This window comes from Ylistrum balloti, unplaced genomic scaffold, assembly GCF_031769215.1.
Source record: "Ylistrum balloti isolate Yb309-2 unplaced genomic scaffold, AGI_CSIRO_Ybal_v1 Utg369858, whole genome shotgun sequence".
Lineage (NCBI taxonomy): Eukaryota > Metazoa > Mollusca > Bivalvia > Pectinida > Pectinidae > Ylistrum > Ylistrum balloti.
The window spans coordinates 396,644-685,001 of record NW_026782007.1 but is presented as its reverse complement, the minus strand read 5'-3'; the positions used below and the strand labels follow the sequence as shown (position 1 = coordinate 685,001).

The following is a 288,358-nucleotide window of genomic DNA, read 5'->3' as shown; positions in this document are numbered from 1 at the left end:
TCGCACATAGAAAAAAATATTTTTGCAGTCAGATCATTACGACGACCGTTAAATCTAACATTCATCTCTCTTGTTTCATGTCTTGATATTGGAAAGATACACTTTAATATAGGTTGGAAATGCAAGCCTGTTATTATGCATCAACTAAAAAATTTAAATTCACAATTGTAGAATAGAAATGTAGAGGAGTCCGTCAACCACGACCTGTGTAAAACCAGAGATGAACGAACAATGGGTATTTCTATAACATGGACAGATAACAACGGCAAACTCGGAAAAAGCAATGCATATCATAACGTATTCTGGTCTAGTAAATGTTCATGTTAGTCGCCGGAGGAAAAAGACTGCTGAAGGTTCGCAAAGGTATTATTGTACTGTCTATAATTCTCTATAGCAGAAAATGAAAGATATCCTTGCTTGGAAAATGGAGGACTTGTCTCCTCTTTTTTATGCGTATTTCAATAGTCATCTGGAAAAATGACTACTTAATTCAATATTTTCAAACCTGACTACTATATGGTTATTTCATCCTCAACACACAGTGAAGTATTGTTCTTGTTTTCACAATGTTTGCTGAAATTGTTAACGACCATGATTATATCAACATTCCACATGAATGTATTTTCAATATTTAACCCCCCCCTCTCCCCCCCCCCCCCCCCCCCCCCCCCCCCCTCCCCACAAAAAAAAATCATTTAAAAAATTAGCATTTTCCAACAAGATTAATGATCTACAACAAGATTAATGATCTACAACAAGATTAATGATCTACAACAAGATTAATGATCTACAACAAGATTAATGATCTACAACAAGATTAATGATCTACAACAAGATTAATGATCTACAACAAGATCAACAAGATTAATGATCTACAACAAGATTAATGATCTACAACAAGATTAATGATCTACAACAAGATTAATGATCTACAACAAGATTAATGATCTACAACAAGATTAATGATCTACAACAAGATTAATGATCTACAACAAGATTAATGATCTACAACAAGATTAATGATCTACAACAAGCATTAATGATCTACAACAAGATTAATGATCTACAACAAGATTAATGATCTACAACAAGCATTAATGATCTACAACAAGATTAATGATCTACAACAAGATTAATGATCTACAACAAGATTAATGATCTACAACAGGATTAATGATCTACAACAAGATCAACAAGATTAATGATCTACAACAAGATTAATGATCTACAACAAGATTAATGATCTACAACAAGATTAATGATCTACAACAAGATTAATGATCTACAACAAGATTAATGATCTACAACAAGATTAATGATCTACAACAAGCATTAATGATCTACAACAAGATTAATGATCTACAACAAGATTAATGATCTACAACAAGCATTAATGATCTACAACAAGATTAATGATCTACAACAAGATTAATGATCTACAACAAGATCAACAAGATTAATGATCTACAACAAGATTAATGATCTACAACAAGATTAATGATCTACAACAAGATTAATGATCTACAACAAGCATTAATTACGGCAAAATTTTGTAATGAACTTCACACACGGCATGTGCGTAGTCATTACAACTGACGTCAATCCAGCTTAATTTTTCAGATGTTGTAGATTTCACGGCACAATTCTCACCCAAGTTGTTTGAAGGTTCACCTGATCTCCAGTCTGCATTAAGCACTTCATCCCCTGGACCCCACATCCATTTGCCCTCCTCATCCCTGTCGTTTGCCGCCAGCCAAAACTTAGTTATTTCTGTAAAGAAAATTACTACGAAACGTATTTGATATGACCTCTATTATTCTGTTGGGATTCTTGTCTCCCTTAATCAATGGAGTGTATTTAGTAAACACATTGTCTTTGCGTGCTTCCATCCTTTCCTTTACTACTAGTTAGTATACTAGATATCTCATAGATACCTGAAATGACGTGGTTCATATTCACACCATGGCATAACATTGCCAGGGTTTACACTTAATTGGATTTTGGTGGGCACTTGTTTTTGCCTAAAGGCTACATTTAGGCCATTAGCATCACTGACGAGTCCTAAAAGTAGGATGCAGTTCATTGTTTGCCTCTACTGTATCTAACTCTAAGATGATATTCAGTCGTGTATCTATTGTACAATCTTTGAGGATATGTCATTTGACCATTTTCCAGGAATGGGTGTATATCTATGTGGCCCCTCCTCACTTTATATGTACTTGTACTCAAGACAGCTATGATGATAATTTCAAGTAAGTTTTTCTCTTCTTAATTGAAATTGTTTCATGACGCTAGATGTCGAAACGGTACAAATTATTTTCTTTATCGACAACATCCGAGATATAAACCTTGTTTGTTGTGTTTAGATAATGGAAAAACCGACATAATCAAAATCAAATTTCAATATTAATAAATAATAATATTAATAAGGAGACTCGTGTTAAATTACACGTAGACCAGGGCTCAAAGAAGAGTAAACGTCAACCAACAGGCAAAACAGCTAACATCTAACACGTCCAGCTTCATAAAAAGATACCACCATGACAAACGTAAAACTTCCCCATAATTTTCAGAAATCTGCATCTTTTGAACCCCTTCGCCTTGAGTTGCTCTTTCATTTGACATGATGCACGAGGATCGTAATATTTGGAACAAGCCCTTGAATATCGAATTACCTGCGACATGTAAGCGCGTTAGATTAGGGATGCATGGATGTTGTTACTATCCAAAAACGGAAAATTCACGATAAGGAAATTGAAATCAGCTCAATGATAGATACCCTAATCAACAAAAGACACCATCTTATAATGAAATTTTACTAATATTAAATGCATTTTTTAGAAATAGATATCTTTTATTTCATATATTCACCCTCAATACGCTACTGTTGAGAAAGAACAGTTTGTTGAACTGAATATCATGATATGATATTTGATATATATTTATTTACATGTTGAATATCAGTGCCTACTAATAGCATCTTTATATGACCATAACGTTAAACAATAAGATAAGTAACTCGAGTAGCAAGGGGTAAACATGTTACGAATAAAAGACAAATACATGGACTCTTACCAAGTTGTTGCGTATAATTTGTGAGGAAATAATTCGCTCCGTCATCGTCTATTCTCACAAGTGTGGCATTTATCTTTCTACAAGCTGTCTGTACAAAACATAAATACGTTTATCTTTTTTATGCTTCGATATAAAAACATTGCATTGTTTGCACATTGGTAATATTTGGAATAATTGTAAATATTACTTCTTGGCCTAAAATATTCAATAGACATTTTACACTTTTTGTGTTATCAATAGATATTTGTACAATGGAACAGATTATGAAATTAAAAGGCGTGACAAATTATATGGGTACGTATAAGAACACCAATAAAACTGTCATTTCATCAAACATGCATTTCTAGCAATCATTACTTGCCACACATACATATTTGATGTCCCTGATAACATTGAGCTTTTTGGACATTTCAATTAAATTACCATGCTTGCGTCTCTGCTCTTTTTATCTCTAAGACAAAGATAACACTTCCGGTTGTAAGCAGTCCAGGAGTCATCAGGGCATACATCTGTAATATTACCACAATTAGCCATTCTAATCACTACAAATATTGGCAATATTTTTACAACTTAAAATTATTTTTGAGCTAAAATGATTTCTGGTATATTTATCAATACATCAATTTTTAACCATTTGTAATTTTTAATGAAATAAATAAATTAAAGGTGTTTGGCATGGATATATAGTTAATGATAACATTTCTTAGGCATTGAGTTCTCCCGTTTGTAACGACGTAGTAAACAGAGATGGAACTTCAACTGCACGTAAAGAAGTCACACTTCGAAATATTGATCAAAATACGCTTGTCGGCTTGACTTTACTACTAATGGAGACAAAGTCCTTCAGTTTGTTAAGAGATATTGTTCTGTATAGTGTGAAAAAATCAAAAGCTCCAACAAGGAAAAACAAAACAAAACTTTCATCTACCTGTCCTTTTTCCTTATTGACATAAAGAGTCGTTACTCACCAAGCCTTTCATATGTTTGTTCTACTTTTATTTTCACAGAAGAAACAGATTGAGATCTTTATAGCCATTCACTTTAGACCCTATGAAGACGGTCACTGATTCAGTTCCTTGATCGCGACAAACTGATTTATAAAATTCCTTCACTCTGCTTAGCTTCAAATGAACAGTATAACTTGTAAGCCTGATGTCAGTCTAATATAACCAGGTGGAGTGGAGTATGGTGATGCCAACACTCAACGCGAAATCGTAGCGCCCTCTAAGTGGCTCCGTCCTCCATGGACACCGTGTTCTTGTGTCTTTACAAGTAATAAGACTGAAATCCTGAGTGAAGTCAATCCAATCTTCTCCCCGAAGGAAGTGCAATTCACTTTCATGGGAAATAATGAATGATATTACCTTAGTTTTCTTGAACTTTCCACTCTAACGATATGTTTTGTATATCATGTTTGTTTTCTCTTCCAGAGACTTGCCTACGAGTTGTTTTACTTATTATAACGTAATGTTTTCAATATGAAGATACGTCAGTGTCTCTGTTATCTGCCGATAAAATATCAATCATGTCCTAAGTTACTGTCTGTGTGTTTTAATCCAGTTCAAAAACGAAAGTTATCAAACATACGAAAACGAAAAATATATACCTTGATCAATACAAATATGTCTGCCATCTTTGGTGCCGACGCACACTTGAGTTTCCGAACACTCTGGGTGTGAACAGTCAGCGCTTTCCATCTGAAAGTTGTAATCATTTTTAAAGACACAATTTCAATATCTCATTACAATGGTAAAAATTCATTCAGGCATTTAACTGTAGCGATGGGATATGTAAACCGCTGGAAAAGTTTATTTAGAAAACTTCATTGTGATTAAAATTGACTGTTTTTGAATACACTATTTTACAAGACTTGGTACATACAACAAAAGGTTTATTATTGTAGAAGATTTAAATTGATAATAATACTTTCTACACTTTCAAATGGTTTATTCGAATATATCAAGTTAAAACAGTGGAATATCATTCTTTGTCATCTGCCATTAAAAAGGGTTGGTTAAAAAAAGGGTGAAAAGAAAAACCTTTATGAGATATCATGGTCTGTGGTAACTGCCGTGAAAAATAAATGGATTTTCCGCTAATATCATTGAATTTTACATTAAAAAATTATAAAGTTATCATGCAATGAACAACATAGCTTATATTGGTAGGACAACATTGCCAGGAAATGGTTTCACGAAGTCATTTGAATAAGGTAGATGTCTATATCATCCCTTTTACAGTGAAACATATTATGCTACAGTGGTTTCAATACAGACTAATTCAATAATTTCCTTCATGCATGCACTAAGATAATCGACCTACTCACTCTCTTCCCTTTCTACGTTAGATAGCCGATAATTCATGTGGAAATGTCAAAAAGTTAGCTTTCTTTTAACTAAATTAAGAAATACTTTCAGACGCGTTCGTTTTTTTTTTTTTTTTTTTTTCTGTAACAAAGACAGAATCTGTTTTGATTGATAATCAAGGAAACAAAATAGAATGAGACATGCAACTAGGTTGATAATGTTACTTTTGTTATGTATTATACAGAAGTGGGATCACACAACTTTACACGATGTGCGATGTGGTTGATATAGATTTAGTAATGACTTATAGATACGTGTACATTTGGGATAAGGCTTATTTGTTTTCTGAATATATAAGAGAACAACTAAGTCTATTTCCTTAATTAATCTTTTAGTATTAAACAATATTTTATTCAATAATCAGCAATTTGACAGATACAGATAAGTTTATGGGATGGGAAAACAAATATTAATTCCTTTCCCATGTTCATACAAAGGCAAATATAAATCTTTGGAACTGGAACACCTAACATCAACATTAAATGAAAAAGTAATATTTACACATAACAACAACACATGTAAGCAAACGCACATGTGGTGAATAGAATAACAACATGCAATTTCTAACATAAGTAGTGACGCCTTAAATTATTAATCTGTAAAAAAAGGTTACCTTTTAGAGGTACTTATAAATGTTGTTTGAGATTACTGCATTTGAGCCTCAATCTTGTATGTAAAATTTAAAGGTTTCTTCTTCCAATATTAAAATATTGAGGGATCATTACATTGTCTTTTTGTAAAAAGTCTTTAATTATCCTGACAGATGGATTTTCGCGAACATCGATTGGTAACATATTCAATAAATTTACTGAAGAATTTAAATATGATGCTTTACCAAACTGAGTCATTCATTTAATCAAAAGTAAGTTATTTGGATTTCTAGTATCATGCCTATGGTATCTGATAGCTTACTTGGAACTAGATTTGACAGACAAGATGGAGTTTTCTTTTCTTTTAATATATAGGTTGGACACATGTAGATCTATCAGATACAGAATAGTTATATACACCCGCACTTTAAAGTGTTTAGTTTACAAAGTGCCACACGTGGCCAGCCTTAATGTATGGACACATAGTATATATACATTGACGTCTCATTTTGTCTCGGCAATAAATCGTCTGATATATCATACCATCAGAAAGGAAATGCAATTTTCATTACTTCTGTATTACTCTAATATATATATATATTTGTCATTTTGTAAGCAAAAATTATATACTCAGTTATATCGGATCCGAACCTGTCACATATATACCCGTATACATTGTCACTCTCTGCGGTGTGAAGCTATATATGATAGGGCGACTTGATACCAGGTCCAGTATTATTTCGAAAACCGTCGAATTTAAAAATAACTTTTATCATTGATTAATTTTAGTGTTGTTAGTGATCGCTGTTTAGTTATATAACTTCAGGAATTTACCATTTAATTTTAAGTCCGTAACCAACCACTTTTACCAAATCGCACATAATAATGCAATCCTAACGCACTATCGTACATGTACATATTAGCGCACATAAATAATCTCTCTCTCTCTCTCTCTTTCTATCTCTCTTGTTTCTGCCTTTGTTTTACCTCTTTCGCTTGTCATCAATTCTTTTCTATTTTTGAATAATTCTAGCTTTTGAATCTATATCTTTTTGACAACGCTTGTATCTTTTGTTTGCGTGCGTTTTCTGTGGAATGTGTGAGGGTGTCCGTGCGTGTATTAATATCTATTGTAAACACTGATTGTCAATCTATGAAACATGACACGTTGCTTTAATATATACTGTGTACAGGTGAGCATAAGAGGGGAGAGTGATCGTTTTCTTTTATGTATTACACTGCGAATCGTTTGGAAAGTAAAACAAATGCATACATGAGTTTTGTGTTCAGTTTCCTGACCCAGACAAATCCAAGTCGACTCTTTTTAAACGATGAAGTTTGTTTTAGCATTGTTCATACATACCAACAAAAGGTTTCGGGAATAAGATGGGCAATGATTGTGTTTATTTATGCATATTATATCAAATAATAAAAATCATGGATTATTTCTGAGACGGAGATATTACAAAACACAAAATGAATATCATTGAAAAAGATGGGACATGTTCAAATGGTTTATGCTTGTAGACAGAAAACAACACTTGTTATCGACTTAGATATAAAAGACGGTTTATGTCAGTAGACAGAAAACAACACTTGTTATCGACGTAGCCATAATAGATGGTTGGTTTCAGTAGACAGAAAACAACACTTGCTGTTTTAAGTAGCATGATTTGTCAGTAACATTAGTAGATAGGAAAATCATAGAATAAATGTTGTAGGTATCAATGTTGTTAGTATTACATACATGAAACATTGTATAGAAATATAAGATATAAGATTTTTACCAATACTATTTGATATAAGAGATGATACCATAAAAAATTGACATGACTCGCCTGTATCGATGGTATATCCTGAAGTGACGTCATGCTTCCCTTTACCGCAATCTTCATCATGAGGTCACATGATAACTGTTCCCTGTTATGGTGAATTTTCTCACACAATTTGTATCTTTTGCATACTTTGATGCACTGCAGCACTCCAATGGTCTCTAAGTGCATAAAGGACTTGTAGTACCTGTTTGTGTCCAGGTCATCGTGATTGATAACGGCACATCGACCATGCCCATCAACGGACTGAAACGTTTTGAGGATAACTGTTAATGTCAGTATTAGATGATCAAGTTTAAAACAGGTCATGCCTGAGCCACATGCATTTCTCCTCATTATTTTGTCACTAATCCTTACATTTGTACAACAAACTGTTTTAAAATATATCCAACTTGTCTATTCATGTGTTGCGTGTTGTATTAGATATATATGTGTTGTTCATTCATGGCGTGGAAATCATCAATTCATTTCTTAAACAATTCGAAGGCTGAATTTTTTAAAACTCAAAAGTATAGAAGACAGTTGCTTTCTAGGACAAGATATAAATCACCAGACGTTTTCATCAAAAATAAAAGGAGCTCTGAAGCCGAAAGCATGCACAAGCGGTGGCTGATATGTTCATCTGTATGTGTATGTGTAGGCAGATCTCCTTCACGAAAATAACTAGTATTGTCAACGAAGGATACATTTAGAACTTCTAACAAGAGATTACATTTCCAGAAAAACGTAATGTATTGACTTCAGCCATGCGTTAAAATTTACTTAAGTAATTAAATGCACCACCTTTAACTGATGGTCATGCCTCACACGTTCAGGTGAACCAGTCAACCGAATATACAGACAATTAGAATCACGACATACCATAATAAATCCTATAAGGGAACCGCTATACTATAACATACACATTACAGGTTGGAATGAATTTGCTGGTGTCTTCTATTCCTTTTAAGACCCCTATTGCAACACTTGGGATCGTGATGTTTTCCTTTCTTTCTATCGAGCTTCTTGCAATATGAAATATGACACTTCATTGAATGCAAAGGTTCAAATAACTTCAGTTGCTATATATAGAGGTTTCCAAAGCCTGTCAGCATGCTGTTTTCTTCACTTTTCTTAACCCTATTGTTATAAAAGAATGCAATATGACATTTTTGAAGATTACCCGTCAATGTATTAGGGTCAATGAACCAGAAGACGCTAATCCTTAAGGAACACTTGGTGCAAATTTTTGCCCTGGTCATAAATTCATAGATTCTGTTCACTTGTTTGGAACGGAACAAATGACAATAGTCGATATTTCACTTAACCCTTCAGTAAAGGGCAGTTAGAAAAGCTGTCGTATCCCTACTGCTGATGAAGGTGGCGTCAAGGTAGTTTTTTTATGTTATCGAGGGTTGATACAGCCCTATTTTTACTACTCAACATAATCCAAAACAGTAACAGAAAGAAATATACTGATAGAATAAAAATAAAACGGAATAAAATATAAAAATGGCATGGATATTAGTAATTTGTATGATGAAAATGTACCAATCAATGTGATGTCATAACTAGATAAGGTTTGTACCGGGGGTGCATTGACTTCAGTGCCAAGTTAACTGTTTTGTTATAAGAAAATGTTTATCAGATTCCGGTTTTAACCTAATGTCATAAATGACGCAGAGTAGTTGACTTTGGCTCCTAGTTTTTATGATATGTCAATACCATCTCCGACTAACGTTTGAAATATCTCAAAAATTGATTCTATTCTTGAATATTTTTTATGACAGATCAGACACTGAATTGTTTTATGAATAAATATTCAACATTTTTTTGTTAAATTCCAAGGTATGCTGTTAAAAACAACCAGGAAAACATTCTAAAAATCACTATTTTCATTTCAATCTTATATATAAAAACATAATTAAATATGACACCTTACTATGAAATTATAAGATTCTCTTTCTAGGTTTCCACACTACGGATCTTAGCATCAGAGGCAAGTTTTAGAAGGATGTTTTATCATTTGGCATATACTTTATTGAATATTAGTAAAAATATGGTATTCACTTGTGTGCAAATCCATGGGTGTGTTTGAAGGAAGGGATTCTATATGAATAATTGGAATGGTAAAAATTGTCGGATGCTTTGGGATACAATCCTTGTCTCTTATTTGATAGATCCGTGCAATCGCTTCTGGTAACATCCAAACACACACAAAAAACCCCTTGATGTCGGACTAATGTTTGTACGGTAGATTTATTTCTGGGAGAATATGTTCTTTTTACATAATTCATGAAAATCTCTTTCGCATTAAAGTATCTTTAATGAACTTACGCAGTGTTTTAATGGTTATTTCTATCTAATAAAAATACGAACTTACAACTCGTCATATTTTTTCGCGCCATCATTGTGTCGCCCACGGAAATATGGATAAGAAAATTAACACTCTTTGGTGCAGGTTTAAAGATTAAGTGTTTTACTACATATCTCGTGATAATTGTGTCCTGTCAAACAGAATTCATTAAGCATGATGCATTGGTTCTCATGGTTCAACGATTATTCGACTGTAAACATGTACTACAACATAATATAATGATTTTGTAACGAACTCTGAGATACTTAACTCCAGTTATATATGAGACATAATTATCTTCTGTCATGTTCACAAGTGTTTCTATTTTCTTTTTACGCTATTGATTAATGTTCTAAGCTGGCTTTGCATTGTAAGTTTTACAAGCGCCAATAAAATGTATTATTATGTGTTACTTATATGAATCTACTTTCTGGCCTGGAGGTGACAATACTGACGTAGTTTAGTTATGATAGGGTTACGTAGTGCTTAGGAGGTGACAAACATCGACGTAGGGTCCAAACTAAGAACTATTCAAAATTGAGTTATTTCTTAAATCCGGGAAACAAATGAAAAATATGTATCTAAACTGCAAAATTCACTCCTATATAGATATATTTAGCTTTAAAGTGCTGATGATTTCTTTGTCGTATGTTTAGTCTAATTTCATTGGATATCCCAAGTTTGTCGTTTTACCTAACAGATACGGTTTGATTTGGTACAAATAAATCAACAAAAGATATTATTTGATAGGTAAGAAAAGAATTCATGTCATCAATATCACCTTATCGATTAAGATATTTATTTGCTCGATCATAATTAGTATAGTTAAAATAAGATAAGAGTTTTCTTATACAAACATTTCTTAAAAGTCTTAAATTTTAGTTCAACACTAACAGCGCAGTGATCACTACAGGGTAGGGATGTATTATAACAAATGTTTACGTTGCTATTAATTAGCACATCTCATGATGTTGAGGATGAAGGATTAACTCTAGTAGGTTCAGATAGGTTATGTTATAATTCATATTTCAAGTCTGTGAAGATGAGGAACAGTATTCTTATCCTACATGTCTTGATTAATGCTTTCCATATAAATTACCTCACTTTGTCATTTACTAATATTGTCAATATCATTATCAATTAAGTCCCAGTAATTAACGCGCGAATTTGGGGGTCTGTATATACAGCTAAGTAGAACGGGTTTATTTAATGTGGTTACATCACTCCAAAGTAAAGCAAAATCATCAGTCTCAAGATTATTTTTTATACAATTCTCAGTATCAATCAATACAGAAGATATTAATATAACATCATCAATGGACATGCTTCAATTATTTTAGGACCTGGATTCGTTTGAATGTCATTCCATAACATCAATTAGAAGATTATCATTAAGATATAGTGATTCGTCATGGGAGATGACTTCAGAGAGTTACCAGGGATAGTAATAAGGAGTAAGAAATCAGTCACTGCTCCCTCAATACCAGGATAAATGTAAAATAAGAATATTTGATGAGATAGAGCACATTAACTGACCTATGTAGTCCTATCAGGGAACACTCGATAGGGTAGCATCATTAGATATTTTGAACATGATTGACGTGTACAACTAGTTATATTCTGAAAACTGGTTATCATATTGTAATAGATACATGTTGATATGACCACGCTAGTCTGTCGTGTATAACCTAGTTGTAATAGATACATGTTGATATGACCACGCTAGTCTATCGTGTATAACCTAGTTGTAATAGATACATGTTGATATGACCACGCTAGTCTATCGTATATAACCTAGTTGCAATAGATACATGTGGATATGACCACTGTAGTCTCTCGTGTATAACTTTGTTGTAATAGATACATGTTGATATGACCACGCTAGTCTGTCGTGTATAACCTAGTTGTAATAGATACATGTTGATATGACCACGCTAGTCTGTCGTGTATAACCTAGTTGTAATAGATACATGTTGATATGACCACGTTAGTCTCTCGTGTATAACTTAGTTGTAATAGATACATGTTGATATGACCACTGTAGTCTCTCGTGTATAACCTATTAGATATATATGACCACGCTAGTCTCTACATGTGTATAACCTAGTTGTAATAGATACATGTTGATATGACCACGCTAGTCTCTCGTGTATAACTTTGTTGTAATAGATACATGTTGATATGACCACGCTAGTCTCTCGTGTATAACCTTAATTGTAATAGATACATACATGTTGATATGACCACGCTTCGTGTATAACCTAGTTGTAATAGATACATGTTGATATGACCACGCTAGTCTGTCGTGTATAACCTAGTTGTAATAGATACATGTTGATATGACCACTGTAGTCTCTCGTGTATAACTTTGTTGTAATAGATACATGTTGATATGACCACGTTAGTCTCTCGTGTATAACCTAGTTGTAATAGATACATGTGGATATGACCACTGTAGTCTCTCGTGTATAACTTTGTTGTAATAGATACATGTTGATATGACCACGCTAGTCTGTCGGTTATAACCTAGTTGTAATAGATACATGTTGATACGACCACGCTAGTCTCTCGTGTATAACTTTGTTGTAATAGATACATGTTGATATGACCACGTTAGTCTCTCGTGTATAACTTTGTTGTAATAGATACATGTTGATATGACCACGCTAGTCTCTCGTGTATAACCTAGTTGTAATAATATGACCACGCTAGTCTCTCGTATAACTAATAGATACATGTTGATATGACCACGTTAGTCTCTCGTGTATAACTTTGTTGTAATAGATACATGTTGATATGACCACGCTAGTCTGTCGTGTATAACCTAGTTGTAATAGATACATGTTGATATGACCACGTTGTAATAGATACATAGTCTCTCGTGTATAACCTTGTTGTAATAGATACATGTTGATATGACCACGTAGTCTCTCGTGTATAACGTTGTAATAGATACATGTTGATATGACCACGCTAGTCTCTCGTGTATAACCTAGTTGTTGATATGACCACGCTAGTCTCTCGTGTATAACCTAGTTGTAATAGATACATGTTGATATGACCACGCTAGTCTGTTGATATGACCACGCTAGTCTCTCGTGTATAACTTTGTTGTAATAGATACATGTTGATATGACCACGTCTAGTGTATAACCTAGTTGTAATAGATCATGTGTATAACCTAGTTGTAATAGATACATGTTGATATGACCACGCTAGTCTCTCGTGTATAACCTAGTTGTAATAGATACATGTTGATATGACCACGTTAGTCTCTCGTGTATAACTTTGTTGTAATAGATACATGTTGATATGACCACGCTAGTCTGTCGTGTATAACCTAGTTGTAATAGATACATGTTGATATGACCACGCTAGTCTAGTCTGTCGTGTATAACTTAGTCTCTCGTTGTAATAGATACATGTTGATATGACCACGCTAGTCTCTCGTGTATAACCTAGTTGTAATAGATACATGTTGATATGACCACGCTAGTCTCTCGTGTATAACCTAGTTGTAATAGATACATGTTGATATGACCACGCTAGTCTGTCGTGTATAACCTAGTTGTAATAGATACATGTTGATATGACCACGTTAGTCTCTCGTGTATAACTTTGTTGTAATAGATACATGTTGATATGACCACGCTAGTCTCTCGTGTATAACCTAGTTGTAATAGATACATGTTGATATGACCACGCTAGTCTCTCGTGTATAACATTGTTGTAATAGATACATGTTGATATGACCACGCTAGTCTGTCGTGTATAACCTAGTTGTAATAGATACATGTTGATATGACCACGCTAGTCTCTCGTGTATAACCTTGTTGTAATAGATACATGTTGATATGACCACGCTAGTCTCTCGTGTATAACCTAGTTGTAATAGATACATGTTGATATGACCACGCTAGTCTCTCGTGTATAACTTTGTTGTAATAGATACATGTTGATATGACCACGCTAGTCTCTCGTGTATAACCTAGTTGTAATAGATACATGTTGATATGACCACGCTAGTCTCTCGTGTATAACCTAGTTGTAATAGATACATGTTGATATGACCACGTTAGTCTCTCGTGTATAACTTTGTTGTAATAGATACATGTTGATATGACCACGCTAGTCTCTCGTGTATAACCTAGTTGTAATAGATACATGTTGATATGACCACGCTAGTCTCTCGTGTATAACCTAGTTGTAATAGATACATGTTGATATGACCACGCTAGTCTCTCGTGTATAACCTAGTTGTAGATACATGTGGATATGACCACGTAGTCTCTCGTGTATAACTTTGTTGTAATAGATACATGTTGATATGACCACGCTAGTCTGTCGTGTATAACCTAGTTGTAATAGATACATGTTGATATGACCACGCTAGTCTCTCGTGTATAACCTAGTTGTAATAGATACATGTTGATACGACCACGCTAGTCTCTCGTGTATAACTTTGTTGTAATAGATACATGTTGATATGACCACGCTAGTCTCTCGTGTATAACCTAGTTGTAATAGATACATGTTGATATGACCACGCTAGTCTCTCGTGTATAACATTGTTGTAATAGATACATGTTGATATGACCACGCTAGTCTGTCGTGTATAACCTAGTTGTAATAGATACATGTTGATATGACCACGCTAGTCTGTCTCTCGTGTATAACATTGTTGTAATAGATACATGTTGATATGACCACTGTAGTCTCTCGTGTATAACTTTGTTGTAATAGATACATGTTGATATGACCACGCTAGTCTCTCGTGTATAACCTAGTTGTAATAGATACATGTTGATATGACCACGCTAGTCTCTCGTGTATAACATTGTTGTAATAGATACATGTTGATATGACCACGCTTGTCTGTCGGTTATAACCTAGTTGTAATAGATACATGTTGATACGACCACGCTAGTCTCTCGTGTATAACTTTGTTGTAATAGATACATGTTGATATGACCACGTTAGTCTCTCGTGTATAACTTTATTGTAATAGATACATGTTGATATGACCACGCTAGTCTGTCGTGTAAAACCTAGTTGTAATAGATACATGTTGAGCTAGTCTCTCGTGTATAACATTGTTGTAATAGATACATGTTGATATGACCAAGTTAGTCTCTCGTGTATAACCTAGTTGTAATAGATACATGTTGATATGACCACGCTAGTCTCTCGTGTATAACCTTGTTGTAATAGATACATGTTGATATGACCACGCTAGTCTCTCGTGTATAACCTAGTTGTAATAGATACATGTTGATATGACCACGCTAGTCTCTCGTGTATAACCTAGTTGTAATAGATACATGTTGATATGACCACGCTAGTCTCTCGTGTATAACCTAGTTGTAATAGATACATGTTGATATGACCACGCTAGTCTCTCGTGTATAACCTAGTTGTAATAGATACATGTTGATATGACCACGCTAGTCTGTCGTGTATAACCTAGTTGTAATAGATACATGTTGATATGACCACGTTAGTCTCTCGTGTATAACTTTGTTGTAATAGATACATGTTGATATGACCAAGTTAGTCTCTCGTGTATAACCTAGTTGTAATAGATACATGTTGATATGACCACGCTAGTCTCTCGTGTATAACATTGTTGTAATAGATACATGTTGATATGACCACGCTAGTCTCTCGTGTATAACCTAGTTGTAATAGATACATGTTGATATGACCACGCTAGTCTATCGCGTATAACCTAGTATAACCTAGTTGTAATAGATACATGTTGATATGACCACGTTAGTCTCTCGTGTATAACTTTGTTGTAATAGATACATGTTGATATGACCACGCTAGTCTGTCGTGTATAACCTAGTTGTAATAGATACATGTTGATATGACCACGCTAGTCTGTCGTGTATAACCTAGTTGTAATAGATACATGTTGATATGACCACGCTAGTCTATCGTGTATAACCTAGTTGTAATAGATACATGTGGATATGACCACTGTAGTCTCTCGTGTATAACTTTGTTGTAATAGATACATGTTGATATGACCACGCTAGTCTGTCGTGTATAACCTAGTTGTAATAGATACATGTTGATATGACCACGCTAGTCTCTCGTGTATAACCTAGTTTTAATAGATACATGTTGATATGACCACGCTAGTCTATCGTATATAACCTAGTTGCAATAGATACTGATAATACATGTTGATATGACCACGCTAGTCTCTCGTGTATAACCTAGTTGTAATAGATACATGTTGATATGACCCCTGCTAGCTAGTCTGTCTCTCGTGTATAACCCACGCTCATTGTTGTAATAGATACATGTTGATATGACCACGTTAGTCTCTCGTGTATAACTTTGTTGTAATAGATACATGTTGATATGACCACGCTAGTCTGTCGTGTATAACCTAGTTGTAATAGATACATGTTGATATGACCACTGTAGTCTCTCGTGTATAACTTTGTTGTAATAGATACATGTTGATATGACCACGCTAGTCTCTCGTGTATAACCTAGTTGTAATAGATACATGTTGATATGACCACGCTAGTCTGTCGTGTATAACCTAGTTGTAATAGATACATGTTGATATGACCACGCTAGTCTCTCGTGTATAACCTAGTTGTAATAGATACATGTATATGACCACGCTAGTCTCTCGTTGTAACCTAGTTGTAATAGATACATGTTGATATGACCACGTTAGTCTCTCGTGTATAACTTTGTTGTAATAGATACATGTTGATATGACCACGCTAGTCTGTCGTGTATAACCTAGTTGTAATAGATACATGTTGATATGACCACGTTAGTCTCTCGTGTATAACTTTGTTGTAATAGATACATGTTGATATGACCACGCTAGTCTCTCGTGTATAACCTAGTTTTAATAGATACATGTTGATATGACCACGCTAGTCTATCGTATATAACCTAGTTGCAATAGATACATGTGGATATGACCACGCTAGTCTCTCATGTATAACATTGTTGTAATAGATACATTTTGATATGACCACGCTAGTCTCTCGTGTATAACCTAGTTGTAATAGATACATGTTGATATGACCACGTTAGTCTCTCGTGTATAACTTTGTTGTAATAGATACATGTTGATATGACCACGCTAGTCTCTCGTGTATACTAGTTGTAATAGATACATGTTGATATGACCACGCTAGTCTCTCGTGTATAACCTAGTTGTAATAGATACATGTTGATATGACCACGCTAGTCTCTCGTGTATAACTTTGTTGTAATAGATACATGTTGATATGACCACGCTAGTCTGTCGTGTATAACCTAGTTGTAATAGATACATGTTGATATGACCACTAGTCTAGTCTCTCATGTGTATAACTTTGTTGTAATAGATACATGTTGATATGACCACGCTAGTCTCTCGTGTATAACCTAGTTGTAATAGATACATGTTGATATGACCACGCTAGTCTCTCGTGTATAACCTAGTTGTAATAGATACATGTTGATAACCACGCTAGTCTGTTGTAATAGATACATGTTGATATGACCACGCTAGTCTAGTTGTAATCGTGTATAACTCTCGTGTTGTAATAGATACATGTTGATATGACCACGCTAGTCTCTCGTGTATAACCTAGTTGTAATAGATACATGTTGATATGACCACTGTAGTCTCTCGTGTATAACTTTGTTGTAATAGATACATGTTGATATGACCACGTTAGTCTCTCGTGTATAACCTAGTTGTAATAGATACATGTTGATATGACCACGCTAGTCTCTCGTGTATAACTTTGTTGTAATAGATACATGTTGATATGACCACGTTAGTCTCTCGTGTATAACTTTGTTGTAATAGATACATGTTGATATGACCACGCTAGTCTGTCGTGTATAACCTAGTTGTAATAGATACATGTTGATATGACCACGCTAGTCTGTCGGTTATAACCTAGTTGTAATAGATACATGTTGATATGACCAAGCTAGTCTATCGTGTATAACCTAGTTGTAATAGATACATGTTGATATGACCACGTTAGTCTCTCGTGTATAACTTTGTTGTAATAGATACATGTTGATATGACCACGCTAGTCTGTCGTGTATAACCTAGTTGTAATAGATACATGTTGATATGACCACGCTAGTCTCTCGTGTATAACCTAGTTGTAATAGATACATGTTGATATGACCACGCTAGTCTCTCGTGTATAACATGTTGATATGACCACGTTCTGTCGTGTATAACCTAATAGATACATGTTGATATGACCACGTAGTCTCTCGTGTATAACTAGACCACGCTAGTCTCTCGTGTATAACCTAAATCAGATAATGTTTAATAGAATACGCGATAACCTCTCACCTGTATAACCTAGTTGTAATAGATACATGTTGATAAAAAATGTTTAGCTGTGTTGTGCTGGAAACAACTGATAATAGGCTGGAAGTATTTCGATCTCATTAATACCAAATAAAAATGCTACTTTGCTTTTTTTCTAGGAATGTAATGTATCACGGAAAAAGTAGTTTTCGCAGTAAATGATACGATATAGACGATTCATGGAAATGTCAATAAACTTGAACAGGCTTTCAATATCCCTCAAGTCGTTGACTAAAATGTTATAGTAAGTTACTTTAAAACAGCACTGTAAGAGAAAGAATGTAGTGTATCAGTTATCCAAATTACAAATTCTGTACGTGAAATTGATGATGTACATGAACACTAATGCATATACCAAACATTTATACATACAACACATTTTTATAATTTACAAACAAATATCAACAAATATATTTGAAAACAGAAAAGATAAATAACTTGTGTTATAGAGGCTGCCAGGCATCATCATCTACACCAGATAACCCTTCAAAACATTCTACATCAATTTGGAGATTATTTTAAACTAACAGGCCCGGATGTCCAAACTCCAAGCGACACTGATTTACGCCTTTCACGAAACAACTTCGAACAGAATTCTAACGATCACAATAAGATACCCAAACCTATTAAACCGGTAGAGGATACGTTATTGCATCAAGTAAACGATTATTTCAAAGGCAGAGCACTAGATAAGTCAGTCCCTACAGCGGACGGAGGCCTTCTTCACCAGGTCGGGGACTTTTTCAAAGGAAAGAAATCTTTGCACTCAGGTAATATTTGAGAACAAAATTGTTCAAATATATGACTTCACTTTCGAATACTTAAACACATACATTACAATCTGCCGAACGAAATCTTCTTTAGTGAACGAAAATGTTAAATTTTAAGGCAAGGTATTACGAGGTGAGAACGACCCTGTACCTACATCAGATGGAAGTCTTCTTCACCAGGTCGGCGACTTTTTCAAAGGAAAGAAATCTTTGCACTCAGGTAATATTTGAGAACAAAATTGGTCAAATATGTTCATTTTCTTTCGAATATTTAAACACATACATTACAATTTGCAGAACCAAATCTTCTTTAGTGAACGAAACTGTTGATTTTTAAGGCAAGGCATTACGAGGTGAGAATAACCCTGTACCAACATCAGATGGAAGTCTTCTTCACCAGGTCGGCGACTTTTTCAAAGGAAAGAAATCTTTGCACTCAGGTAATATTTGAGAACAAAATTGTTCAAATGTATGAATTTTCTTTCGCATACTTGAACACATTCATTACAATTTGCAGAACCAAATCTTCTTTAATTAACGAAACTGTTAAATTTTAAGGCAAGGCATTACGAAGTGAGAACGACCCTGTACCTACATCAGATGGAAGTCTTCTTCACCAGGTCGGCGACTTTTTCAAAGGAAAGAAATCTTTGCACTCAGGTAATATTTGAGAACAAAATTGTTCAAATATATGAATTCACTTTCGAATACTTAAACACATACATTAAATTTGCCGAACGAAATCTTCTTTAACGAATAAAATTGTTATATTTTTAGGCAAGGCATTACGAGGTGAGAACGACCCTGTACCTACATCAGATGGAAGTCTTCTTCACCAGGTCGGCGACTTTTTCAAAGGGAAGAAATCAGTTATTGCAGGTACTGTAATTTATCTTCCATCCACCTTATTGAAATGTCTCGATATTGCTTTAAGTTTATGCTTTAACTTATAGTTGAGCATTTCCTTTAGTTTTGAACTATAGTCGTTTTTCACATCTACTGTTCCCTGACTATTTAAGGTTGTGCTCCCATAGACTGGTGTCATTTGGTCAGTTAATGCTGAAGAGGTAGCAGTCTAAAGTAAACAAGGAAAGTGACTTTTGCAAAATGGATAAAATAGCTGATTCAATAGTTACGTAAGAAATGGCTAGCACCTAAGGATATCCAACACTAGGAAATAATGCCATATATGCCACAGTGAAAAGGTGGGTGGCGGAATTTAAAAGTGGCAGACAAAGCCTTGGGAATGACGCCCGTCCTGGAAAACCAGTCATTTTTGCAACTCAAGAAAATTGGTCAATAAAATCCAATGTAATATTATGGATGACAGAAGAGGTACAGAGATATATTTAGCCACTACAGTTGGGGACATGAAAGAGTACATTTTGTTATTTCGGAAGATCTTGCAATGAGAAAGTTCTCAGCCCATTGGGTACCAAGACTTTATCCACAGGCCAAACAACACAAAAAACAGTGTAAACCATGTATGCAACCTGGTTCACCCCCGTCAAAGGCAAAGACGTTCCATCAGCTTGGAATGTTAAGGCCTTGGTTTTCGGAGATGCTGATTATATTCTGATGGCAGATTGACTGCAAACGGGATAAACAATCAATGACACATATTATGCATCACTTCTGAGGCAGAGAAAACATTAAAAGTCAAGCACCGTGGAAAACTCAGTAGTGTGTTGTTCCACCAGAACAAAGCCCCTGGTTCACATGTCTGTCATTGCCATGACTGCCATTATCGATTATGGTTTTAAATTCATTGAGCATCCGCTTTGTTGGTCTGGTCTCGTTCCATCAGACTTTCATCTATTTCCAAAACCCACTTTCGGTCAGATTATAACGTCATACATGCAGTGGAGGACTCTCTGAACGGACAAGAAAGCGAACGACTTCTTTAAAAGTGGCATCGGGCCCCTGAAACATCGCTGACATAAGTGTATAGATACTGAAAGGGATTATGATAAAAAATAATACAATATGTCCGCCAATCGTCAAATCATTACATATGAGTCTCACAACATCTCAATCAGCTCTCGTATATATTTCATGCTTACAAACTGTAGGAAGTGAGATATGTAGTGGCATAAGTATTTGATGTAAAACACAAATTATTATAAGAGCATATGTATGACGCAGTTTAATGGTAGTATTCGGATGTTAGTTTTCCATTCTGAATTTGTGTTGAAAGCTGCTATTCACTTTTATCTTTTGTTAAAAAATATGGTTATTTTAAAGGCAAAGCAATACGAGGTGAGAGCGACCCTAAACTGAACTTTTAATGTATATGTACTTGACTGGTGTTTTGTTTTCAAAAATTGTTACATATATGAAAATCATGACATTTATTATATTTTGCGGTATGTGTACCTCCCCATCGAGATTTTGCTCAAATTTTGCTGTTCCACATTTGCCTTCCAGGCTTCAATATTTAGACCTTTGACATCACTGATGAGTATTAGTAAGTGTAAGTAGTTGTATGATGCAGTTAAATATTCATGATATGGCTCTAATTATCTGATTCTAAATTTGAATGGAAAAATGTCATTCAGTTGTGTCTCTTTTTCTTGAAAATAAACACTTGTACAACTAACGGAACTGTTCTAAAATATTATCATCTTAAAGCCAAATCATTACGAAGTGAAAACAACCCTGTTCCGACATCAGATGGAAGTCTTCTTCACCAAGTCGGCGACTTTTTCAAAGGGAAGAAGTCAATACATGCAGGTAATGTTATTAATTTTCCATCCATGAATTTCAGTTGTATTAGATTTCCTTTTGTTTCAGATCAATATTTTGACTATGTTTTGTTTTACCTTATCCTTGTTATATATGGTAGTAACCATGTAGTACCATTTCGCAATGTTCAAGATAACTTTTGGTGAAAAATTAATTGTTTGCAAGAATACCGGATATGTGCGATGAATTAGAAAGTCTAATTCTAATGACCAAGCTATTAAGATCATGTCTTTCTGACATTCGTCATTTCTTGTCGATGAATATCTCTGATATTTCTACGCAACACCTGAAACAATAGATGCTACTGTTATTATTCATATTGACTAATAAAAGTGAATATGATTTTCATTTCATTTTGCCATCGATGTATAAACAAATGACCAATTACTAATTTAAGAAATCCAATTATGGCGATTTCAAGTCAAAATTAAACTTTTTGTTTTGTGATTTTAAGCCAATTTAAACACTGTTCAGTATCCATTGTATTGAAATACAGTGTATTTTCGAGACTAGCGAGTGTCTAGCCCACTGTTAACGTGTAAACTGCAACCGTTGTACTTGAATTGATACTTAATAACAGTTTTTAAGCACAATATATCAGTACATAAGTTAACGTATAGGTTTGAGTTTTGAATGTTTAAGTTTAATTTGTTTACACAGTTGTTTGTCTCTATTCTAATATACCGTAAATCAGTGTTATTTGAGTTTTAGACGGACGAAACAGCGGTATGATGCAACCTCGTTATTTGGTTTCGCTGTATCTAAATCTGTATTAAAACTGTGCTGTTCAATATCTGTCGTTTGTATATTCTTCGACACTGTAATGTTGATAAGCGTACAAAAACGGAATATTTAATACTAGCCAGATAATGTTTTCACAGTTGACAAGAATAAATGAAACAATTATTTATCTCTTCCTTAACTAAAATTCCCCCTGTTCAATGTTCGTCAAATGATACGAACGGCAAACATTTGACACTAACGAAAACAAACGTGATCTGCAATAGGCTAGTGTGGATCTATTCGGTGTTTGAATATTGCCTGATTCATTCATTGTAATCTATTGATTTGGAACTTTAGAGAGAGGTTTGAGAAAAAGGTTATATATAAAAATTATGTTGACAAGGTTTAGAATTAATTTATCTTTTTGTACTACAAACATTTTAGCGCATGCTTTGTTCGAGGACCAGATGGGTGACTTTTCTCATACCTTTGGTAGCGTTGTGGAACATGGACCGCGTCCTCAATTGCTCGCTGACGTCCTCCACGAAGTGGGAGATTATTTCAAAGGCCGGAGCTCACTTTAAATTCCCAACCGTTGTTTTTTTTATATAAAAAGTACCATAAAGTGTTTTTAAATAAATAGTGCTATTTCTGGTTGTGTTTATCATGTATTCATTCAAATTCATATAACAAATATGAAAACTTACTCGCGATATAGTACTATTCACTGAAATTGTACAAAGTGACTTGATATGTTACCTTGATTGATCGTTACATTAATTTGTGCATAGTAATAGTCAGTTGAAAGGTTAATAAACTATACCATGGTTTCGTTCCTCAAGGGGAACATTTTGTCAGCATACGTATTCAAAATGAAAGTTTACATAATCATTGATCAGAAAATTCTTGACCATTATTTTAAAAAAAAACAATTGTAAAAAAAACTGATGATAAATTAATCCTATGTACGAACCAGAAAGATACTGCCAGTTCTATACGAAAGAGCTTTTTGATTTCACTGAAATCTTTATCGCAATCAGTAGATATGTACATCATAATTTAAGTTTCACAGGTGAGGTTGCTTTAAGGTAACTAATCTATGCAAAAATTATCATACATGGCCTTAAACATAATGTGTTCAAGACGGATTTGTGAAATAGGCTCCAGACAAGTAACCACTAAAGAATGGAGAATTTGAAAACAAACATGGAGAACTATAGCCTGTCGAGGCAGAGGATCATGACTCATAAAAATATGTTTTCATCATTTTAGAGCAACAAATACATCATATTCCACTTATATTAATTTGGCGCTAAACGTTAACACATCGTCTGAACTGGAAGTATCCTCTAGTTTCTTGTATGGAAGGCAATACCCGTCCTTTAGTATTGGAAAAATCGGCAATGTTTGACTACATATTAAACAACTTTCTGATTTAACGATTCTTTGAAGAACTTTGTAATATGAAAGAAATTCAAACTGAGCTGAACTCCCCATCGTACTTTTATATAGGAATAATGTGAATTGAAACTCCATTACCATGCTAAATACATTATGCTAAGTAGCAACATCTATGTTTGCCAAGATATGGATAGGTTTTTTTATTAATGATATAGAAATAACACCATTAAAATTCTTCCTCTTATTATAGTTTAAATCTACATGAAATGGCTACTGGGTGTATATGTTTAAAATATAACATAAAATGGGTAACCAAGGACATAAGAGTCTACACATGCCGATTGATTTGAAAATTTAGGGTTGATAGCATTGCATATTTCAAATATTCGAAGGTCAGTCTAACATTAAACATTTTTGGCTTAGGAAATCACGTGAAGTTTTAAGGTTTATAAGAAACACGATAACAATTTTAAATAGGGTTTGCATTATTGTATAGTTTTTTGCTATCTAGTCACGTGATATATCCTCAAATGTTGAAGGTGATGCACATATTAGCAAAGCTGTTTTAAAATACCCCATTATGTTGTGGCCTAATTTGTATGGCTACTATCGAAAATCATTAAGGGCACTTATGGAATGCACATCTCCGCCTTGTTAACATTTTGTAGTGAAATGAAATCACATATGAATTTTAATTTTTGGAAATGTATTTATTGTTCGTCATAATTCTAATTTTGGCCGACATGTGTTTGCTTTCGTACTAGGAAGATTTTATCGAAGATGTTATCAAATAGGCAAGAAGTCCTTCAGTTTCAATTTTGAAAGGAATGGCGATATCTTTCTTCAGATAATATCATAAATATTCATTGACTACATACAGTGCAGTTTAAACAGGAATGAAAATGGTTCATGTTGATGGAATTTTTATGGTAGTCATAATGACCATGACAATACTTACTTGTTTGTTTCTCTTGTACTCCTGTCTGATTATCCATGACAATCTCTTTATTTGTTCATATTTACCCAGTTTCGATCAATTTAGGTGTTAATTAATTTTCTATTAAAATGTCACGGATTTCTTTGTTTTTGATGATCGCGAACATTGCAAACTAAAGTGTTCATGCAAAAGAGATACATCGTTTAGTGAAACTACGTTATAAAACAAATATGATGGAATACAAAACAGAACCTACATCAAATTTCATGTTAAAAAGGACTCTCGTTGATCAGGAAGTTGATATGATATTATCAATTTGTATGAGATCCGTCATCTGCATGTTTTTTTAAGAATATAAAAAGCATGTAAAGGGTTAATAGAGGACTCTTAATGGTTACCCGTTTGATATAATATATTATCACCAGTTTGACAGAATATCTATGATTTTCACGAGAGCGGAGCACGAGTGAATATATATATGTGTGCGCGCGTGTGTGTGTGTGCGTGCGTGTGCGCGCGCGTGTGTGTTTGTGTGTGTGTGTGTGTGTGTGTGTGTGTGTGTGTGTGTGTGTGTGTGTGTGTGTGTGTGTGTGTGTGTGTGTGTGTGTGTGTGCGCGCGCTTTAAGGAAATAAATGAACAGACGCTGAACCGAACATTGTTCAAAACTGTGTTCGGAAAATATTAGCACGCTTGACAACAAGACAACGATACATTTAATAGTCTGCTTTATGTGGTACTCTTCCGTTTTACTTGGTAGTAGTCGCTAGCAAAACTGATTCATATATCAAACTAAAGAAAACACAAGAATTATCTGATGAAAAAAACTTATTCATCTTCGTATCCAAACAGGAAAACCGTCGAACATTATGCAGTGACTAAAAAGTACCGCTGTGCATGGGCAAAACTACCGAAATTATATTATCATTAAAAGTGAGTATTCTTGTCATCATTTTGATGATGATAGTTTTATAAAGTTAATAAATTAATTTCATTCACCGGCGAAAATAAAAAAAAAAAAATCAGTAAAACAGTGGAGTTACAGAGTATAACAAACGTTCATGTGTGCAAAGAATGTTCAAACAACATTTCAGGATTAATAGTTGGACTTGTATAATTTTGCGAGACAAATCACACGTTGCCAAATACCTGTACTAAAACACTACAGACTGTTATGGGCACATACTCTTTACTTACTTAATCTTTATGGTAAAAAACGGATAGATCACTTTCCTGGCTAAGCATAATAACGTCACAAAATCAATCAATTGTAGTACTTCATATACAAGATGCAATTAATTTTTCAATAATAACAAAATATATTAACATATACAATATGTGGATGGAATTATATCACCATTTGGTCACGTGATAAGTATTGACGTCATCGTTTGAATTCATAATACATTGATTTTGTTTAAACTTTGCGATCTAATAATAGGGAGAGAGAAATAAATTAATAAAGTACAAACATTATTTTAAAATAGCTTAGCAATTCTCTAAAATTCTCATGTTAAAACTGCTTATAATTGTGGATATTATAACAACTTGGCAGTAACGAAAACGATAATTTTAAAAAAAGTTAATGTGTAAATAGTTCAACAAAATAATATGAAAACTATTAGATATAGATATATAAATGCAGCAGATTTCATTAACTGTCGCTTTACTTTATTCCTGAATAAATGACATTCATATCAAATTGAAATAAAAAGTATATACAAATCATATCGTACAATGTAATAGAAGTATTTCTCGTACGATGACCCTAGTAAACCCTACTATATAGGTGTAAACGCCCTGACAAAGTAGTAATGTATTTTCTGAAAGTATAAATGGTGTTTTATTACTAAATTATATCAAATTGATTTAAATATTTCAATAAAGGTTTCTTTAAAGGTCATAGACAATCGCTAACACTAAACTATGCCCCCTTGGGAAGTTGTCCTAACAACTGTCATTGACTTGAAAAGATCGTCCTTCCTACGGCTGCTTTGAAGGTCTGCCAGCCTCGTAAATTTTTACAGCACACATAAGTATCCATAATTTGAATGGTACGCTTCACAACCATGGGTCACTGTAGACCGTGGTAACTAAGGCCACCTTTTGACTAGTGACAAGAATGTCTGTTCTGTAATTCAAATTTAGACACATCTGTGGAAAGACTGATGAATGTGATTTGTGTTTGAAAATCATCACGTGTCACTAAGACGACACACATAATAAATCACGTTGATTATGATAAAATTACTAATAATAATGTAAATAATTACACAAATTATCTAACATTTAAAAACACATACCAGTAGAAACTACATAATGAGCTCATATTTTGACTATACGAAAGAATGAGAATGTACATGGATATATGATCGAGTTTATTTACAAACTAAACCCTATAATGATAAGCATGGGGTGTACTACTTCATTAGAAAAATATTTATGATATAATTTAAATACCAGACAATCCTATCTGCATTTCCGAAACCAATTGGATGGAGAATAAATTAACTATATAATTTAGATATCTCTTGTAAGGAGTCTCTTTTTAAAATACTATAATGCGTATTAGTGCAAATGTACATGGAACAAAATGTCCGCATAGAGGATATTCAAATATCAACCCATTACCCTCCTGTCACAATAATAGGAGATTATACTGTCAAATTAGTTTCTTAAACTATTCAGCGATATACCTGCTTGAATAGAATCAATGGATTGTATCTCTCCTTCATGTCCAGGGCTCCATTCTGCCTTTATGCTACTTCAGGATGGTGGTTTAAGTGCTTAATAGAGACCATTGACTATGTTTCGAAGTATTATGGTGATCTTGCTTGTCAAACTCTGAGCTAATGTTGATTCTCAGTAGCCAAGGCCATACAGCGATATCTTATTTGGTAACATAAAATGAATCTTATCAATAGAGACATTAGCATGTCTCTTACCTATATATTGTTTTAAGTTTTGGAAGTATTAAACTGTTAATAAACACATTCTTTGAACGCGTCCTTGTTAATGTTGCTTTTTAGTTGATATCGTCACCACACATTAGTGATAACGTAATGATCGATCACTTCTGCTGAAAATATCACAATCTGATTTGTCTATTGGAAATATTTTACACAACAATATTGATGTTTTAAGGTAGATATTTCAGGTAGGATGGTGCAGGATATATATCTGACATATGATGAATTCGTCGTCTGGTTCGTTTTTCCATTCACCCATAGATTCTTCATAGATTAAAGTATTTAGAAATTTTGCACCGATGAATATAATCTTAGGAAGATTTTGGTCGCGAACTCCATGCAGTTGTTTTTTCTTGAAATATGAATGGTTTTCTATCACTATGTCACTGTAAGCTTGATTTCTTAGTAAGCGAAGGTTGCAAACTCGCTGTCTCCGGTAGGGGGTCGACTTCCCACTAGAACAGACATACAAGCATTTATCTAATACAATCAGTCTAATATGTAAGTATCAGAACTCAGATGTAGCATATGGGTTTATATTGGGAATTTATAGAGAAATAGGGATGCTTTCAAAATCTTGATTGCATAATGCAACACTTAAGTAGTTTTTTTAAAACATTTTTTTTTCAACTTTGACAGTCGATACTAATATACTAATATCTTGACAGGATAAAGAGAAATAAGCATCAAGCACCGAACCACCACGTGATCTATCATTAAAGAAGCTTTGCTGACTTGCCTCCAGAAGATGGCGTCTGGTTAACTTTCTTGTGATCATGTACATAACCTTCGTTGATGAAAGCGATGTCCTGATTGGTCAATTTCGACCTACCTACGAGGTCATCTTCTGATGCGTGGTCATTCTTTATCAAAAAGAAGGTCCCGATTGGTCCAAACCCTTTCAGCTCAATGCGACCTCTGTCTTCTAGCGTAAACCCTTTGCCTTTCAGCAATCTGGAAGTCAAAATTTTAAATCTCAGATTCCTTTCTACAATGCTATATGCTTCTGAGAAAAATGAAGAATAAATTTGTACATGTCTCGTTAAATCGTGATTCGAAATTGTAAGCGATCGTTGTTATGAAATATACCCTATAATGAAACAACAATTTTGTATAAAATGATAAATCTCGTTACCTATACGTTGACGGGCTGATGTGTATTTTTCCAGGTTCACCGTGACTTTCCATTTTAGAGGCTACTACTGCTGTTTCACCCAGAACAATAAATCGAGGGAGCTTTGTTCCTACGACACCGCAAACCATAGAGCCAGTGTGTATGCCAATTCGTATCTGTAATTTGAAGAAGTTGAAAACAGTAAGTTTATGATAATTACTCCCTCAAAGGAGATTCTAAGTGTTCTGCAGTCGCAAGTCGTGTTTGCATAGAATTGATTTCTTTGTACAATATTCCTGCGCATTGTAGGTTACGGGGATAATTAACTCAGACACTGAAATTTATAAAGAAACAACAAGAAGATAACAACATGTCAACAGAAGAAGGTTGATACAAGCAGTCTATGATTCTTAAGTAGGATATGCCATCGTTTTTGTTAAGCGATTGTAATACAAAACTTACGATTAAATTACTTTTTTATTGATACATATATCAAAACTGATATATAGAAGGTATGGAGGTGTTTTGTAGTGTTATATGACTATCGGTGTACAACTGCCAAATACATTTGTGAAAAAAATACATCGGAAATATAATTCAAAATTGCATTTCACGACCTCACTTAAGGAAAACGATATGATCTATATATGTATTGATCACACTGCCGTCGTTTGAAATAAAAAAAATCTGATATATGAAAAAATAGAAATTAATTTAATTATGGAGCAAGTGCATTGTCCCATCCAGATTTGTACTTTTCTTCGATCACTTTTGATATTTTTCAGTCGCCTACTAGAAGGATGAAACCGCTGTGTCTTGCAGTTTAATTCATTATTTAGTTCTAATCTATCTAACCGTAAATTATTAAAAGGAATCTTCGCTGTGTCTTTTGTACAATCTTTGTAACCTACCATGATCTTTGCACCACTCATTGGATTTGAAACTTCCTGGGACAGGTACATCATTCCTAGGGCGGTATTTGCTATCCTGTCTGCGTGGTTGTCAATCTTTTCTGGTACTCCGGACACCACAAAGTATGCATCACCGATAGACTCCACCTTCAACACAATTAAGTAAATATACCATACTATTAGATGCCATAATTTTGGTATTGCGATGGAATATTCTCATTAACATTGAAACAAGATACCTATCAAACCCTTGATATTTACATGAAAACTTACACTATAGCGTTTTTATCGTAAAATGAGTTTTGTTAGTTCTCAATGTATCTAAAAAGTATATTTTTTCTCAATTATCAAATAATGAGTTTTGTTAGTTCTCAATGTATCTAAAAAGGATACTTTTTTCTCAATGAAAGAACAATGGGTTTTGTTAGTTACCAATTATTTATTAACCTTGATTTATTAAGAAGATATCAATCCTCTTTGTCTTACTTACTCGATAGGTGTCGTGTACTTTTGTGACTTTGTCAAACCTAGTATACAGTGAGTTGAGGACTCCAACAACGTCTGCAGGTTTACAGTTAGCTACTAGGTTCATAAACTGTACTACGTCACAAAACATGGCCGTCACCTCGGGGTAATATTCTGGAAATACACAAGTAGATGTTTACCTTCAATATTATATTTACTATTTCATTGGTACCTTCAGTAATTTCACGTATTTATATCAAAGGACGAAATGTACATGTTCTCTTATATATATATATATATATATATATATTATATATATATTGCTTGATAAAGAAATATTTTCCATATTGCGGTAAATATTGATGTATTCAATAACATATCTTTGTTGGATTTGTTTTCATATTCAAATATTGATTGATAAAATTTCATTATTCCTTGATGTTTGCGATACTAAAATCCGTGTAATATCATGACATAATTCATGAAACGTCCTCATGTCATCTTAAACCTTTTTTCCTTAATATATATTGAGAGGTAAAATCAAAATATTCTGCTGGAAAAAAACTTTTTAAAGTTTCGAAACAGTGTATTACCTCCATGGTAAGACTTGCCGTCCTTGATCATATTGGCAACTTGTCGTGGGAGGAACGCATGATATAGGGAGTCGTTCCTGTGTTTCTCACTGTCAAGATCCTTTTGTAGCCTTGTTATGTTTTCTTTGTCTTCTATACTCAATGCCATCAACCTCTGCTGTTCTAGCAGAAGTGTGGTGTCCTGTTCGACGACAGTTGTCTGACCAGCGGATATTCTACAACAGGAATATTGTGTGCAGATATTAATATACGACTATGAATACGTAGTTCAAAATTTTTAATTTTGTTGCCTTTTCCTCATTAGGTGGTTAGTTATCTGACAAAAAAGAAATATTATGGTTTTGGGTTAATCTGCAACCAAAGTCCAAATGAAAGTTTTGCATGAAAACAAAAAAAGATACTGTCATGTTAGCATAGTCATTATTCAAGCTCAAATTCGATCAAACTAGGGCAAAATTTGAACAAAAGAGAGAAACTTACATGGAGACTCCTGAAAATGTTCGAGGAGAATACGACCATATTATCCTGATGGGTAAGCGACATGTAAATCTAGGTCAACCGAAGTAAGAAATGACATAGACCAAAACGAGATGAAGGTAAACAACACAGTAGTTACTAGGCAGACTAAATTGAAGTTATCACAATCAGTATGCTTTGTCTGAAGATTATTCATGTAAATGCTTTGAAAGATTTTGATAAAACAACACTTCATGCTAGTAGGTCTCCATCAAATCTACCATCTTTCCTATAGCCATTTAGTATACGCTCTTGTTAAATAGAAGATTTTATAACCTTTGTTCTGGAATCAAAGTATGTCGGGGAAATATTATTTTGCAATGATTCTTTTGTGCCAAACACGACACAAAAACAACCATTTACATTGATGTATAAATGCCTTTCCGTTAATTTACAACTTCACAAACAAAATGATAACCTATACGATTCTAGATGTGTAGAAAATGATGTAGCTGTATTAGTATATATATCCCTTAAACATAAATACTTAAAATAAATCCGCTTACCCTTCAGGAACACCCGGTCTTTTTTTTCCTGGATATTTTTTCATCATATTTTACTTTCAACGCATTTGAGTTTGTGTTAAGATTCTGTTGAAATTGTGGAATTTTATTTATTACTCCTCTCATTGCATATTAACGAAATAAAATTACGGTCAATCCCTATTGGACACCTTCAACTGGTGTCATGAATTACATACCTGTATGTGAGATCCGTCAATAGGAAGTCACGTGTGGCATCCCAGATAGGAATGTCGGCCATCTTCATTTCACGCTTCTCAAGATCGGGCCATGATCTAACCACCGGGGAACAGATGAAGAAAAAGAAGTTTCTGTCCATCAGCATAAACATCTGACCTGTCAAATATTCAATGTAAAAGCAGAATAAATGGAGATGATCTTATCTGATAAGGAAGAGCTTAAATCTTTATTTAAAATTGCTTTTATTTAGTCGATACATTATTGACTAATGGTGTTTGTCCCTTCAAATTAAAATTTATCTGATGAAAATGTTCAAGATTAACCATGTTAACTCCATATATATTAAGAATATCCATCGTCTATTAAACGAAAGTATTTTAACATTACAGGCATTTTTTTTTTTTTGCCAATGATTAATGAGGATCTAAATATGTAACACACCTTTGATCTGGAAAGGGTCGTATTTTGCAAAGTCTTTTGCCAAACGATCTTTTTGTACTTCTAGGATAAATGGACACATTACAAAGTTCTTCATGTTTTCAAAAGTGAAGTCAGTACATCTGGGATACTTCAGAGAAAAGAAGTCTGTGACCTTAGCCATCCTGCTTCTTATTGAAGGCATCATCTTCTGCAGTCTCACACCAGTCTGGTATAGTTTCATGTCGGAATCAAATATGATATGGTAGGGAAAGACATCGATAAACATTTTAGGATTTATTGCACTCTGGTGAGGATAGCTGGGCACAAATCCCTTGGAAAAGAGACTGATCTTTGCAATGGCCTTCCATTTCGCCTTAGCGCTGCGGTACTTATTGAGAGGTAAGGCATCCTCTCCTTGCGTTCGGAGGATCTCCTCGAGGCGAGCACGCACTGCGTCCACGTCCTGGAATAATCGTCATACACTATTTAAAAATACATAATGACATTAATAGACTAAAGGAGGGTTGAAATGTATAAAAAAATCTTTTATATCATTCATCATACTGTCTTAGTCTTAATTCCATATTGTCTTTATATTTTATATTGTCCATATGAGGCTTTTGAGTTTTATATTCATGTACGTCAATCCACATGATTTCAATATCTTTATATCGTCTATATCGTCCATGATGATGATGATGATGATGATGATGATGATGATGATGATGATGATGATGAATTTTTAGGACGATAAAAATGGTGTGATGTCATTGATTATTCACCGTTTTAAGAATCTGACGTTCGGCGTTCTTTGGCGTCTGAGCTACAAATGTTGGAGGTCCTTCCGTTTCCGGTTGCTCTTCCGGTTTCTTAGCCAGAATGTTTATTATGACATGTTCTCTGTATCCCCTCTCCTGTGCTACTGTCTCCGCGGTGGTGGACAGGACATTTATGGTAAGCTGCATACCATATTGGGATTTGGCAACGGCGGTTAAAAATCCTGAATAAACAAACCATATGGAAAATATCTGTAGGGTAAACAAATTAAAGTATGTTGTGTAAAAGAAAATTTAACATAATACATGACAATAATCAATATATCGATTAACTTGAATCGGACACATACACAAACTTGTTCTTTTCCAAAGAGGTCAAGTTACAACGAATTTACGATGGTTAAGATGTATGACATAAAAGTTTTTTTTTCATCGGAGCAATTATTTAAGCACAATGGGAAGCTGGAAATAATACATCCATTTTCAAGTTTTTTCGTCTTTTTCCTTATCGAAGTGTTTTGGCCGACATGACCTGTGACCATTGTGTTTCGCACTAACTGACCTGTGATAAAGCATGTATAGCCAGGTCGGACAGAGTAGTAGTGAAGGGTCATTCGGTCTGAGACCGAGTCCCCATCACATCGGAAACTCGGCATGACTTCCTCCTGGTATTCTTCTTTTAAGTACGTCTGGACGAAGTCAAGATTCTGGATAAATTCGAGTGTGTTGGCGCCAAGGTTACGGATCAGTTCGTCATAAGAATTCTTCATTAAATATTCCATGAAATACTCGCCGACCAACGTGAGAAATGCATCTCGTTTAAGGCCTGTGTGATTAAAACGGACTTTATAATTCATACATATATGTTTTCTCTTGTTATGTCGAGTTTTTTCATTTGTTATATCGAGCTATTTCACTTGTTTTGTCGAGCTACATGCAACTGCAATACCACAACAAGTCTTCTTAAATGCACCGAGAGACATTTGTAACCATAAAAATATAAAACGCATTAGCTTGTAATGTAATAATAGAAATTGATGTAGTCAAACAAACAAAAACACCATATATCTTAAACGTTAGGTAGACAGCAATTAAGAAACATTCTTTTATCGGGCTTTTTAAAGCTAACTAGTATCGTCCCTCGGGTAAATGACCACTTACTCACCAAGGGTATTGATAGTGGCATCAATAAGCTTCTGTGTAAGCGCGTCATCATGTTTTTCAGACGACTGGAATTCTCCACTATGGTTAACCTCTTTCCTGTAAGTATATGATTGTGTAATTACCATGACGTCACATTCGTTTTATGTAGTTTTTTTTTTGAGAAACAATTTTTCATGAACACGACTATTTTTTCATAGAAAGAAAGCTCATCCATTTTTCCATCAATTTTGTTTGTCCGAAGTGATCACAGGAAGGATATTTCAACGCTCATGATTATTTCAATTGTCATAAGAAACACAACAACAAAACTCCGCAACTGGGACAAAAGACACTTTTAAACAATTACTTCTCAAGTTGCACTTGTCTTTATATGAACTATTGAGAGGTTTTGGGATTAAGTTTATAAAAAAAAATACAAAACAAGAAAGCAAACACACAAAAAAACAGAATTTAAAAATCATCGTGTATCCAAACACAAATATATTAAAGTAGTTTAATTTATATTTATGACTGCTACAAACTCCGTTATTGAAGATTTTGCGTGAATGTAGACGTACATCAGATTTCACCAAATGAAGACAATAGCACTGTCTATATATATTCTACCAAATATTTAAGGACTACTCACAAAATCGCTTTCCATTGCTCTTCACTGTGTCTCTCTAGAATATATGTTTTAAGTACGACGTTAAGATGACCGTACTGAAAGGGAAAAAAGAGAGTTAATGCTAATTATTTCCATACTGACCTAAGAAACAGAAATAATTTTCTTCAATGAATTATTCTAATTGCATTGTTCTGTTTTGATATTGGTATACGTTGCTAGGGAACATCGTTCTTAGTGATATCGTAATGTAGTGCCAACCCAAAAGACAAAGATCCCTGCGGAAATGAATAATTTCATTTGTTAATTGAATTCCTTTCATATATGATAAACTAGTAATTATTTTTAGTCATTCAATATGGCGCCATTGACAAAGTTGTGACATTGGATAACAAAGCAACACAAACAGGTTCAGACAGGAATCGATTAAGCACGACATACTTCTTCTGCCTGTTATTCTAGACAATAATTCGACGGAGAAAACACTGATTTTCGCTTTTTCTTTTTGATAACGTTATCAGAAAGAATCCGATTTTTAAACCGATTAATATAAACTTTATGTAAAACCAAAACCATTTACCTCAACGATAAGTCATTGTTCAATGATAACGGAAACACATTCAATCAACAAAAAACCAGATTATTTTTACTGAAGGTAAGAATTAATATCAACTTACCATTTTGACGATGTTTTCCCTTTATTGTTTCAGAAGTGTTTGTCGTCCATACTGTGTATCTTCTGTCCGTGTCTCTATCCCTGTGTGTACTGCTGAGTGTGGGATTGACTCGGACAACCATCTATGACCTGAGTAAAGATATTTATGGGGACATTCCTTCTTCAGCATTGTCGTGTCCCCAGTGAAGATTCTATCACGTGGGCGTTTCTGTATTGCTGTGATTCATTCAGCTTTGTTAAAAGATGTCAACCTCGGCTAAAATGTTCTAGAAATAATAAAATAGTTATATGCTCTCGAAATATCTTTCATAGTGTTACATTTCGGGTAATTATTCAGTCATCAATATTTAAACACCTACAGAAAGCAATTTTTTGAGGATCATTAACACAAAAACGAGAAAAATAACTCGAAATCAATTAATTAAATGTATTATCTAACAAGATAATCTGACTAACTAGATAAATTACTCAATTATTCATTGCACAAATGCGTAACGAGCTTATACAAATGTAACTTATATTATCATTCATGTTAACCCGTATTTTTCTCATGTGGACCGGAGTACCTTGAAAGGATCCTCGTGTTTGGGCAGGTGTCAATTCTAATATCCATGTCGCTATTTCTACGTTTAATTAAAATGGCGAGATATTAAGCAAGAAATGAAAGCAACATTTCAATTTTTTATGATAGTATTGGTGATAATCTATCAATAAAGAAATCGAATATTTCTATTTTATTTACTCCGGCTTCTTGAACAGATTCATGAAAACCGCAATATAATATTAATTTAACGAAAAGGCGCGTGGTACACAAAACAGATTTTCAGTGAAAATTCTTACTTGACATAACACAATTATTAGAAAGCATCTTTCTGAAAAAGAAGTGTTTAATCAAATTCATATGTTCTCAAATTTCACAGATAAAAACAAAAATCATTAGTTTTACACAGAAACCACCCCTTGTCAACAATGTGGGCCCTTAGCACCACTGACGAGTCCTATAAGAACGAAACAGCTGTCTGATGCAGTTTACTTAATGTTTTCGTTCTAGTGTATATAGTACTGAATTTGCATCGAAAGGTGGTAGTCACTAACGTTTTTTTTATACGACCTTTAAGATGAGATAAAATATCATAACAACATCGACAGCTAGCAATAACAAAGTTCAGTAAAGTCCTCACAAGCATTCATGGCAGTGACCGTTAGTCAGTGTTATCTCTTGTACAAAACCACAGGTGGATATTTGTACATTACTATCAATATGGCTTATCCATTTCCTTATGTATCTAAAACTTGATATAAAACGAATTATATAGAAAAGGACCTACTTTCGATATATTTTATTACGTTGGTTATGATTCAAATAATCTTTATGTTAAAGTTCACTGCACCGGTGCAAAAGGAAACACATATTACATAATAGAGAATTTACGAGAGGGATTTTGTGAAGATTGGTTTTACGCTGGTATTGAGGTGTGTCTGAATGTGAGCACGCAAGTGAGAAGTGACTATGAGTTCACATGTGTGTGGGGGGTGGAGGGAGGGTGTGTGTGGGGGGGGGGTGTGTGTGGGGGGGGGAGGGTGTGTGTGTGTGTGTGTGTGTAGCAAACTGAGTGATGACTTGTTCATTACTTACAGATATGTACGTATAACGTATGTCAAAGATTGTACAAATAACATACAAGTGAATAGCACCTTTTCATTATTTAGAGTGAGATACAGTAAAGCCAAACAATAAATTAAACTGAATCTAGGACTCGTCAGTATGCTAAAAGTTTGACGCATAGAAGGCTAATAAGGAAAATCCAAAAAGATAAAAAGAAAACCAAAATCAAGACGTGAAGGTGCAGCAGCCCCATAATTAGATAAATTTCGAAATGTTCATACGTCAGATAATTTTAGGAAAGCGTCAAATACATGTGTATTTTCTGAGCCGTGCCACCATTTAAGGGAGTACATATAATACTACGACATTAGCTGCCATTATCAAATTAGGAGTCCCCGCTGTAATCTAAAGGGATACACTTCATGATTCGTATTTCCCGTAATAAAACCTTAGCCTTTTACAACCATAGATTATGTATTTCATTTTAAACGGAACTCCCTGCGATATGACCTTAAATGTTTATGATCACGTTTTTATTTACAGAAGAAATTTACCCTTCCGGAACATATGATCGAGAGTTTTCGTGTTAGTCTGTTTGGTCTTGTTTTTGAATTCGTTAAATCGTTGTTAAGTTTGAATTCTTATTTTGAGTCCGGTATTATCTTTTTATTTTTAAATAACGACGAATTACTTTCAGATATCATACATCAATATTGTATTAATCACATCAGTGTTTTGCTAGTGATAGATTTGTCTGTATACATGAATTGCCCAGTTACGTCAAGGCAGACGCAAAATCGCCTTATAACGCCAGTGATGAAATCTTTATAGAATAGTTCTCAAAATGAGGTTCATCTCTTAAGTATAGATTTATTTAGAAGATGTTTATCTTTAACACAAACAGCGATTACAAACTGCACATTGCAAGCTTTCGAGAAAATGTGTTCCCGTTATCAACCAAAGCGTTCAAATCACTGAGCCTTTACGACAGATCATTATTCGGCGAATGGTCAAAAATATATTGTCAGCTGTCAAATATTCAGGACTCATTTTCGTCACATTGGCAATCTTACACTGCAGGCAGTGTTAGGAACTGTTGTTTCATTTATTCCGGACCTTCTTAGATTTTAAAATGGAGTCATTTGATATTTGTGGTAACGGAGTAATTTCTACGGTTCCTGTAATAGTAATGATTGTTGTGTACTGTATGCTGACACAAAAACGATTTTTTGCGTATACAGGAAGGAAAATAGTGTCAGTACCTTTTTCATTACTTGAGATTAATATTGTAACGAAAGGATTACCATAATAGATTCATAGGGACTCTATGGTGATATCAAAGACAAGTATGGCAAGTAAAATCGGTCAAACTAAATGGTGATAACAGTGTAGATCTTTAAAGTCTAGAGCTGAAAATACAATTCATGACAGAGTTACCTCCCTTCTGTCGTTTTTATTTTTTTGGAAACCGAAAGCAGTACTCCATGATGAAATAATCTCGTGACAAATGGAGAAACCAATGCGAAATGTGGTTATAAGATATTCAAATACATCTTAATTATTTTAACGTCTCAGTTCTCAATGACGTTTAGTAATAAGGAAAGAGGTAAGTAACTAACAAAGACATACAACGGTTTACATTTCCCTACTCTAGCGAGAGTGAAAAAACGCTGTATATTGCTCCTCCAGTACCAAGGTAATTGAACAGCCAAAGTATTCACATCGATATTAGCCTACACTTGCAAAGTACACTCTGTTAAAACGTTAATCATTCTTAAACTTGATAAAATACCTATTTGTATCACTGAATGTATTCGTAACTCGACGTCATCAAATATACAAGTCGCACCATAGCAAGTGTATTGTACGTTTATATAAGAGAAGTAACTTACAAGAGATAGTACTTTGATTTTAACGTATTACCATCAAAAAGACATTGTCTATCGTCTGTGAGACATTTACACCAGTAATGCGGGCGAAACTCTATATAAACAATTTTAAACTTGCATCAACTCGGAACGAGTCCTACTTTTATTTGCTTTGAGAATGCCTTGTTTCAGCTCGTTTAGTAATCATACTGTACATACTAAAGTTAGCAACTTTTTTATATCAGATCGTCAGTTCTGGGTGGTGACATTTATTTACATTTGAAGAGTGTAAATGTGTCTTGACGGGTTATGGCTATCCTGGTCGGTTTAAAACCTCCAGTCGAGTTAAGTATCCAATTGGATTCTTCAAAGATCAAACCAGTACAAACCTTTATACAATAAACAACAAGAAAATATAAACATATCGACATATTAATTATCCAAACTCATATTCAATTAAACTAGGGCAAATAAATAAGAGAATAACATCAACCTTGATCTTTTCATGTGTGTTCTCCGTAAATTGACGACTTCTTGCACGAAATATTAGTAATGGGAACAGGCTTGGTGTTTCCTAGTCATACAGCCTTTTATCTTAATTGATATTATAAATTAGTAAACCAATTAACGAGTTAACACCAGGCGACCAAACAACCTGTCACGTGTGCTAGTACATACATATAAAACGACAAGAACATATTGAAATGAGAAAACAAAATTTATTTCATTTTAATAACTTTTTAATATTCGTTGTCATAGTTCTAACTTAAATAATTAACGATATCGTTGCTGTGTGTAAACGGAACAGAAACGTTCACGATTATTTTATTTTTTAATGAATATTTATTGAAATTATGAATGGAGGCAGATAAATGCAGACTATAACACTTAATTATCGTTTGAAATATTCTTCTGTGGCTCCTATACCCTAGAGAGCCGCACAAAGCTTAAAATAAAGATAACATATGTTATATATGTGACAAAATATGATCAAAATTATCTTTTCGTACGATACGGTAAACATGAAAGGAAGGTAAAAAATTATTTAATAGAATTCTGGTTTCTTCAATTATAAATCACTAATAAGTATGGTTTATTGACATTATATTCCGATACCTTCACGTAATTTGACATTTATACAAGGCAGATTTACTTTGAATTTTAAAGGCCTGCTCATTGTATTATTTATTTACAAATCCTTGTAATAACTTTACAACACACGTTCTACATACACATTCGCTCATTGCTTGCCGTTGATTAGTCACGTGATTACTACGTATCACGTGACTAGCTCAACTGGCAGTCACCTTTGTAAGTTAAAAGGTCCCAAATGGTACTATACATACATATATTAGACACTAGGTTTTACAGAATTAGAATATCAAAATTACATAACAACTGAAAGAGCATTACGGAAATAGGAATTTTAAATTATCGCCATCCCGTATTGAGCTGAATTAGATTGAGTATGGAAACCTTGAAAGGATATGCCTTTCGCTTTGTACAAGAAGACAACAAACAACACTATACAAACACAACAATGATTACGATTCGGTGTAAATAAATGTTAAAGTCCAGCTTTTTACATGATGTTTGCATCTAAGAACAAAATGAGATGAATCAATAATTGTAATATAAATAATAGATGACCAACAGGAAAATGCTATCTTCTTTGAATAATAAAACGTAATCATGTATAGTATGGCTTCAACAGGCGTAATATACTTGCTTACTTAAATATGATAAAATATATTGAACAAACACATAAAACAACGTTAATTTGTAATTCAAACGAAACGTTGTCTAACTAGAGAATGCATGAATTATTTCTCTATGTCTTTTATCAATCGTGATCCTAAACATCCCAAATTTCTGAGTGTTATTATAATCTAGAGCGGAATTTTGAGGGTCTTTATACTAAAATGTTTAACCTATTAGCTGAGGTTGAATTATTATCCTTCCTGAACGCCATACTCGTATACAATGATAATCAATTTATTATACTAAGACAGTGTTGTTTCTATCATTGTGAAAGTTTATATTCTAGCACGCTCTCTCAAGGTACAGTTGCTGGTGTCGTCACTGCATCCTGTACACATGCCTTCTCCCTATGATTGTAGATACCCACTGCGCATGACACAATTGCGACTGTGCGGTTAGAGTAGCAGACGGTGTAGAGTCGACTTAATTCCTTCCCAGGGAACTCATTACTTCCGTCGTCCTTACCGATGCAGTTCGGGAACTTTGATTCGCAGGGTTCACATTCGGTACCGAAACACTGATTCTGGACATACTCACCTATCAATACATAAGAAATTGAAATGATAAAATACATATGTACCTACTAAATCATTTTATGTGATTTATGATTACAGGATCTTTATAAACCTTCAAACAACTCAAATGTTTGCCCAGTGTATGCCAAAATATATCATAAAACGACCAATTTTGCAAGATGCATATTTGATAAAGCACATTAAGATTTCTTAAAATTATTTTCATGTGAATGACAGCAGATACATTATGATATATACCTGATTAAAACGATTCATGATACCATATTAGTGTTGTTTGCACAATTGAAATGAAAACATTTATATCTAAGATCAGAGACTTTGTACTTACAGGGAGCCCTAGGTTCGTATCGGTCCACGCAGGACACCGTCGTAAATATTTGACAACCCATACTGGAGGAAACGAACAACTTTGGATATTTGCACTCCGACATATATGGCTGGCTCATACCCTGAGAAACGGCCGGGTTGCTACAGTTGAAGTACCTGGCACAATTGGTGGGGTCAGGAATGAGGTCAAATGGTCTCTCCTTACAGTGACTAGACAGCAGATCTAGTGACAAAATAACAAAATGCCATCGTTATTGGTGAATATTAGTGAATAGAACTGAATGGGGCCTTTTCTGACTGGATTATTTAATAGCAATAGTGTTTTACAGAAACCTTCTCGATTAGAGAAACACGGAGTGTAACAATTGTGTTTTACAGAAACCTTCTTGGTAAGAGAGATACTGTATGTATCATTAGTGTTTTACATATTGCTCTGCATTTTACATAGATAACTGACATATTGACACGGATAGATGATTTACAATCAATTAGAAATAATTCGCTTTACAAAAGACATCTGGGGATAAATGTGTTTTCAAAAGCAAAGAATATCACATAATTTTAAAAAAGACATTCTAAAACGGTAAAAGTAATTTCATCACTTCAATAAATACTGGTAAAGGTCTAGATTTAATGATATCCTATCTAACGAAAATTGAAAGGCGCTCTATATAGAATAATTCGCGATTCCACGATACAGAAACGAGATGTCACCAACTCACTTGGATTTATCTGCGGAGAACAGCTCCTAATTGTATGATCGTACTGGGATACTTGACAGGCTTCTACGGAAACTGTACGGTTCTGGAAACACTGGATGTAGAATTCGGATGACAGACGTCCGGGGAATGGATTGTTACCGTCTGGAAGCGAAACGCAACTTGGGAGGCGTTCCTCACACGGTTGACATCCGGGATAGTTGGGTGGACAATGATTTTGGAGGTAGTCACCTAATGTGGAAACATTCAGAATTGGCGTTAAGCTATGTTGACAGTGTTGTACTAGTTAAATGTACAGTTGTACTCAAATAAATGGTCAGAGTAAAGTACATTGCAAACTACCATTCACAATGCTCATCATGTAGTCACAGTAAAGTTAACTACCATTAACGACGCCAGTCATATAGTCATAGTAACGTTAACTGCCATTAACGACGCCCGTCATGTAGTGATAGTAACGTTAACTACCATTAACGACGGCAGTCATATACTAGTAGTCATAGTAACGTTAACTGCCATTAACGACGACCATCATGTAGTCATAGTAACGTTAACTACCATTAACGACGACCATCATGTAGTCATAGTAACGTTAACTACCATTAACGACGACCATCATGTAGTGATAGTAACGTTAACTACCATTAACGACGACCATCATGTAGTCATAGTAACGTTAACTACTGTTAACGACGACCGTCACATAAAGTTTTATCAATACCAGTTACGTATTCTCAAATAAGAGACAATTATATGAATACTTTGGACACTATCGACCATCTAACACATGTACCATATTATCGCACACGAGAATTCAATATTTTCAATATTACCCCTATGTTAGATGCAGTCTTAAATTGGAGCAAGTGGACAATAACATTCCACTGACTGACTGGGACCTTATACCTTAATATACACTATCCTCGCCAGTCGTCAACTGTTTTATCACTGCAGTCATTGTTAATTTACACACTTACATGGAGCTTGAGGTACGAATTTGTTTGTACAGTCGACTTCTGAGAAGTTTCGACAGGTATCAGTCAAATCATCAAACAGTTGTGGGTATTTACACTCCCGGAGGAAGGAACCACCGATTGCCCTTCGACAGTCATAGTATTGTGCACACTGGTAAGGATGAGCCTTGATGGAACCCTTGTTCGCGTCACAATAGGTCTTCACCATTGCTGTCAATTAAAGATTGGATGGATGCAATATACATTTAAATATTTCGTTAAGTGATCTTTTACGTTTACACATGTGTAATACATACAAAAGATGTCATTATGACACATACCTTTACTATCTATTCCCTATACTTTTCTATAGTGAATTAAGCCTGATATTCCATATGTTTGCCCCAGAACAATAGCTACAGGTCATTGAGTGACCCGTCAACATATCAATGTCGACTGCCTATGCCTAAGTTCATTAGTGTTCGACAATGTCCGCCATTAAGCAATAGTGCCTATCAACCGCCATGTGCAACATGACACATGTTGACCAAAAACTCAAGTCAACAAATGTATGTTATGAAATAGGAGTTTGTTATTATTAGGTAAAGAAGCGGTTCTAGTAAATTATAAATTGCTAGTTGGTTAACATGCCAAACATTTTCAGGTTCTCGGTGCTGAAATAATGAAAAAGTGAGAGAAATGAAAAATAACCAACTTATATTTTATAATATAGCAAAATAAACATTTTGTTCATTTTTATTACCCATTATAACTAAACACAAAAAAACGAATCTTTAACCAATTAACTAAGATAAAATAAAAACGAAAAATAAATCTACACAAAGCTGTTTCCTGAAGACCTGTTCCATATAACACAAATGTCCTTTCTAAACAAATCATGCTAAAAACCAGTGTACTCACGTTCTGTGACGTCATTAACACAAGCGCGAGAACCAGGGTCATAAAGTCTTCCGCATTTCTCTATGGACACTGTCCGTTCATTCAAACAAACAATAAAGTAGTTAGTCATTGGTCGATCAGGGAACGGATTGTTTCCGTCCGGCAAACCCGCACAGCTGGGGATACGTTGTTCACATGGCTGACAATTCGGATCTGCTGGATTACATCGATTCTGTAAGTAGTCGCCTGTAAATAAAGTCATAAAGTTGTTCATTTCAGAAATTTGATAATACAGTTTGAATGTGTTCTTTGCATGTGCTTCCCCGTTACAAATTTTTCCTAGGAATTACATCGAAACAACGACATATTTTCTTCCTCATCTAAATTTTGATCGTACTCGGCCAATTATGATTTTCCGTGATCACCTCATTAGTTTCATCTCTTTGGGACCTTAACATTAATGACAAGCTATAAAGTGATGGAACAGCTGTTTGATATAGCTGAATTAATTTTGGCTCTACTGTATCGTAGTCTCATTTGTATTGAAAGGCGATATATGCTTGTGTGTTTGTAAATTCCCTTGTAAGGTTTCTAGACCAAGAAATCGAGTACGAGTACCATTTTATATTTGAAGCAATTGATCACAGCTTGTATTGTATTACAGGAACGGCACTTTTAAAGCATTATTCAAAGTTTAAAGTGTCACCTTGTGTTAAGAATGGCAAGTGCACTTACAGGGTAGTTTTATGTCTTTACGCGTGTCACAATTGACACTTGTAAAGTTCTGACAGGCAAGAGAATCGGCGTTGAACTGCATAGGGTACGGACATTCTCTGAGGAAGGTCTGAGCACGGATACTGGCATTTCCACAGTCGAAGTACTGGGCACAGTTCAGTGGGTTGGCCTTAATCACTCCAGGATTGGCGACACAGAAACCACGAATAGCAGCTGTAAAGGAACTGATAAGGTTAGCCCGGGAGTACAGAATGATTTGTGTTTTATCTGTCGAAACGATGCCGTGAATGGAGCTTACTGAAATTCAGCGATATATATATAGGTTGAAATTAAGTGTGGAATAAATAGGACATGCTTGGTTCGCATAGACCGCTGATGTTGAAACAATTCCGAAAAAATCTAGATCACGATTCTTTTCTTCCAATAATTGATACCATGGCAACACACTTGGCTTTGTGCATATCATCTTAAGTTGAGCATAAACATTACGAAGAAGTCACAAAATCATTTAAATCAAGTATCAGAAAAACACTTTTGTTAGATTTAATGTAATTTATAAACATACCTGCTGTGAGAACTGTTGTGCACAGGCCAGAAGCAGGATCAAAAAATCCTTCTGCGCATGACCGTACGGCGACAGTTCTATTTCGGAAACAGACGACGTAGTATGTGGAAAGCTCACGCCCTGGGAATGTGTGATTTCCGGCCTCTTTCCCGATACAGCTGGGAAGACGCTCATTACAAGGTTGACAACTCATCTCCTGTGTGATTGCGCAGGTGTTCTGGTCGTACTCACCTACGTAAAATGTATTTTGTAAATAATTAATATGAATAGTAAACATCGTGGTTTAATATGTACGATGATACGAAGGTGTGTATATCACGCTTTAAATTTAATAAAATTGTTTAATTTCGCTTTCACAATGATCTAAGATTATTTCAAATGGGATTTGAATATGAAAGCGTTTACCACGCAACACCGTAAGAGCCTTACGTTGTACTAAAGATACATAAGTAGAGAAAACCATTAATTGATCTGAATCATACACCTGTTGCGTCATTCTATGGTTCGTCAATGACGCTAAGGGTCTAAATTTTGGAGTCAAGGGTGCGATTAAAGGAAACTCTAAAGTAATCGAAAGGAAATGCCAATATCTAGATGGGAATGTGTACTAGCCCATAATTCAATAATTTTAACAATTTTCAAAAATCTGATAATTTTTAAGAACATCAATGAGTATGTATACTCTCAATCGTGCCACAATTAAAATGAATGAAAAGGTGACATAGATGTAACATTTCATACCAATAGAAATAAGCCATTGTAAGTTTAATTTTCACCTGGTGGAGTTGCAGCATATTCTATAACGCACTGAGAATCTGCAACATTTACTTGCCAATAAACTTATGTTGAAATCAGTGACACTTGAACATAAATGTAGCCCTTCGATAAAAATTAGCGATAGACCAAACATCAATTATCATACTATATCTATTTGAGTGGGGATTTTTTTTATCTTCTCTCCGATAACGCTGTATTACATCATCACAAGGACATATCCTACGTTTAGTTGTGACTTACATGGAGCTTGCGGTACAGGGACATTGCCACAGTCGACCTTATCGAACTCGTCACATGTTTGAGACTGTCTGTTGAAGAGTAGAGGATACTGACATTCGTCTACGAACTCGCCGTACACACTCACTTCCGCGCTACAGTCAAAATACTTTGCGCAACTTCCGGGATGAGGAACTCGGACGGTCGGGTTGAATGCGCAGAATGGCCTTGGATTTGCTGTTGAAAAAAATAAAATTAAAATGAAAACAATGAATGAGGGCTAAGAACAGGCTTTGCAGATTTAATATAAGCTTATTTATGGTGACCTACTCTAAATATATCAATACATACTAATTTTTTTTTAATTTTGTCTTCCATAACCGTTACAGAATTTCATAATTATTTCATCAACGATTTAATCAGAATTTGAAGCCAGCAACCACTTAATAATCACTACACAGGTATATCTATTGCATGATAATCAGAAGACAAAAACTGAGTAAAGAATACAGAGAAGTTTTTAAATATCGATCTCAGGACAGTTAGTTTTACAAACAACATTTCAGAATTGCATTTGATCCATGCAATACATTTTATTTGTGTTATTTATTTGTTAGATTTATAAAGATATTTTTGTAGTTATTGTGTCGTTACAACCGTGCCGGTAGCAATAGTACTTTGAAGACATATTTTGTAACATTAAATCACACATACCTGTTTTACATATTAACTATTTTAACCTATTTGCAAATATGTACTGAATCGTCAAACGGATAGTTAGCCTTAGTTTTACATTAAACTGTATGCTGTTTACACTCATACCGATGTCAATTTCGAACTGGCATATTTTCAGGACTGGGTCGAAATATCCTCGCTCACACGTCCTCACAAATATTGTTCGTTGTTTGAAACAAGTGATGAAAAAGGGCGTGTTCTCGCGACCGGGGAAAGTGTTGTTTCCGTCAGGGCGACCGATACACGGAGGAAGGCGTTCTGCGCACGGTGTACACGCGGCAGATCCAGGGGTGGGCACACATTTGTTTTGCAGATATTCACCTATAATATGGAATGGTGAAGTAAAATTTAATGCTAATAAAAATACACAATCACATCATAACTGAAATTTTCTAAAAACACAATCACCATTCGACAATGCCGTTAACCCTTCTAACAGCATATTCAGGTGTCTAGACAATAGAAATTTATATCATTTTCACGTTATTTTTGTTGCACGCAACGATAAGTTTGGACTTTTAATACTGTTCATTACTGAATATTGATATTACATAAATGTTGGAACCTTAAGTCGTGTATAAACAACTGGTATTCAAGAGCCTAAATACTGTAAAGTTTAATAGCATCCACTCATCAGCGAATTTCATACACTAGAGTTTTATGAAAGATATTTATGTAAACCTTTTTTTAAAAAAGACCGATAACCTTATCACGCAATCATATTTGGAGAATATTTAGATTTAATTGTTCAAAAGTTTATATACTCCAAAACAAAACACCCAGCTTAAATCATTTTAACATTAGTGTCAAAACTGTTGTAAAACACACGTAAGACTTGTGTTCTAAACTCACATGGTTGAATAGGCTCAAATCGGGTGTCGCAGTCGACCGTACTAAAGTCCTGACACGACAATGTTGTCCTTGAAAAGAGCAAAGGGTATTGACATTCATGAAGGTTCCGGCCATAGGCACTGTCTGGCTTACTGCAGTCATAATACTGTGAACAAAGCATTTCACTGGCTACCAGAGCATTGGGTTTGATGGCGCAGTAAGGCTCCGGATCGGCTAACAAAAACAAATACAGAGCTTATATTAATGTCACAGGTAAATATATTTGCTCTTTCAATGTTTACTTGCTTAATACAAAATTACTGTGAATTTATCATCTCCGATATATTAATGTACTTAAATTAATATTAATTTAGAAAATAAAAGGCCCATTTGGAGTAAGGCAGTCATATACCATTTTCACGCCGTTTAGCTTTGAACAACAGTATGTTCGTTTGAGTAATTACAGAGAACATTACCATACCTGGGTCAAACTTTAGAGTACAGATCCGAGAAGCCGGGTCATAGTAGCCATTTGTGCACGTGTCTTGACGAATGGTGCGGTCATCCATACACTCTATAAACTTATTTCGATGTCCCGGGAAGGCATTATTGCCGTTCGGAAGTCCCACACAAGACGGGAAAGTTTCCTCGCAAACAGTACAACGGTTACTTAGGCAACGCATGTTAGCTTCATACTCGCCTGTTTACAGAAACAATTAAACAAAACATGTCAATTAATTCACCTTTTTGAATTTGTAATAATGATTTTGATGTGAGCTTTGAATTTCACAAATAGCAAGAAATATGTTCCTAAAAGAGCGACGTGGTCCTCAGAGAGACACAACTAATCATGAGTATTCATCTATTCATATAAAGAGAAAACAATACCTGGTATTATCTTAGTCTTGTCATTATTAATATCTGTAATATATAACTATTTGAAGCAGCAAGTAAGTTATTCAGTTACAAAAAGCATAGGATTTGATATAGATTTTTCAAATATCAGGCATACGTACATGGTCCTTTCGGTATAGGCCGCGCGCCACAGTCGACATGGATGTACGGTCTGCAACTACTCGTCTGTTCATCAAAAAGATCTGGGTAGACACATTCTTGTTTATAGTTTCCGAAGTCTGTATGCAGCTGTCTACAGTCTATGTACTGTGCACAGTTGTCAGGGTGTAACGCCACGACGGTGGGGTTAGCTTTACAGTACGGACCGGGGTTCACTACAATGACAAGCAAATATCACGTTAACGTTTCATCAAGCACTCTCATTCGATAGCTATAATGGTATTTCATATCATAACAAAATATCATATGCTAATTCGATAACAAAAACGACATCAAAATACCAGAAGAAGAAGAAGAAAGAAAAAGTAGACGAAAGGAAGAGAAGAGTACGAGGCGGTGGAAAAGTCAGGAAGGAAAGAGTCAAAAAGGTGGAGAAGGCAGGAAGGCATGAATAGGTGAAGGTGAAGGCAGTAAGGCAAAAGTAGGAGAAAGCGGAGTGGACATGAAAACTTAGAGTAATATCAGTAGAAAGGAGAAGGAACAGAAAGGCCAAACAAAGTGAGGGAGTACATGTAGCAGGTACAGCAGGGAAAGGAAGAGTTTCAGGAACAGCAAGCCAGCAAAGACAAAAATGAATGTGTAACATCAGAAAGGGTGGGGAAAACGATCACAAGGAAAGATGTATTTAAACTGATTTGTATGTGCAAGTAAGAAATGGCAAATAAGCTATTCAGCAGATTAGTTGTTTTGAGGAGAAAAGAAAGAATTTTGCAAATTTTGTTAAAAACTACTTACATGGGTCCAAGCTTACGGAACAAGAGCCAATAATTGGGTCGAAATATGGAGCTGTATCCGGGCACTTCTTTACGGCATAGGTTCTCTCGTCTGCACAATGAACAAACCATTCCGGTCGATTTGTAATGGCATGTGGCCCGTCCCTCTTTCCAACACAGCTCGGGTGTTCCTGTTCGCACGGTGTACAGATTCCGTCAGGGGACGTGCACTGCTTCGTCTTCTCGTAATCACCTGTATTGTTTAAATCAAAATAACCGTACAATGTATAAAAATACAACACACAATGCTCTTCAGTAAAAGTGGTTTACTCAGAGAACATTCTTGTCTTATTGTATTTTCTTCTTTTGATAAAATTTTCTTATCTTTATTCAGAAAAGAAAAACCCATTTAAGTCACTTTTTATGCCTTTTAATTTTGTATCCCTTTTAATTTTGTATCTCCCTTTCAATTTTGTATCTCTCTTTTAATTTTCGTATCTCCCTTTTAATTTTGTATCTCTTTTAATTCTGTATCTCTCTTTTAATTTTGTATCTCTCTTTTAATTTTGCATCCCTCTTTAAATTTTGTATCTCCCTTTTAATTAGTATGTCTCTCTTATGTATCTATTGATAGATGTACTTACAAGGTGATTTAGGTTCCATTCGGCTCCCACACTGCACTTCTCTATACGGTTTACAGACACCATCGTTGCTATCGAGCAGTGTTGGGTAGGGACATTCCTCTTGATAGTTACCGAGTTGTGTTTTCTCATTGGCACAGCTTATATAACGGGCACAGCTATCGGGATGGGGGAAGATGGCTGTGGGGTCACGCTGACAAAACGCGGCCGGATCAGCTGTAATATCAGCAACATATCACGTGATTTAGAAAAGTGATTACGTCATATCTGTGTAATGATACAATAGTTCAAAGTACTTTATAGAAAGTTGAAAGTTAACCCAAATTCGAGTAAATGAAACTCTTTAAATTCAATGAAATAGAACATTTCTGTGGATTTTACTAAACATATTACTATATCTGAATATTTACTGTTATAAGCAAGGCTATAAAAATAATAAAGCAGTGTGAATATGAAAATATACGTCACTAAATGTGTACGATAGCTGTGCTAAAGCGTGCATACGATTTGCAAAAGCATTAGAAAAGCGTGTTTATTAGCTCGAAATTTTCAGTTGATATAAATTCGGCATGTGATGAAACTATTTACAGTGAAATTGCCTACTGATTCTAAAAAGTATAGGGAGCGTTTTGTACTGTGTCGGAATTGTTAAACAATTTAACTGTCATATGAATCCTTAGAATATGTTAATATATATCAATTCATAATGTTTTTCAAAGACAGTAAATTTGCTTTATCAAGAAGAAAGCAAACTGCAGATTTGCCGTGCGCTGAAAGCATATATGATTCGTGTGCATAAATTTCCAAAGCATGAAGTTGGAGGCGACGCCCCGAAAATTGTCAGAAAAGAAAAACTTCGATTTATTACATACAAAATCAATAAACCTTTTGCATACAGAGAAGCTTCTACTCAACAGAGATCGATCACATGACTGAGAAATCAAATTCATTCAAAGAAATGTTTCACTGTGAAAATGTTAACCAAATTCTACGTTACTATTTAGAAACTAAAACAAGCTGATATTATAAGACGGAATAAGTGTCGTGTACATACTTATGCAATAGACCAAACCGTATGTGTTGACGCTGTCAGTTACTGTTCTTTCTGTATAGACTGAACTGTCTGGTAGTTAAACACGACATTTAGAGCAAGTAATTTCATAATTAAAATCACGTTATGTTATACTGTTTTTAATGTAAAACCACGGAAAGGGAGGGTGGAATCAGAAAATTTGGAAATGAAGATAACTGACTTTTTTTTTTAACAATATTGACAGAAAAATGTACTTAAAAATACATGTACCGAAATTGATTGAACACAGACGAGAGCTGATACTCTATAACAGAATCGCATTCATCGAATCCGTTGCGAAGTAACGGAGAATATTTCTACCTGAACAATGTGACAGAAAGCGGAGGCACAACTTTGTTTGGCCTACAGCAAATTGTACATCAAAGTAAGGAAAAGTTCATGACCTTTATTACACAACATATAACATTGTAATAATATCAGGTCTGATGTGGCTAACTACAACTCATAATAGGACTATATATTTAGAATATGTATAAAGGTGAGAATATAGCTTAAATATACAAGGTAGATAATGATGTTCTGAAATATATACCAACATACATAGGTGAGTATGCTGTAATCGCAATCAATACCACCTTATTCGGCCATGTCGCCCACTTTTTTAAAACATTTTTTATTTCCCATGGAAACTTACTGAATTAGGCGTGTTAGCTACATTTTTCGTCCTTTCAAATATACTCTTTAATATGTTTATATTTTCTCACACAAAAGATGTGTTTTTTAATGTAGAGATAAAGTTTGGTTCAGTTTGATGTCCGTATTTCTTAAATGTTTTATTCAGATTCCACTATCAAATCTATACTAACATGGCACCTAATACTACGTCCTGCATGATACATTAGGCCCGAACCTAATTTCTGCAATTAATTCTAAGTATCTACAGTTAAGAATTAAGTTGATGTCTACTTTTTAGTGTTAAGTGATGTTTGGCGGTGCACATAATATACAGTAATTTAATGACAAATTTTACACTTGCATTTAAGCAAAGTAATGGCAGTTGAGCATGCGCAGTGCATTTCTATGAAGCTAGCTCAGGCGGTGTATACTGTTTGCAGGATTCCGCAATCTACTAAAGAGTATCTTACAAGGATTGATAGGTGGGATACAGCGTCCTGTCAGAGGGTTGTAGATCTGCGGAGTACACGAATACATCTTGACGAATTTGCCTCTCTGACACTCGAAGTACATATCTTCAGTGCCAGGCAAGGCGTTGTTTCCTTCAATAAGTCCAAAACATTCTGGAAGAGCTCGACACAACCCAGTCACTGGATCAAACAATGACGGGCCGCAGTCTCCCTCAAAGGCGATTTCGCCGTTCCTACAGGTGATGTATAGTCGGTTGTTGTAAGGGATGGCAAAGTTACCATCACCCGCGCAAGCTGGGAAGCTACATTGGCGCGTGACGGGATCAAAAGGAAATGGAGCACATGATTGGATAAAAAGTAAAATGCCGTTTTCACAGTTGAAATATACGAAGTCGTTATCAATCATGGGGTTGTTCCCATTTGGCTGTGATGAACAAGATGGCGATGCCTGACAATTCGAGGTGATGGGATTGTAGGACAACGGATCACATGTCCCGCTTGAAACTCTAAAGCCCCCTTCACATCGGATCCAGTCCGAGTCTGATCCAGAGAAAGAGTTGTCTGTTCCCGATATCGGGTACGTACCATCAGCTAACTGACTGCAATCGAGAACTTTACATTGTCGGGACTCAGGATCGAAGGTGGAGGGCGCGCAGGACCCCGTCCGTAGATAGTAAGAGTTTCTGCAGACGATAAACTCTGAAGCTGCACCAACAAGAGCATTGTTGCCGTTTGGACGTCCAGTACAACTAGGAAGATTACATCGACCTGTGTCTATGTTAAAGGTTTCTGGTGAACAAGAGGCAGACTCTATGTACCGGCCACTTCGACAGGTGAAATACTCACTGGGAGAATCTAGCATAGGGAAGTTTCCATCCAACCCTGCGCAATCAGGATGTGTCAGACACTCTTTGGTCGTCTCGTCAAATGTGAATGGCGCGCAGGACATTTTATCCACATATTTACCATTCTGGCAAATGAAGAAATCAGTTTTCTGTCCTGGTATAATGTAATTTCCGTCCAGTAAAGCTGCGCATGGTGATTGAACGCAGACACGGTCCACTGAGTCGAAGGTATCTGGTGCGCACGAGCCTTTGCTGACGTAAAAGCCATCTACACAAGTGAAATAATCTGTATCCGTTCCGGCAATGGCGTGGTTACCATTCTGATATCCGGCGCAATTATAGGGGGCGACACATTGCCTCGCGACTGGGTCGTACGACCCTAAAGCCCCTGTACATTTTTCCATACTGACAAACATGCCGCCACTGCATACAAAATATTTATCTTCGGTATTACTGACAGGATGTCGTCCGTCTGACCGTCCGACACATCCGGGGAAGCGTACCTCGCAAGGCTCACACGAGGGGTCCGGACAATGTTGGTTATATAAGTAGTCGCCTGTGAAGAGTAAGCTTGTGAATACTCTCGTACTTTATCATACTCATTAATGATGGACAGAAACGTTGATCTCTCTGCATGTACATGTCACAGAATGAATCGTACTTCTGACAATGAAACTTTCATTAAAATGAAACATAATTTCAAAATTTTGAACTATTCTCCAATAAACATAAGTCAGCAATTTACGCGCAACGGATCATTCTAAATCATGCTACGAGGGCTGATTGATAAGTTGCGAGTCTCATATTGTAGGGTTTGACTATTGGCAGATACATTACATTACTTCTCAACATAATCCCCTTCAGTATTTAGACAGTTTTGCCAGCAATGTTTAAGGGCCTTATTGCCACTTTTAAAGAAGTCATTTTCTTGACCGTTCAGAAAATCCTCCTTTGAATGTATGACACACCCCCACACACACAAACACAAAATAAAAAGATAGATAAATATGTAAATATTGGATTCGTGATATTAAAATAAAAAAATAATCAGTTTGTTCGTTTTGTTTGTTTCAACATTTTGAAAATACACAAAAAAAAAGTGTGCATAAAGTTTGTGTACACCTTAGCGTATATCATTATCATTGAAAAAGAAACTTATCTTTCTAGAAATATTATTTAACTTTCGACAATGCGATATGTTTCGATATACTTCGCACGAGTTGTACGTTACAACGATAAACGCACACATCAGCTGAACTGGCATATTATACCAGACTTACATGGGTTCTTGGGCTCGCGTCTCCAACGACAATTAGCCTCTTTTGGTGGCACGCATCGCAGTTGGACTATGTTGAAGAGCTCGGGATAGCGACATTCTCTAAGGTACGGGCCGAACAAGGGATCATCCAAGGTGTCATTACAGTCGTAGTACCGCCCGCAATCGGCCACGTGCGGAAACACAGCGGTGGGCTTCTTTTGGCAGAAGGCTTGGACAGACGCTATGATGAAAAGGAAAAGTACAGCAATATTTCATCACCAAAATAAAGTAAAATAAAAATCGCACCAGTATTCTCCGGATTGTATTTCCGTAGATATGGGAAAATTCTGATCACTTTTAGATGAGATTTTCCTTATTGAACTTTGTGATAGTTAACTCTAGAAAGTTATCTGGTCTGTAATAGTATTCATTGATATATCTGTAAACTCACCATAAAGAAAATTTACTAATTATTTTCTCTTCTGTACATAACGACTTTGTAAAAGGTAGCAGTATCTTTTTCTGTAAAAATGCTTGGAGAATTTTCGTACAGAGAAAATGTGAAATATTTCATGTTATTTCATAAGATATTCTGGTTATTTAAAAGTGTGAAAACACGAGAGGCAATGAAAGCAATGATTAAGTAAAACATAATTTTACTTAGATGCCGTCCTTAACAAAGAATGTTTAACGACTGTTTTTTTTCTATCATTGCATAGTTTACAAATATGCGCCTAATGCTTAAATGTATAATGAAAGCAGACGAAAATAAAATCACCTAGTGTTAAGACATATACTTTCGTACAAAAGCATGCGATTTTGGAACACATACCTGGGTGAAGCTGTGTTGTACATCGACGAAGAGTTGGATCATATACTCCATAACGACAAATACCGACAGAGAGCGTCCGTTCCAACATACACGAGATGTAGAAGGAGGTCAGTTCTCTGTCCGGGAACGTATTGTTTCCGTCCGGTCTTCCAACACAGCTAGGGGATCTTTTACTGCACTCTAGCTGACACATAGGTCCGTTACATAGGTTTTTGGTGTTTTCATACTCACCTGAAACAACATTGTATATCTATAATAATTTCAAAATGTTTTCACGACTGTAAGACTTCAAATATATAGATAAATTCCGCTGAATTATCCCAAATTGATATATCATGACAAAAATACAGGACATCAATTCTGCATCACTTAAACTAATAATAAATGATAAGTAAAACACTTTACAATGTATATATAATACATATACGGGCAAGAAAAAGAGCAAATTTCAAAGAAATTAAAAAGGATTCTATTTTAACATATTTTATTGGCAATACATCAAAAGAATTGGACATAAGTTCTTGCAACTTACTGGGTCCTTTCATTAAAAGAAAGAATGTTACCTATTTACTAAATTTGCAGAAAAAATATTTCAGACATAATTTTATACGACAATGGCAATTTCATCTTTATTTCATCTATTATCATTATAGTCCAGATTCAGTTTTTATTCTATCAGTGATCTAAATAAGGAATCTTACATGGCGATTTTGGTTCATAACGACCTCCACAGCTGACATCAATGAAATTATGACATTCACTGGTTCTAGAATCAAATAGCTGAGGGTAGGGACACTCCTCAATCATACTAGCCAGCCCCCGGGTCGGGTCCACCTTACTACAGTCAATGTAACGTGCGCAGTTTGTGTTGTCCGGTATAAGGGCCCGGGGGTTGCTTACGCAGTCGCCTCCCATCTGGGGACTTCCGCCATTGTTTCCAGTGTTAGGGAATGGACCTCCTGTATAATAGAATACAGTATGTTTAATGTGCATCACAATCATTAAATGAAACCACATAATGACAATAAAAACTGAAATTTAAAATCTACAAATGCTGTGTTTTCACCGCTTCAATCAATATTTGTTGCATGAGAGAAAATATCTTACCAGACCCGCCTCCACCCCCGATGTTAGGGTTTGTTGGATTGATTTGTGCATTTCCTGCACACGACCTCGTTCTAGGATCAAATATTGCTCCATTTGGACATTTCGAAACCGAATCCACTGTTCTTGACTGGAAGCACTCGATATAAGACGAGGTGCCTTCCCTTCCAGGATATACATGCAGTCCATCAGATAAGCCGGCGCAACTAGGGTAGACTTGATCACACACAGGACAATTAGCACCTGAACACGAATATCTCTGGTAGTCACCTTCAGAAAAAAAGAAAATAAAATATCTTTACATCACCAGCATACAGAGTCATGTGAAATTCTCATCTCAGTGTTTGTTGTTGCATTAATTTTCCAATATTTAAGCGTATAAAAGATATCATATTCTGAACTTTAATTTGTGTTCTGAATGGTTTTGTCTGATAAGACCTGATATATGCATATGGTGTGTAGGTGGATTATGTTTACATTTGTTAATCGGTTGAGACCGGAAGCCGCACTGCACATCCCGGAAGTCCATGCACATTGATTGTAGTTCGGAGTAATACATCGGGTAGGGACACTCGTCTTCGTATTTCAGGAAGTTGTTACGCTGTCTGGTGCGCGTGCAGTCATACACCATGGCACAGTTGGAAGGATTTGCGATTTTTCCACGAGGGTTCTCCTTACAGAATGTATCGACGGATACTACAAAGAGACATAACATATACACATCTTATATCAGATTGTCGCTTCCATGTTAATGTCCAATATTCTTTACCTGCTGTTTGTTTACGGATGGGTAGGTATGTTATTTTCTGTTGTATTTTTTTTATTATCATTATCTTGCTTGTTTACAAATATCGATTTAATACAACCAAGACACGCCATTTTCCCTGTCGCAGTTGCTTTATCTCACAAATACATTTATTACAGATTGTCTTTAAGAGAAAAAGCATTACATCAATCGAAAGCATAACATGATTCTCATAGATAGGTTTATGTTGATCCTTGTGTACCTGGTAACATGGGAAAAACATATACTGACTATAGAGCAACGCTATATACACAGTACTTACGGGGGTCCAGTTGGGTTGTACACCGGCCCTGAGTGGGGTCAAAAAGCCCTCTGGAACACGTCTCTACCGACGTAGCTTTGCCATTTTGACATACAACGAAATAGTTGGAAAGAAGACGACTTGGATGAGGGTTTGGTCCATCCGCCTTCCCTGTGCATCCGGGAATCTGGTCTGTGCACTTCTTACAGTCGGGTCCTGTACATTCATACGCCTTGTAGTCACCTAGGCGAGAGGAAGGAAAAAACAAAATTAGGGTCTAATGTAGCTCATCATAGACGTCAAATTTTATATAGATTTATAAGGAACACACCCTGCATGTCTCAATACTTTACAATGGCTTATTTCTCATTCTGCGATATTTTTTAACTTTTATTCTGGAGTATGTTATTCAGCCCAATGAAATCTACATTGATTATTTCGGTCAGTTTACAATATCGTTACATAGACGTCATTTTCCTTTTTCATTCTCTGCTATCAAAGTATGTTCAGATACCGGACAAAATCATAAGATGCCTCAAATATCACAAGAAGATTTGTTTTAATCTGAGATGAAATCGATGGTAATTTATTCTGAATGTAAATTACAACACGACAATGTGACGTTCTTGTTTCACAATGGCCTTCGTTTGTCTTAAACCTCACCGACTATAAATTACTTACAAGGTGACACTGGTTGTTTCCTGTTGGAGCACTTAACATTTCTGTAGTCGAGGCAATCAAAAGTCACCAGGTCAAACAGTTGTGGGTGAGGACATTCCTGAAGATAGGGCGTGGCCCCAGCAAACTGTTTTCTTGTGGGTCTCGAACAATCATAATACTGAGCACAATTATCGGGGTTTGGAAGTAATGCTGTCGGGTGTTCTAGACAAAATGAATCCACCAAATCTGAAATGTTGAAATGTATTCGTGATTCGAAAGAAAATTGAATAAAATACTGAATTCTTGGTAATTTTTAGATTAATTGATATCAATTGATACAATCAAAAGAAAAACGATATTTCTCAACAACTTAACTGTATACAGCAAATTTGGGCAGTAGACACAGATGCAATAGAACAACACCACAAAGTAATCTGCATTATACAGCTGTTTATCCTACCAGTAGGCGTTAGTGAAGTTAAAAACCTTACTTTAAATCCAAAGTAATTGAAAAAAGTAAATATATAGAGAGCTGTACTAGCACCGTAGTTCAATAAATTACGTAATTTCTATATATCTGATAATTGATATAATGTCAAGTACCTGTGTGTGTTCATTCATGTGTAAAATCATTATTTTTTGTGGTGTTGTTATTCATGGGTACTTAATCCAAAATCATTTGTCCGCGAATTATTATAAACAGTAAAAAAAACAAAAACAAAAACAACAATTTCAGCACTAGAGGGTTTCGTGGATGTTTTTAACCACGAAATTAACCGCAAACAAAATTGTTTTTATAACCACAAAATTTGATCACTAGATCAATATACAAACATATTTCATTTTTTTTTTTACAAGTTACATGCTGATAAACACCAAGTGTGTCAGATGTTATGATACTGCAAATATCTATTAGATAATTACCTTAACATACTTGCAAAAACGTTACTATATGCATGCAATTGTAATTGTTTCAAAGCAAAAGTATCAGCATTTGAAAAAAAGCGATGAGAAGGTCTAATTGTGTTAGGTTTTGTAGCAGGGTCCTCGTTCACGAATGTTGTAAACGTAGTCATTGATTGTTGAATATAACATTGGAAAATGCTATTTTTTTATTTTTACTTTCACAAAAAATGTACAAAAGACGTGTATTTTATTTATTGTTATTCGTATGATGGATATTCACTTTCATTTTAATATCGTTTTTCTCAATCTTGTCTTTGTAGTTTAACCTCCCAACCTCTTGTCTTAGCCCTGCTGACTTGAATCTTTCCATATCCTTCACATCCTCCGATAAAGATGTTATTACTTTGATATGACGTACAAGTGTAGATAAGTGCTTTATACTGATAAGGTCAAATGACGGATTAAGTGTCACTATTACCTTCGTTTACAAAGTATACCAAGTACGTTTTCAATAATCTCTTTCTGTAAGATTATAGTGATTTCATCTCAGCCTCCTCACCGTCGCTTCAAATCTTAATCACATTTTTAAAGATATCAGATCCCGATCGCACTCCCCCCTTCCCTAACCATTACCACACACCACCACCATCCCCACCCCCGGTGAACATTGATTACATCATCAAGGAAAATGGTACATAAGTACATATGATATACGCTTGTCGAACAAGAACAGGCTATAAGCTTTTAAAGAACAATATTGTTGAATTATTGTAAAACATTATTTAAACTACTCATGTCGATCTCGTTTTTATGTATACTAGGGAGAATCGCTCACTGTTGTTTTTATCAATGTTCAGTTTTTTAAAGAACATTTTAATGAATCCCACATTTACTTTTATGTTTGATATATTAATGTCTTACAACAGTGTAAATGTGGTCAGTGTAAAATGACCACTATGTTCCGAGGTCGAGTGACCATTCAGGTAACTATGATTTATGTCCTAAGTGGCGCACATCTGTCAATTTCAGTGACACACTAACACGGAAACTGTCAGAGTTCTTTCCCATAGTTCGCTTCGACAATAAAAGATTTAATTCTATAACTGAAAATGACATGATTAAAACTATCAAACTTCATATTGAATGACATTGTTATATAACGGACAAATAACTACTATGCACAGTTACATAAATGTATATTTCTGAAATCAGAAACAGAACTAGGTACACTTTTTGTCTCAATGTAGGGTCATTTAAGGTCAACACGTGAAAATGTTAATTCGTAGGTAAACGTTATTTGATTGGATCTCGTTGAATGAGAAATAATTTGTCGCTCCTTTAATAAAAGCATATGACACATTTCTGTGTTTCAGAAAATGCAGCAATGTACACAACCTGTTTGCGATAATCTAGGCTAATCTCAGCATGTCATTATAAAAGGGCAATCCGTATATTAAACTTTCCTATCTCTGTCATATAACTGAAAAAATATTTCTTACGTACAGCTTGCACTTTCCGTAGATCTATACTACATGTGACGTAGCAGACAAGAGTAGACGATAATAGCGTAGCAGACAAAATAGCTGATAATAGCAAAAAATTGTACAAAATTATGTAGAGCATTACTAATTTTCGGTATAAACATGCATGAAACTTTAAACTTTAATCTCAACATAACAAATTAAAATATGAAATAAGCTTCATTTAATTATGAGTCACGAAGCTCTGGTAGAGACAATAAGGTCCAGTAGAGTCATTTGTTCAGTTACACCAGGTTGACACATGGGTAAATCTCCTAGCATCACTGACGAGTCCCAGAAGGACGAAACAGCTGTACAATGCAGTTTAATTCATTGTATCTAATTATACAGTTGTATTAAATTGTGCTGATCACTTCAGTGTGTTTTGTATAATCTTTGTAGCATTTTAACACCAATAGCTAGCCATTAGTTTAAATATAAGTTTGTATATAAAACATTTGTCATGTGCCTTAGTCGCCAAATTTAGAAACGGTAATGAATTCAGTAAATTTATTACAGATACACAGTATTCAAGTTTTAATCTGTCAAAATAGTTGCACACATTTTTTGAAATTCAAACTATAATTCATTTCTTGGCATACTGCCATACTACCATCCAACACTTGATGGGCACATGATTCGAAACGTTTATTTACGGAATCAGATGCATATAATTACGCTGTTTCTTTCACGCAGGAGAAGGATGCACAAAACATCTGCTTTGGGCATTAATAATGAATTCCCTATAAGACATGTGCTATCTACCGCCTACTGCCTAATATTTGCTATATCTTAATTGTGGTGTTTAATTATGCAGGGCTTATTGCTAACTTCCTACTGCTTTCTATATTGTTGCTATCTTATATTTATTGTCTGATATCTATTAACTGTTGAAGCAGCACTCAATCATTAATTATAGCGGGCAGTTAGCAGTAGACAGCGTAAAAAGATCGGGCCGTAAGCTGTAAGGAGTTAGCAGGAGGTAGTGAGAAATTAAACCATAGCAAGTGATAGACTGTAAACAAAAGGCGAGAAGCTGACAAATTTAGAAGTCCGTAAGGTAAACACATCAAGCGTTCGACTGACCAAACGACATATGCCTAATTAACGACTATATGAACACGAGCATAATTAACGTTCCGGACACGTCCCCTACTCCCCACCTACTTTCGGTTGGAAACGTCAAATGTACTTTACTTCTAGCGACAAGCAAGTGACAGTCATGGAAAATTATCTGTTTGATAAGACATTTGTTGCCCCATGTATTGATAATTACTAAGTGGGAGAACGTGTTGGGCATAGTAACACTTCCACATAGAAATATATGCCGGGCATTTATTTCAAACAATATTTTCACGAATTTTTCAACACATTTTATGATTTATCTTCAATGCTAGAACATTGGATGTATGTATTATTAAAATTATACTAAATTATTAAACTAATGTCAAGCTTGCAATTTTAAGAACATTTCTTTCATCTTTTGGTATGTAAATGTATCCGATACAAAGTGGACATCTAACACTGTTTTTGGAAGTAACAAATATAATACCCTCCCCGAGTGTGGCTAATATTGTGGTATTTACATATTATGCATCACAAGTATTTATGTTTTATTTGCTGGACTTTTACAAAAGCTTTAGTTAAAATCAATGCAGGGAAAATTAACACATTTATCAATTTGATATTTGTATTTCACTGGTGAAAATACAGGTTTTTTTCACACTTTCGACTGACTACACTCGCCTACCACTAATGAATTATTATAAGCCAAGGATAGCGACAATCTACATACAGTGTCACAGCGACAACTTGGAGAATGATAGAAGGTCGAGTCCGCCCTTCCTATAAAATCTCTAGATCTGTTGTAGAATGTGGCAGCTAACGGCGTTACATACATGTAACACAACGTAAAGCATAAAGGGAGATTCGGAAGTTTTTTTCTAAAGACAGACCTCTGTTTGCATTTGTAAGAATCGTTTTAATATACGAGTTCAAAATTCCTCTCATTCATACATAGTACTACTACCCTTTATCAACTTTAGGTAAATCATAACGTTTTATGTGGCCTGCTGTTCTCTAGATTTTTTATTTATTCATTTATTTATTTATTTATTTGAATGGACCGATCAGGTATATATTGACAACAACACGTATTGAAAATTGTCGATAATTTACCATTGGTCAAGTAAAATAAACATCACAGCCTTGTTGTCTTTATGGTTTAATGATATATGTACTAAGTATGCTTTTGTTGCAGGAAATACGACATACTCTGAATATTATGGTGTCTGTGATGTGAGTCATCATTTCAATGTTATCGGTAAGGTGATATACCACTCAAGTTTTGTCGGTATGGCGAGTCACCACTCCAATTTTATAGGTATGGTGAGTCCCCACTCCAGTGTTGTCAGTATGGTGAATCACCACTCCGATCTTGTCGGTATGGTGAGTCACCACTCCATTCTTATAGGTATGGTAAGTCCCCACTCCAGTGTTGTCAGTATGGTGAGTCACCACTCCGATCTTGTCGGTTTGGTGATTCAACACTGGTGAGTCCCCACTCCAGTGTTGTCAGTATGGTGAGTCACCACTCTGATCTTGTCGGTATGATGAGTCACCACTCCAATCTTATAGGTATGGTGAGTCCCCACTCCAGTGTTGTCGGTATAGTGAGCCACCACTCCGATCTTGTCGGTGTGGTGAGTCACCACTCCAGTGTTGTCGGTATGGTGAGTAACCACTCCAGTGTTGTCGGTATGGTGAGTCAACACTCCAATCTTATAGGTATGGTGAGTCACCGTCTAATCATCTCGGTATGGTGATTCACCACTCCGATCTAGTAGGTAACGTGAGTCAACACTCCAGTTTTGTCGGTATGGTGTGTCAACACTCCAGTGTTGTCGGTATGGTGAGTCAACACTCCAGTGTTGTCAGTATGATGAGTCACCACTCCAGTGTTATTGGAATGGTGAATCACCATGCCAATGCTGATGGTATTGTATTGGTACACAATATGCTCTACACTGTTTATTTCAACCATGAACATGAACATACGAACACATGTAAATGCAAAAATTTCGATTGTTGAAGAAAAAAGAATTAAAAAAATAATTTTGATACAATGTTTTAAGTTTTAAAATCATTATTACATGACCCTCTGTCGCTCGTAAATTTTAATTTTACTACTTGTTACATGCTCCTGTTGTTACAATGCTAAAACTATAAGAATAATTTCGAAACACTTCTTAGATCTATTTTACAAAGTGCTGATATTTTACTTAATAAGTCAATTTATCATATAGTGTGTTAATAGGTTTAATAACGTTTTAATGCAAAACATTACGTGATTACATTACAGGTTTCCCACATTATGTATCAATATATTTCTGAAAGTGACATTTGACAAATCGTGTCAATACATTTGTAGAGAACATAACGTTATACAATGAGTCAACATGATTCATATCGTATTTTTATTTAAACTTTTCCGGAAATGCAAATTTTCGGGAAAAGCAAATTTTTCGGATCTCTCCATTAGTATATACAGATATATCTACATTTTGTGTCGAAAATAAAATACATTTTCTGCTTTATTAGTGAAACAAAACGACATCATTGTAATATATGATGCTCCTATTCCTTATATCTATGTATATGTAATACTAGCTCTAAGAACAGTGGATCACAAAGCAACAACATACCAGAACTTGGACCATAAACGACAGAGTATATGTCGATGTGACGCGCGTTAATTACTCGCGTCGTGAATCGATCTGGCATTGATGGACGAGGAAAAAGATTGATGTGTTTCTATCAGAAATACTGACGATTTCAACAGCGGTCTATATTTTTCTATAAAATCTGCTGTTTTTATCATGACTATTGTCCTGAACATATCATTGTTATTGTCCATACCACTGCTAATGCTGAATGCAAAGTGTCATAAGGATGTAATTCAATCATATAGTCTTTCTCTTAGACGCAAAAAAATAATTGTCCACAGTTGTATAGTGTACTTTCACCTTTAACCTATGCATATTTGATGATTTCGGAAGATGGTTTATATGTTTATATTTACATATTGCCATCGTTGCTATATCCCTATAAATAACCATTGGAAATTTGTCATCTAATTTGATTTTAATTATAAAGTACCTGACATATTCTGACTTCGTTTTCAGTTGTTTTTAAATACTTCAAACATATATTTCCCAAAATGGTATGATCGAGTCTTTATGCAAATGTGTCTGTATCATCATTTCCATTAAGAGCTTCACGACAGTCATAGTTGGTTTTAAGAAAGTGATAAGCGACCGTCAGATTTGAGTTAAACATTAAAACCACAATGGTGAATATACAGGATCCAAATTGAAACAAAAACAAGGAAAGAAAATGAAGCACGGCAATTCATCTAATATCACAAAGATTGTTTGATAAGAAAAGGAAAAACATGAATTTCAAAATAACCATATTCATAAGCATATTACGTTATTAAAATGAACAGATTGATATGCCTAGGAAATTTAATTTTAGAAAGGAATGACATCTTTACATAATGTCCCATTGTTTCTTACAGCGAAAAGATGTCAGAAACGAGACATGTCGATCTCCAACCTCAATGCTTATGATGATGCATTCATTGAGAGAATTAGATCCGTACCTAATTAAACAATGACGCGAAACTGTTTTACAGATGGGATATTTGTGCACACATTGTTAATGCATTCATGACATTTTATTGTCTAATAAAATCAAAAAGATATGATTAGGAACATAGGTGGACGAATGTGAAGTTCTTTGATATATGATGTTTCTGGGATAAGTTCCTGTAAATCTGTATTTAAGACACCAGTGAATAGCCTACCTTTTAGATCCGGGCACGTTGATTCAGGCCAGCCACATGTCTTGTGTTTCATATTAAACTCCAGTGATGCAGGACACCTCTGGAGAAATATTTCCCTACTTCCTGGCGAGGATTTACATTGAACATAAGCCTGACAGTCCCATGGAACCTTGGCGTACGCATCGTTTTCTCTACATAATCCCCGAAGTGTGTCGTCATAACGACCTTTTGGTAGAATTAACTGCTGTCCCCAGCATGTGCTCACAAAAAGAGTTAAAAGCACTAGTAAACATCCATACTTAGGAGCCATCCTGAAAACACAAAAACAAAAGTTATAACAACTGTGAGTGACGAATGTAAACAAGTATGGGTCACCTTGGAAAGAAAAGTTACAGTTTTTCTAAAACCGTAACAATTAAAAAAAAAACACTTGTAAACATCTATAACTAAGGGCCTTTATGTATGGGCCATTTCCGAAAGAAATGTTATACATTTTCTCAAATTGAACCATTTAAAACGACATTTGTAAACATCTATGACTATATGCCATCCCGAAAGGAGAGCAACTACACAAGACAGCTGAAACAGGCAATTAATGTTGAACGTACCACAAAACAAGCAACAATTTATAATCACACTTTTGTTGGTGCTAAATAAGCTATATAGTTGGTGCATGACATCACTGAATGGCATTCATGATAACATATAGAATAAAAGAATACGCTTTATTGTAACATGCTTAATGCGATCTGTTATGTTTTACATGGACTTATTGTAAAATCATAGTTTTTCGTATTTTGTTATGAAAATAATTATTTTTGTCGACACTTGATTTCGAGATTAAATATAGCCCAATAATTTTTTTATACTAATTATTGTCATTTCGTGGATATGAATTTTCGCGGATTAAAGAAACCCATGAAGTCAACGAAAACAATAACTCCACGAAATTAATCATTCTGCAGTGTACGAAAACATCAAAGTGACGGGGTCTTCCCACTCATCCAAGGTATGCAACGCATTATTTATTGGGCAATAATATGAAATACTAATCTGGAACATATTCTCGTGGTATCTAATTGTTGTGAAGCTTGCTCCGTTTCAAATGATCTTGTAGTGATGAAATAATGTACATAGTTTACTGTGAATTATAATAAGTAGAATCATTGTTGTCATTATATACAACTTTATAGTAAGAATACGTAATGAAAAATAAATGCAATATCATTAAGAAAGATAAGGCGTAATATCTTGAATATGAGGAGTGCAAGTTTATGTGAAGTTCTTCTCTCATTGTTCTGGATCCGGATGGTAAATGTATAGAATCATCAAATACAACTCAACATGCATATTAATGTAATACAGGAAAGAAATAGTTTATCACGTTTGAGAGTTTCGGACACAGAAATCAATTAACAGTTTAAAGCATAAATATCACAGAGATTGTTAATGCGTGGACACCTTTAAATGTCAACTGCATGTCGAGCAAAGTCATAAATGTCAGAGAAGGATATTATTTGACTATGATTTCAATAAGCCACGTGCAAGTTTTTCGTTAGCTACTGGTTGTTTAGAGACTGATATCAATTGGCGCCATATTACATAACGAACGCAACTAGTGTCATTTCTACAATTTTCGAGAGTCTAACTTCCAAGTATTTGCCGTAATCTGTATGCCTCGTTTTAATTCATTCGAATAATGGCACGGTTCAGAACACAAACATATACTTGTTGTTGTCCGAAAATTAGCAGTTATAAAAAATATACTAAGAATTTAACGAATATTGGGCGAGTGCACCTCTCTGCTAGATTTTTACGTTTGTTTCGATCACTTTGGATTTTCTTCAGTCGCCTCCAAGGCTTGAATTTTCAGGTTCTTATTATCACTGAAGAAAAAGAGGACGAAGCATTTGTATGGTACAGTTGGTTTTATCTACTCTATCTAATTCAAACATGAATGAAAGGTCCCATTCGCTTGTATGTGTTCTGTACAATCTTAGATGAAGTACATTTTTTTCAATTTTGATAATAAAGATAGCAGTGATAAAGGATGGCAAAGTACAAAAATACACCTATAGAATGTTGTTCAAAGTTCGCTCTCCCGATAAATGGATAAAAATATATCACCGAGAAACACTATCGACTATAAAATCTGACCACGTTAATTAAAATGATAATGAAGTAAACATACCTAAATCAGTAACATATTCAACATAAATCACCATTAATATTCACTCTAAAATTGCAAAAACAGAGACCAAAACTATGGGACAAACACCATGGGCCCCTATAAACAATCAAACATGATTCCATGTGTTCAGGAATGATAAGCGCTTCCTACCCTGCACCGTATTTATCAGAGTATTTGATTCGATTTGCTGTACCCCATGAACCGAGATACTATTTGTCAGAGGATTTAAAGCGATATTTGTGCCTCATGTGCAAACCTTCTGATTTTTTTGTTAGTGCATATCACATGTACTACACTCTTTTTATGTCTTAGTTTTACCTAATCGAATGCAAAATAATAGTGTATATACCAAATATTTAAAAGTTATTATCTGCAAAGAAAAATATACTGTACATATATATAACTGAAATAAAATCAATGCAATAAGCAAAACAAAAAAACAAATAATAACATTCGTCTGTCCTGCAAACATCATACACTATCTATCTGTTTAAAAAAATCTGCATGACACTTTCCTGTCAATATATCATGTCAAAACTCTTTTTTACACAATAAAATTAAAACTACTTTTATGATATTTATAGTTAAACATTTGTATTCTTTAGAGAAATTATTCATCTGTACCTTAGTGATCAATCTCGATAGCTGCTTGTGTGTTCTGTTACACTATACAAGTCTAGATATTATTTATATACTATGTCACGGTATCCAATCCCCTCATTTAAAAATATTTACCACATCTTTGCACTTGAGACAAATAGAGTGGTCAATAATGGGGTTTTCCTGTGGCTGCATTGACGTGATGACACAATTGATGACGTCAGCATTAAATTTGTAGGAAGAACCTTTAATAAATGATTGATTACATGTTTTTTCCAGTGAAATGAACGACCATAAAACAGTTGTGAAACAATGCAATTTCGATAAAAGATTAATCATTTACAGGATTTCTGTGTGAAATGTTCACCTATTATACACCTTCGACGCTTCAGGATATGAAAAATTAATTAAACATAAGTTATAAATAATTCGACTGTAAAACTTTCATATTTTTGTGTCCTTGCAGTATAAATGATGAATTCTATCAGGTTTTTTTTATCCCACTCTGTCAACTTTTCGTGTCGGTTACCCTATGAACATTTCATTGTTTCAATTTTACATTTTAAGTCCTATTGGGAAATGCAAATAATATATAATTAAATGACATTTTATAAATCAATAGCTGAACTCATCTATTAAATAAAGACATCAGTATTCCGCACATCGCATAAACGTGTTACATGTCATATAAATTATCATCAATCCTTATTAAAATCCTTCCATGTTACCTAAAAGCGCACATATATTGAAATGGGAAATTTTATGCAAATGAATGAAAAGATTTAGTAACAGCACCTTGATATTTTCTCACGTAATTATACGTGTAAGTTTTGACGGATAAGTAGATAATAATTGTCTTGTAAAAGAAACCTCAATTCAAAGTTTCGTAATGAAAGCAATCCATGATAAATCAATGTACAAAATATATGCAGGTTTTAATCTAGAGTTGTGGTTATTAATTCTAAATAATTTATTAATGAATGAATAATCCCATCTCAGTTGGAGCTAGGTACGTTAACGGCTACACGCTAATGACGGGAAACTGTAATACTTTCCTGTATATCGATATCATGATGTGCTTCAAATGTAATTTTCTCTTTCTACAAACCATGCATACCAAACAAAAACAAAAAAGAAAATAATTCAGATGTCAACATAATTACAATCAAGACTCATTCTTAATCTAATGAAAATATGAACAAAAGAAAGATTAACAGACATTGCGGGGGAAAATACAAGGAATAAGACCAGACGTTACGGCAGAGTAAGCCTCTTCCGTTTTATCGAGGACATTCGCCATGTAAATCTTAGTGAATCCATGTAAGTAATGTCATGTTCGTGGAGGTATTTATAAACACAACAAGAAAATACCAACGTATGAACATAATCATAATCCATTCTCAAATTCAATAAAATTTGGGCAAAATATGAACAAAGGAATTATTTACACAATAAGGTATAGGGAGAATAAGACCTGGTATTCCGGAATAACAAGCTTCATTTGGTTCATCGACAACACCTGCAATGTATGTCCTGTTCTCAAATGCAACAATGGAACCATCAGGGCAACCTAAGGAGCATTAAACACGCCAAGTTTCGAATCGCATAAAGTAGAAGATTATTCCTCAATGCGATCATTAGGAACTTCTCCATAATTTTCATCAACGTGTATAACACCAGTATTGTACATTGTACGTGAAATATAGATATAAGTACTTAATCTGCAGCTTGTATTTCATTGTAGAAGCCTAATAGAAAATGTTCATACTACCTCAGATTTAATCTTAAAGACTTCAAAAAATGCCTTTGTATGTATTTACGTTTGGCAAAAATATTTAACCAAAGTAAATAAACAAAAAAGCATGTGTACTAGTTAAAAGACTGCCATATCATAGAACTTCTCAATGGTCCAGCTATTTATATGACACATCTTGTTGGAATGGCACTAAACATGACGAATATAGTTATTGTCCATGGTATAAGTTAAAGTGCTAAGTCAGTAATGAAGTTATAAATTAAATTTCATAGTTTTCCTTTTTAATTGTGTATATAACGCTGACTAATGACAATGCAAATCGGCGAGCTTTGGATATTTGATAGTGAGAATACAAACACGAAAATCGATGAATATGTAATTAACATTTGGCAAAATTATTTAAACGTCTGGTGCTATTCATAAGGACCAATATGCGCCCATTTAGAACGATCTCTAGTGCCCAGACTCGGTGGTAAAGTGTTCCTTTAAGTGAAGATGTGATCTATGTTATGGTCAGTATTTAGAATGTCACCTTTGGTGTGCCCAATGAAAATACGATGTTTCAATGAAGAGTAGTAGACAAATAATGCATTACAGACCACCCTAAAATACCAAAATAAAGGGGAGGACAACATCAGCGACCGGATATTTATTGCTTTATAGACTAGCTTTTATATAAACAATATTCAAATATCTGACAGATATATGATTTTCCTGATTTGTAAAAATTCCTGTTCCACATTTTTATGAGAGTGGATTAAAGTTTGAAACATGTTGTCTCGTCCGACACAAATGTTAAAATATTGAATAAAATACTGTTTGCAAGATTTATTTATCATCTATTTTTTTTAATCCTTACTATGTGGACTACAATGGAATGTGTTTATAATGTATTGACTGAAATGTCATCATGACCCGTATCACACCTACCATTCATAGACTGTAGTGTACAGTGTGCAACACTGCCGAGAACACAAAGATAAAAACCGAAATTGCTCTCCGTTAACAGAAGCATCATTAGAAAACATCATTCAGAATGGAATATTAGATAAGAACTATTGTATCAGGAAATTGTGATAAACTGCATTAATGTCGTAATCTATACCGACCTGTTCATTGACAAGATGTTGTGATTGTCACTTTAGATAAGATGTCAGGGATAGTTATCTAGACATGTATGGTAGTAACCTGCCCACTCGTGACATACTTAGCATTGTGGCGTACCGACTATTTCAGGTGTTCCGCTCGAATTCCTATTTCCTTTCCCTGAACTTAGGGTTTCTGTTTCATGTAGATTTGTTCTTTATCAACCATAGTGACTATAAGTTGTTGGGAAGTTGAAGATGTAATCTTAATTCAAATGTCTTAACATGGCTGGTTCATCAGACTGCCACTGAATTCCACTTACGAAAAGAAGCAAACAAACAAAAAAAGAAACGATATTTCAAAAACTCCAGCATCACATAACATCTAAACATTTTGACTTCATTGTACAGTTTATATGTGATTACCAGTGACATTAAATCCACTTATGTCTGTGACGCTGTCTCTCCTCCCTACAGCACAGTTTACTTTGCAAAATGGAATATTGGTATTTCATGTTTTGAAGTTTTGAAGTGCTCGTCCATAGATTTCTATCGGCGTATGAAAAAATGCTGCAGAATCCTTAATCAATGTACGCGTTACTGTTACTGCATGTTGCAAGCTCAGAATTGTAGTAGTGTTAAGACGGGTTTATCGTTATCATTTAAATGTGAACGGGTGGGTGTCCTGTTGGGTGCCTTCGGCATTATACTTCTGTATGGTAGCACAATTAAGTTGGCAATTGAAAACATATCAACCATCTTTACAATCACTTAAATCCGCATAATGCAATTTTTTATTGAAACATCAAAAAAATTAAAGAAACAAAAATATCTCCTGGCGCTTTACAAAATCATCATGATTTTTACAGATATCCAAAAGAAATGTCATAAAAATATTTTCTTTTTCAGAAAATATGTACTACCAGTGTTTTGAAAAAACTGTTTAAAACTATTTTTCTGGAATGTTATTATAAAGATCTAGACCCTCACTTATATATTTATTGTACAAAGACGTCAATAAAAATACTTTAACATCACGAAAAGACAAGTTACGTTTTTATCGGTTGTTATTACCTTAGCTTGTCTATGATATTAAGCATGTTATAAACAACAACGAATTATTTCATTTAAAGTTTGCGTTTGATATGGCATATGGGCCAAATTAATTAAGTTTTATTAATAGGTTTTTTAATTAATTGTTTTTGAAATGAGCATCTCATATATCTAATTGTTATTATTTATCCGCATGTTGTGAGACTTATCTGATAATTAAAATGGTCGCATTTGACAAAACCCCACACGCCACACAATATCTCAGCTTTCACAGGCAATGAACGTTGACCTTATTTCTTATTGTGTCAGAACGTAATGAGAAATCCTTACATTGTATGTTATAATTGTCCATGAAATCACTGAAGGGGAAATGTTTCACGTTTTACCTCTATAATATATTTAAACAATTAAGGTGATACGACTTTAACACAAGTTGAATTCTCACGCCTGTATTCAATGTCTATTTTGCGGTATATGTAGGTTTTATGTATCTTTTTTCTTTAGGTTTTACATGTTTTCTTTAACTGGGTGCCCGTCATCTAAATTCTTTTTACTAAGAGGCAATGGAGCCGCACTGACCTCTAAGAGACGGTCTTGACTATAAAGGCATTTCCATAATTTATCATTTTTTATATGAATATTAATATCTAACTTTTCTGTACACCAACGAAAAACATTAATATAAAGCTGACCGTGTACATTTCATTGTTGTCTTTTTAAAATCTTCCTATGGCATTTTGTATTACATGATTATTGCTTTTTATTTTGATCACTTCAAGACAACCTGGTCTGTATTCGTTAAAGGTTTAATTAACCCGCAAACCATTAATTAACCATATTTCTCTTCCTTTTCAAATCTGAATTCTGATTTTGTTTATTTAACAAAATTTAAATCTCAATTCACTGATTTTTACACTTAATCTATTAACATTTATCTTAGGTATGGCCAGTAATTTAAGGCCTCTCACCAGTTTTATCTGGAGATCATAAAGTCCTTATTTAGACCTTACAGTCCGTACCTACCAGGAAGAGTTATATGTACACGTTTGTCCTGTGCAGTTTTCCTTGTTCTGCGTTTATGGTCATTCGGTTTCCATGCAGACGAGTCATTTTACTCGATTTCAAATCTTTTATCACAACAGCGACATGTGTTGTTGGAGACACGTAATAATATAATTAAGTTCCATTAGATATACCTTTCCATTTGTTTCCTATTTAGATGATGAAATGGTCCTTTTGCAACAACATAAGGTAAGAGGAGTGTTCAGAACAATTGATAGTTTGCTTTCCATTGTTTATTTCATGAAATTAAAACTTATAAAGCATCCTTAATTCATATATCTAATGTGTTATTATCTAAATCGTATTCTAACATAAGGATCAGAATAATTTACAGAGATGAGCCAATGTTTTTAAAAGGAACTGTCACTGGGAGTACTGTTATAGCGTGTTTCTCCCAGAAGATGTTGTATAAGTTGCTTATATCAGTAGCTTATAACAAGAACGAAAAGAATCGTCGAGGATCGAATTTGATTTTTTGTTTTTTTTGTGCCAATGGTCGATCTGTTTAACAGTTCGAAGCTGATACACGGTTAACACGTATCTGTTAGAAATAGTTGTCTTCTGGGCTGATGTTCGTTAGTTTGCCTGTTGGTTGTATACCTTCTTCCCATTCGAGAACGTGACATTACGGATTGAATGGAGGGTGCCCTCGGTGAAGCAAGAGACGCTTACAGTCCCGGAATACATGGTCTTATTATCATTGTACTTTCTCAGAGGCCTCCGTGTAAATCGTTCTTTTGTTCACCTTTAGTTTTATTGAATTAAAATTATGTTTATGTTTATGTTGTCAGTTTGTTTACGCAATATTGCTTTTAAAATTGGTGTCAACAAAAGCTTTTTTAACATCTATATCAGATTACGTTAACGCACTTGTCATTTTGCAATCTTATAAACAAATTATTATTTTCTTTGTTTACAAAATCAACAACGTCCGTCACTAATTTGGAATTCCAAATTTAATCATGTTTTCGTTTTCTAGGTCCTGTTAACCTTCATTAGAAAATGCATGAATTTAAACCTTAATTATGACCAGAATTACAGATATTGTTACCTGTCTGTGAAATGGGCACTAATTATACCTAGGATTGGTGTAGAGAGAAACGTTTTGTAAACATGCAATTGTAATTAACAATTCATTTCATTAACTAGGTAACATTTTCACCTTGAAGAAGTCACAACATAAATAACTTATGATATTTCAGAAACGTATGGAGTGCCGTCGATAGTCCCTGTTACGTAACAGAACAAGGCATGTGTTTTCTTCAGGTGGGCAATGTCAATAAAATAGACATTTTTTATAACATAACCAGGATTATATGACGTTTCGATCATAACTATTTTCAACCATGGTGTACATGGGATTAAAGTAGATGTTTGATGAAGATGACCATGTAGTCATCGAATCGTTAGTCTAATCTTCTAAGATAAGATAATCTATTCTAATGTGTTCAACTATTAATTGTGTGTAAGCAGTAATAATATTATTTAATTTAGAACGGATCTAAATCCAGCAATATAACTCAATTAATTTTGATGATTCAAGAGACGTTTTCTATCTACCACAACATTAACCGTAATCATTTATGTAGTATATTCAGGTGAGTGCCTTATACTCTAAAGGATAGCACGAGAAGAATGTATATCACAGAATATATTCGCAAACTTTAACCACGGAACATTTTCAACCAGGACTGGAAAATCCCCCCAACCCCCTTTATTCTTAAAGAGTATTTAGTAAACTAACAGGAATAACGAACTAAAAAAAGAGACATAGACTCAAATACATTTACCCGAGACATGTGGGTACAACGTGGAGAAGAGAGGACAACAGGACTAAAAAACTAATATTATAGCTAAAATAAGGAGGGAAATGACACAAGATATATTGATATCATGAACCTCGCTGTGGACAATAAATATTAGTCTATGTAAAGGTGCAAAGATTAGAGTCCCGATGTTTGCCATTTTCTTAAATAATAAAATCCTATTTTGCACTGGAAAACAACACCACAGTGAACATAAGCGGTAATACATTAAGCAATTTGTACAGAAGAATGCGATGAATTCAAATCAGCGAAGCAACTTTTTTGTTACTTTTGACAATGGTAATAGTGTGTTAAGTTAATGAGGGAAGGTTAGCATAGTGACGTACGCGAAAAACGTCATCATTCGATAAGCTTCCAGGTCACTCCTTCCTTGGTTGAATTGGTCGACATTTATTAGTTTTACAAACAGCTTTAGGCTAGATACTTTTTGTAAAAAGTTATCAGAATTATATTTTGTTCGTTACGCTTCGAATGCTTTGTGCCAGTCTGGATCATTAGACGTGTATTTTGTTACTAAGTCAATGCTATTCATGTCTTAAGTAGAAAATATTCAAAAATTGCAAAACAGAATTTTCTTTTTGTTGTTTCCAAAAATATGTAGCAGAAATCTTACATTCAGTGCCTCATTTTCGTTCATCAGACACAAGATAATCGCAAAAAGAACAAAACGTGAAACGATTTTCAACAAAATGCTGGAGAAGGACGACATTGCCACGCGGAAGCATACTAAGATCGTTATTCACAAACGTGATAGGTTATGGTGTAGAGCACAAACTACGAGTCGTGGTGCGGTTTTGGATGTGACCTGAAGAAAACTCGACCGCAATAAATTCAAACACGCACTAAACTAGACAGACCTTTAAAAGGCTAATAGTGGCTATAATGTGATTAAAATTGACCTACATGTCGCTGTCATAATTTATATACGAAATTAAAGATGAAACTACTTTCACATATGAAAAAGTGTATTAATAAAATATGTGGCTTCCATCCAGATTGACCTGTGAGGAACAGTCGATATACATATAGTTGTCAATCACTTTGTCAGACGAATAATTTGTGAGACAAACGAACGTGACCTCTTCAATACTAATGTACACATGATGCCAATCACTTCATAAGGAAAGATATTCAGCTTTTTGTTTCAGGAATTAATACATATTATATTTAACTTGATGCATGCAACGTGCATGATACCATCTACTCAATATTCCGTATGTATAATGTGTTTTGACAGATCCACCGTTATAACTAATCATGCAAGGCATTAAGACATATAAAAACGGTAATGTATTTATTTGTGCTTGATGCCAAAACCATGAATATATTTATTACTTAGTTGAGGTACCTTCGTTGTAAACCACCTCAAATAACATCTGAAAACTGTCCAATTTTCATCTTTAATAATAACTATCTAGCTTTCGTTTAAAAACTAATTATCTGTGAGAGAAATATTGATATGACATATGCTATAGTTTTCTAGCTTTATGCTGCTAGTGTATTAAACTTAATGTATATCTAATTCACATTAAGTAAACAACACGGTTATTCCGTCTCCTTCCTACACACAGGGATATACGCGATGAAACTTGCAAAAATTTTATTTACATATCAGTTCGTGAAATATAAATGTCAATGGAAAGTAACATGTTTTTACAGCCTCTCAATAAAGTTCACAGTATGTGACAAGAGAATCTCATTTATACCATTTCATTGTCATCGTTAAGGTTGATTTAAATTGCTTAATTAACAGGATCAGGAAACAATTTTGTAGATTGATCTACAATGTATATTCTAACGAAGTTTAAACCTACCATAGAAATTCACAGTTAGAATATCCTTTACCATGATTATATATTCAGTGCGTTCCATCGCACACATCACCGACATCATATATCAATTTTCTGTCATCCTATTTGATTTAGAAATCCGACTTGGCGTGGATATCTGACAAGATAAGAATTTAGTTTAATTCACTTATGTATTAATACTGTGTATATGGTTCAGTTAAAGATAAATCTTACGTTTCATTATCGTCCTTGCTAAATATGACTTCACCACAATGATAATACACAGGTTATTCCAAATTAAAATTGTACAAAAGACGCACAAGAGAATGGCACCTTTTATAGCAAAATAAAAGATTCAGTAGAGCCAAGTAGCGTGTTTTCTGCATCATGCAACTGTTTCGTCCTTCTAGGACTTGTCAGTAATGCTAAGAGCCTAAATGTTGAGGCCTAAGGAAAACTCAATGTGATTGAAGGAAAAGTCCAAATCTAGATATGGAGGTGCCCTAGCCCCATAGATCAATGTGTTTATGAAACACTTTACCCCCGGTTGCAACAAAATTACCATGTTGGACATTAAAACTGAGAGCAAATTTAATCATTGTTTTACTTTTATAAGTAGGTAAAAGGTCACGATCAAGGTCACATGGTCAAAACTTTTGTACCGCCAAAAAACTGTTGTCGAAAGAAATACACATGCTAAATATGAATGGTCTGCCTCTTACGATGCAATAGTTATGGGCAAAGCTAATGTTGACAACAGACAAACAACGCAAAAACTGGTAATTTTAGAACAATGTCAAGATCATGTGTATAAACTTTTCCAGTGAATCATAGCGTGACATGCAGGTTACGGCAAACCTCGAGGACTAAAAAGTCTGTACAAATAACTTGAAAGTATGTGGTTTGAATACAAATATTGTATTGTATACATACTGAACATTTCTTTAATATCCAAATGTTAACACTCATAGGCGAACAGACATATTATTGCATTTCATCCTATTTCCAGCTATAACAATAGTTGCTAAGACACAATATAAATATAGATAAAGAATAACTGAAATTTTTCTTAATGAAACATGTCAAAGGCTTGGATGGTCAAACTCTCTTTAAAGTGATATATAATAACATTTGATCGAATACCGATATTGAAGGACGAATCGAAGAACAAGTTACTACCAAAAGTGTTAAATGTGATAGACCGACTGCAGTTATGACGCAACGTTCACCCTAAAATTAAAACGATATTAAAACAAGAACGAAAACAAGTGAAAAATTATGCTTTAATATAATTACAGGCATCCAGGAGAAAACATGACGAGCTGCAGAACACATTAACACCTAATAGAAAAGAGGACACATTCAAGCACTCGTTCTGTCGTCTACTGTCCAAACAATGGTAGTATATTTGTCAAGGAATTTGCTATAGTCCAAGCAGAGGTCACATAAGGTCACATACCTGTGTGTAAAAGCTACCTTACATGTGTGATGCAATGAATGACATATGTAATAAAGTCAAGTCATGATTTACACATATTTGTGCTCTGTAAATAGGTAGTAACTGACCACTGGGTTCTCCAGCACATACATAAATTATGTCCACTGACCACCACGAAAGTTCTTTTTACCTGTTGGTATAGTAGCGTCCAAGGTAAGACTTGACCAGTTCTCCATTCATTATAGAATTGACATATCTCAGTACAGGTGCCATAAATCCGACTGACCAGTCCAATACACGGACAAATGCCCATAAGTGCTGACCATTTAGGAAGTACGACAATGGATGTAAGCCAGGTATACCATCATACCATCAGTTAGTCAGAATAAGATCTACGAAATGTCATATATAAGACTTTCGTCACGACCACTAAGTATAGTATATGTGCTATCGTCAAAGAATACTAAAAATTATTTTATTAATGTAGAAAAAGCATTGGAGCGTTCATTGTAAAAGTGAATTACATTGTCTATGTAAGAAAATTGTGTAATTAATCAAATTTTAATACGTAGGCTACCTCCAGTTCTTGTTTTAGTTTCGTTTGCAACAAAGACATACATGTGCTCGGTTTTCTTTTATGAAACTTCATATAAATTGTACAGCTTGTGCGTAATTATACATAGCTTTGGTTACGCTATATGTACCGCATAAAGATGCCCGTCAAAAAAGCTTAGAACACATTTCACTTATTATTAGAATAAGGTATGCTTTCGTGCTCATCCATCACATTTCATATTCCTCTTAATATCTAAAATACAATATGTCTTTGTTCTTTTGATTCCCCATATTCTTTATTGCCATTATATACGGTATGAGCCGATACATCATTTAAATATGAAAACTGAATAAATTACTCAAATATATTAATATGTACCATCAGTAGCCCTAGGATGTCACAGGGGCGTTGACCATGTCTGAACATTTTGCTTATGATAATGATTGATTGCAACTGTATGACAATTTGCTGGTGAAACATTCTTTAAAAGGTCATAGTGGACAACAGGATTTTAAAATGAATTTCCCCTTGCACTGATTAACGAAATTGTCTCACTATCGAGATATTTAGTCCATTCCCCAGGACAAAGCCTTTATCGACATCAAAATCCATTTTGAAAATATCGTTTTGACGTCTTATAGAAAAAGAAAAAGACGCCTAATCAATGTTCTCAATATCAAATATTTGAAGTCCGAAAAAGTTTCACACATGATGAATTCTTAACAGTCCAAAATTGTTTCCAGAACATCCTATTCTTCACCAAAAAAGCTATCAATCGAATGTCTAAGACATAACTATGATCATTCTGTTCATATAGATCTTCTATTAAAAGAATCCGTTGGTTTTCATTTTTTATATTCTGAAAATAAGAAACAAATAAAAATCATTTTACCATTATTTAAAGAAAATTGCCAAACTTACCTCCCATCAAACACGATTTAGTTTGTTCTCTTGTGTCCCTGTATTTAATGTTTTGTGTTGTCGCGTAAGACTCCTCCGAAACTGAAGTGCTTGTAGGTGTTAAGACCGTATTGTTTCTATGAGGATTGTTGTTCGGCTCTCCGCGGCGTCACACACAAACACATACACCGGTGACGTACAGCGCATGACATCGCCATCATGATCAGCTGTCAAGTCTATGTCGCCTTAATGGTTTTACCTGTACAGTTACCTGAATTACCTGGGCTGGACAGGTGAGAAGGTACAGGTATAACAACACAGACATAACTTAAATAAGGACGATTTTCTTGTTATGCAATATTAATATATGCAAAAGGCGTCCAAATTATTGTTTACTTCGTATTATCAAGAGGTGAGATAACGAGCCGAACCGAGACAAAACAACGACAACGCCTAACAATTTGAACCAGGAAGAAGGCAGACCCACATTTTAATTGTTTACTGTTGTCCTGTTAAATATTAATTACTAAACCGCATGTATTCAGACCATTCATATATGAAGGAGATTTTAGCAGATAACATAAACTATCAGTAGACCTTTGAAATTGTTTCGGACAGTTCAGAACTCTTCATAGTCTTTTTACCTATTTTGATAACAATTCTTATTAAAATGTTGATTTAATATTTTCAATTCGTCAAAAAAAATCCATTAATCTGTCATTAATTTTTTCAAACAAAATTAAAATATGAAACGGTTAAAGATTATATAATCAAACTTCTAAGGAAGCAATTAAATTGATATATGATGGTAAAAATAAGAACAGAGTGTTTAGATTCGAGGGAAAGGAATATTGTATCTCACGTAATATAATGTTTAAGTATTTTATGTTCTTCGAACAGCTTAAGTCGCATGAAGGAAGTTTGGAAGGCAGAAAGTTACTTTAGAAAGTTGTACAGTAGATAGAGAATAGACAGATGTCCTATATGTTACACGACGACAGTAAATAAATCCTGGGATATTTCGTGTCCATTAAGCTGAATACTCATACATGAGTCACGCTTTCATAACCTCTGACTATTATAATTTGGGTTACAACAGGTCTATTTCTTTCACAGGTTACTTTAAAAATAGCACGTGTGTTTGTACAAATCTCATTACCATGTCTTCCCGTAAAGAGAGAGCTGAATGGTCTTAATGAATAGATCATGAAATTGTTCAAAAGACACACAAGTCAATGGAAGTCAAATACAGTAGGGCCATTCAATTAAATAAACTTCAGCATGCAGCTGTTTCGTCCTTCTAGGACTCGCCAATGATGCCTAGAAGGCCACTGAGGAAGATCTAAAATGAAAGTCAGTTTCTATGTAATTCTATGTGCCGGGTATCTTAATTAAGAGTGTTACGTAACTGTTTCTTACCTTACATGAATCTCGTTTGATATGATTAGAACGTTCTTCCAGGTAGGGTGTCCCACAGAACCATTTTGATACCCACTACACAGAAGAGATCTTTTAACTGTAAATGATAAAAAGATGGTTTGCTTCTACAGAAAACAACACAGAATCTAGGGGCCTGACTACAGAATCTAAACTCAAACTCAGAGTCGATGAAACTAAAACAAAATATTAACAAAAGAAAAAAGACTCCTGAAAAAAGTACAATATTAATACGCATATATGTAACACATATGTAACACAACTTGGGACAAGGTCTTAATACTTGGTTTTTTGTCAACTAAGGACAATGCATATATTTAACCAAACTGGGGGCAAGATTATAATACCAGAGCAGAAGTCCTGGAAAGCTAAGCATTTTCTGCGACTACAAAGACACCCGCCATGTTTGTATTGGTCAGTCCAAGTAAATAATGTCGAGTATCACAACGAGAACACGGTCAATATCAACGGAACCAACAGGCAACTTAACAAGCATCAATTATCAAACTTTGTTATCTGTTTGACCACTACAGTGGTGAATTCATGGATATTTTAAACATATTTGTGACTTTGTGACATAGACTTATGTTGGAATGCAGAAATGTGGAAATTGTGTTTATCATATATATATCATATTATAGTCATAAAAACATTTGTTTTGTTACCTTTATGCACCATTACATAAATATATACAATTTACAATACAAAAATGTCAGAAAATATAAGACATTGAAATAAACAATAGGGATATCTATGTCCTTTAAGTAAATTTAAAATTGCTGGAAGGAAATATTACTTGTACCTGTGTTCTAGCTAAATTGAATAGGGAATGAGGTTTCTATTTTCGATATTTTTGAGTATTTCGGAAAATCTCGTAAAAAGATACAAAGTAATAAATCCGTTTCATGACTTCAGAGTGTAGTATTTTATACATGTACTTATAGGAAAGCTTGCGGTCGCCATGGTGATTTCATTGGGAAATAGTATATCTCTTTGTGCGTAATGAAGCAGGACGTGTTTGATTCTTGTTAGTGTGCCTGTTGCTTTCGTTTCTTCATACGTTGTAAATTTTTCTTTTGTTCATATTTTGCGCTAGTTTTACAGAATTTGAGTTTGGATTTCGAATCTGTTCACGTGTTGGGATTGTCCTTGGGAACACGGAGAATATTGGAGTGTTATTTCACCATTATCAAAGAACAGATATTTCGGAAACAATTTTTAGGTTGGTAAGCATGGGTAGAACAGAACTCCTTTAAGAAATGTATGTGAAAATTTTGATGATCGCATTGTCACTTTCATCAGACGAACCCACCGGTCTGGTAAATGTGACAGTAGTCATAGAAACGCTACTCTTAAATTGTGATATATGAACTGATGTAGTTATATTCCAGCTTCTATGCTGCAGTATATGAATTTCTTTACAAAAGTTTAATAGCATATCAGTATAGGCCTTAGCTGGATTTATGTTTTTATTGATATTCTCAGTAAAATCGGATGGGGCGCGGTGGCTGAGTGGATAAGGCGTCCGACCGTTTTTATCACTAGCCCTCCACCACTTGGTTGGGGCAGTCGTCACACATGGCACGTCCTTAAATGACCCTGGCTGTTCGTAGGGCATAAAGTAACGATAAACGTGGACGATTCATTCAAACAAATGTAGGCCTGGAGCCTTTTCGTTGTAACGCACAAACCAGCCGAACCAATAAATGAACTACCAGGTTCTGTTCGGTTCCGCACCGTAGTCAGCGATTACTCTGGCATGTTTTGACTGAGGGGTCCAGGCGGATTCAAGATGGCAGCTCGGGTTGGAAAATAATCAAATACAGTTGGAACTTTGTAGAAGTTGGAAATAATCCTATATTTCTAGATATGTTAACATCAGTACAACGAAAGCATAGATTCCAGAATTGTTTCATATGATAGATAACTGCCAAGTCTGCAGTCATTTAATCATATAATTACATTTTATCACGATACCAGCAAAACGATATGTGGCAGGTGTAATCCGACGATAAAATTCTAATTTTTTAAAATAAATATATAAAAAATTCGGAAGTTAAAACTGTATCATAATAGTACAATGATGTTACAATTTGATTAATAATTTCGTGTTTCGTGTATGAAAGAAAAAATGTTGATATTGTGCATTACCATTTACTAACCATTAACTTTTAAAATGTTGGCACACAATAACCTACTATTAGTTATAAGCTCAAAAGTTTAGCAATACATTTTCTTGGCTCAATTAGCCCTTTCACATATTTTAACTGAATAACGAGTTGAGCTGAAGCACATGGACAAACTAAATCTTCAATGCATTATTCAATATTTAAAAATGGGAAAAATTTGCATCATCTGTATGATACCAACAAAGTGTTCCATAGGACTATATTTACATATTCTGACACATGTCACTATAACGACAATAGTAATTAATTTGATCAGGAGTTTGGTTGCAGTATCAATTTCGCTTTTGGAATTGGATAACAGCAGAAACATAACAGCACAAGAAAAGCAAATCATTGTACATTTCATAAATTTTAAGAATTTACGTTTCCAAACTTATACTGTAACTTTCTAAAATGTAGTACTCATTCTTGAAAATAATTGTAATCAATATATGAAAAGTTCAACTCGCAAATTTCAATCTCAAGAATTTGTTAGATCTGTAGTGGTAATATTTTTAGCTTAAAATTGGAATGATACAATCATAACTTCTTTTGTTTAATGTTATGCCGTTAATTGGAAAAGTAGGATCTCGATCACTTTTAGAGTAAGGTGAGGCGAAGGAAATGAAAATCTGTATTTGAGAGGTTCTAAGGAATATTCCCTAATAAATAGAGTATACATAGCTACGTAGAGTATACCTTATAACACTTATTTCATGCATGGATAACGTTGATTTACTACAATAAAAATAAGTAAACAAAATTAATAGAAATTACAGCATTTACTCAAAATACATATACTGATTATATGCCGTTTAATAAGAGACTTTTTTCTTATGACGTTGCATTGAATTTTACATTCCTCATTAGTGATATCGTTCATCAATCACAGTTCATATGATGTACTACTATGGTGTTAGGTTAAGTCAAGGTTAGTACCAGTACAGAAACATCTGAGATCACCTACCCTTGTATTCAGAGGTTTCTTAAAAAGTATAAAAAAAGTGGTTCTGATATAAATTCAATAAAAGTAGGAATTACAATAAGAACAAATTTTATAAAACAAGTCTTGGCTCCTTTAAAAGTGCATGGTTATAAATTTAATCTACCAAAAGTTACATGTTTTTGCATTAATATGGAAGTTTTCAATAACATTTTCTGAGGAACATAAAAATTGTTTTTGAAAAAAAGCAAAACAAACCTTTTCATTTTTATTTTGGTATATAACTATTATCTGCTTTGCTTTGCATTTGCGTCAATGTAAAAAATGATCACCAATATTTATCGATCGTGATCAATGCTTCTTTCCATTCCGTACGTTACATACCTCTTATTGTGTTATTTATATGTATACCGCATAACTGCCGTGCTGTCAGTGTTATAAGCCTCAATTACAAATTGCTACGAATCTACCATTTTTGCAGTTGTGACCCCACTTGTTAAGTGCAATCCGATCTCATGTTGCATTTTATATGACGTTAAAAAGATTTTACGAGCCAGGCACATGAATCTCATTGATTTTACAAAACAATTAAATGAAACCGGCTATCGTTTGTTCTAAATCTGGATCATACAAAACCATAACTATGTGTATGATTCGTTAAGTCGTGATCAATCGATTGGTTGAAGGTGTCATATCCGGTTGACTAATCACTTCCGGGAGCATCGAAACCCACGTGATGAGAGTGATGTCATTGCGGTCCGGTAATAAAAAGGCGCAAAACACGGCTTGAACATAAAAGATACGGAAATGTAAATAAACAACGGCAAAATGATTAACAAGGCTTTGGTAATAAACAAACGATTACTTATCTGTTTTTGTGTCGCAGACATGCCAATGGTGACCTTAACACAAATTAACGTCATACAGACAATAAAAGGCGAGTGAGACGAATGAAACCAGCCCAAATATGTCTGTTATATTATTAGCAATTGGAATGGACAACTTCATTTTGCAAGACACGATCGAAAATTTACCATAGACTTCAAAATTTACAAAACTGTAAACTGTAAATTTGCGTTTTGCCATGAAAAAGTCTCGTGGTATGTCTTGAAAAAAAATGTTTTAAAGAAAAAATAATTCTATAGTTATAGTTTAAACATATTTTATTGACAAAATAACATGTCAAAGGGATTGGTCTGTAAGTTTAACCAACTTATGATCGACTTCTCCATATATCTGTGTTACTGAGGGGGGCAAAATGAATATTTGAATGAAATTAACAACTATTACATTAATTTACATATCAAAAATACATGTAGATATACATCCACAAGCTAGAAACTGATAAGTATACAGATCTATAGATGTTATATATTCAGTGCTGTCACGTTTGATGTATTGCCAGAAAGATAGTTACTGAATGGAAGAGGTTACTTTGGAATAATCACCGAGGTGGAGGGGTGACAAAGGAATTATCACTTAGGTGGAGGGGTGACATAGGAATTATCACTGAGGTGGAGGGGTAACAAAGGAATTATCACTGGAGGGGAGAGATAACACAGGAATTAGCACTGGAGGGGAGAGATAACATAGGAATTAGCACTGAGGTGGAGGGGTGACAAAGGAATTATCACTGAGGGGGAGGGGTGACAAAGGAATTATCACTGAGGGGGAGGGGTGACAAAGGAATTATCACCGAGGGGGAGAGATGACATAGGAATTAGCACTGAGGGGGAGAGATGACATAGGAATTAGCACTGAGGGGAGAGATGACATAGGAATTAGCACTGAGGTGGAGGGGTGACAAAGGAATTATCACTGAGGTGGAGGGGTGACATAGGAATTATCACTGAGGGGAGAGGTGACAAAGGAATTATCACTGAGGGGGAGAGGTGACATAGGAATTATCACTGAGGGGAAGAGATTTCATAGGAATTATCACTGAGGTGGAGGAGTGACAAAGAAATCATCACTGAGGGGAGAGGTGACATAGGAATTATCACTGAGGGGAAGAGGTGTCATAGGAATTATCACTGAGGGGAAGAGGTGTCATAGGAATTATCACTGAGGGGAAGAGGTTTCATAGGAATTATCACTGAGGTGGAGGAGTGACAAAGAAATCATCACTGAGGGGAGAGGTGACAAAATAATCATCACTGAGGGGGAGAGGTGACAAAGAAATCATCACTGAGGGGAGAGGTGACATAGGAATTATCACTGAGGGGAGAGGTGACATAGGAATTATCACTGAGGGGGAGAGGTGACAAAGAAATCATCACTGAGGGGAGAGGTGACATAGGAATTATCACTGAGGGGAGAGGTGACATAGGAATTATCACTGAGGGGAGAGGTGACATAGGAATTATCACTGAGGGGAGAACTGACATAAGAAATGTTTCTGAATGGTAAAGGTAGCATAATGATTTCAGTCGATAGTCACTGACGGAGGGAGGAAGGTGACACATTCATTGTCACTCAGAAATAAACCTGTTCCAACAGGGACATTACAACAGCCAGTGAGTGGAAAAAGTGACACTCGAGGGAGAGGGGACACCATTAGCCACTTAATCACTGAGTTGATCAGGTCTCATAAACAGCCTATCGGTGTACGCGAGGCGCGTGCATGCGTTCAGTGCGCCTGTTATTGAGAGGCAGTGATATGTTCGAGAGTGCCTCCACGCTATAGTGTAAACTAAGCTACTTTATAGTGCTACCATACTGAATCATACTGCCTATAACACCCTACCCGGTCACAGACCACAATATGTTATATTAAACAGAACGGTCGATTCCAGATTTCGCAGATTCTGATAATGTCTAGACCAGGGATACATACCCAAAACCTTCATCACGGGGCCAACAACCAACATTATACATAACATGAGGCAGTATCAGAAGAAACTGTGGGAAAAGATAGTCATTTAGACAGTCATCAGACATAGGATAGGAGACATCAATTGTCATTGTTACTTGAGTCCCCATGTCGATCACAGATATCATCACTATATGACCGCCTCACTGATCCTAACTGAAAATAGCCAATTCTTTAGACTTAACGGTTTTTGATTGAGTTATTCTGTTTCCGTCCAGGTTAATTTCTATCTACATTTACCCCTTATTATTACATCGTTTATCTCTCACGAAGTAAAATAAATACATTCTTATATCTAATGTCAATAGCAAGTATATGAGTAGAAAAACATACAAATATTAAAAAAATATATAATGAACATACCATGAATACCACCACATATTAAATGCATAACTATTTACACACAGAAGCATTTGCCAGAAAAGAATCCGTAATTCTAATAAAGAAACCAGAACACAATTAGGGCTTGTATTAATTATTATACGGGAATCAAAGTGTCAGAACTGTGTAAAGCTAGCGGTCTGTGCTGAAGGTTTATCACGTAACACATTCGTCATGTCTTAGGACTAACGCTTCAAGTTTTCGTGTCGTTTTTTTTTTTTTTACCTTTATGATATTAGTTTTATATATGACATGAGACTCCTTAGTTAATACATAGGCTCGTGTCTGCGTTCCAATTAACCTCGGATAATTGTTTAAGGAAAAAGGCTGTATGCGTAGAATTATTTGTTTACTGTTTTTTCCCGCTTGATTTTGCATATCAAATGTCATTCATGTAAATTTGATTTGACAGATTTGTGAGAGGAAAAAAATGAGAAAAACACGCCGGTAAAATTCCAAAGCAAGAGAACAACGTGTATTAGAACCAAACTTAAGACAATGCACATAAGTGATGCAATTTCGGTGTGAAGTGGAAATATTTTATTTTCAGGAAATTTATTCAGTTCGAGAGAAAGATAATACGGTGTTATCAGGTTAGTGTATCAGAGGGAATATAGGGGGAAATACCAAGGAAACGGTGGACACACTGGCTGCTGTATCCAAGGAAGTGAGGTGATGTATCCCAGGAACAGAAAAACCAAGGAAATATCGTGATGTTTATTCCAAGGAATCATTTCGGGAAACGTTTCCGATGAATCAATAGACCGTTATCCCTAAGTTTCTCTGCTCAGTAGAAGTTTTCAATGAATGAAAAATGTATTTAATGGCACAAAGATGCTTACCCTTCCAAAACACCTGGTCTTTTTTATCTCTGTACTTATCACTTGTTCCAGATAACCATGTCTTCTGTTTGATATTTACTAACAAACCATGCGTATAGATATGTAAGACACCGGACATCTTTCTAATTGACTGATGATCCATTTTCTACTTACTGAAAGAGTTAAACCCAATGCAGAGTCGATTATTCAGTTTTAGCATGTCCTAGCCTGTACGTTTTGTCACGATCTCGGAGAGGGCGGGATACACGTGACAACATTCTCTAGGTATTATTATTACCTCTACTGCGATAGATAATTACTGGAATTTCATTGTTTCATTAATTAGTTTTATGGCGTTTTATGAAACGTGTCATAAATTACAGTAACAATATGTGTTACAAACAAACGTATAGAGTTCAGTATGACGTCACAACATTTTTCTTTTTTGCTTGCTTTTTGGATTTTTTTCTTTTTATTGTTTTCTGGCTTAAAACTACATAAACTTCAAATTAAGACAGTGTGTTGTCAGTCCTTTCTGCACGCTTGTCGCTGAATTAGGTTAAGAGCAGGATGTCATTGTGATAGAACTTTCGTTTTCTCTTTGTGACCAGGATACACCGCCTTTTATCATCTTTAATCATCGTTTTGTCACTACAACTAAGCAAAACGTTACTTCACTCCAGTGTCGCTTTGTCGCTAAATTTCCTTAGGTGGGACTTAATTGATTCTAAAAGGCACTGTTTCCAGCTACTAGTTATCGAGTTGCACATTTTGTTTGGTTTTGTTTTCATTTGTCATCATGCAAAAGCCTCGTCATTTTCTTCTATCCCTTTCACCATTTTTCGAGACAATAACTTTGTTCTGAATTATTTATCAGAGATTTCGACTCCTCAACACTACCAAACTGTACGGGTATATATGTAAGTAGGAGCCATTACAGATTATGTGTTTCGTACATAACTAATTTCGTGCAGAAAACACAACAACGATATGCAAGTCCATAAGTTGACAGTAAAAATGAATAAAACATAGGGGTTAGAGAGATTAATTACTTTAAATTCCATAGACAGTACATATAACGAGCCAAATGTACACTGTCACCAAACTCATTATTTAAATTATATGGTAGCTGGGCTTGCAGTCTCAATGCTTTATTTCCCTATCAGATGTCTCGGCTTTATTTTCGACAGATCGTTAAACACTCCCTCTTATTAAGATCATGGAAGGTTATTTATCTAAACTAATGCCTATTTTAGACCTTTTTGACGCCAGAGTGTTCCCTTAAGTCAATAATTGAATTATTTATGAAAAACATGTGTCTCCACATCCAGAAATGCAGACGTAAGTTTAAACTAAGATTGTCCCGACACCTAAAGTGCCACAAAATCAAAACTGTATATATTATCTATAGGTAATGGTGACAAACAATCATGAGTGTTACGGTTGAATGACTGCGACTGTCGTTGAACCGTATCAGAAACCCAAAATAACCATATTGCATATCCCCCTTACATATTACTCATATTTGATTTGAGTTTATCAAATTTATCGAAATTAAAATTCGACGGAAAACCATATGCCATGATACTGTGGAATACAGATGAGCGGTATATCTGGCAGTGATCAATCATATTTGTGGTTTTCCTGAAGAAATTACATAAAGGTTTAAACCACGTATTCGTCTCCTGTGGAACTTTCGTCAGTCTCCAACATTTTACCCTATCTGACTTGTGTTTTTGTCTTTGTAGTGTCGCACTCTGACAACCAAAGAAAAGCGTGATATTACCGTGTTGATATGACTAACCTGGTCGTACGAGTGTACACTATAACATGATGGCTATTACAATGTGACATTCACACTGACTGTAAACGTTATGTTCCCATCGTGAAAATTGCATTCCCATGACTTTCTACTACTTTAGGCAGATTACAATGTATGATGGAGTTTTAACTTATTATTTATTACAACGGACTTTGACATAGATATGATATCTCAGTCCGTGTCATTACTGACCACACAATGCATTACGGACGAATAGACGGACACAATGTTAGCTTTCCGTGGTCATAATAAAAGTATCAGCAACGTCACTTACAGTCTAATATTTGCCATTGTATGGCAATGGAATAACTTTACCAAAATGAAATTTGTATTACCGGATCATGAACTGTCGATGGTTTCAAATATATTACAATTATAGTAATCAAGTTTACATCTCTTTGTATTGATCGTTATCAAGGTTATTTAGCAGTTCAATTCTTAAATAAATATTTATTCTGCCTAATATGTTGATTAATGATTTTCTACTATATATAAGTAGAAGAAGATAATCTGATTTTAAACCAAAGTTAAAGACACTGCCAGAACTGTCAACGTTGTTAACACAGGGACTTGGCATGATATTATAACCAAACTGCCTTATATATTATATAGCAAGCACTCCTAGCAACAGCATATGGATTAGGAAAACTGCGCTGTCCTGGCCCCACTTGTATTAAACATCTCAACTTGAGATTTCCTAAAGTCGAGATTTTCCTCAGCTGATATCTCCTTGAAAATATCTTGTATGAAAATTCCTCAAGGAATTTCAGGACATCCTAGCCGAGGACTTCCTCCTGTTCCTTGAGAAAATTTTATACAAGCCGTTTTTGAGGAGATATCAGCTGAGGAAAATCTCGACTTGAGGAAATCTCTAGTTGAGATGTTTTATACAAGTGGGGCCTGGTGGTTGAAAATCAGAAAACGACCAGGTCTGACAGCATGTGAAACGAAAGCCATATAACAGAAGCTAGACTTTAACCTGATACTGCAAAGAAATTTGAAATGGTCCTAAATCATACCTAAAAATATAGCTGGTGTGTATTAACTGATTTGATCTACAGAAATCTATAACTTACAAATACCAAAATTATTTACATTAGGCATGGTGACATTTCAAAATTTCTATATTCTATATTTCTAGAATGATGCTGAAAAATCATAAACTGTACATGGCATTATATATCTACAATTGATGTATGAATTTATGAGGAGTAACAGTATGTTTAGCATGTATGATGAGGTATACATTATGAAGCAATGTCATTGTGTGGTCAACCTTGGCCCCCATCGGCTGTCAAAGTGACAGAGTGAAGGGAAGTAACTCCTGGAGATAAGAATGAGAGTGCTCAACATAATATATTACTGCTGTAGATGTAAACACATTGTATGGTGGACCATACTATGTACATCTGTAACTATGTATTTAGTGAGACACAGATATCAACAGTGAAGTGGTTTTTTTTATTCCATGACCATCATAATCATTAAGCAATGAAAAAAACAAATGACGAATCAAATGCCTGACCTACATATGGTTCACGCCCCTAAAGTGACAATTATGCAAAGATTTAAAATAAAGCCAATGAGATACATAGAAATGGAATTAAAAAGATATCAACAGTGTTTTTAGATTTCAATTTTCCAGCAGGTTATTTTATACATGCAGATATATAATAACATACATAATCTAGAAGAATGATGAACAAAATTTGAAATTCAATACCAAGAATCTACCTGGCAATTTCAAGAATTGCGACCTGTTCAGCTCAGGATTTACTACTGAATGACGGGCAGCAAGATCGTTGTGTTAAATCGTAAGTTATCACTACAAGACAGGCATACAGGGCAGATAACATTATTTGTCTTCTCCTTTCCCAAATAATATGGGGGCAAAATATCAACACATGCTTTTAAAAACATCTTTTACAGTACATATGTTACCATCGTTAGCCTCTGTTACCATATTTTACTAAGAAAGGGAGGTGATGTGTGTGATCTAGGGTGGTCATGTGGCACTGAAGTAAAACACTTGTCTTTTACCTAGCCATCTGGGGTTTGGTTTGCCGGAATGGACCTGAAAACGCACGCTTACATCCAGGCCAATAAGTGTGTCTAGTATAAGCTGAAATAACTTGTTTCACAATTGTTGTAAAATAAATAAGTTATATATATATATCAAGGAATATAGATAGAAATATTAATGGGAGGGGGGGGGGACTTCAAAGGATGAGATGAGTTAATGGGTCAATGATTGGAAAAGTTTCTTCATACCTGTCTTAAAATAACATTTATCCTGTAATAAGCCCGGTGAACAACACACCACTTTGACTTTAAGTGGTTGCGTTGGAAGGGGATTAATTTTTCACTGACAAATACTCTAAGGAATTGATATAATGTGATAGACCTATTTTGAAATTTTCAGTCAAATTTTCTCTCACTTCACCTACTCCCATCCTCCTAAAAACACAACACTTGATTAAAAATGACATCAGTCTGACCTAATTGGTAATGATTAATTAGCAGGCATTATTTTGTTTTTCAACTGACTTTGCAAATCTCACTATATTTCATAATCAACACCCATTGTAAGTAGTCACTTACCCTGTAAATGTGTCCATGATGAAAAATTTCACATTTATATCTTTATGAAATCTGATTTGTTGTTTGAATTTAAAAGATAACATTCTATACCACAAAGTAATTCTATTATCCTTCCACACTTGTAGTGATTCAAATAACTTAAGCTTAACATGCTCAAGTGTGTTTGTATAACATATATTCTTATACCTATATATAACATTGGTAATAATCCCATTCATGTTTGTTACTGGTAACATCACCATAAGAAAACATCTATTTATTGAATATATATCCTTTTGGATTGTACAGACAGACGATGCTTGAACTTTCCAACTTTTAAGCAATTTCAATTTGAAAAGCATCACTATTACTAAATAAAACACAAAACATGTTATATCATCTGTATCTATTATGTCTAACTTAAAAAACTGAGAAACACTGAGAAAGCTATTTTTGTTTGTGTATCAGAAAAATGTTCACACCAAACCAGGAACGAAAGACATTGTACTTTTGAAGTCTCGGGTTTGACTTAAAGATAAAACAAAACACAAGATCACATGATAACAAGTCTTATTTAAGGATAGGTATAACAATTTTAACACATTATCAACTGGTTCCTCATCAACAATCACTTGTTCATTAGTACATGACTACAGGGAACATCTGGTATACTGGAAGTATCACCAAGTATGAAAAACCAGATGCTTCTCTGCAATTTTTTCCTCTAAACTTAAAAGTTTCAAATAAATGCAAAGTGAAATCTTACTGAATTTTCCACAGATATGACCTCCATACATAGAATTATGTCTATTGCACGGTGAGGGTAAGCATGATGGGTATTCACATCACCATAGCAACTGCATCACCTCATTACTACAGCGGGTTGCTAGGATACTTGGCTGCCATAGCAATTGGTCCTTTGATCCCAATGTTTAGATAAATATTGTAAGAAACTTATTGCTGGTTATCACATAGTAAAATGTCTTGTGTAGTCATATTCAATAGTCGGTATCACAGCTTGGACAAACTTCAAAAAGATCATTAAATATCTAAACACAAGTCAAGGAAAACAATATAATGTACATCCTGGTACAAAACAAAATGACCATAGAATTTATTTTTCAACATGCTGAGCCCGAATAAATGTGATGAATGGTTAAAGTCTATGCAAATATATACTTTCATCACCTTGTTGTTTCAAGGAAGGAAACATGATTATCAAAGACTTTTAATTTCTTTATTTAAAGTCACAATGATTAAAGGTTTTAGCCAATTATGCCATTTTCTTCGTGTTGGTAAGTATGTTTTGTTAAGTATAAGACATAGTATATATAGCCATCGAACACACACATTTTCACTGCTTGTCATGTATGAAATTCTATACATGTTTCTAGCTGTTGTGTTTAAGGTGCAATATCATAAACAATGAATGTTCCTACAAACAAAAATTGTCAGATCTATGGGTTGTCAGGGGATGTAAAAATATATCTATTTGTTCCTTTTGTTATTTATTTCCATATTGGTAAGTTAAATCTATCTACTAGGCCATTCCAGACAGAATAGAAAAGTATTGTTTCAATATGTAGCCTTCATATTATGTAGGTTAGAATACTTAAAACCTAAAAACATTGGTCTCTAAAGACAGGTATTTGTTATATTGAGGTAACCATTATAGACAGGTAGTTGTTATATAGATGTGACCTTTATAGACAGGCATTTGTTGTATAGATGTTTTTTTATAGAAAGGTGTTTGTTGTATAGAGGTGACCTTTATAGACAGGATTTGTTATATAAAGGTGATTTTTATGGACAAGTATTTGTAATACAGACATGACCTTCAAGACAGGTTTGACTGTACATTAAACAATAACACATACTTATGATATAAGAAATGAGTGTTGCTATGCTCTTGTTTGTAAATGATAAGCAACAAGGATACACATGTACTCCTAGGTCTCCACCACCTTCAGCAACCATCTGTATTATTTTCTTCATCACATCAGCATGCCTGGAATATCAAAATACATAGTATAACTTACACTGGATTCTCAACATAATAAGAGAGGTGGAGGGGTCATTGTATAAGCGGTTGGCTACCTGACTGAACTTCATGCAGAGGCCCATCACATCCCATTCTGAGCATTTGACATCTTGCCCATCAACACAAGTGAAATGGTACAAGATGGTCTGTGATATCAGCTTCCTTATAGACACGAATTATTCCTGACAATAATTATACACCTCACACCTTCACTAGAGGTAGTGAAATCTGATGGTCTACCAACTAATTGCAGCACTGTAAATCTATGTAAACCAAAGAGTGACATCAAATGATAGTTTCAGACTTAAAGAAGCCAAATTTCAGACAATCTCTGCAATCACTTTGTAGCGCATGTATCAAGTGGCATTTTCAGACTCTAATGAGTCAGAAAGTCATACAACCCCAGCTATCACTTGTAAAATGTAAGATGATACAAAATGACAGCAGATGATTCTGACGATTCCGAAAGACACATAATGTTAATGCATTTTTCATTTCCTTACCGACAGGGGTGTACAGAAGCCATTGGTGGACCAGGTAAGTGAGGGTGACTCTCCATTGTTACTGTCTTTTTAGCATGATCCTGACTGAAGTCTTCATACATCTGATTCACAGTCAGAGGTTTCCTATTCTGTTACAAAAAATTACAGATGTGTCTAAAAACAAATCAAGGCATGTCATGTCTACATATACATAGCAAAACCTATAGAATCAAAGTATTAGAAAACTCCAATACTTTTTACAAGATCAAGATTCAAGATCTCAAAGTAAAATTCAGATTTTGATAAATAATGCTTGAAATACATATGTATACAAGTATATGTAACATTTTCATGTGTTAAAACTTGCATAAAAAACCAACATTAAAAGAGACATCATCTGCCTGTTTGTGTTTATTTTTTCCAATTTTGTCTCATTTGTATCAAAGTTACTTATTTTCTAAATATATATCTGAGAAGTTGAGGATATACATGACAGTTTAGATTTTTCTAAACAGAGAAAAATGTACCTCATCATATCCATACAACCAAAGTCTAGGTGTCTGGTAATACTTGTCATAGGTAATGTTGAGATCATAAGTACGAGTCTGCAGGATGCCACTTTCTCCTCCCATTGCCCCATCTGATTCCTGTCTCTCATACACTTTAGGATCTAGTGTTGCCTGGAATTATATTCATTCCATTCTTTAATATCTTTTTCTTGTGAACTGTCTCCATCAAACATCATACGTACTTCAGACATCATTTTTTTCGACAAGCTTCTCTTAATAGCAAGGAACATTTAAGTATGTACATGTGTATATAAATTTAATTCACACATTTATCACACATCTATAAAACTGCAGTCAGCAACTGATTATCTGACTTTTGATAAACTACACTAGCTAAAAAGAAACTCTCCATTATCAAGCTGGTAGGAAGCAACCAGATATAACCAGGGTGACATAGTTCTCTTCTACCTAAAATCTGGTCCTTTTTGCAGGGCTAACAACAATGCTAACAAGAGCAGTAATACTTGTAAGACAGTGCTATGTATTTCCAAGCATCTTCACATTGGCTGTGCTGTAAGAGAGGTTTATTATTAACTTTCTAGTGCCTCCACTTTGGTTCAAACCAAGGACGTTCTCCTTACAAGAATTATCCTGTATCACCTGAAAAATGTGGAAACCCTAATGAAGTTGGTAAGAAGCAGAAGTAAATTGCAATAAGTCACATGAAACACCACATTACCACTAACTTAAAGTCAGGTGAAGTGCTCATGAACTACCAATATTGTGTCAATGTTTTTAAATATCTGATGTCCAAAAAGTTTTAACGATGGGAATCAGCTCTATGTACAGAACAGATAAGTGAAGACATGTAAGTTAACTGATTTTAGTGTGAGATGTGTATTTATCTATATACAGTTGAACCTTGTTATCTCAAAATCTTGTACAACTCCAAGACCCTGTTTAATTCAAAGTATTTTGTCTGTCCCAGCCAAATTTTTCACCAAATAGATGATTTCATTTTAATCAAATACTCAGCTAACTCAAAGTTTTCCAACCGTCACATTGACCTCTAAATAACAAAGTTGGACTGTATATATTGAAATTAATGACAGCAAATTTTAAAATAACTATACATAAGCTTTCATTCATTATATTTGTATGTTTTTACTAAATACATTGAAACAAAATCTTATAAACAATGATAACAGACTTTCAAGTCTGCAAGTTCAAATTACCTCTACACTAAACACTATAATTGTTTTATGCATTTTTGAGGATAGAAACAGTTTTGTTCTGTCAACTTAGAAATAATCCAATTAATTAACTTTTTAACAATTTTTCCAACAATTTGCTATATATTTATCATCTGTCAATCATTACAAAATACGGTATTGCTATATTTTCATTTTTTTAAACTATCAGCCATCATTTAAAAAACTTTTCTGTCATATTTAGTTTTTTCCTGTGAAATCTCTAAATACACCAACAAAATAACACAGCAATATCTTAAATGTTTCTCATGCTTCATATAACATACATCATCTTTCTCCTCTAGCATGCCACTCTCCTCAAATGCCTCCATGTCCATTGCTTCCTCATCATCATCGTCATCATCATCGTCATCATCTTCCTTGGATTGAGAACTAGAAGAGCCTTTACTCTCCTGGAGGAAACGTTAAGGAACAAAATTCATTATCATTAAATTCCTCATGTTGATAAATAATAGATACACAAAATATTGAACTGGGAGAGAAATTACATGAAAGCAATCCCACTGGGTATCTTCAAAAAAGGAAATCACAGCTTTCTTTTACCTTGGTAATCCTACACCGTATATACCCATATTTATCATCATCACATAAGATGAATGAAAATGTTTGTGAGATATGAATGCCTTCACTCTCCTTGTATATTAAACAGTAAACATACCTAATTTGGTGCAATTTCAATTTTCGACAAATTTACAACATGATACATTTGTGTATTCACATTTTATTTCTATGGTAATGATACACAGAAAGTGCCAAATACTGTTGTCATATCAAATGCAATATCTTTCTTGCAAAAAAGCTAAAATAAACGTACCCCTAAAATAAATTTGTTTGCAGTAATCACTTCTGACAAATTCCTAAAACATTGAAACATGGCCTCGTTAGGGATATTGTCAGTTGACCATTGTATAAAGTTTTATCACAATCCCTAAAGAAATAAGATAAATGAAGAGACGGCAGTGAATCAGGGTGGAATGAACATAAGTGTTGCTACAGCCTCAACAAGGAAATGGTGAGGAGCACCAAAAATCGTTCAAAAAGACAAAATAGCAACATGGTCTCTTGTTATCAACAGGCATCACATACCTTACTGTCTAAGGTCATTTCTGAGACAGCCTCTTGTATTGAAGTAGTGTTTGCATCTGGAAAAAGATACAGTTTGTATAAATGGTACAATGCCTTCAGGTTAAGTTGGGTATATCATCAATTATTGCCAAAGAAAACAAGAAATGTAATTATCGGGAATCCTAATATTGATAATAACTGAAAGCGTAGCAGAATGAACACAACTTTTCTACACAAAATCTGTTTCAAACAACAAGATAAACCAATTGACGCTTGAATCTGGATATATTAGGTTATGTCTGTGAAGTTTCTGGGTCTAAGTTGGAACACAAGAAGCTGTTAAATAATTTTGGAATCGTAAGTTACAAAGTCATAATTACATCTTAAACACATTACATGAGTATTGTACAGATGTACCTCCAATAACGATAGATGCCGTATCACAATACATGCAGTAAATCTGATGAAATATCAGCTCCTCAGTATAAATTGATCTCATTTGGGTATAAGTCATCTTTTGCATAAAAATATCACAAAGACTTTATCATTTTTTATACTGAAATCAATAGTTCCTTTTCTTTTTGTTTGTTGAGCAATTTGTGGGTTACCTACAACTACTTGGAATATGGCAGGTATTTACTGAGCCCATTATACCTACCACTACCAGAAAAATGGTGGGTGTGTACAGAACCCTTGATACCTACCACTACCAGGAAAATGGTGGGTATCTACCCAGCCCCCATCTTCATCCTCTTCTATAACCTTTTCTTGGTCCTCCTGATGATTGTCTACTTGTTTGACTCGCTTGTAGCATGGGACTGAGGAAAGAAAAACGTTCTTTTCAAAACATTTTTACGGAACATGACAGCATCATAAGTGCCTTGGAATTTTGAGGTCAGACATAACTGAATTTTTGTAAACTCTTACATAAATTTATATCATCAAATTGCAGTGCTTTTTTAGTTAAATTTCAGCAACCACTTTTCAGTCCTGGTTTTATATATTGAAGGCATCTTTGCATACATTGATGGATAGTCAATGATGTTATACTTATTGTAAGTGCTAGCACAGTTGATTGTGATTATCCAACAATTCATTGCTAGACGCATAAAAAAACAACACATGACATTGGTCATAATAAGATGGATTCTGTCAATAGAACAAGAGGCCCATGGACATTAACAGTCAACAGAGGTCTTCAGGTCTTCAGACAGTTTTAGAACCTGTTGATCAGTCCAAGCATTGGAGCAGACAGAACAGAACTGATATAAGCATACTTACAAAGTTTTTCTTGTTTCTGTGTTTGCAGGGCAAATTTTCAATTAAACAGAACTGATAACACTCTCTGTTGTTGTAGTTTAGAATATTTGAAACCTGTAACATTGAATGAAGGTTAAGGCCATTCATTTAGATAAACATGATAGCCCTTCATCCCAGCATGCTACTGGTTCAATTTGGTTATTGAAAAGAAGTTGTTTTAAGGTTTAAACACATTTGAACCATGTGACCCTGAAAGTCAGCCAAGGTCAATCATTTTAACAAACTTGGTAGCCCTTTATCCCAACATGCTACATGCCCAGTATCAATATTCTGGGCCTTTCAGTTATAAAGAAGAAGCCAAAAATGTCAATTGTTTATGACGAATGATGCTGGACAAAAGGCGATCGCAATAGGTCACTTGAGACTTCATCTCTGTAGTCTTGTATTAATATCATTATTACTAAAGGGAAGCAACTCACCATTCCGTGTGATAAGGAACTGTTTGTCCTTAGGTAGGTAGGGTTTTGTTTTTGATTCATCACCAGCTGACCACTGCCATGTTGGACAGTGGTGGACAATATGCTCACCAGCAGCCAGAAACTGAAATAGACATTATAATGAATATAGGTGTTATACATTACAATTAATCTATGAGGTCATGATAATTAATTTTTCATACAAAGAAAGACTGGAGAGCAAGTGGGATAACATTGTAAATAAATATACTTATCAAGTACTGTATAATTTAATGCAAACAATCAAAATCAATGTTTTAGATCTTCATAGGAATGAATAAATCTAAGACTATTGATATGCAAATACTTCATCAATTTAATTTTATGGGTAATCAATGTTGTGTATCTGATCTTAATTTTTACAATTTCTGTTTTGTTTTGTTTTTTATATTAGGACATAACTATATTGATTTGCTGGTCTACATCTATTTTATCTTTCCCTTCCCTGCCTTCCCTATGTCAATGTTGTTTATTATTTTTCATATGATAAATATGAAGATGGATTCATTGATTGTGCAGTGTGTTTATTAATTGTTGCTTATACATGTAAAGGATTACATGAACTACTATTACCAGTTCCCTGATGTTCTATAATTTTTGTAAGATTACATAATAATCCTACCTCTTCAGGTGTAATAACTCCTGTTTCTTTAAACTTTGATTCCTGTAAATTGAAAAACAAAACATAGTTTCAACAGAATTGTCAGTATCAAATAACTTGGGTTTAACAATATACACAGTATTTTCCATAGGATTTTTAAGGCAAATCCAGAACACCAATTCCAACTTTTTTATGAGGCACAATACTAAGAGATATCATGGGGTCTCAAAATTTGAGAGAGTCCCACAGAAAAAGTCCTGGACTAAAATATCTGAGTCAGAAAAATCAGATATATCAAAGCTGTCATTTTGTGACTCTTTTGTCAAATACTTAAACATGTTGCTTCATTTGATTTAAAAATTCACTAGTTTAAAATATGCATTTTCATATCTTATATATACATAAACATTGTGTCTATTAAATAGCACATGGATGTTTATCAGCAAGGAACTCACATGCCACATATTACATATGGTGTTAATTATAGCAAGGACTTCATCATATTGTTTTTGGATATTTAGTGTGGTTTAAAAAAGCACAAATAATACCAACAAACTGTATCATGTGTTTGAAAAAATTAGTGGTCGTTGAAACAGTCATCGCAGCACAGATGAGAACTTCCAACCAGTCGAGCGGATAAAAAATTATCTTGGCCAACACAAAATAAATATTGAACATACCATCAAGTATGTTAATAGTGCAAAATGATGTTGTCAATATATTATTGAAAAAAAAATTACAAAAATTAACTAATCAAGAAAAGAGCACATCAATTTTTCTATTTACCTAACTTCTGGTATAAAGCTTAGTCTTTCCGTATAAAGCATCTGGTTTTATTTTTTACATTTTTCAATGGAAAGTGCCAAAGGGTCTTAATTTGACATGAAACATGCAATTGTTTGACTTCAATTACATGAATATTTGAATGTTTATGAAATTTCCTTTACAATGATTTATGAACAACTTGAGTGAAGCTATGTGTAAGAGGAGTGGGAAAATGCACAACAAAGCTTGTCCTTGAGCCTGGCACCCTCCAAAATCTAGATGGAGTCTCTGCGAATTTATCTTCCGGATACCGACCCAGTCCAGCTCCCCTACCCATGAAACTGGCAGTTCCAAATGATATATATAGTAAAACTATATAGAAATATTCTGGGCATTCGACAGGAATGTGTGTTCCTTGTTCACACAGCATGACTCATCACACACCCCATCCCCTCGTCTGTTCGTAACAAGTGCAATAGAACACAAAAATGGTTGAAGTTCAGTTATAACAAAATATTATCTTTTCCTCATCTAAGTGGTAACAAGCCCCTGTGACCATTTAACTTCACGATTTCAGTGTATTTTCCATCCAGCCCTGAGATCATGCGATTCATTTCTTTGCACTTAGTTACATATTTCAACCTCCCTTACCTTCAGCACCGGAGTAAGATACTCAGCCATGCCAAGGGCTGTGCCCTTCACCGCATTGATCATATTCTGCATGCTGAAAAGTCTTTTTAGCCACTTTCACTTTGCTAAAAGGTCCTCCCACCAACAACAGGAAATAGTTACCTTTCCCTACCTCTTTTACTGACAATTAAAGAGTTCCTTGCAGCTCAATGCAAGTTATCTCCCCTACAACTCTTGACATGTACGATGGTATTTCAGGTCATTTGTGACTTCGCGATTCCCGTTTGTCCGGCGTCGTTCGTTGTACGCAGTAAACTTTAAACATTTTTGACTTCTAAGAGAAACTCCCGAACCGGTTTTTACGAAAACCTTCCACAGCTTAAGGCGCGCCAAAATTGTAAATGATATAATCTCAAAGACCCATGGCCTCCGAGTGGCGGGACCAAAAAGGGTAAATTTGATTTCGGGTACTTTTCATGGATGGAAATGCCTTAAGACGATTCACCAGAGCTGCACATTTCATGACCTTATGGTCTCGCATGTTCTCCGGGAGGGAGTAAAGATTACTCTAGTATATACAGGACATTTCAAAAATCTTCTCAATCTCTATAAATGTAAAACCAAATAGTCTTTATGAATTGAAGTGCCTTGTGGTTCTTTATACGAATTGTAAATAACATGACTCCATGATCTCATTTCCCCTTGGGAAGGGGGAAAAATTTGCTTTATTTTTCAGAGGAAAACTTACATATTTGATCATGATTTGTTTAATTTCCTTCAGAAATAGTTCAAACTAGTTCGGATTTTTTAATTAATATTAGCTGCCAGTTTGATGAGATGCACATATTGACCTTGACTGACCTCCAGGGACTGATGGGCTGGTCCAAAAACAGGAACAAATTGACAGAAATTTGAAAGATGTTCTACTGTTCCCGGCTGGAAGAGTTCATATAGAAAAATTCATATCTTTAGTGTAATTTCTTTTGATTCAAACTTGGTTGGAAACCTTAGCATAGGACAGTAGTTTATGTATACACAATTTATGTTCGCATTATGTTGTACAATACAGTTATAAAGTAGAGATAATATTTTTTCAACAAAAACGTTTCAATTGCATGTTACAAGAAGCATTGTGACTCGGATGACCGTTAAGCCCATTGTGCCTCTTGTATATTTATTATCATTTATTGCAAGAAGTCAAAAGTTTCATATAAATCATGTCGATACAAAGGAATTATTGGTGATGTTCGAAACAGAAAATAAAAAGTATAATTTTGATCAGTGGTGAAAACAACTGTCATAATCCACAGGAATTTATATACATTTGGCAATATGACATAGTTTAAATTGTTTTTTAATTTTTTCATTTTTGGGGAACGAAAAAATATATTAATAAGTAACCCAGATGAATTCAAACAAGTACACTTTGTAAATGTCATATCTTATTGTAGAATTATCAGCACATATCAATACGCATGCTTGTAGTGACACGGTGCAGCTCCACACCCAAGCAACTCTAGAACTTGTGGTGTTACATATACACGTCCTGTGGATAGATCTATATATCCATAATTTTCTACATGTACTTGGAAGCATGTAGAATAAGAAATTAAATCAAAGCGGACAACATTTGTTTTAATTTATTTTACCATCTTACTAATTTTTTCCGACTTTGACATGTAAAACACTTATCCTTTTGTAACATATGCATTTTTTGTTTAACTGCTGTGGTTGAGTAATGTACTGAGTGTCAGTCTTCACCAAACATGACCTTGAGATCGCATCTCTACCAACAAAATGGTAAATCGATCACCAATGGTACGAGCCAACTTTTGATTCTATGTTTACTGATATAAACATCACACCAAAATTATACACTTTGGAGAGGGGTTGTGAATGTGACATCAAATGTCAGAAATGAAAGTGTAATTTCATGCTGTGCCCTACATCCCATCTTAATCTCGTATCTAAATCATAGAATATATACACTGGGAGGTAAAAGAAACCCAACAAGAACTTGACGATTTAATGAAATAATATTAAGGAGCAATATGCCTATGAATGAACAGCAGTAGTTAAGTTTAAATATTGGACAATCCATCTTCAAATAGTCAGACATTTTTAATAAATGAGGAATTATCTTTAGGTGTAGCCATAATCGAACCACCCATAAAGCTGTCTCGCTCTTCTCAACACCAGTACACATGTTGGCAGTCATCTGACCGAAATAACATGAATCAAGTTTTGTCTATGAAAAGCATAGGGAAACATCTGGGCACATGTGCTGTCAACCATCGCATACAACATGCTTGATGTTGTTAGTGGCATATTGGCGAAACAGACATAAACTTGCTTCTCGCAGTCTATTTCTCAAAAGTTTTTAGGGTGGATTTGACAGTTTCCATTACCAATTGTATTTCCTGCCGTTATTGAAACCTAAAACTGTCAATTTATGAACTCAGAAGTGAGTAGCGACCTGCTAATAATTAAGTGCTACCAATCATGAGCATTGTAAAAGTCCTTCCTCTATCAAGTTGGGATAGTCATGGCACATTTGTTTGTATTGTGCCTTGGTGATAGTCAGAAATCAAAAAACTAATTTTAACAGTCATAGTAGATTGGTGGATTAGGTAAGGCACCCATTTATTGTCTTACTTTTTATACTGCTTTGGATATTCAATACAAAATATTTCAGTTAAAAAAGTTGTGCTTTATTATCCATTCAATTTTTTCTCTAAATTTCTCAAGGGCCTTAGGTCATTGCGTAAGACTTTTGTCCCCATTTACATGATTTACCATTCCCCTTTATTCTTCTCTTCATTATTGTATTTTGTGTGCAGACTTACCTAAAAAGTCAAACGTCTTCACTAATGTTATTAATCTACTGCAGCCAGATGCTGGAAAAATAAGTTCTGCTATAGTTACAAATAGCCCTTTTGTATAACAGGCCCCAACCTACCATTTATACAAAAAGTCTAGCTCCTCTTTCCCTAAGGATCATTTGACAGATATCTCAATAGAGGTGTACGTGTCTGCTTCTGGTCACATCAGATCAAAACGCCTCCATCCCAACTGTAGGATTTTAAAAATGTCCCTTTATTTTCCTTATTGTGACAAACCCTCTCTTCCTGGGTTCTGAGGGGGGAGCCTAGCCCCATCGGTTATGTAAGACTGTCACCTTCACCTAGGGTACCTCAGACCAAGTTTGAATGAAAGTCCTCTTATCATTGTGAAGAAGATTTTTTCAGAATTAGAAGTATCTAAATCATTGGACCTGCCCCTCTGGTCACAGGGTGCCAAGATCCAACTTTCTATTTCCAATCAAGGCTCCTTCACATAAATATGCTCTACACCAAATTTGAACAAAATCAGCGTTTGATTCTCACTTGTGATTTTTTTTTAATCAACAAACTGGGACTGGATTCTGTGCTATGGCCAGATGAGCCGACAGGAACCTGTCTTTAGGATCAGATGAGTAAAAATGTAAAATAAACAAATCATAGGAGTCATGGTAGATTTTATTTGAAAAAAGAAGAGCCCTTGACAATTAGACTTAACAAACATAGAGATACAACAATGTACTGATAAAAACGATACAAAAACGTATTCTACAATTACATAATGATTTTAACCATGCGATTAAATAGAAGTGCTTCCTGTCTTTGATAAGAAACAACTGTATACAAAGGCTATTGAAATTATGTCTTGTCATTTACCCTGATTTATTGAAACAATGAGCTGGCATTTCTTAACCTTATAAAAAGCTATCATTGAGCTAGGAATAGAACTCGTATCATCCTGATCTGATGTTCCATCTTGATTGTAACAGAGACCTGGAGAAAATTACTGAATAATTCATTCTTTCAACTTTCATATCTTAGTAACTAATTACAGAATTATACCATTTATAACAAATGTTGTTAGCAGCAATGTGGAGATTGTCTATTAATACTGATATAACTTGACAGGAACAAAAATAGCTACCTGTAAAGCTGCAAGTTCAAAATTCCTGAAAAGGATTTTCAATTTGTCAAGACAGCAGTACATAAAACAAATTTACAATATGCAATTCTTTTTGTATAAAGTAGAAATATGTAAATGACATCAAATGTCACTGATGTCATGGGTATTTTAATAATGATCTTATTTATTATAATAAAATAAATGATTCTTGGTACAGAACATCTTTCTGTAAGTCACATGTACAAAGATCAGAAGTTGAATTGATATATAAACATGCAATAACTATAAAGCAAATAGACTAGAAATTTCAATAAATACTAAAAAGAGCAACAAGAAATATACTATAGGTTTGTTATTTGATAAAAACATTTAAATACCCAGTAGTCCATATTAAAAATCAAAGTTTGATGGGGATGTTATACAATTTCAATTTAAGAAAGTTTGAAATGTAAATGATACAAGTTTTGAGAAAGCGTAACATCATTTTTGCATTAAGGACTCAGAACTGTATTAAAATAGTACAATTTGTATAAAATAAAAAAAAAAGTTTAAATTTATTATGAATTTGGACAACAGTCACAGATAAGGTCGCATTAGATAATTTATGCAGAAAAAAGTTTCATCAATATTTTGAATGTAACATTTCAGATGTAAATCAGGACAGATCTACAGATACTGATACATGCCTCAGAAAGTAAAATAAGATTATATAGATCTGTCCTTATTTCCTACAAAAAATCACCCTAGTGTAACTTCACAACCTGGTAAATGAAAACGGCCCAGTGTTTCCTTACTCAAGTCTCAAGAATACACACTGCCAATTCAATCAAAAGATTACTGTGAACCTTCAGAAATTTGTTTTAGTTTGTTCATCTTAATAAACATATATATATTTAATAAATCTTGAATGCTTTTATAACTTGATGAAACAGTATCAAGATACGAATCTAGGAATACAGTCTTTCATAAATTAAAGCTTCATAGTCACATTCATCAAGCATTCTTGAAAAAATAATTGCACAATATATGATCATAATTGAGACATTTTAAACTCATTTATATTCACATGATAAAACTGAAATAAGTTATATATTAATATAGATACATAACAACAGCTATTATACTTGGGACATAAAATACAAAAATATATATGAATATATAATTACAGTCATAGATGTACCTTCATAAAATGAAATGTTAAAATAAAAAAGCACTAGTTTTCCAAAACTTGGCAAACTGTCCTACATTATAAAGTAAAGACAGAGTATTATGTTAACAATTAAACTAAAAATTTAAATGCGTTTCAGTCTGTTGTCAAATGAAACTTTAATTTTTAGTATTTAAAGTGGTGATACAGTTTTACAAAAACAACTATCATTTGTTCATACTTGTATTATCTTCCAAAATTGTGTTCATTATCAGTCCGTCATTTCTGTATGATGGTACTATAATTGTAAGTAACTTGTAATCATAATGAGAATATCTTTTCACAAGGTCCTTAATCTTAAATATGAATTCATAAATAAATTATGTAGTAATAAATACATTATATATCACAAATAAAATATACTTTACAGAGGAAGAAACATCTTTGAAATCATCGTTTAATCAGTCAAAGCTTACAGTGGTCTATAAATTCACAATACTTTAATGAGCATCTAGAAAAAAGGGAGCACTGATTCTATATGGTTCTATTTCAGTAACTATTTTCAATTTCTAATTGATATTTTTCAACATTCTAACACAAAATCTAAATAACAAGGATCATTATAAAGTACACTGGATATACCTGACAAACAAAACTATTGAAGTTCTGTTAAGTCACGGTCCGTTTTATCAAGTAAAATTACACCATATGGTAATCAAACATTGAAACAAAATACATGTGTGAACTCATTTGGCACAAATTAGCAATATAATGTGTCTTCCTTTGAAAGTATTGAATTTAGTGACCTTGTAAGTTTCATCTGAAGGCCTAGAAACAATCTATAGACGGATGTGTCTTACAATGAGAATTCAAGTGATTGAGGAAAGCACTGAATTATTATACTAAGAAAATATCACATGTACACAACCAGTTACAGAAAATATCACAAACACTTCTCAAGGATTGTCGAAAGTCCACAAGATGGTGATGGTCATGCTTTAATTGGCATACAAAACAAATTAGATACATTCTTCACAGTGTTATGTCCATAAGTTACACTGCCATCTACTTCCTGTGTTGCTGTTCCCATGCCAACTGTCTCCGTTTTTCCTTCTCTCGCTCTCGTGCTGCCTCCTGGGAATTAGAAAGTACAGGTTACATGAGCAAAGAAAAATAAAGAAAATTCAGGGTTTAAGGAAACTTGACCTATCATGAGGAAACCTTGTTTTGGATAATAGGACATCAAACCCTAGTTTGGATAATAGCACATTCTGACAAGTTATCCCTATAATTCATCTTTTTAGGCAACAAAATGCGTCTCTACAGATTTACTGATACATAAATGAGCTTAAGATAGGTAACTGATTTACAGTTGTTGTGAATATGGATGTCTTCAAATTTCTTCTAAACAGGAAGATCACAAAATATTCACTTCATCAAAGTAAATATTGATTTTCAGACATTTTAAAGAGGTGTACCAACAATGATTTTGTAGTAGAAGTTTTTTACAAAAAAATTTGGAATTTTTGGATTCTGAAGACAAGCTGGTGAGAGCAATAATTGACTGATCTATTGTTAAAAATTTTGTCTCAAGTTAATACTTTCAACTGAAATGTGACAGAATAGAATATATGTATATATAAATATGTAATTATTTCAGAAAAAAATATAGTCCATTTACAGTTGAACTTAACAAGTTCATCTGATGATGTGATCTATATATATATATATACTTACCTCCTCCTTCATCTTGTTGACCATGTATTCGACGGAGATGCGCAGTTGCTCCAGCTTTCTCTCGTTTGTGTCCTCCTCGTTCTGGAGACTGAGAGCACGGTTCAGTGGGAAAAAGTCAAACTTAGCTGTCTGTAACTGTATGAGCAAATTAGAAACACAAGTATTAGAATGGTATTGTTAACCAAAACAAGAGATCCCAGAGGGATCTTGGCGCCCACCATTTGAGGATCTGTTTTCAGTTCTTGAAGATTTGTTTATTTTTTTTTGTTTGTTACAGGTGTTGTAAATGTCCATGAACTGGTCTTCATTGAATGTACTCAATGATGGCACAAGATATTTTTATTAAGCACCTATTAGCAAATATCATTTGAAAAAAATCCCAAAGTATTATTAGAAAGCAGTCAGTTACAGGTGGATAATGGACAATATGCTTGTGCTGTATTACTGTCGACATCCAAGATGGCTGCCTGTGGGCCACTTTGATTTCAAATCAGTCCAAAAAAGGTACAATGCACAACTAGGGACCAAGGGAAACCAATATCTATGAAATATCAGAAGGATCCATCCAGGACTTCCTCAGATATAGCAGTAACAAGATTTTACTCTCAAAATCCAAGATGGCTGCCTGTCAGCCATCTTGATTTCGGATCAGTCCAAAAAGGTATAATCCACAACTTGGAACCAAAGGGAACCTGCATATGAAATTTGAGAAAGATCCATCCAGTATTTTCCAAGAAATAGCAGTAACAAACTTTTACATTCAAAATCCAAGATGGCCACCTGTAGGCCATCTTGAATTCGAATCAGTCCAAAAAAGGTACAATGCACAACTAGGGACCAAGGGGAAACTGCATATGAAATTTGAGAAAGATCCATCCAGTACTTTCCAAGAAATAGCAGTAACAAACTTTTACTTCCAAAATCCAAGATGGCCACCTGTCGGCCATCTTGAATTCGAATCAGTTCAAAAAAGGTACAATGCACAACTAGGGACCAAGGGGAAACTGCATATGAAATTTGAGAAAGATCCATCCAGTACTTTTCCAGAAATAGAGGTAACAAACTTTTACTTCCAAAATCCAAGATGGCCACCTGTCGGCCATCTTGAATGCGAATCAGTCCAAAAAAGGTACAATGCACAACTCGGGACCAAGGGGAACCTGCATATGAAATTTTAGAAAGATCCATCCAGTACTTTTCCAGAAATAGCGGTAACAAGAATTGTTTACGGACGGACGGACGGACGACGGACGCAGGGCGATTTGAATAACCCACCATCTATTAGATGGTGGGCTAAAAAAAGATACTTTCCATAAAGAGAAATTTTTGAAAGAATTTTTACTCTTGCACTAGCATTGAAAATAGATTTAGACCAAAGGAAGAAATATGATATTATAAGTTAGCAATATAAGTTAAAGATACATTCAAATTGAGTATGAATTTACCTATATACATTGTCAATATAATTAAAAACTACACGCATTGTACTGGCAAGAACTGTGTATCACACACGGTACAATCTGCCTCACCAAACATAGGTAAATATAATAAACTGATATATGAGAAACAAATAAATGATTTGATATATAATGTTTTCTTACAAACAACCACCTTTTTCAAATCAAATTTAGGATATCAGAGGTATGTGGTGTGCTACAACATTTATCAGTCACTTTTTGCCAGTAGCTTTGGATGCGACAACTTACCATTTTAAAGACATAGAGTTCCAGAGCGGAGTAGTCATTTGGGCGTGTCTCGTCCAGGTGTATGAAGAAGAACAGATAAGCCCATTGGTTGTGTTCCTCCTTCACATGTTTCTCAAATCCCTGTTAATCACATTTTAAAGTCAAAACACAATATTCCAGATAAACAAAAAGACGAAAGAAAAAAAATTGTTTGCGCATAATATTTTTTTTCTTAAGAAAATAAAACCCCAACATTTCTAAGCAACTTTTTGAAAGTTCTTACAAAAAGTACTGCATGATTCAGCTAAGTACACAACATTCAGTATTAGCCAAATCAAGTTTTTATATTGTTGATCTTATAATACAGATCCAATATAATATTTTCTGTTTCAAGATATGAATTTCTAATTTTACATTGAACTAAACCTTCAATTGAATATGTCTGAATGATATACTTACACCACCCTGTCTCTCAAAGTCATAGCTCTCACGGCTGCAGATGAAACAGTTGTTCAACATGTCTTTGTCTATCTCCCACTAAAAGCACAATAGTCAGAAAGTCACATTTTAATATCTCAGAAAAGAAAAAGGGAAGAATTGTTATTGAAATTTCAATTGTACTACTTTAAAGTGAAGAAGAATGTTAACAATATCATTGGTTTTAATATGTTGTTAATTTCAAGACAATGGTGTATTCGTTTTGATTACAATAAAACCTTGAATCAAAAATGAAAACTTTTTCTGGAAGGTCAGGAAATAGACCATGGTTTTCTTTATGAAATTGATATTTTGATTACATCCCATCCTTACGAACATAACACTTTAAAAACAACCATTTAAGTTTATGCTCAAATCCAATCGTTAGATTAGCCAGTAAGCTACAGATTAATCTTTGCTTCTCTAGAAGTGTGGCATCAGACAATTTCCTATCACCTTTGGACGGACACAGAGGGGTAGACTAGTAGATCAAGATTCAAGTATATTGTCCTGGGATCAAATGAACCAACCTGGAGCAGTATATTTGGACAACATACCTTTGAGTCTCTGAGCTGAGAGAACGTATCCACAATGATACCGAATATGATGTTGAGACCAATAGTTGTAATGAGGATGAAGAACGTCACATCAAAGACGGTCAACATCAACACATCTGTGTAACTGTTGTTGTTCATTTCTGCCTCTATAGTCTGAAATGAACAAGAAAGAGAACCTGCATATAGAGAGTTGGGAGAAATCACTGCAAGCAATCTATAGGAATGAACACAAATGTGTCAAGTTATCCTTATACCAAGTTAACATGTTATTTCTTTAACAAGGTCAAAGCCCTTTTATATTTTCAGGTCTACCACAGAAAAACATCTACCTGACTCCAGGATACCAAATTAACTTACTTGTATCCATGGTTCAGGTTTATGGCTATTACTTCTATTTAAACTATCCACTTATCAAATTATTAACTTTTGTGTGTGATAGTGCTAAACTGAATATGGCGTCCTGGCGTGGGATAGATACTTAATGGAATAACTCTCATCAAGTGATTATCAATATGTTGATGACTTGTGTGCACATTTACCGTGTAAGGACTATCCACTAGACCATGATGTATCATGGTGAGGAAACACTGGCCCACTGTCCGACAGTGTCGTCCGTTAATTTCTTGGAAGTACTTTTCTCGAAGGAGAGCAAATGCCACCAGTGAGTAAATGAAAAGGATGGCTAAACCAAGAAGTGTTACCATCAACAGTGATTTTCCTGTAACAAAAATTTCCAATGAGTGAAATACAGTTAAACCAATTCATATCTAATCTTCAGGGAACCTTTAACATGATATTCTAACAATATCAGTAAGAATGATAAATATAAAAAAAGTCAATCAAAGAAGTGAATTATACCATTTTTTCTTTCTTTTAAAAAGAATCATTTCCAATAAATACATTTAAGATATACTATAATGACTTTCCCTAAAATAGTTTTTCAGTAAACCTGAGATGAGAGCAAATTCAAGGGTATAGTAACTGCATAAGCTTCTGTTGTAATTGAACTTTGACATAATCTATACATTTACAGATGAAAACTTTTATACAACATTACAGATGTGTGAAAACTTTTATACAACATTACAGATGTATGAAAACTTTTATACAACATTACAGATGTATGGAAACTTTTATACAAAATTACAGATGTATGGAAACTTTTATATAACATTTACAGATGTATGGAAACTTTTATACAACAGTACAGATGTATGAAAACTTTTACACAACATTACAGATGTATGGAACTTTTTATACAACATTACAGATGTATGGAACTTTTTATACAACATTACAGATGTGTGAAAACTTTTATACAACATTACAGATGTATGGAAACTTTTATACAACATTACAGATGTATGGAAACTTTTATACAACATTACAGATGTGTGAACATTTTTACAAGTAGTTAACAGGTCAACATTGATCGAGAATTCAATAACAAGGAAACATTACCGTTGGTGGTGACTGCCAGTATCACCCGCTTCAGCAGCTGGTTGAGCTCTGCAATATGGAGGAGGTGGAAAGCAAAAAAGTACCCATGGAATATTGTCCCAAGTATGGAGAGTGCCAGGAAAACCTGAAACAAAAAGCCTTTCCTTAAGAGTAAAGAACATTCACTGATTCTTTATTTATTACAATTAAGTCCTCCTAAAATAAGAAGGGGATATTTTCACTCTGTATCTATTTTTCTGCTGCAAGGTTTCCTGCATATTTCTTGAAAATTATGGGTGGGACTTGAATGAAACTTCACATGAGCATAGATTAATATGACAATTGTGTTGTTGAGGGATACAGCAAATTAAATTGTGCAATCATGATATCTTTTTTGCAATCATAATTTTCATAGATTTTTAAGTTTTAGCTGTGGTTTTGTTATTAGTGTTTCTAATTTTTGTACAGAATCAGACCAAAGATATTATATTATTAGTTTTTTCTAGCAGGACGTGCCACTGATGCTAAATGCCTTTATTTTGAACTTAAGAAGCAACTGACATGAAACAAAATTGAACGAAAGAAATCTTAGATTGGAAAGTGTACTAGCCAAAGAATTTAATAAATTTCATCACTGTATATGTATGCTTTCATCAGAACATGTGATGTATATTCTGAATTGTAAGATGGTATCCAGCCGGAGACAAACGTCAGGGACAGAAGTATACCAGCAGTGTCTACCACCTTTTATCAATAATATTGTACATGAATACCATACCACAGATACAAAATTTACAATTACCAGGTAGATACAGCACAAACAAGAAATAAAACAGTACATCATTGAGATGTTGTGTTCTTCTAGGACTGACAGTGATGCTGTCACCCTATGAATGTTATTTGAACAAGTCAATAATGAGTTACATACCAGATAATACAGGGATTTGAAGCTGTAGATTTTGACCTCTAAATGCGATTCCAACTTTTTCTCGTGCCATGATTTGAACTCCATGTCATCATCCTTATTCTTTCCTCTGTACATAAGTAAAACACACATTTAAGTAACTATATATAATACTCATCAATTCCTGTCAGCTGCTAATCATTTTTATAGATTGTAATCTCTTATTAAGTTCGAATTAATTTTCAATTTACTGGATTATCTAAGCCAATTTGAATCAAGTTTAAAAATACTCCAACATCTTGTCCAATTTGAATTAATTTCAAAATACTGTATGATCTAACTCTGTTTGAATTAAGATTCAAAATAATAAAACATCTTATCCAGTTTGAAATAATATCAAAATATTGTATGATCTAATCCAGTTGAATTACGTTCCAAAATACCATACAGTTGATACAGTTAGAGAATTTTCATCAGCGTTCAGCATCAAACAACTTCAACAGAACAGAATGGCTGTACCTGTTGGTATCAGGTTAATTTAGAATAAAAAATGAAGAATTTTAAAGAACTTACATCAGTCGTAGAAACATATTCCAGGGTGGAAATGTGGGACTGTTGGAGATGAGGAACGTGACGTATATAAGGAGGCACAAGAAGTTGTGTATTCCTCCCATTATGTACAGGAAAACGTAGTAATTATTTATGCTCAGCTCTGGAATAGCACTGAAAAGATAATACACAAATATTTTATTGATCAAGGTATCACGTTCTCCATACCAACAAAACAGTTTTCTATTGAAAAGCAAGAAAAGAAAATCATCAATACGTTTAATCCAGGATGATATCATGCAAACTTGAGAGAGTGTATTTAGATAGTACATATATTAAATCCTGTTATCAAAATAACGCCATACTTTTACAGGATGAAAATTGCCTTACACTTAACACTAAATTAGAGACTATGGCTAAGTCTGAACCAGTGCTCGGAGGCATCAAGTAATATCTTGTATGTAAAGACCTTTGATAGACTTATGTATATACTTAATGTCCCTTTCCTCAACTTGTGTCGGTGTACTGGAGGTCCCCAGCTATGCCTCATGTCAGTGTACTGGAGGTCCCCAGCTATGTCTCATGTCGAGATTCCCAACCATGCTATGTTTCAGTGCATTGAAGGTTCACATATTCAGTATCTAGAGACCCCCTGCCATTACTTACATCAGTGTATCTAGAGACCCCCTGTCATTACTTACATCAGTGTATCTAGAGGCCCCCTGTCATTACTTACGTCAGTGTATCTAGAGACCCCCTGTCATTACTTACGTCAGTGTATCTAGAGACCCCCTGTCATTACTTACGTCAGTGTATCTAGAGACCCCCTGTCATTACTTACGTCAGTGTATCTAGAGACCCCCTGTCATTACTTACGTCAGTGTATCTAGAGACCCCTGTCATTACTTACGTCAGTGTATCTAGAGACCCCCTGTCATTACTTACGTCAGTGTATCTAGAGACCCCCTGTCATTACTTACGTCAGTGTATCTAGAGACCCCCTGTCATTACTTACGTCAGTGTATCTAGAGGCCCCCTGTCATTACTTACGTCAGTGTATCTAGAGACCCCCTGTCATTACTTACGTCAGTGTATCTAGAGACCCCCTGTCATTACTTACGTCAGTGTATCTAGAGACCCCCTGTCATTACTTACGTCAGTGTATCTAGAGGTCCCCTGTCATTACTTACGTCAGTGTATCTAGAGACCCGCTGTCATTACTTACGTCAGTGTATCTAGAGGTCCCCTGTCATTACTTACGTCAGTGTATCTAGAGACCCCCTGTCATTACTTACGTCAGTGTATCTAGAGGTCCCTTGTCATTACTTACGTCAGTGTATCTAGAGACCCCCTGTCATTACTTACGTCAGTGTATCTAGAGACCCCCTGTCATTACTTACGTCAGTGTATCTAGAGACCCCCTGTCATTACTTACGTCAGTGTATCTAGAGACCCCCTGTCATTACTTACGTCAGTGTATCTAGAGACCCCCTGTCATTACTTACATCAGTGTATCTAGAGGTCCCTTGTCATTACTTACATCAGTGTATCTAGAGACCCCCTGTCATTACTTACATCAGTGTATCTAGAGACCCCCTGTCATTACTTACGTCAGTGTATCTGACTCTCCTGTTGATGTCTTTGGATCCCTCCAAACTACCAGTATAACAGTACAGATGATAACACTGAGAAGCAGCACAACATAATTCATTGGTAGCCTGAAACATGAAAAAATAAAAAAAATTATTTTTGTATGGAATTGACTGTCAATATCCAAGGGCTCTTTTTCAATGTCATGCTTACAATCTTTAAATTATTTCCCACCATGAATTCAGCCTATCGCTAAACTTGGGCAACCCGAAATATGTTCAATATTTACATATTATTGAATTACAATTCATTCTTGTTGTAATAATGTAATTTTTATCAAAACAATTTGCTGTATTTGTACGAATAACATTGAATTGTATCTGTTAACTATCCTAATATGACGGGCCAAAAGTCTGGTGCTCTTAACTATAAGATTGGCTTATTAGAGATACTACCCTAACAACGACCTGGCAGAAATGAAGGGCTACTAAAGAGACTTTGGTTTGAAAGTCATACTAAACTATATACAAGCTGACAAGAGATTTGGGATTAAGAAATTCTACACAAACCACAAGATGGGGAATGGGGCCTCCCAAGAGATCTGGGACAAAGAGATTCTACACAAACCACAAGATGGGGAATTGGGGCTTCCCAAGATATCTAGGACAAAGAAATTCTACACAAACCACAAGATGGGGAATTGGGGCTTCCCAAGATATCTGGGAGAAAGAAATTCTACACAAACCACAAAATGGGGAATTGGGGCTTCCCAAGAGATCTAGGATAAAGAAATTCTATACAAACCACAAGATGGGGAATTGGGGCTTCCCAAGATATCTAGAACAAAGAAATTCTATACAAACCACAAGATGACACTGGGGCTTCCCAAGAGATCTAGGATAAAGAAATTCTATACAAACCACAAGATGGGGAATTGGGGCTTCCCAAGAGATCTAGAACAAAGAAATTCTATACAAACCACAGGATGACACTGGGGCTTCCCAAGAGATCTAGGATAAAGAAATTCTATACAAACCACAGGATGACACTGGGGCTTCCCAAGAGATCTAGGATAAAGAAATTCTATACAAACCACAAGATGACACTGGGGCTTCCCAAGAGATCTAGGATAAAGAAATTCTATACAAACCACAAGATGACACTGGGGCTTCCCAAGAGATCTAGGATAAAGAAATTCTATACAAACCACAAGATGACACTGGGGCTTCCCAAGAGATCTAGGATAAAGAAATTCTATACAAACCACAGGATGACACTGGGGCTTCCCAAGAGATCTAGAACAAAGAAATTCTATACAAACCACAGGATGACACTGGGGCTTCCCAAGAGATCTAGAACAAAGAAATTCTATACAAACCACAGGATGACACTGGGGCTTCCCAAGAGATCTAGGATAAAGAAATTCTATACAAACCACAAGATGACACTGGGGCTTCCCAAGAGATCTAGAACAAAGAAATTCTATACAAACCACAAGATGACACTGGGGCTTCCCAAGATATCTGGGAGAAAGAAATTCTATACAAACCACAAAATGGGGAATTGGGGCTTCCCAAGAGATCTAGGATAAAGAAATTCTATACAAACCACAAGATGGGGAATTGGGGCTTCCCAAGAGATCTAGGATAAAGAAATTCTATACAAACCACAAGATGGGGAATTGGGGCTTCCCAAGATATCTAGAACAAAGAAATTCTATACAAACCACAAGATGACACTGGGGCTTCCCAAGATATCTGGGAGAAAGAAATTCTATACAAACCACAAAATGACACTGGGGCTTCCCAAGAGATCTAGGGAAATTCTATACAATCCCAAGAGATCTAGGATAAAGAAATTCTATACAAATCACAAGATGACACTGGGGCTTCCCAAGAGATCTAGGATAAAGAAATTCTATACAAATCACAAGATGACACTGGGGCTTCCCAAGATATCTAGAACAAAGAAATTCTATACAAATCACAAGATGACACTGGGGCTTCCCAAGAGATCTAGGATAAAGAAATTCTATACAAATCACAAGATGACACTGGGGCTTCCCAAGAGATCTAGGATAAAGAAATTCTATACAAACCACAAGATGACACTGGGGCTTCCCAAGATATCTAGGATAAAGAAATTCTATACAAACCACAAGATGACACTGGGGCTTCCCAAGAGATCTAGGATAAAGAAATTCTATACAAACCACAAGATGGGAAATTCTATACAAACCACAGGATGACACTGGGGCTTCCCAAGAGATCTAGGATAAAGAAATTCTATACAAACCACAAGATGACACTGGGGCTTCCCAAGATATCTAGGATAAAGAAATTCTACACAAACCACAGGATGACACTGGGGCTTCCCAAGAGATCTAGGACAAAGAAATTCTATACAAACCACAGGATGACACTGGGGCTTCCCAAGAGATCTAGATCTATACAAACCACAAGATGACACTGGGGCTTCCCAAGAGATCTGGCATTCTATACAAACCACAGGATGACACTGGGGCTTCCCAAGAGATCTAGGATAAAGAAATTCTATACAAACCACAAAATGGGGAATTGGGGCTTCCCAAGAGATCTAGGATAAAGAAATTCTATACAAATCACAAGATGACACTGGGGCTTCCCAAGAGATCTAGGATAAAGAAATTCTATACAAACCACAGGATGACACTGGGGCTTCCCAAGATATCTAGGATAAAGAAATTCTATACAAACCACAGGATGACACTGGGGCTTCCCAAGAGATCTAGGATAAAGAAATTCTATACAAACCACAAAATGGGGAATTGGGGCTTCCCAAGAGATCTAGGATAAAGAAATTCCAAGAGATCTAGGATAAAGAAATTCTATACAAACCACAGGATGACACTGGGGCTTCCCAAGAGATCTAGGATAAAGAAATTCTATACAAACCACAGGATGACACTGGGGCTTCCCAAGAGATCTAGGATAAAGAAATTCTATACAAACCACAGGATGACACTGGGGCTTCCCAAGAGATCTAGGATAAAGAAATTCTATACAAACCACAGGATGACACTGGGGCTTCCCAAGAGATCTAGAACAAAGAAATTCTATACAAACCACAGGATGACACTGGGGCTTCCCAAGAGATCTAGGATAAAGAAATTCTATACAAACCACAGGATGACACTGGGGCTTCCCAAGATGTCTAGAACAAAGAAATTCTATACAAACCACAGGATGACACTGGGGCTTCCCAAGAGATCTAGGATAAAGAAATTCTATACAAACCACAGGATGACACTGGGGCTTCCCAAGAGATCTAGGATAAAGAAATTCTATACAAACCACAGGATGACACTGGGGCTTCCCAAGAGATCTAGAACAAAGAAATTCTATACAAACCACAAGATGACACTGGGGCTTCCCAAGAGATCTAGGATAAAGAAATTCTATACAAACCACAGGATGACACTGGGGCTTCCCAAGATGTCTAGAACAAAGAAATTCTATACAAACCACAAGATAGGGAATTGGGGCTTCCCAAGAGATCTAGGATAAAGAAATTCTATACAAACCACAGGATGACACTGGGGCTTCCCAAGAGATCTAGGATAAAGAAATTCTATACAAACCACAGGATGACACTGGGGCTTCCCAAGAGATCTAGGATAAAGAAATTCTATACTAACCACAGGCTGACAGGAGTGTTTTGAGAGATCTGGGTCCAGACATCATATACTAACCACAGGCTGACAGGAGTGTTTTGAGAGATCTGGGTCCAGACATCATATACTAACCACAGGCTGACAGGAGTGTTTTGAGAGATCTGGGTCCAGACATCATATACTAACCACAGGCTGACAGGAGTGTTTTGAGAGATCTGGGTCCAGACATCATATACTAACCACAGGCTGACAGGAGTGTTTTGAGAGATCTGGGTCCAGACATCATATACTAACCACAGGCTGACAAGAGTGTTTCCTGAGAGACCTGGGGCAGAGATATTCTATACAAACTACTGCCCAACAAGAGGGCTTCCAAAGAGATATAGGATGAAGCCTTTCTATAACCACAATCTGACAAGAGGACTATCCAATAGATCTAAGATAAATAGATTTCATGATAGCCACATGCTAACAAGAGTGCTTCCCAAGAGATCTGGAACAAAGAAATTTGATACTAACCACAGGCTGACAAGAAGTCTTTTATGGAGATATGGCTTTAAATGACATGTTATACTCACCACAAGTTGACAAGGAGTCTGCCCAAACTGTTGGAGTAAACCTTTCTTTGGTACTTGATGTCCTGAATCACGTCACTAGCCCAGTCCATGAAGTCACGCAGTTTGTTGCTAGGAGAGGTACGGTCCACCTCATACTTAAACTTCTCTTTGATTTCTTCACGAAGCACTTTCTGCAGAACCAAAAGGAAAGATTTTGTTTAAAACCTAAAAAACTATTTGATAAAAGTTCAAGTCAGATTTCTGTAGCACATGCAATGGAAAAAATATTTAATTATTTCAATTTTTTTTAGATTTTCATGTTCATTATATATATTAGATACAATAGCCCAAAAGGACCAACTGATTGCTTTACAGTTGGGCTATTACAGGACAATGAATCACATTTTTAGAAATTCTGGTGAACCACTGTATATATTTCTGAGCTTATTACCAGACATTGGCTTACTGTCAGATAAGAATTGAAACATTTTTTCAAATATTAAAGTGAAATTTCCTCACATTTTCTAACATATCCAATGAAGTATGTCTAAGAATAGTTGTAATACATTAAGTATATAGAGTTTCTTGCTTGTTAACCTTGACCTTCACACTGACCTTGTCCTTGACTCTGTAGTAAATCTTCTGTAAAACATCATCTTTCAGGATTTCTATTGACAGGGTGTTCTCACTAAAGTACATCCACGCAGCTTCTTGTTCAGGTGATTTGATAAATGCTGAAATAAAAATCGCAAATACTGCACCATCCACATCAACAAATAAAAGGCATTCATGAGATATATTCTTTACAAAGAATGTCCATTAAAAAAACAACGTGTACCGGGGTATATAATACTTGCATCAATTTTCATGACTTTAATGGAAATAAAGCTAGTGAAATATAAAATCTAACCAATAACAGTAAAACCCCCCCCATCCTCCAATGTATGTATATACTGAAAAAAGTTTTGGTATTCAGCTATTGGTATCAGTTATAAAATGTCACAATTTTTTGGACTTTTAAGCAAAATATTTTACAAATAGAAGTATGCATATTGTATTGAATTGCTTTACTTTTGTCTTCATGTGCATTTAATTTTAAAGAAATTTTTGTAGAGTAAAAGGTTTGTTTATAAAGTGAAATGCATTGCAATGATTTGTACGTTTCAGGTAGACAGATTTCTTCTGAATGGGACAACATAGATGTATCAAAACTATAGATTCAGATGTACACAACCACACAGTTATTGATTCCAGATTGTTACATTCACTACTTTGTGATAAACTCCAAAAAGTGATAAAAGAAAAATTCACATTACCAAATGACAGCACAGAAATGTGGTCTTCATTGACAAGTGACCTTTGTAGACAGGTTTGACTGTTTAAGTGAATATATACCTTGAAAGTGCAAAATGATGTCATTCACATATTTTCAAAATATTGATAATTACAATCTATTTTCAGCTTTTCATCCAAATCCAACTTGCGACAGAGAATGTGGAAGTAGGCAAACCCTGTCTGAGTGACCAGAGTCTTAATTTCTTCAAAATCAGGTTGGTTTCTCTGTAAATATAACATATTAAATAAGTAAGGTCAAGGTCATTCATCTGGGACAGCAGATATGTACAGTGTAAGGTCAAGGTCACTCACCAACAGAAATATTTATGTGCGGTAAAGATCATTTATCTGTGACAATATATTCCTCAGGTCATTGTCATTAATGTAAGATCAGGGATATTAAACTGTAACAACATCAAATAAATATTAAGTCAGCCTCATTGATATACAAATCAAATATTTAAGGTCATTATACTATATCATGTAAAGTCAAGGTCATTTATCTGTAACATTATACATGCAAAGTCCTGGTAATTTATCTGTAACAATTTATATATAGCTCAAAGCCATTCATCTGCAACAGTAAACATGTATGGTCATATCATTAGTAATGGAAGTCTTTGCTTTCAGAGTAAAGGACAATATTAACTCTAAAAAGAATGTACAACATTCTGTCCAACAATTAGTAAAATAAGATTTCCTTCTTTCTAAACAAGGATGATGGCAAGTATGGTCCATGTCCTCTGATGGATAGCAAACTGGAAAAAAATCCGATTATCTTATAACCATTTATCCAAAAACATACAATAGTTTTCTTAGTTCCAAAACAAAGATCTTAATATAAATATTGACAATCTGTCTTGTGTAATTACTTGGCTGCTGTTGATCAGGTACAATTACACTTAAATCAGATAGCCACAGGGCTTGGTCAATGACTGGTTAAAAACACATTTGACAAAAGTTGTTTTCTGCTGTTCAAACTCAACACACTCCGGTCCAGAAAGAGGCTACAGGATCTTGGAAGTGTCAAGGTCATTTATTTTGTTTAAAATGTATCAAGACAAATAACTAACCTAAAACCTCTATAAGACATCTTAAATGTTCACAATACCTGATCCCAAATAACTTCAAAATGGGATCATAGTTTTTTGTTTAAATTATGACATTATGCCTTCTGATTAGTAGATGTTTTAACAATGGAAACTGGAAAATCCTTGCAAAAGATGGCTTACAGCTAGACGTTCCTGCATGCTCTCAACAATGTCATATCTAGTTTGCTTCAAATCAAGTCAAATTGCATGCTATCCTTATGTACAGTCTATAATGTAGTTAACAGACTCCTGTTTATTAAGTTATAGCCATGCTCATCCCTCAGCATATCAATGCATTCACATTTCTTTACTATAGTTAGTTACATGCAGCAATCTAGTAAAAGTTACCTCCCTTGCATGCTTTACTAACACATATTTGGTCTCGGAGGAAATTTTAACAAGGTAGAAAAAAAAATTATCAAGTAATGAAAATCTTATAAAAATAGTTAATAAAAAAAGTATATATCCATTCACAGGCGAAATACATTGATGTATTACAGCAACTTCAAAATAAATGTGTTAATGAAATTGGACATTGTCACCAGACATACTGCATTCATCTACAACACAATCAACACTTCATACCAATCAACTGATCTACTCATAAATTTAACAAGCCCTTAGTTCTATGTCTCACAATATCAAAGAGTACATGATTTTAATTTGGTCTCCATGCAAATACATACAATCTTACCATTTCAATAAGTTCCGGAGTATCAAACTATGTATATCAAATGTATGTTAACACATGTGGCAAATGTTTAATTGGTTATTAAATGAATTTTTAAATCAAGAAATCACATTTCAGTTGAAACAAGTATGATATCACATCCTGATTAAATTTAATAAATTTCATTTTAAATAGAATAGATTGAAATGAACTGGAACAATGAACACTATTTTTGAAAAGACTTATCTGGAATCTAGAAAGCTCCAGATCAATGTAATTGTAAACTATTAACAATTATAAATAAATGTCTCCAGGTTATATGGATGATAAAGCTTTTTTCTGTGTAGTAAAACAAGGATAAACGTATATAGGAGTACTCTAAGTTTTCTGGTTAGATTGTAAAGGCAGGTCATACATGCCCACACAATTTTCAGCATTAGTAAACACACTTTTCAGCATTAGTAAACAGTGTTAATATTATGTTCTTTAGCGGGTAGTATCCTTAACTGTACAAAGCATGGTAGCATGGCATACATTGAAGAATGACAGCTAGGACCCTTCCCTAAGTCCCCAACCTACACCAAACCCTATCAGGTTAAATTGACTTAAAAAGACATTTGTGGCAGGACATGCAAACTCCATGGCCCTTTTGGTTGCTTCTTCCTAAACATTTTTGTTCATACTAATACCTCCATTGGCAAAAGACTTACATACCAAATTGAATGTATCCAATGTTGATAAGATTCACCTTTAATTAATATGTGGAAGGTCAAAGTGGAAGGTCAAAATGACAGGTCATTCTGCACTGGCTATACAGTGTCACAATCAAAACTGGCAGAATGATTTTCTAAAGGTTACAATCCTACGAGTTGATATTACTGATTATCAACCCTGTACTGGTGTAAATATTGCCATCTAAAGTAAACTGATACTAAGATCACAAAGGATCTGACAATCTAATGGTTTCCTATTGCTTCTATTGGTCAAAATGTTTTACAGAACATCTTTTCCACCATGCTTTGTCAAGTCTGGTAATTAATTGAAGGCCATGTTTACATATTAGTTTGTCCTGTGGAAGTTAGTAAGCAAACCTTTACCTCTTTACTCTGGGCTTGTGCAGCTTTCTGCATAATAGAGAAACACAAACAACCGTGTTGAGTTTTTTTTTCAAATGAAAAAGAAACTGTGACACACTAAATGTTAATGTAATGTTAATTAAGAATCAGTGCATCATTTTCTAGGTCTTTGACAAACAAACGTTCTCTGATCACAAAATCTGACATTGGACTACATATAATCCATTTCAATGTTAATACTCAGCAAAAAATATTGTGATCATTAAGTTTGCTGTATACATGTAGTTGATAAATGAGGTTTATGTATAACTTAATTAGCTGGTTACAGTATGGCTGCACACTATATTTGGGTGTATTTCAGCTGTGGTACATCTTCAATTTGGGTATTTTACTTCATTATGTAATTCGTAAGTCCCCCAAGAATTCTGTTTGGCAGTAAATAGTTAAGTTGCCTCTCTTCAGGTACATAGCTCGGCCAGCAGCTTCGATATCTTGATGTCTATTTAAGCATCTACATGTTGGGCGGGTAATACTGAAGCACTACAGCTGTTATTGCCCCGTAGCCCATATTATCATAATGTAATATACTGTTAAGATTCCTCTCAATGTGCCTCTGCGTAATTTGTTCATAAATTAAAACTTATGTATATGATAAAAGCATAAGTGCAGTTTATGAACTTGAGCAAGTCTAGCATCCTATGCAAATGAGCTAAAGCAAGTAGGTATGTAGATGATACAATGCTACGACATGTGGAAGACACGATTGGTCAGTTAATCACATGAGTGGTTATTTATACAGCGAGCAATCAGATAATGATTGGTCACTGTAGTCATGTGATCAGTCAGTTTTCAGTAGCTGTTACATGTAACATCCCAGTAGTTTGTTGTGCAAATGTGTTATCCACCACCCCACCACACGACCATTGCAGGTGAGGCCTGGAGCTACAACAGCATTAATTCAAAATCATTTATAAGGTAGTTTAATTGAGTAAACATTTGCCAGCTGTTTCTGAGCATGGATAAATCATACTTTCTCCCTTCCTGATAAAGGGAGTTAGGGTTTAGGCGCCGAAGAATTCTATTTGGCAGTAAATAGTTAAGTTGCCTCCCTTCAGGTACATAGCTCGGCCAGCAGCTTCGATATCTCGACAGTCTATTTAAGCATTTACTTGTTGGCCAGGTAATACTGAAGCACTACAGCTGTTTATAGCCCCTTAGCCCATATCATTATAATATAATAAACTGTTAAGATTCCCCTCAATGTGCCTCTGCTTAATTTGTTCATAAAATATAACTAATTTCAATGTTAATACACAGTAAAAAATAATAGGTGATATTGATAATTCAATTTAACATATTTAATGAAATGTACATCACTCTTTAACCTTGAACGAAGACTACTTTAAGGATATATTCCTTTGACGTTTGTTTTGAAGTAAGACTTAATTTAATATAAGAGGAATCCCAACACAATATGTTGGATATTTTGAAACATTTTCTTCAGGTTGGAAATGTCAATATAATGAACTTTTAACATAACCACTCCAACTGGTTATGTTATAGGAACTTCTATTCTATAATATCCTTGTATTTTGTAATCCTGTACACTATTTGTTGTACTTATAAGATTTTCATGACCCGACAGCAAATATTTCAGCTTGTTTCCTGATCTCAGAAAAACTTGCTATTTGGGTGAAAATTGTGAAAAATAAAACCAAGGATATTCCCTCTTTTGCAATGATGAAAATTTTCTTAACAAAAATTTCTCTATTCAAACATAAAATCTTTTAAAAGTTTAATATTAGAAGAAAGTCAAATAAAGGATTTAAGTAATTTTAGAAAAAATTTCATTTTTCATTTTTTGGTTACTATGCAGTTTAAAGCTTATTAAATCAAATGAAAACTTAACATTTTCACATTATATTTAACTTAATATCAAAGTCACCTTCTAAATAAAGCAGAAAAATTATTTCAAAAATGTTTGCAACAAAAAAAAATAAAAAGAAAATATCTCTTAGACACATATTCTGACGACTGTATTGGAAAAAGTAGAGTGGAAACATTGATTTTCTGTTTTTAATCTACTTTATAAAAGCAAACCTTTTAAAGAATAATCATCAGAAAAGAAGTTTAATACTGGATTTTTTTTTTTTACTTAGGTGTGAAACTTGTGTTATTATAATGTCGAATGATGAAAGGTTCTCAAGATGTGACGTTAGGTAGGACGGAAAAACATGGATAACACTATATGCCACCCCCCACCCCCTCATTCCCCACTCAATTGAATGGTGGAAGCTAAAAAACTTTAAATTATCATTCTGTAAACCAAATGTCACTTGGGTTAATATGATGATGGACAAAGTGGAATGCTTTAAGACAACAGTACTTGATATTAAATCACATTAACTTAGATATAACCAGCACAATGGATAATAGTTCTACTATATCATACCAGTATCTGGAGGTAGGACTCGGTCATCGTGTTAGCCAGTGTATCTGTGTCCAAGTATTCCATCACTTCCTGTAGAGGAAATTTTAACATGAAGTTAGGACAAGTTCAACTACACATCTTCAATATAGTACAACTCATCTGACAAAATCTTTTGAAAAAAAAAAATCATATTCTTTTATCTAAAAATTACATGATTCTACGGAAAGGAAATCACATCTAAACTTTATTAATGTCTGAAAATTTATCTTCTATTTTCATAAACTTTACTTTATCTTATTAAAGCACCATATCAGATTATGAGAAATAGCTGTGTACGCAACAATTTAAAATCCATACAGGTTTCAGTAATAATCAAATTTGAAATGAAATATGGTATATTTACTGCAGAGTGAAAACTCTAATTGAACTAATTAATGTTTTATTTGCACTTCTGTATTTTCATTAGTAATTTGATGTCAACAATAAAAAAGACGAGAAAAAAAAATATGATATGCAATCTTGAGAATTAAAGCTGTCATGTTGAATAAAGAAAAATTTTAAAATATCAAAATCTTAAACCTGAAAAGTAATTAACATGTAAGAAAAAATAAAAAATGCACAGAAAAAACAAAAAATAAACATGCAACTTGATTAAGTGGGAAGCAGTTAGAGATAAAGCATTGTGTTAATTTAACAGTGCAGTCTATCAATGGTGTGAAGTGTTATGGATATTTAAGAAAATTTCCAAAACAGTGGTTTTCAGAATGATAAATAAATTTAACTTTTATTTAGAATACTTTTTTAAGTTTGTGGAAGGATTAAATCCAGTTTGATTTTAAAAACCTCATTTTGCATCTATTTCATTAACCCTTTATAATTTTTCCTCAGTCACAATTCAGTTTTAACCATTAGCGGAATGATTTTAAGAAGCCCCATTCCATAGTCAGAAGGATGTTTGGAACTTTAAACACCCTTAGTATAGTGAAATCTTAAACAGTAGTATAACCGCTTGTAAAGAAAAATTAGCTGAGAATCATGTGATTCAAGCTATGTTATAAGAATCTTTCATCAAAAGTAGATTTGAAAAAAAAAAAACAAAAACAAAAACAAAAACAAAAAAAGGAGAATTAAAAACACTTGTCTGACAATTTACAGAAATTGTGTAAATAATCTAAATCTAATGTGATTAGAAGTCATACAGACTTTGTAAGGTCTGAACTTTTTGTAACGAAAATAAATTTGAAATGACAAATGTGTTTAGGTTTCCACTATGTAGTCTAGCTGTATACCAAATTTGGTTAAAGTCAGACAAAATTTTGGAGCTAAATGTATAACATCTTTAATCAAACTAGTCATAAAGTAACATCATGGTCTTGCTCTCATGAGTTTCCATTTCAGGCAACACAAATATTGTAACATCTGTAAAACTAAATTAATTTTGCCTCTTCAAATAAATAAAAAGGATGGTTGGGTGGCACAGTGGTAATGCACTGAACTTTCACCTCGCCGTTCGGGATTTGATTTCCGGAACAGACGTGAAAAGGTATGGGGTCACTTGCTTGACCGCGTGGGTTTGCCCTGGGTACTCTGCTTTTCACCCACAAGAAGACCCCCTAAGCACGCTAACATCCAGGTCAACAAGTGTGATTAGTATTAGTTGAAAAAAACTTGTTTCACAATTGTTGTAAAATAAATAAATTTTATAGTGTAAAGGATTTCTGATTTCATTTTAAAAAATATATACTTAATACAAATATGTTTAGGAATTTATAATTTATTCCAATTACAAAAATCAACATAAATATCATATAATTCATATCATTATTTTCACATATGCATCATACTTTATCATAGAATGCAACACATTTTTCACAAAGAGAAAACAATGATCACAATTGTTTTCGTATCTAGTTATTAACACACAAAAGTTAGATTCCACACACTTGTATTTGTTATTTTCTTTGAAGTTGGATGATATTGAGTTCATGTTTCACCAAATGGTGGAACATGACCAGTACCTGTTTTGATCTGGAAACTACTGACGAGTATTTGTAGGTAGCACCCTAAAAGTAAAGAGTGGACTGGAATCATAAGCTGTATGATAAACACTACTGCTGGTACACACCTGGTATCTTCTCAGATACATATCATACAAATGTAAGCATCACTCCAGCACAAATACTTAGGAAGGCAGGAAAGTTAGATGCTGGCACTTCTCTAATAAGGAATTTGATAAGTAAAAAAAAAAAATTTCTACAGCAAAAAAGCTTCATATACTACATTTCCTATCCTTCAGAATACTATTTTTATCCAAACATTGCGATATCGTCGTCAAATATATACTAATTTACTCATCTGAAATTCTGTCTCAAACACCCCCCTCTCCCCCTCTTCGAAAATCCCCAGTAAAATCAATTACATCCATTTTAAGGTGTATCTGATTGCCTTTAATATCATAAAATTGTATTGTTGGTGTTAAAAAATCAGTCTTATGCTGTTGATATCTTATTGTACAACTATAGGGCAACATTTGTGCTATCAGTAGAAATGTTCTCAATACTGAAGGTTTTATATCAATACATTTATTTTAATGCATTAAGAAGGAAGAAAACAGTTTTAAATGAACAGTCAAAATTTTATTTCTTCAAAAGATTAAGAATTAAAAAGACAAAAAGCAGCTAATGGAAGGATATGCAATAAATGTTATTAGTGTGTTTAAAATAATCAACGAGGTTGTAATTTTATGATGAAAATTTAAATGTTTAACTGAACTGATGTTGATAGAAAGGTAATCTTTGAAATTTAAGGGACACTGTAACACACGGCAATGAAAATGTCTACCATTATTGAGGCCTTTTTAAGTTTAAGAATAAATTTCATTATGTTTAATTGGTGTTTAAGGTATCATGTGAATGACAGAGGCGGGCTGGCAATTATCTCTGATATGGATATAATTGAAAGGGTTACATAATACAATGTATTGGGAAGAAGGTCTTTTGTTATTGTTTAAATGTTATTTAATTTAGTTTACGTCAAGCCATGCAGATCTGAAGGGTAATGCATGCATATTCCTTAAATTTCTTTAGCAAATAACAAAGGTAAGACAATTAGGTAAAAAAAAGGTTGGAATTTTGTTTAAAAAAATAAAATTTGAAAGACGACATTAAAACAACACTGATACAAAAATGGTTAATCCTTTACCATACATGATGGTCGTGATTGCAACATTTTTAGTAAATCCGGATCCGTCTGCATATAAAAAACAATCTGCAGTATTAGTATGACAGCTTCAGCATAAAAATATCAATATATCATACAGATTTGTACATGATACAGGGATTAATTACCTCATTACCTTTGTACTGACAATGGTATCTTATTGTTTTTGCAAACTCGTCAACCTCTTAGTTAACATTGGGATTTTATATGGAAACCACAAATATATACTGTACACTGGAACATTTCCAATCACAACAAATTTTTACCCTTTTTTATCTATGAGCAGGGACAGCAAATTAAGATGGGGTGAAAATTTGTTACAATTATATAACCCATTTAAACATTCCTGAGAGGGTGAAATGATCACGAGGCGAATTGTGTGTAATGGAATAAGGGTAAAAATGACCTGAAGTGAAAATATCCTTGTATACAGTAAATATATATTTTAGAAATTTTAAATTGCCAAGTCAAAGCACTATCAGTATTAGTATTTTGTCATCTTTCTATTTTCTCACTTAAAGTACAAATGAGGGATACCATTGTCATGAACAAATTCCAGTCCTCTGAGTCAGACTCAGGGGAAGGAATTAAGGCCTAGTCCAACTCCCTGTGTTCAAAAACAAGGCCCAGTTGTTGTGTAATAAACGCATGCTTTTTATAATAGCATATTTTAATTTTAATATAAAAAACACAGAATTCATCATTATTTTCTAAAACCCTTTTGTTTTTACAAACAAATGGACCCTGTTTGCGAGTTATAGTACACTAATAGTGGCTTTTCTATAGCCAGCTACAGTGTGCTACTATAGGCACAAGTCTCTCACTAAAGATCTTACCATCTGGGTTGTGAAAACACTTTTAGGGTTGTCCAACTAAAAGGAAGGAGATCCAAGTTAAAATTAACCCCACATAAATATCTCCAATGACTTATAATTATCTCCCTTGTTGAAATGTCTAAACTGTTGTTATTATATTTCAATACTTTCAGCACTGAACAATAGATTACAAGTTCATGTGTTACCCATTTCTTTCTTTCTGATAATTAATCTCATCTTACAATAATGTAACAAATTATGGAATATCCTGAAAAAAAATATATCATGTAAAAATATATTTTGAAATGATATGTATATAATCAGTTCTGAAAAAGAGACACTTTTCATTAAATCTTGTCAGAAAAGAAAACTGAATTTCTTTTGACATTTTGTAAGAAACTACTTATTTATACTTTATATGGGATCAAAAAACATAACATGGAATTATCTAATTAAAACACTGAAATACTAAAATAAAGTTGTGAGACTATTTTCTATAAAAAAAATAAAATTCTAGAAATCTCTTTTACTAAATTCATGCAGGTTCTTTCTAATGTTAAAAATAAGAAAAGGTATGACACTCAAATGATTGCATCATTGTTACTCCATCAATCAATATTGCCACAATTGTCACGATAGTAGAAAGTTCAAAACTGATTTTACACTGAAATATAATATCTTTTTCTTATTTTCTCAGAAAAATAATCCACATTGATCTTACAACCTTAACTTTGCAGATAAGTGAAACTTAAAAACTTTTACAATAATTAGATGTAAAATAAATGAACTTATTTAATCCATAGATTGACAGACAGGTAAGACTGGCCTCTTTGTATGAACTACATTGGAAAGATATAGTTAATATTTCATTCAAACCAGAAAAGCTAATAAGGAGACTTCTTTCCCCTTTCTTTTTTCAAGGCAATCATTATTATTTACCCAAAAGTTATATTAATGTGTTATTTCAATTTTTGAAATTCTATTTTTATGATAAACAGAAAAATTGAAATGTATGTGACATAAGGATGGACAAAGGTTTGGGGATTTGGGAATGAATGAATGAATGAGGGATAACAATTAATTACGAAGTTGGGTAACTGTCATTAAATGATTGATGTATTTATAGACTAAAACTAGTGGTGGACAATTCTCGTAATTCTAGAAATATTAGATGAAATTTATAACTGATTTCTGTAACTAAACTAAAACTAGTTCTGTACTAATTCAGTAATACTAAGATATTAAATCAACCTTTTGATCATGTTCAGAAACTTACCTTCTTTTTATCATCAAAATCCTGAAATGATGTGCTGCCATTTTATATTTTTGAACTACTAATTTACAGCACTATCAATACCTCATCTATGTTAGCCATATAGACAGGTAGCTTTATTTAATACATATCACACAATATATACATATTATACATGAACTTATTCATCCACATTTTAAAATCCTGAACATTTTCTACTCAAAAAAATATAAATAAATGAAAGGACATTCCCTATACATAGCATGTTAAATTTCTCAATCTGTGTCATTTATCCCAAGTCTCATAGATAGGCTGATTACAGTATACAAATACAGTGATTGTGCACACTAAACAAACATAACCTCTTTGGTATCAATTTTCTGTTAGTTATCAAATCAGCATAACATCCATCAAAAGAAAAACTTCTTCCAATAATTACCAAGAAAAACAGTGGAGGTTGAACCATGCAGCGTTGATTTAGTGTGTGGTCAAGACCTAGTATAAACAGTCATGCTTCGTTTTTTAATAACAATTTGAGGTACAAGACCAAAAGTGAAATATGTCTAAATAACTTTGCAACAGAAAATCTAAATTGCAACATGCCATACATCTAGTCCTATGATATGATATAAGCTTTACAATTCCAGTTTCAGAAATACATATTTCTCATTAAGTTTGTAAGAACAGTATCCCAAATGATAAATAATCCACCAGCTGACATCTTTGTAGGAGTCGTGTTGGTAGTATAATGGAGGTGGATACATGCAGCATTGAACTAAAAATATTGAGCAATAATTATAAAATTTGATTGAAAACTTAATGTTCAATGTTTCCTGAAAACCATAGTCCCAACAAAGGTCTTGAAGTAATTTATCTGACACACATGCTCACCATTATATTGACTGAAACCCTACTTGTCAGTAACCAAATTATCAAAGACGAAGACAATATCCAATGTACAGGTAGTATGATAGTCAATATTTTATAAAAATATATTACAATATTTTTTAATAGTCTGAAGTACTATTTATATATGTAGAGAGGGAATAAGAACCGCACCATACTCCAGCGTCACCTATTGGTAGAAACTTTGCCAGTCTAATAATTTTGACCCTATCACAGGGTCTTCATCAGGATCTGTATGAAAACATTTAAGTATGTTGCGGTCATTATTCCCTGTCTAAAATAAATTTATTTTCTGTAACTGCCCTAAATACACCTGAGGTATCCATACTCAACGTGAGGTTTCACACTAAGAAAACCCACTAATTTCCATCTAACTGGCTCCTTCCTCCTCCTTAGTTCATTTACATTTGTATATATGCATTATTGATGATTCATTAATATCCTGTAGTTCTCACTTAGACCTTCACTTAGGTTGGAACTTTACTGACATAAGTTGAGCAAAGCTTCATGAAAACTGTAGGTCCAACATAACTATAGATTATTTAGCAGTATATCAGTATAACCCACCCAATCAACTAGACCTAGAAGTTTTATTTCATCAGGTTGGATACATGCGTTGATTATGTTTAAAGTCAGGAATATACAATGTATAGTAATGGTAGGAGAGTCAGTATTTTACATATTACATTTTTCATACAATAGATACAATGTATATATATCTATATACATTTTTAATAATTTCAAATAATTCAACCAGTGTCAGATCTAATACCAATTTACCAAGACAATTATTTATCAGCAAATTCCTCAAATAAATTTTCAAATAATCAAAGAAAAATTATGAAGCTTCCAAAATCTATACAGTGTATATATCTGTTGTGGACAACACGTAGGCATATAGCTTCTATGCAAACGCTGGGATAAAGCAAGGGGAGATAACTAGCATGTAATCACAATTCTCACCGTATCCTTTGGATTTAAGGGTTTCTAGCAAGTGAATCACTAACATTGTGAACATCAATGAGAGTACAACACTAAGACACATATTACATTTCATTGTCTATCAAAGTGATATATTGAGGTAAAACCTGAGATATGCAACATCCTTTTTTGAGATCATGAAATGACAACTATTTCATTAAAAATCTTTTATAATTTTCACTTGTAATTTTCTAACATGTTCACTTTAAAGTAAGTTACAACAGATTAAATTCATTTTTGTACTGAGTAAATCTAAATATTAAACATGTTTAAAATACCATACCATGTCAAACAATTAAAAAATAAATTCCCCTTTATAGATATATCTGGACAAGATCAATTCATTGGCTCTAAAAAGCTTAATAGTACATTGTACATCCATGCAAGGGGAGATAACTAGCATATAATAACAAGGCTCACCGTATCCCTTGGATTTACTGGTTTCTAGCAAGAAGAATCACTGACAGTGAATATCAATACAACAGCACAATATTTAAATTCTATTTATGTATTTATACAGGTATCAATAACTTCTAAATTATACAAACATTTAAAACTAAATGAAGAGTTGAAAGTTAGTGAAATTAAATGAAAAATGGCAGAATCCATTTTACATAATTAAAAGTAAACAAAGAACCTCAAGTGATGACCATTACCCAATTTTCTATTTCATATGAATTTTAACTCTTCATCAGTGAGAGAAAATTTGATATGAAAAACATTTTAAAGCCTTTAATCCAGCAAGGCACAAGTTTGTGCACAAAATGGAGCTGAATGGTTTGATAAGACACCTAAACTGGATACATGAATATTTCACCTAAAGACAAAGTTTTCAAACTGTTCAGACAGATGATAATTTATCTTAATATAACAAACAATATGTTATATAAGGAATCTGACCACCTGTTTTAGACCAAACTTTTCCAGATCAACCCTGAATACAAAACTTCTGATTTATTGTATTCAATAACCTTTCGTGGAAGTCTATTACAAACGTCTGGTATGTGGATTTTATTTTTTGCATATAACGGACTATGGATGAACCTAGCAAGTTCCTTAATATCTTCAAACTAACAAAGTCTTAATATCACAAATTTAAACTTTAAAACTTAAAAATATTTATTATGACAATTAAGAGATCTCAAGCATCCTATTAGAATATTTAAAATTCCAATGGCTTTATCCTGAGATTTTAATGTTGATTATTTGTAAAGGTTGAACCATTTGTTTACTTCTATAAGATGATAGTTGTTTACCTTAGCAAGAGTGGCAATAGGATTATCTTCATTCATTTCTGGTGGGTTCTCTTCACTCAAGGATTTGATTAAAGTCGCAATAGATTTCTTCAAAATGTACACCTGACAAAAAAAAACAATAGAAATTATTGATGATTTAATTTAACTATATATATTTCTCTTTAATACAAATCATTCTAGTATAAGTTAATAATCAACATCAGCTGCAAGATGTATTATATTATTCATTCCAATGTTGAAATTGTCAATTTGACTCTCAGTTGAAGTAAATCCACATACTGCATAACTAGTAATTTTTCAAGGAATTATATTTTTGCTATTATGTTGAATATTTACATGACTGTAAAATTTCATCCTTAAAAAAAGGAAAGTTATTGTAAATTTCATTGGCATATCACATGCTATGAAAATCAGATGTCATATCAGTATCATCACTAGCCAACTCGGCCATTTCCAATTATCCATGCATATTTGCAACAATCATTTTATTTTAAATGAAAAATTGGAAAATCTTCACCTATGAAAAATATTCCAATATGGTTTTAAATTGTTTTCAATTAATACAGCCAACTTATAGAACAATATTTTCCTCTAACAAAATCTTGAACTTTGACCTTTCAAATGAAGGCTGCTGTTAATATTATTCACCTTTGACTCCTTAACAAATAAAGTAAACATTTAGCTTCAAGTTAAGAAACATGTTCTAAACATACAATTGAATTTCAAAGAATCCCCTGACTTTACGTAAGAAACACCCTCCCAATAACCTTGACATTTGGAATTGTTTCCTGACTTGAGACAAGATAAACACACTCTGTGTGAGTGAATCCTTTGTAAGGTTCTTGGAACTTTGCATTATACTCACATCTTTTTCCTTGCAGCCCTTGAAGACACCCACACGTAAAATGTGGTTGATGTAATCACATATCTTGTTATCAAATACTACAGCCTGATTCTGCTGGTTGCCCTGGAAACAAATAAGTGTCATCAAATATCAGTAAAATTAGTTGATTAACATTCATAGAGAAATACAGCAGCACTTAGTGTACAGCAGTAAGGATTTCAAATCTTAAGACAAAATTAACATAATAAACACAACACAAATCATTTCTCTCGGGAAGGATTAGTAAAAAAACCACCTTTAAATACAGAATTTACTAGATACTGTTTACTTAGTCAAGCACATGTTTTAAATTACAGGTCGATAGTAAGCTGAAGAGCTGAAGCCTCTGGAGGTGTGTCAAATACATTTACTGACAGCACTTGGGTAACAGCGCTTGTTGCAAACAGGACTACCACAATGTTTATCATACTATCATAAAAACCTTGTATGAAAATTTGTCACATTATGATGTTAATGCCCCTGTACTGGAATTTCTCCAACTTCATAATTTTAATCAGAAATACTTAAGGCTACTGATGTCTTGATTACACGAGTGTAACAAGGCCCTAAAACATGTAAGGAAAATGACCCGAGACTTCAAGTGTATAAAGCTTCTGTCCCTAATCCATATCCAAAACTTGATTGTATAAACCACATTATTTACCAATGGCAAGGAATCCCAAAATGATCTGAAACAGCTTTTGCTGAAAAACTCAACACATTCTTTAACCAAATATGAAATATGCAATATCGCACTGTGTCATATTCTAGAAAGCATCTGTTATAACTACAAATGGAACTTGACAGTTTCTTTGAAAAAATTAGCAAGAATAACTTTAGGAACTATAAAGGATGTGAAGTACTCAGACTTACGGAAGTGAATTCCACAAGGGTGTCAAACAGCTGGACAATGAGAGCCATGGATCTGTCGTTTATGTTTGAGTAGAGAATATTGAGGAAGCGAGTTGTCTCAGCCACCAGATTAACAGACTTGATGTTGTCAGGCTGTTCCCGTAGGTAGTCCTGAAGTCCTGTGTGTTGGTTGTCACACATCAGTCCCAGAATCCTAAGCACTAATTCAATATAGCCATCGTCATGGAAATCTAGGTCAGCAGTCATTTCATATGCGTGCTGCATAAGTTCTTCTAATTCTTCATCTTCTACGTTCTGTGATTAAGAAACAAACCACAAGACATCAGTAATCAAGGACAGACAATCTATAAACAATAAAACAATATTTCATACAAAAAATGATCGCCTTTTCTCCCATGTATATTAGAGTCATTGTTTGACAAATTTCTATAAATAGTAACAGTGACTTTGACCTTTGGAATCTGAAAGACATACTCATCACAAGTATTCACACAGATGACCTAAGCATAAATTTGATGAAATTCAGCCTGATATGAAGTTGTTCAACAATTGTTAATTTTAATTATAAATAATGGCGACCTTGTCCTTTGCCCCTGAAACTTTACCTCGCCGAGGTTTTGTGGTAGTTCAACTAAAGTTTGTGTTCTATTTAAATCAAAAGTAAAACTATGTTGTGCCCAAAACAAGTCATCATTTGGGTCAACATAACGAAATCATCAATAAACAGTGGCATATACCACTTCAAAGTTGTGTGTATCAGTCAAAGTCAAGTACAGCAATGTTACCAGAGATAATGGACATTTACAAACAGGGTGAGAGCTCACAAATAAGACCCCTCTCTATCTTTGGTTAATCTCTTTTTAAAATACTGTGTGGGACTCATCTGAACCATATTTGTTGGTGAGTTCTCAAGATATGTCATTAGATTTGTACAGGATGCAATGAGAATGGCTGGACATCAGTAACACAAAGTTCTACAGCATAAAACAACATACCTCCACTTGAATTTCAGGATTAATTGCTGGTGCAACCTTGCTATTCTTATTTCCAATCATCATAGAGCCCTGTTTGCCAGCTATACCATTTGGTGCCATCAGCATGTTGTTACTCGGGGTGCGTGAGCTTGGTCCAGGTTTGAGGCTACGACTACCGAACCTTCGTGAGCCTCCCATTATGGATCGATGGGATCCTCCTAGTCTCTGTAGGAATTCAAATAGCAATAGAACAAACATTAATACAACACAGCTATAGCACAGCATTGATAAATACTTCTCAAGCTCGTTGGAAGTACCTTTGCATTTCAGAAAAGCAGTAATTTTTATTGTGTGGTTACACTCATTCCATGTGACTTTGTTCTAAAATCAATTTTAATTGATCATATTTTTCTTGTATGGTAAGGAATTTCTGTCATATCGATACTAAAAATTTGTCAAGTAATGTTACTGTAGTATATACAAAAAATGATGAAAAGGGCCAGAACTCTGAGAAAAATGAGATTATGGAGATGGTGCAAGGAAATATATTATGTCAGGAAACAGCACAAATTTTCATTTTTACATCCTATACTTTTAGAGAAGTCAGGTGTATTCCTATGAGAGAACTTTTTCCTATAATTAAAGATAGTTAATGGAAAGCAAAAACACAGTGATTAGAAGATGTTGTAATAAATGGAAAGTAAAAGAGGTGACAGATCTGTAATTCTAAAGCATCAGATAAACAATAATACTTCAGTGTACTTACCGTTCCTTGTCTGGAAGCAAGACGTAGATTGGCCATTGATCGCTTGGCCATGGACAGCATGGAGTTCATCTGGTTCGCCTTCATGATTTCCTGAGATAACAATGGACATACCCCTCATCAATAAGTATTTATTCCAACTAGAATACTATCATAGTTATCTGATTATCGTACGATATTCAAATTGATATTTTGCTTTGGTTTCATATATTAAGCTATCGATGCAAAAAATGTCAAAAAACAAACATAAATTGAATGCACTTATTGAAATCATGTGATTATCTCTTAGATCTGTCTCTTCAGTTCATATGTATGTATTTGTTGTCCTTTATTCTATTTTCATCAGTTTTCAACTGTACTTATATATCCTGTCTGGGTGTCAAGTCCGACATTTAGATGTTTACTCACTACTGTAGCCATATGTCCAGTCTGCATGGCCTTTTTTAGTGCTTTAGCCTGCTGTATTGCCTCATCCAGCTTAGCTGTGTGCATCGCCTGTAATAGTCGTCTAAAAACAGAAAAATAACATCAATATTTACTTTGTAGTGCTAAAAACATGAGAGATCCAATTTATGTTGGGGATCACCTTAAAGAAAAGTCATTATAATTATGGAAATCACTGTATAATCTGTCTAAAGTCTTCTTTCGGTGAAGGTGATTCTTTTTCAATCTTGATAATGTCTGTAACATGAATGTGCGCACAACCATGCAAACCATGGATTGATAAATTCGCAGATGTTGTAATGTGTGAACTTCGCCCCCTTAACCTACATTGTAGAATAATAACTGCCTTAATGAATTAAGATGTAGGACTTCATGTTATGATACATTTACTTATGGGTAAATGTAAGTTTATTCAAAAGTTCTCAAGATATGGCAAAGATTCCTGACAGGACAGACTGTATATATGTTATAGATGCTTCCCCATAAGATGACAGGCACGTTAATTTGATAAATTGGAGTAGTAATCCCTTTCCCTGTATCATTCTTTGTCCAGTCAGGTTAAAAGCAAAAAAGTTTCTTATCCAAAAATACTTTAGCATGTTCTACCAACTGAGAAGACAAATATTTGTTTGAGTACAATTTGTATGATAAACAAAGAATTTAGGATTCATCCACTTCCTGTTTACATGGAAGCTTTGTAACTATATCTTACTTTTCTCTGGTAGCTATGGCAGACATGTTCATCCGACCTTTGATGGAAAAGAAGAAGGTTTCTTCTCTAGTTCCAGTGAAGTAAGAAATCAGACTCGCCTGAAAATAGAGGAAATTTTAAACATTACTTTACAATATTTCAAAGTCTATATAATCTACCTAGTGTGCTGGAAAAATATTGATAATTTATAAATATTTTACGAACCATTTTTGACAGAATGAAGTTGATGTCCTCTATATTGTAAGGGTGTAAGAAGCAATGAATACTACAATATCTATTTACTATAAATTGGAAAAGGCTAAGGAAACTATATTTTTGAATAACCATCAAGACAAGTTACATTACTGTATACAAATTACCCTTGACCTGGATGGGAGCCCACAAGGGATCTAACTGTGGAAGGAAACCAGAGTAAATCTACAGGGTCGGGTAGGTCATCTTATACATTATCATGTCTAATTAGAAAAGTAACCCTGGTCACCTAAGTGAAAGACAAATGTTACCACTGTGCCACCCATCCACACTCAAGGAGTTGAGAGTGATTATTGACAGCAGTAAAACATAGTTTGATAATACCTCCTTAACATAAGATATCCAATTACAGGAAAACAAAACAAAATTTCAGGCAATTGTCCATCACTAGTATCTATCATTTAAGTCTCTTTTCCATCCACTTAACTCAATCACAAAACTTAAATAAATTAAGGGACTAGTATCTGTAATAAAGATACTTACAGCAAGAGACACATTCTTTTTTTAATCATAGTATTTGATTGAAAGAGTTATTTACATTTGTCAGTCAAGCTTTTAATGAACCAAGATCAGATCCTTACCATTTATGGCTTGATTTAATATTGATGACTATGATATACATACCTGGACTTCATCATTGCCATTGAAGAGGAGAGCAGCAAGGAAGGCGAGGACCTCCCTGACAATGTTGTCTTGTGGGCGAGACAAGTGCTCCAACACACTGGTCACTGCACCATAGGTGTTGAGGGCATTCTGGACTTCTTCAATCACCTTTAGTTGTCTGCAGTACAAGACAAAGGTATATAACAACAACATGTATCACAGGGTCATATCTACTTCGACATCATGGAGTGAAATCCACTTTGACAATCTGTAACATTGAGTGAAATGTACTGTGGCAATTTTACCACAGAATGAATACCATTATTGCAGTCAGTAGTGGAATTACTAGCCATATTGCTATCTGTTTATCAAAGATATTTTACCGTCTATGCGACTGTGAGTGTCCCTCCCAATCCTCGGGAAGACGGATCATCTCATTGTGTATGAGGCCACGGAGCAACTGCAGGCATTTCACATCCAGATCTACCTGTTCCAACTTCTCCTTCTCATTAAGGTGAGTCAAACTCGAGGATATCCTACAGAAAGAAGTGTGTTTGTGTAATCCATAGCATCGAGTTAATGATTTACTAGACAAGTATGCCAATGACTAACTAATACATCCATACCTCCCACTGCCCATTCTCTTTTCCTTACTAAGGCAACCAAATTTAGATAAATACTTACAAGCATACTGAGTATTGCTGAAGCCATACGTGTCCCATACTAGACCACAACAGCTATTACACTGTATTGATTTATAACATTTATAAAAACAGAAACAGTGACCTTGACCCAACAACCCTGAAAATTGACCCTGTCCAAGATAAATTGTGTTTTTGTAGGTGTGTGAAATTTGACGGGACTCTAGGAAAGAAGCCATTAGATCTATGAAAATGATTTTCTAAATATGGTAACAGCAGTGACCTTGACCCCAAAAGTGAAACTTGTCCAAGATATTTTGATAAATAAAACTGTTTTTTTCTTACCATATTTAGCAATTAGTATTGAATTCATTCAATGTTATTTACACATTAAGCAGTAAAAGATAACTATGTATATACTGTAATAATCCAAAATTAACTCAGATATATGTACTGTAGAGTAGAAATTTCAACAAGTTTTATGACATTGTCTTGTGATGAGCTCATCTTTAGATTTATAGAAACAGGAAATAAGTGCTGTATGTACCCCCTTGGATTATTGGAGAAAATTCTAAACTAGCAAAATGTTTTGTGGAGAAGAGATGAACTTACTCTAACTGTTTCACTAGTTTCTCTGCCATAGCATATTTCTCCACAGGAGCTTTCTTGCGTTTATCAATTAGGCAGGCAAGGTGATCCTGAAATTCTGCTCCTAAGGGTAGTTCTTCATCGCCACCAAGTTCAGAGTATTCTACAACACATTCAATCAGCCAATTACAATAGGTTTCAGATTACTTTTCAACCAAGTTATGATTTCCATGTTCTGCTGAAATATGCCAAATCAGAACAGCATAAATATTTGCATCCGTTTAAGAGTAGATGAAATTTTGAGGGAATAACTGACAAAGAACCATAAACAGGCGGAGACATAAAAATGTGTTCTCAGTGATCCACATCCAAAACAACTGGAATGGTAAATATTAAAGAATGTAGTGAACCTTTCATCCTGATGAAACATGAACTAATTTCTATATCTTACCTACGTCCGGAGACCCATGGCCGAGCTGAACATCGACAGTATTGATACCACCGTAAGCTACTTTCATGTTGACAGCAAAGACATTGAGTTGCAAATTGATCTCTTCTTCTGTCTCATAGAAATCCTCATACATCTGAAATTAAGAGTTATCTTCTATATTTAAACAAAAAGGTTTTGTTGTCACGACTTTTAGAATCAAGATCTTGAGTTTAAATGTTTCCCCTGCCCAGGGAAATTTTATCTGTAAGTTCAGCAGTCTAATACCAGTTCCATTTTATTTTTATTTTTACTACGCCTAGTTAGAAACAAATGTCCCATCATTCCACTCTTTAACATCCATTAATCTAAAATATGCTAAACTTTAGTCTACCTTATAACAATATCTGCCCTTACGGAAACATTCCACCTTTTACGAATTTTTACTACACCTAGTTAGAAACAAATATCCCAACATTCCACTCTCTAACATCCATTAAGTCCTAGGAGATTAATTTTCAATTAAACCCACAAATTTGTATGTCTACAAACTGAAAACTACAAAATCAACATGAGTGGATTTATTGAGATAAATCTATCCATAAAATCAATTGTCCATAAAAATAACATTATTATAGAAAAAAAAACCCACAAAAATTGTGCCTCCAAAAAATTGATGATTTTACAGTAGATAGATGTATGAGATTTCTTAAGGTACTCAGCATACATTTAGCTTAACTGTATAAATATGAGTTTCACTGCAGTTGACAGACTTTTGATGTACTTACCTTTCGAGCGTCACTGCGGACGTCTTGCTGGATTTTGCCTCCATACTGTTCTTGGAACTCTTCCATATCCTAGAAACAATATTTTCTAAATATAGACATCACTTAAAATCAATCTCTTGGCAGTTAATACCCTAACAGATGGTAACATTCAACCTCACAAGAGACATTTCCATTATAATACTAAATGAAATATTGTTACCATGGAAACATACTCACACTGACAGGTAGAGTTGAAGCAGACATTACTGTAGTCATACAGGACACTATATTTTTCATCTGCTTTTCCAGGCTGATGAGAGGTGCCACAACGCTCATGAAGTCCTACAAACAGTGATGTACAGACTAAGGTAACTGTCACATACTTATTCTATATCTAAACAAAATGTAGCACTATATTTCAAACTGAACAATGCCTGTAAGAAATGAATGTGCTTCTTCAAATGTATTAACAAATTCCTGACGAATTTCTTAAAATAGTAACAATAACCTTGACCTTTAAACTCTGAAACATGAACCAACTTTTCCTTCAAGCCTGATCCAAATCCTCAAGAAATGACATAGCTAGTCGGAGTAATGCCACTGATTTCGGACACAACATATAACAATGAATATCTGTTTAATAGTATATGCCACTACCCTTGCTGAAAATAAACGGTTTGGGCACAAAATCCTAATCTCCCAACCAAACTGTTTGAAATGAAATAATAACCAAATAAAAATCTGAAATGATAAGAAATAAACCTGTTTTAGATCATACCACTTTACTATCCCAAATGTTACTAACATTCCAACATCTGTATTTGAAATAAACCTGTTTTAGATCATACCACTTTACTATCCCAAATGTTACTAACGTTCCAACATCTGTATTTGAAATAAACCTGTTTTAGATCATACCACTTTACTATCCCAAATGTTACTAACGTTCCAACATCTGTATTTGAAATAAACCTGTTTTAGATCATACCACTTCACTATCCCAAATGTTACTAACGTTCCAACATCTGTATTTGAAATAAACCTGTTTTAGATCATACCACTTTACTATCCCAAATGTTACTAACGTTCCAACATCTGTATTTGAAATAAACCTGTTTTAGATCATACCACTTTACTATCCCAAATGTTACTAACGTTCCAACATCTGTATTTGAAATAAACCTGTTTTAGATCATACCACTTCACTATCCCAAATGTTACTAACATTCCAACATCTGTATTTGAAATAAACCTGTTTTAGATCATACCACTTCACTATCCCAAATGTTACTAACGTTCCAACATCTGTATTTGAAATAAACCTGTTTTAGATCATACCACTTTACTATCCCAAATGTTACTAACGTTCCAACATCTGTATTTGAAATAAACCTGTTTTAGATCATACCACTTTACTATCCCAAATGTTACTAACATTCCAACATCTGTATTTGAAATAAACCTGTTTTAGATCATACCACTTTACTATCCCAAATGTTACTAACGTTCCAACATCTGTATTTGAAATAAACCTGTTTTAGATCATACCACTTTACTATCCCAAATGTTACTAACGTTCCAACATCTGTATTTGAAATAAACCTGTTTTAGATCATACCACTTTACTATCCCAAATGTTACTAACGTTCCAACATCTGTATTTGAAATAAACCTGTTTTAGATCATACCACTTTACTATCCCAAATGTTACTAACGTTCCAACATCTGTATTTGAAATAAACCTGTTTTAGATCATACCACTTCACTATCCCAAATGTTACTAACGTTCCAACATCTGTATTTGATGCAGCACATAAAACCTACCATGGACAAGTAGAAAATTTGGAGTAAAGGATTATATTCTCTAATTACAGACCATTATCTTAATATGTATCAGGTCACCATCTCACAAACAAAGTCATTTAAATACAATTTGGCAATTGCATGCAACTTTAAAATTCAGGAATATCAATAGTTATGAAAGATGGTCAAAAACTATTGGCTCTATTACAGTACCTTGAAGTTCCTGGCTAAATCATCTAGCTGTTGTGGTTCGCTAGGGAACATGCTTGGATCAGGTTGATAGTAGCTTCTACAGAAAATCTGCAAAGGAAACATTTCTGTATGATTTAGAATGACAAATGAAAATACCTATTGTGATGATCGTAACTTGACAGATTCATGCTGATGGATATACAACATTGTAGCTGTGCGTTTTTTTGGTTTTTGTTGTTTTCTTTACATGTGAAGCAAAACAGTTTATAGTTTAATTATCCTAGCTGGTTTTAAACCGTTACAGAATCAAAATAGGAACCATCAACTAAGAGTTCTATTTCTTAAACTTGTCTTTTAAGAAATCTCTGAAATCCCATTGTGTAATTTGATTAAAACAAGGAAGTGAACTGTGGTTGTGGTAAGATGTCTGTAAGTTAATCATAGATGAACTGTAGTGATCTGCTCTTAACTTAGTGATCTGATCTTATATCCAAGACTGGAGGTCAGTGTTACCTGTAGGAATGGCATCACTCCATCAAACAAATAATGAAGGGTCCCTCGGATTACTTCCTGTTTATTCATTCCTTTATCACTGTAAAACAGAAAAACTCATTACCAATAGTCGTCAGGGCAACACCACTACATCTATCATCAGTTTATTATTTAATACAGTAGACAGTCTTTTTTACCACTTTTTGTCTGTGGAATTTTTTTATTAACTGTGAAATAAAAAAGAAAACAATATTCCATTTCATGACTTGCAAGGAAAATGTATCCTACTTGCATCAAGATTTTGGTTAATCTGAATCCTCAGAGAGAGAGGAAAAAAAAATAATAAAAACAAAAACTTTGCCGTAATGCTGCCATATAACTACAGAAGACATTAGCAACCTTACATCTAGTGCACAGTTGGTTTTATTTCTTTACTCTATTAAAATTTGTATTTATGGAGAACTATTCTCAAAATACTAGATATAGCGAAGAACAGGGTAGCAGAAATGTTCATATCTTTCAGGGAGTTGAAAGCAGGATCACCTGCCAATGTATACTGGATGTAAAGTTGCCAACGTCATATTTACCGCATAAGTATAGACAGAATTGTTAAAAGTTATCACAAACAGATTAATCCAACTTTAATGAATTATAAACAGGAAAGTTTCATTCATAATAGAGTAATAATTGAATCATCATACACAGCAGTGTTTGTTTAATGAATTTGTTTAAGCTTGTGATATATAAACAAAACTTAAAACATTTGATTTTCAAATTTATCTTGCCATCACTAGTAAAACTTGAACATTTTAAATGTCTACTTTTAAAGATTGACCATAATTAACAGGGTAAACCAGCAGGTTATATACAATTCTAAAAATAAAAGTATTGAACAATCCTGCCACATTACACAATAACATACATGAAGTACTGTTTTCTAGAAAACTGTGACGGTATCATCAATGAAATCTTCTGAAATCACCTTAACTTTACAAATTGTATTTATCATCTAGCTGATAATAAAATCCCACATGCACCATCTAGCGATTAATTTGCTATTAAAGGGCTGCCAAGTAAAGCTTGTATATATAGCCATGCAGCAGACCAACAAAGTTTCACGTAGACAACACATCCCTATCAACTCCCAATAACCCCAAAATTGGTGGTATATTGAAACACAAGTAATACCTTAATTTCACTAATCTTTTGTAATTCAGCCAATTTTTTGAAGTGACATTTTAAATTGGGGTACTAAAATGTGATTTTGGTGTGTACTTTAGACTTTACAGAACAGATAGCAGGTATAACATAGTGATCTTTGATACCACAGACTTAATATTGTGGTCAATGATACCACAGACTTAATATTGTGGTCAATGATACCACAGACTTTATTTTGTGGTCAATGATACCACAGATTTAATATTGTGATCAATGATACCACAGACTTAATATTGTGGTCAATGATACCACAGACTTAATATTGTGGTCAATGATACCACAGACTTAATATTGTGGTCAATGATACCACAGACTTAATATTGTGGTCAATGATACCACAGACTTAATATTGTGATCAATGATACCACAGATTTGATATTGTGATCAATGATACCACAGACTTAATATTGTGGTCAATGACACCACAGACCTAATATTGTGGTCAATGACACCACAGATTTAATAATGTGATCAATGATACCTCATATTTAATATTATGGTCAATGATACAACAGACTTACTATTGCAATCAGTGATACCAAAAATTTAACATTGTGATCTTTGATATCAGATTTAACATAAAGATCAGTGATACCACAGATTTAAGGTCAGTGATACCACAGATTTAACATAAAGATCAGTGATACCACAGATTTAAGGTCAGTGATACCACAGATTTAACATAAAGGTCAGTGATACCACAGATTTAAGGTCAGTGATACCACAGATTTAACATAAAGGTCAGTGATACCACAGATTTAACATAAAGGTCAGTGATACCACAGATTTAAGGTCAGTGATACCACAGATTTAACATAAAGATCAGTGATACCACAGATTTAAGGTCAGTGATACCACAGATTTAACATAAAGGTCAGTGATACCACAGATTTAAGGCCAGTGATACCACAGATTTAACATACAGGTAAGTGATACCACAGATTTAACATAAAGATCAGTGATACCACAGATTTAAGGCCAGTGATACCACAGATTTAACATACAGGTAAGTGATACCATAGATTTAACATACAGGTCAGTGATACCACAGATTTAACATAAATTAAAGGTCAGTGATACCACAGATTTAACATACAGGTCAGTGATACCACAGATTTAACATACAGGTCAGTGATACCACAGATTTAAGGCCAGTGATACCACAGATTTAACATAAAGATCAGTGATACCACAGATTTAAGGCCAGTGATACCACAGATTTAACATACAGGTAAGTGATACCACAGATTTAACATAAAGATCAGTGATACCACAGATTTAAGGCCAGTGATACCACAGATTTAACATAAAGGTCAGTGATACCATAGATTTAACATACAGGTCAGTGATACCACAGATTTAACATAAATTAAAGGTCAGTGATACCACAGATTTAACATACAGGTAAGTGATACCACAGATTTAACATAAAGATCAGTGATACCACAGATTTAAGGCCAGTGATACCACAGATTTAACATAAAGGTCAGTGATACCATAGATTTAACATACAGGTCAGTGATACCACAGATTTAACATAAATTAAAGGTCAGTGATACCACAGATTTAACATACAGGTCAGTGATACCACAGATTTAACATACAGGTCAGTGATACCACAGATTTAAGGCCAGTGATACCACAGATTTAACATAAAGATCAGTGATACCACAGATTTAAGGCCAGTGATACCACAGATTTAACATACAGGTAAGTGATACCACAGATTTAACATAAAGATCAGTGATACCACAGATTTAAGGCCAGTGATACCACAGATTTAACATAAAGGTCAGTGATACCACAGATTTAACATAAAGGTCAGTGATACCACAGATTTTTAACATACAGGTAAGTGATACCACAGATTTAACATAAAGGTCAGTGATACCACAGATTTAACATACAGGTCAGTGATACCACAGATTTAACATAAAGGTCAGTGATACCACAGATTTAACATAAAGGTCAGTGATACCAGACTTAAGAAGCTGTCATGTGTAAACAAAATCCTGTCTAACTATGACTTATCTGTAAATCAAGGAAGATAACTTCATTAATTCATAAAAACTCCAACATTCCTGACTGCAACAGTTGCAAAGAGGCAACCTATTTATTTTGATCAGTTAAATGTGCAAAAATTTTTCCAGAATTTTTTTGACACTCTTTTTTTGTTTGCTGACAAATTTTCGAGTTGCTCCATTCTTTCCTGATTTACAGATGAGATTTACCTGTGATGGTTTTACCTGGCTATCAATCTGATGATTATCTCTACAATCTGTCCACTGAAGACATAACAACCATATAACAAGGTCATCATTCAATGTTCAATAGAATCAATGATCAGGAACATTCAAATAGCCAACTAATTTATGCTAGATGCACGTGTTAAATCTCATAATCTCTTAATAGTGAATCTATCAAAATATTCTGTCAAGTTCAGACATGAAGAGTAAACCAATATATATCTTTTGTTATACCAATGCTTGAGAAAATTAAGTATTGGTTAAGATTTAAATAAAACACTAAAACTTTTCTAACTTCACTACATGTACAAGCTATTCTCAAAACACTGCCAAATGATCAACTCCTGCTAGTCCAGCACAACACCTCTCCGCTACAAGATATACAAGAGGCCTACAGAGCCTGCATCGCTCACCTGGATATTCAAGTTAATAATGCAAAACTTTACATTTCTTCAAAAAGGAAGTATTTCCCTTGATGAACCTCACCTACAGATACAGCTTCAAATTTCTGAGGGGTGGGGACAGAGATCAGTTGTTAATCTCTTAATGTCCAGCAATGCTTTTAAGTTATGGGATGGTAATCTCAATGGCTTCAAAGATATAATCTGTCCTGGGGTGGGACAAGACCCTATGACAAATTATCAGCTATGATTGTGTTTATCTCCTGATGCTCAGCAATGATATAGTTATTCAGTGGAGATCACAACTGTTTCAAAGAACCAAAGATCCAAATGAATTGTTGATGTTGCAAAACGGACAATATCATGCAATATCTGAAGAAGATTATATAGATTTCAAGAAATTCATGTTTTCCCTGTTGGCCCCGTCACACTGGCCTCAAGGATGCTTCAGACCAAATTTTATTAAAATCTGCTCAGTCGTACATGAAAAGCTGCAATTGCAATATATAGTAAAAAATGACAGACGCTGGATGCCGGGTTAAAAATCATAACTGGAGACAAAGATATCAGGGTAAAAGCCACTGGCAACACAAACATCAGGCCCAAAGGCACTTGCTACAATAACAAGAGGGCCAAAGTCCTTGGCAACATTACTATTAGGCATAAGGCTGACAGGCGACAAAACTTCAAGCCCAAACTCACTGCAAGCAGGGGTTTGTTTCATGGATCATGCAAGAAAAGCTAGCTTAACCTGTGGAAAAACAAGACAAGATGAAGTTTCAAAAGATTTCCAGATATAAGCCAAATCAAACCTCATTACCAAGATCACTCACACTTGTGATTTGGAAAGGTTTTCTCTTTACAATCCATATACAAACCCTTCTCTTTCATTTCAGTATTAAACAGCTACTTTTAACCATTAACCAAGATGCATATTTCTGAACCAAAAACATTCCACCACACTCACTGCTCTCTATCATGCATATAATGTCTGGTTACCTCTGTAGGCGTATGTGGAGAGGGATCCTATGTCAGGAACAGGCAAGTTGATATAAAATCCAGACACAAATATCACAATGACACTATACAGTACATAATGACAAAACTATAATCATGGACTCTCGAACAGATGGACATTCAATAAGACATATATGATCAAAGTTTCTTTTGAGTTTAAAGCTGATTTAAGCATACAATTCAGAAATTTAAACCTAGAAAAAACTGACTAAAAATCACAAAAATACATATATTAATTCAATTCAACCCCTGTAAATCTGACTGACCCACTCTATCTCTGTTGACGATAATCCTGACCTTTGCCTTACCCCTTCATATCTGAGTAGCCTGCTATATTTCTTTAGACTGACTAATCTAATAACTACTGGTAGAATGTAGAATCCAGTATAACTGAAATGACTAAAAAGAGAGAAACACACAAGAAAAGTGTAGTTTGACCTTCAACCATCAAACTTCCTAACTCAATTTATTGCCCTATTTGAGGTGAGAGCTCCTTGTTGAATCTGTTGTCTACCTAACTGAACAACATATGGGAGGATCCTCACATATCATCTATAGAAATGAGGGCAAAGTGACTTGCACAAGGACACAACTACACAGCACAGGATAGTCTCATTTCTCAGCTTCCTGAGAAACATGAAATGCTTTGGGTAAGGGACTGTGGAACAAAAATGGCCCAAAATGATCTGTGTACATATATTTGTGATAAATATGTTAGTTGTTGAAGACAAATCTTTTTAGAACAAGATCATGAAACATATACCACAAACTTTGAACAAGGTATTAAGTTTTCCTTACTCATGATACTTAAAGTCACTAAAACCTGAAAAAAATGTTTCATAATATACCATTTGCTTTCAAACTTAAATTCTGGCAATACAGGGGAACCCACTTAATTCATCACTGATGACATGGTAGTGTCGAGTACAAATCTGACCATGTGTAAACTGAATTTGACATGAATTATGGGAAAAACAAATCAAATTACAAATTTCTCATCTTCAACCAACTTCTATTAGAAACAAATTAACTTTTGGGTTTAGAGATCCAGAAAAATATGTCAACTGTTAATGTCATGTTCTGCTTGCTATCACATTTTCCTCCTGATAAATGGAACATGATATTAAGCAGGTTCCCCTGTATTTTGGTAAATACCATGTTAATATGTCAACAAGCCCATGTCTAGTAATAAGCCCATCCATATATGGTAATACCATGTGAATTACACAATAAGCCCATCTATGGCAATAAATCTATCCATATATGGTAATACCATGTGAATCCAAAAATAAGCCCATCCATATATGGTAATACCATGTGAATCCAAAAATGAGCCCATCCATATATGGTAATACCATGTGAATCCAACAATAAGTCCATCCATATATGGTAATACCATGTAAGTTCAACAATAAGCCATATATCCATAAAAAGTAATTTCATGTTAGTCCCATAACTAACCCATGCATTATCTATTTGCAGTTTAGTAGAAATACCAACAGAATCTATATTGTCCTACACTTAGAGTCCTAGCAATGTTCTAGCCTCCGATCTTACTGTGTATATATATATAACAATTGTCCTACACTTAGAGTCCTAGCAATGTCCTAGCCTCTGATCTTACTGTGTATATATATATAACAATGCATGTTAAGAGATAAGATGTTTCCTTATATATTATACACATAAACAAAATCATTTTTAAATCATTTTAAAATATCAAGCAACAAACAAAGATAGCAAACATACATGTATATGTTTTATATCAATTTTCCATCTTATTTGTTTAGTAATGTATTTCAGATTGTCCAACTGCTAACAAATACTAGTAATTAGTTGTCATATACAACATATTTTAGTAAGAAATTGATGATAAATATATAGTGTAAGTTAGAAGCCGATATTTGAAAATGGAAGTCACATACAATTAAAGGCTAGTAAGTAATTTGTTTAATTAATTAACACACAGTATTAATCAATGTGAAGACATATTACACTTCAGAGCACAGGCTTGATTAACAAAATTTCAAACACATTATTTTCATGAGCTTAAATAGAATGTTTGATAATAAAACACCAAAAGTTTTGATAATTTTCTTTTCTTCGATTTCAAAAAAAAAATATTGCCAATTTTTGAAAAGTTTTAAATGAACTCAATACTTAAGCTCCATGAAATTAATCAGAAAGGAAAGAAAGAAAAGGAAATGTGACTAAAAACCCACCTTCCACCTTCACTGGAATAAAAACAACAATATCAAAACTAAAATGTGGAAGAAATAATATATGCAAAATAATATGAAGCAACATTGTGATTTACAACATTAAAGGATGTGATTTAGAACAGAAAAAGAATTCAAAATACAGTTAACAACCTCCCTCACTCATATGAAAGATTTCAAAACAAAAGAAAAATTTTTGAAGACAAACTTTCTGTTACATCTGACAAGGACAACATCAAACAAAATGAAGAACCAAATTGTTGCATGATCTTGATTAAATAAAAGATGGCCAGATTTCTTTAAGGAATCATTTTTTTAACTCGTTTTTTAATATTCAGATAGCTAATTCTCCGGAGATTTTCGGTTTGGTCAGTTTCATTTATTTGGAAGAAATTTCAAATTGTAATGAGAATGTCAAAATCTGAACTGGCATCCCTCGCATCATTATGAAAGAGGTTTATCTAAATATATCTAACTGTGATCAGAAAAGGGAGAGAAAAATGAATATGTCTTAGATAAATAGGGGGGGGGGGGTGGAAAGCAGGAAATTGTATAAAGGTGTATACACGTGATGTTTCCTTTATACCAACTCCCAGGAAAATGGATCATTCTTGTGTTAGTTTGGGATATAAAATAACAGGGATGTGTTAATTGGGAGCTTACCAGTATTTAATATATCTATATTCTGGTAATTGTTTTTCTCCCAAAATACCAATTCAGCAAATTGGAATGCATTTCTTATGACATTGGTACACTTATATTCTACACTAAATTTCACAGAAAATTTATCTGCTAGGCTAGAATCTGAGATAAGGTGTGGGCACACAAATATGGGATATAAAATGACAATAAAAAGCTGTACAAAAACAGAGTTTGCTTATAGAATGTACAAATTAACACAATCTAGTAACACAGAAATGTACATAGAATCTTATATATATATATATAAGAAATTTTTTTTTTAATCAAAATGTATTAAAAGAACTTATGAGCTCATCTTGTACCTACCCTTTGGCTGGTGGTCTTTTCAGGAGGAGTTTGACCGTGTTGGGGTCAGTTTTGATGAATTCTGTGACATTCCGCAATGTTTCATTCAAACCATTCAAGTACTCCCACATTGACCTGAAACATTAGGTAAAAGTTACGATCTAGGACCCCAATGTCTATTGGAAAGAGATTTAGGAACACTTTAGAGATTTAGCAGACCACTTCAGGACAACCCAACAGAAATGGTTTGCTTGTTTACTATGTTTAAAAGTCCAATGAACAGACACAATTAACTTTTTCGGTGGGTCTACATGCAGTTGTAGACACAATCCAAAGCAATAAAGGTAAATGCTTCAATCAAAGACAACCATGGCAGCATAAGAAGATCTATGATCGGTTTCCTGGGAAACATGCAGCTCTGAGAGTGGATCATCAGACTAAACACCTCCAATCTTCACCTGCGGTTGTGAAATCTAATGCTCTGCTGATGGTGCTGTTACAGCCACTATATTTCTCATTGAAATTGAATCTTGGACTTACTTGTCATGAGGAAGGTCACCAGCACCACTCTCTATCATACCGCCAGCGGTGTTCAGGTACACCCAGATAAAAAATCGCAAGAATGGCCGCTTCAGGTTGTCTGTTACTTTCTTGTTATTCAGAATACGGAGTAATTCTTGTATTTTGAATATTGTCTGACATATAGATTCAATAAAACGGTTTTCACCCTGTCAACAGGAAAAAACAAGGTCTGTTATGTACAAGTAAAGATGGAAGACATGTGATATATGTAATCTAATCAATTTTTCAACATTCCAGCAAATTAATGAACAAAGCAGCCTTGTATGTATGTCATGCAGGATTTGGTTTCCAATAAATTTTCTACTCACCGGTTCATGCTGTAATTGAGCAATAAAGAGGAAATTTTCTCAAAAATGTTAACAGTGTATATGTATATATAAATACTGGACATGAACTTTCAGTACCTCCGATTTGGATAGACTTCATGGTGACAGTGAGGTACTATCTCCAAATTAATGAAAAGAACTTTGTAATTTCTGATATTTTTGATGGATATTCATACCTCAGCACAAGTAGCCAGCATGTCCACCATGGCAATAAGATACTGCAGGTCCTTATGGTTGTTTTCTGTCAGAGTTTTCTCCCTTTAAAACAAGATGTTATCTAGTTTTTATATCACTGAAACAGTTAAGAATGATTCAAACAGGACATATATTTACAGTAGATATAACTAAGACATTGCTTCTTAAACTAACCTCTAACCTCCCTCTCCCCTCACCCCCACCTGGTGGAAGTTATATCTATATCAAAACTATGTATGCATGCACACAAGTAAACAATGAACTTGTATAATTAACTATGTATACAAAACATGGACAACAGAGATGTAATCCATTGTACTACAGAAATTTTGATTATGGATACACAGTAAGTAACACCTGGCCAGTTACGAAAATGAGGTACATCAAATCAAAATCTAAATTTTAAAGATCCTCTATAACGTGCCAGTACAAATTAGAAGCAGGTTCGGAAAGGGAGGAATGAGCACAGAATGATGTTTAAGGTGGAGTAGGACGTTAAATAACAGGCACTGATGGACGAAAGGCATGTGTATCAGGAGAAAACATCACATAACAAAAAATTACAAAAACAAGAACTCTTTAACTAAATCAGCTTTAAGATACTTTGTAATGTTAATTACAGGTATGATATCTAAGATACTTTGTAATGTTAATTACAGGTATGATATCTAAGATACTTTGTAATGTTAATTACAGGTATGATATCTAAGATACTTTGTAATGTTAATTACAGGTATGATATCTAAGATACTTTGTAATGTTAATTACAGGTATGATATCTAAGATACTTTGTAATGTTAATTACAGGTATGATATCTAAGATACTTTGTAATGTTAATTACAGGTATGATATCTAAGATACTTTGTAATGTTAATTACAGGTATGATATTTAGTACTGAAGAATTACTGAATTAACAATATATTCAAAGACTTTTATCACAGGTACAATTGGAGATAAAAGGTTCAAGATGAAACTTCCAAAATAAGATTACCATAAACATTGTATATTTTCCAGAGTTTGCACCACACCACACCACACATCAAACCAACACACCATCCCCCACCACCACACCACCATAACCGTTCTGTTAGTGTAGCTTCTTATGTGAGATTTTAAGCATAACACAATGAGTGACCCATATTTCACAAACAAGGTCTTTTTTTTTATAAAAGTGTTAAGTTTTCATCACAGAAACAGCAAACTTAAAAAGCAAACTGATATATTTCCTTAAGCCATGTTTGTGAAAGTACCCATATCTAATGCATTACGAAACAAAATCATTACGCATCCCTATTGAAGCATATAAATATATTCCTTTTTTTTATCTTGTTTGATACTGTTGCTTGTATTAATAAGTTTATAAAATCATGTGTTAACATCTAATTAAAAGCCAATACATAAATATCATGTTTTTTCTGCTGCTTTACATGTTATAAGCATACTATAATAAATATCTTGTAACAGTTATCACAAAACACCTGATCACAAACCATGCTGCTAGTACATACCATACAGATCTGGGGGTTAAATTTATAGAAAATTTCTTCATTAATTCATATTAATTGACTAGAAATACATGCTGTCAAATCAAAATTAAGATATAATTCAAGCCAGTTTCAAAGTAATTCTCTGCCATGCAAATAAAACAATGAGGTGAAAACAATTTTTTCATGACTATAAGTAGTAATTCAATAAATAAAGCCTTGTAATGTTTAAAGATATAACATGGTTTGCAGAAACTATACAGAATTATGTACAGCCAAACAAACTAAATCAATATGATATCTAATTTGCTAACACTTCAGCTTTCCTGGAACAAATTGCGCCATAAGTCTTGTTGTTAACATGTGTTTCCATCAATTATTTCCTAATTTGTCTATATCTCTCTCTGCTTGTGTTTCCATCAATTATTTCCTATTTTGTCTATATCAATCTTTGCTTGTGTTTCCATCAATTATTTCCTATTTTGTCTATATCTCTCTCTGCTTGTGTTTCCATCAATTATTTCCTATTTTGTCTATATCAATCTTTGCTTGTGTTTCCATCAATTATTTCCTATTTTGTCTATATCAATCTTTGCTTGTGTTTCCATCAATTATTTCCTATTTTGTCTATATCTCTCTCTGCTTGTGTTTCCATCAATTATTTCCTATTTTGTCTATATCAATCTTTGCTTGTGTTTCCATCAATTATTTCCTAATTTGTCTATATCTCTCTCTGCTTGTGTTTCCATCAATTATTTCCTAATTTGTCTAGGTTAATCTCTGCTTGTGTTTCCATCAATTATTTCCTATTTTGTCTATATCAATCTTTGCTTGTGTTTCCATCAATTATCTCCTAATTTGTCTATATCTCTCTCTGCTTGTGTTTCCATCAATTATTTCCTAATTTGTCTAGGTTACTCTCTGCTTGTGTTTCCATCAATTATTTCCTATTTTGTCTATATCAATCTTTGCTTGTGTTTCCATCAATTATTTCCTAATTTGTCTATATCAATCTCTGTTTGTGTTAACATCAATTATTTCCTAATTTGTCTATATCAATCTCTGCTTGCGTTTCCATCAATTATTTCCTAATTTGTCTATATCAATCTCTGCTTGCGTTTCCATCAATTATTTCCTAATTTGTCTATATCAATCTCTGCTTGCGTTTCCATCAATTATTTCCTAATTTGTCTATATCAATATCTGCTTGTGATTACATCAATTATTTCCTAATTTGTCTAGGTTACTCTCTGCTTGTGTTTCCATCAATTATTTCCTAATTTGTCTATATCAATCTCTGCTTGCGTTTCCATCAATTATTTCCTAATTTGTCTATATCAATATCTGCTTGTGATTACATCAATTATTTCCTAATTTGTCTAGATTATTCTTTGCTTGCATCCCGTAATCATCAGGGTATTATGGTACATATACACATCATAATTAATCATTAAGTCATTGTTTTATAATCATGATTGAAGTGGACTGAAATAATCATGATTGATGTGGACTGAAATAATCATAAGTGAAGTGGACTGAAATAATCATGATTGGTGTGGACTGAAATAATCAGGATTGAAGTGGACTGAAACAATCAGGACTGAAGTGGACTGAAATAATCATGATTGAAGTGGACTGAAATAATCATGATTGATGTTGACTGAAATAATCAGGACTGAAGTGGACTGAAATAATCAGGATTGAAGTGGACTGAAATAATCATGACTGATGTGGACTGAAATAATCAGGACTGAAGTGGACTGAAATAATCAGGACTGAAGTGGACTGAAATAATCATGATTGATGTGGACTGAAATAATCATGATTGATGTGGACTGAAATAATCAGGATTGATGTGGACTGAAATAATCAGGATTGATGTGGACTGAAATAATTGAAATGGACTGAAATAATCCTGATTAAAGCTCAGTGTATTTCTTTTGTACACTCCAATGTAAACTTGAATTTTCCTATTTAGATTTACAAAATTTGTTTTATTTAAATCCAGAACATTTTGCTAATGAAAGAACATATTTTTCCACATTACTGTTACTCTACCTAACTAAGCCTTAACCTTATATTTACTTGTTCATAACCTTTGACCTTTTCAGTAAAAAAAGTCCTGAATAACATGTTTCTATCTTATATAATCTATCAACACCTAAACACAAAAGACATCATACTAACCTTGCATTTTCATCCTGATCAATGACAAAGGCTACATCAGACCTATACTGCATAAAGTACTGCATGACAAAGCCCTGGTTACGTTTTAATGGCAGGTCAAGTTCCTCAACTTTGACGATGGCATTGAGAAGGTCGAGGAACTGTGGCACATTCTCTCTATGTTTAGCAACAATTCCCATCACCTTCATTACCTGGTTACCACTGATCTTCATACAGGTATTAGAGTTACCTGTGAATACCTGTCAAAGCAGAAAAATACCTACATAGTTCTCCTCCTCTATATATACTAACTCTATCACATTATCATCCAAATCTTAAGCATGTAATGTCATAAATGGGAAATTTAACACAATGGAAAACACTATACATTTCTGTAGTTACTCTTGCATTATAAATCTGGAAGAAAAGTCAATGATTGGTAATAAGCCCACCCATATTTTTTTCAGTTCTGCAGGAAAATTTAACAATGTTCTGCAACAAATCCATATCCTCTTTTAGACTCTGAGATTTACAAGTTAGCCTGGGCTTATTTGCCGGGCAAGGCCCCATGGGACCTAAGTGAAAGCCTCGGTCTAGTTACTGTAACAACTTTGAGGTGTATGAATATGGTTGCAATGTTACCTCAGTCAAAGCCTCTGCCAATTCTGGCCCCGCCCCTTCTTTGGACAGCAACATGTCTAAACGATCAAACAGTCTTCCCTGGACCAGTTTATTACTACGGGCCATCAGCTTCAGGAGAGTGAACGTTTTCTGGAATATCTTTCTCTGTCCTGAGTATTGTTCCTGTAAAACCAGATAAAGCCATTAGTGATATGAAATATTCTATGAAAAGGTGCCCCTGTAATTCAGCAGTGTTAAATACTAATTGATACTTACACAGGGGTATATAGAAACCTGACTGTAAGTCACCAATACACATCAATAGTATGTGCTTTCCAGAATTTCTTGTAGATTTATTCATGAAAACAAAATGATGCACAGTAATATGTCTAAACATACCTGAAAAAGATTTTAATTCACATTTTAAATTTATACAACTGGTCAACTCCCCTGCCTCAATCTGATAAAATTATGTTAAACCTTAATGATAATGTATGACACAGAGAGATACCATTTAGATATATGTCACAATCATTCACGTACAATAACACATATTACAAAGAATGAAACAAAAATTTAAAAACTCTAACTACTTCATGCTAAAAATTATCTCCAGCTGAAAAAAAATAGGTTTTTAAAAGATGAGAACCACAATGCTGTTCAAATCTATAAACTAATGTGCTTTAACTTGGAAATGTCTTTACAGTAAATATGAATTGAAGTCATAAGACAACTTATTTATTTGTAAGGTACTTTTGTATATCTTGCATAAATCATTTTTAGATGACATTTCAGCCCATCAATAATGAAAGCTGTCCACAATTATATCTCAGAAAACCAGAAAAAGACATGAGAACCCCACACTTATGCATATTATCATATTATCGTGGTTTGATAAATTTCCAGAAGTTGTCAAATGTGACCTCTGACCCTTTAACATTGACCATAGAGTCTGCCTTAACATGATAGGGTGTGGAACTATGAATCAAATTTTTTAAATTAGATTGGAAGGAAAGGATGGCCATACATAACATTACACACCTCCAGAAAGAGGCGGGGCATCAAAATAAAAGGTTAAAATTTGTCATTAAAAAATTAGACAACATGAAATAACAATGACATGCACATACTAATTTATAATCTAAAAACTGAAAATTTTTGGACATTGCAAATGAGCAACACTTGTGGCCTACATTGACAAATGTAAAATGCATAAAAAGATAAAATATACCATAGTACAAAATAACTTAATCAGACCTAGCACAAGCTGTACATGTACAAAACGTTTTTCTTGGGGCTCAAACATGCTAAAAATGTATGCATGGAACTTTAAATCTTTGTGAATCCATGATGTAGGTTTTGTTTGTGCCGTGCCATGCCATGCCTAAGTATATCTTACCACTTCCCACTTAACGCATGAAAAATATATTATATCTCATGTTGCGAGCATTCTTATAAATAACCAGTGTCAAAAAAAAATACCAAATCTAACGGATAATGTGTCACGATAAATACCAACTGACGGATAGTCCGTCAGAAAAAATACCAAATCTAACGGATAATGTTTCATAGAAAATACCAACTCTGACGGTAGTGTGTCACAAAAAATATCCGTTTTAAAATGTTTTTCAACTCCTGCAAGAACACTAAGTTTCTTACAAACTGATGATGAAATAATAAAATGATGTCATGATGACCCCCTGATGTTCTCCATTTTATCTAAATCTATAGCAGTGTACTTAGTTCATGAATAACAGAAATATAAAGGCAGCTGGAGAGTGAATTTCAATGAGTATATATGTTTTGCCAATTTTAGAGAAACACTAATTGTGAAAGTCATGGTCAAAACCCTCTCAGAAGTAATAACTAGACTCACTATTGTTTCCTCAAATCTCAATATGAAACATGTTTTCCTGTCTAATTCAAACAAGTCATATCAAACATTACAATATCAAGAATTTGAAGAAAACAAAAAAAAAAAAAAAATGTGTGACCTTACCCGCACTTTAACATTACCAGATAGCTATATATTGAACAGGATCAATATTAAATTATCAATCAAATTAACTCCAATTTAGTCTTTTTTACACAAACACATCTCTACACCACTACACTAAATGTTGTAAAGCAAACATAATAATAAGATTCACAATGAAAAAAACAAAAAAATGTTCACATAAATGCAATATTGGTTGACAGTATATGATAAGAGAGAGCCTGACAGACATATACAGTAGTAAAATTACAGAATCTTTACTGATATTACAAAATGTCAGAATTCTATTTCAATTTACGTGATGATAAATAATGGAAATATGAAATTGTCATAATTATCCAGCAATAAGCCTATCTATATTGATGGCTGTATATAAGAATCACCAACAAACAATAATTCAATGTCATGAAATAAGCCCACCCCAAGACTTTGAGCAAGAGGTTGTGTTTTAGCTGTCTGGCCTTATTGCCCATTAAAAAGCCCACTCCAAGAATTTGAGCAAGAGGTTGTGTTTTTGGCTGTCTGTCCTTATTGTACTTTAATAAGCCCACCCCAAGACTTTGAGCAAGAGGTTGTGTTTTGGCTGTCTGGCCTTATAGTCCATTAAAAAGTCCACTCCAAGAATTTGAGCAAGAGGTTATGTTTTGGTTGTCTGGCCTTACTGTCCGTTAATAACCCCATCCCAAGACTTTGAGCAAAAGGTTGTGTTTTGGCTGTGTGGGCTTATTGTCCTTTAATAAGCCCACCCCAAGAATTTGAGCAAGAGGTTGTGTTTTGGCTGTCTGAGCTTATTGTGTTGTAATAAGCCCACCCCCTGACTTTGAGTCATAGGTTATACATTGGATATCTGGGCTAATTCACCTGTAATAAGCCCACCCCCTGACTTTGAGTCATAGGTTATACGTTGGCTATCTGTTCTAATTCACCTGTAATAAGACCACCACCTGACTGTGAGTCAGATGTTATGGTTGGCTTCCTGAAAACATCAATCAAAACATAACATACAAAGATTGGTTGTCATTCTGATAGTTTGGTCATATCTAAATCTAAACTGTGTTAAGGAACAAATGATAAGGAAAGACAAAGTATGTTAATCATCAACTGGGGAAATGGTACAGTCTAACAGACATCAGATTAAATATGGACAAGGTTGTGTAAGCGTACCAGAAGTTGGAAAGACAAAGTATGTTAATTATTAACTGGGGAAATGGTACAGGCTAACAGACATCAGATTAAATATGGACAAGGTTGTATAAGCGTACCAGAAGTTTAACATCTATCTCCTGAGTAAGGATAGTAAAGGCATCCTCCAGTACTCCATGATTGTAGAGAATGGACTGGTTCATGCCATGAGGCTCTTCAGGCTCATTTTCAAGATGGCACATTCTGAAAATAACACAGTTAACACTGAGAACACATCTGTAACATTACAGAACATTCAAACATTAATAGATTTTAGACAGATTCTGTGATTATCCTGTAGTAAGCATTTGACAGTTGGATTCTACTCAAATTATGAATCATTCTGTAGATGAACATGTGCATTTGATTTTGAAATTTGAATATTATGAACGATGTCAAGAACAAGGTGCTTGTCTGAATTGGTACTCCACATTGCTCATTTACTTCTATTATAATCTAAGGGATGCAAATCAAAGCATCTAAGGTGACACCACCTGGAAAAAAATAATATTTTTTGTAAAGTTTCACTAAGATATCTTAGCGTAAAGGCTTTGACAAGATTCTAGTAGCTGGACAAGCATAAATTACTCTTTGAAGGCTGAAACAAGAACTCTGATAGATAGACTGACACAAGTTCCTTTAAATCAGGGGAGACATCATCAAAGCCAATACTCTAAATACTTGGCTATAAATAGGTTACAGCGACCTATATACAAAATGTGACTTACTTGTTAAGGCGATCCAGGATACCACACAACTCAAGCGTTTGCTCATCACTAAGTTTGGCTGTAGAGTACCGACGCATCTTGGGTAGAATATTCTCCAGTTCCTTGTACACAGTTGTGGAGCTATCGGTGATGCACACCTAGACACAGCAGTAAACGGGGTGAAAACTTACATACAGATATCGTAAATATAACTGATTTACAGTCACACCTAGACACAGCAGTACAGAGGGTGAAAACTTACATACAAAAATCATAAAATTTGATATAACTGGTTTATAGTCACTTCTGGACACAGCAGTAAACAGGGTGAAAAGTTTTATACAGATATCGTAAATAATTTGTGTTACAATTCAATATCTGAAAACTTTAAACACAATACCAAGTTTTCTGTAATAAATTGGAGAAAATTTTTAAATTCTGATAATTTCACTTCAACTCAATACTGACCATGTTTTATTTTTCCTCATTTAATCCATTTCTAAGGTGATAAAAGGTAACAAAAGGTTATTAAGAGTTCTTACCTGTGCCTGCACTGCCCTGTTAAAGAGGTTGTTGTGGGCGGAGTAGAATCTGTTAAGGAGATGCATAGACGTACGCACCATCTCATCATACTGATAATGGGATAAATCCTAGAACACAGGTAAGAAATCTTCATTGGTTTATGTTTATATTTACACAGCAATTCATCAAAGTAAACTAACCAGAAAGATAAATACAATTACCATCCCAGCACCTGAATATACATCATTACTGCAGGTAGGCATAGATATGCAACTTGCCATCCAATTAGTTGTTCCACATTATCTTCATCTGGTGTACATTTAAATGGCAATGTCTTATGTACAACATATCAAGAAAGAACTGTGACTTAAGGTATGAGCAATGTTGTCCAGTACTTCATCATTAGATCACTATTGTAGGTATGGAAAAGACAACTGTTATAATTGTTGGTTTCTTTAACAGATCACATCATTTGTTTAAGTCTATAATCAATATCAATATATGACAGTGATATGTAAAGTGAATGTAAATAAAAGCATTTAATTGCCATGTCATGACATTCATAATGGACAGAACTTTCAAATCAGACCTACCCTATGGTGATAGATAGAAGAACAGAAAATGCTGAATTTCAAAACTTGTGATGTAAAATCATATATTTGCGTGGGACTCATCTATTTTATAGACATTGAATTTTATGTATAAATTTAGCTCAATAAATCTACATACACTTATTTTAATAGTCCATAGACATATGAATTTTGGGATTCTGAGAAATCAATGAAATGAAATCTAACATGAAAATCAATGATTTTTAAAGAGAAATTATACTTATATAAAGGCATTTTTTAAAAAAGTTATATCAACTTATGCTTATCACTCGTTTGCTGTACTGGAAAGGTGTGAGGTGTCTTACTGTTTGGAGGATGCCTCGGTACACAAGAGAATACTACCTGATAGCAGGCGACAGAAAATGTTATGATCAACTGACCTTCAGGACGTTGACAAGGTCGTAACCTTTCAGGAAAGCAGTCTCATCAAATATTTCATTGAGTTTCTTCAAAGCATGTTTTGATACCCTATAAAGAAATTACAGTAACAATTAATACAGAAGTCTAATACCTTCACTGTGTTCCATTTACTGTAAACAGACATCAGAATTACTGGTCTGACACCTAGAAACAACAACAGTACTTTATATATCTGTATCTTATCATTAAAAATCATATTGCACATTTGAAGAACAGATTAAGTCAGTCTGAAATGACCTTCTGACGTTTGCTTATCATTCTGAATTAAGACAATATTCATATTGGGAGCACAGCTAGATATATAATTTACTAAGAGTCAAAATTAAGGTATGATATTTTTTAAATTGTGTTGATACACCTGTGCTAAAAGTGGATGGGAAAACACAAAAAATAAGCCCAGCAAGTTGATCAATGAAATATTCAATGTGAAGGTCACCACGGCAACAGGACATTATATAGTAGTTATATATTCACGTGTAAGATTAGTTCTTTACAAATATTTCCATTTTACATCGCTATATCATAGTGCTTGTGTGTATCTTTTAATTTCCTAGCTATTCTGATACAGTGTAAACATTTTATTTCCTATTAATCAAGACTGGATAGAGTGTCACTTATGAAATATTAATTTCTTAAAATATACTGATCACTTGATTGTAGGGCTCAAGTAACTAAATCAGCCAATGAGCGACTTGAATTCTGATTCATCTTCTTTGAGTCCCTAATTAAATTGAGATTTGGTAAAAGATTGTGCCCTTTGGAGGTTTCATTTATAACTGGTGACAGATAATAGAAATCTGCATTTATTTGACTTCATGAAAATATATAGTTTGAATACATTTCAATATCTGTGGGGAGATTAAGACATGTGTAAAATGTTGGAGTTTTTCCTTAAATGGGTTGTAAGTTTCATTTGTAAACTTCTGGTTTGTGATTTCTGAAGGCCATGACAGTCAAAACTGCCATTTATCTTACTAAATGGTGCCATCTGTAGCCTTTGACAGGTCTGTTTCTACAAATCTAGACAGTTATTACTTGTGTTGAACTTCAAATTCAATGCTATTAGCTGTAATGTTAGTAATAACATATAGATTAATTTAGTTGTGACAATTACTTACTGATATTTGAGCTAGATTTTACATAACACTAAATGGATTGCCTTTCACTACATTTAAAGCAATATAGTATTTATTCTAATAATTATTTATAAGGATATGATGTATTTGGTTTGTTAAATTACAATCTATGTTGTTCTGTATATAAGTACGTGAGATACAGGTGTTGCATTCTCATGACTGTAGATTACAGCATCAAGCTCTACATCTCAGGGTAGAATTTTCCACATCTCATACATATACATAAAGGTAAATAAATTATCTCCTACCTCTTACCTGAAACACAACATAATCACATGCAGATTAATTGAAATGCTGAATTTTTGTGGGCTTTCAATCGCAGCATCCAAGTAGTATTATCTGACCATGAATGCCACACCCGAGCGATTGGTATAGAATGCACACATGTTTGTACGAGACAGGTGAGAGCTTTGTTTAAGATGTCATTATGGAAATTCAGCATTACAATAAAGCTGCAGTGTTCTCCATTTTAATCCACATTCATGTTGTTATCAGTTTAAAGGTTAAAGGTTAATTAATCATAAGATGATAAAGTGACAAATGTATATAAAAAAATCTGTCTAAAATTCTAGATCACTAATCAGCTAAGTCACTACAGGTACTACATAACAGACTACGAGTGTTTATCCAACAGTAAGCCCATTTCCATAAATAAGCCTGTCTATTTATATGGCTGCTAAACAAAATCACAAATTGGATGGGCTTATTGCTGGAAATATAGAACATGCAAGAGATTTAACTACCATTAACTTGTGTCTGAATTATTCATCAATAAAATACATTAAGAGACACCCACAACAATCAACCCAATTTTTCACTCATGTTTTTGTACTGTTGTTGTTGTATTTTCAAAACCCTCCTCATACCCTAAGCTTTTTAACTTTACATCTCAGATTAATCATCAACATAACACTAGACTTACAAAATTTAATATACTGAAATAATAATAATACTAAATATGGAATGTGAAGATCATGAGCTGAACATATTTGCTGGCAAAAAATATGATTCCTGAAAAAGTCTTAAGAATATTCTATAGAGAAATAAAATTCAACCTGACAAAAGACGAGTCTTTAGTAGATAATTAGTGACTTATTTCATCTGGAAAAAAAGATATATTTTTTTTCTTTTCATTATTATATATATATATATATATATATATATATATATATATATATATATGAAATTCACATATCTTTTCTATTTGAAATTCACAAATCTTTGTATGACTCAAATTTCCTAGTTTTCCTAAATCTACGTAAAATATACATAATCATGATTACAAAAAACCATTAGTAATGTCCAACAATCCAGGCAACTAACCTTAACTGACTAAACGAAAATAAATCCTGACAAAAATGATTGATTCTACAGTATGACAAAGCTAGACATACATGAGTCGACAAGAACATCACCACGGACATGCAATGTACAGTTTTACTTCTACACATTTAAAGTTTATATATTGAATGTGAGATGATTCTATCTAACATCTACATAACATGGCAGAAATAATTAATGAATAATGTTCTCAAAATTCTTCACAAAAACAGTGTCTATGCCACCACTAACTACAATTCATATTTATAACATGTGCAACAAAATAGCTAGAGATAAAGTAAGAAATGTCTATGATGATTCTAAACAAATTAGAAAATGGATAAATTATGATAACAACAGACAATACTTATCGTGATTTTGGTGATGGGTTTGCGAGGATCAGGTGTCACCAGGCAGAGTCATACATGATAAGAATGTTGAAACATTTTCTGTGCTAACTGTATGTTTTTTTTCTATTTGATTTCAAAACGTAAATTGTTTACCATGAAAAAATGAGTTTTCCAAAATACAGAAGGTCGCTATTCGACTCAGCCATTGCATCATAGAAGTGATCACTTTTATTTTAACATGATCTTAACCATGTAAAAACTACTGCATGTTCAACTCAATACACGTGAATCTACCACATAATGTAACCATGCTGTTTCACTAATAAAAAAGTAAAAACATCTGGCACATAGGTAAAATGTGGACACTAAATATGATGGTAGTATTTAAGAGACGTGTCAAAACCTTACCTCACCAAATGTGGTCTGATTCAAACACAGAGAACATATTTATAATTCACAGACAAAATGGCTGTCCTATTCAGCCATTTCATTTTTAAAAAAACTGTGGTACACTGCAGTTTTACTAAAACTCTAAAATCATGCTTTTCTACTTTATCCAGATTTACAGATCAAGAAAAAACGTGAACTAACTTTTAGAAATCGTCATCATTTGAATGAGTAACAAGCATAAATTGATAGATATTTGAAAAATCAAAGATTCAAGTACAGAACTTAAAACTTTTCTTTTAAGTTCATTTATAAAAGTGAAACCCTTACCAAACCTCAGCTTTAATGATTCAGGTTGCATACACCCTTAAAGTCAGTGATTTAATATTAGTGCTGTCACATAGCCTATGTCAAAGATTATACACATACAGGAAGCATGAAGCAGATTGCTTGATATATTCTACATTTAACATCGACATTTCTACATTTAAATTCTGCTACTGAAAGATCACATCAGTGTATTCTCGCATGATCAGTGATATGCTAAAAAAGGAACTACGTTGTACAGACTAAAACTGGAAAAAATGTTCACTATAAATGCACTTTTTTTTTTGAAAAATACAGATTTGATTTAGCAATATATTTGGACCTGAATTTTGATAATAACATAAAATGGTAACAAGAAATCAATAAAAACAGTGTGACGAGCTGTTCTACTCAAACTATGATCAAGTTCTAGTAAACTGGATTCTGTAACGCAACCTATAGAATCATCAGTAACAACATGATGTAATGGTTATAAGCAATATCATGTTGTAATGGTTATGAAACATCAATGTTATGAAAATCTGTTATGAAAATCTGTTATGAAAATCGGGAAAAATACAGTGATGGAATGGCAGAGTGATGAAATGGCAGTGATGGAACGGCAGAGTGATGGAACGGTAGAGTGAATGAACAGCAGTGATGAAACAGTAGAGTAATAGAACTGTAGAGTGATGAAATGCAAATGTGATGAAACAGTGGAGCAAAGAAATGGCATAGTGATGGAATGGCAGAGTGATGGAACAGTAGAGTGATGAAATGCAAATGTGATGAAATGGCAAAGAGAAGAAATGGGAATGAGGCAATGGCAAAGTGATGAAACGGCAGAGTGATGGAATGGAAGATGTTGAAAAAAAAACTGCATATTAGAACAGCAGTGAAGAAAAGCTGGGTGATGAAACTGGAGTGATAGAACGGCAGAAAGATGAAATGGTTAAGTGATGAAGTGCTGCTGGGAAATGGAACAGCAGGATGATACAATAATGGAGTGATGGAACAGCAATGATGAAATGACAGGTTGATGGAACAGTTAAGGTAAATGATGATTGTAAAGACTTAGGGACGTCATGGAATGCATGGTGAAGATGTGGAACAGCAATATAACAACACAATGGTAGCCAAAACCAAACTTTCCTACCAGTATCTCAGATATTATTGTAAAACTTTCAAACCTGTGATCACCTTAGCCTGTCTTACACTGGATCTGGACCCATACTTATCAAATTACTGTTTATTTTTTCTTACTCAAACCTAAGTAATATATCCCATGGGATCCTGAATTTGAATATTTCTCTATACTATATGATTAATCATAGTTGGAAGAAAGTTTGTAAAGTTTTAATTTATATATGCAAATTACAACTAAATTACAGACCCTAACTTCAGTGTGTAGAAATACTACAGGGTTTAGAAGATACTGATTAACATAACATAATGCTGTAGCAGCATCCTGGCCAGAGTGCACAGAAAACATAAAGGTTTCTAGTGTTAAACACATTTTAGGTATATGTTTTTCTTTACAACAGCATAAATATGTATCACAGCAGTAAATGATGGGAGGATTTTACAGATTAAGAAAGATAGATATATGTACAAAAAATAATTTGATTTCAAGTGTGATATATGTAATACACCCAGATTGATTCTGTCAGTAGTATTAGATCCAATTCAAAGAGAAATATGATAGAAACACAAATTAAGTACGAATATATCTTCGAAGAAATACTAGTATTATCTGCAAGAATAAAGAGTAAAATTCTAGAACAGATTCTCATAGATCAAGCTAAGAAAATGTCAAAATTGTTTATGAAAGATCGAGATCAGAATGAAACAGATACACTTTTGTCTCCAGAAAAGGTTTGCTTCCATTTATGATAACATTAAGACATTAAGCGAGTATATATTGTGATATCACATTCTTTGTAACAGTGAGATAATGTTGTGGTAAGTGAGGATGATATATATATATATACATATATACACAACCCTAGACATTAAATGTTGTATTCATTTAACAAGAGCATCAAAAGCAGGTATCAAAATGTTGGGAAGGTTTCCGATTACAGCGATATGAACAATTTTATTGCAGTTTTTCCATCTCAAACAATATCAAATCTACAGATATAGAATCACTTCAAATTAACAGATATTTTTAACAACTTCAATTAATAGTTTTTTGATATAAAAGTAGAGATATAAAGCTATCAAAACAAAAATTTATAGATTTATAAACATTTCAAATCTACCGACATCCAAACAAAAATTTATAGATTTATAAACATTTCAAATCTACCGACATCCAAACAAAAATTTATAGATTTATAAACATTTCAAATCTACCGACATCCAAACAAAAATTTATAGATTTATAAACATTTCAAATCTACCGACATCCAAACAAAAATTTATAGATTTATAAACATTTCAAATCTACCGACATCCAAACAAAAATTTATAGATTTATAAACATTTCAAATCTACCGACATCCAAACAAAAATTTAGAGATTTATAAACATTTCAAATCTACCGACATCCAAACAAAAATTTATAGATTTATAAACATTTCAAATCTACCGACATCCAAACAAAAATTTATAGATTTATAAACATTTCAAATCTACCGACATCCAAACAAAAATTTAGAGATTTATAAACATTTCAAATCTACCGACATCCAAACAAAAATTTATAGATTTATAAACATTTCAAATCTACCGACATCCAAACAAAAATTTATAGATTTATAAACATTTCAAATCTACCGACATCCAAACAAAAATTTATAGATTTATAAACATTTCAAATCTACCGACATCCAAACAAAAATTTATAGATTTATAAACATTTCAAATCTACCGACATCCAAACAAAAATTTATAGATTTATAAACATTTCAAATCTACCGACATCCAAACAAAAATTTATAGATTTATAAACATTTCAAATCTACCGACATCCAAACAAAAATTTATAGATTTATAAACATTTCAAATCTACCGACATCCAAACAAAAATTTATAGATTTATAAACATTTCAAATCTACCGACATCCAAACAAAAATTTATAGATTTATAAACATTTCAAATCTACCGACATCCAAACAAAAATTTATAGATTTATAAACATTTCAAATCTACCGACATCCAAACAAAAATTTATAGATTTATAAACATTTCAAATCTACCGACATCCAAACAAAAATTTAGAGATATAAACATTTCAAATCTTTCAACATCTAAACATAAATTTAAAGATTTATCTGCAATATATATATCTAGAAAATCCAAGTTTACAGATTATGAACCATCCATATTTTATCTTTTTTATTTTATTTTTTGTTTTCATTATTTTTTGAGGATAATTTATAAATATTTGACATGAAAAGCTTATACCTTGACAATGAAATTGATATAGGAAACCATATCATGACTTCTTTCATAGTTTTGTATCAAAATTTGGGTACAATTGTTGATCATTGGTCATAAAAAACTGAAGAATCCAACAAGATTACTGATCTGATATTCAAATTGAATTTCTCAAACAAAGCACAGTGTGTTGCTCAAAGGACAGGTTAATTACTGCTTTGTATTCCATAGGCGATTACATATTAGCTTAATGCTTTGTGTTTTAAGTTTTCTGTTAAATCTATTTAGACATTTTAAAGATTCCTAAAAGTGCCATTATTACTCCAAAATCTGTATTTCATTTACAATACACATATCTTGTCCATTACATTATCTCAAGAACTCAGACATGTGATATTTTTAATCCCATACATCCTGTGAGCGGTACAAGATTGACTCAAGCATGACAAAAAGTGAGACGAGTACATGTATATATACATAGGCAGGCAGTTACTTTTTCACACTTACGATTTACCCTTGTCACCACCTCCACCATGTGATCTGTATTTTACATTCAGTTTACAATTACACATGGGATAAGCTTTACTTAGAATAATGAAGGGAGATAATTAGTAAGGGAGACAACTTTACTAAACTTGATCTTCAATGCCCATGTTATTTAACAGAAGATCTCAGAAAATAAACATGTTTGTACTACTCCAGGATAATTATATCAAAGACTAAAATTCAAAAACAGATTTCCCAAAATAAGTATTTTATCTTGCATCCCAACCAACTCTCTAATCTACAGTTAGACATTACTAGGTAAAAGAGAAGTTCCCCATTGTCATGACTACCAAGGTGATCTATACACTCAATTTTTAATTATCCAATAAAGAAATAAGATTTGATTGATTAACTTATGTTATGAGATATTTACACCTTATCAAGAATCTGACCAATGAGGATGATAAAGTCAAAAAGTATCCTGATAAATGATTTGTGTGGTAAGTGGGTGATGGGTAGTGAAAGTGAAATGCTGTATACACTGTCAAACTAGCAATACATTCAATTTTTCAAAGATAGGTACAAATCTATATCTCAAATCATATTTTTTTAAAAATTCTTATCATTAATTGAAGGTTCTTTTAAAAAAACAAATTCGAAATACCTTTAATAATATCTGAGACAGTAGTCAACAGTTGAAAACAGAGTATGATATAACAAAGGCCATTATTTTTTCAATGCTGCCACTAGGGGACTGAACCTGGAATTTCTGACTTGCCATCAAAGTCTGTTTGTCTCCCTTACAGAAATTTGTTGGAAGTGTCTAGTGTTACATGGAGCACATTTGAGCCAATTTCACTTGAAAATACCTCTAAAGTCATATGTTTTCCTCTGAGGAAAACTACATCAACTGAATTTAATTACACTCTACTTAACATGTAAAAGTACAGAAATATCATCCTTAAAGGTACACACACTACTTACTTTAACAACAGAGCAAGCTGTCATAGTAATGAAGACTCTATTTACAGCACTGGTGTAAATATGATGAGACTCCCCTCTTTAAAAGTTTAAAACTGATATCTGTATGAAGTGGTATTCAGTTTTATTCTAAGACTTATCTATACATACAGAGTCTAACGAGATTTATAATATTACAAGACATTTATAAATTGATTCCAATTAGTAATTTTTGTTTTACGAGGCCTTATATAAAGGGTTTTAAGTTTATTTTTTGAAGTTGTTTTTTTAATTGTAAAAAAAAACCAAGACAACAAAAAAGGGGGCAATACTTCTAAAAATGTTTCTAGGGGAAAAAAAAGAAATCGAGACCTTTCAATAAGATAATGCCATGTTATATTTGGTCAGAGTTGTAGAGTATTCTGTGAAAATTTTCAGACAATAATATCCTACTTTACAACTAGCTAAGAAAAACTCTATAAATAAAAAAACAAAATTCACTACAAAGAGACAATTTGAACAAGAAATCCTATGTTAACCATTCTATAGGACTCAGGTTAGTGGAGTCCATTTCAGAAGAAACTGTATCATTTAAATGGAGAATACATTTCTAAGCAGATGTATCATGTAAGCTTATATTGCAAGCAAAGCCATTGAAGAGTCAGTATACACTGTACAGCTATATTTTACTTCAATTAGAGCGTTTACACTTTAACCCTCACACCTTAGTTTAAAGCCATTTTTACATATGAACACAAAATTTAAATCTACAAAACAGAATACCTATCATTGGCAGTTTCCATTTTGGTGCTGAAGTACAAAAATTAAAAAAAAAACCACAAAATATATAACTAGATTTATATATACACGAAAGGTTGTATTTCAAAGAAATCGATTAAACATTAAAGGATCAATTCATGGCCGAGGTTGGAGCAAATAAAAATAGTGTAGTAAAATAACGCAAGAAATAATTCTAATTATGTCCCCGGTATTTTATCACAAATGACAAAGCTAAATGATTATGTATCACTTTTTTAGCAATTACAAATTTCTTCAGCGGAGATGGAATTGTGAATGAGGATGTGTATTCAAGGAGTTAATTGTCTGTGGGGATAATTCATACTTACGCTTTACCCTTGATACTACAAAACCAGTGGACACCACGCATATAAAGATGTTCATTATTTAACACCGTAGTTTAAAATTTAACACAAGATATTTTCTGTAAAATAATCTACAAAATTTCTACCTTGATCATTCAATATACAGCACCAGGGGAAATTGCCACCTAGTTCAGCATATGCCTAAGACTACGGAGATCTATAATTTTGTTTAGTATACGAAGCTGTGCACCATTATTCACCAATATGACACACCCATCTTTTGATGAAGAATAGCATTGCTGTGACGGATAGTTTTCTGATATACATTAGTAGTCACATATATGCTTAATGCTGGAGGAATGTTGGGTACAGATTAGTACTAACTAGCAATGATATATAAGGCAACATCATGGTAAAACAATTTTTTTTTTTTTATTTTGAGGCTAAACGTACTCAGTACGCATAGCCTATTGCGACAGCCTTTCAGACAAAATTTACCGTTCCTGGCCTTCTCATTGCCTAAAATATCAAAAAAGAGTTAGAGCCCTCTAGCGGCAATTTTCTGCATAAATAATGATCTTTCAAATCGCTATTTTTAATATTTAGTTTTCGCAGATAAAAAGTTTGATTTCACTGAATGCTACTACTATTGCTGTCATTTCTGCAAAATTAACTCCATTGTTTTCAAAACTATCGCTTGACGTTAACAGTGTTTTATTTGAGAGTGGTTTCCAGAACCAACGAGGTGGTCAAGCTGGGCAATGGCAATGGACTTTGAATATGGGGATAGCGTAGGAACATAACTTGGAGTGTATAAAACATTGTACAATCAATAACAAGTTGTTTTTACCATGATGTCCCTTCAATATCTACCTCCATTCTAGCTATTTCTGGTACTATTCTTAAGGCTCTAATGTCAGCTCATGCTTGGTTCTTCCATACACAGATTTTTTTAAAAATAAAATATCAATCTATGTTAATTTTATTTATTTATCAAAAATTTTGTTTTATTTTCCACTCCTCTCCTCCCATCTTCTTTACTTCCAAAATTGACATAAATCTTTAACTGTCAACATCAAACTTATTTTCACTTTTGAAATATTGTTTTGTTATTCTCTTATCTGAGCATTTTTTCCCTAAAACATTTTTATCATGAAACAGGGTCTGTTTTACAGGATAGAATAGTCCCTTCATTTACTAACCTATATAAATATACATATGATATATACTCTATATGGTGGGGATACAGGTAATGTATATATGGCAGAAGATATACCTAATGCTGTATTGTTCTTACCCTAAGTTCTTGCTGAGGTCAAAGGTCTCGTACAAAAGAGCTCCGAGCTCTGGTGCTGGCACCGAGGTCTGATTTGCTTGTGTATGCGTGTCTTTGAACAAATTCATGAATTTCTGGAAAGGAAAAAGGTATTGAGTAACTTACAGGTGTTAAGATTTTTTTTCACTAAAGTGTGCCATGCTTAATACTTATTTTAGATAAATGCAAAACTTTTAAATTTGTCTATTTATAAAAACCTGGTTCTTTTTAAATGAGAAGTACTGCTTAGCTCAAGGCAACTAAAACTCTAAAGATATGACATAAAAGAATTTTTTTTTTTAAATATTTGTAAAATACACAAATATCCCTTCTTCCTGCCAACATCTTATATAAACATATACATTATCAGCTTTCCACCAATTTTACTTAAAAAATGATCTGACAGTCGTCAAAATAAATTTTGAATATAGATTCCTCCAATATAACAAAATTTTTAAAAAAGACTTGTTCTCCAGTCAACATTTGTGTGTTAGTTCATCACAGCAAATCCAGATCAATGCCAAATGTTCTACTTCTAATATTAGGTAATTTTTCTAGGTTTTCTCCTACTAGTTACTGGTTACAGAATTCTTACTGTCAATTAGCACCACCAATCTCCAATCAAATCCATTAACATGACACAATTTTTATCACTCTTCAAATCAGCTGATTATCAAATTTCACGAAAAAAAAAACAAACAAATGGAACAAAACTGAAAACAATGTCACAACACAATTTGCAAAAACATAATCCAAACTGAAAATATTATAAGTACTTGTTTCAGTTTGAAGTATTTTGTTTTTCTAATATTTTCAATTTTATTAACCTTTCAGATAATTTGGCCTAAAATATACCATGACTTCTGTATAACTATCTTTGACCTGTAAAAGAAGGACACCATAAATAATATTATACCATAAGTTAAATTGATAAAGTGTAAAGTGTAGTTAAAATCTCCAGGTTTTAGCTCAGTCTAAAGATATCCAAGAAATCTAGTTATTACACTTTACAATCATCAATGGACAAAAGATATCACTAGATAGTAAAACTCAACGAAATATAAACTGTATTTAAAACCCAACAGAAATAAGCATGGAAGGAAGTCATGGAGAATTCAGTGACAATTTTCTGAAGATGAAGGTATACCACAACAAGTACTAATTATAATGGGGACAATTACATGTGTCCCTCTCACAGTTGTAATTGACACCCATCTTATCAACTCAGAAAATGAATGTCTCCATTGTGTTTCTGTGTGTAAAACCACACCTAGATACCAATTTGATTGAAAATTGGACAATACCTAAATTTTAACCAATCGGGAGCAAAAAATGAATGTCACCATTGTGTTTCTGGTGTAACAATACATATACATACCAATTTTCATAGAAACCAGACACTATATTAATATCAACCAGTCAGAAGCCATTATATGGCAGCCATCTTGTACAAGCAGAAAAAGAATGTTAACATTGTTGTTCCTATACATAAACCACACTTACACATAAATTTTCATGGAAGTAAGAGTTATCTAAATTTTCACCAAATTTTGACCAAGCAGAGGCCGCAGTTGAATCGTCCAAAGATACTTCAACCAATCAGAAGTTGCTATGATGAATCCTTCTTATCCAATCAGAAAACAGTTGTCACAATAGTCATTCTGGTATAAAACCATACCTGAATACCAATTTTAATGGAAATTGGAAGATTTCTACATTCCAGCCAAACAGTAACCGCTATATGGTGGCCACAGTTTTCAATCAAATAATGAATGTCACCATTTTGTTTCTGGTGTAAAGCTCCCAACTAGATACCAGTTTTGATGAAAATTGGACGTTATCTTAATTTCAACCAATCGGTAGCCGTTATGTGGCGGCCATCTTCTCCAATCGAAAGACAAATGTCACCAATCAATTTTTTATATTAAACTACACCTACATACCAATTTTCATGGAAATCATATGATGTATATATTTTGGCCATATTCAGACCAGCCAAGCTGCAGTTGACAGGCCAGTTGACCGATCGAAAAAAGAAAAAAAGCTCCTGTACACGGCCTCACATACAAATACTCCTGTTTCGTTAAATTCAATACAATGGTTTTCGAGAAACATTCTGGAATCCTCAATGGGGGAAGAAAGTGTAAGAAATAAGAATAATACTGTAATGCAATGTAATAATAAGAAAAAATGGAGCAAAGCAAAATGTCCTCCACTTTGTTTGGGGGACATGATTTCTTACCTCCAATCTCAAATTGAAAATGAAGTTGAAGAACAAGTTCAGCACTTCCAGAGCTCTGTAATATTACAATACACATTATTACACAAATCTTTTAAAAATCCAGAATTTTTATAAAGTACAGTCTTCAACAAAGTGCTACCTGACAATGTAATTAAGTTAGCCCTTTATCATTGGCTCTATGTTACACTGTTATTAATAACAGGTCACAGATTGAAGTTTAATTGCTTACTTACAAGCCATGATATTTAATCAAAGATAATGGGACATTGTGTGACGTTCATCGCAGACAGTGTGGTAAGGGCATATATTTAGATCTAATTTATGTAATTGCGAAAACAATCAGAGGAAATCTTATCACTTGTATGATGACTTCACTCATTTCAAAAGCATCATTTTTTAGTTTTAAGCATAAAAGCATGAGAAAAACAGTGATTTTTCCATCAATTATGCATCCTCTATTAATTAAAAATAAAATAAATATACAGTGTGATATGAATGTACTAATATTGTGTCATCAACTGTAGCCATGAACATGAAAATGTTAATATAACATACTACAAATGATACAAAGTCTTGATGTATGAAAGGTTTTTTTATAGTCCCTTGAACTTCACAACACCAAAGTTAGACTGTATTGGCGACTTATTGATTATCTGAACATCAGTTTCTTAAATTCCATTTTAGTTTTACAGTACCGTTGGTCAAATTCATATACAGGGGATATAACTGCTATATTTGCGGTCAATAAAGATAGTGTGAAAATAAGAACCCAGTAAACATATCATTAGCACAGAGAACTTGAAAAACTATACATTATAGATTGTATGATAGAAATATAATATTTAATTTACCATTTGACAACCTAGCCGTCACATCTCTTGTGTGTTCTAAGCAGGTACTCTCTACCTCAAAAAGTACCCAAATAATCTATATTGTCATTATATACCTGGTACAATGACAATACAGACTCCACCTAAGTGTACTGATTGACCTTGTGAACCTTGACCTGTGTACTTACTGACACTTTGCGTCCACCACTGCCTGGGTCTCTGGACTCCTCTGGTAACGGCCATATTGGTTGAAGTGTTTCATCACCTCCTCCCCTTCCTTACCTATAACACAGAAATAGGTAAGCGATGGGAAATATCATATTATCTTTTTCAAAATCCTATCAAGATCACTTCATGACTTTCAAACAAAACAAAAAGTTTACCAGTTAATGGATAGAAAATCTGACTTAGACCTGAGTCTTGATTAAAAAGGACCTTACATTAAATAAATTCTTGTTTTCTCCCTTTTTAAGGGAGTGGGTGGGTAGAGGTTCAAGGGGAGGGGGGAGGGTATTTCCCCCCAAATACCAAACTACTTTATGATGAATGATGAAATGAAATTTTCACTGTTCAGAGATACAAAATTTTTCATTGTTTCCTACTAAACCTAGACCCCAGTTTTTAGATTTGAACCATTTTCTTCCCTTTATAACAAATCATCCTTCAAATGTACAGAATTTACCTTCATTTTTGACCTTATGACAAAAGTTTTTGGTAAATTAGTAAATTGACTTTTTTTCAAAGAAGTGGCTTGGTTATCTTAATAATCAATTTTAACAACTTCCAATCATAGTGCATCACCATGTAAAATTTCAGAAATATGAATGATCTGGTTTCTGGGGAAATCTCAAGAAATGATGGTTTGTTTGCTAGGTTTATCTGCCCAAGAACTACCAGAGTGAGGCAGGGTATCCATGTCATACCTGTGTCTACCCCATTGAACAACATGTTGAGGGCTAGCCCTATCACATGCTGTCCAGTGCAACAGGGGTAAAATGTTTTTTAAGGGACATAACTGAGACAGCACTCAATAATCCTAACATACTGCTCCTAACATCAATCTGAAAATTGCAGGAGACATGTCAAAATTTGTCCTATAAAACATGAGTTGGGTTGGTTTTGTATTGTTTAACATCCTATCAATATCTACAGTCATTTAAGGATGGTATCCTGATGTACGTGAGATGAGTGTCATGTACTGTATAGGTGTTTAAAATTGTGAGACCTTTACTGATGAAGGTAAATAGCAATTTGATTTCCACCTTACAAAATAATAACAAAATACGATATGTTTCACCAATTTACATTAACAATAGATCCCAGAAGTATCTTGGTGCCCACCATCATCTGATCTTCATTTGTTCTATAAAAGTTGTATATTTTCCATTCTTTTCTCTTGTTTGCTGTTAATTATATGAAATATAAGAATTCCCCTTAAGAAAGAGCAAGGATAATCTTCAATTGTCAAATAAAAGACAGTCGCCTGGCAGTATTTGGTTTTTCTGAGACTCCAAAAATGAAATAATGATAGCAAGATTGTTTAAACAGCCTACCATCTGTTATCTGTTGATGGTGAGCTAGTGATAAAGTTTGGGAAGATGAAGGATTGTTTTACCAATAACATTAGGGTAAGGTTTGTCATTCCGGCCATCAATTAGACTCATCAGAGGACCCATGAGTTTCTTGATATCTTCAGATTTATAATAGAATCCAAATGACACCAGGTAATGGACCAGTCGAAGGACCTAAAAAACAAGACACAATTACACAAAACAACCAATATATCTAGTTATATCTTGCACCTTGGTACAAAATCTATCATCATTGTAAAACAACGGTACTTTATTTCACAGCAATCACTGACGATGCACATTATCATATATTAGTAAGATAATATAATGGTAGATGTAAAATCAATGTATAACAATGATTTATCACAAAGATACAGTTCACATTATTTCTAAAAACAAAATACTGACATATGTCTCTGATACATTGATGTCCTACTTTCATGTATGTTAGTATCAGTGTTTGACAAATTTCTATACAAAGTACATCTTCAACTTGACCTTTAAACCCTGACCTCATCAGAGGTATTGCCATAGCTGACCTTAAGAAATGATGGTGTTAGAGTGATGACTTTGGTTTCAGGCACAACACAATTTGACAGGACTGAAAGTATATGCCCTCTCATAATTGGCTGGGGCACAAAAATCATGGGTAGACTAAGCAACTACGATATCAAACAAAATCTTAGATAGTCAAAGACACAGTTAGGATCTATCAAGGGATATCTCCAAGTCTTTGAGATTGACAGCTGCTATCTTATCTAGCCTGGATCTCTCAGGGATATCTCCCAACCTTGGAGATTGACAGCTGCTATCTTATCTAGCCTGAATCTCTCAGGGATATCTCCCAACCTTGGAGATTGACAGCTGCTATCTTATCTAGCCTGCATCTCTCAGGGATATCTCCCAACCTTGGAGATTGACAGCTACTATCTTATCTAGCCTGAATCTCTCAGGGATATCTCCCAACCTTGGAGATTGACAGCTGCTATCTTATCTAGCCTGCATCTCTCAGGGATATCTCCCAGCTTTGGAGATTGACAGCTACTATCTTATTCAGCCTGAATCTATCAAAAGAATGACAACGGCTATCTTACCTGTTTGACCAACATATTGTTTCCAATTTCTGACGCAGTCATGTCACTGTTCTTGTTGAGAAACCTGGAGATCCAGTCACTGATGGATGGGAAATACTTGTATGTAGTGGACTGTGTTATGTCTATGGCATCCTGTAATCAAGTATATACATTTACTGGCACGTTCTACAGAACAGTCGAGACAAAGCAACCAGTTTCCAGGAAACACACTATTGTCGTCTTGTTGACTGAATTAACTGTCCCATGTTAGTAGAATATAGCAAACTGACAGCACATCTATAACAAACAAATATCTAAATCGCATTATGTTGATAATTTATACGATAAAATAAAAATTCATGACCTTAGGATATGTAATACATAGATTTACTTACATCACTCTGGTTGATATATGATTTTCATAGGAAATTCATTAATAAAACACACAAATGTACATTTATTTATATAATATCGACTCAATCATTCTAGTTTCTATGTCGAATGTCTTTGAATCACTAGAAAAACTTTCAAAAACAATAAACATCTACACACAAACAATCAAAAAACTATGTAAAGTTTCCTCAGTATAACAAATCAATTCATTCAATTTCTCAATGCCTCCCCCCCACCCCTCCTACCCTACAAAAATAAAGGCTAATATGAAAATTAATTCTTAGAACAGCTAAAGGATAGGAATTCACTAGCAACATGAAAATAAAAATAATATTGGCCATTATTCTCAGAATGATGATTATAGAAGGAAAGTGTATCAAAGATGTATTTGAGGAAGTGAGGGTATTCTATATTTTGTAGTGAATTACAACATTACATAAGAATAACTTGATGCCATTAAACCAATGAATCAGTGTAATGGGAGCTGTAGATGAAAAATAACAAACAGCACAAAAAGACATTTTTTTCTGATTTAAAGGCAACTGAATCCTGTAACATGAAAGCAAATCACAGACAAGATATAAGGAAGGATTCCTAGCAAGAGGGAAGGATGATAGGGTTCATAACTGGCAGACACATGAAAACACCACATAACTGTACCAATTAAAAACACCACATAACTGTACCAATTAAAAACACCACATAACTGTACCAATTAAAAACACCACATAACTGTACCAATTAAAAAATACGAACAACTTCGTCATACATTTACTTACAAGGACGTATATATACAACGGTAGCACAACAACTATAACATAACACAATAAAACAACTTAGGACAAATTATTTCAAAATATTCTTTTTTAGGAGTGTTCACCAAATTACAGTAATTAGAAATTCAAAGTTCAGTGATGCTGAAGTTTTTATGCGAGCACCATTTTTTTTTTATCATATTCAGAATACATTATCATCTGATCCTACCATATATGGCTTTGTTAACAGAGCTCTGGACAACCAGACCTTCAAACCAGCTCCTATCAGAAAAGTTAGTAACCTGGTCCAAATGTCTTAACATTTCTAATGTAACTCATATATTGTCGTTTGAATTTTCATCTCATTATGTTTGGATATGCCTTTTGATATTGTAAATGTTGATTGAGTTACCAGACATTGAATAAAATGTGTTGGTATAAATAAAAAAAAATATTAATGTATGCTTGTATGCTTAAGCATACACTTGAAATAGCTATCATTGTTAACAAAGATTATTTTGTCATTTTGTCATTTTTGTTGTATAAAATGTGTTGGTATGAATAAAAAAACATATTTCCAATTAGCTAATACCAGATAGTTTCAAGGGGGCTTTCCCCTCCTCCCCTAACCCCTCCCACTGGGGGCTTTGCCCCTGGGCAATCTCTTGAAAGTATATACTCCTACAATACATTTGCTTTGCTAAGTCAGTCACATGCATTTATTGTAATGACAACAAATATTACACAATGACAACAAGTATTTACATCATGTATGCATTTATCATTTATCAATTTATCATGAACATGCATAAAATAAAATCATTTAAATAGGATTATAAGCATGCGACAGGCAAGACTATCTTCTAACATTACACAACTACCTCACCAACACAGCTATACATACAGGCTAACCAGTCAATATCTACAGATATACTTACCACAAAATCATGCTGGTAATGTTAGAACACACAAATATGTTAACATAACACACTCATGCTATCAAACAGGGGGTAATATATTCCATTCATCCTCCAGTCAATCATTGATAACATATTAAAAACATGATATATTTTACATATAGGACTATTCCTATCTTCATGTATGGGAGAGCATGTAAATTTGATTTTGTCATGATTACACACATCCAATAATTAGACAAGTGTATCAATTCCAACCGCAGTGTATTTCAATATCCTGCTTTTCATTATGCAGTCTTTCAACACATACACTAAGTGCTGATGTTACACAGCTAGGAGACTAAGTTTTTATATCTGAATGTGTATAACAGGATTTCCAATATACATCATACTTCAAGACATTTTAAAACATTACCATTGCTACAGTGGTGTTTAGTCAGTCTTTGTTCAACATTCTAAATATCAACTTTTGCAGATTTGTAATACTTTCAAAGATAATGTAACTGTAACAGAGCTTGTTGATAATCAAAGGCTTGCAATTATTGGGAAATACAATCCAGTAAAATTTGTTTTTAATGAAATTTTAAAAAATTCCAGGTTTTATATTTCTCGCTATTTTTAGGATGAAATAAAATCATGAAACAAGATACCTCGGAAATAAAATTTACAAATAAAAAAAACAAATTATGAAAAAAACATATGACAGAAAAAAATTAGATAGAAAACAATAGTATGTTTGATGTCTTCTGTAAAAAATATATCATTTTTGTATATATAACGAACCAGTGGTATATAACTCTGCAAAAACTGAAACTTTGACAAAAGTATCTATTACAGTACTAAGATAGATGAAAACATATATCTATTAGGAGTCTGTGCTTGTGATTATTAATCATTGATTTAATTAACATTAGTAATCAATTTCTGACTAACACATTGCGTAAATGTGTTTCTAACTGGTAAGGAAACGGTTTACATGTAAAGTGGATCAAACCAAAGTGCAATACTGAAATTTTCATTGGGCCATAGTTATTTTACATCAATTCATATATTTTTTTTTTTTTCCTAAAAAAAATTTTGGATGGAAATAGTGTTGAGTTGCTCGTTGATGTTATCAAATTAGAACACACAGACATATTGAAACTGAAAGAGTATCCAAACATAGATAATTAATTAAACAATATTATAATTCTCCATATTTTCTATAATAGTACAACTTCCTTATCATATATCAACTTGGAGATGTTTGCACCACAATCATTTATGTTTGCTTCTGTTTTTGTTTTTGTTTTTTCAAGATTGTGAACACAATACTGATATTTAATTAACGTTCAATAGCTTGATACTTTATAGGAAATCAACTTGTAACTCCTACCAGATCGTAAGAAACCTGACATTTATTTATCGATGTTTTTCTGAGGTATTTTACAGGTATTTTTACTGCTCATGCACACAATGCCAGGAACTTTCTCTATTCTTGTTACAGATTGTTTATATGTTTACAAAAGAAAATTTATTTCTTATTTTTCCAATTTTATTTTCATTATCATTATTCCCTTTCTTTTCATAAATTAATTTGCATTTTCCATAAAAGTATAAATCAGTACCTACAGCCAACTATATTTTTGTATATAAATAACACTCTCAAGAAGTCAGAAAAGAAATAAGGCTATACAGGTGTTCAATGGTAGACAGAGCCTAAAGATTCTACACTAGTTTGGAATTCATGCAAGTTGAAAGTTGATATATATGAAGCACCTGAGAGTCTTGATATATTTGGGGGGTGGAGGGACAGTGCGGTACATTCCAAACTAACAGTGACAACTCCAGTGATTTAGTTGTATTAAAGGCTCAATGTTTCCAAACATTTACCCAGACTTCATCAATCTCTTCGTCATTTTCGACTAAAATCATAGGTCCGTCACTAAGGGGACGTAGAGTATTATTTCTAAGAGATGATCCAAAAGACTTTATAGCACTATCACGACGACTGAGAGGTCTGCTTGGACGTACAGTAGCATTGACTGCATTGACTCGTGAATCTTTGGCACGAGATTCTGGACTTCGAGCATCCTGCAATATTTCATTTTACATTGATTTCCATCCAAAACTTTCATAGACGATTTTTCATGAATTAGTGCATGTAAACTAAATGTGGGAGTTTATTCTCAAATCAATACTCATTGTGAGATACCCTACAATCTTAGAAATCTTAAAATAAGCCTTGGCCTATTTCATCTTAGTTGTGATTTCATGGTTTAATTTTGTTACTAGCTTATTTTCAATGAGAATTTTTTATAATAAAGAGTATTGCCTATCATGATTATATTTACATCGAATTTGGTCTTCTGCACAAGAACATGCTGATGAAAGAAAATTAAAAAAATGAAAGATTCTGTATTCTTTTTCAAAACAAAATGCAAAATAAGAATTTCTTTGGTCATATTCTTCAAAATATCTCAATCACATGTATACCGTTAGTGATGAAGATAGACAATAATGATGCCTAAAGGGGTTTCACTTGAAAAAAAGAGTAACATTTCTTTTCAAAATGACAAAACAAACAGCAGCAATCTAAAATACAATACTTTTCAAAAGTTCTTTTATCACTTATAACATTCAAAATTTATATTGACATAAAGACAGAAATAAAGAAACATGATAAATTTCAAGTCTACTTTTGTGGAAAAACTGCAACATAATTATTTTTAAACTTGTATCAAAAAATTCTGTTGAACATTTGTTATCTTAAACCTTGATTTCTTAATTATCTGCACATTGTGCTGTTTAATATATCTGACCACAGGACTTGCTGGGCCAGTGTCCACAAGCTTGAGAGCCCCCTCTTCATCAAGGCTGCACCTACCCTCTGGCAGACCAACATCACTTGTGTGATTAGTGTGGTGTAAATAGTCTCCCTTAACGGCAGAACAATTTGATAGACACTGATTGTCATATCCAGTCTTTTGTGTTACTTTGAATACTGTCTCCAAAAAATATGTATAGGAACAAAATTGAGTGAAAATGACCATCAAGCCATGACAATAATTCAAAGTACAAGATCACATGACAGTCATATAAAGGCTTGATATATTGCAGATTTGCTGAGTTTTAACTTGATTTAATTCTATGCCCACAGCCCAGATTGTTTTAAAAATAATTTCCCAGTCAGGAATTGATGGCTTATTTTCAAAAAGTACTTACTTGAGAGACTGGCTTTTTTTATTTAAGATTTTAGGGTTTACACTATGGATAGATAGATAAGTCAAAAGTTTACTGAAATGTAATTACAATACAAAACATTAAATCAGTGTTATTTATAATATAGAAAAAAACTAATTGGGAGATAACCTACCTCAAACTGATCAATTTCGTCATAAATATACGACAGCTTCACACGATCAATCACAGAGTGGTTGTCACCGATGTCAACAAACATGGCTGCCAAAGGAAAGTAAGTGTGTTATAAATTTATAAAAAAAAAGTGTCTGAAATTTTTTTTAAAAAAATAGACTTATTAATTTTGAGTTGATTGACAAATGCAGTCACTAAATATAATGTCTGTTCTGAGAGTTAGCAAAACAGCAATACTACATTGGATGGGTAGATACCATAACGGAAAAGAAACTTTTCTCCTGATTTTCCGAGTGGATGTAAAAATGTATGGGGTAACCACCCAAACCATGTGGAAGTCTAGAAAAATCTAATTCTTCCCACACCAAATTCCTTGTACATGGAGCCAACAGGAGTAATTAGAATAGGATGACATATTGCAAAGTTTGCTGTTTTCTATGGTTAAAATTTTCACACTTCTGCTGAAAGTTAAAAAGAAAAAGTCTTTTTTTTTCTGAAATCTCTAGCTAGTTTCAATGTCTACTTTTTAATAACTTTATTCCATCATTGCAAAGTGCTAAAAAAATCTGGCAACACAAAGATTCTGTACATTGTTTCATAATTACAGTTACAAAATATAACTACAAAGTTAATATTCATTTTGAAAAACAATGCCAGATTCCTATTTTCATAGGCTAGTAGAACACAAAATGGACCAGATTAAGAGTTAACTATCCAGATTCTCCTATTTTTGACTTACTGATGATAAGGTCACAGTACTGAGCACGCAGCTGATCTGGCAAGCGATGGTCACTCAGACAAGTGAACGCTTCTTCCCAGGTCAGGTAGTTGAGTTGTTCAGTGATGACTTGGATGGAGAAATCATTCTGACCCTAAAAGATGTTATAAATGGTTACAATACAGACATCTTCTCAACATGAAAGTTTACTGGATCATCACAGGGGGACAAAGACTTCTAATTATAGTTTCAATATCATTTATCATCTCTTGGTAGATTTATCATCTCTCGGTAGATTTATCATCTCTCGGTAGATATTGTTACAGATTTCTATCACTTATTAAGTGTAATTTTCACATCATAAAGGAGCCTGGCAGTCAATTAATCTCATAGGCTGGAGTAGAATTATACATGGACAGGCTATCACTCTGGTTTAATTGAATCATTTTCGCTTTAGTTTGGTAGAACGCATTTGCTGCAAGCACTGAATTGACTTACATGACACAGCATACCAAACAGCTCTAACTGGTGGACCAAGAACAAGTACGTCTCATCATTGTCATGACGCTGGAAATAAGAGAGAGTCAATCAGGGCTGATTTCAAAGATGGAATAGCATGGTCATTGGTACCAACCATATTTTGTTCAGATTTTTTAAAATAAATATAAACTTAAGAAATATTTTTTTAAACTCCAAAGTCAATGAGTATATGACATTTTTTTTCAAAATTACTAGGCGATTCAAATTTTCTCATGGAAACAAACAATATCATACAGTCCTATATCCGTTCCTTCAGCGAATTGTTCTTTGCTTGTCTTATTCAACTATATAGGCAACAGAAAACAAAACAAAGTGGCTCCCTCATCTTCCAAATTCGTCTGGTGTGACTTTTGACCTTTTCACTTTGACCTATTATAGCTAAAAAATCTAAGCCAGGTGCAAAATCTTAATCTGTCACAGGGTTCACTCAAGGTACTGTACTTTGTTTGTTGAACAAACACATTGACAAACCAAAGCATGAAGAATGAATTTACCATATATGTACTGCTTCACAAACAAAGAAAATACATAACTGCAAGAAAGACTTCCAATATTGTTTTTTTCACTGCTAAAGATTTGGTCAGTATATCTACATTTCCACAGAAATTTCCTTGCCTCATTACTTAAAGAATGATGCTTACTGATCTCAAACAACTTGATTTGTGACAGATGTTTCAATTTTCAGGGATCCAAAAAGTAGTCACAACATTATATGATTTAGTCAGTTGAAGAGTTCCAATGAGACAAGGGAATGATCACATTACAAAAAAGTTACGAACTATTAAGCTTTTCTATCAAAATCAACAACAACAGATACATGCGTTACTGCTACAACAGAAAATACTTAAAAAGATGTTCAAAAGTAATTACTTTTTAAAATAAAAAATTTTAAATGAAAAAATTTAATCTGTTAGTAGATTATGACAGATAATCTTTTTTCTTTTCTGTGGAAGAACGTCAGATTTCTCTTCCACTGACGGACACCATATCAGAATTTCACTTCATTATAACTATAATATAGAAAGAATTTTCTTTAAATGCAATCATATAGAAAGGTTTTAACTTGGTTTCAAAAGTAGGATGATGATTTTGAGGTCAGTTCTGAGAAGAGAATTCACACAAGACAATCATTTATATTATAACATTGGTGCTCACAGCCTAAATTTAGTCTGAATAATACCTAACAAGGAATTAGTTGTAACTAGAAATCATCTATACAAGACATGAATGAGGCCCCATATTGTAAACACAATAAATCTGATTAGTTGTAGAACTAGAACTCAACGTTACGATAAAATCTTCTCAGAGGTGCTTAAGATTGATTACAAAACGAAACAGAATTGAATGAACAGGTGGACAGGAGTCGATAACATTATATTGCCCCCTTCTCCCCCCACCCCTCATGGCATCGGCATCAAAATCTAAAAAGTTATCTTCATTAGTCTAAATACATCACAAAAATTACTAGACAAATTGTAAAGAAAGACAAGAAATACGAAACACTTATCACAAGCCAAGGAAACTGACAGTTTTAAACAAAGTCTTACATCATCTGCATCAGAGTCAGGTTCCTGAATTGAATTTGTCATCATGAAATTTAACAAAGTCTTCCTATTGTACAATATCTTTAAACATTCCTTAAAAATTACTTCCTTTATATGAAGTCTGAAAAAGTCTTTCATCATAAACCAAAACAAAAAACCCGCAGTATTTCATATTTATACATGAATTATAATTAATTTAGCAAAAAAAAATCAAATAAATGTATGGTAATCAAAGGTTCACTGCAACTGTGCTTAAAATGGCGAAGAACAGCAAGGCCTTCCCATGAAGTCGGAATATTATCTTATAAGTTTATGTTGTAGTTTAAATTTGTACAGACATTCACCAACAAGACAGGATCATACCTTTGCAAAATCAGCAAGTTCCATCCAGGTTTTACACATGTTGGTGGACACATAAACAACTCCCTGTACCTTCCCGATCTTCTGGCCCAGATCAGTGTTAAACACACAATTCTAAAAAAAACATGAGGAGAGTTGTACATACAACCAGTAAAAATATCCTTCTACTGTAGATATTTCAATAATCATTTTCATGAAATAACAGACGCTGTAAAATATATGAAAATATCTCATTTTTTTTTATAAAGCCTAAATAATTTTCACAGCAATGATAAGGCTTCATTTGCCAGTCCACCATAATGTTTAAAACAATGCTTTATTTAGTCAGCTATGAAGACAATTAGTTCCTGACCCTTAAATACACCACTTACCCGTGTTCCTTTCATGAGCCAGACCTCAGTAATGTACTTCTGGTTGTCTGCTATGGAAACACCATCACATACGCAAAGGACACTCAGAAGATCTAGGTATCTGTAATTCTGTAATATTACACAAACACAATGCAACATTACAAAACCTTAAGTAACAATAGACATTAAGGGAATTCATTACAATCAACTACAAATCTCATTTAACTCATCCCCTCAATAGCACAATAGCTTATCAAACGAAGTTGTTATAAAAGTCTGATCAAGCCAGGAAGAGTTACTTCCCCTCTTGAATGTTTCACAATGTTCTAAATATAATTATGATATAAAAAGCTTAAAAACACCCCCATTCAAATATTTCATCCATCTATATATTTCACAGAAATATCCCTGAAATAACAGCTATAAAAACATTAAAAGATCTTTAAGACATCCTTGTGATACATCATCACATTGGAATACTCTAATACATTAAAGTTCAATATTTTTTTTAAAATTCTTTAAAACAGTAAATGCTTCCAGACATAACAAAATATCTGACAAATTTCTATAACTAGGAAGGTTTATTTTCAAAGTGATATTTCTCCTACAGGGTCAATACCAAATAGAAATGCCCCCACAGTACCTTGTCCCTGCGAAGAAGTTCTACAAATTTGTCAATGTGTTCATGTGATATCCTGTCAACAATTTTCCTGTTGTCGCGGATCAGTTCCATCACCATGTGTGCTGCGTTCAGACCAATCTGTCCCTAAAAAGATAAGAAATAAATCACAATACAGGGTTATATTTCAATACATAGCGTGATAAACTGCTGTGACAAACTTCACTACCATGTAGTTGATACTTTACACAGTTAAATTTTGTTCAAATTTGCTTTAAAACAAACTATATTTAACAATTCAAAATTTCACAATTTAAAAAAAAAGGATATCTCACACAAAAAAATTTTTTGTGATCATGGTGATGTTCAGCAAAAAAGTGAAAATATCCCGACCAATAAAAGTAGCTGTACAGTATTTCAACTTCTGAACCAACTTTCATAGTAGTAGCCAGGTGCTTGTAGTACGACCTACCTCCTTGTACTCAAATTGTGAGAGGAAGAAGTCAATGTACTTTGCAATATAGAGTTCATTCTTCCTGCTGTCACCCATCAAGTAGGTGTACAGGACATCATAGGCTTCCACAAAGATCCGTGTCAGGTGACTGTAAGGGCAAGAAACACAGTTTCATTAAGTAATCACTAAGTAAAATTTTTAAACTTTTGAAAATCTTTTGACTTTTGAATGTTTACTATTTTTCTTGAAAGGCTCATAACGAGCCAATTATCAGAAAGTATTTCCTATTCCTGAATGGCTTAAAGTCGAGATCAAGTCAAATGTTTTCAGTTTATTTGTTTTGATGCTTCTCAACAATGCCTAATAAACATCAACAACAAATAATAACTACGGAAATGAATATTAAAGAAATAGAGTTTATGTATTATTAGGTACAGCTGATACTGCCAAGTGAATATTAAAAAAATAGAGTTTAATGTTTTAAATATTGTTACATCTGAGCCATTTAAACCCTACAGATACATACATCTGGTCAGGACTTCCTCTAAATGGGGTCTGTAACAGTTGTACCAATAACTCCACAATCTACAATACAGAACACATATATCTAAAAAAGATCCAATTTTTATAAAATATAGCACTAATACTGTACGTTAACTCTGCTTTCAGTAACTGAATACAGTACTGATTGTATACTGGTATTGACAATGATTAGCCAACAGTCAGCATTGTAATAACCCCTGGAAACATATACTAGTTGAAAATCCTCCCTAACAATTAAGTTGATGTGATGCCTTAAAATCATTAACTTTTGTAGGGGATTCATTTTCATTTAATTCAACAGTACTCAGATCCATGAAACTGTATGTCCATAAAATGATAAACAGATGAAAGTTAACATGATTAAAGTACTAGAAGATTTTTTAGCAAGGGTTTATCCACGAAATCAAGCTCCACAAAAATAAACTATTTTACAGTACATCTTAAATTGTACAAACTTTATTTGCAGTTGACATTTGAGTCCTAATATTGATGCTCAACCTTTGGAAGAGTTGTGAAAACATAGTTTCTTAAGCATGACTGTATCCTAGATATACACGATCTTCATCAAACATTAACAAAATTCAAATATCATCAAAGACTTTTTACACAGAGATGAAAGTGGCTGGCATTGGAAAAGGCGAAATCAGCCGATCGGCGGAAATTTTTCATCTCTGTTGTAATTCAACTATAGCTTTCAAACGTTCGACTGATGCATGAATTATCTTCCTTTGTATTATCGATTTGCCAATACCGGAAACTCGGTGCTCGTAACTGCTCGATGTTTAATTCTACAGTTTATAAGGGCATATAAATCGAAGGATTTAAGAACGAAGTTGATGAAGATTGCTTTAAATAAAATGCATCATCAAGACATACCTAACCCCCTCACCCCTGAAATTTTCTCACCGGATTTGCATCGATCTCAAAAATGACCAAATTTGTCATGAAAAAGGCGGAAATCCGCCGATCCGCGTAAATTTTTCAACTCTGTTTTATAATAAATAATGGCATCCATCTTTTGGTACATTTTGGTGTTTGATGTTCACATTAAAACTTAACCAATATAAACTGTGTTCTGAAATTTTGCTGCAGTCACTAGGTGGCCTTTCACCTGATACAAAAGAGAGTGAATTTTCATGATGCTAACAGCATCCAACTTTCAAAGTGAACTACAGCAAAGTCATATTTTTACAGAAGTAAGAAATTCAACAATAAAATCTAGGTACCCGGAGATTCCTCATGAGTTTTTGACGTTTCTTGCTTGGCACACTGTTGACTATCATGAATTCTCTCATCTCAGACAAGGCCTGAAATATTCAACCAAGAAAGTATCCATCAAAATATTGTATTTTTTACCTAACATAACAGTTTTATAATAGCATGAATATTTTATACAAGTTTATTTCAAATTACAAAATGTAAATCAGTTACAATTAAAGAAAAATACCATAAATTGTAGTCAAACATGCCTTGAAGGCCACCTCTGTATAAGACAACCTCTGTATTAAGGCCACTGGTTTCGTGTCCCAATGTAATACGTTTCATGGTAGTTGAACCTCTTATATAAAGGTCACTTTTCATTTGCTTTTATAATGAGGTTTGATGTATTAATAAAAGAAATCAAAGCCTGATAGACCAATGATACAAATAATGTATCATAATATTTTACAGGTCAAATCCAGTTTTACTTACAGTGAGAGCATCGTGGGCCATTTTAGCGTTCAATGTCAAACCACTGTTTTTCTGTAAAAAAATATCACACAATATTTTTAAAGAATATCTGTAACTAACACTAACATCTTCCTTTTTGTTCGGCGTGAAGAACAAAGTCTTCTGGGAACACTTTCTTCTGATTGGTAATACATACTAAATAGATGTTCTTACATCACAACCATTTAAAAACTTTATGTGACTTTATCATAGTTTATCAGACAAAGTACCGATGTGAAGTGTATTTGTACTTAGATATACAGTGTAATCAGGCAAGTCTATGGGCCCCCTCATCCCTATTTAGTACTGTCCTGCTACAGCATATCTAGATGGCATGATTTGAAAAAAAATATGGGGCTTATAACATAAAACAGTATATAACATTACTCTTCAAAATGAAAAAAAAAAGTGGGTAATACATTAATGTTTTTATTTCTATGTAAAAAACATTAACGATAAGGTTCTTGAGATAAAACATTGACTCAAAACAAGACAGGCAAATGGACAAATATGGACAACACTATATGATCCCTAATAAAATGATTAGGGCATAAACATGTTTAATACTACAAATTCATGTATCATTATACAAAAATGATGGTTCTATTGATATTGTCAGAGAGTGTTGAAGAAGCTAATGGCTACCTGAATATTGACAGTAAAGGTATTGTACCTCTTGGGAATACATGTATATGTATAAATATATATATATTAATTTACTCCAGAAGCTGTGCCGAGCTGATATTCAGTGACATTATGTCCAATTAGTTGTTTCCAGTCACCTAAATACCATTCTACTAATATAGAGCAACTATGTCTCATGTCTATTTGTGATAAAATATTCAACATCCTTAGCAACAGTAAAAACAGAAACTAGAGCAGGCTTTTGACATGTCCTTAAATATTCATGTGTCCCTTCATGCCTGCGAATAAAACTGACAATCAATGGATAGTCTACAAACAGATGTATTTTGTACAAATTTAAATGACACAATTGGACACCTAATTTAGTATGGATTATAATCATCTCTGGTTAGGGAATGGAAACAGAAACCCTTCTTTATTCAATTTCATAACAACAGAAAGTGTTTGTTTGTTGGCTAGTTTTAGTTCCCTAGCAAAGATCATTTTCAGGCAGGACCTCCTTGAGACTGGTGGCTACTTCACTGAACATCATGCAGGAGGCACATTTCATGTTATCCAGACCAATTAGGGTAAGATGCCGCAAGGATTAAACCATAGTAGTATTGACTAATCTTTGAAACTCAAACTATCCTGGGCAGGGATCAGTATTAAACTAACACCTCAGCTCTTCATTTCTGATTAGATTAATTTGATATTCTACTGACCAAGTTAATGTAGCTCTGTACATCTTGTAATATACTGTAAAGATTGCATTTTCTGTTTCAGTGGTTTTATGAAAATCTTCAATCTTAAAGGATGTGTTTATTTTCCAAAGTAATTATTTTTTCGTGGTTTCATTTCACTCTTTACGATAATGTAGAATAGAGCAAAATGAAAATAAACTTCAAGGTATACAAGTCAATTTTTCTAAATTCAAAGTCAAAATTGCATCTAAGACATATTGGCAATAATGTTCACTTTATTTTAAGGTCTAGGTCAAACTTGAATTCTCACCATATTTATTGGACAATAAGCCCATGTCTGATAATAAGCCCAACTGTATACATGTATAAAGCTATTCAGCAAAATCAAAAATCAGAATTCTTTACAAAGTCCTGAAATAAGCCCTTGGTAAAGCATAGGATTACGAAAACTCTGAAAATCAGCTGTGTGATATGATGCTTTCTACCCCAGTCAGTTTGTGTTTTCCAGGAGACTGAGAAATGGACAGGTCTGCACTGCTGTAGTTGCGTTTTTATGCACGACATTTTACCTGGGAGGGAATGCAACACTTCTCACACATCTTTTACAAGGGGGTAGCCATCAATTCTAGTAATTATAAGGGACCCTACCTCAAAATGACCCTGGCTGTTCACCAGGTAATCAACAAAGAAGAAAAATGTGGCACTGGCCTGCTGGGCTTATTGCAAAATTAAAACAGTCAAAGTTGTCAAAGTTATCCGATAACAATTTTCATACACAACAAAGCACTTACATCCTTGACAAGTTTCTGTATGAAGGGCACCATTCCAGCCATGTAGTTAAATATCTCCACTAGCTCTGGTTCCACTGACTGTATGGTAAAAGCATCATCATACTGCTTCTCTGGAATGGCCCCCACCTGTAACCACACCCATACACAAATTACAATAAATATCAAAAATAGCAGTAAACAGTATAACTACACTCATACACAAATTACAAGACCCGGTAGATATCCAAAACAGCAGTAAACAGACTGTAATCACACTCATACACAAATTATGATTTGTATTCAAAGTAAACACAGTCTAAATGAAACTACCTTAAATTGTGAATTGAATTTTAGTATGTTGTTAAATTTTTAATACTTAGGTCTGAAAATTACATCCTAAAAAAAGTCAGCTTGATCATAACTTTTTATATTATTCAATGTAAATATCATTGTATAATCTTTAACCTCAATTTTATTTGTCACTAAATTCAAAACCATGCATCTTCTAAACTTCATTCAGAGGAAAAAAACTTTTCTGCCTCATGCAATACAAAGATCATAAAACAACAAAGGATTGTTTACGTAAACATATGAATATCACTGGTAATCTTATACTTCAATAACACTTTTCCTGGAAAAGATATAAGTACCCTGTTACTTCAGTAAGTCATTAATACAGCAAATTATTGCAGTGTTTAAATTAATCTTTGCACTTCGTTCAAAATCATATTGTGGTAAAATTTGATTGTGCCAATATAAAAATGTTTACAGCAAGCAATATGTAACAGTTCATTTAGAAAAAATATATATCACCATTCACTGTGATTAAATACATATGCAATACATGTATACAACCTGAGATTTATGAGCAATCTTAATTCTTAATCAAATGATTGAGGTAAAACTACAATGATATAATCATTAATTTTATGAATATAAAGATAAATATGTGATTTTCTTCCTGAAATTTAAAATGATAGAATAATTAGTAATGAAGATGTTAGTGGGTACACACAACACCTAGCCATCCCCAGTAGAGTTTCCTTGGTTCATTTTCTTTCTTTTATCGCTACTAGTTTTCCTTACAATCTCACAGCAGTATTATCAGTAAAGGAACATTTTGGTTTTCACAAAATTTCTATTTTACAATAGAACTCTGTAAGGGTAACATGACATTTTCTAGGGATTTATATATCTCACTGCAGTATATTTATAGACCGTAATTAGGTCAGGGACATTTTAATTATCAGAAAGTTCTTCATTTACAGGACACAGCAAATAAAGGTGTTTTGATATTTCAGTAGGATTTTCCTATCTCACAGCAATACACTGTAAAAGTATGTCAATATTTCCAGGGGGTTCTAGTATTGGTTTATTTTTTTGGATGCATTAACATTAAACAGACACTATGATGATGAAATCAATACTATGTAGAGGTAAAGAAAACTATAGTCTGTTTCATAACTTTTGTGAATACCACATCCCCTTCTCTTAAAGATTTCAGTAAAACTGAACAAATTAGAAAAGCATAATTGACAGTATTATATCAACATTTCTGAGCAGAAAGTTGTTCCTCTTCAATATAAAGTCTAGGTGTTTTTGATGAAGTAAGGAACTAAATATTTAAGATATATGAAGACAGCACCAGTGTCTAAATTCCAGTTTGACACATTGAGTCATCATGCAACATTGAAAAATGAAAAGGACTAAAATAAAAGTATGACAGGAGAAGAGATACATGAAGATATGATACAAACAAGTTCAGAGTAACAGATAATACATAAAGATACAGATGTTGTATAATTATCCAGGCCAAGAAATCTTACATTAATACACCAATTAAATCACAATGTATTCCAGAAAACATAAAATCATATTCATATCACTATCATATTTATCCAACAATAAGCCATTGCCTGGTAATAAGCCCACCCTATATATACTGGCTTTCAATATGGTTACAAACCCATGCTGTTTCATTGTCCTGTAATAAGCCCATCCTATATATATCTGCTTTCAATATGGTTACAAACCCATGCTGTTTCATTGTCCTGTAATAAGCCCACCTTATATATACTGGCTTTCAATATGGTTACAAACCCATGCTGTTTCATTGTCCTGTAATAAGCCCATCCTATATATATCTGCTTTCAATATGGTTACAATCCCATGCTGTTTCATTGTCCTGTAATAAGCCCACCATTTATGTATTGATTTTTGATATTGTTACAAACCCATGCTGTTTCATTGTCCTTTAATAAACCCCTTCCCTGACAAAGAATTGGGTTAAATTCATGGCACCTTAGACTTATTGTGGAACAAATATAAAAAAAAACATGACACAGCACACTTTACCCACATTTACACACACATCTCACACAGTTTAGACAGAAGATATCTGCGTATCATGCACAATTATGAACTAATATAAACAGATAGTGAAGTGGAATCTTATTTCTGTAAATCTTACATCATGCAGCTGAGATGATAGCCAGCCAATATATACTATGGAACAATTAAAACTTTTAACTGAACATTTGTCATTCTTAGTTTAAGGATAGTAAATTCATATCAGAACATGTTTCCTACATTTAAATGATTTCCAGAATGCATGTGCTATATCTATTATATAGGGCTTAATATACAGCAAAGGACTCTAATCAAAACTAATCACGCATGTTTAAAACATTAGAATACGGCAAAAAAAGTTGACATCCTTATCATAAATTAATTTATCACTATTACTGATTCTAAAAAGAAATAACATTTGAAATAAAATGTTTTCATAACAAAAATGAAATTAGGTTAGAAATATTCACAAAATATATTGAGTATGTTTATGTTGAAATCAGAAAGGTATAAAGAATTTCAACAATTTTTACTATTTATTTGTAAAAGTATTTACCTTGGATACAAACAACAATATCTTGTTTACATTAATCACTGGAAATCTAACATCAACACATCTAAAATATGGGAAATCTAAAAACAAAAAATGTTGTGATAGAGAAAGAAAAACTTGAGAACCTTCATCTGATATTGGACTACCAATAATCACGTTCTTATCTAGCTTCAAACTATTCACAGAACCTAGTTTCTGTCTAAAGTGGATGGTATTTGGAATAGATTGATGGTGATGTAGTTATCCTTCAGTTTCCCTAATCAGCTTCAATATCTATTATATTTCATGTCTGACCTTCAGATGCAGGTCACAATGACCTATTTTGCCATACATATAAGATACAGCTATCACATACTACAAATTCTAGTTGAATGAAGATACCTTAATATTTCTCAAAATTTACACCCAAATCTGAGTTGCAAGAACGACTAAAAACAACACATTTAACAATCAGAAAAGTCATGAAAGTGTTGCCATTGTTACTATAGCAACCAGTTTCTGTTGCTATTTAAGACAATGATCTTATTAGAACTACAAAAATCTGGTTTCTAAATGACAATTGTCCTGTAACAAAGTCCTATTACTGACAACTGTTGTGTTACTATATGACAATGACCCAGTTACCGACCAAACTATCATGTTACTAAGTCCTGTTACTGACAACTGCCTTGTTATTAAATGACAGCTGTCTAGTTTCTCTATGACAATTATCCAGTTACCAATCAAACTGTCATGTAACTAAGTCATGTTACTGACAACCACCTTGTTACTAAATGACAACTGTCATGTTACTATATGACAATTATCCAGTTACCAATCAAACTGTCATGTTACTAAGTCCTGTTACTGACAACTGCCTTGTTACTAAATGACAACTGCCTTGTTACGAAATGACAGCTGTCTAGTTTCTCTATGACAATTATCCAGTTACCAACCAAACTGTCATGTAACTAAGTCATGTTACTGACAACCACCTTGTTACTAAATGACAACTGTCATGTTACTATATGACAATTATTCAGTTACCAATCAAACTGTCATGTTATTAAGTCCTGTTACTGACAACTGTCTTGTTACTAAATGACAACTGTCATGTTACTATATGACAATTATTCAGTTACCAATCAAACAGTCATGTTATTAAGTCCTGTTACTGACAACTACCTTGTTACTAAATGACAACTGTCATGTTACTATATGACAATTATTCAGTTACTAATCACACTGTTGTATTACTAAGTCCTGCTACTGACAACTGTCTTGTTACTAAATGACAACAGTCATATTACTAAATGACAATTATCCAGGTTACTAATCAAACTGTCATGTTACTAAGCCATGTTACTGACAACTGCCTTGTTACTAATTGACAGCTGTCTAGTTTCTCTATGACAATTATCCAGGTTACCAATCAAACTGTCGTGTAACTAAGTCATGTCACTGACTGTCCTGCTAGGCCTTCCAATGAAAACTTACTGTTCTTATGACAACTGCCTAACATCTACTTGTTTGTAGATATGCGGCTAAGCTTTATGTGATATCATACTGAATAAGAATGTATCACCATACGACTAGAGCTTAGTTCTCTTCTTACAAAGGGAGACAAAGTATTGAAAATGTACACTGAAAATGTTCCTTTCTCAAAGCATTAAAAGCTGGGACAAAAAAAAACTAACAACAACAAAGCAGAAATCAAGATCAGGAAAACTTGAACTAAAATGTGGGTGATCATGATCTAACAAAACGGCAGGGTCACAGCATCACGTCACTATACCTGTATTTTGGGATCCTTTTTCATCAAAATAAAAGAGACAAACAGATTACTTCAAACACGTCTTACATTTAGTTGTAGACAGTGCAAAATCTTAACCAGTCTGTGTATTTATAGTGGTACAACGTTTAGAAAAAAACAAAAGAGAAAACTTCTAGGGAAAATTTTAAATGTGAAACTTTAGATATTCATAATGAAAAGTGCAAAACAATGTATTTGAAATTGACGATAAGAAAAGTTTGTGCTTAAAGGGAGTTTTAAGAGATCTACACTGACAAGACAATATCTTTTGAAAATGATGTATGAAAGATTCTTAAAGAAAATGAAAAATATTTACATTAATTCTGTGAACAAAACGATTGGCTGGACATGAACAATTATAAAAATATTGTAGAAACAAGATATGTGGCATGCATTTTCTGTTGAAAATGTATTTTAAACATGCCAACTGGCAAAACGTTGAGATAATTATAACAGATGCATTTCACTCACATATAATCGTACGCCTTTTACTTTCTGATAACAATGAGAAAATCATTATGGGTTATCATTAAAGCCATTGACAACAAATGATGCCAGAGAACATAGGCAAACTCTTAATCAAACAGCAGAATATCCTCCAAGATAAGAAATCAAGGTTAAATTTTAATTAATGGAAAACCTAAGTCTAAATTATCCTGAAGGTCTATCGATCTGGAGTGGACGCCATACCAATATAGGAAAGGATGACAGAATAATTTGGACTATGAAAACCCTTTTTAAATGTTTAAGTTGCACTTGTATTCAAATGGTATTTTCTTATCTGCCAAATATTGAACTTTCAGTGGTAAAAGATTTTTCAAAATTTTCTTTTGTGCTGTTTCCAGAAAACCTGTTTTTTTTTAACCATAGCCTAACTATCAGTTGTTGCACTAATAACATTTCTAATGCAAAATTTCAACATGGCCACTAATGACCACAAAATTGTTAATAATTGACAATCAGATTCCAATAAAAATAAGATTTCAGCAAATTACTTAAATAGGCTTTGAACAAAGAAGAGAAAAGTAATTCAACTAATTGTTGTATTTCAATTTCTCAACTTCTAATGACGAACACAGCAATCCTCTGTTACATATGTTATAAACAAATGATTATTGACACAATCTGTATGAAAGTCCATAAGGCTGCACTAATTTCTCATTTTGAAAGTTTAAAAAAAGTGTAATCGGACATTCTGTTTAACCATTCTTGATGTGTATTTCAGATGTCAGATGAGACAAGTTAATTGCCCCTATGTAATGTTACAGTACACAGGTTCTGTTTTATTATCGCCATATCTACACTGAAATACAGATACAGTTATAAATCCTTTGTTTAAACAAATTTGTATATGAAGTAATTATGCAGTTAAACTTTGAGCAGTAATGATGATTTGTCGCTATAATATTGAATCTTTATCTTTAAAAAACATTTTGTATTGGATAAAATTGCACAAATTTAATCATTCAATCTGACCTAACCATAGATATTTTAATACACATATCACATATTTGAACAACATCACACACTAAACCTTTATAAACGAAAAGTTTGAAAATGCAAACTCACATCATGTTTTTAAAAAAGAAAATTCATACTTTCAAAGGTTAATTTCTGATGATACTGACTTGTGCCAATCATTTAAGATCTGTAAATTTCAGACTTGGAGAATTTTTTATTAAACACACATGCCGACAACTGATGATAGAATCATTACTGTATAATGACTGGCTTCTTTAGAATATGTCTACCACTTCCCTTTAAACATCATTACCAGATGACTGAAAATAAGACATGTTCTACAGCAATACTTTAAAGGCAACAGAACAATGAAAAGTCTCATGTTGGCTGCCTATGATACTTTGATAAATCATTACAATAAGTTTGGTTTATCTATATTTTTAACAAAACCTGTACCTGCCAAAACTGAACGTCTTGCAGAAATATGGTAACCAAATTTGGAACAAAATAATTTTTCCAAGTCTGTTCTGATGTGAATTAAAGTTCAAAATTTCTACCAACTGGCCAAAACTTCCTCAAATGGAATATTTGAATAGACATAATCTAACTTTTAATAGAACTATTCAAATTTTTAAAATAAGAACCTTTGGATGTGACTTTTATTCTTCTTTTTATGTTAAAATTTCAGCACTAAAATAATGAAAGAAAGAAAAATGGAATTTCATAATTGGTCAATTTGGAAACAAAATTGCATGAAACTAAAAACAAACAGCACAGAACTAATTATCAAATAAATAAAACGGAAAGATCTTCTAAAAACATAAATAACAAACACAAAACGTTTTTTTTCATCAGTTTTGTAAAACAACAAATGGACTACGATGAAGTGGTTGACTTACTTTGCCTTTCTTCTTCTTCCCAGTCTACCATGAACACAACAACAGATGTTATGTAATAATAACATGACTACAATGCACATTTATCTAATTGCAATTAAAGACATACAGGAACAATACAAAATAGCTACTTCTAACTTCTCAAAAAATTCTTTGACCTAGTTTTTCTGATCCTTCACAACGTACCTCTATCTCATGCATACATCACCAAGGCCTACAGCCTCTATATCATTAAAATTGTAGGTCTGATCTTGCAATATTATTTCCTATAAAATCTGTGAATACAGAATTTATAAAAACATCTGCCATTTCATGATTTTGTTTACATTCCTATACTATTCATTAAGAGATTCCTGATATCAACATTATATTGGTCAACGTGCTACATAATTGTCAACAACAATATTCTTGTCTATAATTCTGAATTCCTGTCACAAATCAACATCGTTTTAATCAACAAGCAATAAAACCAGAAAATGACATGTTACTGTTTTCCTGTAATGACAAGAGATTAACTAGAACCTGGTGTTTAGGTTAAGAGGAAGAAATGATAATGGTGGCCAGGCATTAGCTGTGTATCCCATCAGGTTTATATCGATGGCTACAACTCTATTGTCGTAATTGCCCTTGACTCACAGACCAACCATTAATGATACATTGCGAAAGGCTATTACTTCTGGTATGCATTTTTACTACTTGAACTTAATTGATATTTTAGAGTGAACCAAGGTAATTTACTAAATGCAGTATGCACAGGAAAAGTGCTTTTATGGAGTCTTCAAAGAAAAATATAGTGTGGGTAGTTGTTTTATTATTTATATGTATATGAACTTGAGTCCCATGATTCAGTGACTTGTAACAATATAAAACAAATACCGCTATCTTTCTAGTGATAAATTGTGCTCAGTAATAAGCCCAGCCTCTGCTTTATCAGTTTCCCAATGACAACTCTGAATTCAGTAATTAAATAAGCCTGCCATTTTGTTCGAAAAAGGCATTTTTTAATTAATTATTGATTTTAGGAGTTTGTCATATATGCAGTTTAATGGAATGAACAAATTTCTTAAAGATTCAAGTTTTAAAAAAATCTGATTGAACATTGATATCAAATATATATATTGAGAAAATGACACATCAGAAGGGAAGATCAGCTGTGGAGTGAGGATTAATATTACAGCAAACCATTATACATGGGGAAACCAAAACAATTTTGTGACTGTGTAGGAAACACCATAATTCACAAACTTTTGATTTATAATTTGTGAAAGTGATAACACACACCTTCTTGTAAAATATTCTGTATCTAAAGGAAGGTTTTTTTCAAAATATTAAAATGGTCTACTTTAATCAAATTCTATTCAATTAAAAATTTCATTAATATCCTTTCAAATTATCTATGATTATTTAAATCTATGACATTAAGAGCTTACTATATGGTACAATATCCAGCAAATATTTATAAAGCAATCACAAATTTCATCTGAAATTTGTCTTTTTTTCCAAATAATACTTTTAAATATCATAACTGTCCCAGTTTGGCATGCATCATTGTCATGATACAATAAAATCTCGGAACCTGTCGAGCAGAATAGGAAAGTTAAATAGATGTATTCAGGGCTCTCGATCTGCCAGATTTCGGGCCGATATTCGGCCCCATTCCCAATGCAAAAAAGTATCTTTTTTTCCCAATTTAGACCCCAAGTTTTCCCAATTCTAAGGAAAACAACATTATTTTTCCCAATTACAAGGGCCCCGGGCCCCAGTCCCAAAATTGGGTGCGAGAGCCCTGGTATTGGAAATTTTCATAGTTTTAATCCTTTCTAATGAGGTTAATGTAATTAAAGCAGATAAATAAAGCAGAGCACTGCAAAACATGTACAAGTCCCTCACCTCCATGGATTTATTTTTCCACAAAATTTTTCCCACAACAGATTATACCAATATATTAAGTACAATAAAGCATCTTTATGGTGTTTTAATTGGACACTTTAAACCAAACTTTATCCGATAAACCAACTGAAATTAAAATAGATTTCAGAGAAGAGGGTATCAAATTCCTACTAAGATACAGTAGAAGTGAGGATTAGGGGATTTGTTACAGAACCAGACAAAAGTGTGAAATGATTAACAGAGAAAAGTTTCTGAAAACATGCTTACTTGTAGTAATTGCGCTTTTTCCTAGACATTTGAGAAATAATCTGATTGATTACAATCATACCGACAAAATATAATATGTGAGATCCATGTAACACTGGTAGATGTGTTTTACCATCGAGTCAGTATAATGATTAATAAGTGAAATCACAAAAAAATCAATTAAAAAGAACAGACGCAAAAAACCTATGTTAAGATAATGTTGTATACAGTAAAACCTTGATATAATGCCTTTATTTCACAATTAGAAATTATCATCCCTCTTTTTCACTACAAAAAAAACTTTGAACCCTGCACCCCCACTAATCCAACACACTACAGTAAAATTCCAACCAATTTTTTTCCATAACGCAAAATTTTCATGTAATTGCCCTTTTTCTTATACAATTTTTTTTCCCTCTTTAGTTTCTATGCATTCATATTCATATTCTCCTCATCAAACCCCTTTATCAAGCCAAAATGGTGAAATAAGCACCAACAGTATAACAAGGTTTTTCTGTGCATCAAATAGATTTTACTAGCAGTAAAAGACATGCTGATCTAGCTCACTAGCTACATGGCCTAGTAATTCTATTGTATATTAATTCTATCACACATTATTACTGGGATCATGTCACGATTTTATCATGTAACTAAACAAAAACTGCCTTGTAAAAACTGAAAATGTTAAGAAGCATTGTAGCCTACTAAAAGATAAAACAATTTATAAGTAAAAGCATAAAAAAAAATTTTAAATTATATTTTATGTTTGGACTTGTAATTTTAACATATTGAATAAAAAAACAATGTAACCTTTGGCTCACATAGACATAACCCCCATCCCCTGATCTTTTAATTTTCAACATTGACATTGTAAGGCCTTTGACCTTGTAACCTTGACCATTGACAAACAAAATATAATCGGGAGTAGAATATTATATTATATGGTTTGAATATGGACAAACCCTGTTGAGGGATTCATGTCATATCTTATACACAAGTTTTTTTATAAGTGGTCAACTGTGACCCTTTAACCTTGACCGATGACCACCAAAATCTTGTAAAGAAATTTTACTCCATCCAGATGTCAATTAGACTGTCTGGTGCAATCCTGCATGGTGACTCATAAACCAATGTTAATGTCATTTAAGAATGGACAGTACCAAACAGGAGGAGTAAAATGAAGAGACGCTTACTTAGGACATGGATATTCACTGTTTGCAGGAAGGTTATGATTGGTAAGAAATTCTATTACAAATTCCCCAGCCAGGATATAGACATGAGTTCAGGTTTTCATTAATCAGGTAACACAAGGTTATATGGATCCCTCTACCACAGGTCAAGGTATGAAAAGTTCAAATAATTATCTGGGAGGGGGTAGCAAGAAGGAAGGGGGTTAGGCAGTAATTGTTAGCAATGGGCTATTAACATATTAAATTTTAATTCTGCCTGTAACCTGCATCTGCATTAGATAAAAATTTCACAATGCTTTATCTGAAGAAACTGTCTTTGCGAATGTGTGTTGTTACAATGCATTGTAAACATGTCCAGTAGTGTAATGTTGTATACTAATGTAGAGAAATGTGTCCGTCATTAAATATCCCCAATATCTACCTGTTTGAGTTGAGCAGAGCTCCATTTGAGAGACCCCATGGCCTTGGTGTCTGTGGATGTTGTTTCTTGCTTCCTTTTGTACTCAGCTGAAAATGAAGATCAATAAAATTGAAAAAAGGTGATGTAACTTGTTGATTTTTTCATTAAATCAAATCAAAATAGCCAAAGGAAACCACTTCATCCTAAAATCATGTCTAACTGATGACCAAGTTCGTTTTTTCGTCTTTATGTCTTAATTAAAGATTGTAAAAATATAAATAAATAATGTCCGATGTAGTAAGGGTCACAGGCTTGATAATTCACCAATGCAATCTGTATAATATCATTGTTCTTGAAATATCAACAAATGTTATCTCATTCTTCTCTAATAAGCCAATCCATCTCTTAGACACAAAGGTAAGCTGTTGGCTATATGGACATAGAATAAGATCAATCACTATCTTCTTGCTAGTTGTTTTCAAAGCTGTAAATGAAGGACTTGCAATTTTCCATAAAGATATGAAGAAAGTACCGGGAACCACTTACCCATAACAGTGTGGAGCCAGTACCTACTGACCACTACATACTACTTGTTGTTTACTAAGCTGTGAGGACTTACCCATAACAGTGTGGAGCCAGTACCTACTGACCACTACATACTACTTGTTGTTTACTAAGCTGTAAGGACTTACCCATAACGGCGTGGTGCCAGTACCTACTGACCACTACATCCTACTTGTTGACTACTAAGCTGTGAGGACTTACCCATGACGGCGTGGAGCCAGTAACCACTGACCACATGTTCTATCCGACAATAACTGTCTATCGGTATGTCATCATTCTCCTGTGGAAGATCAAGTACAATTTTTCATATATTCAATATGTAAATAATAAGTTGAAGTTCTGGAGGCTCAACAAAACCGCTATTGCTTACAACATAAAAATATTTATACAAAGTAGTTTAACATTTGTCTCCCTTGGTCTTCTGTAATAATCGAAGGCTAATGATTCATGAGGGGAACAATGTGTATTTAATCTATAAAACATGGTTTACATAAAAATCGCGATCTATGTAATATCCTTTTTAGTCATTGATAGGGAGCAATGATAGATCAGTTGACCTACGTAGTGTCAGAGGAAGTTCTGATATGCATGGTGTGACGATCCCAACCTTTGGCAGTTTTTCAGGAAGCTGAAGGGCATATTGATTTGTGCTGACATGTTGTGTCCCTGGAAAAGATCTCTACCCTTATTGCTTCAGATTGCATGAAACTGGCCTCCCGTATGTTGTTCAGTGAGGTAGCCACCAGCTACTAGAAGGGGACCCTGACTTAAAATGATCCAGCTTGTTTAAAGGTCAAGAAACCCAGCAAACAAACTTAATAGCATACATTGCTGTCAACAAGGCCCGAGTGATATCAGAACCAAGAAGATAGAGCTGTGTGATGTGACATTCCCTACAAGAGGCAGTTTGTGCTTCTCAGGAATCTGAGAAAAGGGTGGTCTCTGCTGTCATGGTCGTGTACATGGGCAGAACACTCCGCCTAACTGCTCTGGATGACATGTGCCAGACCTATCACATATTGTTTAGTGAGGTAGTTCTCAGATCCTACAAGGAGACTGCTCATCAAAATGACCCTGGCTGTCCATGTATGTGTACGGTTCCTGATCTGTCTGAGATGACTTGGCAAGCTATGTTTAAATGACCTCGAAACACTTAGAAACTATAAAACTCCTACAGTCAATTCAAAGACGAATATCCATCAATATATACAAGGAAACATTCTAACTGAAATTTGAAGATCCTTTCATTTCAATTTACTTTCATTTCTTTGTTTTGTTTGGTTAAATTTTATTCTCTACAGACTATAGTACCTATAATAACCAATTGTAACAGTAAGTTGTAAGCATTCAGTTTTAATAGCTATCAACATGCCATATCTCAACAAGATGACATGCTTATTACTAATTAATAGAACAGCCATTTTATTTTCAAGGGAGACAACTGATATAATTCATGCTTCAAGACATGCATACACTATAAATTGTCAGACTTGTCTGTCCTGAAATAACTTTTGCAAGCTCTATCTTACACAAATACTGGTAGCTTTTAACGATAAGTTATAATTTATCAAACACAGAAACACTTAACAAATCTTCTCAGAGACTTTTGTTCAAATTTGTATTTCTGCCTCAGATGGTGTAGATCACTCTGGACTCAAATACATCCTTTGTAATCCATATCTGACTGACGTGAACTTATCATAACACACATTTAACATATAAGATATCATTCATTAAAAAACATTGTTACATAATTAAATTCTAAGCTGATTTTTTATGAATTTTTCATATCAGTTCTTTAAGAAATGAACCAAATGGTAAAACATATATTACCATGCCTAACAAATACCTGATTCTCATTGCTCAGCAATCTGACAGTGCTTACCATTATTGCAATCTATATTGTTTGATATTTGAAGTGGGAATAACAAAGGGGAGATAACTCATAAAAGGGACATCATTTTAAAAATTAAATAAGTTTTTCACTTTCCTTTAACAGAGAATGTAGCCACAATATATGCTGGCAATTGAGGTGTTTTCACAGGTGTCATTTTTGACGTTACAGAAAACATATGATATGGATATGATCAAACTTCATATTGCTATATTCTATAAAGTCCTTTCAAAAGCTTTCCACCTCAGTGACATTGAATGTGGGTCAAGGTAATATATTCAAATCCTAGAAACAACACATTATTTTCATGACAAGGAGATATTGTCATGACTCAATGACATGATAATGGCAACATTCCAACAATTCAGAGTAGCTGTTTCATTAGGATGATGTAGAACTGATATTTAGTCAAGTCATGCAAATGTCCTATCACGTCATTAAATATTTTATTAATGTAGTCATTCTCACTGTTACAGAACGCATCAACATTTGAACAATTAAAACATGCACATGCTTAGAATTATAGAATAATGTTCCTGCTTTCTAAATTGAAATGTTTGTCTTAAAAGACTTGGCAAATACGTTAACATGATCTACCCATACACAGTGTCAAACATGAAACTCAATCAATACAAATATACACTACAAACTCTGAAGATAATCAGATTAAAATATTTTGATGTTATTTCTTTACTTTACAACTCTTATATATATTTAGGCTCATTGGCTAAAATTCCACTTTATAATGGTGCCACAAATCATCACCATTTTCAAGAAATAAATATCAATTTAAATTTTACTCTGAAATATGTTTTGAAGTAAAAAACAAGTGTTGTTTAATTTTTATATGAATTTTAAGTATTAATATAATCATGATCAATTATGAAAATTACAATCAATAATCAGATCAGCTTAATTAATTAAAGAAGTAATACCTGATCATCATCCTATCATTATATACAACTTCATGATTCAACTGAAAAGTCATAATGCAGTTTCTTTTTAAGAATTTGTTGTGACTAGTCAACATATTGATTCAGATTGATAAAAAAATATAAATGTTGGCAGTCATGTGATTTGACAATGAAATGCAACAAAAAAAAAAAGCAATTTTTAAAAAAGGTACAGCTAGCATATCATGTTCTCATACAACCTGATCTGTCATACATGAGACTGCGTTTCTGATTGCATTGTCAGTATTAAGGTAAAATGGTGTGTATCAATAATTCAGGTTATACTATAATGGTAGCAGCAGCGCGTGGTGATGGGCCTTATATTCCTCTTTAACAAATGACAGCGCTAACCTGAGACCATATGGAACATATACTGAAACAAATAAGAAACGCAACTTCAAATTGTAGGTTTAATAAAATAATACTTGTGAGCATTATGTCTAGATTTCATATGTAATAGTTAATATTGAATATTGATGTAACATCCTCTAAATGTTTGGAGATTTTTAAGAAAAGATCACTTCGCTAGAAGGTCATGATTGGTAGTACCCTACGTGAATCCAAGTTGAAATGGCAGCAGTTTTGAAACCGTGCCCTAATATTGTGTGTGTCCTCCTCGAACAGCTATAGCATCTCTAATTCTTCGTTGCATCGAGTTCATCAGGGCATTGACTGTCCGTATTGGAATGTTATTCCATTCTTGGACGAGTGCATTTGGGTATTTGTGGAGTTACGGCGATTGCGAATTCTTCTGTCTAGTTCGTCCCACAAATGCTCGATTGGGGACAAATTGGGGCTATATGGAGGCCAATCTATAGGAACAATGTTCTGTGTCGCAAGAAAGTCTCTACAGACTCTTGCAACGTGTGGTCTCGCGTTATCTTGCTGCAAGGTTAGATGATGCTGCCTAACAAACAGCACAACATGGGGCCTAAGGATCTCATCCCGATAGCGTATGGCCGTTAAATTCCCATTGACTATCACCAAAGGTGTCTTCAAACCATGGGAGATTCCCGCCCAAACCATAACTGATCCACCCCCAAATCGGTCATGCTCCAAAACACAGGTGTCAGCAAAACGTTCGCCTCCACGCCGGTACACACGTTGACGGCCATCTGCTCGAAGTAACGTGAATCGAGATTCATCGGTGAAGAGCATGGACCTCCAATGTCTCATAGGAAAACGTCTCGACGTTGCTGTGTTAGTGGTAAACCAACGTACTGTCGCCTTGCACGCAAATTAACCTCACACAGTCTGTTGATCACTGTTTGGGGATGAATCCGATGGTTTTGATTACCAATCGTAATCCTTGCTGTTTCAGCAGCCGTTAACCTCCTGTTACGCAAGTGTGCCAGCCTAACACCCCGGTCTTGACGTCGCGACGTTACGCATGGACGTCCTGATCTCAGTCGGTCATCGACTCTTCCTGTGGCGTTAAAACGTGAAACTAATCGACTAATAGTCGATTTGTGAACTCTGAAGTGTCAAGCGACGTGAAGTTGCGTGCTCCCTGCCATAAGCATTGCAATAGCACGTCCTCTATCAACCTGTGATAACCGTGGCATAATTGTAAAAGCAATTAATGTTTGCAAAAGTATTGGCAATGATGTGTCTCGATGTTAGTGATAAATTGATACTGGTTTGAATGAAAAAGAATGCATATGTTTGTACAGGCATGGTTTTTGATGTTTTTACCGCGCCGGATGTGCATAGGTTTCTCGTCACACCTGGTTGATTTTGAACATTGGTTAGGGTGATAGGCAGGGTGCACTTTTATTTCTGCGATTTTTATACAGCTATGTATATTTAATACAAAATTAATAACAATTTTCCAAGTTGCGTTTTTTTTTCGTTTCAGCATATTTCAAACAGTGTTTCCCCTCATATTTTAAAACTAAGGGTACAGTGTACCCATAACATTGTATTTATACAGAAGAGTTTTCAGTGTTTATTAAATTCATAAAACTCTATACTTTTCAAAGATATTTTGTATTTTACCTTTTGTCTGCACCAGGATCACATTTCAGAGTTCAAATATACACACTAATTACTACACCATGCTTCCAGACCAGGGATAGTCATTAAAATGCATTTAACATGAAAAGCAACAGGTCTCAATAATTTTGTCACAAATCACATGCTGACTTAAAAATCTATTTGTCATTCCTGGAACTTTACCAAAATGAAAAAATTCAAACATACATTATATATGTACAACCATGCTTCTGATATAGTTTATTCTCCAATCCTCGAGCTGACAGTACTTACCATCATTGCAATCTGTGATAGGTCAATATGTACTTATAAAACCACCATTACAAACACATTATACACATGTGATGACAGCAAAACCACAGAAAGCCATTACCGAAAAGAAGACCCTGTTTCATTAATTTTCTGTACAATTTTGATCATTTTTTTTTTCTTTTTACTGATGCACTCAATTAACAGTCAATGTAAATTTTGAGTATTTGTGGAAAGTTTCATTAGATTGCAATCTTAAAAATTTTCTTAAACAAAATTAATTCGTATGTGAAAATCCAAGATGGCTTCTGACTGTGGCATCTTGTTTTGGATTGAAAGCAAGCTTAATTGTATTGATATGTAAATATTCACTTGAGAGGATACTGAATGTTATATTCATCAGGAATAACAAATGACAATGATGCTGAGATATCTTGAAACCTTCACTATAATCCGTTAAATACTTGAACCCAAATTGACATCATATATCAAACAAAAATCTGGGCATAAATTTTAAACAGATCTTAATTCTGGCCGTCACCTTTGAGTCAGACAGGATAATGTTTAAATAAAACTCACTGTATACATGAAGATATTTTTGTTTTATTCTTAAATTCCCAGGAGAAATTTTCTTCAACAATGAAAATTTAGTACTTATTTCTCACGCCTAATTGTAGATCAATGAAATCTCTTGATCTTGTGTTAAATCAATATATATTGTTAATGTATATCAACATTTCAAAAGAACCAGCAAGCATTACGTTGAATAAAATATTGGAGACAAAAGTTTACTGATGACCAACATGATTTATAGATAACATGACAATGAAATTGTCAATCAATACTGAATATATATTTCAGGATCAAATGAGACAAAACACATCTTATTGATCATGGTAAACTAGTCAATATATATGATGATGAGAGTAGGTGGCCGTACCTGATAACTTCAGAATCATTATGAATATTTTATCTGAAATAATTCATTATTTTTACTGTCTCTGTACTCCTGCACAGAACAAGGCACATATGATTAAGGGTTCTGTCACAAGTAGTCACATCAAAGATGGTGAATCTTACAATAATCTCATGTCTGGTAATAACCCATATTTTCCTTTAGTAGAATGGACAATATGTGCTATTTCATTATCACAAAACCTCCACACACACTAAGACTTATTGTAGAACACCATGGCAGCTAAGTATAACGTGACGTCAGTGTTATTTCTGTACCATACCCAGTATAACATGACAATGTCTGTGTTATTTCTATATCATGCCTAGCATAACATGACAATGCCTGTGTTATTTCTGTATCATACCTAGTATAACATGACAATGTCTGTGTTATTTCTGTATCATACCTAGTATAACATGACAATGTCTGTGTTATTTCTATACCATACCCAGTATAACATGACAATGTCTGTGTTATTTCTGTATCATACCTAGTATAACATGACAATGTCTGTGTTATTTCTGTACCATACCTAGTATAACATGACGTCAGTGTTATTTCTGTACCATACCTAGTATAACATGACAACGTCTGTGTTATTTCTGTATCATACCTAGTATAACATGATAATGTCTGTGTTATTTCTGTACCATACCTAGTATAACATGACAATGTCTGTGTTATTTCTATACCATACCCAGTATAACATGACAATGTCTGTGTTATTTCTGTATCATACCTAGTATAACATGACAATGTCTGTGTTATTTCTATATCATACCCAGTATAACATGACAATGTCTGTGTTATTTCTATATCATACCCAGTATAACATGACAATGTCTGTGTTATTTCTATATCATACCCAGTATAACATCACAATGTCTGTGTTATTTCTGTATCATACCTAGTACAACATGACAATGTCTGTGTTATTTCTGTATCATACCTAGTATAACATGACAATGTCTGTATTATTTCTGTATCATACCTAGTACAACATAACGATGTCTGTGTTATTTCTGTACCATACCTAGTATAACATGACAATGTCTGTTATTTCTGTACCATACCTAGTACAACATGACAATGTCTGTGTTATTTCTGTATCATACCTAGTACAACATGACAATGTCTGTGTTATTTCTGTATCATACCTAGTACAACATGACAATGTCTGTGTTATTTCTGTATCATACCTAGTACAACATGACAATGTCTGTGTTATTTCTGTATCATACCTAGTACAACATGACAATGTCTGTGTTATTTCTGTATCATACCTAGTATAACATGACAATGTCTGTGTTATTTCTGTACCATACCTAGTATAACATGACAATGTCTGTGTTATTTCTGTATCATACCTAGTACAACATGACAATGTCTGTGTTATTTCTGTATCATACCTAGTACAACATGACAATGTCTGTGTTATTTCTATATCATACCTAGTACAACATGACAATGTCTGTGTTATTTCTGTATCATACCTAGTACAACATGACAATGTCTGTGTTATTTCTGTATCATACCCAGTATAACATGACAATGTCTGTGTTATTTCTGTACCATACCTAGTACAACATGACAATGTCTGTGTTATTTCTGTATCATACCTGACAATGTCTGTGTTATTTCTGTACCATACCTAGTATAACATGACAATGTCTGTGTTATTTCTATACCATACCCAGTATAACATGACAATGTCTGTGTTATTTCTGTATCATACCTAGTATAACATGACAATGTCTGTGTTATTTCTGTACCATACCTAGTATAACATGACAATGTCTGTGTTATTTCTATACCATACCCAGTATAACATGACAATGTCTGTGTTATTTCTGTACCATACCTTATTGGATAATACTAAACAAACCTTCTACTCCAGTTGTTAATCAGAGCATGGTATCAATACTGTTTCACTACTTCTAATTTATACAGATCCATTTGTTAATGCATTAGAGTTGTATTTCATATATTGATCAGAATCTGTTTTTAAAAAAACAATCAATAAAACGTTTGTAATGTCAATCAACAGACAGTGAATCATGGTCAGGTGAACTCTCTATAGAATATATGTTTACAAGTATATATGAGACCATGACTAACTTCTGCTTGGCAATGTTTATTTCTTTTTTAATGAAACTATTTTGAAAAAAATATCTAACAGAGTTTGCAAATTGAAATTGGAATCGTTTGGATGTTAAATAGGTATCTTTCTATACTGTCTGAATGAAATTCCTGAAAATAATCCAGATCCTTTATATTCTATTCTTCAAAGAAAATTAACAAAACCTATAGCAGGGTATTTGTCAATAAAAAAACTTCTAGTAAACATCCTTGACAAAATCAGACTTTTTTGGAAATATTAACAGAAACACATTCAAGATTTTCTGGCAATCTGTCCTGGTGTTATCTAAGATTTCTTATCTACTTCTGAGAAACTGATAGCATTGTGACAAAACATGCAGTATTTGTTACTGTACATTAACTCTGAGAAAAGTCTGTGTGCATCTAATAGTGATATGTGACCTAAACCAATATTAGATTTCCAATACTTTATTAATATACAGACTTTTCAACTGTTTGAGGAACATTAAAAGATATTTCCAACATATGCTGAAAATCTACACTAGATCACTCAATTCAAAGAGAAAAGACAAATGAAAAACTTTACCCAAAATTTCTATCATTTCAAAGGTAAAGCTTACCCTTATGACAGGATGCAGACGAAACACAGTGCGTGGATCTTCATGATTGGAGGTCAAGGTCACCTTGTTTTCTGTTGTATATGTGAGGTACTTCCTCGAACACATGTGGATAATCTTACACTGTTGTTCCCATTTCAAGATTCCACCTACAAAAGTCAAAGTTGGAAAATACGTAACAAAAATATTTACCATAGTTAGAATAAAACAGAAGTTTTTATAACACAACAAGTAGAAGATTAGAGTGTGACATTTTGATGACTACAGGGTCACTTTCATTCAGCACTGACGTACGTAGCATACGAGATTGTACGGAATCAACCAACAATTTTTGGCTGCACTATAATCCTTTATACACTAAGGTCAAAAATAGTGTGACGAGATGGTTAACAGATTATAGACCAAAAAATACACCAGATGGTAACAATGTCCTGCAGTCAATTCAGCTATCCTTTGTTTAACACTTGGTCAAAGAAGCCTCACACTCTAATCTTCTACTGGTTGTGTTATAAGAACTTCTATTCTATTGGCATTACCAACCTGAGGAAAATGTTCTAAAATATTTACTATAGCTACCTGAGCATTCAAAAAGTTCAGAACATGTCTAACAAATATATGTTAAACATAACATTAAACACAACTACCAAAGCACTCAAAAATGTGTGTCAAATTCTAGACAAACCAAACAACATCTTTGCATGACTTACCACTAATGGGTCCATCTTGTAACTCTATCTGCCAGTAAGTCACTGCAGACGTACTCGGAAACAGCGTCTTTGGGTTTGTCTGATCCAACGGACGCATTCGTAAATGTACTGAAATACACAATGACAACATATACATACAAGGAACTACCTTGTACTCCTTAAACATAATACACAGTTCAATGTTAACTGCTACATTAATTCCATTGACTACACTTGTCATTTATTTTCACAATTTGTATAAAGAATTTTAATTTTTCTTCAATTTTATTAAGATTTACTTCTAGTATCAAAACTTGAGTATTTGTTCAGTTATGTAACATCACACAAATGTTTAAACTGTTCTTGCAGAAAAGAGTTTATGAAGATGTTCTGTTCTATAATAAATTCCTCTTCGGTGTTCAAACCAACTGCAGTCCTCATCCACCGACATAAAAAACTAAATCAGGGATATTCCAGTAAAATATCTTCACCAGAAAAGAAAAACTTCAGGTTTGTTAAAACAGGAACCTCCCAGAGAAGAGATCTGATTCAAACAGTTTTGTATGCACCATGAATAGAATATCTTTTTCTCTGAAGTCCTCACACAGGATACACACATTTTGGAACATCCTTTAGTCACTAGATCGAGATCTAGTAGACATGTAATGAATACCTACCATCTTCCAACAGAGCTTGATCAAACAGACCTTCTGCCACTAAGTAGGCCTCCATCTCTTTGTGATAAAACCTGATAACATCTCCAACCTACAGCACAAAATCAGATGAATTAGTATCCAGGGAAACAAATTTGTAATATCCATAAATTTTTAACATTAAAACTTAATTTTTACAGGAGGTATCTATCCTGCATTTAAAAGTTCAATACAGTTGTCAACAATGGTATATTCGTTGTTGAATGCTAGTAGCTCTAAGACCAAACATGATACAACTATATCTCCTTTTACTCCTAGGGTGATGAAAAAACTTCACAACTGAAAGCCATGAAAGAGCAATTCTAAGGTTTCCAAAAATTTTAACAGATTTTGAATTTATTCTATTAGTCTACTTCCACTGGTAGGGTGCTTACCCCCAGGTTACTTATGGATATATATTTATCAATTACCTGGATAAATTGTTGTCACCATGTAATTCAGTTCATCAATTCAATTCTTGACAATATATTCCAGCATAGTTTTAACTTTAAGTGTCTTAAGTAATACTCAATGTATCAGATATAATAAAAACCTCCAGAACATTGCCGTGACTTTGACCGACTTACCTTGACCTTGTTCTCGTCCTCTGCACCAGGTTTATGTTTGCGGTATATAGTGAAACCACTCTGTTGCACTGAGAGGTTAAGTTCATGGCTGGAAACAAAACAAAGATATCTCAAAGTGGTAATTTATTAAACAAGTATAGAGGAACAAGTGTTCAAACAAATTTTTATAAAACGTATTCCTCAGAACTGCCTCAAACTAATCCAGGAGATCAGCCATCATTGTACAGCATTTGTTATTCAAAATCCTGTATATTTCAAACAGAATTAACTCTAATAATGTTGAGAGTGGAGGGGTTGTTTACAATACTTTTGATGAATTTGACAGTTTTGACATATGGTAATCTATTGTAAGACTTATTCAATGACCGCTTATTCTCAAGTTCAATAACATACGTAACAGACACATAAGAAAGATTGCTAAGACAATCTGACATGTCTTAGTCATTTGGGTACTTTTGATAAATGACTTTTGTGTTGGAGTTAACCATACTTTTATTTATAAGTGTCGAGTTAATAGTTTTAAATACATGTAGCTGAAACTTACCGAACAAGACAAATCACAGCCCCACAATGACAAACCTCAACAAGGTGAACCCATATCCCACGTATTAAATTTACTACTGCAGAAGATAGGGCAAGGACAAACTTTTTCTTTGATGTAGGTCAAAGGTCAAAATAAGATCACAATGACCTACTTTTGATATGCAACGCACTGTCTCTCCAAGTAAAGCACATATCCAACATATGAAGTTCCCAAGCTTCATGGTGTAGGATATACTGCCTAGACAAACTTTGTCCTTGTTGTAGTTCAAAGGTAAAAATATTCGTTAGAAAGACCTATTTTTGATATGTGACACAGTCTGACCAAGGAGAATCCATATCGCAATTATATAGTTTCCATGGTTATTAATGTAGGAAGTAAGGTCCAGACAAATTGTCTCATGGAAGGTCAGGGTGAGCTACTTTTGATATCCGACACACCTTCTCACCATGATGAACCCATATTCCAAAAAACAAATTCCCTCGATTAGTGGTGTAGAAGACAGGGATTGGACAAGATAGCAGAACCACAGACAGAAGGACACATGGACAAAACATAAAACTACAGTCCTCAACAGTTCCTAGTGCAGAACTAATTAGGACATGTTAACTGTGAATTGCACAAAAGGATTGTCAATTCAGGTAAATAATTTTGTTCCTATTGGTTCGATATGTTTTTTCCAAATCCATGACACTCACCACTTAGAGTAGACTGAGCTAATGCCGACTGTGCCTTTGCTGACATGGAGATAGGAACTTGGAGACTTGATACTCTCCAGCACTATCTGATCGTCAACTTGTACCTGTAAAAGTCATTAAACACCTGAATTAATGATACAGAAAAGATACTCATAATACATCTCCATTTACACCAAAGAACATGGATCAGTGATGTAATGCCCTTAAACACTTGTGAATGGTCAAATTCTAATATCCTGACGAAGCTGAAGAAACACAAGACATATGGCTTCAAAAAATTGTGTTCAAGTTTTAATATCATAATAAACAAACTTTAATATCCTCAAATCTTAAATTTATCCAGTTTTTTGGGTTTTTTTCAATTTGTTATTAGAATATTTCTCCTAGTCATCATTATTTACATGAAACATTTAATTATTATGTAACTAGCACATCAGTTTGTAGCAAATTCATTTCTGAAGCATCATAAGAGACACGTTCAATGATCTTATTGTGATGTATATAATGCTGTAACACTTTGGTCTTGGCACTAGGAAAACTGCCTCATCCAGCTTAAAAAGTATCTTTGGAAATTAACTGTGTAAGAGTTCCACACTAAATAAAATATTGTGATGAAGTCCATCTCATTTTGAATTTGTTGAAATAAATTCAATATACTCAATAACATGGTCGTTCTTTGAAGATCATGTATCTAATAGTCCTGCCAGATCATTTGTCTTGCTTCAACTTCTATTATCACTTCCCTCCTTTATTAAGTGGGAGGTCTATAAACTATGAAAAATCTTGTTTGATGTATTTCAAAGGCAAGATTGACTTTGTTAAACATATATAACACCACTGTTTCCACTATCTTAACATTTCAATTATAAAATTTTGACAAGTCAATTAGGCTTGCAATATTCAAAGCTGCTAGCCAGGGTGTCAATTCTGCTTGTCTCAGACTATCAGCCAATAGCCTCATTGTCATGTCCTGTTATAATTACAGAACTAATATTATCCCAAGACATAAGTGTGTGATATTTGTGGTAGTTGATTGTGGTATAACAGAGGAGATATTGATTTTACAAAGTGTTTAGATAAGAAAGACTGTGTACAGAATAAATTCCCTTTGATATAACAAAGTGTAATGCACTGCAAATACATAATCTTCCACAATGATATCAGCAAATTTCATACATTCATATTTTGTTCACTTAGATTTGCTGTTATGATTGACCCTATGAGATATATACTACTGCTAATGTCCTACAATTAGGACTGACCATATACTAGTGGTAATGTCCTACAATTAGGACTGACCATATACTAGTGGTAATGTCCAACAACTAGGACTGACAATATACTACTGGTAATGTCCTACAATTAGGACTGACAACACACTGCTGGTATGTCCTGTAATTAGGACTGACAACACACTGCTGGTATGTCCTGCAATTAGGATAGACCATATACTGCTGGTAATGTCCAACAATTAGGATAGACCATATACTGCTGGTAATGTCCTACAATTAGGACTGACCATATACTACTGGTAATGTCCTACAATTAGGACTGACCATATACTACTGGTGATGTCCTACAATTAGGATAGACCATATACTGCTGGTAATGTCCTACAATTAGGACTGACCATATACTACTGGTAATGTCCTACAATTAGGACTGACCATATACTACTGGTGATGTCCTACAATTAGGATTGACCATATACTGCTGGTAATGTCCAACAATTAGGACTGACCATTAGGACTGACCATATACTACTTGTATGTCCTACAATTAGGACTGACCATGTACTGCTGGTAATGTCCGACAATTAGGACTGACAATATACTACTGGTAATGTCCTACAATTAGGACTGACCATATACTACTGGTAATGTCCTACAATTAGGACTGACAACACACTGCTGGTATGTCCTGTAATTAGGACTGACAACACACTGCTGGTATGTCCTGCAATTAGGATAGACCATATAATGCTGGTAATGTCCTACAATTAGGATAGACCATATACTGCTGGTAATGTCCTACAATTAGGACTGACCATATACTACTGGTAATGTCCTACAATTAGGACTGACCATATACTACTGGTGATGTCCTACAATTAGGATTGACCATATACTGCTGGTAATGTCCAACAATTAGGACTGACCATTAGGACTGACCATATACTACTTGTATGTCCTACAATTAGGACTGACCATGTACTGCTGGTAATGTCCGACAATTAGGACTGACCATGTACTGTTGGTAATGTCCTACAATTAGGATTGACCATATACTACTAGTAATGTCCTACAATTAGGACTGACTGTATACTGCTTTTTATGTCCTATCATTAGGACTGACCATTAGGACTGACCATATACTACTTGTATGTCCTACAATCAGGACTGAACATGTACTGTTGGTAATGTCCTACAATTAGGAATGACCATATACTACTGGTAATGTCCTACAATTAGGACTGACTGTATACTGCTTTTTATGTCCTATCATTAGCGTTGAAACTTTCAACAGACCCCAACTTCACACTAACCTCATATTTTGAAGGAACAATTTTGCGAGTTTAATTTATTTGAATGAAACAAATAGGGCCATAAAATTCTACTTGCTTGGATTTTATATTGTTTTCTGATTTTTGTTTAAATTGCCATATCTTACATAGGGTAAAACATTCTGTCCTCAAACCACACATTCTTTAGAGTTAAATTCCTACAATACACTACAACATTGTCTACTACATACCACATCTCCCTCGGCCTTGACCTTGTATCGGGGCATGATCTTAAACTGGGCATGCTTGGCATTGTGATCCAGTAATTCCACCTGGAAAAGATTCAAGTATGTTAAAAAATAAACATAATATATGGTAAGATTGAATTATAATTAAAGTCATTAAAAGGGACATGTTTTCAATCCAAACTAAAAATTACCAAAACATGATTCTCTCCCTTTTTTTACTTGTTACTGTGTGATTGGTCAAAAAAAATATATTTCCATGGTAAGACTGATTTACTTGCATTTTCAGTAAACTTGTCATCAAGAGGCAAAGTTGATAGAGAATCTAAAATCTTATTGATATGTTATAAATAAATTTTCTGGACATATATCCACATACCGCCATGTTGTTGCTCTCCGTTTCGGAGGTCTTTGTTGTGCTAACATGGATGTATTTCCCGGAGAAAATATTCTTTAACTGAAAAAAAGACAAATGAATGAATAAATATACCAAGATAAATGATTTTCCTGTTAAATATACTATATTTATCTAACAATAAGCCCACATCTGGCTGAAGACCCATTCGTTTCTATTGCTGTCCAATAAAATGGGGCAAAGCCACAATTGGCCGGGTTGCAGGATGAGTGCAATGTTATATGGTATTTATAAGACAGTTAGTTAAGGGTGTTTCATTTGTTGACTATGTAGAATATTTGTTATAAGACAGAAAGTTTGGTTGTGTTTTATGAATTGGTGCAGAAGAAGGGCATTTGAAGAAAGAAGTTGCAGTCATTTTTAATTTGGCGATGATCAAAAATAGACAATGGACATCTAGCGCCCCAAGGTGATTTATATGTGGAATTTCAGAAGGTTCTTGTAGTAGTTTCTTAGAAACTGTGATAACAAGAAAAGTTTCAGAAATGGACAACAGATGATGGACCACGGATGACTGGTGATTTGATCAGCCCACTGTGGATGGTGGGCTAAGACTGGTGATTTGATCAGCCCACTACGGATGGTGGGCTAAGACTGGTGATTTGATCAGCCCACTATGGATGGTGGGCTAAGACTGGTGATTTGATCAGCCCACTACGGATGGTGGGCTAAGACTGGTGATTTGATCAGCCCACTACGGATGGTGGGCTAAGACTGGTGATTTGATCAGCCCAGTATGGATGGTGGGCTAAGACTGGTGATTTGATCAGCCCACTACGGATGGTGGGCTAAGACTGGTGATTTGATCAGCCCAGTATGGATGGTGGGCTAAGACTGGTGATTTGATCAGCCCAGTATGGATGGTGGGCTAAGACTGGTAATTTGATCAGCCCACTATGGATGGTGGGCTAAGACTGGTGATTTGATCAGCCCACTATGGATGGTGGGCTAAGAACTTAACAGTTTCTTTCTTTATGTTTGTACAGTAAAGTGTTTTTATTTGGCAGGGGGTTATATTTTGCTATATTTGCAATTTGCTTTCAAAGCACGAATTTAAAGCTTCCATGAAAATTGTGAAAATCCAGAAAAAACTTCTGGAATGAATCCATAATAAAAGGGCCACATCTTCAACATATATATAAACATCCTACAAAGTTTCAAACTTCTACGTCAAAAACTCTAGGAGGAGTTGATTCTACAAAACTGGTACCCCTATGTGCAACCCAGCCAAAAATTACCACCAAATGCCACTGACATATCATAACTATGAGTCCATATCATTTATAGACTCCCTAACCTTGTCCTGTAATAAGCCCACCTCCTGCCTGAGCCATTAATAATTTGTTGGCTCACTACATTATTGGAGGATTGACATGGTATATTCTTTTTCATCTCTTCATTTTATTTTTTCATTTTTTTTATTTTTCGTTTTTTTTTCAATTTTATGTCATTACTTTAGACAGAATTTTACACCATTCTACAGTCATTCTATATTCTCACTCAGTAATGAAATGTAGCTCCATGTACATGACCTAAGTTTCTACTAAATTTGTTATATCATATGAAAACAAAACATTCAATATATAAAGCTGGATTACTCTGTCCATTCCCTTGTTTACAAATGAGCTAGCCACTAAATACTTAAAATCTGTAAGATCTGATTAAGATTGTGTATTAAAAATCCTTTCATCATGAACCCTTTGTGTCAACACCTGGATCATATAGTCTGGTGACTCGTAACAATATACAATTACCCAGCCATTAACAACAAAACCATACACCAGAAATTGCCAGGTCACTGTTGTTTAGTGTGCTGACAAAATTGTCCCATTTTTAATATATACCCTGCTTGGACGAAGCATTATGGAAAAGAATGATAATATATGAACTCAGCTGGTTCTACAAGGTGAGCTTGGTACACTTTATGCTTTTTGTGCAGAACAAGGTCCAAAATGGCACCTCTTCCACTAATTTAGTCATCAGAAGAAATGTATTATGTACCTCATGTGACAATAAGTCGCCCCCCCCTCCCTTGATTTTTATTCTGTACCTCATGTGACAATAAGTCGCCCCCCCCTCCCTTGATTTTTATTATGTACCTCATGTGACAATAAGCCGCCCCCTCCCCCCTCCATATTACTATTGTGCAGCTAACGAACTTCTTTCTAAAGCTGCATCTTATTTCATTATCTTGTAATAAGGCAAACTAGAATGTATTTACTCCTGGGCTTGTCACAGGATAAATACGGTACACACTGGTGGTCAGTACTACTAAGCTCTTCAGTCACCATTGTCTGGTAACTAAAATGACCACAGAGGTCTCGGGAGGGACAATCAACAAAAGATCCCTCATTGGTGTTGAAATCCATTTAATATTTAGTTTACAAACATTTATACAGGCCAAAGTAATGATCATGTCTAAAAATAAAAATTACTTTTGCTTTCAGTATGTACACTGTACCATAATATTTTTCTCTATACTGTCCCCTTGGTTACCCAATTTGAATAGTCATTTTAAATTGGCATGGTCATGATTTTATTATGATTCACATTAATATATTATATGCACACCCAGTGTATGTGTCCATTTATAATTAACCCTTTAACTGACATTTTTTCTAAACTAATTGAAACTGATATCCTAGCTTTTGTAACTCTGAAATGTGCTCAAATGTATCATTATTTTTATGAAAATTAAAGTCTTGTAAACTTTAAACACTATTTTCTACAGTTAAAATGTTTCTCATTCAGCTAGTATCACAAGACTGTCATGATTCAACTCCGTACGATTTACATTTTAAAGGCAATAATTAAAACATTGTAAAGATATTCTTGTTGCTGTTAGTATACCACAAGGTGTGTATCTATTCTTGTGGACTCCGCTATGCAAGGCCCTAGGGTATCAGGTACAACATTATACTGTTACATTCAACTGTACAGCAGAATTATCTTTTGATGTAACCGTCTTTAAAACTGCTTTAATACCAGTTATACACAATTTACAGATAGATCAATAAAGTCTTCACTGCACAGTATAAATAAAGAGTCCTGCGGCACTGATAACCTTGAAAACTTTAAATCCAAACTTCAAACTATCTAATCCTAGGATACCTGTCTTTTCGATTAAGTTTATTAAGAGTGTTAAGAAGTAAGCTAAACTCAAATAAACTGCTTGTTGTATTCTGTCAACTTTCATTTCTTATTTAGTTACTTTGAGTGACAATCATATGCATTTTAATTTTTGATAATGACACAGAAAATTTGTACATAAATGGTTTGTTATTCTATCAGATCTTTTGGTGAACATGCATGGATAAAGTTCAAGAATTCATTCAACCATCACATAAGACATTTTAAGACTGTATGTACAGTTCATTCACAGACTTGTCTGCACCAGTACAAACATTTTTTTGAAAATGAGGTATGAAGTTATGTGTACCTTGGAAAAAGCTCTCTTTTTCAATTATATAATCACAGTTTCACCCTTATACTGACTTCAAGTAATACTCAGTTTTTCCTTTTTTTCTTCTTCTCCTTTTTATCAAACAGTTTCTTTTAACCATTTTATCGAAATCTGTTCCGAGTGAATGTCCAGGAATCTAATGGAACAACACTATGAATTTAAGAATTTTTTATGAAAACAATTAAACTTGAAAAATCAAAATTAGAATCGGATTATTTTTTTGGTTGACAACAAGATAAATACACTGAACAATTTATTACAGTGATATCAAAATATCTGTAATTTTTTTTTTTTTTTTGCTTAAGGCCTAAAATTCCCAGAATTGAACAAGCAAAAATGTTCATATACTTTCATTTTCAGATCACTTTGCCAGATCTACACATAATTCTTCAAAGTTTACCAGTAAAAATATGCTTACAGTGACAGGAATCCAATACATTTATCTCATAATTCTTTCAAAGCGATAAAACTGACCTCTTTCTAATTCATAAAGGAAATATTCATATCTTCATTGCCAGGATCAATATTTACAATTCCTTAGTCTGAATAGCATTAAACCTTTGATACAGTGTTGGGACGTGTATTGGGCAGACATTTTCATAAGAGATCATAATTAACCAAGGTTATTCCGATGATATTTTAACCTATTTTACCTTTTACCATCACAAATGAATATATACACTGGTACCAACAGGTAGGAAAAGGAATTGCAGTGTGCCAATGCGCTTGGTGACCACTAATTCCATGTAGATGTATATATAATCGCTATTGCTTATTGAATCAAGCTGTCCATGTTTCCAGTTACTGTCAGACTCAACAATATATTATATAAAATCCTATTGACAACACCGCGGAGACTCATCCTTCCCATTCACCAGGGTAATGATATTTACATGTATAATAGGAAGGAGTATTAGAAATATCTTGCCTCCAGTCCATGGTGCTCAAACAAAATATCTGTCAATTTCTAAAGAAACACCCATATATTAGACCTAAGTGCAAAACTGTTGCTTGACGGTAACTAGACTACTTAACATATACATGTATTCTTTTTAATATTTTACTGGTGTTTTCAATACTGGTATTCTCTAGCTTTGAAAGGAAACACAAATCTTAACATTGTATGTTATTTAAAAACTAGACATTCAAATCCACAGATACAAATCTTTGTATTGTATAGGATTTAAAAATTAGACATTCAAATCATGCACTTTCAATTTACTGTATTGGAGACAAAATTAGCATCATTCAAGGAAACTATATCTATTGCAGGCCATGAAAGAGGAGATATCTTTAATATACATGTACATGGGTCTGCCCAGACAATGGCTCAAGTAGGGTATATAGTTTTATTTTGTATCTCACTTAAGAAAATAAGCAAGGCTATTAAAAAAGACCTATTTTCCTATTTGGGAATATGTCAATAAGAAAGTTTTGCATCATAGAAATTGTTATAATGTTTCATGCATGTGGTCATTGAAATTAATTAATGTTCTTCAGATTTAATGCTCTGCTTTATTTATCAAATTTAGATTTCAAACAGGATCATTAATTGCCATATCATATGGCAGTAACATTTTGCCTAGCAGCTGTAAGTAGAGTTTAGTGTTATTTTGTTCAATATTGTTAGTTTTGTTTTATTTATAATTTGTTGATTTTGTTGATCTGAAGATCAGTTTCATTAATGTTTTATTTCTAGTTTTAGAACAGCTCCATTATTTATTTATCTGGACCAAGTTAACAGCTGAAAGATTGATGTTAATCTTTTTTTCCATTGTGCAACTATATGCACCATTCTCATGGACAGACCCATATATAAATGATATCTTCTACTTTGAAATGTCCATCAAGACCCAGGGCAAGCATTTTAATTAAATGGTCATCACATTGACAAGAACTCGATCAATATCATTGTATAGTTGTCTAATGTATGTAATTAGATTATATCCTGTGCTGTTTTAACTCTCTTCCTCTAATAGTATTAAATCTCCTTCACCATAAAGACAGCATATCAAACAACAATCCGATATTATCTTACTTCAGCAACCAAGAATTTGTTTTTAATTTTTCTCTTCTGTCCTTTCTTTCCCATATGATTACTAATGAAATTACATTACTCTATGTAACTGAGATAGAGCCAACACTGTCATAGCTTCAAGTAAGTAGTGAGTAGATGGGTCCTTCACCAGGATATCCGAAGGTATACAGCTTGGGATTAATGGATAAGACTGACCTATAATTAAGAAGAACTTGCCTCCAGCCTTTTGAGATTGATTTTTCTTGATTTATATTCTATATTTTGATCCACAGTAATGAAATGTCAGGCAACATCAGCATTTTCACAGGTTATGATCTAGCCAAATAAGGTTAAACTGATGAGATCAGGTAAGTTGGTAACTTTTGACTTGTTATATATTGTTTAACATCCTATCAACATCAAGGGTCATTTAAGGATCATGTGACTCTGGACATCTATCCCTACAATCAATAGCTATACCTGCACCACTTGTCCATAGACCACTTTCTTCCCCTGTTGTCGTTTTTGTTCAAGATTATTGTCATCATTTTCTGCGTGTGCGGCAAGCTGCAAATAAACATAAAAGGACCATGTAAAATCACTCTACTGTACGTAAATGACATGTGCCATTTATTATGAAATGTTAACTGCCGAAAGAAAATGTAAGTATTCTTTATTACAATTACATACCTGAGCTTGCGTTGTGTTTGTTCGCAGGGAAAGGTTTTCTGGGTCTTCATTTAATTTACTGCTCAACTTTCTGTATTTCTTGTTTAGTTTGTAGCGGTTTGCTACACATATTTCGAATGATATCACTGCAACATAAAGATAAGGAATAAGCTATATAAAATGTATCAGTAATGGAAATATTTTGATACATGAATTCAGTTTTTAGCGATATTCTAATGGTATCTTAGGCATAATAAAAGCAAAATGGGCCAGGACTTAAATAACTAAATCTGTTGAGATATTCATGAGATACATATAGATACCTTGAAGAAATTTGAAAGCTTGAATTATTTATTTCAAAATGTCTGTGGGTTCATAAGATATTTTGTAAAAAAAAATTTGCAGATGGACGGACAGATGAACAGGCAAATTGATAATACTTTATACATCCTCCTTAACCAAGTGAGGGGTATTAAAATATGTGCATCCTTGAAGAATAACAAACAATTCTATATTCTTTCCCTTTTCATCATTTAATAAGTGATATATATATATGAAGGCCTGTATCATAGAAAAATATCTTTGATTTGTTATATAATTCACCAATATAATTATTCTTTTACATGCATTTGATATAAACAATAGGTCTGCTCAGTTGCTTTCAAATCTGAAGATTTATGAAAGAATAAAATTTTTTGAGTCTGTATCAAGGTTTGTTTTTTTAATTTGACATTAAATGGGTTACAAATGGTACAACAGTTTGTTCAAATCATGGGGAAAAAAATAAGAAAGTGTTATATGTCTATGTATCTTTGTTTTAATATGTCTATGTATCTTTGTATTATATGTCTATGTATCTTTGTATTAATATGTCTATGTGTCTTTGTATTAATATGTCTATGTATCTTTGTATTATATGTCTATGTATCTTTGTATTAATATGTCTATGTATCTTTGTTTTAATATGTCTATGAATCTTTGTATTATAAGTCTATCTATCTTTGTACTAAAAGGTATATATATTGTTGTATTAATATGTCAATAAAGTTTATTTATTAAACAATAATTGCAAAACAAATTGCCAGCTCATATAATCGCTCTTGTTGGTCCAGATGGAAGCATGTGAGGTGCCTTACTGCAATAGGAAACCACAATTAGATGACTGATATTCACGAACAATAAATTATAGTTGACATTTCTTACCATGTTGATCTTGTATGTCTGGTCTCACTCTGTCCTGTTTGCTTCCTACAGCAAGCTGGTTGTGCACCGAACTTTAAAATAAAACAGAAGTAATTACTTTACTATGATTCGAATTAAGACTAAATGTCAGTGTACTGTATAAAGTAAACATAATTCACATCCCGTTTCCCCTGTTTTACTGATGGATGCAGGGTGTTTCCAGAACCTATGTACGGATAAATTTGCTTATATAGCATGAAAATATATACAGCTACAGTTTCCTAATTCTTAAATAATTCCTTGCCAAGGTAGCCAACGGACCAAAACGAAATGCCTTCTGGTCTTAGTGGTTTGTATTTTCTGTTCCAACTAACCAGGTACGTAACTATATAGGTCTATCATAGGCATAAACTTTTACGGCACTGCTTTTCAATGGCGCTCCTATTAAATTCGTACGGTAGCCTAATTCAAGATAAATTTTGTTTCGATATCTCAGGAATAGGACGTTCTATATGTAAAATACAGCTGTTAATGTTATACTGTTTTTTTTTCAAATACCAAATGACCATAAGACTCAAATGAAAATAAGTTTATGTTTCACATGTAAGCTTAGAAAGTCAGCTGTACTGCAGTACTGCAGTGAGATGTCGGCAAACCCGTCATCATCCGGGTATCTACCGAAACCTCAAAGAAATGCAGGTCCAGTCACACTAAATATAACATAACCGATATTCAGTGTAATATTTTGTCCGTAGTTACCATACTAGAAACTTCTGAAAATCCTACAAAAAATAGGACGATGTTTCGACTGACAGTCTTATTCCCGCGGAATTTTTGTAACTTTAACTGTATCACACTGACGCTTGCCAGACGCTGTAACCGGAAATTGTGATAGACTTGTAAATGCCCAACAACGCCCGGATTTACATCCCGTCGTTTTACACTATCAGATGTAGATATTGCGATCATAAAAGTCATTGTCATTGGTGCTCAGAGTACCGCGTGTACAGGTACATGTATGTTTTTGTCATATATATTCCATAAGAAATATTGTTTTTATCATAATGGCTGACAGCCGGACATCTTAAATTTTGACAGATAAAAAGTTTGTAATCGCTGTTTTGTTTTTTTTTAGAAATATGATATGGTTCTCTTTTAGATGCAAGTTCCTCTCATGTTGTCTCAGACGGTAATCTTTGATTCTTTGATTTTTTTTATTTATTCGTTTATTTTACAATTAAAGCTATTTCTGTTTCTTTTGGGATACTAAATTGATCTTTTTTTTTAAATTTCACACTTCCCTTCCACGGCATAGCCTTTACTGGTTCCTATTTAAATTTTTGCCTAATCAGCTAAACAGAATGGCAGTCAGGCGGCCATCTTGAATTTTTATATTGTAGGTTGTTATACACAGTTCTTGAGTAACGATTAATGGATCATTACAACGTTTTATGCGCATGTTCCACGTGGTCCACAGTTCCTCAGGAATGCTTAATAGATCGTTCTCTAATTTCACCTGTAGACACCCCTCGTTTGCTAGTAGTTTTAAATTGACCCGAAAAAGCAAACAGCTCAATGGGACGGGAAATTTAGCCAGCCTATCTATACAATCATTGCCCCTGGCACCCCCAGTAGTATTAGTCCGCGGAATTATTTGAACGTTCTCGACTTAAAGTTTTCGATCTCGAGCTTTTCTTTATTACCTGTTACATTTTCACGTTATTTCGTTCTTTCGCTTCGAAAAAACGATGTTTAGAATCCAAGGTAAACGAAAGGACTTATATCAGCTGCCATAAGTATCAGGGGTCAAATTTTAAAAAAATAGCATTCTTGCTCCCTCAACATAATGTCGATAATACGAAAATGCGAAAATACGATGGCGTGGACCCTCTGACCGACTTTGAAAGATTCTGCAGTGCGACAGTGTTGGATCTGGAAAAGAGTATAATCCATATAGTATCCCCCGAGAGTGCTAGTGATTACACTATACAAATAAATATTTAAATCTGGAACTGTTCTATCATAGAGTAAATCCAATAGGCACTGTGTATATAGATGTGGCTGTTTTACTACACTTTGCTGTGTTTACATGCTGCCTGTTATATTAGGAGTAATTGTTTTGCACGGACTTGTGTTCTGGCAAGTCTAGCATGTAGACATCTGCAGCAGAATTCTGGGAATCTAAATATATAACTAGTTAACGATATTGACCCCATTTCTAAAAATGTACCTTATTGGCGAATCTACTTTGATCAGTTATTTATAGGACGAAGAACACCTCGGTTCATCACGCGATCAAAGGGAACAATGTCCTTTGATATAAGATTTTAATTAAAGAAAATAAGTATAAATAACTCCCAATATCTGATAGAACCTACAGGTATGATAGCGGATTATTAATCATTGTTATATTACAATATCGCTGTAAATAAAACAAATTTTGAGAAACTCATATACATATATCAAGTCATCCATAATATTTTTCATACACAATATTTATATTTTGTGATATTTATTCAACTTATTTAAGCGAATATATGTTAAAAGTGGTGATTTCCGATCAATTTATAGGTTAATTCCGGGATATTGACTGCTTTTCTGCAATTCTTTGCAGTCTATTATTCTAGCGGTAGATTCCGACGGTTTTTCTTTAGTGGGTTACCAAATGTTATAAGAGCAGACACGCCGGGAAACATTATTATCGGATTACATTTAACTTCTTTCCATTAATCTTTATTTTCAAGGACCAGATCTGTGCGACAGTCATTCATGTCTCGTTGATTTAAATATTGTCCCATGTTCTGTACCACTCATAAAAGTCGTACAGTAACGACATCAGAGTAATGTATAGTATTCTATACAAAAAACCATTACGAGAACTATTTGTTTTGTTAATGAGCTTTACTCGTGATTAATGTAACCAGTCGATGATTCTCTTAGACGCATATTGCCCGGCTTATACTTGGTTGAATTCATCCAACCTTTTTTATACGTTAAGGAGAGAAGAATAAAAGAAATCCGAAAAACAAAGTAAAAAATGTGTTCAAAGTGGTCCGTCTCAACTATAACTGTGGGATTGTCACAGTTCAGAGATATCGGCCGATTAAATAATTTATAACAAGTTGACAGGGCGCTACTCTGAATAAAGTGTATTTCGACCTGTTTTAAAGTCCATTAGTATACAGTCTTCTGTGTTGTGAATCTTTTCGTTATTCATATATCTTAGTGAAATACATATGTATTAGATAATGGTATTTGTAAACAAACTCCATAAAGACAACGATCACGTTCTTACTGTTGAAATTTACATATTTTCTTGAATAATCATGTGTAGCCTTTCCGAACACGTATTTTATGGAATATAAAGTTTATGGTGCTGGTTATTTTTCAGAATAAATTAAAGCATGTTGTGACAATTTATCCATGCTTTATTTTCCAGTAAGTATACTTAGAGTTACGCTAACACATGTCATTTCAACATAACACACGCAGGTAAGTAATGTATTCCAAACATTTTCATTTTTTTATATACGAAAGTTAACGCCATTTCAGTATTTCTTACTAATGAGCTTTAACTCGAAATAACACAGAAATGTCGAGAGGACAATAATATTACTCCAATAAAGCAAAGCAATCAAACAGGAAGACGACAATGTTGAATTTGCAGTTGCCCTACAAAGGCAAAATGGTTTGAAGAAAATAAGATAATTGTCATATATCTTAATAGCGTAACCATATATACAGATTTCTTTGTCTATGCTACCAAGATAATTGTATTTCAATGTTAGTAGTGGTAGCCTTGTATAGAGAGGTTGCCTTGTATCGACAAACCTGTCTCTATGATTTGGAGAACGGTATCATAGATTCAGAAGGGACATGGGAAAGATTCTCAATCCCATCCCTATGTTATGTTTGTCTTAACAACAAATGTGACACTCTTAATAAATTTTCCGTTCCTAATATTTTTTTGTATAATTACATCATTTTACACCATGATCGCTAGTGTGTTTATCTGTGTTACAGGTATTTACAAATATTCCATGACCCGCGCTACAGCTAAAATATTACGTAGACAACCTACATTTATACCATTTTGGAAAGAGTTGCAAGTTCATAAAAACATAAACCCATTCGGTAAAATAGACGATTTGAGTCCGTTTATCAAGCTGTATGGAATTAAACTTTCATTATCTTCTGTCAGATAGATAAATACTGCTCTCGTTAAAAGTGTCTTGTCCTCAATAGACATCAAGAACTGGCCATCTATTCTTTAAGTGTATAGAATTCGGTGTACTTGTCTATTTCTGACATTGTATATGTTCATAGTAATTATTTAAACGACCCACACCTTTGTATATTGGCGAGCTAGCCTTGTAGTAACTGTTCACATATACGTTCTGGCCTGGATATCGAATATGTTTACATAGCGTATATATTGTACAATTAGTACAGGCGTTTTATACAGAGAAAAGCTTAACAGATATCATCAAATACCAACTACACATACAAATAATACCAGTGTGTGCTTTTATGAACACAGATGTACTGAAACACCTAAGTTCGATAGGCTGTGTTGAATTCAAATAGCTTCCTACCCGTTGATACCAAATCAATAGAGTAAATGAAAAGGGAAGCTCCTGATCTGGTCAACCGTGTGTCAATATATACCTCCTCTTGTTATGACTACCTGTAACCCACGTCGGGGGTCATCAATATTTGTATGTCTCCTTTATATACTTAAAAGTATAGGTAGCTTAAATTCAAACTTTGATTTGAAATGAAAAATAAAAAAGTTATACTAAAACTTATACTGTAATTTTTTTAACGCGTATATTGTCTTGATCCTGTCTCACTGTTCTTTCTATATTTATTTATTTATTTATTTATTTATTTATTTGTTGTTGTTTCTCTCGTATTAGGGTTTATATCGAAGAATAATTAAATTGCGTTAGGTGACCCTGAAAATGACAAACAGCTGTAAGACGACACATTATTTCCTTCTGTTAAGCATTATAGATTAAAACGCAAAAGGCGAGTAGGAATTTTTCCTCAAGTCCATAAAGCCTGCCTTGTTGGTGATCTGAAGTTGAGGAAGTAAATCCGCATGTTAAGCATATTAAGAAACCACTCATGAAAGTGGGGCCAGATAGAGCTTCAAGAATACCCGCCACAATAAGTATTGTATTTATCTCTGTGTAATGATAAAGACGTCAGATATTTATTTATTCTTGTTTGAATAAATTATTTAATCCAATTCCAAGAAATTTTATTACGTATCTCATATCACTTTTACCAAGGGATTCCGGTTTTCCATTACAGCAACCGTAATAATGTGGGGAAATGTTTCAAACAGTACAAATGACAAGTCATATTAAACAATGATATTCGCCATTTTAATCAATGTACGGAGTGATAGTCAGCAGATATTGGAAACAAATCCAAAGTTAATTAAGAAAACCTTAATATTCGGTTCATGTGCTGTATTTCCGGTACAAGTTGCTAGTACACAAACTCATGCACAGTACATACTTGGAATTTTCTGAGATAAAACGTAATATAGTTAAAATCTAGACGTTATTTTAGAGTTGAGTACTAAATCAACAAAGATTCGGTGGCACCCCAGTGTTGACATGAAAAGATACAGCTATCTCGTTCTCAGTCAGTCATATTTTATTGACAATGCATCAAAGTGATTGGGCACAAATTCTTGCAACTTACTCGGCTGTCTTACAGCTGTCCATTGGAACGCCCGTCAATTTACCTTTCCGAAAAGTCAATTTGATAGAATACTCACAGCAGAAGGCATTGCTGTTTATCTTTAGGTGTTGTACCTCGAACTGGCACATTTTTTTTATAGATTTCCACCTGTTAATATTGTTCAAAAACCTCGCACGCATCATGGATTAAGCTTTTGAAGACTTTTTTATTCAATCGTTTGTTTAACAATCTGTTCAGCTAATTTCATCAAAGGAGTAATCACTTGAAAGGAGGAGTCACCTCCGAAACCAAGGAGTTATCACCAAAATGTAGGACTCGTATACGAGAAGGAGAAGAGATCAACGAAAAGGAGGAGTCATCAACGAAAAGGAGGAGTCATCAACGAAAAGGAGGAGTCATCAACGAAAAGGAGGAGTCATCAACGAAAAGGAGGAGTCATCAACGAAAAGGAGGAGTCATCAACGAAAAGGAGGAGTCATCAACGAAAAGGAGAAGTCATCTACGAAAAGGAGGAGTCATCAACGAAAAGGAGGAGTCATCAACGAAAAGGAGGAGTCATCAACGAAAAGGAGGAGTCATCAACGAAAAGGAGGAGTCATCAACGAAAAGGAGGAGTCATCAACGAAAAGGAGAAGTCATCTACGAAAAGGAGGAGTCATCAACGAAAAGGAGGAGTCATCTACGAAAAGGAGGAGTCATCAACGAAAAGGAGGAGTCATCAACGAAAAGGAGGAGTCATCAACGAAAAGGAGGAGTCATCAACGAAAGGGAGAAGTCATCTACGAAAAGGAGGAGTCATCAACGAAAAGGAGGAGTCATCAACGAAAAGGAGAAGTCATCTACGAAAAGGAGAAGTCATCAACGAAAAGGAGGAGTCATCTACGAAAGGGGGGGGGGAGTCATCAACGAAAAGAAGGAGTTATCAAAGGAAAGGAGGAGTCATCAACGATACGAAGGAATCATCTGCGAGATCCGAGTGTTCACGGTCATATCTTCTGCACAGCCGGCATAAGTTAGGATGAAAATTAAGACATTTATTTGCATCTTTACAATGTCACAGCAGCTAATGTCATTTGACTGCAGCAGGTCATGCGGAAAAAAGAAACAGTTGTACGGATATATCAGACCATTCTTAATCTGTTAAAAATAGGAATGACGCATTGCCTGCATAACTTAGCCCAAATAGTTTAGAAAATAGGCGAATACTGAATGAAAGGCATGCATGACTGAATTCAAACAGTAACTTCAAAGTAATCCATACTAAAGAGGAATATATGTGTGTCGAATGTCCGAGTTCTGGTATTTAAACGACCTCGTGGCATTGATGGTTCTTTTCTGGCACAGAAAAACACCCTTTATAATGGTTAGATGATACAAGCTTTCAAATTAAACACATATTTTTTACAAAAGATAAGGAATGCATGCTTTAGTTTTGGTTAGAACATGGTACGACATTACTATGTAACTTTATATATTTGCGAACGTTTTTTATGTTTTACAATTCTGTGTTTAATTTGGCGTCATGCGGAATACGATTGACTTATCAAAGTATTTTCCTTTAGCTGTTTATACTTGATTCTGTTGGTACTAAATGTGATTAACGCGTTATCATCCGTTCATATAGCAACGTTGACTACGTGACAATAGTTACGAAATCGGGTAGCTTACTCCGGCATGTATCCTATTTGTTAGACGGAATGGTTGTCACTACTAGATTATACATATTGATATTGTTTCTGTATTAGTCTTATTTACTTCTCTTATTATAAGTTATTTTGTTGAATTTCATATTAATATATTTCTTAGACAATTTTCAAATTTTCATGGCGTTTTCATTAATGACTTTTTGACATTTGTTTGTTGATGACCAACATTCAAAGATCTATATTTGACTGAGACACAAAGACATCTTGATGTTATTTTGTAAATATCTAAATTTCCTGTGTGTATTCTCAATTTGGCGCTCCAAAAAAATGACGTTTAAACGTCAAGTCTGACGAGTAGGGAGACGGACTGCTGTACGATAGAGGTAAACAATAGTATGACTTCGCTATTACGTTTATGCTATTATCTATTTTGTGAGTTTATTTTGTATAAACTAGAAAACTCAAAGCAATATTTATGTGAATGGAAATGATGATATTCTTTTTAGAATACAAAAAATGTGATAGAATAGATGACGCTATTGTGAAACTAATTTTTGTTTACTTCCTGAAGTTGACAAACTTTCCTATGAAATTGGAATCAGCTGTTTGCTATTCCATTATTGCGTATGACATCCAGTGAACGACGAATTTTGTTTTTAAGGAGCGTAAATAAAGAAAAAAAAACTTTCAAAATGTGAATATTTCACTGTTTTACTTATGTATAAACTGCATTTGAACAGAAATTTCAACATTTAAAAACATATGTAAAACACTACAAAAATAAATTGTTTCTTTTAGATACACTGATCTATCAAAAAATAAACATTACACACAGAATATGAACCTTTAGATTGTTTAAATATTATATATAAAACAAAGGACGTAATTCTGCTAAGCTGTTTTTCCCAACCCTTTGTAAATATTTTTTTATATTGAAGTATATTCGAAATATATTGAATTACGTTCAAAAGGAACAAGTCTTTGAGTTGGTCTAGTTAAAATGTTTTGTTCGAGTTGATATTAAGTCGATACTAGCTATATCCTGGTTGTAAATGCTTGATTCTCGGAAGGGTATTATCAATATTATTGGATATTGTCGATTCCTCACCATCATCCTGTCTATTTCTGTATTTCTTTGAGTGATAAGTCTTTATTCTTCGGTACTGCTGGGCACTCATTGATCTTTTCCTGATCTCCACATAAACTTGCTTTTGTTTGGAGTTTGAAAGCTAAAAGGTCTTACAGAGAGTGTCCACAGACGACGGAGTCACTCAAATGCTATTTAACTCTTGCATCACATTATGTAACATTTCTAAGGAAGCGATTTATATGGCTTGCCTTCCAGAATGCGGAATTGTGATTGCACTTTTGTGTCATAGCGTAGGGTGTACCGAAAAAATACATGTAAATCCAAATACAATTCGAATAAACATTAGCATTTATTGTATTGGCCTACTATTTCAACGTCTCTCAGACCGTTCAAGAAAATCATTCTTACTTTCTATACTAACTATGACTATCGTTTATTAATCATAAGTACCATTTATCGATTATAATTGCCGTTTGTCGATTATAACTACCGTTTATCGATTATAACTACCGTTTATCAATTATAACTACCGTTTACCAGTTATAACTACCGTTTATCGATTATAACTACCGTTTATCAATTATAACTACCGTTTACCAGTTATAACTACCATTTATCTATTATAACTACCGTTTATCGATTATAACTACTATTTAGCGATTATAACTACCGTTTATCAATTATAACTACCGTTTACCAGTCGATTATAATTACTTTATCGTTATAACTCTGTTTATTATAACTACTGTTTATCGATTATAACTATCGTTTCTCAATTATAGCTACCGTTTTTCATTTGCGAACATGAGAAACTACCATTTATCAATTACATACATTATATATAACAGTTTACCAAGTTCAACTCCCGTTTACCAATTATAAGTATCGTCTATCAATAATAAATGCGTATACCAATTATAGCAACCATACACAAATAATATTTACCGTTTATCCCAATCATGACTACTATTGACCATATCAACCGTTTACCAATGATGACCACAGTCTACTAATAAGATAAGTAAGCTATGTTACATAATTATTGATACCGTTTCCTAACCATATATACCGTTTACTTCACTTACAACTACCATTTATCAATCATATCAACCCTTCACCAATTATAACCTCTGTCTAGTAATTTTAAGTTCCATTTGTCAATTATAGCCATCGTTTATTAATGATATCTACCGCTATATATGTATTATATGTGTATAACACACCCTGGCCGATAACAATGTATAAAACAAATAATAAAATATAAGATACGTTGTCGATGGTCACTGTACACACACAGGCCATAATTCTACAGCCACATAGCTAGGGATTACACTGGTCTCGTGTGACCACTTTTCCGTGAAGGTCAATTTTTAATCTTTTAACACTCTGAACTCGTGTGCCTAATACACTTGATACATATAGTTTAATATTTAGATAAAATATCGTGTATTTTACCTAATAATGTATCAGACAAGGAGGTTTGTTGAAGTCCTTTTTATATCTGTCAAAAATATTTTAACATAAGACTGTCGAACAATATTTAGTGAACAAGTAAATATAACAATATCTCCAAATCTATTCCTTAGAAACATGACGTCACAGAAACACCGTCACAGCAATGACGGAGAGTGAAATATGAATTATGAACAAACCGGACGGAAATGACAATATCGTTATTGATGTTATGTAATCTAATCTGTTAGTTTCTGATTTAATTTTCATAACTTGTTATGTCAGACAATCGTGATCTACATAACATCTAGGCAATATCAGTGACGTACACGTCAATACACATCGATTTGATATATGTTCACTTAAAATGCTTGCAGTGGTGGTGAATATTCCTGTGACTTTACGCCACCTGTCTATCACAACAGCATCGTCTTACAGGCGATCGATCTTGGTGTACAGGCTTACAACCAGCTCTGATATGACGAGTCAGTTATACTAGAGAACACGTTACAACCGCCTTCGTGTTATATCGTAAAAGAAATCTTAGATCACAGATCATCTTGAAATTGAAAAAAGCCCACGCAACAAGCCAAAACTAACGACTGAATATAGCAGAAGTAGTTCGGAGCATTTTCCTAAGGTTGGTAATGTCAATAGAATAGAAGTTCAAACACAACCAGAAGACTGTGTTACACAATGTAAGAACGTCTATTCTATAATAGTGGCAATATTTTCACCAAGCATATCAATTCAGATCAACGTCTGGCTTTTCCTAAAAATTAAGATAGTTTAACAATTAACAATATGTCAAAAGGCTTAGAAAAACAAAAGTTTTAACTGATTCTGAAATGTATTAAACTTCGTTTTATCTTTATAAAGATAGGAAAAGAAAACCCAAGGAATCTTTTATATAAGGTTAAACAATGTGAATAATTCTAAACGAAAAAGATGCAGTTTTCGGAGCAATGGTAATTTTTACATGAGAGATACGTTTCTTAACGAAGGACAATACTCTTAGGGAATAATACAACTCAAAAACTGGAACAATTTCGAGCGGGAGACGTTAATCTTTTGGTAGAATGGCCGCGGTGTCTGTGTTTCTGATAAATCAATGCCCAGCAAATCTCTCATCAGCTTGTTGACCACTCATCCCCCGCTAGCCCATGGTCAGTATTTTATCGATTCTGGGTCAAATAATTGTTATGGCCTCGGTTCCAAGAGTATATGTCTAGCAAACAACCCTTACTCGACACAGGAGACACATCACCATCAACTGATGGTGACATCAAATTGTCACAAACAGCAAAACGGTATCAGAAAATTAGTGGATAGCGTCAGCTGTCATACAACATTGTTTTTACGTTATTTTGATTCTCAAGATACATGTAACTTAAACTGTTCATTTGGAGGCAAATTATTTTAGGCAAATTTAAATCTTTAGCTGGTAATGATGATACTATTGTTTCTATATGTTTTCTAAATCATTTCAGTTACAACATTTATGATAAGAGCGATGTTTCAGTGGAAATACATGTCGTTATCACATAAATCTGTCTGGAATACTATGGTCATGTCTTCTTAAGACATAGCAATTCTGATTGGGCAAACATTTCTACGAATTTGATTAAACAAGCATTTCTTTATATCTAATTGGACAATTATTTGTACAGATCAGTTTGGACAAGCATTTCCACATATCTGATTGGTCAAACTTTTCTTTAAATCAAACGTTGATACAGCCAATCATGTAAGGACAAATTTGCATTTCTTTATTTATATAGCAAAATTATTAGAGAAGTACTTCAAAGTAAAAACAGATACGTTTTCACTGGACTAGTATTTCTTCGTTAACAGAGAAGAGTTCTAATTAGTCATTGAATTACAACGAAGAACAGTCCTGGGGGGCAAACGACCTATTCTGAGTCGACAGTGTTTATTATGGCATAATTGTCAGTTGTGAATGAGTTGTGGCGATTCTGATGATAAACAGTGGTTTTATATCTAGTTCTAAAGTTGGTTATTGATTCCAAGCGTTTCGACAACCCTGTCAATAGGTGAACAATGTAAACACATTACTGACCAAAATCAACAGAAAGGTTGTGATTCGGCCTCACTTCAACCGTTATAGAGTGCCATATTGATTATCTCCCCTTGTTTCAAGTACTTCTCATATGGTGTCAATCCAGTGACTCGTTACTGTTGTTGTAATAACTACAATCAGGACCTATTGACATCAAAGTGTTTTATGATATAAAAGACTGATTCTCAGACAAGTTTGTCGATAACATGATTACACACCGAACTACACACTGGTTATACATGTATATACTGAGAGGAAACAGAAACGCAATTAGCAGAAAGTTAATATTGTAAATTAAATCCTTGATGTAAACACTTGAAACTTGACAAATGGGTGCATTTGAGTTAGGTCCCTATGGTACCGTATTAAAATCACTGATGCATAACTAAACTGCGCACGCCGCTTGTACAAAAGAATAAGAGACAAAAGCACGATATCTCGAACCCAGTATATTGGTTCAAAATCTGTGTGTGCGAATCTTCAGACATATCCGTCTTGATTTCCCACATTTTAAGCATAAACAGTTCACCGTAAAAAATGGCACGACTGTCCGAAGTTGACTGGGGTCGTGCCATTAAACTTCTTATGGAAGGTACCCCGCAAAATCAGGTCGCTAATCAATTTGGAGTCCATCCATCGAACATTTGCCGTCTCATCCAAAGACTACATGCCACCGGAAGGGTTGCAGACAGTCCCCGGAGCAGTCGCCCTCGTGTGAGGATGCGTCGGCAGGATAGGGCAATGCGACTTTCGCACCTACGCAATCGCTTTCTGACGGCCACGGAAACAGCAAGGAACACAATTGAGCGTCATCATGTTCCAATTGATCCAAAGACAGTGCATACTCGACTGCGTGTCTTCGGTCTAAGACCACAGCTTAATGCGCGACGACGTGCCACACGAATGCAATGGCTAAACGCACATTCCGTAAGACGCTTCCCAATGCAACGTTAGAGAAGGGTCCTGTTCTCAGATGAGTCCAGGTTTTCGATTTACCGGGCAGACGGCCGACGTCGTGTCTATAGACGTACCCACGAGCGCTATGCAGATGCTTGCGTGATAGAGAATGACCGCTTTGGAGGAGGATCGGTCATGGTATGGGGAGGGATTGCGCATGGTATCAAGACTCCTTTGGTCGTTATTCAGGGAAATCTCACGGCCGTCCGCTATAGAGATCAAGTCCTAGCACCGCATGTTGTTCCTCTAGTACAACAGCGTCAACTGACGTTTCAGCAGGACAAAGCAGGCCGCATGTAGCAAGGGTTTACCATGGTTATCTCGCAGCAAACAATGTCCTCCACCCTAGTCTGGCCCCCATGCAGCCCTGGCCTCTCCCCAATAGAACATTTATGGGACGAGTTGGACAGAAGGATAAGACGTAGGCCGAATCCTCCAGTCAACGTCGCTCAGTTGCCGCTGGATGAGGAATGAAATCGTATACCAATGAGGAGAGTTAATACCCCGATCAATTCAATGCACAAAAGAGTTCGTGCAGTTACTGCAGCTTGCGGGGGGCACACACGATATTGATGGGTTCAGAACGCACTTCATTTTGAGTGGGGTACTCTTGAATCAACGTCAAATTTGAAAGGTTTACTTAACGTACACGAATGAAATTCTCGTAGATGACAGGGTGGTCAACTATCTTCCAGTTACACCATAATTACATTATAAAACCCTTTTCTATTTCCCGTAGTTGACATTGAAATTCCTAATTGCGTTTCGTTTTCCTCTCAGTATACATATGTAACACTTGTTTCCTAAAATGAACTCTCCTATTTGCAAGTACTAAGTATAATGACTGATCTCGTTGGTGTGTTGTATTTAAGTATGAAGTATAGAGGGTAAAAATCACAAAATAAAGTTTTGTTAAAACAAAAAAATCTACTGTATCAATATATCAATTATTTTGAAATCAGCTTGAAATTGTCTTTAAAGATAACTCGAGGTGCATGAAATCTCAGACTTCTGTCTTCGTATGCTTCTCGAGAGATCAAGTATTTTTTTCTCGACGTTTGAAGTCAGATCATGTGAAACGATCCATAGGGAACATATTTCTTTCCATATTCTGTGTGTGCAGTTCACGTGGCATTGGCATCGACGGCGGCGATGATTGCTTAAATTTCATGATGATGATGATGATGATGATGATGGCTATAAAAACAACACAACAATTCACAATGTATCCAAACCCCATAGCGTTTTACATATACACCATTAATAAAACTCGTGACAGATACTGAAAAGTTAATGGAAACCTTGTCCAGTATAATATATTTCATGTTCGTCTCGCTCACTCATACTATTGCTGTTTCTATCAGATTGTCTACTTTAGCTCAATTTATCGATTTTTCCTACAATTTACGTGGCACTTTGTCCTAAGCTACGGACAGACAGCTACGTTTACATTAAAATTGACTTAGACACATTAATTTGTTCTATTTTCGACTCGTACCACTGTTTCATAGACTTGAGATATTTAAAAGTTACCGATTGCTTGAATTGAGATTTTCATTCCTTTTCCATGAATTATGTAACAAGTTTTATCAAACACTTGTTGATCCGCGAGTTATCACTCACTTTACCAACACCTCATTCTTCTATTTACAGAAACAAATCTCCATCCAACTTATTAAAGTTACGGAGTATTTTTTTCGTTCTGTGATTTAACTATATCAGATAGTCATGGTGAAATTAAACACTGTTTAAACAACCTCAGTGCGTCAGTAATAAAATATCCAGAAACCCCTCGCAAATTTACACAAATCGTGATCAAAAAAATTATAAACCGACAATAAAAAATTGTCGACATAAAAATCTGCCTTTGCAATATCTTTTTGGAAGACTTTTCAAATTAAGCGTTTCCCACATTTTCACCATAGCTGTATTCCACAAACACCTGGCCCTACTTGTATAAAACATCTCAACTTGAGATTTCCTCAAGTCGAGATTTTCCTCAGCTGATATCTCCTCAAAAACGGCTTGTATAAGATTTTCTCAAGGAACAGGAGGAAGTCATCGGCTAGGATGCCCTGAAATTCCTTGAGGAATTTTCATACAAGATATTTTCAAGGAGATATCAGCTGAGGAAAATCTCGACTTGAGGAAATCTCAAGTTGAGATGCTTTATACAAGTGGGGCCTGGTTATTACTTGTAGATAATACAGAATATAGATGTCGAATTTTTCAAAACTGATTCATTGCGAATATCACAATTTCACTCATTATTCATTGCCATTAACAGAAAATAACGATTTTTTATTTTGTAAACAGCGAAATTACACACCGTTGTATTGGAGTTTAACCTAGTAAGAAATTACTTTGTTCGAGGGGTACGTCAAAAACTTTTCAGAAATATTGAAATCTTCCAGACAATATGTAATATAAATATGTATATATGAATGACATTACTTGTTAAATTATTTATATACATTATTAATCCTATTAAATAATGTAGTTAATGGTCGTCCATTTATCCGCCCCCGACCCCTCCACCTCTACCCCCACCAGTTTGATAAGAGAATATTCAAATCCAAACTTGTTATGCACATACCCCACATAATAAAACCAACACATCACACAGTGTTGAAAGCTTTTTAAGGTTATCAAATTTAAACTCCTGAAAAATTTTCAACATATAGTTCAGAGTTTATTATTGATGGAAGAATAATGTGGTTATGTTGTATGTTTTATTCTATAAAATTTTACCCAAGAGAGACCAAGAACGGTTACGGTCCAATTTTGTTAAAATGTCGCGTGTCGGTTTAATGATAATGAGATCGGTCAACATCCTCGCTATCATTGTATATCTAGTTTTCTTTCACGATACTGTTCTTAAGGGAGCATGTAACTCAACAATGATATAATCGACGACATCAATATTGCAAATTTGAAACTAATACATCAGCTGGGAACGTATTTAAAAGTTGATAACGTTTGAATTGAGTTTTTACTCGCGTCGTATCCTACTAATCTCATGATAGCGTCGAATGCACGCCGTCAAAATATGTAAAACAATAATGACGTCTGTCTTACTTCCGGTCTAGGCGGAAATAATGCCGCATCCCGGATGTGTCAACAAAACATTGATAAATGGGGTATGTTCGCAAAGAATTGTCACTACAACTCTATTAGTTTGTCTGTCCGCAGTTGATGTGCCATTGCTATCGGAATAAAAGTGTCTGTAGTCAGCAGAAATGCTTTGTGTGATTAAATGTTTTATTGTCAACTTAAATTTCAATCATAGAGAAGGTTGCTTGTTTTGTTCTGCGACAATCAATCGTTGGAGGAGATCTAGTCAGATCAAACACGCATTCATACATTCTAGACTGAACAACACGCGCATACTACAAAATGAGACACGTTTATCCATAGAAATGAAGTAACAAGGAAGTGTCTGGAAATGATGCCACTTTCAATATAAATTATCAATAAAACGGATTGTACTGATTTAGTAACTTGTAACTTTGAAATATTATCTGGATGACAAAGAAAAAAGCAAGAACAAGTCCATGAACTGAGGTAAAAGTTTCCAATGTTACACTTGTATAAAGTCTGTAAGTCAGAGAAATCGTCGTATATCGTGTCTCAAAGCTTTCAGGATTTCGTCGTCATATGACCTTATTTGTTGAGCTTGCCCAAACTCGGTAGGCCTCGTGGTCATATGACCTTAGCTGTTTAGTGAACCTGTCTCCTGAAGACATTGTGGTCACGTGATCTAAGTCATCGTTGTAGGCACTATCGTCACGTTTCTCTATGAATATTGTCAACATATTTATAAGAACCTGACTGTTTAGTCAACTCGTCCCTCTGTAGCCACTGTCAAAGCGGAACTTAACTGTTAACTCAACTCATCGCTCTGTAGTCATTGTCTTTGCGTGACTTAGCTCTTAATTCATCTTGTTCCTCTGTAGCCACTGTTCACGCATGACTTAGCTGTTTGGTCAACTCATCGCTCTAAAGCTATTGTGTTCGCATGACTTAGCTGTTCAGCCAATTCACCGCTCTTTAGCCACTGTCTACACGTGACTTAGCTGTCAGGACAACCCATCGCTCTGTAGCCGTCGTCTTCGCGTGTCTTAACTGTTAAGTCAACTCGTCCCTCTGTAGCCACTGTCTACACTTGAATTAGCTGTTTAGTCAACTCATCGCTCTGTAGTCATCGTCATAACATGGTCATAAAGACAAGGTCGCCACATGGCCTTAGCTGTTGTTAGATCCAAACTCACAAAACGTTATGGCGCCAATTACTTGGTTAAATATACATATAGAATCATAAAACTTGAAATGCAGTTAGCAGTTTACGTTGTATAGACAAGTAATTGTATTATTTTTGCTTGGAGGTATTCGTCTTCTTTAAATATAGATGCACCCAGGGTTCCCTAAGGACCAAATTACAGAGGAATCAATACAATTAGTAGAGCATGTGACAAATCCCGCGGGAATTATTAACGTGTAGTGTACCGTAGAAAATACGAACAATGATAAAAGACGAGCTAGTGAACAATTATAACGTAAAGTGTGGGTATACTATATATGGAAATGATGAGATACTTTTAGTTGGGTCAACAATAAATACAATTTCATGTTTCCAGTGAGAACTCGTCAATAACGTCTATGTATTTCTGTTTTCTATTTTTGTGTGTCTGCATTAACAGTCACCATTATCTAAGCCGGATATGGTTAATTTTGTTTTGAACGACTGCAGCCTTGAGGCCATCGCGTAGCACTGTATGACATCTTAATGCAGTTCACTGTTAAGACTAGCACATGATCTATATGATATTTTCTGTGGCTGAACGTTAATAATATCACGTGATCTATATGATATTATGCGTGATTGACCGTTAATACTATCACGTGATCTATATGATATTATGTGTGGTTGAACGTTAATAATATCACGACATATATCATATTATGTGTGGTTGAACGTTAATACTATCACGTGATCTATATGATATTATGCGTGGTTGACCGTTAATACTATCACGTGATCTATATGATATTATGTGTGGTTGAACGTTAATAATATCACATGACATATATGATATTATGTAAGGTTGACCGTTTAAAACTATTGCATGACATTCTTTGTCATTTGTGTGTTTGATCGTTAAGACTATTGTATGAAATGGTATGACATTTTGTGTAGTTGACAGTTAAAACAATCGCAAGACCATACAGGACATTTTTTGTTGTTGGCCTTCAAGACTATCGCACGACCCTATATGACATTTTGGGTGGTTGACCTTCAAGGCTAATACATGACCCTATATGCCATTTTGGGTGGTTGACCGTCAAGGCTAATACATGATCCTATATGACATTTTGAGTGGTTGACCGTCAAGGTTTATACATGACCCTATATGCCATTTTGGGTGGTTGACCGTCAAGGCTAATACATGATCCTATATGCCATTTTGGGTGGTTGACCGTCAAGGCTAATACATGATCCTATATGACATTTTGAGTGGTTGACTGTCAAGGCTAATACATGACCCTATATGCCATTTTGGGTGGTTGACTGTCAAGGCTAATACATGATCCTATATGCCATTTTGGGTGTTTGACCTTCAAGACTAATACATGATCCTATATGACATTTTGAGTGGTTGACCGTCAAGGTTTATACATGACCCTATATGCCATTTTGGGTGGTTGACCGTCAAGGCTAATACATGATCCTATATGCCATTTTGGGTGGTTGACCGTCAAGGCTAATACATGACCCTATATGACATTTTGAGTGGTTGACCGTCAAGGCTAATACATGATCCTATATGCCATTTTGGGTGGTTGACCGTCAAGGCTAATACATGACCCTATATGACATTTTGGGTGGTTGACCGTCAAGGCTAATACATGACCCTATATGCCATTTTGGGTGGTTGACCGTCAAGGCTAATACATGATCCTATATGCCATTTTGGGTGGTTGACCGTCAAGGCTAACACATGACCCTATATGACATTTTGGGTGGTTGACCGTCAAGGCTAACACATGACCCTATATGCCATTTTGGGTGGTTGACCGTCAAGGCTAATACATGATCCTATATGCCATTTTGGGTGGTTGACCGTCAAGGCTAATACATGACCCTATATGACATTTTGGGTGGTTGACCGTCAAGGCTAATACATGACCCTATATGACATTTTGGGTGGTTGACCGTCAAGGCTAATACATGACCCTATATGACATTTTGGGTGGTTGACCGTCAAGGCTAATACATGATCCTATATGCCATTTTGGGTGGTTGACCGTCAAGGCTAATACATGACCCTATATGCCATTTTGGGTGGTTGACCGTCAAGGCTAATACATGGCCCTATATGCCATTTTGGGTGGTTGACCGTCAAGGCTAATACATGACCCTATATGAAATTTTGGGTGGTTGACCGTCAAGGTTAATACATGATCCTATATGCCATTTTGGGTGGTTGACCGTCAAGGCTAATACATGACCCTATATGACATTTTGGGTGGTTGACCGTCAAGGCTAATACATGACCCTATATGACATTTTGGGTGGTTGACCGTCAAGGCTAATACATGGCCCTATATGCCATTTTCGGAGGTTGGCCGTTAAAACTTCAGCATGGTCCTATGGAACGTTTCATATTATTGCTAAACATTGTCTGTGTTATTGCCGGTATAATTTTGTCATGTACTTCATAATTCTGATATGTTATCTTCTAGACTGGACTAAGTCAACAAGAGAATGGGGATACGCTAAGTATACCTGTCCTGTAAACTACCTGTATCGATCCAATACATCCGGGCCATTCAATATCCTTATCAGTATACCCTGCTGTATATAGTGGTTCACAAAACAGAATTGTTATTAACTGGAATAATTTTAAAACTTTAAAATATATTTATATTTAAAGAAAATGAAGAAATAAAATGTTTGTAAAACTTTAGTCGTTCTATGCTTAAACATGTATACATGTACTTTTCTCAGACAAAAACTGAAATTAAGCTGATGGGTAGTTCAAATTTGGCTGATGGGTAGTTCAAGGTTAATTATCCTGAAATAATCACCTGGAGGAAGAAACAAAAAAAGATAACCTCGTTAGTTAGAGTAAATGATATACTTTGTCGGCAGTTGTTCATTATCTTCATTGAACGTTCGGAGTTACTTACAGAATTATCTACACACCGTTCACACAGACTAACCCCTAAATGTGTAAGCGACACGACAGCCTTATGGATGATAAATCACGGTTTTAACTTATTAGTGCCGGATATTTTAATAATGAAATTTAAAGCAATTTAATCCTCATTCTGCATTATATGAACCTATTTATCAATAAAGTTTTATCGACATAATTTAAATGTCTTCATCTCACACGACATTAAAATAGGTACGTTTATTTAAATATAGTAACTACGTGGCTAGTACGTGTGGATATTTCGTTGCGAGATCGACCTTTTTTGCAAATTTAAAAGCCTGTAATTATCTGTAAATATAGTTTGTGGTGTAACAAAACTTACCGCTACGTAGCACAGCATGCGAGCGATACCCATCTTAATGAGGAATAAATAGATCGTCCATTCTCTATACATATTTTCAATAAAACTTTTCGATGTTCATTTGACTCACATATGTATTTACAATGAATATGAGTTACATGAGTATTTGAACAAACTCTGACGACCCATGTGCTATATAGAGGTGTTTAAATGTAAAGTGGCCATCTTATTATTATAACTAAATAAATAAACAAGTACACATGATATGTACGTTTCATAAAGGACCGATATTTGTTTGTTATATAGGCTATGTGAATATTGATACATTCTTTTCATGCTTATATGTATAGGTATGTATGTAAAGTGTATACTATACATATTTTCTATTGTTAATTGTCACACATGTATTGACTGTCGAATACCAGAAGTCATTGACCAGTCATGTTTGTGTGTATCGATATCTTTATGAAACATCTTTACGACGAAACTGACATAGTCCATTACTATGTCCATTCTCCAATGCAAAAACAGGTCGGTTCACATACAAAAGCAGATGACAATATATGGAATAAAATGAATGAGTTCTTCATTCTAATTGCAATTAGGAAAATATGAAATTTACTTTCAATTGAGAAAATTAATGACGAAAAAACTTGTTTAAGAGGCAGTACGGATGTGTTATCTTATTGCACGTGCGTATTTTTTTCACATGTTCCTCTACATACCAAGTATTGCATATCGTTTTAGAGGAACGGTCGAACTGACCAGTCACGTAACTACCTTACAACTTACCTTGACTGAGTGGTCAGTAGAAAGCCATAACTTTCCGATGAATACAGACAAACAATGTCCCCAACACTTAGCGTGTCATCCATTGTCTATCACAGAAAATGCCACAAGCTTATTCCGTCTTAATCAATCACATGTTTCTGTTAAAGATCGCTCACAAATAATTCTCCGTTCTATTTCACAGTGTGATGACCCTACTACACACTTTACAGTACTGAGCCTCGACATGAACCGGTCTCTTTAGATCGAACCCTGTCAGATCATGTTTACGTTGGTAACAGTGAGAGCTCTATATACAATAGGGTATCCCTTTATATCGTAAGTCGTACTCAGGGTGAATCCACCCGTCAATATGTATTTGTGGTGTAGAGTAACGTACAGCGCTGGTGAACACGGGAAAACCAGCGCTCTGGCGTCTACACTAGTCTACAGCAAGACTAATGACTGTATGTCGATGTGGATGCTACCAATGACTAGCATTGGTCAGAAGGATTTGGCTATTATAATATATGATTACACAATAACGTGCAACTTATTTCATTTTCATTAACATATACATAAATAAGTTCTATTTTATCAGTACGATTGTAGAAATGTGTCATTAAGGTTATGTCTTCATTTCACGAGGTTAATATCACTAAAAATTGATGTCAAGGACGAAACATTATTTCAATTAAGAAGTCGTCGGTGTATTTTTAATTGCTATTTTGCCATTTTAAACTCACAGTCACAGTCTCGATCGTCCATGAAGAGTTATTCACGTTGTATATACATATATGATCATTGACAAGTCCTCGTAATGTGTAAAGTCTGTGTTAACATTATACAGACGACACAGAATCATATATCGCTGTAAAGGAGATTTTTAATTGAAGAACACATTTGTAAAACTAAATATTTGACCATAAAGGTAATATGTAAAAGACCTGTCATGTTGTATATAGGTTACACTGGGAATATCGTATTTGTTTACACGTTACCAGGCAGCCTCACAAAGGAAAAAGTGAAGCGTCACACTTCACTGGGCAGCTATTTTGGATTTTAACCAGGTAGACACGATATATACAACATTGTGAACAATGCACATGTAAACAGGAAAACGTGTAGTTCGATTACTTAATTTTTCATGGTATTTTTTTGTATATTCTGTGTCAACTGCCTCGCGAAACAAACGATCGGCGAAATACACACGATGACTTGATTATAATGACAGACTTAATGGTGGCTAACTATAATTGCACAGGGACTTGACACACCATTCCAAAGCCCACTGTATGCTATACCAAACCACATGGTCTGTAAATGTATTGCAACACATAATATGGACTGTGGTATTGACAATACCGCCTAACTCCTGTGGCTGAATGAAAATCGATATACTTTTTGCAGTAATTTATTTGAACAATGAGCTTCATTTTGCGGTCAAATCACTTAGGCGCCAGTAGGACTGTTTATTTTTTCTTATCAGACTTTAACAGGAAGTATGATGCATCCCTGGACACTGATCATGAACGACACGGACTGACCATTAAATGATTAATGTACCGACTATCAGCATCCGTTCCTGAAAATACATTGTATGTTATGTCGTGTAAATGGTCCGGAGGGGACATCGTTTGTCTGGCCCTAATCCTTATGATCCCTATAAGATAATTTGCAATTTTTGGCAGTGGAGGTCTCACGAAAGATGTAATGAACGCCGTATCTTTGCGAAACATAAAAGAGATTAGAAATTTACGTTATATGATTCCAAAGTTGATGGCAATTGTAACCGAGAATGAAGCGGGTATGATGCACGGAATTTATTTACTGGCTTCTGTTTCACATGTGACAGCGGCTACTTTTAAATGTTATTTTTCATCTTATTCATACTATATACATAAAAATATTGTCAAATGTTTCGGAAATTGAAAGCGCAACGGAGGGGACATTTCAACAGAATGTCAAATTATCGATATCCTGTTAGTGCCTCCCCCCTCATTCAATATTCAATACATATATGTCTAAGTATGTTATTTCCAATTTCCTTTTATACCTTCATATAGACAAGAGAACTTTGGATTTTCGTGACAGCCACCACTTCAAAGTAGGATTTTCATTGATTTTCAGTTTCAAGTGAGCTATATCTCACTTTTCGGTTTGAATACACTCCTCTGTTTATGAGCTGATGTCAATGAAGCTCATTTTAATGTACTTAAAACACGTGTAACGGTTTTTATATAAAAAAAAAATGTCCTCAAACACCAGAAAAATGTATAAAAAAATCGTTTATAAGCCATCTTCAAATGTTCTCTCAGGTTCACATATAATGTACGACGCTTGGAAAATGGAACCAAGCTCCCGTTTGCAGTGTTGGAAATTGAAGCGAGAAATCTTGGAAAATGGAACCAAGCTCCCGTTTGCAGTGTTGGAAATTGAAGCGAGAAATCTTGGAAAATGGATCCAAATTGAGGTTTTCATTTAAAAGACATTTTTTGCTCTCTTTAAAACCAAGTATCTGATTAATAACGGGGAATGCAGATATGACAAAAAATTGATATTTTTGTATATTTGATTTTAGTCAATATAATTGAAAGACGCCAATCAGGTAATTCGGAAAGAATTTGTCAAAACGTCACTTGAAATAATAAATATACTTTAAAAACAGTGAGAAATTACTGAAGTATTACTTTTTCTGGATCCTCTCTTCATTCGCTTCGAATTTTCACACATGCGGTATCAGAAAGCGCGCGTTGCCCTCACTTCATATACAGTATGACTCACTTGATGATTTCAAACTACAGAATCTTTCCTGTAAATAGTACCGGATGCACGCCTTTTCAAATGACTTGAAATAGTAATAGTAATAATAATGATAATATTATGAAGCCCGGTTACATGTACTTCCACTATTGTGAAAGTGGAGCTGGAGATATTTGCTATAAATTTCCTGGGGAACAGAACGATTATATTAACACACTACGATAGCGTCACAGTTAAGGCCTAGGAATGGTAGATACTGCCCTAGTATAATCGTATGAGGCAACTATCTTAGAACCTGTCAGCCTCCCTAAATTTCTTTCCTCGTCCTTACTTATTTGGTCTTGGTGTGGAGCCTCAAGCCAAGTGAGGAACGGGATGCCGAGTTCTGTCCCCAAACTGAGATATTTCAAAACATACTGCTTCTGTTTGCTTTCGCTTAACATGGAATGGAATACAGGAACTTAACACGAATTCCACACCGCCATGTCCCATATCTGCATATGATCCATGGGTTTGGAATTTGTGTCGAGTTTCTGTTTATGGAATGAACTAAAGTGACCGGATTATTGTATTTCAGTGTGATGACACTATGAAAGCTTGCTTTTGTGGCCTCCAGCATCGGTAGACCTCGTTTTCAAATGACCTTGGCTATTGCCCCGAACAATTGGAAATAAAAAAGGAGGAAAACTGAATTTGTATTTTACCAATATAGGTGTTGTACGAGGGCTGATTGATAAGTTGTGAGTCTCATATGTAAAGGTTTGACTGTTGGTGGACATATTGCATTATTTTTCAAAACAAAATCCCCTTCATCGGCCCAGGTGAAAGTCGAACTATCGCTTATTAAAATCGACAGTGCGAATTTCACCTGGGGCAGAGGATAACCAGAAATGGCCTTTTTGCAATTTTGGAAACAGATGAAAGTCTGATTGAGCGATATCAGGCGAATTAGGCGGATGTTCAATGAATTCAAAGCCACAATCGTTAATGGCAGCCATGGCAATGACAGACTTGTGAACAGGACCTTTGTCCTGGTGGAACAACATATCTTTACTGAGTTTTCCGCGGCGCTTGATTTTAATGTTTTCTCTGCCTAAGAAGTGATGTGTAATATGTGCCATTGGTTGTTTGTCCCTTTGCAGATAATCTACCATCAGCATCACAAAAAACCGAGGCCATAACATTTCCAACTGATGGACCAGTCTTCGCCTTCTTTGACGGGATAAACCAGGGTGCTTCCTTTGTTCAGACTGTTGTTTGGCCTCTAGAGTGAAATGATGGACCCACGTTTCATCCATAGTCACAAACCTCTGCAAAAGGTTAGCAGGATCTGCCACTAAAAGGCCCAGATTAGCATTCGACAAAGTCGCCTGTTGTACTTCTGATCAACTGTCAGAAGTCTTGTCACCCTACGGGCTGAGAGCTTCCTCATTGCAAGATCTTCGGTGAGAATGAAATGTATTCTTTGGTGTGATATCCCAATGGTACTGGCTATATATCTCTCTATAACTGTCAGCCATAACAATATCATGGACTTTATCAATTATTTCTGGGGTTGCAACAGTTACAGGCTTTCGAGGACGGGCGTCATCCCCAAGGCTCTGCCTACCACGCTTTAATTCCGCTACCTGCCAGGGCCTTTTCACTGTGGCATATGAAAAGACATCATTTCCCTATGTTGCTACCATAACAGTATCGATATCCTTAGGTGATTAACATTTCTTTCACTAATTTTGTCCATTTTGCAAAAGTCACATGGTTTGTTTACTTAAGAGTGCAACCTCTTCTACATAATCTGACCAAATGACACCAGTCTTCGGATACAAAGTCGTAAATAGTAAGAGAATAGTAGAACTTAAAAGGATATCCTAGCTTAACTTTTTCAATACAAGGCTCACAACATATCAATCAGCCCTGGTATTATTGATCAGTTTGAACCAAAAGATAAGGGGAGATATTCCTGACCCGTGCCAATAATCGTGTTCCTCGGAGACAACAAGAATATGAAAGCTCCACTTATCTGAAGTCCAGTTATCTGGAAAACAAGACAAATATTGTAACTATAGAATATAGTTATAAATATAATTTATTTCGCACATATTGTAATCAAATCATTATAAATCTTATCAAGAAGGCTCGTTTGCCCGCATGGATGCATGCAAGAGGATCTCAACGAGGGAAGAACCATGAATACCTATGGACAAGGGTTAACCTATGAACACATAGTTTTACACGTCCGATCGGGGTATCGCTTCCTTGTCAAGAAATAAATCTACCACATATCTCATTTTATCAATTACTAGTTCAAATGCTACTTGTTTTATGTCTCAAATGTTAATAATACTCTCACTAACTGCTAGATATTGGTTCGTGTGTGCGGATATCTAGTAGTCTAGTAATCAACACGATCTTTCCCCATTTTGCGAGCAAGATCTTCTCTGAAGATACAGATATAAATATCAATGTATGATCTAGTTGATAAAAGAATATTCATTTAGGGCTGGCGTCGCTCATTTGTTCTAAAGCTATGCCGGAAACTTTTAAGTATGATCTATTTCAAACTCAGTACCCATTCTTTTTAGAGCGTTATGGTAAAATATTCGGAAGGAACTGTATATAATTACGTACACGTATATTTCAAAGGACATTGAAAGAAGTTCATGGTCATTAGTTTGAAAGTGCTTCATATCTACACATTACTGGCATTAAATCATTTTCTTTTTTTGCTAACGGGAAATCATTTATAGTTTTGTTTTTCAACAGATTTCCCCTTTAACTCAATAAAGTTGTTCTCTCTAGTTGTGAGTCATTGAGATACCAGATCGGTAGAACTCAACATCTTGGTTCCTTATAGCTATTTAGTCAGCAGCAGTCAGCTCTTCATCCTCAAATCTCTGGCCCCGAAGGTGGAAATTGCAGGCTGGCCAGTGGCTATAGGTATAGAAATCAGGGTAGGTGATGAAGACGTTCATAGCCACACCCGAGCAAGGAAATTCCTGCTGCTTTTCTCCTGGATTGGTTGCCACACCTGCCTCAGTAGGTAAGAGTAATATTCCTGTTAATTGTGGCCCTGTGGAGCAGGTAATCAATGTGAATCAATCCTTCTTCACTTTCCCAAGGGTGGCAGTCTGCATATCTTGGTGATGTTTAGCACATTGTCAATGTTTTTGACAAGAACTGGTTGATGGCTATCCTAACAAGTGGTCTTCTAGAAACTCTCTCTGCCTTAATGAGATTCCTTCCACCAGTATTTTATAGTTTGGCCTGCAGATGGGAGACCCTCCCAATAAACGGCAATGGTTTACTCTTCAATCTGATTGGCAGATATTGTCTTGATATAGAAACTTAATCACCACTCTATGCTCAGTTTTGTCCATTTTACCAACTAGCTGGGGATATGTCTCCCCTAAATGTTTTGAGGAAACAATTGCAGCCAGCAATATCAGCTCCTACATAAAAACAGTAGCCAAGACAGTGCTGCATGTTACCTGGTACATTTTACTGCCGATAATGTGCGAGGTTCAAACTGGTTTTATATCCCCTCATACCTAAAGGCTTTTCAACCAATCAATGAATCAAATCATTCCTTTGAACAAACATGGAATGTTCTCGTTGGAGAAGCAGTTTACAGAAAATGTTGATGCCAGACTAGGGTAAGCACCATGGTATGAACTCACTAGCTCTTAGGATAGATAAAGGGCAAGAGCTAAACACAGGTCTATGTTGGCATACTTTTGTGTTGTCTACCTCACAAACTTTAGACCAGCAGATGTATTTATTAGAATTAAGCTGTAGCAAATTTCTGTTTCTGAGTGTTTCTAGTATTGACAAGGTGCTTTACCACTGCACAACCTAACTACCATGATGATCACCGTTCCAAGGTAGTACTATATTGTCATCAGACTGAAATATGCAAATTCTTGAAACAACATGACACTTTAACCTGATATACAGTGTATGAATGACAAAAGACAAATGCCCAATATAAAACTCAATAACATGGTGAACTTTGAACCTATATGAAGAAACTTTGTTTATTCTTGAGTACTATATATTACCAGGTATAGGCCCATGCTTGTAAATAATCCCATCTCATCATTTCTTTTTTTAAAAAAAGTGAAAACTATGGGTGAATAAGAAGATTTTCCATAATATCAATGTTTTGTCATAAAAAATTACGTTTTCAGGTTATAAACAATTTTGTTTTGTTTATTGCTGTTTATCAATTTATCTCCCAATAAATCAATAAAAATATCAGTTTTGTTTCCTTTTCTTTCTTGACTTTGTCACAGCACAAGTAAAAACAACAGATATGACTATTAACAATTAGACTGACTGATAGGTGAATGAAAAAGTACAATCTGAAAATAATGAAAATACAAAAAGCAAGAAGTCCAGGATTTTATACATTTATTCTTGACTCTCAATTCTTTCTCTCCCCAACATTTATGTCAGCCAAAAGCAATGTCTGTGAGGTACAGTGTACATGACTGGTCCCTCTGGTTGTTATGGTAACAGGAGCGACCCAGAACAACCATAGTAGCCATCTTTTGCTACTCCAAGTTTCTGTGACAGGTGAATAGTTCTTATGTGATATTCACCAAAGTCAAACTCTCCAAATTTCTGGAAAAAAAAAAAATATGAATATAAAATTACATGTTAGAATTTTTGTACAAAATTCTTTTCTGTTTTTTTTAAAAGTGTATATCTCACTGTATGGACACTGTTATTTACTCCAGCAGAGATTGAAAAATACAAATGCAAAAAGATGAATTCAGTGTTGATCTGAGGTAACATATACTTAAAGTCAGGAAGTGGATTTATTACAAACAATAAAAAAGCATTGGTTAATATTTTTACCAAAAGAAATTTATCTGTGTGGGATTATTATAAGGCATAGACTTACTGATGAATACATACTGTAAGAATAGTTGCACAATCAAAACAAATCATGATACTGGTAAATATATTCCATATCATCTGAAGGTATGTTCATAGGAATATGCCTACAAGTTGTGATTTTCTTATCACTTTCACATTCATACCATATTATATAGAAAATACATGTAACTCTCTTCAGTTTCAATGTCAAATGGCAACATTTCACGTTCTAAGATTCTGTAATGAGTTGCATAATTTGAGGACATGATTGTCATTGTCATGTTTTGGCGTAGTGGCTAAATGATGGTAGAATTATATAAAGGGAGAAAACTCTTATCGTATTGCTGCACAAGGGTTGTAAAATCAAGCCTCTATTTAAGAATAAATGTTCCTATAACCAGTAGAAAATTTGAGTTTGATGTTATGATGACTATAAGATCACCTCCATCAGACAAATTATCCAGTGAGGTGCATACAAACACTGGCATACTTAGGTTACAAAATGGTAAGAAATCTACCAACTTTTTTGGCTGTACTATAATCCTATGTACACAAAGGTTGAAAATAGTTTGAAAGTTGTTGAAAACAGGTTGACAGATGAAAGAAAAAAAGATACACAAAATGATAATAATTTACTGTAGTCATTTCAACTATGCTTTGTTTAATACTTCATTATACATATGTGAGAGTCTGTGGACCCCCCCTCATCCCTGTTTAGAACTGGCCTGCTGTGATGTTTCCAAGTTGCCTCTTTGACCAGCCTCCTGTAAGGTTGTTTTCCCTCTTGACTTATTTGGAATTTTTTCAAGTCAATAACATGATTTTACTGTGTGGCATGATCTAAAAGTGTTGATTTATTGATCCGAGACTGACAATGCTTTCACTCAGATCCAGTCAATTATCTACTGTCTTGATATTCTACATCTTTCAGATGTTCTGTTGTAATACAATGACCACAGAAAATCCTCTGAATGCTTTCAGACAGGCTTTTGATGTAAGGGATGACAACTTGTTCTTTCTTTTTGTTCTTTTCCTTGGTGTTTCGTCTCTTAGTCTTTTTTCCTTACATTATTCATATTCATGGTATCTACATATTTTCATGATGCTATTTTCAACCTCAGTGTACCAAGGATTATAATACAACCGGAAAAATTATCATCCCGTATATCTCCCATTGAGGAAACCACCATTTGTACTTGCGTTCTACCAAATTCACCATGATGAGGGTATCTATTTTTTGCAAAACTGATCTTGAGGACACCTCTCATTGTACACCTATTTTTGACACTAGAATCATTAAAAAATAACTTTGGTGGCATTCATAAAACTGACCTCGAAAATGACATATCTCTTGAACTAACCTTCAGTACACTCAATGCATTAAATGACTCCCTTTCCTTGTGTTGTGATCCCCTCTGATCATTTGAGCGTGACTTTCGATCCTGATGTCGTGGTACTGTGGCCCCTGATGGGTCACGCCGCATCAGTGTATTCATGATTGTAATGTGAAGCTTCACTGAGCCATACGACTCCTGCATGAAACCAGAGAGGCTGAATTTCTCCACAATACGATCCACCAGGATCTGTAGTCTGTCAAACATTAATGTCACTATCTGTAAATATTCTTATCGTTCAGAGATTCTGTTTTTCACTATTTTTCAGAGTGCAATAAAATCTAAAAAAAAAACAGGTACATTACAAAAATAAGAGAGAAATACATTATTTGTACTTGTAAATTATGTACATTCTATATGGAAAGGGACAATATATATTGATCTATAAAGCTGTAATATTACGTCCTATATTGAGAGGGACTTGTCAATAAGATGTTATATATAGATGTATACAGTTGTTACATTACGTCCTATATTGAGAGGGACTTGTCAAATAGACAATATATATTGATCTATAAAGCTGTAATATTACATCCTATATTGAGAGGGACTTGTCAATAAGATGTTATATATAGATGTATACAGTTGTTACATTACGTCCTATATTGAGAGGGACTTGTCAATTAGATGTTCTATATAGATGTATACAGTTGTTACATTACGTCCTATATTGAGAGGGACTTGCCAAATAGACGATATATATTGATCTATAAAGTTTTAATATTACGTCCTATATTGAGAGGGACTTGTCAATTAGATGTTATATATAGATGTATACAGTTGTTACATTACGTCCTATATTGAGAGGGACTTGTCAAATAGACGATATATATTGATCTATAAAGTTGTAATATTACGTCCTATATTGAGAGGGACTTGTCAATTAGATGTTATATATAGATGTATACAGTTGTTACATTACGTCCTATATTGAGTGGAACTTGTCAATTAGTTGTTCTATATAGATGTATACAGTTGTAACATCACACCTTATATTGAGAGGGAATTGTCAATTAGATGGTTTATATAGATGTATACAGTTGTAACATCACACCTTATATTGAGAGGGACTTGTCAATTAGATGGTTTATATAGATGTATACAGTTGTAACATCATACCTTATATTGAGAGGGAATTGTCAATCAGAAGTTATATAAAACATACCTGTCCAAATCTTCTCCTGGCTCTAATTTAGCATAAAGAACATCAACACAGCTTGGATCATCGTTCATGTACTCCACACCCTGAATACGAGGACAAAGCATCTGGCCCTTAAGGATAGGACTGAAAATATGAAATATAACTTCCTTTATGACAAAAACAAATGATATCACTCTTTTCCTGCCAGGAAAAATAATCTAATAAATATGTCAAGCAAACAATAGTTACTCATTTCTAAAATCAGCATCTGATTACTCCAGTACATTAATACTAAGATTTGATAAACTGTCAACTGTTCCTCCCTTACTCTGTAATTGTATGATTGTCATATTCTGATAATAGGAATAATATAAGGTCAATACAAGAATTTATCAACCCTTTAAAAGTGATATTCATCTTGCCTTCAACCTCTGTGATAAAACCCTGTATTAACCTAACATGAAGTCAATAAATGTAGAATATACATCTGAATTCATATCTGTTCTGTAGATCTATAAAAGAGTTGTCACTTACCTTTATAGATACCGTTAAATTTAACATCATTTTACTGAAAAATTTTGGAAGCAATATAACCAGTTCTCACATCGATACTAGAGATACAAGACAACTGCACTGTATTTACCAAACAAGGTCTTCATGACATTGTTGAAGGATGTCCAGTGTTTGTTGAACTTCAGACTCCGACAAAAGCACAAGTGTCCCTAATGTTAAATGTAGTTTCTCAGGTTTCTGGAATATCGTGGAATCTATTCCTCTGTCCTATCATGATAAAAAAACAACAGATTTCAAAAACCATCCTTGTACTGTTTATGTTGAGTTCTCATGTAGTGTTAAAAAGGACTTGAAAAGAGGAGGACAGAGGAGGAAGAGTTAAAGGAAGAGGACAAGGACAAGATGGATAGAGGATGAGGATGATGAGGATGAGGAGGAAGCCCAGATAATTAAGAGAAGAAACTGAAAGGGAAACTTTTGAAACAAATTTTTTTAGCATAATTCAATAGACTCACCCCATCACACTCTCGAAGAACATCCTCTTTAAATTCCAGGAAACGATTTGTAACTTCAGCACTCGTAATGGGGATAGAAAGGAAGTGTGTGAACTGCTCCTTCTGTCGGGCAGTACTAACTATAACATCAATTCTTGTTTTAGCAGAAATGATGCCTTTTCTTTCAGCTCCAACAATCACTGCAACAAAGGAGATACAAACATTCAAGAACAGACTGATGAAGTAAACACAGGCAAAATGATAATGATAATTTTGCAATAGTAAACAAAGGTAATAGTTTCTATTTTTTGGAAAAGGAAATATGTTTGTGCGAAGTGTTGAAGTTTTCAAAATTGTTCAGTCACTCTTATTGGTGCGGGTAATAGCATTAATGAGGAAGGGCACATACATGAAAGTATCATGTGAACAAGTGTACAGCAAGGAAGAACAACACATGCCTGTTCCATGCCAAAGATATATCATTGATCGATGGAAAGAAAAAGAATACAAATATCAAAATGATAACAATGAGTCAAAAGGATAGTAACTTTCAAAGAAATTGGTTAAAGACTGAGGAAGGAGATATCTGGAAAAGTTTAGAAGAAAAAAAAATTGTTTTAAATTAATGAAAAATAATTCCTTCATATATTATTGAATTCACCTGCTGTGAAGGAAATGCCGTTTCATATCATAGCTTTATGTAGTTTTATATATTTGTAGTGTTACATGTACAGATAAGTACATAGACAAAAAGAATTAATTATCACATGACTGTAAATTATGTCTTATCAGAGAATATTCTTGAGTAAAACTACAGTATGGAAGTGTTTTGTTTTATTTGTATTACGTTTATTCCTAAAGCTTCACATGAAGGGCTGATGAGCAAAGCACCAACTAGAGCCAGCATAGATGTGGCTGACAGACCTTCATCACAGTAGTGTCAGACCAACCAGCACTAGTAGTCATTAGGGTGAAGGTCAGCTGCAAGAAGGATTGTCACATGCTCAGGGAGGCTACGTGAATCCTTTATTTTACATATTTCTGATGCTGATATCAAGCTGTACTAAATCAAGTTCATTAGTGAATAAATGATAAAGATTGTAAAAGTGATTGAGAACTTATTGATATTTACTTGTACTTAATATAATTTTTCATATATGTAATTGTCCTAGTTTTCCTATGTTTCTTTCTTGATTGCTAAACAGAGACTCGTCCCACATTACCAGCCAGGCCTTCCTGTCCCACCATCGGTGTCCTACCTCTGGAGCCTCATGCCCTATTTTTGGTAACCTACCCATTGGGCCTTCTTGTTCCTTGTTTTTGGTATCCCAACTATCGGGCCTTCCTGTCCTACCATTGGTATCCTACCTCTGGAGTCTCATGCCTTTTTTTGGTAACCTACTCATTGGGCCTTCCTGTCCTACCATTGGTATCCTACATAATAGGCCCACTGTCCTGCCTTGGGTATCCTACCTATGGACCTTCCTTTCCTACCTTTGGTATCCTACTCATTTGGCCTTCTTGTTCTGTTTTTTGATATCCTACCCATTGGGCCTTCTTGTTCTGTTTTTTGATATCCTACCCATTGGGCCTTCTTGTTCTGTTTTTTGATATCCTACCCAATGGGCCTTCTTGTTCTATTTTTTGATATCCTACCTACTGGGCCCTCTTGTTCTGTTTTTTGATATCCTACCTACTGGGCCCTCTTGTTCTGTTTTTTGATATCCTACCTATTGGGCCCTCTTGTTCTGTTTTTTGATATCCTACCTATTGGGCCCTCTTGTTCTGTTTTTTGATATCCTACCTATTGGGCCCTCTTGTCCTGCCTTAGGTATCCTAACTTGTGTCTTTGTTTCATTTTCTATACGCCTTCGTGTCTCTCCTTTTCTACCGATGACATGTTTGAACAAAGCACTGGGAATATCAATTGACAACTGGAAACCATTCTCTGTTTCCTCTATTGGTGTTTGAAAGTCACAGACCTCATCATTCCAACCACAGTCAATTGGTTCTGCTGATTCTGGAAATAAAAAAGATGCTATGTTTACAGGAGTTTAAGCATAAAAGAAAGAGAGACAAGCAAATCTTTGGAATTTTTAACCCCTGATTTCAGTACATTATACATAAGGCAGGAGCTAAAATCTGATTAATTCATGGTAAAATGCATCTGTAAACTGATTTCCCTAAAAGTCAATTAACAATAAGCAAAGCTGACACATGGAAACAATTGGCCATTCAGAAATAAAATTCATAATAAACTATGTATGATTTCAAACCAACAATGTTGAAATCTATTCACATTTAGTAAAGTTATCAATGGAAATCAATTGGTCAATCAGAAATACATGAAACTAACTAATTAGGTGCTTCCTTTCCCTCATGTACTTCTCAAGAAAATAGAGATAACAAACTTCAACTTTCAAAATTCAAGATGGCTGCCTGTCAGCCAATTTGCTTCACTGATCAGACTCAAAATTAAACTGCCACAAGTAGGGCCAGAAGGAAACCTACATTTTAAGTTGGAGAAGTATCTATCCCCTACTTATCAAGTAATAGCAATAACAAGAACTGTTTGTGAGTAAACCAGTAGACCATGGACTATGGACAAAAGGAGATTTGAACAGCCATCTTATGATGGTGTGGTAAAAATAGTGGTAATAAACTTTCATTATCAAAAATTTAAGATGACGGTATGGCATCCATTTTATTTTTCTGATCACTCCCAAATTCAAAAGGGCAGAACATAGGACCAAGGGGAATGTTTGTATGAAATCTGAGAAAGATTCATCCAATGCTTCTAAAGGAATGTCGATAACAAGAATTGATTAAGGATGGATGACAGATGGATGGATGATGGATGCACGTTGCTTTGAATAGCCTACTATTTTCATATGATGATTGTTGACTAAAATTCCCTCTTCACTGACTTAAGCCTTTGATAAAAGACATACTTACCATTGAAATCTTCTTCTTCATCAGCCTCTACATCTCTGTGTAGTGATGGATTTTTCCTGTAGCAGCGATCACCAATGTGTATTATTTGAGGCCTTAAAACATCCATCATGTAATCAGCTCATCACCAATCAGTGGAGCACTACCTAGTGGATGGGAGATATGTAGATGTTGAAAATAAAGTCATCATAACAGTCACAACTAGGATGAATTAATCTGTAGTGAAGCCAAAAATATCAAACAAAACTTTATTCATTTTCCAACAATTGCACAAGAAGTTATTTCAACTTATACTGATGAATCTTGATGGTCCAAATATAACCGAACAAGGACCCTAGCACCCGAGGAAACCCACATGATTGTGCAGGTGACCCCTTCACTTTACATGTCTGTTTGGGAAATTGAACCCTGGACCACTAGGGGGAAGGCAAGTGCATTACAAGTGGAAAGGATTAGAAACAATTTTCTTTATGTTTAGGGTTGACGGTGGTGACATTTCAGTTCCTATCAGAAAATATATAACTTACACATACAATTAACTTCCACATTTTAGTCTGTATTTCAAAAGCTTTGAATAGAAATAATTTTTTTCACAAAAATTAGGATGTTGATATTTGAAAACAATTGAACTTTCTACTATTGTTCATTTTGAAAAGATTATTTATATATTTTTTTGGGGGAAAATCATATACAAACACAGCAAAGCTAGTTTAGTTGAATGTATTTGCTGTACAAACACACTCCGCTACAGAAATACACAAATAAAATGCAAATATGTAGATTCTAACACTGCCATAAATTTTGATAAACAGTCTTTGACTATGTGGCTGGGGGTACATGATAGCTATACAAAGTGATATCCAGTAATATCAGATATACTATAAGCAGTCTCCTAATCCATTCCTTTATACGTCCTTGTCGAGGAGCACGTGTCAGTAACTCTGGATTTGTTGAACAATTACCAACCTTTTTAAATGCTTGCACATCATGCATGATAAAATTTGTTACTCTACTTTCGGTTTAAGTATTACTGAAGAGTTCCAAGTCACGGCGCGTTCGTTTCGTACAAGGTATAGAATAGAATATGAAATAAGAAGCACATGGGCTTTACACGAATTCCCTACAGTCTATGTTACCTTTATCGTTTTAAAATACACTGTACGTGTATTTTAAGTGACAAATGTTGAATCTCCCGAGAAACGAAAACTTATCATATTTTTAAAAGACTATAGTATATTGATATTCTAAGGGACGTAGATTTTTCAATTACATAGTAACATTACCTTTATGAGAAATATGATCTTTCCAAAGAATGTTTGGTGACGAGATTGCATTCGCCAAGTAAACATGGCAAACATACAAGAAAGTCCGTCTCAATGAATTAACGTGTGAATTTAAGCATCATGAACTCCTATGTTCCTAAAATCAGAGACGTATATAACGTAATTTGCTATATACGTCTCTGTTAAAATGTCCATAAAATGCAATAATACTATATTATAACAAACCTATAAACAGGTGATACTAAACAGCTAAAATTAAGGAAATTATCAGATTTCACATAATTAAAAGCAGAGAAAAGAAATGAAAAGGTCATTTTTTGGGAAGGATGAAAAAGTAAACAAAATATGGCCTTCGGTGTATCACGTTTTTATAAGAATTGTTTAGGGTTATCTCCCATTGCACGGATCACAATCACTACCACGGACATATATCCCACCGTAATCTGAGCGGTTATTTTATCTTGAAAATCACAAGCAACAATGAATTTAATTGTTTACTTGCGTTTGACGTAAGCAATGCCGATGCGTACTGCAACACCGACATCGAAAGTACAAACCCGAATCCTATAATCTAAGTCACGTGAATGCTTGTGATCTGTCAAAAGCATTTTTATGATCATGTTCAAAATGTTGTTTGGAATTTCCAGTGACGATGATATACTGAAACGTGACCATGAATCACTTGATTGACAAATTGGAACAGGAGTGAAATTCTGTTATCTGTAAGTAATGAATTTAAGTTTAATTATCCAAGCAAATTCACCAGAAAACTATTTTTTATGATTGCATGCATCTTGCAGATGAAAACTCTCATTCTGACCGTCACAATCTAATTAGCTTCAGTCTTCTGCTGCAATATAACGTTATGGTTTGCGTTCTTATGATAAAAACGTAACATTAATTTGAAACGCAATTTCCGGGTCAGAAGGGTTCTGTCTGTCTACCCGCACAACAATCGAGCAGTCGGTGTAGCCGTGTAAGGGTTTTGACAAAATCAATCACAACACATTATGTAAGATGAAAAAGTAACTCAGAGTCTGGATAAATTTTTTTCTGGTTCACTGCAGTTCATTATAAATATGATTATATGTACATGTATATGTGATTTGCGTGTAAAAACGCCAATGGCGATTATGTATTTAAGACGTGAATTACTCTGTAGTTATTTTAGTGAGGCTGTATGTTAGCAGTGTATACTTATCTTCTTCTTGTACGGTCAGGTTTGGCCCATGGTTCAGTGCTTGGGCCAAATGAACTGCCATGATCCATCAACAGCCACCATATATATACCAGTACATGTCTCCTTTGATTCAGACACACTTGTCCTCCAGAATGTCTTTAATGACTTCCAAGAAAATGGAATTTTGGGAACAAATCCGATTAATGTCTTTTAATCAAGAATAATCAAGACAAACGTGAAAACCTAAAAAAGAAAAAGTTGCCAAAATCAATTTTGGCTACATCCTTCATGGACAGACAAGAAAACAAGCTGACACAGTAAAATATTAGGCCTAATAATAACTGGAAATTTTACATGGAATTCACGTCATAATAACAACAGAGAATACATGCAAATTAGTTTTCTATTACAAAAAAAAAAAAAATACCATCAGAAAAAATGCTTTTGTATCACTTGTTTAGCAGGAAATATGTAATTACTTTTGATTGAAAACAGTAGAACAATTAATTACCTTTATTAATTCTTATCCACACTGCTTGCATTATATTCAGATATTGTTTATAAACACCCTCAGTAAATTTTTTAATGTAAAAAAATATTGTTTGGTATAGCTATAAATATATTTTATACTTGTTAAGATATTAATACCGTAAAATGTTTTTATTTCATTTTTACAGGTGAAATGGATTCTCACCTTCCACTAAGTATGGACAACACTCCAGCTTTGGAGAAAACAACAAAATATGTTTATGCTGAACATGGAAGCTGTCTCCAGAAAGCGTTTTACACAGCATGGACCAATAAGGAATACTGTGACATCACATTGAGGGTTGGAAGGGACAGCATACAAACCCATCGTCTTATACTTACCTCACTCTCTGAATACTTTAAAACCCTTCTTCATATGGATGTAAATGGCAAAAAAGATGAAGCAGAGCTGCATGAAGTGGAATTTGATTCTTTGTGTCAAATCCTGTCATTCGGTTATACTGGAAAAATTGAAATTTCAATGGAAAATGTTGCTGCCTTATTTATAGCCTCATCGTACCTGCAGGTGGTTTTCGTGAAGGATTCCTGTGAGAAATTCTTGCTGGACAATATGGACAAAGACAACTGCATAAGAGCCTGGTGCCTTGCTGACCAGTACACTGCATTAGCACTTGGCAAGAAAGCCGTCCAAATGTTTTCACAGGAGTTTGAGTACATCAGTAGCACAGAGGACTTTACTGGAATGCTGACTGTGAGAATGTTCCAGGGGATGTTGGAACAGGAGGGACTGGTCATTTCCAAAGATGGGGTCATTTTACCACCTGCAGGACAAGAGATTCTCCTGCTGAAAGGAATACTTCACTATATTAACAGAACAAACTGTTGTATTGAGGATGCTGTGTCTTTGCTGAAAGCTGTAAGACTTCCTCTTATTGACTGTGCACTAGTCAGTGAGTACCTTTCAATGTATCCTAAAATATACCAAAATGAAACTGTACAAAGTCTCATGGATACTATGAAGACCTTTGAGAAAAGTTCGAAACCTAGTCAAGAAACCAACAGAAACTGGCTTTCACCTCGGAGACCTAAGATTAATGGATTAAGATACAACTCAATGACATATGGAGTAGGTGGGGAGGATGGTGTACACTTTTTCTTGAGAAGCCACTTTGGTATACCAAGACCAAGTAAAGAAGCATTTGTCACTTCAGTTGATGTCCATCTGAGATTTTGGTCACAACATCCATTAAAAGACCCAATTGTTGGAGGTTTAACCTTCAAATATTCAGACAACACTGTCCTACAAGGTGGATTGCCTGCTGATTCACAATACTGTAGCAAAGTTGAGAGCTTTGTCTTGGAGGATTGTGAGTACATTACGAAGGTTGTCATGAAGACTGGCTGGATGATAGACAACATTAAATTTGAAACCAATTTTGGGAAGAGTTATGGCCCCTGGGGAGGTACAGGTGGAAGTGAACGCATATGTGTTGCACCATATGGAACAGTTGGAATTCTGCACAGTTTTGCTGGTATTGACATAAATTCTGGTGGGAGTTCTGCTGTGCACAGAGTTCGTCTCGGCTGGGCAACACTGGATAACACTGAGGAGGAACTTGACATGAATGACCTGGATAGAAATATGAGATTGAGGCCACAAAGTGATGATGAGGATGAAGATGAAATCTATGTGGACACTGATAGTGATCAATATGAAAATCCTTCTGATATTGAGTGAGCAAACATGGATTTAATTACATTAGATATATACTCTGTTGTACTTTGTGAACAGGGATATGATATGAACTGTAACTAAAGCAGTATGTGACAGTACAATAGCATTAGGTGATTTTTGTCGACATTTACTCAGAACTTTTATGCATAGCACTTTGAAGAGATGAGAGAGTAAATCTGATTCAGAGTCTCAATATTGTTAATTTGCATATGAAGGCAGACATTAGCAAATTGATAAAAATACATTCAGATATATCTCCTCATTCTATTGTTGAAGTGACAATCTATAATAGTGGACTTATCCTTCTTTATACGATGTATATATTGTATGAATTTGAATATATCTAATCACTGAACTTCTTTCAGTTGACATTCATGGGCCATATGAATGCATCTGGATAAGTCAAATTCTGTGATGCATGTATTGACTTGTCAATGATTATATTTATCATTTTTAATTTTTTTTGTTTAAGGGAAGGAAACCTCAGTTTGTTTATATTGGTAATGCTTACAATATTCTTACCAGGTTGGTTTGCAGTTCATGAGCTGGTGATACACAACTGACTTTGGTAAAGTTACACTTTAGCAATGCTATACTATATGGTATATAACATCTACAAATTATGCAGAATACACATTTTCAGTATGATTTACTTTACAATACAGTGTCATTTTATTTAGAGAAAGGTATTGCTATTACAATGCAAGGTGATGAAAGCTAACAGCAGGAATGAAGAGAAGTTGAAGTAGAAGTGGTAGAGAGCTTCACATATCTGGGAGCCAATATGACAAAGGACGGAAGAGGAAGAGCGGACGCTAAAAAGAGAATAGCCTTTGGAAGTGGACAGTTCAAACGGCTATCGAACCTCTGGCAAGCTCGAAACATTAACAGAAAGGTCAAAGTCTCCCTTTTTAAGAGCCTCATACTATCGGTGTTGCTCTATGGGTGTGTGACTTGGAATTTAACAAGGGAGAGGAAGGAAAATTAGATATCTTTCAAAAAAAGTGTCTGAGAAGGATCTTCAGGATTCGATGGGAGCAGCACATCTCGAATAAGACAGTTCTGGAGATAGCAGGGACAGTGAAGATAAGCCAGGAGGTAAGAAGAAGGAGATGGAGCTGGATTGGACATGTCTTGAGAAAGGATCAACGGGATGACTGTGCTAACTTGGCGAAGAATGGTGGAGGTGGAGCGGAATGGTGCCTAAGATCGAACATTGGTGAAGGGATGTCCAAGCCTTGTGTGCCTCCTGGCACAGAGAGACTTAAGGTAAAAGACATGGTACATGGTGACCTACTATTGGTTGTGTACTGTAATACTTTATAGTAAGAACTGAGAACTTATTAGCTCACATCGCAATGAAGAATGATGTATTGCTGCACATTACCATAGCAATATACAGTATGTTTATGTTAACTCAAATCAAATATAGGGTAATGAATTGCGACACATCACCATAGCAACATACAGAATATAAGCTCACAATACAATGTAGTGTAAGGTATTGCTATACAAATGCCATGTAGAGACAGATCTATGTTGCTAAATGATACTGTATTGTATTCCAAATATTACCATAGCAATACATTGTTATAAACACAGTAAAGAGGGTTGTTTTTCTGTATAATTCATCATACTATGTAGATCAGTGTATTGTGATATGATTCAAAGTGTTGGATCTATCCAGTCATTGGAGGAATTTGAACGCCACGACAAAAGCAGTTTGATTTTTTAATGGTTGTATGGATTGTTTTTTGACGGAGTGTTGTTGTATTTGTCTGTTATATACAAAATTTAGTAATGCATGATGTAAGAAAGACACAGGAACACATCTGTGATGTAATACATTAAACTGTGTATCTGATATATCAAGATATGCAAAAGTAAGTGTGCCATTGAGTTTATATGTGTTGTATATTTTCTAGTACATATATATTATGAATGCATTATTATCTTTTTGCACCACCAATGTCTTCATTTGAGGGGTAGCAGTAGCTCTGTCAGTTTAAGCGTTGACTTACACAACTTATGGTGAAGTTGTAAGGTGTGCTGCCCCTTACCCAGGTCCGTTTGGATCTCTCAGGAAGCCGAGGAACAAACCGGTCTGTACTGACATGGGTGTGTCCTTAGGCAAGACACTTAACCCTTATTAACCTGGATAAGACAGACCTTTCTTATTGGTTGTCCAGTGCAAGAGCCACCAGCTACTTCAAGAAGACATCACAGAAACAAATCTATGTTTGGCAGTTATACCTAGTGATACTCAATTAAAGTAACTTTATATAAATTCAGTTATATTTACCATACATACATAATCTATTTAGATTTGTTAAATATTTATATTTTGATATATAATGTAATGTAATTATCTGAATAAGAAGATTGATGTCAAAATTGCTTCATTGAATTGTCATAATTATTGATAAGTGAAGTTTCAGAACGTCAAAAGAAAAAATTTGAGAGCAATGACTGAGATAATCGAACCTTTTAAGCTAATACTCAATAACAATACACAACTACAACTGCAGGCCTAGTTAAAGAATTTTCCAAACAAGATTTTATGTACATGTGTATACCTCCTGTTATGAAGTTTAAAAGACTTTTTGAAAATAAGTTGACTCAGAACTAAAATGTTGGGATTTCAAATGATCATTAAAAGACACACATAAACAAACAAAACAAGAGGCCCATGGGCCTTAACGGTCATCTGACAAAAAGCAAGCCAAACCTAGAAAGTGGGTTGAGGTCATTCATTTGAACAAACTTGGTAGCCTCTCCTCCAAGCATCTTACAGGCCCAATATCAGCACTCATGGACTTTTGCTTGTTGAGAAGAAGTCGTTTGTATATTTTAACATATTTGACCCCTGTGACCTTGAAAGTGGGTTGAGGTCATTCATTTGAATAAACTTGGTAGCCTTTCCTCCCAGCATGCTACAGACCCAATATCGGCACTCATAGACTTTTGCTTATTGAGATGAAGTCCTTTGTATATTTTAACATATTTGACCCCTGTGACCTTGAAAGTGGGCCAAGGTCATTCATTTGAACAAACTTTGTAGGGTTCCATGCCAGCATGCTATGGGCCAAGTATTAGCCCCCTAGGCCTTCTAGTATTTGAGAAGTTATTTAAAGATTTTGACATATTTGACCCCTGCGACCTTGAAAGTTGCTCAAGGTCATTCATTTAAATAAACTTGGTAGCCTTTCCTCCCAGCATGCTACAGACCCAATATCGGCACTCATAGACTTTTGCTTATTGAGATGAAGTCCTTTGTATATTTTAACATATTTGACCCCTGTGACCTTGAAAGTGGGCCAAGGTCATTCATTTGAACAAACTTTGTAGGGCTCCATGCCAGCATGCTATGGGCCAAGTATTAGCCCCCTAGGCCTTCTAGTATTTGAGAAGAAGTTATTTAAAGATTTTGACATATTTGACCCCTGTGAACTTGAAAGTTGTTCAAGGTCATTCATTTAAACAAACTTGATAGCCCTTCATCCCAGCATGCCACAGGCACAATATCAGCAATCTGGGCCTTTTGGTTATTGAGAAGAAGTTGTTTAAAGATTTTAACATATTTGACCCCTGTGACCTTTAAAGTGGGTCAAGGTCATTCATTTGAACAAACTTGGTAGTCCTTCATCCCAGCATGTCACAGGCCCAATATCTACATTCTGAGCCTTTTGGTTAATGAGAAGAAGTTGTTTAAATATTTTAACATATTTGACCCCTGTGACCTTGAAAGTGGGTTGAGGTCATTCATTTGAATAAACTTGGTAGCCTTTCCTCCCAGCATGCTACAGACCCAATATCAGCACTCATAGACTTTTGCTTATTGAGATGAAGTCCTTTGTATATTTTAACATATTTGACCCCTGTGACCTTGAAAGTGGGCCAAGGTCATTCATTTGAACAAACTTTGTAGGGCTCCATGCCAGCATGCTATGGGCCAAGTATTAGCCCCCTAGGCCTTCTAGTATTTGAGAAGAAGTTATTTAAAGATTTTGACATATTTGACCCCTGCGACCTTGAAAGTTGCTCAAGGTCATTCATTTAAATAAACTTGGTAGCCTTTCCTCCCAGCATGCTACAGACCCAATATCGGCACTCATAGACTTTTGCTTATTGAGATGAAGTCCTTTGTATATTTTAACATATTTGACCCCTGTGACCTTGAAAGTGGGCCAAGGTCATTCATTTGAACAAACTTTGTAGGGCTACATGCCAGCATGCTATGGGCCAAGTATTAGCCCCCTAGGCCTTCTAGTATTTGAGAAGAAGTTATTTAAAGATTTTGACATATTTGACCCCTGTGACCTTGAAAGTTGTTCAAGGTCATTCATTTAAACAAACTTGATAGCCCTTCATCCCAGCATGCCACAGGCATCAGCAATCTGAGCCTTTTGGTTATTGAGAAGAAGTTGTTTAAAGATTTTAACATATTTGACCCCTGTGACCTTTAAAGTGGGTCAAGGTCATTCATTTGAACAAACTTGGTAGTCCTTCATCCCAGCATGTCACAGGCCCAATATCTACACTCTGAGCCTTTTGGTTAATGAGAAGAAGTTGTTTAAAGATTTTAACATATTTGACCCATGTGACCTTTAAAGTGGGTCAAGGTCATTCATTTGAACAAACTTGGTAGAGCTCCATGCCAGTATCCTCTGTGCCAAGTATTAGCCCCCTAGACCTTCTAGTATTTGAGAAGAAGTCGTTTGAATGAAAAGTTTACGGACGGCGCACGGCGCACGGCGCACGACGCACGGCGGACGACGACGGACGAAGCATGATGACTATAGGTCATCGGACCCTTCGGGTCAGATGACCTAAAAACTGATGTATTTTACGGGTTTGTATTTACTGTCATCTTGTGATACTTTGTAAGCTGTATCTTGATTAACAGTAGAATGTAAATTTTCAATACAAATAAACTATAACATCCTATACTCATGTTAAGTTCTTTGTCATCAATTTTACGTCATCTGACTCAAAGGGTCAAGATGACCAATGACCATCATCACAGACTTAGAGATAGACTATGTCGAAGTTAGTGCCATCATGTTTCATCCATGTGGATAAGGATTAAGCTGAAACATGCCATGCATGACCTGAAATGATCCTCACCAAGTGTCATGGCAACTCATTTGAAACTTAATTTCTGAATTTCCGCTGTCATCTAGCTGAAAATTTGAGGGTATGTTAAGGAAGGGGATCCTACAAGGTTTTCATATTTTTCTGGATTATTGAAGTTCAACAAGGCATCCACAGCAGCCATTTTGTAACATTATTGGCATAATAATAATAATTTTCCTGAACAGCATCTATTTTAAACTTCTTAAACTGACCAATTGTTCTTAATTTTGGTGAGTTGGTCTGAATATACAGCTCAAACATTCCTCAAGTGATCTCAAAAGGGTCCTGACCAAGTGCTACTATTTCCTAGGTCAGTAGGAGAGAGACTTAACAGGTCTGTATCCACCTATACATTAAGTCTGTGATATCACTGTATTGTTCTTAGTACCACTACAATAGAGAATTAATATACATATATCTATATCTTAAGACATGATATTATCTCTGTTCTCACTACCACTACAATAGAGAATTAATATACATGTATCTATATCTTAAGACGTGATATCATCTCTGTTCTCAGTACCACTACTATAGAGAATTAATATACATGTATCTATATCTTAAGACGTGATATCATCACTGTTTTGTCCTCAGTACCACAGCCATAGAGAATTAATATACATATATCTATATCTTAAGACGTGATATCATCTCTGTTCTCAGTACCACTACAATAGAGAATTAATATACATGTATCTATATCTTAAGACGTGATATCATCTCTGTTCTCAGTACCACTACAATAGAGAATTAATATACATATATCTATATCTTAAGACGTGATATTATCTCTGTTCTCACTACCACTACAATAGAGAATTAATATACATGTATCTATATCTTAAGACGTGATATCATCTCTGTTCTCAGTACCACTACTATAGAGAATTAATATACATGTATCTATATCTTAAGACGTGATATCATCACTGTTTTGTCCTCAGTACCACAGCCATAGAGAATTAATATACATATATCTATATCTTAAGACGTGATATCATCTCTGTTCTCAGTACCACTACAATAGAGAATTAATATACATATATCTATATCTTACCATCTCTGTTCTCACCACAGCCATAGAGAATTAATATACATATATCTATATCTTAAGACGTGATATCATCTCTGTTCTCAGTACCACTACAATAGAGAATTAATATACATATATCTATATCTTAAGACGTGATATCATCTCTGTTCTCAGTACCACTACAATAGAGAATTAATATACATATATCTATATCTTCAGACGTGATATTATCTCTGTTCTCACTACCACTACAATAGAGAATTAATATACATGTATCTATATCTTAAGACGTGATATCATCTCTGTTCTCAGTACCACTACAATAGAGAATTAATATACATGTATCTATATCTTAAGACGTGATATCATCTCTGTTTTGTTCTCAATACCACTACAATAGAGAATTAATATACATGTATCTATATCTTAAGACGTGATATCATCTCTGTTCTCAGTACAGTGAAACCTCACCTAACGACCACCTCAAAATTACGACCACCCCGCTATTACGGGCACTTTTTTCAGTCCCGTTTTTTTTTCACTATATATCTTTGTATTGGTCGCTTCAGTATTACGACCACCCCGCTATTCCGTATTACGACCACTTCCTACAGTCCCAACGACCACTTATTAACGATAATTGACCTCACAATTACGACCACGGTCTGACCAGTGATTAAAGTTTACCTGGTGGGCAGTGAACCGCGAACATGTGTGTCAATCACGACCATTGTTTTCGTCACGGGTTACCGACCCTGTCACCAGGTGGCGTGACACGAAGTAAACATCATTATCGGATTAACTTGGCCTACCCGTCCCCGAAACCGCGTGCTAGACACGTTTTAATAGCGATCTGTTGTTTGTTAATTATATATTGATAGATCGGTAGGTATGCTGTTAAACACCTTAGAAGCCCTGCATACCCAAAAGTGAATTATGAAGTCGTTTCGGCCGATATTCCTTGGCTTGCACGCGCACGCGTTGTCGAGGGTTTTTAACTGTTTTTGTAGCAATGTAGCACTCTCGATATCGTTTGAACAATAAAAAAAACGTGTATGACACATTTTTTCTGTCACAAAACTCCGATGAACTTTATCAAGCAACGACGAAACCACGGAAACGAACCGAGGTATCGCTATAAAAGGACGTATGAAAGAGGAGGCTGTCCAGATCCGTAGCTATTCGCAATATTGTGCACTGGACTCTTTTTTGTAAGTAAAAAGAATAATGTGTTGTACTGAGTGATACACTGATAAAGATAATGTGTTTGCGAATTTAAGTGAAAAATGAAGCGTTGAAAGACTTTATAGTGACTTCATTAAAGTTGTTACAAATACAGAGTAAATGTGTTCGTAAATTTATGTGAAATAGTTGCAAAATTAACGTTAAATTCCAATTGAACTTAAATGGATTGTTTGTTTCCTTTTATTCAACGTTTACAATAGTAAATATATATGTATATTATGATATAAACTAAGGAATATATGTCAATTCAGCAATTTTGTCTTTTTTACATGCATTTCATAAAATTCAACATTTTAGTTTATTATTATTAGTTATTATTGTTGAATAATATACATGTACATACTTTATGATATATATACTCTTTATTTTAAACAGAGTTACGGTTCTTTGTGGTCAATCTGATCCACCTCACTATTAAGACCACCTCGCTATTAAGACCAGTCCAGTCCCCAAAGTGGTCTTAATAGCGAGGTTTCACTGTACCACTGCATTAGAGACTTAAGATACATGTATCTATATCTTAAGACGTGATATCATCTCTGTTCTCATTACCACTACAATAGAGAATTAATATACATGTATCTATATCTTAAGACGTGATATCATCTCTGTTTTGTTCTCACTACCACTACAATAGAGACTTAATATACATATATCTATATCTTAAGACGTGATATCATCTCTGTTCTCATTACCACTACAATAGAGAATTAATATACATGTATCTTTATCTTAAGACGTGATATCATCACTGTTTTGTTCTCAGTACCGCTACTGGTGTTATATCACTATAGGTCTATACAGTCAGAATACCTTTAAGGGTCTCGTTCTTTGTTGAAATACGTTGGTTTTCACGGGATACGTAACAGGTTAATCCTTGTATCCCGAGGGTTATTTTACAGTAGTACAAATGAGAAATTGAAGGATGCTGTACCACGATTATGTCACTATTCCAAACGACCATATCAACTTTTACCTCCTTTTTTTAATCATTACCCAGTCTTATGAAAAATAGAGTCTTTAATTTCACTTTTTGCTTTGTTACGAGGTATATCGAAATATAGTAGAAGTCGGTAAACGCGTCTATTTTAATCAGATCACGGACAGAAATCTTGGGGAGTGTCCTCCCATCCTCACATTCATAGTTATTTTCAGGAAGACCTAGACCCGAGGCCCAAGGGAAACTTTATAAAATAAAAATTGACATATATTTTTAATTACCAAATACAACTGTACATGTGTATGGGAATGTCATATTCAAACACCGAGACCTTAAAACCAATTTCATAACTCGCAATAACAAGTGTCGATTTGATTTACAGTATTTTATTCAAATTAAAACCAATTTCATTGATGATGTTAAAACATAGTTGACAACAAACAAGAGCACAAAGGAGTTATTCAGATGCGCTATGTTTTGTTTAACTCAATATATACATGTGTATGCAAGAAATTCTGCCGGGGTTCGTTAATTTTACGATAAAGTAGAGAATGTAAGATATTTTATTCAATGTCCTCATTTAAGTAACGAAGAGGGAAAGTCGGATATGATGATGAAAGATTTGAGTAGTCAAGAAAAAAACAAACGTTTTTAAGTGGACGACGATTTGAAGACGTTTCACAGTTATTTGTGTAATACTGATTATAAAGATGGACAGAGGTAGTAACAGGGAGATATGAAATGCATCATTATATTTGTATCATACTGATTATATAGAGAGACAGAGATAGTAACGGGAGATATGAAATGCATCTGTACTATTGTATCATACTGATGATATAGAGAGACAGAGATAGTAACGGGAGATATGAAATACATCGGTACTATTGTATCATACTGATGATATAGAGAGACAGAGGTAGTAACAGGGAGATATGAAATACATCTGTACTATTGTATCATACTGATGATATATAGAGAGACAGAGATAGTAACGGGAGATAGAGAGACTATGAAATACATCGGGAGATATGAAATACATACTATTGTATCATACTGATGATATAGAGACAGAGATAGTAACGGGAGATATGAAATACATCATTATATTTGTATAATACTGATTATATAGAGAGACAGAGATAGTAACGGGAGATATGAAATACATCGGTACATTTGTATAATACTGATGATATAGAGAGACAGAGATAGTAACGGGAGATATGAAATACATCTGTACTATTGTATCATACTGATGATATAGAGAGACAGAGATAGTAACGGGAGATATGAAATACATCTGTACTATTGTATCATACTGATGATATAGAGAGACAGAGATAGTAACGGGAGATATGAAATACATCGGTACATTTGTATAATACTGATTATATAGAGAGACAGAGATAGTAACGGGAGATATGAAATACATCGGTACTATTGTATCATACTGATGATATAGAGACAGAGATAGTAACGGGAGATATGAAATACATCTGTACATTTGTATAATACTGATTATATAGAGAGACAGAGATAGTAACGGGAGATATGAAATACATCTGTACTATTGTATCATACTGATGATATAGAGAGACAGAGATAGTAACGGGAGATATGAAATACATCGGTACATTTGTACAATGTATCACGTTTTTATAAGAATTTTTTAGGGGTTATCTCCGATTGCACGGATCTCAATCACTACCACGGACACATACCCCACCATAAACTGAGCGGTTATTTTATATTGAAAATCACAAGCAACAATGAATTTCATTTTTTTAAACTTGCGTTTGACGTAAACAATGCTCATGCGTATTGCAACACTGACATCGAAAGTACAAACCACAATCCTAGAGTCTAAGTCACGTAAATGCACACAAAGGTAGAAATAATGCTACTGTGTGTTTAGGACTCATTGTGATAGCAGTATATACTACACATTTAAATCCATCCATACGTTGTGAAAATGATAGGAAAGGGCGTTGGGGTAATAAGGATCCTTTGAATGCCTCTTCCTCAGGTTACGGCAATCCGATGTAATTTCAATGATGACCTTACCTTTCTGCATGCACCACTGCACACCATTGCGGTTCACAGGAATGAAATTGCTGCGTGGAAAAAATGGCTCAGGTTTACCTGGAAATGATTAACATAATCATATGACGGTTGCTTAACAAGAAAGACGACACAATACCTGTTTAACCTAGTTGATGAGGTGAGTTTTAATATTTACATAATATATAATTCGTATTTTATTTAAAATGCTAAGTATACGTCAAAAATAAAGCATGATTATTGACTTCTAGAACCGAATTACTGAGCCGTGGAAGATCTAGTACAATTTAACGATGAAAATATCAAGTCTAGCACGGGGTAAACACGAATGCGCTGATTCAAAACACATAAAAACAACATGACTGTAATAACTGCTTCCAAAATACAGAGTTTGATTATAGCATGGACCTAGCTATAGATATACATGTATAGGTTTATGTCCAAGCCCGTCATTATACAGACATATACTGCAGAATGCTGTGATTAGTTTATGACTACTGGGAAAGTTAATGAAGCTTGCCGCATGTCTTTTATCAATAGTATTCTAGTTTTGTCGAAATAGCATTCGTTATATAATTATATTTTGTAATACACCCAGCGATCATGTTGTACACAAAATTGTCGAACATTATTTCGAATTATACCAGACCTGAGATAACTGAGTTTCGCTTGAATGGTATTATAATCAAGCCAAAGCCATTGTTGTAGGTAGGCTAAGAGTGCAGTCGTAATCAGTGCAGACGGCGTGAACGTTTTGATTTGATATGTTGTGTGGATGTGTGCAGCATAACGCATGTCCTCACTTCATTAGTATCGCAGTTTTGTCGACATAACATTCCTTATGTAAAATGACATATGACCCATTAACTATAGTGTTCACAGAACTGTGACACGTTTGTTGCACAAGGCCTGACAGTACCTAGAAATCGATTCACTTGAATAGTTATAAACGTATCATCGTTAAACAAGGACAAGTGCATGTCATTGTTGTAGGAATATTGTGAAGTCATAAATGGTGCAGAGGACGTATACGGTTTGATTGCATCTATGTTGTTGCGGCGTGTGTGTGGGGAGGGGCGGGAGGTGGCGGTGTACATGTTTGAGGTGTTCGCTGAGAACATTCTTTGTCAACGAAGCTAATTTTAAAATATTTTAGTTATTTTTGTTTATAAGTAAATATCCATCTATTTGATAGATGGGCTGTTTGTTTTCTGAGTACGAATTTATCTAATATATATTTCTAGCTTTCCTTTATAATTGAAGTTTGATGTGGATAAATTTCTAACGTAAATTTGCTGGTGATATTCTATAATAATGTCTACAAGTACGCTTGGCTTCAAATTAAGCATTAAAATATCGTGTAATGCACACTTACAAGTGTCTTAATTAATGATTAATAATTCTGCTCCGTTACCTAATCATGGCAAATACATAAGTGACAACCGATATACTTGTTCAAGAGCATCGACAGTATAGAGATTACTTACCATTGTACATTGTTATACAGAAACAGAGAGTAGAGATTACATATGTACATTGTTATACATAAACAGAGAGTAGAGATTACATATGTACATTATTATACATAAACAGACAGTAGAGATTACATAAACAGACAGTAGAGATTACATATGTACATTGTTATACATAAAGAGACAGTAGAGATTACTTACCATTGTACATTGTTATACAGAAACAGAGAGTAGAGATTACTTACCATTGTACAGAGATATACATAAACAGACAGCAGAGATTACATATGTACATTGTTATACATAAAGAGACAGTAGAGATTACATATGTACATTGTTATACATAAACAGACAGTAGAAATTACATATGTACATTGTTATACATAAAGAGACAGTAGAGATTACTTACCATTGTACATTGTTATACATACACAGAGAGTAGAGATTACATATGTACATTGTTATACATAAACAGAGAGTAGAGATTACTTACCATTGTACATTGTTATACAGAAACAGAGAGTAGAGATTACTTACCATTGTACATTGTTATACAGAAACAGAGAGTAGAGATTACATATGTACATTGTTATACAGAAACAGAGAGTAGAGATTACTTACCATTGTACATTGTTATACATAAACAGAGAGTAGAGATTACATATGTACATTGTTATACATAAACAGAGAGTAGAGATTACATATGTACATTGTTATACAGAAACAGAGAGTAGAGATTACTTACCATTGTACATTGTTATACATAAACAGATAGTAGAGATTATTATCATTGTACATTGTTATACAGAAACAGAGAGTAGAAATTACTTATCATTGAACATTGTTATACAGAAACAGAGAGTAGAGATTACTTACCATTGTACATTGTTATACATAAACAGAGAGTAGAGATTACATATGTACATTGTTATACATAAACAGAGAGTAGAGATTACTTACCATTGTACATTGTTATACAGAAACAGAGAGTAGAGATTACTTACCATTGTACATTGTTATACAGAAACAGAGAGTAGAGATTACTTATCATTGAACATTGTTATACAGAAACAGAGAGTAGAGATTGCATATGTACATTGTTATACATACACAGAGAGTAGAGATTACATATGTACATTGTTATACATAAACAGAGAGTAGAGATTACTTACCATTGTACATTGTTATACAGAAACAGAGAGTAGAGATTACTTACCATTGTACATTGTTATACATAAACAGAGAGTAGATATTACATATGTACATTGTTATACATAAACAGACAGTAGAGATTACATATGTACATTGTTATACATAAAGAGACAGTAGAGATTACATATGTACATTGTCATACATAAACAGACAGTAGAGATTACATATGTACATTGTTATACATAAAGAGACAGTAGAGATTACATATGTACATTGTTATACATAAACAGACAGTAGAGATAACATATGTACATTGTTACACATACACAGAGAGTAGAGATTACTTACCATTGTAAAGAGATATACAGAAACAGATAGTAGAGATTACATATGTACATTGTTATACATACACAGAGAGTAGAGATTACTTACCATTGTACATTGTTATACAGAAACAGAGAGTAGAGATTACATATCATTGTACATTGTTATACAGAAACAGAGAGTAGAGATTACTTACCATTGTACAGAGATATACAGAAACAGAGAGTAGAGATTACATATGTACATTGTTACACATACACAGAGAGTAGAGATTACTTACCATTGTACATTGTTATACAGAAACAGAGAGTAGAGATTACATGTGTACATTGTTATACAGAAACAGACAGTAGAGATTACTTACCATTGTACATTGTTATACAGAAACAGAGAGTAGAGATTACTTATCATTGAACATTGTTATACAGAAACAGAGAGTAGAGATTGCATATGTACATTGTTATACATACACAGAGAGTAGAGATTACATATGTACATTGTTATACATAAACAGAGAGTAGAGATTACTTACCATTGTACATTGTTATACAGAAACAGAGAGTAGAGATTACTTACCATTGTAAATTGTTATACATAAACAGAGAGTAGAGATTACATATGTACATTGTTATACATAAACAGACAGTAGAGATTACAGGTGTACATTGTTATACAGAAACAGAGAGTAGAGATTACTTACCATTGTACATTGTTATACATAAACAGAGAGTAGAGATTATTATCATTGTACATTGTTATACAGAAACAGACAGTAGAGATTACTTACCATTGTACATTGTTATACATAAACAGAGAGTAGAGATTACATATGTACATTGTTATACAGAAACGGAGAGTAGAGATTACTTACCATTGTACATTGTTATACATAAACAGAGAGTAGAGATTACTTACCATTGTACATTGTTATACATAAACAGAGAGTAGAGATTATTATCATTGTACATTGTTATACAGAAACAGACAGTAGAGATTACTTACCATTGTACATTGTTATACATAAACAGAGAGTAGAGATTACATATGTACATTGTTATACAGAAACAGAGAGTAGAGATTACTTACCATTGTACATTGTTATACATAAACAGAGAGTAGAGATTATTATCATTGTACATTGTTATACAGAAACAGAGAGTAGAGATTACTTATCATAGAACATTGTTATACAGAAACAGAGAGTAGAGATTGCATTGTACATTGTTATACTTACATTGTTAGAGAGTAGAGATTACATATGTACATTGTTATACATAAACAGAGAGTAGAGATTACTTACCATTGTACATTGTTATACAGAAACAGATAGTAGAGATTACTTACCATTGTACATTGTTATACATAAACAGAGAGTAGAGATTACATATGTACATTGTTATACATAAACAGACAGTAGAGATTACATATGTACATTGTTATACATAAAGAGACAGTAGAGATTACATATGTACATTGTCATACATAAACAGACAGTAGAGATTACATATGTACATTGTTATACATAAAGAGACAGTAGAGATTACATATGTACATTGTTATACATAAACAGACAGTAGAGATTACATATGTACATTGTTATACATAAACTGACAGCAGAGATTACATATGTACATTGTTATACATAAACAGACAGTAGAGATTACATATGTACATTGTTATACATAAACAGACAGTAGAGATTACATATGTACATTGTTATACATAAACAGACAGTAGAGATTACATGTGTACATTGTTATACATAAAGAGACAGTAGAGATTACATATGTACATTGTTATACATAAAGAGACAGTAGAGATTACTTACCATTGTACATTGTTATACATAAACAGAGAGTAGAGATTACATGTGTACCATTGTACATTGTTATACATAAACAGACAGTAGAGATTACATGTGTACATTGTTATACAGAAACAGAGAGTAGAGATTACTTACCATTGTACATTGTTATACAGAAACAGAGAGTAGAGATTACTTACCATTGTACAGAGATATACAGAAACAGAGAGTAGAGATTACATATGTACATTGTTATACATAAACAGAGAGTAGAGATTACATATGTACATTGTTATACATAAACAGAGAGTAGAGATTACTTACCATTGTACATTGTTATACAGAAACAGAGAGTAGAGATTACTTACCATTGTAAATTGTTATACATAAACAGAGAGTAGAGATTACATATGTACATTGTTATACATAAACAGACAGTAGAGATTACATGTGTACATTGTTATACAGAAACAGAGAGTAGAGATTACTTACCATTGTACATTGTTATACATAAACAGAGAGTAGAGATTACTTACCATTGTACATTGTTATACATAAACAGACAGTAGAGATTACATGTGTACATTGTTATACAGAAACAGAGAGTAGAGATTACTTACCATTGTACATTGTTATACATAAACAGAGAGTAGAGATTACTTACCATTGTACATTGTTATACATAAACAGAGAGTAGAGATTATTATCATTGTACATTGTTATACAGAAACAGACAGTAGAGATTACTTACCATTGTACATTGTTATACATAAACAGAGAGTAGAGATTACATATGTACATTGTTATACAGAAACAGAGAGTAGAGATTACTTACCATTGTACATTGTTATACATAAACAGAGAGTAGAGATTATTATCATTGTACATTGTTATACAGAAACAGAGAGTAGAGATTACTTATCATTGAACATTGTTATACAGAAACAGAGAGTAGAGATTGCATATGTACATTGTTATACTTACACAGAGAGTAGAGATTACATATGTACATTGTTATACATAAACAGAGAGTAGAGATTACTTGTACATTGTTATACAGAAACAGATAGTAGAGATTACTTACCATTGTACATTGTTATACATTAGATACATATGTACATTGTTATACATAAACAGACAGTAGAGATTACATATGTACATTGTTATACATAAACAGACAGTAGAGATTACATATGTACATTGTTATACATAAACAGACAGTAGAGATTACATATGTACATTGTTATACATAAAGAGACAGTAGAGATTACATATGTACATTGTTATACATAAACAGACAGTAGAGATTACATATGTACATTGTTATACATAAAGAGACAGTAGAGATTACATATGTACATTGTTATACATAAACAGACAGTAAAGAGTTATACATACATAAGAGATTACATATGTACATTGTTATACATAAACAGACAGTAGAGATTACATATGTACATTGTTATACATAAACAGACAGTAGAGATTACATATGTACATTGTTATACATAAACAGACAGTAGAGATTACTTACCATTGTACATTGTTATACATAAACAGACAGTAGAGATTACTTACCATTGTACATTGTTATACATAAACAGAGAGTAGAGATTACATATGTACATTGTTATACATAAACAGACAGTAGAGATTATTATCATTGTACATTGTTATACATAAACAGAGAGTAGAGATTACATATGTACATTGTTATACATAAACAGAGAGTAGAGATTACTTACCATTGTACATTGTTATACAGAAACAGAGAGTAGAGATTACTTACCATTGTACATTGTTATACAGAAACAGAGAGTAGAGATAACATATGTACATTGTTATACATAAACAGAGAGTAGAGATAACATATGTACATTGTTATACATAAACAGAGAGTAGAGATTACTTACATTGTATACATTAGAGATTACATACATTGTTATACAGAGAGAGTAGAGATTACATATGTACATTGTTATACATAAACAGACAGTAGAGATTACATATGTACATTGTTATACATAAACAGACAGTAGAGATTACTTACCATTGTACATTGTTATACATAAACAGAGAGTAGAGATTACTTACCATTGTATACAGAGATATGTTACATTGTACATTGTTATACATAAACAGAGAGTAGAGATTACATATGTACATTGTTATACATAAACAGAGAGTAGAGATTACATATGTACATTGTTATACATAAACAGAGAGTAGAGTAGAGATTACATTGTATATACATAAACAGACAGAGATATATGTACATTGTTATACATAAACAGAGAGTAGAGATTACTTACCATTTTACATTGTTATACAGAAACAGAGAGTAGAGATTACTTACCATTGTACATTGTTATACATAAACAGAGAGTAGAGATTACATATGTACATTGTTATACATAAACAGAGAGTAGAGATAACATATGTACATTGTTATACATAAACAGAGAGTAGAGATTACTTACCATTGTATATTGTTATACATAAACAGACAGTAGAGATTACTTACCATTGTACATTGTTATACATAAACAGAGAGTAGAGATAACATATGTACATAGTTATACATAAACAGAGAGTAGAGATTACTTACCATTGTACATTGTTATACATAAACAGAGAGTAGAGATTATCATTGAACATTGTTATACATAAACAGAGAGTGAGAGATTACTTACCATATGTACATTGTTATACATAAACAGACAGTAGAGATTACATATGTACATTGTTATACAGAAACAGAGAGTAGAGATTACTTACCATTGTACATTGTTATACATAAACAGAGAGTAGAGATTACTTACCATTGTACATTGTTATACATTGATTATTATCATTGTTTGTTATACAGAAACAGAGAGTAGAGATTACTTACCATTGTACATTGTTATACATAAAGAGACAGTAGAGATAACATATGTACATTGTTATACATACACAGAGAGTAGAGATTACATATGTACATTGTTATACATAAACAGAGAGTAGAGATTACATATGTACATTGTTATACATAAACAGACAGTAGAGATTACATATGTACATTGTTATACATAAAGAGACAGAGATTACATATGTAGTTATACATATTGTACTAGAGATTACATATTGTACATTGTTATACATAAACAGAGAGTAGAGATTACTTACCATTGTACATTGTTATACATAAACAGAGAGTAGAGATTACATATGTACATTGATATACATAAACAGACAGTAGAGATTACATATGTACATTGTTATACATAAAGAGACAGTAGA

The 288,358-nt window shown here is 34.1% G+C and overlaps 8 protein-coding genes across 10 annotated transcripts; 2 read left to right on the top strand and 6 right to left on the bottom strand.

Moving 5' to 3' along the window:
- Positions 1 to 1,537: 1,537 nt before the first annotated feature.
- On the bottom strand, positions 1,538 to 8,199 carry LOC132545857 (brevican core protein-like). Its single transcript, XM_060209529.1, has 5 exons — positions 7,870 to 8,199; positions 4,682 to 4,772; positions 3,499 to 3,584; positions 3,076 to 3,163; positions 1,538 to 1,770 (listed from the first exon to the last, which is right to left on the bottom strand). Exons 1-5 carry the CDS (start codon positions 8,197 to 8,199, stop codon positions 1,538 to 1,540), a joined length of 828 nt encoding a protein of 275 aa, XP_060065512.1.
- Positions 8,200 to 11,609: 3,410 nt separating this feature from the next.
- LOC132545856 (uncharacterized) lies at positions 11,610 to 20,910 on the top strand. Its single transcript, XM_060209528.1, has 6 exons — positions 11,610 to 11,652; positions 19,092 to 19,243; positions 19,455 to 19,551; positions 19,670 to 19,771; positions 20,109 to 20,210; positions 20,732 to 20,910. Exons 1-6 carry the CDS (start codon positions 11,610 to 11,612, stop codon positions 20,908 to 20,910), a joined length of 675 nt encoding a protein of 224 aa, XP_060065511.1.
- Positions 20,911 to 28,506: 7,596 nt separating this feature from the next.
- LOC132545855 (guanylate cyclase soluble subunit beta-2-like) lies at positions 28,507 to 34,418 on the bottom strand. The gene is made up of 10 exons (XM_060209527.1): positions 34,163 to 34,418; positions 33,607 to 33,824; positions 32,846 to 33,287; positions 32,404 to 32,560; positions 31,188 to 31,402; positions 30,620 to 30,768; positions 30,130 to 30,276; positions 29,240 to 29,394; positions 28,844 to 29,058; positions 28,507 to 28,559 (listed from the first exon to the last, which is right to left on the bottom strand). Exons 1-10 carry the CDS (start codon positions 34,380 to 34,382, stop codon positions 28,507 to 28,509), a joined length of 1,971 nt encoding a protein of 656 aa, XP_060065510.1. The 5' UTR covers positions 34,383 to 34,418.
- A 7,156-nt stretch (positions 34,419 to 41,574) lies between these two features.
- On the bottom strand, positions 41,575 to 66,506 carry LOC132545834 (uncharacterized). Its single transcript, XM_060209502.1, has 23 exons — positions 66,218 to 66,506; positions 58,946 to 59,170; positions 58,286 to 58,507; positions 57,696 to 57,914; positions 57,222 to 57,488; positions 56,816 to 57,073; positions 56,115 to 56,345; positions 55,305 to 55,523; positions 53,180 to 54,580; positions 51,005 to 51,217; positions 50,383 to 50,613; positions 49,590 to 49,802; positions 49,055 to 49,273; positions 48,595 to 48,807; positions 47,830 to 48,063; positions 47,032 to 47,244; positions 46,015 to 46,245; positions 45,450 to 45,662; positions 44,736 to 44,960; positions 43,839 to 44,045; positions 42,865 to 43,092; positions 42,144 to 42,365; positions 41,575 to 41,816 (listed from the first exon to the last, which is right to left on the bottom strand). The coding sequence occupies exons 1-23, from the start codon at positions 66,504 to 66,506 to the stop codon at positions 41,575 to 41,577; spliced, it is 6,435 nt and encodes a 2,144-aa protein (XP_060065485.1).
- A 27,524-nt stretch (positions 66,507 to 94,030) lies between these two features.
- On the bottom strand, positions 94,031 to 102,758 carry LOC132545831 (ubiquitin-like-conjugating enzyme ATG3). The gene is made up of 10 exons (XM_060209499.1): positions 102,638 to 102,758; positions 101,243 to 101,284; positions 100,585 to 100,705; positions 99,550 to 99,663; positions 98,867 to 98,922; positions 98,047 to 98,172; positions 96,528 to 96,680; positions 96,022 to 96,149; positions 95,417 to 95,485; positions 94,031 to 94,526 (listed from the first exon to the last, which is right to left on the bottom strand). The coding sequence occupies exons 1-10, from the start codon at positions 102,707 to 102,709 to the stop codon at positions 94,445 to 94,447; spliced, it is 963 nt and encodes a 320-aa protein (XP_060065482.1). The 5' UTR covers positions 102,710 to 102,758; the 3' UTR covers positions 94,031 to 94,444.
- A 5,323-nt stretch (positions 102,759 to 108,081) lies between these two features.
- Positions 108,082 to 251,188, bottom strand: LOC132545854 (inositol 1,4,5-trisphosphate receptor type 3-like). Its single transcript, XM_060209525.1, has 75 exons — positions 251,106 to 251,188; positions 229,871 to 229,941; positions 228,689 to 228,813; positions 228,479 to 228,565; positions 222,483 to 222,560; positions 222,110 to 222,190; positions 219,356 to 219,459; positions 218,117 to 218,204; positions 217,515 to 217,602; positions 216,859 to 216,966; positions 216,155 to 216,300; positions 207,587 to 207,665; positions 206,843 to 206,928; positions 203,099 to 203,122; positions 196,066 to 196,191; positions 193,929 to 193,979; positions 193,463 to 193,543; positions 192,220 to 192,278; positions 191,712 to 191,841; positions 191,264 to 191,386; positions 190,642 to 190,749; positions 190,274 to 190,384; positions 189,914 to 189,937; positions 188,325 to 188,393; positions 187,848 to 187,980; positions 187,110 to 187,195; positions 185,627 to 185,827; positions 181,711 to 181,842; positions 180,661 to 180,790; positions 179,234 to 179,327; positions 178,216 to 178,270; positions 175,956 to 176,068; positions 165,186 to 165,273; positions 164,215 to 164,322; positions 163,694 to 163,830; positions 163,046 to 163,169; positions 159,809 to 159,970; positions 159,188 to 159,426; positions 157,025 to 157,033; positions 155,496 to 155,577; positions 154,952 to 155,139; positions 154,433 to 154,546; positions 153,428 to 153,439; positions 146,342 to 146,420; positions 145,850 to 145,936; positions 144,071 to 144,175; positions 143,855 to 143,923; positions 143,091 to 143,223; positions 142,664 to 142,802; positions 141,794 to 141,946; positions 141,432 to 141,588; positions 140,556 to 140,653; positions 139,808 to 139,907; positions 139,403 to 139,492; positions 138,658 to 138,861; positions 137,663 to 137,956; positions 136,772 to 136,873; positions 135,907 to 136,008; positions 135,071 to 135,094; positions 130,679 to 130,726; positions 127,499 to 127,567; positions 125,068 to 125,094; positions 122,323 to 122,434; positions 121,490 to 121,608; positions 120,896 to 121,065; positions 116,686 to 116,793; positions 115,100 to 115,249; positions 114,551 to 114,656; positions 113,644 to 113,767; positions 112,722 to 112,900; positions 112,183 to 112,335; positions 111,608 to 111,685; positions 111,170 to 111,289; positions 109,464 to 109,598; positions 108,082 to 108,860 (listed from the first exon to the last, which is right to left on the bottom strand). The coding sequence occupies exons 1-75, from the start codon at positions 251,186 to 251,188 to the stop codon at positions 108,792 to 108,794; spliced, it is 8,040 nt and encodes a 2,679-aa protein (XP_060065508.1). The 3' UTR covers positions 108,082 to 108,791.
- A 7,052-nt stretch (positions 251,189 to 258,240) lies between these two features.
- LOC132545827 (activating signal cointegrator 1 complex subunit 1-like) lies at positions 258,241 to 267,065 on the bottom strand. Of its 3 annotated transcripts, none has more exons than XM_060209494.1 (8): positions 267,001 to 267,065; positions 265,223 to 265,365; positions 264,072 to 264,287; positions 262,289 to 262,467; positions 261,904 to 262,040; positions 261,285 to 261,404; positions 260,087 to 260,315; positions 258,241 to 258,467 (listed from the first exon to the last, which is right to left on the bottom strand). In XM_060209494.1, the coding sequence occupies exons 2-8, from the start codon at positions 265,329 to 265,331 to the stop codon at positions 258,351 to 258,353; spliced, it is 1,107 nt and encodes a 368-aa protein (XP_060065477.1). In that variant the 5' UTR covers positions 265,332 to 265,365; positions 267,001 to 267,065; the 3' UTR covers positions 258,241 to 258,350. The 3 variants fall into 3 exon arrangements, with proteins under 3 accessions (XP_060065477.1, XP_060065479.1, XP_060065478.1); XM_060209496.1 differs by lacking the exon at positions 267,001 to 267,065 and adding an exon at positions 266,503 to 266,550; XM_060209495.1 differs by lacking the exon at positions 267,001 to 267,065 and adding an exon at positions 266,186 to 266,243.
- LOC132545826 (actin-binding protein IPP-like) lies at positions 266,948 to 271,778 on the top strand. The gene is made up of 2 exons (XM_060209492.1): positions 266,948 to 267,224; positions 268,360 to 271,778. Exon 2 carries the CDS (start codon positions 268,365 to 268,367, stop codon positions 269,907 to 269,909), a length of 1,545 nt encoding a protein of 514 aa, XP_060065475.1. The 5' UTR covers positions 266,948 to 267,224; positions 268,360 to 268,364; the 3' UTR covers positions 269,910 to 271,778.
- Positions 271,779 to 288,358: the final 16,580 nt, after the last annotated feature.

What these genes read in the sequence shown, in the direction of transcription:
- LOC132545827 (XM_060209494.1), bottom strand. Translation starts at nt 265,331, where the DNA reads ATGATGGATGTTTTAAGGCCTCAAATAATACACATTGGTGATCGCTGC. An exon ending in AGGACAAGAGGGCCCAATAG is followed by an intron (nt 262,468 to 264,071) that starts GTAGGATATCAA and finishes CCTTTGTTGCAG; the next exon opens with TGATTGTTGGAGCTGAAAGA. An exon ending in CCAGGAGAAGATTTGGACAG is followed by an intron (nt 260,316 to 261,284) that starts GTATGTTTTATA and finishes AATGTTTGACAG; the next exon opens with ACTACAGATCCTGGTGGATC.
- LOC132545826 (XM_060209492.1), top strand. Translation starts at nt 268,365, where the DNA reads ATGGATTCTCACCTTCCACTAAGTATGGACAACACTCCAGCTTTGGAG.
- LOC132545857 (XM_060209529.1), bottom strand. Translation starts at nt 8,199, where the DNA reads ATGAGGAGAAATGCATGTGGCTCAGGCATGACCTGTTTTAAACTTGAT. An exon ending in AGGATATACCATCGATACAG is followed by an intron (nt 4,773 to 7,869) that starts GCGAGTCATGTC and finishes TACAACTTTCAG; the next exon opens with ATGGAAAGCGCTGACTGTTC. An exon ending in AAATTATACGCAACAACTTG is followed by an intron (nt 1,771 to 3,075) that starts GTAAGAGTCCAT and finishes TTTTCTTTACAG; the next exon opens with AAATAACTAAGTTTTGGCTG.
- LOC132545856 (XM_060209528.1), top strand. Translation starts at nt 11,610, where the DNA reads ATGGGAGATGACTTCAGAGAGTTACCAGGGATAGTAATAAGGA. An exon ending in ACGATTATTTCAAAGGCAGA is followed by an intron (nt 19,244 to 19,454) that starts GCACTAGATAAG and finishes TTTTAAGGCAAG; the next exon opens with GTATTACGAGGTGAGAACGA. An exon ending in AAAGAAATCTTTGCACTCAG is followed by an intron (nt 19,772 to 20,108) that starts GTAATATTTGAG and finishes TTATATTTTTAG; the next exon opens with GCAAGGCATTACGAGGTGAG.
- LOC132545855 (XM_060209527.1), bottom strand. Translation starts at nt 34,382, where the DNA reads ATGGAATATTTAATGAAGAATTCTTATGACGAACTGATCCGTAACCTT. An exon ending in AAGTACACGACACCTATCGA is followed by an intron (nt 30,277 to 30,619) that starts GTAAGTAAGACA and finishes ATTGTGTTGAAG; the next exon opens with GTGGAGTCTATCGGTGATGC. An exon ending in TGAGTGGTGCAAAGATCATG is followed by an intron (nt 29,395 to 30,129) that starts GTAGGTTACAAA and finishes TTCAAATTACAG; the next exon opens with ATACGAATTGGCATACACAC.
- LOC132545854 (XM_060209525.1), bottom strand. Translation starts at nt 251,188, where the DNA reads ATGGATGACACGCTAAGTGTTGGGGACATTGTTTGTCTGTATTCATCG. An exon ending in ATTTAGCCAGGAACTTCAAG is followed by an intron (nt 144,176 to 145,849) that starts GTACTGTAATAG and finishes CACTGTTTGTAG; the next exon opens with GACTTCATGAGCGTTGTGGC. An exon ending in ATGGCAATGATGAAGTCCAG is followed by an intron (nt 140,654 to 141,431) that starts GTATGTATATCA and finishes CTCTATTTTCAG; the next exon opens with GCGAGTCTGATTTCTTACTT.
- LOC132545834 (XM_060209502.1), bottom strand. Translation starts at nt 66,506, where the DNA reads ATGGCTCCTAAGTATGGATGTTTACTAGTGCTTTTAACTCTTTTTGTG. An exon ending in ACGCGAGCCCAAGAACCCAT is followed by an intron (nt 54,581 to 55,304) that starts GTAAGTCTGGTA and finishes TACTCTTCACAG; the next exon opens with GCGACTACTTATATAACCAA. An exon ending in TAAAGACATAAAACTACCCT is followed by an intron (nt 44,961 to 45,449) that starts GTAAGTGCACTT and finishes CTTTATTTACAG; the next exon opens with GCGACTACTTACAGAATCGA.
- LOC132545831 (XM_060209499.1), bottom strand. Translation starts at nt 102,709, where the DNA reads ATGCAGAATATGATCAATGCGGTGAAGGGCACAGCCCTTGGCATGGCT. An exon ending in ATCTTACTCCGGTGCTGAAG is followed by an intron (nt 101,285 to 102,637) that starts GTAAGGGAGGTT and finishes TTCAATTTACAG; the next exon opens with GAATCAAAGTTTAAAGAAAC. An exon ending in GGAGACCTAGGAGTACATGT is followed by an intron (nt 94,527 to 95,416) that starts GTATCCTTGTTG and finishes ACTTGTGTTTAG; the next exon opens with ATATTTAATGATCTTTTTGA.